This window comes from Oncorhynchus masou, chromosome 10 (assembly GCF_036934945.1).
Source record: "Oncorhynchus masou masou isolate Uvic2021 chromosome 10, UVic_Omas_1.1, whole genome shotgun sequence".
Classification (NCBI taxonomy): Eukaryota; Metazoa; Chordata; class Actinopteri; order Salmoniformes; family Salmonidae; genus Oncorhynchus; species Oncorhynchus masou.
The window spans coordinates 7,521,958-7,810,315 of record NC_088221.1 but is presented as its reverse complement, the minus strand read 5'-3'; the positions used below and the strand labels follow the sequence as shown (position 1 = coordinate 7,810,315).

Here is a 288,358-nt window from a genome sequence, read left to right as displayed (position 1 = left end):
ATAAGTATTCAAACCACTTTCTTATGACAAGCCTAAATATGTTCATGAGTAAAATTGTGCTTAAAAAGTCACATAATGTGTTGCATGGACTCACTCTGTGTGCATGACAACCTCATATCTGTACCCCACACATACAATTTTATGTAAAGTCCCTCAGTTGATCATAGAATTACAAACAGTTTCAACCACAAAGACCAGGGAGGTTTTCCAATGCCTCCCAAAGAAAAGCACCTATTGCATACTGTGACCTACAGTATCAGACAAATTTTGACACACCTGCACATTTTTTATATTTTCTACATAGTGGTTGGTGGTTTTTGCAACTGCACTTGAACAAATATTAAAAGTTCTTTAAATTTTCCAGATTGACTGACCTTCATGTATTCAAGTAATGGACTGTTGTTTCTCTTTGCTTATTTAAGCTGTTCTTGCAATAACATTTCTTATATAACCTTTATATAACTAAGCAAGTCAGTTTATTAAGAACAAATTTGGAAACTATGCAGTATTTTGTTGTTTTATGTATTATTTCTAACATTGTAACCCCAGGACATCTTAAGTCTTATTACATACAGCCGGGAAGAACTATTGGATATAAGAGCAATGTCAACTTGCTCTTCAAAAACAACCAGGAATACGACTTTCACGAAGCAGATCCTCCAGAGAGACATCAGACATGCCTTCCAGAGTAACATTCTCTGTTTCACAGAAACATGGCTCTCAGGATATGTTGTTGGAATTGGTCCAGCCACCGGTCTTCTCCATAAATGGCACCGACAGAGATAAACACCTCTTTGGGAAGAGGAAGGGTGGGGGTGCATGCTTTATGATTAACATCTCATGGCGTGATCATAACAACACACAGGAACTCAAGTCCCCAAGTGACTTACAGCTGTAATCGCAGCAAAAGGTGGAGCTACAAAGTATTAACTTAACTTCTTGAAACTCCCCATCCCGGATCCGGGATCGTGACTAAAGCCTCAGGCTCATTAGCATAACGCAACGTTAACGATTTCTGAAAATCGCAAATAAAATTAAAATAATGCGTTTGCTCTCAAGCTTAGCCTTTTCTTAACAACACTGTCATCTCAGATTTTCAAAATATGCTTTTGAACCATAGAAATTGACTAATTTGTGTAAGAGTATGCAAAGCTAGCAATGCATTTTGAATAACATGTAGCACGCAACATTTTCACAAAAACCAGATAACCAAATAAATAAAATCATTTACCTTTGAAGAGCTTCTGATGTTTTCAATGAGGAGACTCTCAGTTACACACCAAATGCGCAGTGTTTCCTGAAAGCGTCTGTGTGTAGGAGAAATCGTTCCGTTTTCTACATTGCGCCTGGCTACTGAAACGAACCGAAAATGCAGTCACCTACAACGTAAAACTTTTTCCGGATTAACTACATAATATCGACCGAAACATGGCAAACGTTGTTTGGAATCAGTCCTCAAGGTGTTTTTTCACATATCTCTTCATTGACATGCAGTTCGTGGAAGCTTGCTTTAGTCTCTGTATTGTTTGGAAAAATACTGGCAGGTGACTTTTGCGCACCAATTTCGGCGCAGGACACCGGGCGGACACGTGGTAAATGTGGTCTCTTATGGTCAATCTTCCAATGATCTGCCTACAAATACGTCACAATGCTGCAGACACCTTGGGGAAACGACAGAAAGGGCAGACTCATTCCTCTTGCGTTCACAGCCATATAAGGAGATCATGACAAACAGAGCCTCAAAAATCCTTGTCATTTCCTGGATGCCATCTCATCTTGGTTTTGCCTGAAGCTCACGTTAAAGGGCACGCACAGAGAAGATCTTTGTATTTCTGGACACGTCAGAGTGTTTTCTTTCGAACAGTAGCAATTATATGCATAGTCGAGCATCTTTTTGTGACAAAATATCTTGTTTAAAACGGGAACGTTTTTCATCCAAAAATGAAATTGCGCCCCTAGAGTTCAAAGAGGTTAAGGGGGCTGAATAATTTTTGCATGCCCAATTTTTCAGTTTTTGATTTGTTAAAACAGTTTGAAATATCCAATAAATGTCATTCCACTTCATGATTGTGTCCCACTTGTTGTTGATTCTTCACAAAAAAATACAGTTTTATATCTTTATGTTTGAAGCCTAAAATGTGGCAAAAGGTCGCAAAGTTCAAGGGGGCCGAATACTTTCGCAAGGCACTGTATATACAGTGGGGCAAAAAAGTATTTAGTCAGCCACCAATTGTGCATGTTCTCCCACTTAAAAAGATGAGAAAGGCCTGTAATTTATCATAGGTACACTTCAACTATGACAGACAAATTGAGAAAAAAAATCCAGAAAATCACATTGTAGGATTTTTAATGAATTTGCAAATTATGGTGGAAAATAAGTTTTATACATCGTCGCCCAAATCTGAGGTCCTGAGCGCTCTGGATCAGGTTTCCATCAAGGATCTCTGTACTTTGCTCCGTTCATCTTTGCCTTGATCCCGACTAGTTTCCCAGTCCCTGCCACTGAAAAACATTCCAAAAGCATTATGCTGCCACCACCATTCTTCACCGTAGGCATGGTGACAGATTTCCTCCAGACATGACGCTTGGCATTCAGGCCAAAGAGTTCAGTCTTGGTTTCACCAGACCAGAGCATCTTGTTTCTCATGGTCTGAGAGTCTTTAGGTGCCTTTTGGCAAACTCCAAGTTGGTTGTCATGTGCCTCTTACAGAGGAGTGGCTTCCATCTGATCGCTCTACCATAATGGCCTTATTGGTGGAGTGCTACAGAGATGTTTGTCCTTCTGGAAGATTCTCCCATCTCCATAAGAAGAACTCTAGAGCTCTGTCAGAGTGGCCATCGGGTGCTTGGTTGCCTCCCTGACCAAGGCCCTTCTCCCCCGATTGCTCAGTTTGGCCAGGCAGCCAGATCTAAGAAGGGTTTTGGTGGTTCTAATCTTCATCCATTCAAGAATAATGGAGGCCATTGTGTTCGTGGGGACCTTCACTGCAGCAGAAATGTTTTGGTACCCTTCCCCAGATGTATGCCTCGACAAAATTCTGTCTTGGGGTTCTTCAGACAGTTCCTTCAACCTCATGGCTTGGTTTTTGCTCTAACATGCACTGTGTGACCTTATATAGAAAGGTGTGTGCCTTTCCAAATCATGTCCAATGAATTGAATTTACCACAGGTGGACTCCAATGAAATTCTTGAAACATCTCAAGGATGATCAATGGAAACAGGATGCACCTGAGCTTAATTTTGAGTCTTATAGCAAAAGTTCTGAATATTTATGTAAATAAGGTATGTTTTTTTATACATTTGCAAAAAATAAAAAATACCTTTCGCTTGGTCATTATGGGGTATTGTGTGTAGATTCATGAGAAAAAATAAATAAGGCTGTAATGTAACAAAATGTAGAAAAAGTCAAGGGATCTGAATACTTTCTGAAGTCACTGCATGTATTTACATGCACATGTCAAAAGCCTTGATGCAGTGTGTGCCATGCCAGTAAACTGCCAGTCCGGAGCCCACTCTGTCTCAACATGGCCACCAGCCAAATCGAAATCCTTCAGTTGAAATATTTATCTATTGCTTAACCGCCTAGGAATATTGGCCAAGGAAAACATTTCCGGCGACAACAACACAATGTTACATTCATGTGCTGTGCCAAGCAAGCAGTGCTGCTTCTTCTGTATCTGGAGTTGCCTGCTTCTTTTTCACTCGGATGAAGTCCCTCTCTCCAGACTGATGAGTCTCCATAGAAGATGTGGTGGCTAGCTGGGTGGATTAATCCTAGATGTAACCCCATTGGGAATCAGAGTGCACTCAAAATGTAAACCGAAAGAGATGATAGAGAAGCAGTCTTGTCGATTTTGTACTACTGTCAGCATTGACAATATTTTCCAGAGAAGAGTGCAAAGTTGATTATCCCTTTTATACCATGGGTATAATTTAACACATTTGTATCTATAAATGTGTTAATTTGCCTGTAGAAATGTGTTCAACATCCACTGAAGTATCTCCCACGTTTTCTAGATAGCTACAGTTGTTTCCGTGGTAACCAAACAAAAATACTTACAACCAAATCGAATTCAACAATACCAATAATGTTTTAAATTCAACTTTTGCTTTCAAAAGCAGCTCAAACAGAAAATGTAAGGATTAACTATAGTTGTCACGCCCTGGTCTTAGTATTTTGTGTTTTATTTATTTATTTTGTCAGGCCAGGGTGTGACATGGGTTTTGGTATGTGGTGTGTTTTTGTCTTGGGGTTTTTCACAGGTATTGGTATTGTAGCTTAGTGGGGTTTTCTAGCTTAGTCTATGGCTGTCTGGAGTGGTTCTCAATCAGAGGCAGGTGTTTATCGTTGTCTCTGATTGGGAACCATATTTAGTCAGCCATATTCTTTGAGTGTGTCGTGGGTGATTGTCCTTGTTACTGTCTGTGGTACTTTGCACCAGTATAGGCTGTGTCGGTTTTCGTGTTACGTTTCTTGTTTTGTAGTGTTTGTGTTTAGTTGTTTTTTTATTAAACATGAATCTCAATAGCCACCCCGCATTTTGGTCCGACTCTCTTTCGCATAAAGAAAGCCGTTACAATAGTAATTGAATTCTAACGTGCTGATATACCTTGAGTTATAGGGAAATAGTGCACGAGCCATTCAAGACAATCAGAAATTAGTATTTAACTATGCCATGGTATAACAAATGGTTATACAAAGGGTTAATCAAAGACTTTATATAAAATGATTATCCAAAGCCCAAAAAGGGTCCCCCTACAGCAGGGCTCTCCATACCTGTTTCTGGAGAGCTACTGACCTGTAGGCTTTCGCTAGAACCCTAATCTAGCGCATCTGATTCTAAAAAGTGTAGAGTTGAACATGACCTCACCGTTCCTTCAAATCAGATGCTACCATTTCTTCAAACATTAAATGGTGGAAAAGCGACACTGGAGGCCCCCAGACACATTGGTTATTCTTATTGTTTGGTTTATGAAATGGAGTAGAGGATCGTGGTAAAAAAAATGTCATTACAAACTCTGCTGATGTGCAATGATGTCAGAGGAAAAAATACAGTGTTTGTTGTCTGAAGTAACGGCTTTGTTGTTCTAATATCGCAAGTGGATTTGGCAGTTTCACCGTTACGGATTCCAGCTTTAACAACAACAATATCTCCTGGCAAGTTAACCCACTGTTCCTAGGCCGTCATTGAAAATAAGAATTTGTTCTTAACTGACTTGCCTAGTTAAAGGTAAAAAAAGTGTAACACTGACCTCCATAAATGACAGATGTCTCTGGGCTGTATCATGACATACTACTGTACTCATAATGCTCTATAACAATGGTGTTCCATCTCCTTATTAAGACATGGTCTGCTGCACTTTTTCTCGTTCAGGTGTCTCTCACCAATGACATTTACATGTGGTATTTTGGAGAAGCTTCCATGGGTCTTTCATCTTCCTTCTAAGAGCTGACCAAAGATTACTCTGAAAGATCACATGTCCCTTGGGCCAACAGGTCAGGAACATCAGACTATGCAAAGCCATGGAAGCCGAAATCAACCAAACTTATTGACATTTACAACATCAATGATGACCATCTCTTCAATCTGTGTTATGGCCTTTGTGCCTAGTTGATGACAGTTAACATGACCCAAATGACCACATCTGATTAATTCGCCCTTTAACGGGCATTAGCATGAATTAGCTGTAGATTTGCATTGTGAAATAGCATTTTGTGAAGGCCACACCCCAAACTGCACAGTAGAAAATTATGTATTATTTGTGCACGTTAACGCTCACTTTGCACTATACACATAATATATAAATAATGGTGTTGCATAGTAATTTCCAGGAAATTACTGAGCAATTTCCAACAAAGTCAGAACAACTTTCCCAGTTTAACAACAGATAACTCTAGCGGAAGAAAACAATAGACAAATATCACAGCCAATCACAACAGTGACTAAGTAATACTGTGAAACACCAGTGGCGGTGCGTGGGTAAAATCACTGGGAAAGTCAAGCCAGGAGAAAACTGCCATATTACAGCTTATGTGTTGTGATAATTGCATTGTTTGCGCTATAACCTGTTTGTTCATACACTACATGACCAAAAGTATGTTGACACCTGCTCATCGAACATCTCATTCTAGAATTATGGGCATTAATATGCTATAACTCTCCACTCGTCTGGGAAGGCTTTCCACTAGATGTTGGAACATTGCTGCAGGGACTTGCTTCCATTCAGCGACAAAAGCAGTAATGAGGTCAGGCACTGATGTTGGGCGATTAGGCCTGGCTCGCAGTCGGCTTTCCAATTCATACCAAAGGTGTTCGATGGGGTTGAGGTCAGGGCTCTGTGCAGGCCAGTCAAGTTCTTCCACACTGATCTCGACAAACCATTTCTGTATGGACCTCACTTTGTGCATGGGGGTATTGTCATGCTGAAACAGGAAAGGGTCTTCCCCAAACTGTAGCCACAAAGTCAGAATGTCATTGAATGCTGTATCCCTTCACTGGAACTAAGGGGCCTAGCCCGAACCATGAAAAATAGCACCAGAACATTTTTCCTCCTTTACAGATAGCACTATGCATTTGGGCAGGTTGAGTTTTCCTGGCTGAAATAGCAGAATCCACTAATTTGAAGGAGTGTCCACATACTTTGGAATATATATAGTGTATGCCTTGCCACCATGATATACAAGCCTAAGGCTAAGACAATAAGAAGACACAGTGGCAGAATAAATTCAACCACACTTGTGTTTCATCACAAAACCGAAGAGTAAACTCTGTCCATTTGGGGCGGCAGGGTAGCCTAGTGGTTAGAGTGCTGGACTAGTAACCGAAAGATTGCAAGTTCAAATCCACGAGCTGACAAGGTACAAATCTGTCGTTCTGCCCCTGAACAGGCAGTTAACCCACTGTTCCTAGGCTGTCATTGAAAATAAGAATTTGTTCTTAACTGACTTGCCTGGTTAAAATTAAAAAGTCCACAAAGCCTATTGCATATAAAAAACCGGTACATGACCTACAGCATGGTCAAGCAAGTTAACATTTCTGACATTTTCGGAAAATAAACCACTATTTATTTAGAAACACAGAGTTACTGCATGTAAATGGAGCTGCCTCCACTATTCCAGCACCATTTCAACTTTAACCTTTCAACATCATCAAATCACCTATGCTTAGTCTAATACAGTGACAACTAAAGATATACCAAAATAAGATAGCTAAATATGATGTGGCTGTCCATGGTACTGAATTCTAAGTATGTGTGTGTGCGTGCTTACAAGTAGAAAAATATGTTTACTTACCCTAATTGTAGAGAAACACCAATGCCATCCTCCTCTTTCATGTTGACGAAATGTTATATTACTCTGTTATACAGTACACGCTTTTACAATAGTTTTTGTTGTCTTAGGCAACCTGTCTACAATTCTTGCTCTCTAGCTAACCTCCTTTCATGGGCAATGATGACTTAGCTAGTTAGCATTAGCCTACTACATCGAGCTACATATTGAACTTCTATCCTCTCAGGCAAGGGGCACAATGTACTGTATGAATTCGTGGTTGGATCAGAATTGTCACTATAATCACTGACCAGTACAGAGAATGAAGTAAAATTACAAGTCCAAATCCCTATCTCCATCCATGGCTAATTTAGGAAAGGGACAATTTTATCTAGCTAGCTAACCACCAGAAGACAACAATACAAAGAGATGCAACATATCAATTTGTTTCTGTAACTAACATTTGGTTTTTGGGGTGATTGGGGTGAAGCAAAATCCAAACCGGTTTCCCTTGACCCTTTATTGGTGTGCCAGGACCATTCACAGCTCACTCAGTTTAGCTCAATGCTGAATGGCTATTATTCTAAAAATATATATATTATCGAGAGAGGCCAAATGCTTGCTGGCTTCTCTTGTATTCAATGTTACTGGTGGCAACAATGTCATACTCTTTTTTTACAAGAGAGCATCAGATTGTATGTGTAGGCCATCTGAGACAGAGTGCTGCCGTTTCATTCACTCCGATGCTTTCTCCAGTGAGATCCATTGAGAGAATAAGAGCACCTCCTCCCAGCTGCCCACTGCAGGCTAGGAAACACTGTCACCACCTATAAAACTACGATTATCGACAAATTCAATAAGCATTTTTCTATGACTGGCCATGCTTTCCACCTGGCTACCCCTTCCCAGGCCAACAGCTCTGCACCTCTCGCAGCAACTTGTCCAAGCCCCCCCCCACTTCTCCTTTACCCATATCCAGATAGCTGATGTTCTGAAAGAGCTGCAAGATCTGCACCCCTACAAATCAGCTGGGCTAAACAATCTGGACCCACTCTTTCTAAAATTATCCGCAGCAATTGTTGCTACTCCTATTACTAGCTTGTTCAACCTCTTTCGTATTGTCTGAGATCCCAAAAGTTTGGAAAGTTGGCGCGGTCATCCCCCTCTTCAAAGGAGGAGAAACTCTAGACCCAAACTGTTACAGACCAATATCTATCCTGCCCTACCTTTCTAAAGTCTTCGAAAGACAAGTTAACAAACAGATCAATGACCATTTAGAATCCCACCGTACCTTCTCCGCTATGCAATCTGGTTTCCGAGCTGGTCATAAGTACACCTCAGCCACGCTCAAGGTCCTAAACAATATCATAACTGCCATCGATAAAAGACAGTACTGTGCAGCCGTATTCATCAACCTGGCCAAGGCTTTCGACTCTGTCAATCATCGCATTCTTATCGGCAGACTCAACAGCCTTGGTTTCTCAAATGACTACTTCGCCTGGTTCACGAACTACTGCTCAGATAGAGTTCAAGTGTGTCAAATCGGAGGGCCTGTTGTCTGGACCTCTGGCAGTCTCTATGGGTGTGCCACAGGGTTCAATTCTCGGGCTGACTCTTTTCTCTGTATATATCAATGATGTCGCTCTTGCTGCTGGTGATTCTCTGATCCACCTCTACGCAGATGACATGTTTCGTTATACTTCTGGCCCTTCTTTGGACACTGTGTTAACAAACCTCCAAACGAGCTTCAATGCCATACAACACTCCTTCCGTGGCCTCCAACGGCTCTTTAATCCTAGTAAAACAAAATGCATGCTCTTCAACTGATCGCTGCCCGCACCAGCCCGCCCGACTAGCATCACTACTCAGGACGGTTCTGACTTGTGGAATACAAATACCTAGGTGTCTAGTTAGACTGTAAACTGTCCATCCGTGCCATCCATTTTGTCACCAAAGCCCCGTATACTACCCACCACTGCGACCCATATGCTCTCGTTGGCTGGCCCTCACTTCATGTTCGTCGACAAACCCGCTCCAGGTCATCTGTAAGTCTCTGCTAGGTAAAGCCCCACCTTCACTCAGCTCACTGGTCACCATAGCAACACCCACAGCACAGCACTGCTCCAGCAGGTATATTTCACTGGTCATCCACAAAGCCAACACCTACGTTGGCCGCTTTTCCTTCCAGTTCTCTGCTGCAAATGACTGGAACAAATTGCAAAAAGAGACTAATATCTCCCTCTAACTTGGAGCATCAGCTGTCAGAGCAGCTTACCGATCACTGCACCTGTACACAGACCATCTGTAAAATATCCCACCCAACTACTTCATCCCCATATTGTTATTTATTTTTGCTCTTTTGCACCTCAGTATCCCTACTTGCACATCATCATCTGCACATCTATCAATCCAGTGTTAACGCTAATTTGTAATTATTTCTCCACTGTGGCCTATTTATTGCCTTTACATCCCTAATCTTACTATATTTGCACACACTGTATATAGATTTTTATATTGTGTTATTGACTGTATGTTTGTTTATCCCATGTGTAACTCTGTATTGTTTTTGTCGAACAGCTTTGCTTTATCTTGGCCAGGTCATGGTTGTAAATGAAAACTTCTTAACTGTCCTACCTGATTAAATAAAGGTTAAATAAAAAATGTTTAAAAAAAACAACATTCAACTTCTTGTGAACTGATGGAAGATTATGAAGCACAGGGAGACAAGACAAATTATTTTATATGTATTTTCTTTTTTTCCTTGGTCAATAATTTCAGTGGCATGCATCCTTATATACACACCGTTGTAAAACACGATCATTCCACTATTAGCACCACATACAGTATATTATGACATTGTCCGAAATTACAATGCAAAAATTCCCCAACATCCTGTGTAACACCGTTAAAGGACCCTCCAGAGGAAGTTGCACCACTATTTCGATGCAATTCCTGCTCGTGTGGAGATGCTCATTTAGTTTCACCCTCCGAACACAGACGTATGGCTCCTTATAAATATTGATAAATCGGGTGTGCACTTCTCCACCTTCCTCCATGTGCACAGCACATACGGTCTCTGGCACAGCCCACACGGAGTTGTGTAAACATACTTAGCTAGCTTGTAACTGAACAACAGCTGGAACGACCTAGTTAGCTGTATGTTTACATGTATTCCCACTAGCTGGTTACTAGATGACCAATATAACAATTGGCCCTAAAACGTTTTATAGGGAGTAAAGGAAATCAACTCTTGCCTGTATCAGTGATGGACTCTAGCTATAATACGGACCAATATTTTTATAGAAATGTAGCTAGCTACAAATACAATAGCCCAATTTCTTGCACATTGTTTTGATGAGCTGGTAAGAATAAGGCTGTCACTTGGTCAAATCATAAATCATACTTTGTACCAAGTGATTTAACTTTATATGGCTGCAGGGGCAGTATTGAGTAGCTTGGATGAAAAAGTGCCCATTGTAAATGGCCAGCTCCTCAGTCTCAGTTGCTAATATATGCATATTATGAATAGTATTGGATAGAAAACACTAAAGTTTGACAAAACTGTCAAAATATTATCTGTGAGTATAACAGATCTGATATTAGAGGCGAAACCCAGAGGAAAATCAAAACCAGGAAGTGGCTTCTATTTTCAAAAATGTACCATAGCCTCCCTTTGCTGGATTTAAATGGATATGAACCATATTCCTTTTCCTATAGCTTCGTCAAGGTGTCAGTCTTCAGACATAGTTTCAGGCTTTTATTTTGAAAAATGAGCCAGAACGATAACATCGTGTCAAGTGGTCACATGAGTTTTGCTCACGCAACAGAGTTTGGATAGGTATTGCTTTTCCTCTCCTACTGTGAAAGACATTTGCGGTTGATATATTATCGATTATATATTTTAAAAACAACCTGAGGATTGATTATAAAAAACTTTGACATGTTTCTGTGGACATTATGGAAACTATTTGGAATTTGTCTGCATTGTCATGATCGCTCTTTCCTGTGGATTTCTGAACATAACGTGCCAAACAAACGGAGGTATTTTGGATATAACATATTTTTGGAACAAAAGGAACATTTGTTGTGTAATTGGGAGTCTTGTGAGTGAAAACATCCAAAGATGTTAAACAATTAATTAATGTGATTGCTTTTCTGATTTTCGTGACCAAGCTACCTGATGCTAGCTAAGTGTACTTAATGTTTTGTTGTGCGATCGATAAATTTACACAAACGCTTGGTTTGCTTTCGCTGTAAAGCATAATCATCTTAATTGCATTTCATCTGACACGACAGGTGGATTAACAAAAAGCTAAGCTGTGTTTTCCTATATTGCACTTGTGATTTCATGAATATAACTATTTTTAGTAATATTTATTGAATGTAGCGCTATGCTATTCAGCAGATGTTGATGACACTTATCCTGATTGCAGCCATAACAAGTTAACATCGTGCAATGTATAGGTTTACATACAGAACTGCCAAAATAAATGGAAAAACTTGAGCCAATGAGGGATACAAAGTATATTAAAGCAGGTGCTTCCACACAGGTAGGATGATGCTTATGGTCATGCCATAATTTGGTCCATTAGTTTTGCTACCATGGCTATGCCCCCATAGGATGACAATGCTCCCATCCACAGGGCACGAGTGGTCACTATGGTTTGATGACCATGAAAACAATGTAAATCATGGCAGTCTAAGTCATCACATCTCAACCCATTTGAACATGTGAGATTCTGTCATTTTCCACCACAATCAACAAAACACAAAATTATGGAATTTTGAATGGAAGAATGGTGTCACATCCCTCCAATAAGAGATCCAGATAGTGGTAGAATCTAAGCCAAGGTGCATTGGAAACTGTTCTGGCGAGTGGTGGCCTAACACCCAATTATGACACTTTATTTTGGCAGTTACCTGTATCATGTAATTCTACTGTATGTTTCTTATTATTTACTTAGTAATTTAAAACTTAATCCAGATGTTATTACACTGTTGATGTACACCGAATATACAAAACATTAGGAACAGCTGCCTTTTCCATGACAGACTGACCAAGTGAATCCAGGTAAAAGCCATGATCCCTTATTGATGTCCCTTGTCAAATCCACTTCAATCTGTGTTGATGAAGGTAGGATACAGGTTAACCCTCCTGCTGTGTCCTGTCGAATTGGACAGATTTAAAGGTTCTCTCTCTGATTGTCATAAGCTCCTATGACTTTTTCCACACTTGGCATCTGAACACACAATATACATTTGAAGGATTTTCATTACATTTTGGATGTTTGATTTAACTTTTTTACACCTGTGGTGTTCCCGGCTAAAAATGACCAGTCATTAGAAATTAAATGGGAGGGAATACAATTAGTGTATAAAATTTAGTTCAGGCACATGCCCATTCATGAGATGGACACACTTCCTTTCCCAGACCCCCACACGCATGTGTTTGAGCACACACACACCCCTCACTCCCCTTCTTGGCATCCATGACAACGCCCACAGGAACCTTTCCCCAACAGAATCTTTCCCCCATGGGAACCAAACCTGTTGGCATTCTCACAAAAAAATCTCAACATGGTTTCAATAATTTATAAAACTTTCCTTGCAGCTCTGGTATATATTATGCTTTTTTTACTCAAAAACTAGTTATATGAGCTCAGGTCAACGAGGCCTACAGGCCATAAATAGCATTAGAAGTTCAAAATGTGTAATGTTCACAAGAACTTAAGTTGATAAAAAGATCTAACACAACATTGGGTGATAATATAAAGTGCCTTGCGAAAGTATTCGGCCCCCTTGAACTTTGCGACCTTTTGCCACATTTCAGGCTTCAAACATAAACATATAAAACTGTATTTTTTTGTGAAGAATCAGCAACAAGTGGGACACAATCATGAAGTGGAATGACATTTATTTGATATTTCAAACTTTTTTAACAAATCAAAAACTGAAAAATTGGGCTTGCTATTTTGAATCTCCCATTCCTCTCCCCCAAAAATTGAAAAAGCAACTCACTGCATTCCTGAAGACAAACAATGAATACAAAACGCAAAACCTGATTCTATAGCTGACGGTCCGGGTGGGCATCTAGCATCGGTTCCGGTGCGGGGCGAAGTAGCCACTCAGCTCGCAGATCTGCCACCATCAGAGGTGGCCATGGTGCGGGACGAAGAACTCACTCATCCTGCTGATCCAGCATCGGTGGCGGCTCTGGTGTGTGACATTGCCCCCGCCCAGACCACAGGTCCGGCCATGGAGCTGGGTAGAACGGGCGGGGCGGGACTGAATGCCGTGCCTGGACGGCACAGAGGAAGGCATTTGTCCCTTCTAGATTAGACGACCGCAATGCTCTACTTTCTGGCTACCGGATAAAGCACTAAATAAACTTCAGTTAGAATCTTGACAAGAACCAAAACATTTTATCATATTATTCCAATTCTAGCCTCTCTACACTGGCTTCCTGTAAAAGCTAGGGTGGATTTCAAGGTTTTACTGCTAACTTACAAAGCTGTACATGGTCTTGCTCATACCTCTCTCTCCAATTTGGTACTGCCGTACATACCTACACGTACGCTATGGTCACAAGACGCAGGCCTCCTTATTGTCCCTAGAATTTCTAAGCAAACAGCTGGAGGCAGGGCTTTCTCCTATAGAACTGAATTTGTATGGAATGGTCTGCCTATCCATGTGAGAGACGCAGACTCTGTCTCGACCTTTAAATCATTATTGAAGATTAATCTCTTCAGTAGGTCCTATGATTGAGTGCAGTCTGGCCCAGGGGTGTGAATTTGAATGGAAAGACACTGGAGCAACGAATCACCCTTGCTGTCTCTGCATTGCCGGTTCCCATCACTCCACCAGGACTCTCTGCTTTTAACCCTATTACGGGGCTGAGTCACTCTATTACGGGGCTGAGGCACTGACTCTTCCACCCTGTCCCTAGGAGGGGTGCATCCCTTGAGTGGGTTGAGTCACTGCCGTGATCTTCCTGTCCGGGTTTGGCGCCCCCCTCAGTTGTGCCATGGGCTATACTCAGCCTTGTGTCAGGGTGTAATCATAACAACATACAGGAACTCAAGGCCTTCTGCTCACCCATAATTCCTTACATCAAATGTCGGCCATATTACCTACCAATAAAATTATTGTGTGTTTTAGTCACAGCTGTGTACATTCCCCCTCAAGCAGACACCAAGACGGCCATCAAGGAACTTCACTGGACTATATGCAAACTGGAAACCATATATCCAGAGGCTGCATTTATTGTAACTGGAGATTTTAAAAAACAGGTCGCCCCCAGGTGGTGAAGGTAAGAAGCAACATCTCAACTTCACTGACCCTCAACAATGGGGCCCCTGAAGGGTGTGCTCAGCCCCCTGCTGTACTCCCTGTTCACCCACTAATGCGTGGCCATCCACACCTCCAACTCAATCATCAGGTTTGCGGAGGATGCAACAGTAGTGGGTTTGATTACCAACAACGACGAGACAGCCTAGAGTGAGGAGCGGAGGGCACTTTGAGTGTGTTGTCAGGAAAACAACCTCTCACTCAACAAAATATAGGAGATGATCGTGGACTTCAGGAAACAGCACATTGACGGGACAGCAGTGGAGAAGGTGGAAGGTTCCTGCGTGTACACACAGACAAACTGAAATGGTCCATCCACACAACCTCAGGAGGCTGAAGAAATGTGTCTCTTCACCCAAAACACTCAAACTTTTGGGGTATGCCTTATGATTAACGAGATGTGGTGTGATCATAACACACAGGAACTCAAGTCCTTCTATTCACATGATTTAGAATTCCTCACAATCAAATGTCGACCACATTATCTACCAAGGGAATTCTCTTCGATTATAATCACAGCCGTATATATATTCCCCCCAAGCAGACACATCGATGGCCCTGAACAAACTTTATTTGACTCTATGTAAACTGGAAACCACATATCTTGAGGCTGCATTCATTGTAGATGGGGATTTTAATAAGGCTTATCTGAAAACAAGACTCCATAAATTCTATCAGCATATTGATTGCGCAACAGGGCTGGTAAAACCCTGGATCATAGTTATTCTAACTTCCGCGATGCATATAAGGCCCTCCCCCGCCCTCCTTTCGGAAAAGCTGACCACGACTCCATTTGTTGCTTCCAGCCTACAGACAGACTAAAACAAGAAGCTCCTGCACTCAGGTCTGTTCAAAGCTGGTCCGACCAATCTGATTCCACGCTTCAAGACTGCTTTGATTATGTGGATTGGGATATTTTCCGCATTGCGTCCAACAACAACATTGACGAATACGCTGATTCGGTCAGCGAGTTCATTAGAAAGTGCATTGATGATGTTATACCCACAGCAACAATTAAAACATTCCCAAACCAGAAACCGTGGATTGATGGCAGCATTCGTGCGAAACTGAAAGCGCGAGCCACTGCTTATAACCAGGGCAAGGTGACCGGAAACATGACCAAATACAGTGTAGCTATTCACTCCGCAAGGCAATCAAACAAGCTAAGAATCAGTATAGAGACAAATTAGTCGCAATTGAACGGCTCAGACACAAGTATGTGTCAGGGTCTACAGTCAATCCAGGATTACAAAAAGAAAACCAGACCAGGGTGTCTTGCTCCCAGACAGACTAAATAACTTTTTTTGCCCGCTTTGAGGACAATACAGTGCCACTGACACGGTCCGCTACCAAAACCTGCGGACTCTCCTTCACTGCAGCCGATGTGAGTAAAACAGTTAAATGTGTTAACCCTCGCAAGGCCTGCAGGCCTAGATGGTATCCCCAGCTGCGTTGTCAGAGCATGCGCAGACAAACTTGCTGGGTCAGGGAGAGGTTGAAAATGTCAGTGAAGACACTTGCCAATTGGTCAGCGCATGTTCTGAGTACGTGTCCTGGTAATTCATCTGGCCCTGCGGCCTTGTGAATGTTAATTAAACTGTTTAAAAGGTCTTTCTCACACCAGCTATGGAGAGCATGATCATACAATCATGCGGAACAGCTGGTGCTCTCACGCATGGTTCAGTGTTGCGAGCATAGAGGTATTAGCTTATCTGGTAGGCTTGTGTCACTGGCCAGCTCTTACGTGGGTTCCCCTTTGTAATCCATGAAAGTTTGCAAGCCCTGCCACATCTGACGAGCGTCAGAAACAGTGTAGTAAGTTTCGAGCTTTGCCTGTTTGATGGTTTGTCGGAGGGCGTACACCTTGAAAGCGGCTGCTCTAGCCTTTAGCTCAGTGCGGATTTGACCTCTAATCCATGGCTTCTGGTTGGGATACAGTGCTTTCAGAAATTATTCATATTCCTTATTCAAAATGGATTACATAGATTTTTTTCCTCTCCCCTCTACACACAATACCCCATATTGACAAAGTGAAAATGTTATTTTTGTTTAGCAAACCTATTGAAAATGAAGTATTCACATTCCTGAGTCCGTACATGTTAGAATTACCTTTGGCAGCGATTACAGCTGTGAGTCTCTCTGGGTAAGTCTCTAAGAGCTTTGCACACCTGGGGCCTCATTTATGAAAACAATCTTAGATTTATACTTTAACTTAGTCGTGAGATCATTTCCAACGGTGTGCATACATTGGATTCATAAAAGATACTGAGCATCCCATAACTTTGCTTACACAGGTTCTAAGAAGCCCATTTGTAATTTACGCACCTGTGATCTATAAACCTTACAAACCTTACAATCCCCTTATAGAATGCTAGCACAAATGAGGGTTTAGTCAGCAATTAGTCCTCCCGGTTTTCACCCTTGCCTGTTCTGGACTCTGTACCCACCTGCCTGACCATTCTGCCTGCCTTGAACAAGCCTGTCTGCCACTCTGTACCTCCTGGACTCTGATCTGGTTTTGACTTTTTGCCTGTCCACGACTATTCTCTTGCCTACTCCTTTTACTTCATGTGACTAGGGGGCGATATTTTAATTTTTGGATGAAAAACAGTCCCGTTTTAAACAAGATATTTTGTCACGAAAAGATGGCCGACTATGCATATAATTGACAGCTTTGAATAGAAAACACTCTGGCGTTTCCAAAACTGCAAAATATTGTCTGTGAGTGTAACAGAACTGATGTTACAGGCGAAACCCAGATAAAAATCCAACCAGTAAGTGACGCATTTTTTGAAACCGCCTCATGCCAATGACTCCTTATATGTCTGTGAATGAGCTACGAATGAGCTTACTACGTATTTTCTACGTATTCCCCAAGGTGTCTACAGCATTGTGACGTCTTTTTACGCATTTCCGTTGAAGAATAGCCGTTTAGCAAGTGGTCACATGGTGTCTCCCGCAGAAAATCTTGTGTAAAATACTGAGGTAGCCATTTTTCCAATCGCTTCTTATGAGAAACCAATTGCCTCGACGGATATATTATCGAATATATATGTTAAAAACACCTATTATGGAGATAATTTGGAAAAAAGTTTGGCGTTGTAGTGGTAGCATTTTCCGGTCGATTTCTCAGCCAAGCATGATGAACAAACGGGAGCTATTTCGCCTACAAAAATAATATTTTTGGAAAAAAGGAATATTTGCTATCTAACTGGGAGTCTCCTGAGTGAAAACATCCTAAATTCTTCAAAGGTAAATAATTTAATTTGGTTGCTTTTCTTATTTTTGTGAAAATGTTGCCTGCTGCCAACAGAGCCTAGCATAGCATTATGCCATGATAAATTTACACAAATGCTTGTCTAGCGTTGGCTGTAACGCATATTTTGAAAATCTGAGATTACAGTGTGATTAACAAAAGGCTAAGCTTGTGTTTGAATATATTTAGCATAAATAGGCAGCTATACAATATTACTTTGGTAACACTTTACTTTACACCTAGCATCATAACACATTACGACACGAACATGGGCTTTTCCCTGCACGACACAACGCAGAGTGCCTGGACACAGCCCTTATTCATGGGATATTGGCCATATATCACAAACCCCCGAGATACCTTATTCCTATTACAAACTGGTTAACGATGTAATTAGAGCAGTACAAATAAATGTTTTGTCAAACCCATGGTACACGGTCTGATATGCCAATCAGCTTTCAGGACTCGTACCACCCAGTTTGTAATGGAATGTTTTGTAGGTTTTCACACTCTTATGTAGGTTTCATAATCAGCAATCAAATAATCTAATATATTTCACAACAGGTCATGACAGTGTTATGACCAGTTTATGATGTATTAACATATGGTTAATGACGTATCATTCCGTGTTATGACACTAGGTATCAAGTAAAGTGTTACCGAAGTTCACAGAACTTTACCTGAACTGAAATAATTTCCTTGTGTACTTTGCAGCATTTTGTATCATATTGGCCAGCAATTCACATGCCATTTGACTGCTAGGCTGCGGTCCTCTATAGCTCAGTTGGTAGAGCATGGCTCTTGCAGCACCAGGAATGGGTTTGATTTCTGGGACCACTCATCAAATAATTTATGCATGCATGACTGTAAGTCTCTTTGGATAAAAGCGTCTGCAAGGTGAGACACATCTTGCAGTTTTGAAGACACTATCTCATTTGCTATCGTTATGCAGTGCAGTACTGGTTAATCAATGAATAACTTCACTGCACAGTTAGTTATGCTTAGCTAGCTAGCCAACCAACTGCTACTAGCTAGCTACACCTGTTTGCTTGTTACTGTTACGCTGCTGTGTCAATAACATGTAGCCAGAAATTATGAGGTGTCCCAGCTTCGTTGACATTTCACTTATCCATGTCATCCACTTTGACATTAGCCACATCACTAGTTAAAACTTCTTATGGCTGGGGGCAGTATTGAGTAGCTTGGATGAATAAGGTGCCCAGAGTAAACTGCCTGCTACTCAGGCCCAGAAGCTAAGATATGCAAATTATTAGTATTTGGATAGAAAACACTCTGAAATTTCTGAAACTGTTTGAATGATGTCTCTGAGTATAACAGAACTCATATGGCAAGCAAAAACATGAGAAAAAAATCCAGCCAGGAAGTGCGAATTCTGAGGTTTGTAGGTTTTCAAGTCTTTGCCTATCCAATATACAGTGGAAAATGTTGTCTGATTGCACTTCCTAAGGCTTCCACTAGATGTCAGCAGTCTTTAGATCCTTGTTTCAGGCTTCTACTGTGAAGGGGGAGAGAATAAGAGCTGTTTCAATCAGGTGTCTGGCAGAATGCCATGAGCTCAGTCTCGTGAGTGCCCGTGAGAGTTAGCTGCGTTCCTTTTCCTTTCTAAAGACAAAGGAATTGTCCTGTTGGAATTTTACTGAAGATTTATGATAACAACATCCTAAAGATTGATTCTATACATCGTTTGACATATTTCTACGAACTGTAATGGAACTGTCGTCTGAACTAAGTGCCTGCCCCTTGTGAATTTGGATTTGTGAACTAAGAGCGCAAACAAAAAGGAGATATTTGGACATGAATGATGGACTTTATCGAACAAAACAAACATTTATTGTGGAACTGGGATTCCTGGGGGTGCATTCTGATGAATATCATCAAAGGTAAGTGAATATTTATAATGCTATTTCTGACTTCTGTTGACTCCACAACATGTCGGGTGTGTGTATGGCTTGTTTTGGCTTGAGCGCTGTACTCAGATTATTGCATGGTGTGCTTTTTCCATAAAGCTTTTTTGAAATCTGACACAGCGGTTGCATTTAGGAGAAGTATATCTTTAATTCCATGCATAACACCTGTATTTTCATCAACATTTATGACAAGTATTTCTGTAAATTGATGTGGCTCTCTGCTAAATCATGGGTGTTTTGGAAGCAAAATATTACTGAGTCAATGTGAAATTAGATTTTTGAATATAAATATGGACTGTATCGAACAAAACATACATGTATTGTGTAACATGAAGTCCCATGAGTGTCATCTGATCAAGATCAAAGGTTAGTAATTAATTTGATCTATATTTCTGTTTTTTGTGACTCCTCTGGAAAAATGGCTGTGTTTTTCTGTGACTTGGCGCTGACCTAGCATAATCATATGGTGTGCTTTCGCTGTAAAGATTTTTAAAATCGGACACCGTAAAAACAAGTTTCTTTAAAATGGTGTATAATACTTGTATGTTTGAGGAATTTTAATTTTGAGATTTCTGTTGTTTGAATTTGGAGCCCTGCACTTTCACAGGCTGTTGTCAAATCGATCCTGTTGACATTTTTGGGATAGGGGGCAGCATTTTCAATTTTGGATAAATAGCGTGCCCAGAGTGAACTGCCTCCTACTCTGTCCCAGATGCTAATATATGCATATTATTATTAGTATTGGATAGAAAACACTGACGTTTCTAAAACTGTTTGAATGATGTCTGTGAGTATAACAGAACTCATATCGCAGGCAATAACCTGAGAAAAATCCAACCAGGAAGTGGGAAATCTGAGGTTTGTAGTTTTTCAAAGCTTGGCCTACTGAATACAGTGTCGATGGGGTCAAGTTGCACTTCCTAAGGCATCCACTAGATGTCAACCATCTTTATAAACTTGTTTCAGGCTTCTGCTATAAAGGAGGGGGAATGGGAGATGAATGAGTCATGGGTCTGGCAGAATGTCTGAGGCTCATGACGCACCGTCCCGACAGAGTTACCTGTCGTTCCAGTGCTTTTCTAAAGACAATGGAATTCTTCGGTTGGAACCTTATTGATGATGTATGTTAAAAACATCCTAAAGATTGATTCCATACATCGTTTGACTTGTTTCTACGACCTGTAACGGAACTTTTTGAGTTTTTGTCTGGACGAAGTGCTCGCGCCTCATGAAGATGGATTACTGGGCTGAACACGCTAACAACAATTGGCTATTTGGACATAAATGATGGACTTTATGGAACAAATCAGTCATTTATTGTCAAACTGGGATTCCTGGGAGTGCCTTCTGATGAAGATCATCAAAGGTAAGTGAATATTTATGATGTTATTTCTAACTTCTGTTGACTCCAAAATGGCAGATATTTCTCTGGCTGGATTGGGCTCTGAGCGCCGTTCTCCGATTATGCTTTTTCCAATAAGTTTTGAAATCTGACACGGTTGCATTAACCTCTCTGGGATATGTGGGACGGTAGCGTTCCACTTGGCCAAAAGCCAGAGAAAATGCAGAGCTCCAAATTCAAATAAATTCCTATAAAAATCAAACTTTCAAGATACCAAATTAAAGCTACACGTGAATCCAGCCAACATGTCAGTTTTCAAAAAGGCTTTTCGGGGAAAGCAAACAAGGTTACTATCTGAGGATAGCACCTCCATAAACAAAAGAGAAAAAACATATTTCAACCCTGCAGGCGCGACACAAGACGCAGAAATAAAAATATAAATCATTCCTTACCTTTGACGAGCTTCTTCTATTGGCACTCCAATATGTACCATAACCATCACAAATGGTCCTTTTATTCGATTAATTCCGTCCATAAATTTCCATTTATTTGGCACGTTTGATCCATAAAACTACTGGTTCCAACTTGCGGAACGTGACTACAAAATATCTCAAAAGTTACCTGTAAACCAAAACATTTCAAACTACTTTTGTAATACAACTTTAGGTATTTTTTGAAGTAAATAATCAATAAAATTGAAGACGGGATGATCTTTGTTCAATACGGGAAGAAAATAAATGCATCATGCACCTCTATAAAACAGTACACATGAAGTGACCCTCGTTCAAATGGCCGTACTTCTTCATTACACAAAGGAATAACCTCAACCAATTTCTAAAGACTGGTGACATCCAGTGGAAGCGGTAGGAACTGCAAGCAAGTCCCTTAGAAATCTGGATTCCCAATGAAACCCATTGAAAAGAGACTGACCTCTAGCATCATAACACATTACGACACGAACATGGGCTTTTCCCTGCACGACACAACGCAGAGTGCCTGGACACAGCCCTTATTCATGGGATATTGGCCATATATCACAAACCCCCGAGATACCTTATTCCTGTTTCAAACTGGTTAACGATGTAATTAGAGCAGTACAAATAAATGTTTTGTCAAACCCATGGTACACGGTCTGATATGCCAATCAGCTTTCAGGACTCGTACCACCCAGTTTGTAATGGAATGTTTTGTAGGTTTTCACACTCTTATGTAGGTTTCATAATCAGCAATCAAATAATCTAATATATTTCACAACAGGTCATTGACAAAGGCGGCCATTGTGCCTCTCGCTCCTACTTCCCTGTCGTGAATGCAGTTTCCGGTGGATTTCTCAACCAAACGTGAAGAACAAACAGAGGTATTTCGGCTATAAAAATGATATTTATGGAACAAAATGAACATTTGCTGTCAAACTGGGAGTCTCGTGAGTGAAAACATCCGAAGTTCATCAAAGGCAAACGATTTAATTTGATTGCTTTTCTGATTTTCGTGACCAGGTTACCTACTGCTAGCTGGACATAATGCTATGCTAGGCTATCGATAAACTTACAAAAATGCTTGTCTTGCTTTGGCTGTAAAGCACAATTTAAACATCTGAGATCACAGGGTGATTAACAAAAGGCTAAGCTGTGTTTCACTATATTTCACTTGTGATTTCATGAATATGAATATTTTCTAGTAATATTTTTTGTCCATTGCGTTATGCTAATTCATGTCAGTTGATGACAATTCTCGGGAGGGGTAGTTCTAAGAGGTTTATTGTTCGCCTCAATAAAGGGCTGCGTTTTATTCCCATTTCTGCTCTCATGCACCTGACTTCCCTGCAGCCAGTTACGCACTCCATTACAGATACACAAGATCCTGAAATATGTTATATATAGACACTGTTTTTGTTATAAAGAATACTATATTTCCACTGAAAAAGTCACGCTGAATGTAAAAAAACGGCTCATCATACCCCACTCTATCCTACTATATTTATTGAATATTATGTGAATCCTATAAATTAAAAAGGTGCAATCAATTAGCTTAAAGCTGAGATCTGCATTAGGCAAAACAGTGCCACTGGCTGCCCCGAGGCTCATTTGTTTTATGTTTCTGTTTTGTTTTTTAAAAGTAGAAATGGCATCTAGCAATGTAATTTTAAAAAATTGGAGTGCATACTATGCTGTTCCATTGCGCTTGCAATGATGTGAATTGATGTCAGAGGGAAAAAAAGGTTTGTTGTTTGAAGTAATAACTTTTTGTTGAATATAGCAAATGGACCTGGCAGTTTCATATAAAATTTCAGCAAAATAGTGTTGCAGGAATGCTAATATTCTAACTACAGAAACAATTTTAGAACAATCTGAGATGGTGCGTGTTATGGCTTGCTGAAATGACATGCAACAACTCATTAATTATTGCTTGTGTTTGTTGTCATTTGAGTCTTTCTAAACATGTTTAATGTATAAAACTATCATGTTGATCTCATAGTCAGACCTTGCATACATAGCTTCATCCATGAATTTAGATGTGCTTACATTTCCCCAGCTTCATCCCTCAGCTTTATACCAAACCATGTGTCAAGGCTGCCATTGGACTGAAACAAGCTTGGATTGTGCTTTTAATTTATATTGGAAGAGTTCTGTCTATGGTCATGCTTCTCATTTAAAATGTCCTTTCGTTTTTCAGATTTACGGATGGAAAATTCAAACCATATTCCAGATGCTACAGTGGGCACACGAGTCATTGTTTAATTTCATATTGAAATTGTAATGACTACGATGGGAGACCGAGTGCTGGTTTCAAGCGCACAGCGCAGCAGGTGTTTATTAGTGAAGGACCACAGGAGGAGGTAGGTAGCTCGGTCCAGGTGCAGGCAGAAGGTCATACACAGGGACTCCAAAAAGGTATCAGTACAGGTAGGGAAAAGGCTAAGAACGTAGTCCGAGAGATCAGGCAAGAGGTTGATGACAGGGAATCTGATATAGGCAAACGTACAGGCAGGGAATAGACAAAAAGGCGTCGTTAGTGAGGAAGACCAAAAACTATGATACATGGGAGGACTAACATGGAAATAAAACAGAGCTCCGACTAGACCGTGTAACAAAAAACAATACCTCACAATGATGGGGTGCAAAGAACTGAAATAAATAGTGTCATCAGGTGATCAGAATACAGGTGACTGGGATCTGGAGAGTCCATGGGATGTGTTTGAGTGTGAGTTGGAAGCAGATGTTACAGAAATAAAACAATGTCCAGCAAAGGACAGACAATTAATGTACATATTGTATCATTGGAAATGTGTTTTTGTCCCTTGATATCTTGGAAGCTTCGAGTACTGTTGTCAAACTGTCAAGTTGTACCGCCAATCCTTAAGGCTACCAAAACAGTTGTGTCTACTGTCTAGACAGAAAAGCTTAGGCTGTTTTTACACAGGCAGCCCAATATATTATTTTCAGATCTGTGATTGGTAAAAATGCCAATTGTTGGAAAAAAGATCTGAATTGGGCCCTCTGTGTAAACGTAGCCATACTGTAAATGTCACCAAACAAGCCCTGTTCAATCAGTTGCCTCATCAGAATGAAGACTATCGCCTTTTATCAATTAGATTTGCTCACCTTCTGCATCCTCTCTCCTCCGTCCTCTCTTGCGAGTTGGTGAGGAGAGTGATGAAGGTGGATGGAAATGTGCATTGCTTGAAAAGAGACTGTCCTTCTCTGCTCGAGCATCATTAGGCAAATTACATTTACAGCGGTGGATCCCAAATGTGTGAAGCGATCAAAACAATTTAAGGTAGTTGTGTAAGATATTTTATAGATAAAACAATAAGTAGCATTTTTATACATGTACCTGTTTTTTTTCCCTCTGTCAAAATAAAAGCTGATTTAAAGTGCGTGTGGCCGATTTCAAAACTCTTCACTGTAGGATACACATGAGTATCCTCGATGAAAGGTAGCCACTGAGCAGGGGAGAACACTGTTCCGTTTACCTACTAACAAATTGACAGACTCCTCAACCACTCATCCACTTATCGGTTTCCGGGTCACGGAAGAGAGGACGGAAGACCGTCTTATACAGATACGAGAAAACCTCTGTTGGCAGTTAAGGTATACCTGACTGGGTTTAGTTGACATGGCTTGAATGACCTTGCTATAACAGGCACTGAAACAAATAAATAAGAGAATACAATCAGTAGCAATGCCATTCAATAATGGTAATCATATTTACTCCATACAGACTATAAACTTACTTCTCAGGAAAAATTCCATACTGTTTACTTGCCAAAATTTTGTTTCCCTTGTAAAATATTGTTGTGCCTGATAAATCTCTTATCTCCATTTTTGCCCTTAAAAAAAGTTTTGAAAGCAGCAACTCCTCTCAATGTACTTTGAACATTTCATGACTTGGTCCAAGAAAATGTATTCAAAATTACGTCTGAAGTTTCATAAAGGGAAAAATTCAGTTTTTTACCATTTTCCTGAAAGGTTTCTGTTTTGGAGATCAGACAGCCATCAGACAGCAATGATATTGTTTTCAAGCAGATTACAAACTCTATTTGTACAAGTATCATGAAATATAATCTGATATTTTGACCCAATTAACCAAATGATAGTCACCATGCAGTGTAGGTTATTACAAAGAATTTCAAAACAGAAGAATCACAAATCTACTCCTAAATCCCAGATGGTCATCTCATTTGCCCATCCCTCTGCCACCCACTGCTGACGAGACACATGTTGGCATATGTTAGACCCAAAACTGTGCTGAGGTGGCTGATGCTGGGCCGGTGGGTATCTGTTGCACTCAGGTGAGGGCGGCCACAGGGCAGTGCCCCTTTCGGACATGATGGACACAGCCTGTAGTCCTCTAGCCCGTCCATCTGCCCCGCAGCAATCTCTTTAATCAGATCCGATTTTCCCTGTATGCCTGGCAGGCTCCCAGACAACTGCCATTTTATGACAGTTATACTGTATAACAAACATAGATGTGGGATGTTATTATCGTTCATTAAAGAGTAGCTTAAAAAATATCTCAAGACCACATTCACTATAAAATAAATGAAACCAAAGAAATTAGCGTGGTTAAAAAACAAAGATCAAATTCTTAATTTTGGTCTCACCTTCCACTGAAATTCTCACCGACAAGTGAAAAATAAAATTTTCAGCTGAAATTTGTGACCCGTTTCAGGAAACTTGACATATGTCGCAGGTAACTACTTTTTTATAATCAAAATGCGTTGTTTGGCAGAAAAGCCTTCTTGAAAATGTGAACTATGATGTGCCTTAGTAATGACTTGCAAAAAGGAAATGTTAAATTACGAGTCTAGTTGGTTAAACCACAGAAAAAGCCAGCAACCTAGCCGCTAGCAATGATTGGCTGAGATAATGAGTGGGCTGGACATGCCAAGAGATGAGTCTGCCGTAGCACGCTTCTGTTTTTTTGAGCTGGTCAGTATGTGTAGGTAATCCTGTCTAACGAGGCTTTTTTTAATGTATCGCAAAGTAAGACTTAACAAAAGACTCCACTTTGCAAGTATCCATCTCAATAGAATTTCACTGCAACAACTGTGGTGAGTGTGCCAGAGCGCAAAATAACTGAGTAATTTGCGAATGCTCAGCACCTTTTGAATATGGAGGGTGCAGTAAAAAAAGCATAATACATTGTACAGCCACCAGCGCTCTGGATAACATGAAAACAGCCTAAATAACTCTGCTAGGGAGAGTAAAATGGTCAGAGTTTGGGTGGGGACTAAAGCTTGAGATGATTCTTATGGCATTGCACAAAGTCAGTGTGAACCAGAGTGGCTTGACACAACGGGCCAAGCAAGCTGTACAAACAAAACGGAAAAGAAACAGGACGTCTTATTTAATGAATGAGGTGTTCCGTGAAGCATTCATCCATGTATACGGGTAAGAGTCTAGCAGTTTCAAATATTATAAGTTCCTAATTATGTAAAAGTTGTTTTCATTGCAAGCTTACTGTTAGCTAGGTACCTGACGTTAGATGGTTGGCTCCCTAGCTAACATTTATGTTCATGATCTGTCTGTAGTAATGTTATCTCAGTGTCATTTCGCATAGCTTGTTATAGCCTAATGTTAGCTAGCTAACTATTTGGTTAGCTCTAGCTAGCTATGACAATCGGTTTGTATTGCTAATACTCTACCGATTAGGATTATGGTTCATTTTTTTGCTAGCATGTCTAAACAAAAGACTCCATTTCGCCAGATGATTACATGACCCATCAAGTTAGCCAGGTGTGTCTGACGGTGATTACGGCTATCTATTGTTTAATAATACCAAAATATTTGTATCTGGAATTTGTCTTTCAGCATCAGTAGAACACACCTGACTCTCCTCCACCAGTCAAGGAGTGTGTCTGGGTAAGCGTTATCTAATATTTATAAAATATTTTTATCTGGACACTTTCTGTTTACCGGAATTTGTACTTATTGTAGGTTACTACTCTTACTGCTTTTAGTCTTAGTCTTTACTACACTACTCACTGTTTCGCACAAAACCTCATGTGAAACCTTAAAGATATGGGTGGGGCTGGCTTAAGAGGGTGTGAACAATGCTGAATGTGTGTAGACTAAGAGGAGTACCAAAATATTCAAAGGCCATTTCCTCAAAAGTGAGTTTACAAGTTTATCAACTTTCAATCCAGAATGACTTTCCCATTGTATGATATACCATTTTGTAGCTCTGTGTCTCTGCTTTTATCCACAATTTCAAATTTTGCTACATAAGACCGAATCAAGGCGGTTGGTCACATATGATTCCCATGATGTTGCACAATAATTTAAATCAAGAAGTCATCGTTTTAGTTAAAGTATGATATATTTGGGCTTGAAGTGGGAAATCTGAAGTGGGAACTTCAGAGATTTCCTTATTAATGCTGTTTGTTTCCCCGATAAAATGATGTCCATATATTACGTTTCTTTTCAGGGCTGGGTTTAGTTAATTTAGAACCATCTACAATGTTTCACATGTGGAATCATTACTTCCTGTTTACAACCTATTGCTACTAGCCCACTGCTGTCTGCAATGCACTTCGATCGGGAGCTATTGGACTGACGGTAACATGTAGAAGAAAAAAAAGAGCTATTCTAGCTTTTAATGAGCTACTGATTTTCACTTGTAACCAGTCTGGCCAGGCTAACAAAGCTAGTGACCTTCACCTACTTGACAGGCGCTAGTAGCATCATGTGTACCTAGCTAACATTAAAACTTCTTACGGCTGAAATCCCGTTAACCTTTTGTGACTAGGGGGCAGTATTTTCATTTTTGGAAAAATAACGTTCCCGTAGTAAACGGGATAATTTGGCAGGACAAGATGCTAGAATATGCATATAATTAAATATTGTCTGTGAGTATAACAGAACTGATATTGCAGGCGAAAGCCTGAGAAAAATCCAATCTGGAAGTGGCTCATGTTTTGAATGCCCTGCGTTCCGATGCGTCCCTATTGAGCAGTGAATGGGCTATCAACCAGATTCCTTTTTTCTACATATTCCCCTAGGTGTCTACAGCATTGTGACGTAGTTTCACGCCTTTATGTTGAAGAATACCTGTAAGCGGCAACATTGCGCAAGTGGTCACCTGATGGCTCTCAGAGTGATTCTTGCGTAAAATACAGAGGTAGCAATTTTTCTTCTCGCTCCTACTGAAAAACCAATTGTCCCGGTGGATTAAGAAGCAGTGTATCTTTCTAACTATATGTAGAACATGTATATTTAGTGTATTGCTGTTATCTGGCGTTATCTGGCAGAGCTATCTATAATTTCTCCGGACATTTTTTAGCATTTTCTGAACATGGCGTCAATGTAAACGGAGATTTATGGATATAGATTGCATATTATTGAAAAAAAACATAAATGTACTGTGTAACATGTCCTATTACTGTCATCTGATGAAGATTTTCAAAAGGTTAGTGAATTATTTTTCTTTTAATCCTGCGTTTGTGATTGCATCTTTTGTTCGACAAAATGGCTACATATCATCTGTGTCTTTGTGGTGGTTTGACATACTATGCTATGTTTTCGCCGTAAAACATTTTAGAAATCTGACTCGCTGGGTAGATGAACAAGGTGTTTATCTTTCATTTGAGCTATTGGACTTGTTAATGTGTGGAGGTTAAATATTTCTAAGAATATTTTTGCATTCTGTGCGCCACTTTTTGAGTTGAGCGGGGGGGCCTTGGGGAACGTGTGGCGTGAACACGTTAACCTTTTGTGACTAGGGGGCAGTATTTTCATTTTTGGAAATATAAGGTCCCCGTAGTAAACAGGATATTTTGTCAGGACAAGATGCTAAAATATGCATATCATTGACAGCTTAGGATAACACTAAAGCTTCCAAAACTGTAAAAATATTCTCTGAGTATAACAGAACTGATATTGCAGGCGAAAGCTTGAGAAAAATCCAATGGAAGCGGCTACATTGCGCAAGTGGTCACCTGATGGCTCTGAGTGATTCTCGCGTAAAATACAGAGGTAGTAATATCCATAATATTGACAGAAACATGGCAAATGTTGTTTATAATCAATCCTCAAGTTGTTTTTCAAATATCTATTCGATAATATATCCTGTTAAGGCTCGGGACAATACTGCCCCCTTGGGATGAATTGCATGCCCATAGTAAACTGAAAAGAAATCTGTCCAAAATTGCTAATATATGCATTATTATTGAATAGAAAACACTCTAAAGCTTCTAAAACCGTTTGAATTATGTCTGTATGTATAGCAGAACTTACAGGGCAGCCAATCTCCCAAACTAGTTTTGTCATGCAGAAAGTTGGGCCAACTTTGACATCATTGCCCCAACCTTCCCAACCAGCTATGGATCTGGGGAACAGTTTCTATGTCTTCAGTGAGATGTCCTCTATCAGTAGAGCGTTTAATTGTGCAAATCCCGTGAGCTTTGACCCTTTGGCAGGCAAAATAGCGAGTGTCATGAGAAAATACATGCGCTTTCAGGCGCGCGTTGGGCACAGAGCTCCCTTTGTTCCAACTTGCATGAGAAGAATTGAGATTGTCGGTTTGAATTGAGAATTGTTTTGTACGTTAATAACATCCTAAAGCTTGATTCTGCACTTAGTTTGACCAGTTTAGTCGACATATAATATGTAATTTTGAAGTTTTGATGCGCAACTTTTCGGGACCAGAAGTCATTTTGGATGCATTTCAGCTGAAGCTGTTAGCATATGCTAATACAAAGACACACGACTTGAAACCAAACGATGTATTGGGTAAGTATGACTCCTTCCACTACATTCTGATCGAAGACCATCAAAGGTAAGGGAATATTTATGTTGTCATTTTGTGTTTCTGTTGACTCCAACATAGCGGAGAAATATTGCTTATGTCTGAGAGCCGTCTCAGATTATTGAATAATGAACGATTTCTGTAACGTTAAAGAGAAATGTGACAAAGCGATTGCATTAAGGAGAAGTGCATCTAGATTCCATGCATAACAGTTGTATCTTTTAGCAATGTTTATTATGATTTATTGATGTGGCTCTCTGCTAAATCCCTGGATGTTTTGGAACTTCTTAACGTAACGCGCCAGTGTAAACTCAGATTTTTGGATATAAATATGGACTTTACCGAACAAAACACACATGTATTGTGTAACATGAAGTCCTATGAGCGTCATCTGATGAAGATCATCAAAGAATAGTGATTAATTTTATCTATATTTCTGCTTTTTGTGAATCCTCTCTTTGTCTGGAAAAATGGCTGTGTTATTCTGTGAATAGGCACTCACCTAACATAATCCTTTGGTTTGCTTTAGTCGTAAAGCCATTTTGAAATCGGACATTGTGGCTGGATTTACAACATTGTATCTTTAAAATGGTGTAAAATACATGAATATTTGAGGAATTTTAATTATGGGATTTCTGTTTTGAATTTGGCACCCTGCAGTTTCACTGGCTGTTGAAGAGGTGGGACGCTATTGTCCCACGTACCATAGAGAGGTTCAACTTGACAGTAAGCCTTTAAATTGAGTTTCAGATTGTTGAGTAGTCTTTTGATCAAAATTGCTATCTGTCAATAAGGTTTGGAAAAATCTCAAGTATTTCAATTGTTTTGGCGAGGAGCCACTCCACTAGTCTGCAAGGGGAATACTTTCCCCTTTTCTGGGATGCAGTTGCACACTTAACCTGTTAAATCTATGGGGGCACTATTTCATTTTTGGACAAAATGATGTGCCCGTTTTAAGCGCAATATTTTGTCACAAAAAGATGCTCGACTATGCATATAATTGATAGCTTTGGAAAGAAAACACTCTGACGTTTCCAGAACTGCAAAGATATTGTCTGTGAGTGCCCCAGAACAGAAGCTACAGGCAAAACCAAGATGAAACTGCAACCAGGAAATGAGCAGGATTTTTGAGGCTCTGTTTTTCATTGTCACCTTATATGGCTGTGAATGCGACAGGAATGAGCCTGCCCTATCTATCGTTTCCCCAAGGTGTCTGCAGCATTGTGACGTATTTGTAGGCATATCATTGGAAGATTGACCATAAGAGACTACATTTGCCAGGTGTCCGCCCGGTGTCCTCCGTCGAAATTGGTGCGTCATCTTCAACTGCACGTCTTTTTCCAAGCGATTCACCGGAGAAAGGAGACTACCACGAACGATATATCAATGAAGAGATATGTGAAAAACACATTGAGGATTGATTCTAAACAGCGTTTGTAGTGTTTCAGTCGATATTATGGAGTTAATTTGGAAAACAGTTCGCCGTTTTGATGACTGAATTTTCATTTTTTTTGTTACCCAAACGTGATGTACAAAACGGAGTGATTTCTCCTACACAAAGAATCTTTCAGGAAAAACTGAACATTTGCTATGTAACTGAGAGTCTCCTCATTGAAAACATCCGAAGTTCTTCAAAGGTAAATTATTTTATTTGAATCCTTTTCTGGTTTTTGTGCAAATGTTGCCCGCTAAATGCTACGCTAAATGCTACGCTAGCTATCACAAATGCTTGTTTTGCTATGGTTCAAAAGCATATTTTGAAAATCTGAGATGACAGTGTTGTTAAGAAAATGCTAAGCTTGAGAGCTAGCACATTCATTTCATTTAATTTGCGATTTTCATAAATAGTTAACGTTACGTTATGCTAATGAGCTTGAGGCTATAACTGGATACAGGTTTTTTTTCATAGCCAAACGTGAACAAAACGGAGCGATTTGTCCTACACAAATAATATTTTTTTGAAAAACTGAACATTTGCTATCAAACTGAGAGTCTCCTCATTGAAAAAATCTGAAGTTCTTCAAAGGTAAATGATTTTATTTGAATGATTTTCTTGTTTTTGTGAAAATGTTTCTGGCTGAATTCTAGGCTTATAGCTATTCTAGCTATCAACACTCTTACACAAATGCTTGTTTAGCTATGGTTGAAAAGCATATTTTGAAAATCTGAGATGACAGTGTTGTTAACAGAAGTCTAAGCTTGATAGCAAATATATTTATTTCATTTCATTTGCGATTTTCATGAATAGTTAACGTTGCGTTATGCTAATGAGCTTGAGGCTTTAAATAGAATCCCGGATCCGGGATTGCTCGACGCAATAAGTTAACTTGTATCTAAAGTCCGTAAGGTTCAGCCCAGGAGGGTGCAGATAAAGAGTTGAATATACAGTATATTAGATTACAAATGGCCACACAATGCCATGATAGAATATTGGTGTGTTATACGAGATATTAATATGTGCATGAGATTGAGTCATTATTGAATAAGAGCTGAGCTGTGAGACTGGATGGGAATTGGTTGCATAATAAACTGTCACGATCGTCTCAGACAGATTAGCGGTTAATGGTGAAACCATGGGCAGATGGAGTAACTCGTAACTACACAAACGGGTGGTTGCGACATGTTCATGCCACTTCTAAAATGTTCAATTGTGTCTGTGGGAATATGCCAGTTAGTCCACCTGCCTTCCACACACATGCTCAACACATAAACACAAACCCACAAACCCACACACACTGAAGTGTCATATTGAAACACCATGCTTCTACCAGTCACTGGTACTGACTGAAAATAGCATCTGTGATTTCTCTCTGTCCAGGTTCATTATGCAATAGCTGAGCCCCATGTGAATCAAAACGAGTATATGCTGCTGAGTGTCTGACTGCCACTGCCTGGTGCCTAACAGCAAGAAAATAACATAATTTGGTAGGAATTCATCATACATTTTAACACATTAGAATGAATGCCGACCATAAAGAAAAATAAATGCGTATCAAACATGATCTTTTTTATTATAGTTACGATAAAATATGTATAGAGTTCCCGCCCAAATATTATGATGTAATTTACTGTGCATTTTGCATCACTGGATGGTTGAACCGTGTACTTTAAGTATGCTCTCTCTAATTCTCTCTTTCTCTCGGAGGAGGACCTGAGCCCTAGGACCATGCGTCAGGACTACCTGGCTGGATGACTCTTTGCTGTCCCCAGTCCACCTAGCCTTGCCGCTGTACCAGTTTCAACTGTTCTGCCTTCGGCTATGGAACCCTAAACTGTTCATTTTTACTCTTGAGGTGCTGTCCTGTTGCACCCTCTACAACCACTGTGATCTCCACCCGGCACAGCCAGAAGAGGACTGGCCACCCCTCATAGCCTGGTTCCTCTCTAGGTTTTTTCCTAGGTTTTCGCCTTTCTATGGAGTTTTTCCTTGCCACCGTGCTTCTACACCTGCATTGCTTGCTGTTTGGGGTTTGAGGCTGGGGCTATATAAATAGATTTGATTTGATAGGATATTTCCAAATATTGAAAGTGTGTAAATAGTTACCCATGTTATTTTGTAAATGTATATATATATTTTTTTCATATTTTTTTAATCAATAATTATTTTTTTTCCATTTTTTTTCATTTTTTTGGGGGGTGTGTTAGAATACCATTTTGGCATTTTAGATATATAGTTATTTGTTTCAAAATGTATACCTTCACCAATTTGTCCACTTGGGTACATTTGGGCTACTTGTGTGGGACACCTGGGTGACTTCATGATAAATGTCATGTAGCACACTCATTTTGGAAGTTATCATTCTGAAACTTTGCACAAGTACTGTTGCCCTCTTATATTTTTCACTGAAATTGTCCCCATCATCCTATCTGAATGTTTGTTTTATCTAGTTCATTTTAAAGATGATGATACAAAAATTAAAAATAAAACACTTGTTTTTTTTCATTGTTTTATCTACACCAGATCTATTGTGTGTTATTCTCCTACATTCAATTCACATTTACACAAACTTCAGAGTGTTGTCTTTCAAATGGTACCAAGATTATGCATATCCTTGGTTCTGTGCCTGAGCTACAGCCTGTTAGATTTGGGTATGTCTTCAGGCGGAAATTGCACTAAATACACCAGATAAGACTCCCATTCGGAGTCAGCGTCACTGTGAGAAAATGTTCAGTTAGAATAGTTTCACATATGAGCCCTGTATCAACAGGTATAATAAACATATATATAGAGAGAGAGGGTTGAAGGTTGAATATATTAGGTTGAATATATTATTATTACCTGCTAGATCTACTGTCTCTATTATATTATGACATTTCAGCTAGATCTACTGTCTCTATTATATTATGACATTTCAGCTAGATCTACTGTCTCTATTATACAGTATTATGACAGACCAGCTAGATCTACTGTCTTAATTATATTACAACAGACCAGCTGTATCTACTGTCTCCATTTCACTTTGGCCATTGATGTGGTCCTGCCCTCTCCTCAACAGCCTCAAATAGGCTATTTCATGTGGGTTGGGGTGGGGCGGCAGACACGCGCATCTCACATGTCATGACATTACATATTTATATATTGCTTCTAAATGTAAAAAAAAAATCACATAATATTTATATTATTAATTTCAAACAAGGGCATTAGCATGATAAGAACTTACCAGTCCAAAACGATGTCCTCTCCCGTTCAAAAAATATTCCTCCACAATCGCTAAATGAAGCGTCCTACAACAATCTCTGTCTCACCTTCCCAATCAATTTATTCTAAAATTGTGTGTACATCTGTACACCATAATGATTGATATATAAACAGCTGAATCTGCAACCAAACATGACTGGAAAAGTCACGTTCTGTGTGGGTTATTTACCTGGAATGTGTCGCCGAAAATGGAATGAGACGGAATTCACGACAAAAGCGGTTCACAAAATGTTTTGTGTTTTATCTAACAAAAGATCATTCATTGTGTAACAAGAGCATTGGAATTGAAAAAGATGAAGATCGTCAAAGGTAAACTATTTATTTTAATGCAATTTGTGATTATGTTACGCCTGTGCTGGTTAAAATTGTTTGTTTTTATGGGGCTCTATGCTCAGATAATCGCATCGTATTCTTTCGCAGTAAATCCTTTTTAAATCTGACAACACAGTTGGATTAGCAAGATTCTAGGCTCGATACATATGAGACACTTGTATTTTCATGAATGTTTAATATGACTATTTATGTAGCAATCACCGTATGTTATGGAATTTCAGCCCGCTGGCAGGTTCCGTGCGCAGAGAGGTTAATAGTGTTTTGAAATGGCATGAAACTGATCATTCATCATGAGATAAAAATGCTGTTAGATTCCACTGGAGAAAACCGGCAAAACTTTGCGTGCGTAAGTACATGTTTGATTTGACACATTCTTTGTAAAAGATAATGGACATTTTACTGTAGTTCTGAGTATCTGATTGGCTGACACCAGATTCATCTGGGACAAGCCTCACATATCCTTGGAGCACAACTCACGCTTGACAAATGAAAGCAAAAATTTAGTCAAATATCTACATTATCGGAAGTAATAGTGCCCGGGGCCCATAAAAGCCTTCAATCTCAAATTGGGGGCCGAGACGTGTGTTTAATAAAACGTATTCTTGATAAAAAGGCCCTTAGAGACCTGCTGACGAACCAATCACTCACCCAATGGGAGTGGCTAATTTGATAAAGAGTGGGAAACGGATACATGGGAGCAAAGCTATTTACTGTGTGTGGATCTGGAGTGGAGCAAGGAGCAGAGCTGGGATAATTTGGCTGGAGCAGATAGCATGTTTGGGGAAAATGCTCCAATTTCACTCTGGTACCGCTCAGCCATGAGCTTTGGACATGCACTGTCCAGCATTTTTAATTTCCTTCATTTTACTGTTCTTTTAATGTGGCATATTCTGTTGTGTTTATTTAGCACAGATAATAGAAGTCGACCCAAAAAAGCAAGTGTAATTGATAGCAAGACAACAAATGAGCCCATGCAGCAGCACCGGGACATTAAGATTTGTATACAGGCTATTGAACTTGTTAAGCCTATGGGTTCCCCTACAGGAACTACACCCCCCCATTCAGCTGAAACGGTGACGCAGGGAATGCAAAAATATTCTTAGAATTATTTAACCTCCACACATTAACAAGTCCAATACCTCAAATGAAAGATAAACACCTTGTTCATCTACCCAGCGTGTCAGATTTTTATATATGTCAGACCACCACCAAAACAAAGGGAAAACGTGGTCATTTTGTCTCACAAAAGATAATGACAAAAAGCAGGATTTGAATTATTTTTCTTTTAATCCTGCGTTTGTGATTGCATCTTTTGTTTGACAAAATGGCTGTATTTCATCTGTGTCTTTGTGGTGGTTTGACATAAATATGTGCTATGTTTTCGCCGTAAAACATTTTAGAAATCTGACTCGCTTGGTAGATGAACAAGGTGGTTATCTTTCATTTGAGCTATTGGACTTGTTAATGTGTGGAGGTTAAATATTTCAAAGAATATTTTTGCATTCTGTGCGCCACCTTTTGAGTTGAGCAGGGGGGGGTGTGTGGTACCCTTGGGGAACCTGTACCGTGAACACGTTAAACATGAATCTCAATAGCCACGCCGCATTTTGGTCCGACTCTCCTTCACCAAAAGAAAGCCGTTACAGGGTTCATTCTTTGAATTGCAGCCAATATACAAGCCAACAACTTTCATACACTTGCTGCCCACACTCCAGCCACATGATCTGTAGAGACAAACACGTACATTTTTTTTATCACATATTCTACAAACTAGGGCTGTCCCCGACCAAAAAAGATCTTGGTCGACCAAGAGTGGTCTGTTCTTTTGACCAATCGATTGGTATACATTTTTAAACGTGTATTTTTCCATATATTGACACGTCCTTTGTGTTTTAATCAAATCAACTATATTCAGTGAGCTTGTCTGATGCTTTAAGCACCCGGTTTGATTGAATAACTAGAGGGACCAGCAATTGATTTGATTGTACTGGGCCGGCTCTGACTTGGTGCACTGTGTTAAAAAAAACAGTGTGTGACAGTGACTAGCACCCGTTGTCTCTCTCTCCTCCCTGCTGCAGCGACCACCACAGGACATCAATAGGCTTTATCACGCTGTCTGTGTTGTTGCTGAAGCTGCAACATAATTTCAGCCATTTCTGACTGAAAAGTTCTGTTACCGAAATCCTTCATTTGTTTAGGAAAAACATTCCATATTCTCTCAACCCTTGCTCTTTTTACATGACATATGCATGCATCACATGCACGTGAACAAAGACCTATTCGCAAGGGACTAGTATTACGAGAGAATGTTGGTTATGTAATTATTACTACAGAAGGACGATTCGGAGGGGATTAGTTTTTTTTCTGAACTGTAATTCTTTATTTTTATTATTATAACAAAAATGTGGGCGCATAGGGGGTGCGGATTTAAGCAGTTAAACATAAACCAACATATCCGCCGTCACGTTTCATATTTTCTCATGCATTTGCCTCAAAGTCTATCAGGATAGATTTTCCTCCATCTTGGACATTTTTGAAAACCTTTCAAAAACACTTATGTCCAAGATATGAGGTTTTTCTATTCATGTATTGAGATTGAACTTTAGCACGTATAGCACGTAGGGCACACCGATTGGTGTCACCTTGTTAGTCAGTATGTGTTTCACCTGTGCTGGTTGCAATCTCGCTAGTGGAAAGGTGTTTTAAATAGCACCTGGGCCAGCACAGTTGAGAGTGTCTGGCCCAGTCCTCCAGTTGTGTAAATAGGTATGGAGGGTCAATACCTTTTAGTTGGCTCTCCCTATTTGATTTCCTAGAAGTAAAAAAAGCATTCCTTTGTCTGATTTCCATTTATTTTTGATCTGCTCCTTGTCTAAGTTTGTAATGGGTTTTTCTTTTGTTTGGCTCCTGGTGGGTGTCTTTATGTTCTTGTTATTGTTGCTAGTCAAAATTCAGTGGACACCCTGATGAGTGTCTTTCATAACCCGTCCTAAAACCCCACCTGTTTTGTGTTGTCAGTAACTGGTATTTCCCCCTTCTTTTTGAGCAACAGTATTTAGTTGTCTTGTTGGAATGTAAATGTCGACAAAAACAAGCATCATTCTGGGTTATTGGATCTGAATCAACTCGACCCCAAAAGATGAAAAGAAGCGAGAAAGACTGCTCATGACCAATCCAGAAAACAGATAAACAATGGAGTTAATTTTAAAATGTGGAATAGCGCCGCCGAAATGGCCCCCGTTCCCATGGATTTGTAGGTAATTGTTGGGTTGCGTTTTTAGCCTGCTAGGTACAGCTGATAACCTTAGTGGGTTCACCATTCAAACTAGTTAACACGACTACTTATCTAGCTAAACTCTTCTGTGTTCTGACTGTTTTGTACTCAAAGGAATCTAATGATGGCTAAATCATGTAGCAACACTGCATAAACCCCACAAGATGCCCAATGCCTTTATTTCAAAGTTAGCTAGCTAGCTGAAGCTATATATGCAGATTGTTGACATGATAGTTTTGGTTTGTAGATGATAATGGTAGCTGTAGTCAAATCTTTTTTTTCCCAGGACCACCCCAAAACATGTATCTAGCTAGAAAATGTGATACAGTAACAGCACACAATGTATATTTCTCAGGGAGATAGTTTGATTTCTCAGGTTATAGAAGTTGAGGTTTTTTATTTTTGTTATTTATATTTTACCTTCATTTAACTAGGCAAGTCAGTTAAGAACAAATCCTTACTTTCAATGACAGCCTAGGAACAGTGGGTTAACCTGTTGCGTCGCGCAATCCCGGATCCGGGATTCTATTTATAGCCTCAAGCTCAATAGCATAACGCAACGTTAACTATTCATGAAAATCGCAAATGAAATGAAATAAATATATTTGCTCTCAAGCTTAGACTTTTGTTAACAACACTGTCATCTCAGATTTTCAAAATATGCTTTTCAACCATAGCTAAACAAGCATTTGTGTAAGAGTATTGATTGCTAACATAGCTATAAGCCTAGAATTCAGCCAGCAACATTTTCACAAAAACAAAAAATCATTCAAATAAAATCATTTACATTTGAAGAACTTCAGATGTTTTCAATGAGGAGACTCTCAGTTAGATAGCAAATGTTCAGTTTTTCAAAAAAATATTATTTGTGTAGGACAAATCACTCCGTTTTGTTCACGTTTGGCTATGAAAAAAACCTGTATACAGTTATAGCCTCAAGCTCATTAGCATAATGTAACGTTAACGATTTCTGAAAATCGCAAATAAAATGAAAATAATGCGCCTGCTCTCAAGCTTAGCCTTTTCTTAACAACACTGTCATCTCAGATTTTCAAAATATGCTTTTGAACCATAGCAATTCACTAATTTGTGTAAGAGTATGCTAAGCTAGCTTAGCATTTTGAGTAGCATTTAGCACGCAACATTTTCACAAAAACCAGATAACCAAATAAATAAAATCATTTACCTTTGAAGAGCTTTGGATGTTTTCCATGAGGAGACTCTCAGTTACATAGCAAATGTTCAGTTTTTCCTGAAAGAATCTTTGTGTAGGAGAAATCGCTCCGTTTTGTACATCACATTTGGCTACCGAAACGAACCGAAAATTCAGTCACCAACAACGTCAAACTTTTTCCGAATTAACTCCATAATATCGACCGAAACATGGCAAACGTTGTTTGGAATCAATCCTCAAGGTGTTTTTTCACATATCTCTTCATTGATATATCGTTCGTGGAAGCCTGCTTTCTTCTCTGAATTCCATGGAAAAATACTTGCAGCTGAGGTTTGCGCACCAATTTCGGCGCAGGACACCGGGCGGACACCTGGTAAATGTGGTCTCTTATGGTCAATCTTCCAATGATATGCCTACAAATACGTCACAATGCTGCAGACACCTTGGGGAAACGACAGAAAGGGCAGGCTCATTCCTCTCGAATTCACAGCCATATAAGGAGACAATGGAAAACGGAGCCTCAAAAATCCTGCAGATTTCCTGGATGCCGTTTCATCTTGGTTTTGCCTGTAGCTCACGTTCTAGGGCACGCACAGAGAATACCTTTGCAGTTCTGGAAACGTCAGAGTGTTTTCTTTCCAAAGCTATCAATTATATGCATAGTCGAGCATCTTTTTGTGACAAAATATTGCGCTTAAAAAGGGGCACGTCTTTTTATCCAAAAATGATATAGCGCCCCCAGAGTTTCAAGAGGTTAACTGCCTGTTCAGGGGCAGAAAGACAGATTTGTACCTTGTCAGCTTGGTTTGTTGAACTTGCAACCTTCTGGTTACTAGTCCAACGCCCTAACCACTAGGCTACCCTGCCACCCCAAGGTTGTGGAAAAATCAACACCAAAAGAGAAAAAATGCTATGAAATTTTGTTATACTTTGTGATTCAATAATTATTTGGTTGGTAATCTACCAAAATAATTAGCTACAGTGCTTGCAGAAAGTTTTCACCCCTAGATTTATTCCATATTTTGTGTTCCATCCTGAATTCAAAATGTATTAAGCCCATCACCCTTCTACACACACTACCCCATAATGATAAAGTGAAAACATGGTTTGGACATATAATATAAATCTGAAACATGTACATCTACATAAGCATTCATAGCCCAGAGTCAATACTTTGTAGAAGCACCTTTGGCAGTGATTTACAGCTGTGAGACTTTCTGGGTAAGGCTCTAAGAGCTTTCAAATCCTGGATTGTGCAACATTTTGCCCATTAATCTTTTGAAATTCTTCAAGCGCTGTCAAATTGGTTGTTGATCATTGCTAGAGAACCATTTTTAGATTTAACTAAACTCTGTAACTCAGCCACTCAGGGACATTCACTGTCTTTTTGGTAAGCAACTCCCGTGTAGATTTTGCTGTGTGTTTTAACTTATTGTCCTGTTGAAAGGTAAATTAATTTCACAGTATCTGGTGGAAAGCAGACTGAGCCAGGCTTTCCATTTATTTTTAATCTTGAAAAACTCCCCAGTCCTTAACGATTACAAGCATACCCATAACATGATGCACCCACTACTATGCTTAAACATATGGGGAGTGGTACTCGGTAATGCATTGTATTGAATTTAGCCCCAAAATACAGTACCTTCAAAGTATTCAGACCCCTTGACTTTTTACAGCCTTATTCTAAAATGGATGAAACCATCAATCTCCACGTAATACCCCATAATGTCAAATCAAAAACAGGTTTTTCATAAAAACAAACTGAAATATCACATTTACATAAGTATTCAGACCCTTTACTTAGTACTTTGTTGAAGCACCTTTGGCAGCGATTACAGCCTCAAGGCTTCTTGGGTATGACGCTACAAGCTTGACACACCTGCATTTGGCAAGATTCTCCCATTCTTCTCTGCAGATCCTCTTAAGCTTTGTAAGGTTGGATGGGGAGCAACGCTGCACAGCTATTTTCCCGTCTCTCCAGAGATGTTCGATCAGTTTCGAGTTCGGACTCAAGCTGGGCCACTCAAGGACATTCAGAGACTTGTCCCAATGCCACTCCTGCGTTGTCTTGGCTGTGTGCTTAGGGTCATTGTCCTGTTGGAAGGTGAACCTTCATCCAGCCTGAGGTCCTGAGCTCTGTGGAGCAGATTTTCGTCTAAGATTTTTCTTCGCCTCAATCATGACACTTCTCCCAGTACCTGCCGCTGAAACACATCACCACCAAATAGTATGACATCCGAGCATTTAAAGTTTACTTGATTTTCGAAATGTCACTTAATACAATGTTTCCCCCCTCATACTTAAAGAGCCTACTATTTAGGTCTCAAGTATGGGTATTCAGACATGACCAGTGCATAGCCTACTGGCTACAAACTCACTTTGAAGGATCGTAAACTAACCCCAGATAGAGAGATCTCAGGTTGCAGAACCAAGTCATTTTTTGACATCTTCTTGAGCTGGCACCTGTGTTGGGATCTAGTTAAGCATCTGGGTTAGCCGTCTGTAGGGTTACAAGGGCCACCACGTTGCATGCGCTCTGTTTCTTGCCTGACACTGCCCATCTGCCTGTGTTACCTCACTCCTGTCACATTCAGAAATGTCACCCACGCCATGACGGATAAGATGCACCCCTCCTTCCTCCCTCTGCCTTCCCCACTAAGATAGAAAACAGCTGCGGGATTGTGGGCCAGGTCCCTGATGTCTTTATCCTAACACTAATTTGCAGCGTCCTTCACGTTTGACATCCCTTCTTCACTTAGGCTGTTTGTTATTCTAGTCAGAGATGACTCTCGATTTCAGGCTTGCTCATCCTTTTTCTCCTCCCTCTCCCTCCCCTACTCTCCTCCCAAGGTCTCATCTCCCAGTCTGTGTGGAAGTCATAATGAAGGCATCACCATTGAGGGATGTCTTCATATTCTCACCATGGCCCTCTGCATATCAATTAATTGTTATCCCCTTTGGTGCCCAGGGCATTGGAGTTTAAATGGATGTCCTACTGCATTATATTCATGCCTCCAGATGTTTGGAAATCTAACCATGTGTTAGAACTTTTTTATTTTTTTATTAACTCTGCAAGTTTTTAATTTATCTTTCTCAGTATTGGAAACCTCCTGCAATAAAAATTATTCTGCTATTTGAGAGGAAAGGAATGAGTCATTTCTGATTCTCATAAGGCCACAAGTTCTATCAAAGCTAATTTATCCAAGCACATGTTAATATATTAAGAAATGTGATGCATCATTCTTTAGTTTTTTTTTCTTCAACTGTCTTTTGTTCAACTTTCCTCTCCTCTTGTTGTTGCTGTTGTAACTTGAGATTCTTCTTTTGAATCATTTTCAGTTTGTCTGAAGTTTGTCTGAATTTCTTCACGTTTTGGCTGCCTTAGATTAACAACAAATGTTTTTTTTCCACAACTGGCTTTCTGCTTATGCCTTGGGGCATAAGTGCCAGAATTTAAATTTGTGCCTAAATCAAAAGGAAAGAAAAGTTATCTTGCAAATTCAGCAGGCTACGTGTGAAATTGGCTTTTAGAAGTGCCATCTTTATTTTAGTACATATTGATAATGCTGTCTTTAGTGTGCAATACACAACCAGCCTTTATCCAGGTACATAGTATAGGCTCTGCTCTCACTCATCTTCCTCCTGACGCTTCCCCTTTGCTGGGGGAGAAGGGAAGAGGTTGCCACCCACTGTTCAGATTACTCACTCTTGCTTCCCAAGTGGCGCAGTGGTCGAAGGCAGTGCTAGTTGTGCCACTAGAGATTCTGGGTTCGAGTCCAGGCTCTGTCGCAGCCGGCCGCAACCGGGAGACCCTTGGGGCATCGCCGGGTTATGGGAGGGTTTGGCTGGCCGGGATATCCTTGTCTCATCAGCTCTAGCGACCCCTGTGATGGGCCAGGCACATGCACGCTGACACGGTCGCCAGGTGTAAAGTGTTTCCTCCGAAACATTGGTGCGGCTGGCTTCAGCAGCATTGTGTCAAGAAGCATTGCGGCTGGGTTGTATTTCGGAGGACGCACGGCCTCCGACCTTTGCCTCTCCCAAGTCCGTATCGGAGTTGCAGTAATGGGACAAGACTGTAACTACCAATTGGATACCGCGACATTGGGGAGAAAAGGGACACAAAAAAATCCTAATGAGTTAATTGTTACATGATTAATTGAGTTGAGTTACAATTAAACATAGTTGATAAGATAAATAAGTCATCACAATGAAAGTCACGTCATGATCGTAGGTAAAAACACATCTGCCATGTTCACCTTCCAGACGGGGTCCTTCATCACCATCAGGTTGCTGACGACACCGCGGTGGTAGGACTGATCGCAGACGACAATGAGGCAGCCTATAGGGAGAAGGTCAGAGACCTGGCAGTGTGGTGCCAGGATAACAACCTCTCCCTCGAAGTCAGCAAGACAAAGGAACTGATCACGTACTACAGAAAACTGAAGGGCGAGCATGTCGCATCCACATCGATGTGGCTGTAGTGGAGCGGGTCGAGAGCTTCAAGTTCCTTGGTGTCCACATCACTAAGGAATTAACATGGTCCACACACCCACACAGTTGTGAAGAGGGCATGATAGTGCCTCTTCCCCCTCAGGAGGCTAATTTGGCATGGGGCCCCAGGCCCTACAGAGTACTGCCCAGTACATCGCTGTGGCTGAGCTCCCTGCCATCCAGGACCTTTGTACCAGGTGGTGTCAGAGGAAGGCCCAAAGAAAATCCTTATCTTCCTGCCACCCAAGCCATAGGCTGTAACCCTATAGGTTACTGCGCAGCAAGAAGTACCAGTGCATCAAGTCTGGAAACAACAGGACCCTGAACAAGCTTCTACCCCCAAGCCATAAAATACTAAATAGCTAAATCAAATGGCTATCTGGACTACCTGATGTGACCATTTATTTCACCAACTCTATTCACACACTGTGGACTCTGCCCACAAATTGACACATACTTACTGACACCCAATACACACTACATACGGCCACACACATACAGTGCATTTGGTAAGTATTCAGACCCCTTTACTATTTCCACATTTTGTTACGTTACAGCCTTATTCTAAAATGGATTAAATCATTTTTTTCTCCCTTCATCAATCTACATACAATACCCCATAAATGCCAAGCATCACATTTGAAGGAAACCTGGCACCATCCCTACGGTGAAGCGTGTGGATGTTTTTCAGTGACAGGGATGGGAGACTAGTAAGGATCGAAGATGAACTGAGCAATGTACCTGCTCTTGGATGCTCAGGATCTCAGACTGGGTGAAGATTCACTTTCCAATAGGACAACAACCCAAAACACACAACCAAGACAATGCAGGAGTGGCTTCGGGACAAGTCTCTGAATGCCCTTGAGTGGCCCAGCCAGAGCCTGAACTTGAACCTGATCAAACATCTCTGGAGAGACCTGAAAATAGCTGTGCAGCGACGTTCCCCATCCAACCTGCCTGAGCTTGAGAGGATCTGCAGAGAAGAATGGGATAAACTCCCCAAATACAGCTGTGCCAAGCTTGTAGCATCATACCCAAGAAGACTCAAGGCTGTAATCACTGCCAAAAAATGCTCCAACCAAGTTCTGACTAAAGGGATTGAATCATGAAAAATGACAAAAAATACTCAATCGTATCCAGAAAATTGCCCATATCCGTTACGATACTTGTTTTGTCGGAGTACTCGGCACACCTCTAACCCTAACCCTTTTTTTTTTTACAAATTAATAAAAAATGAAAAGCTGAAATGTCTTGAGTCAGTAAGTATTCAACCCCTTTCTTGTGGCGAGCATAAATGTGACCCAACTCAGGGAACTAGGCGAATGTCGCAAATCACAACTTCACAGGAGAGCCATTTGAATGTACAATTTTTTGAGGGGCAGAAATGCCTTCTCGAACATGTGAACTCTCATGTGCCTTAATAAAACATCTGTATGCCATCTGTAAATACGAATTCAATTGTAAATTTGGATTGTTGGTTAACCTTTTGTGACTAGGGGGCAGTATTTTCATTTTTGGAGAAAAACAACGTTCCCATAATGAACGGGATATTTTGTCAGGACAAGATGCTAGAATATACATATAATTGACGGTTTAGGATAGAAAACACTCTAAAGTTTCCAAAACTGTAAAAATATTGTCTGAGTATAACAGGACTGATGTTGCAGGTGAAAGCCTGAGAAAAATCCAATCTGGAAGTGCCTCATGTTTTGAAAGCGCTGCGTTCCAATGTGTCCCTATTGAGCAGTGAATGGGCTATCAACCAGAATCCTCTTTCTCCGTATTCCCGAAGCATTGCGCAAGTGGTCACCTGATGCTCCCAGAGAGATTCTCGCGTAAAATACAGAGGTAGCCATCACCCCAATCGGTCCTACTGAAAAACGAATTGTCCCGATGGATAGACTCGAATAGATATTTGAAAAACACCTTGAGGGTTGATTGTAAACAATGTTTGCCATGTTTCTGTCAATTATTATGGAGCTAATTTGGAATATTTTTCACTGTTTTTGTGACTGCAATTTCCGGACGATTTCTCAGCCAAATGTGAAGAACAAACGGAGCTACAAAAATAATATTTTTGGAAAAAAGGAACATTTGCTATCTAACTGGGAGTCTCATGAGTGAAAACATCCGAAGCTCATCAAAGGTAAACGATTTAATTTGATTGCTTTTCTGATTTCCGTGACCATGTTACCTGCTGCTAGCTGGACAAAATACTATGCTAGGCTATTGATAAACTTACACAAATGCTTGTCTAGCTTTGGCTGAGATGACAGGGTGATTAACAAAAGGCTAAGCTGTGTCTCAATATATTTCACTTGTGATTTTCATGAATAGGAATATTTTCGAGTAATATTTATGTCCGTTGCGTTATGCTAATTAGTGTCAGATGATGACAACGGTCCCGTTCACGGGATGGGGTGTCACTAGAGGTTAATGATTAAACTTAGCCAGGGACAGTTCTTGTGTTCGTAGCAGTTTGTATGAATTTGAGAGGTTACATAAAGTACATGTTAAATGGCTACGAAACAGAGAAGAAGGAGACTCTTGCTGTAATCAAAGGGAAGGTAACACTAAAGGCCCCAGTATTCAGTCAGACATCTTGAAACAGATGTGTGGCTGTTTATTTACCACCACCGACAGATGCTGGAACTAAGACCGCACTCAGTCAGCTGTATAAGGAAATAAGCTAACAGGACACCACTCACCCAGAGGCGGCACTCCTAGTGGCCGGAGACTTTAATGCAGGGAAACTTAAATCTGTTCTACCAAATTTTAAAATGTGCAACCAGAGGGAAAAAAATTCTAGATCACCTGTATTCCATACACAGAGACGTGTATAAAGCGTTCACTCGACCCTCCATTTGGTAAATCCGACCACAACTCTATCCTCCTGATTCCTGCTTACAAGCAAATATTAAAGCAGGAAGCACGAGTGACTCGGGCTATAAAAAAGTGGTCAGATGAAGCAGATGCTAAACTACATGACTGTGTTGCTATCACAGACTGGAACATGTTCCGGGATTCTTCCAATGGCATTGAGTACACCACATCAGTCACTGGCTTGATCAATAAGTGCATCGAGGACGTCGTCCCCACAGTAACTATGTACATACCCCAACCAGAAGCCATAGATCATAGGCAACATTCGCACTGAGCTGCCGCTTTCAAGGTGCGGGAATCAAACCCGGAAGCATACAAGAAAGAAGAAGTCCTGCAACGAACCAGCAAACAGGCAAAGCATCAATACAGGGCTAAGATTGAATCATACTACACCGGCTCTAATGCTCGTCTTATGTGGCAGGGCTTGCAAACTATTACAGACTACAAAGGGAAGCACAGCCACGAGCTGCTCAGTGACACGAGCCTACCAGACGAGCTAAATCACTTCTATGCTCTCTTCGAGGCAAGCAACACTGAGGCTGTGAGAGAATCAGCTGTTCCAGGCGACTGTGTGATCAAACTCTCTGCAGCCGACGTGAATAAGATCTTTAAACAGATCTACATTAGAGATCGACCGATTATGATTTTTCAACACTGCTACCGATTATTGGAGGACAAAAAAGCCGATATCGATCAATCTGACGATTTAATTTATAAAAATATATATATATGTATATACACATACACATTTTTGTAATAATGACAATTGCAACAATACTGAATGAAGAATGAACACTTTTTATTTTAACTTAATATAATACATATGGGCTTTTGGATGGGTGTTCTTAAGGTGATTCCTTTCGCCTAAAATATCAGTTCTGTTATCCTCACAGACAATATTTTTACAGTTTTGGAAACTTTAGAGTTTTCTATTCTAAGGTGTCAATTATATGCATATTCTAGCATCTTGACATGACAAAATAGCCCGTTTACATTGGGAACGTTTTTGTCCCAAAAATTAAAACAGTGCCCCCTAGTTTCAAGAGGTTAAAAGACAGTCAATCAACGAAACAGCAGGCAAATCATTGGTTCACAATGATGTCATGACTTGTTGTCTTCAAATCGATTTCTTTCAGTCAATACGTCCCGCGAAATGGCCCATCAGGTTTGATTGTGTTACAAACAAACCAGTTGATTGCAGCGAAACTAAACATGACTGGAAAAGTCACATTCTGTGTGGGTTATTTACCTGGAATGTGTCGTCGAAAATGGAATGAGACGGAATTCACGACACAAGCGGTTCACAAAATGTTTCGTGTTAAGCTATAAAAACGGATTTTATCAAACAAAAGATCATTCATTGTGTAACAATGAGCATTGGAATTGCAAACAGACGAAGATCGTCAAAGGTAAACAATTTATTGTAATGCAGTTTGTGATTATGTTACGCCTGTGCTGGTTAAAATTGTTTTTATAGGGCTCTATGCTCAGATAATCGCATCGTATTCTTTCGCAGTAAATCCTTTTTTAAATCTGACAACGCAGTTGGATTAGCAAGATTCTAAGCTTTCGATACATGTCAGAGACTTGTATTTTCATGAATGTTTAATATGACTATTTATGTAGTGGTATGTTGTGGAATTTCAGCCCGCTAGCGGGTTTCGTGCGCAGAGCGGTTAATCCAACCGCTTTGTCAGATTTCAAAAAGGCTTTACTGCGAAAGCATACCATGTGATTTTCTGAAGGCAGTGCCCCGCATACACCAGCATTAAAAACATTTACCAAACCAGCAGAAGCATCACAAAAATCGGAAATAGCAATAAAATACATCACTTACCTTTGAAGTTCTTCCTCTGTTTGCAATCCCAAGGGTCCCAGCTGCACAACAAATGGTTGTCTTGTTCGATAAAGTACTTCTTTATATCCCAAAAAAGTAAGCTTCGTTGGCACGTTTGATTCAGGATCCACCCGCTCCACTCGTTCAACATGCAGACGAAGGAATCTGAAAAGTTACCAATAAACTTCATCCAAACAAGCCAAACAATGTTTCTAATCAATCCTCAGGTACCCTAATATGTAAATAAACAATCACATTTTCGACGGAATGTAGTATGTTCAATACCGGAGATAAATAACGAAGTGCACGCCCTCATCCATGTGCGGCAAAAGACTACAGTCCTAATGAGAGCCACCTTGAAAAACTACAACTACTAACTCATTTTTCAAAAAACAAGCCTGAAACCCTTTCTAAATACTGTTGATATCTAGTGGAAGCCATAGGAACTGCAATATGTGCGGAATTCCTTTGAATATCTAATAGACAAGCCTTTGAAAGGACTGTGACCTCAAAAAAATAAAATTCCGGATGGATTCTCCTCTGGTTTTCGCCTTCCATATTAGTTTTGTTATACTTACGGACATTATTTTAACAGTTTTAGAAACCTCAGTGTTTTCTATCCAATACTACCAATTATAAGCATGTTCTAGCTTCTGGGTCTGAGTAACAGGCAGTTTACTTTGGGCACATCAGTCATCTGAACTTCTGAAATTCTGAAATTACCTTGCTGTAATAACGCAGTACTATGGTGGGCCAATACTGGTTGCAATTCGCCCAGATTGCTAACCTCAGGATATATGTTTAAAACATTTAGGCTTAAATTTGCCATTACCTCACGTTGTATGACACACTGGAATCTCACTTGCTGTTATATCTCACAGCAATCTGTGCCAGCCCACACATCAACAGACCCTTGGATTGCTGACAATGTTTTCATAGTGTAAAAGAATGTCCTTCAATGTGAGAATAGGAAGGTGGCAGCCAGTGACTTTTGTCCACCCTCTTCACTGTCCCTCAGGTGATTTGATTTGAAAGATCTGAAAGTGATTTAGAGGAAAATGTATCCATTCAATCAGACAGTGAAATGCATGACAAAACGTATGGAATAAACAGATCTTTTGTAATGATATGCATTGTTTGCTTTAAACTTTTCAGTAATTCCTAGAATACCCAGCTAAAAAAAGGCAAAAGAATAGCTAAAAAAGTGATAAAAAAAGGGAACAAGACCGTGACATCAACATAATAGTAAAGTGATGAAGACCAAATAATTATTGAAACCCTTTTTTGGGAATATAAAACACAAACTTCTCTTCAACTGAAAGGACATTTCAATAACATTGGTGGTATGTTGACAATTTATGAGATTATTCCTTTAGTGCCAAACTAATTTCTTATCTGTGAAGTCTGAAGTGAATGTTTTGCTCGGGCAGCCATGAGGCCGCTCATATCTGAGCCCCATCACACATTCATATTTAATTTAACTGATCAATATCATGTTACCCTAAAATTAAAAAAGAAAATCATAACTCTCTCCTCATCCGGAATTCTCATTAAATGTGGAGAATTCTTAGACGCATAGCCCTTTCCTGTTTTCTTTTACTTTCAATTTTGCCTCTTTGTCATTGGGGATGTTTGACACTTCATCCCAGAGCAGTTATGAATGCATCAGTGGCTTCGAGATAAAAGAACATGGATACGATCCATCTCAAGAACATGCTGATGAATAAAAGCCGTTCTATTCAAGCATTTATTTTCAAGTGTCTGTGATTAGATACACATAGGCTACACGTACCATGTGCCATTATCGAAGCTGCGTATGATGAAACAACCAGGAAAAGGGGGCCCTCTAAAATGTCACAGTACTGAAAAAGAAACCTTCATAAACTGAAACTAAGATGAGGTTAAAAAAGCAATGCAACAGCCACCAACAACGTTATTTTTTAGGGTAAAGTTGCATCTTAAAGCTGACTCTTTTCCCCACTAGACCCCCTCTTGAATGAACGGCCCAGTCTCACCGGCCCAGTCTGTGCAAATCTCAAGAGCTACTTTCTGACGTCAATCGCCTTTTTGTTTCACATCCTCGCCATATTGTTTGGCCACTCAGTAAGGGCGCAGGCGCTATCTCCTTTTGTACCGTTCAACTTAGAACATCCTCCAGAAGAGCTAGTTTCCTCTATGCTTTTGCCTTTCTCTGTCAGGCTGTTGCTTTCTATCTTTATTCCTCTGATCTCTTCCTGGGCTGAGTGCAATAACTCATTAAGACCCTCATGAATGTACCATTGTTGAACCATATTGGACATGAGGCATTAATATTCTGGAATCTGCACTGTATCATCATCTGTATAATATAACTATGGTTACAAGAAGATGAAATAAGAGTTGTTACTGTTTGCACAATATTTTGTGCAAGGCCTGAGGGGTAGCTCCATAAGTTCTTTTAAAATCTTGTTTAAATAATTTACAAGATAAAGCAAGCTACATCATGGCGTGGGTGTCTTTGACCATCATGTGTGGGAACAAAAGTTCAGTAAAATCTGTTTCAGTTGGAAATTATTTTAAAGCTAATAACTCTTGTCAGCAGGTGCATAATAGTGGTTTAGGCTGGCTGCTTACAGTTACCATACAATTGAGAAATCATCAAGGTGAGGTGATCAAGTGGATCTCATTTTACATCCAGCCTTTAAAGCCAGTGGAAAATTGATGGAAAATAAATCATACTTAATGAGCCAACCTATGCAAAACAAGTGCACAGATCCTTTGGGTTCTTCTCATAATCGTGTTTGTGTAAGTAAAAACTAGTCTTTATTGAGAAACATTATTCAAGTGTTGTTATTCTCTTTCAACAAGTTAAGCCAAGGATGTTATTTCAAAGTTTACAAAAAAAATAAACAGTATGCACACTGTGTCTGTATCAATGCTCTCACATTGGCACATTGGACATTAACTTGAACTGGCTACCTCGCCTGGCTTGACTTGCGATAATATTGTTTAAAAAAAATAATTTCTAATGCCCTTCTATCCCCCGATAATGCTCTATAAGCATTTATAACAGCTCGTGGCTTTCAAATACTCTACAAATGCATCAATAATGTTATATACACAACTGGTTCACAAAGTGTAAGGCTAATTGTTAGAGCTGATTTTAGACAGATTTGTAAAAAATACAACATACAGAGCTCCATGTATGTGTGTGTACATATATGAAAGTATATGATGAAATATGACCTTTTATGATTTACCTTTACCTGATTGAGATATATATTCCTTTGTTATTAGTGTAACTTAGTTTTAGCTTCCCCTGTTGTCCATTCATTGTACTGTGGTAAGTTTGTTAGTGATAGTATAAAAGCAGGAAGTTGGGCCTTCGGGACAGGGGAGTTATTGCTAGATGCGGGAGCGGTATAGTCTTTGGACCATACAGACATACAAACAAACAGGCTATATTGTGTTTTTTTTCACGTCAAGTAATCTATGCTTTAAATTGATTGGAGAATCAATTTTTGTTAGATTATAAGAAAAATAAACCTTTTTGTTGCACCATATCCCTGGATCTCATTTGAATGTTTTTGTCAATAGTAAAGGAAGACACTACATTCAAAAGACTTGATGAAGGATTACTATCGGAAAGAAAGCTCTGGGATGGACACATGCTGGATACCATTCTATTCTCCTCTTCTTTATGTTCTAGAATCCTCACTTGTCCCTGTAGGCCCCCTCTTGCCCTCCAAGGTCAAGCCTGCAAGCTTAATTTAAATCTGTATCCTCTAATTCAGGCAATTCTGTGATGTGGAAAATGTCATTACACTCCAGACACCACTCAATATTCCAGAGCACTGTTGGCAGGTCTTAACCTGCGGTCAGCCTGATCCTTTAGATTGTCCAGTCTGTGACAGATGAGGACTGACCTTAAAGAACGTCCTTGGGAATGTACCATTACTGAGGGAGCAGCTATCAGCCTCCCATGTTGAACAGAGGTGGGGATGGGGAGTTTCTCACGGCTAGCTTTGTTGGCAGTCTGTCTGCCTCTGACAACGTAATACCAACTCCCACAATTAAAATACTGATTATCGTTTGAAGTGTGCGTAAGAGATGCTGTATACAAGACAAGATGTCATTAATTCCAAGCATTGCTATTTTTTTCTGAAAAGTTTACAATCGGTAACACTTGATACACACAGAGTAGCCAACCCTGTGTACTAAATCAATTGCCTTTGCAAGCTCGCAACCAACCATGGGTGGAACATCTGAAAGTATAATCCTAATGATTTATGTGTATCCGTTATTAAAATGTATTTTCAGAACGATTTCCAATGGATTGGCCACGGCGTGTTGCCTTTTGTTTTTTTCGCTGTCTCAGCACCAGGGCAACATCCAAAGCTTTTATGCCGCACTGCTCCCGGGAAAGCAATTAATCCCATATCGATCAGCCATTCATTTAGGGTGAGGTAGTTTGTAATATTCATGCATTGCTTGGCTTCCGAGGGTACTCTCAATTCATATTTAATCAATAACCCATTAAAAGCTGTGTTTGTAAGGGTGGAGGGAGTTTTCATGAGGCAGAAGAAAAAGGTTTCTCGACAGTTTCGAGGAACTCTTATGTTATTCTGAGAGGGACGTAAGTTGAGGACTGGATAGACGAGGGAATGGGGATATTATTCTGCATCCGGGTGAGTGATTGTATGGTTATAGTGAAGTTGCGTCAACTCAAGACTATCGATTCTGATTATAGCTGTCTACCTGGTGGCCTTTGCCTGTCAGTGGTGACAAATTAGTCACCCCAGGGTAAAAGTAGGTTTCCGGGAGTGGCGGAATAGAGTCTTCTTTACAAAGTGAGGTGTCTTGCATCAGAAACTAATCAATGTCTGACAATGGCAACACAATTCCTGTGTGTGTGTACATGCATGTTCTTTCTTATGCAGTCTTGTGTGTTTCTTTCAGTAATTTTCTCACAACTATAAACACATTTCTTATTTTTGTAGGTGGTCGTTCGTTAAAATCCAAGAAAAGATGCAAACCGTTCTGATATACAGTGGGGCAAAAAAGCATTTAGTCAGCCACCAATTGTGCAAATTCTCCCACTTAAAAAGATGAGAGGCCTGTCATTTTTATTATAGGTACACTTCAACTATGACAGACAAAATGAGAAAAAAATCCAGAAAATCACATTGTAGGATTTTTAATGAATTTATTTGCAAATTATGGAGGAAAATAAGTATTTGGTCACCTACAAACAAGCAAGAGTTCTGGCTCTCACAGACCTTTAAGAGGCTACTCTTTCATCCACTCGTTACCTGTATTAATGGCACCTGTTTGAACTTCTTATCAGTATAAAAGACACCTGTCCACAACCTCAAACAGTCACACTCCAAACTCCACTATAGCAAAGGCCAAAGAGCTGTCAAAGGACACCAGAAACAAAATTGTAGACCTGCAACAGCTGGAAAGACTGAATCTGCAATAGGTAAGCAGCTTGGTTTGAAGAAATCAACTGTGGGAGCAATTTTTAGGAAATGGAAGAGATACAAGACCACTGATAATCTCCCTCGATCTGGGGCTCCAAGCAAGATCTCACCCCTTGGGGTCAAAATGATCACAAGAACGGTGAGCAAAAATCCCAGAATCACACGGGGGGACCTAGTGAATGACCTGCAGAGAGCTGGAACCAAAGTAACAAAGCCTACCATCAGTAACACACTACGCCGCCAGGGACTCAAATCCTACAGTGCCAGACGTGTCCCCCTCCTCAGCCATGTCCAGGCCCTGTCTGAGGTTTGATAGATAGCATTTGGATAATCCAGAAGAAGATTGGGAGAATGTCATATGGTCAGATGAAACCAAAATATATTTTTTTTGGTAGAAACTCAACTCGTCGTGTTTGGAGGACAATTAATGCTGAGTTGCATCCAAAGACCACAATACCTACTGTGAAGCATGGGGGTGGAAACATCATGCTTTGGAGCTGTTTTTCTGCAAAGGGACCAGGACGACTGATCTGTGTAAAAGGGAAGAATGAATGGGGCCATGTATCGTGAGATTTTGAGTGAAAAACTTGCTTCCATCAGCAAGGGCATTGATGATGAAATGTGGCTGGGTCTTTCAGCATGACAATGATCCCAAACACACCACTCGGGCAATGAAGGAGTGGCTTCGTAAGAAGCATTTCAAGGTCCTGGAGTGGCCTAGCCAGTCTCCAGATCTCAACCCCATAGAAAATCTTTGGAGGGAGTTGAATGTCTGTGATGCCCAGCAACAGCCCCAAAACATCACTGCTCTAGAGGAGATCTGCTTTGAGCAATGGGCCAAAATACCAGCAACAGTGTGTGAAAACCTTGTGAAGACTTACATAAAACGTTTGACCTCTGTCATTGCCAACAAAGGGTATATAACAAAGTATTGAGAAACTTTTGTTATTGACCAAATACTTATTTTCCACCATAATTTGCAAATAAATTTATTAAAAATCCTACAATGTGATTTTCTGGATTTTTTTTCTCATTTTGTCTGTCATAGTACAAGTGTACCTATGATGAAAATGACAGGCCTCTCTCATCTTTTTAAGTGGGAGAACTTGCACAATTGGTGACTGACTAAATACTTTTTTGCCCCACTGTAACTGTTGAAGGTTGTGAATCTGGCAAATCCGTCTCCTGGCAAGAGCTGCTTTTGACAGCCCGTCACTTACATGCCATCATGGAGTATAGACAAGGGAATTACCAGTTTCTCCTCTAAACACCATCATGAATAGACAAGCATGTGGCTTGCTCCTTTTTGTAGTATTTAGAATTTCTTTGGCATCACTCATTTGGCAAAGTGGTGCATCCTTGTTGACCGAATCACTGCAGCAGAGAATTAATATGCAAAATGAGAAACTAAACCAAATTATTAACTTGCAGAGAATATACAACACATAAAACATTGTCTAAGGAATTCATTTTATCTTATGAGTAGTCACCGGAATTGAGTTTAATTTATACATTTTCTTACTGGTACCATGTTGTGGCTACTTTGGCCAGTTGTGTACAGTATTATGTGGAATGATACTGAAATCTTACCCTCTCACTTTGTGAACCCTAATGTAACTGATGGGCAAGAAATAAATATAGATGAGAGTGAGAACTTAGAGGCTATACATAACTTTTCCCTCTGACTCTGCTATTGAACCTAAACGGGTCCCTTAAATGGACAGATATAATTGTCCAGAAATTATCTCCCCACACCCATGAGCAAAAACATATATTGTTAGCTTAAAACAGTACAATGTGTAGTTTAAGTACATTTGATGTAAAATGTGTATACGAGCTTGGGACACAATTCTGGGAAGTTTCAATATATTCCCTGGTTTTCCTGAAATCCCGTTTGCAGGATTCCTTGAATCAGGAGCGAATAAGTAGGAAATTTGGAAGTAATTTACTGAAAGTTCCCAGAAATTTGCAACCCAAATACAAACCATACAGCAAACACTCCAGCTCAAATCTGAGAAAATCAATTAGCAAATAAACTTCTGTACTACCTCTAACTTATTCTATCAACATTTGGTATGCTTGTTATTTTATGTCCCCCTTAACACATAACTTTTGACAATATGTTGCATTTATAATAAGTTCTTCTGCAGTTTTATACAAGTCTCTTTTACGTGTGAGATCAAATAATACAATAATAATGAATTAATCATAGATAATTTATCAACCATTTACATTACTGTTGATTAATAATTGACATCTCATGAATAACTTACAAACATGAACATGTTATACTGGTTGTAGGTGACTCGTTTTCACTATTTTCTTGCAATAATTATATTAACTACAAAATAGAGAATGTTGGGAGAAACTGAATACACATTGAATGCATTAATATGCATGCTTTGGAAAATGTATGTTTTAGCTGAGAATGAGATTCTCATTTCATGGATAAATTTTTCATTGCTATGTTTTAAACATAATGTCCACTTCTTCTGGCAAAGCCAGAACTGAAAGGTCCCTTGCAGAAAACCCAAACGGAACATACTACCAAAAAGTCAACGTAGCCCACCAGGCCACCACTTTAGAATAAAGTATAACAACAAATGTCTCAAATCTGTAAGATCGAAATGGACTATCAATATGTCTGGATGCTTATTAACCCTTGAGAATTGCATCTGAATACTTCTGCTGAATAACCACCAAATACTGATAAAGCCCCAGACAGTGAAACCCCCCTCTTAAAAATGCCCAATATCACCTCTCCTTTAGGAAGAGATTGCAAAACCCATATCACAAAACGATTAGACAGACTCCCTTTGGTCGGGGGCACGTCTCCCTTGGAGACAGCGAATGTAATTGAGGTGTCAGCACTGGCATCTCTGTACTATAGTAGCCTTGTCTCGGCAGCAGGTGGTGCCACAGCCAGTAATGGAAGTCTAATTTTCCAGCGATAGGGCCGAGGCCTAAGTCTGATAGCCGTCAGCTTGAAAAGGTTGAGTTGTGTATATGGGCAAGTTTGGGTGTGATAAAAATGGTTGGCAGTCTTAATACATTCGTAAACAAAAATACTGTACCATTTGATAGTTGTTGAAAGCATACCATTTTAGCCAATTCCATTGCGTAATTGCTTTGGTTCAGTGGAGCAAACTGGCTATCATTTGGATACTGTGTTTTGTTCTAGGTTAAGTATACCTATATAATGTGGCAGGTGTTGTTTTGTAGCGAATTTCAAGTCAAGGTACTTTCTACTTTTTTTGATAGTTGTGTGGGGGGGGGGGGGACTCCGTATGTGTCAATTGTCTCCAGATACTGTTTTTTCAACTCTCTGTACACATGCACATTGGTGCCCAATATGAGGCTTTTAAACAATGTATTTTATTTTCACCACATTTAGTGCAAAACAATACTTCACACCAATTTAGCTAATTCATTGGGGGTACCCAAACCTTGTCATGGTAATAGTACCATGACAAGGTTTGTTAGCCTGAAGGAGATTCATTAAGTTATTGCATCAAAAAGAGGACTACGATTTTGAGTCACTCAACAAGACTCTTTAGAGGAATCTCAAATATCTACATTTCTGGAGGGGGGGGGGGTAGCTGTGTGTGTGTGTGTTGGCAGACTGTGTGTTTTCCCTCTGGAGGTGCCAATTAGCTCTCGGAGATGACAAGACGAGCATGACTCAGGCATCGGCAAAGCGGTAACGAGCTGGGGTGGCGGCACCCTCTATCTCTTTACCATCTTTCCCTTTCTCGCTCTATTTCTCTCTCTCATTGTGTGTGGGCAGCCAGTCATCACGTTACAGCACTCAGACTAAGCTTCGACCAGACTTTCACTCTCCTTCTCTTCCTCCTTACTTTGTCCTCTTCATATCTCTCTCCCCACTCAACCCTTCTTCTCCTTCAACCACATTCCTTTCATGCCTCTCCCCTCGCCATCTCACTGTCTCCTTATTTCTTTCTCATGGCACATGCCATCTTCACATACATGGTTTTATTATAAAATATTCTACTTTCAGTGTGCTCCAGGATCCTCATTCTCCATGACTTTTGAATAAAGTCTGAGCATTTGAGACAATGTAAAGATTTCAAAAGTTAAATTAATCTACAGGGCCATCAGTCCACGTGGTCATCTCAAGTATCAAACATCAGTCATACAAGAAATTGGACCTTGGATGATGACTGATGTTTTTAGGTTGGATGCTAAAATACTTATCCCTGTCAAAGTGTCTTCACTGCTCACTGCACATTCTGCCTGGATTGCAATCCACCAAATCAATCAGGACTCCTCACAATCTGACATATTGACTCTCTTGGGAGTGGTCCCAGGAAATGAATGCCCTTGGGAATCACTCTCCTGACAAAACCGAAACATCATCTCCACTACCAGTGTGGAAAGATATCAGATCAAACCAGTACGCGAGGAGAATTCCACAATTTGAGACAAATAGACAGTACCAGTCAAAAGTTTAGTCACACTCACTCATTCAAGGGATTTTCTTTATTTTTACTATTTTCTACATTGTAAAATAATAGCGAATACATCAACTATGAAATAACACATGTAATCATGTAGCAACCAAAAACCTGATACATTTTTTTTACTTGATATTTTTCAAAGTAGCCATCCTTTGCCTTGATGACAGCTTTGTACCCTCTTGGTATTCTCTCAACCAGCTTCATGAGTTAGTCACCTGGAATGCATTTCAATTAACAGGTGTGCCTTGTTAAAAGTTCATTTGTGGAATTTCTTTCCTTCTTAATGCATTTAAGCCAATAGGTTGTGTTGTGTCAAGGTAGGGGTGGTATATAGAAGATAGCCCTATTTCATAAAGAAAACAGGTCCATATTATGGCAAGAACAGCTAAAATAAGCAAAGAGAAACAACAGTCCATTGAGACATGGTCAGTTAATGTCAAAAGTTTCTTCAAGTGCAGTCGCAAAAAGCATCAAGCGCTATGATGATACTGGCTCTCATGAGGACCGCCACAGGAAAGGAAGACGCAGAGTTACCTCTGCTGCAGAGGATACGTTCATTAGATTTACCAGTCTCAGAAATTGCAGCCCAAATAAATGCTTCAGAGTTCAAGCAACAGACATATCTCAATATCAACTGTTCAGAGGAGACTGCGTGAATCCGGCCTTCATGGTCAAATTGCTGCAAAGAAACCACTACTAAAGGACGCTAATAAGAAGAAGAGGCTTGTTTGGGCCAAGAAACACGACCGATGAACATTAGACCGGTGGAAATCTGTCCTTTGGTCTGATGAGTCCAAATGTGAGATTTTTGGCTCCAACAGCCATGTCTTTGTGGTAGGTGAAAAGATGAACTCCGCATGTGTGATTCTCACCGTAAAGCATGGAAGAGGTGGTGTTGGGGTGCTTTGTTGGTGACACTCTCAGTGATTTATTTAGAATTCAAGGCACACTTAACCAGCATGGCTACCACTGCATTCTGCAGCGATATGCCATCCCATCTAATTTGCGATTAATGGGACAATAATTTGTTTTTCACCAGGACAATGATCCAACACACCTCCAGGCTGTGTAAGGGCTATTTGACCAAGAAGGAGAGTGATGGAGTGCTGCATCAGATGACCTGGCCTCCACAATCACCTAACCTCAACCCAGATGAGTTGGACCATAGAGTGAAGTGAAAGCAGCCAACAAGTGCTCAGCATATGTGGGAACGCCTTCAAGACTGTTGGAAAAGTATTCCAGCTAAACCTAGTTGAGAGAATGCCAAGAGTGTGCAAAGCTGTCATCAAGGCTACGTTGAAGAATCTAAAGTATAAAATATATCTTGATTTCTTTAACACTTTTTGGGTTACTAGATGATTCCATATGTGTTATTTCATAGTTTTGATGTCTTCATTATTATTCTATAATGTAGAAGATAGTACAAACTTTCAACTGGTACTGTATAAGGAATTAAACTGCAGTTGTATACTACTGTGGTAGTCATAAAAAAACGTGCATATGAGTTCACTAAGAAGCTGATAATAAAAATGTGCTTCTTCTATAGAAATAGGTCATGCATCTTGTATAATAGTAGAAAACAGATTCCTACCGGTTCTAGATAATGGCAACATCATCATCATCTAACGGCACAGACAATGATCAACTAAGGATGAAATCCGGATAGACTAGCCTGCCACTGTGCCTGTCACTTTATAAACCGTTGGAAGTAGACCAACAACTGATCCAAACGGAATGAAACATTCAAATCACAGGGCATTTGCGCTGTTATTTAAATGTAATTTTCAATGCAGTTTACAGTCTAGAGTAGAATATTGTACTCACTTGAATTATTCATTGCATTGTGGTGTTATAGGCTAATCTATACTGAACATGATTATAAACGCAACATGCAACAAATTTGCAAACATACCTCATGCTATTTTTGTAACTTTTTAAATTTATTGTATTAGTTTTTATGCATACGTTTAAAGTACATAATTCCATCACAAAGACATATTTTACGTTGAAAAAAGTTAGTAGCAGAAGGAGGCTGCATACATTGACCGCGGGCGCAGTACCACATATCATAAGCCATACAGAGTATAGACATTGGAGTATCCTAGCACATAAAAGTAGGGTGCAAATTCAAGCAACACAGTTTTGTTATAATATACACTGAACAAAAATATAAACGAACATACAACAATTTCAAAGATTTCACTGAGTTACAGTTCATATAAAAAAAAGGTAAGGGTGTTGATCACAAAACCAGTCAGTATCTGGTTTGACCACCATTTGCCTCGTGCAGCGCGACACATCTACTTCACATAGACTTGATCACGCTGTTGATTGTGGCCTATGGTATGTTCTCCAACTCTTTTTCAATGGCTGTGCGAAGTTGCTGGATATTGGTGGGTGACATGTCTGGTGAGTATGCAGGCTGTGGACGCTTCCAGGAATTGTGTACAGATCCAGAGAGGTGATGGTGGCGGATGAATGGCATGACAGTGTGTCTCAGCATATCGTCATGATATATCTGTGTTAGTTTTCCGTAGCTTATGCCTTATCATACCATAACCCGACCGCCACTGTACGGGCACTCTGTTCACAACATTGACATCAGCAAACTGCCCTCCTACACAATGCCATACACATGGTCTGCGGTTGTGAGGTTGGACATACTGCCAAATTTTCTAAGATGTTGGAGGCGGCTTATGGTCAAGAAATTAACATAAAATTATCTGGCAACCGCTCTGATGGACATTCCTGCGAATTGCATGCTCCCTCAAAACATGAAACATCTGTGTCATTGTGTTGTGTGACAAAACTGCACATTTTAGACAGGCCTTTTATTTTTCCCAACACAAGGTGCACCTGTGTTGTGATCATGGTGTTTAATCATCTTCTTGATATGCCACACCTGTCAGGTAGATGGATTATCTTGGCAAAAGAGAAATGCTCACTAACAGGGATGTAAACACATTTGCGCAAAACTTTTGAGAGAAATGTTTTTTATGGTTATGAAAAATGTCTAAGATTTTTTTATTTCAGCTCATAAAAAATGGAACCAACACTTTAAATGTTGCGTTTATATTTTTGCTCAGTTTAGGTAATTGTATTGAACCTAAACAAGATAAAGAAGGGTAGCTTTTTGAGCTGTATGACTCATGTCTTCATCATTCTCTCCACTGCCTATCAACTATTGCTCTTTGTTCTTTTGGATTTATAATGAAAATTGGTGTAACTTTGAATTATTGTTCGTGTGGAATGAGAGCTAGCCTACTGGAGATCTGGACAAATGATGCAACTACCACTATTGTCACTATAAATGGTGGATAAAGTGCAGGATAGCCATATAAACTGATAGACTATATTGACCTGTTGTATAGTTAGCGAGGAAACCCTACATTTGGATGAATTGGTGCCTTTCGGCAATTAAGTTTGTTGTTAGAGGACCTCTTCATTGAGGAATGTGGTTGTATTTTAAATATATATGTGTGTGTTTCGTAGGCTCCTGCCTTGGTTGTGTAATTGCGGGGTCTTGTAATGCAGGGTTCCCTCAAAAAAGAGACCTGGATCTCAATGCTTAAATAAAGGTTAAATAAAAAATTAAGTAGAGCATACACGTCAATGTTAAATCTCCCTTTGGCAAATCTGCAGCGCTCCCTAGTTAATTTTGAGTTCAAAGAAAGTGTTCCCCTCTCTCCCAACATGAGTGATTACAAATACAGCCCCAAAGAGCAAACACACAGAAGCCAAACCAACCTCCAGCCTGAAACAATACAAGCCCCCTACATCTCTGTTTCAAGTGTAAGAGGCTTTCATTCCCAATTTTCAGTGATATTACAAGTCATATGATCTTTGTTTCCAAACAGGCTAAGGTCAGATGATTCACAGTCTCGTCCTTTGAACAAGCATCTGGCAAGGTAATCCCTCAATGCGCTTCGCACTGCAGAGGCTCCAATCTCTCCGCCTTCTAATGCCAGCTTTCTACAGAGTATCTTCAAAAGGAAAAAGCCTGAAACAAAAAGCAGGTGTTTACTGCGCATACCGCAGATGGCTGTTGGCACCTTAATTGGAGAGGATGGGCTCATAGTAATGGCTGGAACGGAATAAATGGAATGGTATGGAACACATCAAACACATTGTTCCCATGTGTTTGATACCATTCCATTCACTCCATTCTAGACATTATTATGAGCTGTCCTCACCCCAGCAGCCTCCTGTGGCGCATACTGTGAACTAAATCCCCTAAAGAAGTGGTGTGTTTGCAGCCGTAGGAAAAGACACCAGCGAGATAAAGAGAAATGCATTTATAATCACGCTGATCCCCACAAGCTGCAAGCATTGCACTGTTTCATAATGCGTCACTGCCAACGGTGTCAGGCCAATGAATGTTGATATGCGTTGAACAGCTCAAGGTAACTAGGTTTGTTCTTGCTCACCTGAGCAGTTTCTCATTCCATGGCCCTTAAGCTATTTATGTTTTGCCTAAACCTCAGGGCTCCCGCCTATTGTGTTGATTTTGCGAGGTGAAAAGGGTTCTTTTTGAGGATGAATCTCTGTAAATACCGGAGAAAATTCATCCCGTGCCCAACATGCTCAATACTTGGGTGATGAAATATACAACCTAAGTTTGAATCCCAAATGGCACCCTATTCCCTATTTGGTGCATTACATTTGACCAGGGAGCACAGGGTTCTAGGCCCGGTTGCATAAAACGTCTTCAGTGTTTCCCTTACCTAAGGGAATTGTTTAAGGGAGTTGCATAAAGCCCCTCAAATATTCCCTCAGGTAACGGCATACTTAAGTGATGTTACAGTAGTTTGAAGGCATGTATGGCAGAACGAATATTTGATGATCTGATTCACTGACTTAACATCTTGTCAGATGGCATTGATTTTGTGATATTGCTTTTAGCTTAAATTGAGGCACAACACGTCTTGTGTTAACTGTTTAATGCTGGAATAGAGATCATATAAATCACTTAACCATGACAATAAATTAAAGCTAAATCTTTTATTCAACATTAATATTCTTTCTTGAAAATATAACAGTTGTGTTCTGCACTGTTCATGAGCTAGCTTTTGAATATTTTCATGCCTCCTCACGGGATTGAAGCATACCCAGTGTTGCTTGTTGTTTTGGCCTTGGTTGGAGGTAGAAAGTGTTGGTTTGGTCTTACAATACCTGCCAAACAAAGCTACACTTACTGGCCTTAGCATTTAACTATTTGAACATAACTCTCAACATATGAATTTGCTCCTAACTGACTTGCCTAGTTAAAAAGGTTAAATAAAAACACAAACAAATGTAATATATATTGGTTTATTTTTCAGAAGTGCAAACTGAATGTAATTTGAAGAAAGAAGATGGAGGGGAGTAAATTAGATTATAATGCCCTAAGTCATTTGAGGGAAAAAGCAGCAAAAAGGATGAATCAGTAAATTTTGTCAGCTCAGAGAGAGGTCCTGGAATGTGTTCCAGAAGATATGGACATGTCTGATGTAGAAGTGGTGGATTGGGAAGGGTCTGGTGTTGACAATTTGTCAGACAGTGAGAGAAGTGAGGGAGATAGTTCTATTGGTGATGAGAGTGAAGGCTTGATGGGCCGCCTGGAAGACTGGGCTGTAGAGTTCAGGATTCCGTTGATTGCCTTATCTGCCCTGTTGTTAATTCTTTGAATTTACCATCTTTACTGGGCACAAAAACTTCGTACAAAATAATTTCACTACTTTGGAATAGTTAATGTTCTTAACTGACTTGCCTAATTAAATAAAGGTAAAATAAAAATAGAAATTAAACTATTGCAAAGACTATGGTCTCTTCTTCTGGACGGGCATGCTTTTAAGTTGTAGCTTCACTTTGATGGCCTACCTCTTAAGATCTCTGCCATTCAGTTTTAGCCAATACTCGGAATTACCCAAGGACATGCCAAAAAGCCTGTGTTTATTGCTCAAAACCAACTTCTTTGAATGTGTACATAAGCAAGCTGGTCACTGAGTTAAAAAGCATAAGTATGGGTTTTCTTTTCATGGGAATTTTTGTTTTCTTAATTGTAACTTCTGTAATATGTGATGCCCCAGCGAGAGCCTTTATAACATGTGTGAAGTCCCACACTGGATATAGTGGCTGTGACAAGTGCTACCAAAGGGGAATCTATACATTTCCTAGGGTTAATGCCAGGCCTAAAACCAACGAGTGCTTTAAACAGTTACTGGATGAAGAACAGCACCATAACCAGTCTCCTCTTTCGGATACTAATATTGATTTGGTAACAGGCTTCGCTCATGACTAAATGCATTTAGTTTGTTTGGCGGTCATGAGCACGTGGATGGACAGGAGTGGTCCACTGCGTTGTCGTATTTCTTCCTGTCAAGATTCCTTCGACTCGGAAAGGCTTGTAGCTTTAAGGGGGTACATCCCAATAGTGTTTGCCAGAAAACCATGTCCAATTGATGACAGAGTAAGAAGGAAAGCAACAGAGCTGCATCAGTTTTTACTCTGCACAGGGCCACTTGTTCTTGCGGATGAGTTGCAGCCATGTATGACAACCTCATATTCCTTTCTGTTGGTGTATATCTTTTAGCGATTAAAGAATATTGTTTAACAATCAATTACCTAGCCAACACATTACCCTGTCTCATTTGTTCAGCAATTTGGACACTGTAAGGTCAGGAATTTATCATTTATAACATACATAGCTTGGTACATCTGAGCGAAGATATCAAACTACATGGACATTTAGATCTGATATCAGGCTTTCCCTTTGAAAATGTATTGGGGAAACTAGTTATGATGATGAAGAAGAGCAGCAAGGAATATACTTGAGGAAGCCACATCATGATGGGCCTGTGCCGCAGTGTTTTGTTGTAGTGCATCAGTTCAAGGAGCTGTTGATTAATGGGTTAGTCGTGAGAACCTCAGAGAGAGATGGTTGTATCAGAATTGATAACAAAGTTGTTTCTGTCCTGAATGTAATTTCTACAGAAAGCAAGAGTACAGTTTTGTAAACATGATTACATGCTCCCATCACATTTCTTTTATCTACAGTAGTGGCGACTACAGTTAGCTGAAGTGTGTAATGGTTGTCGGAGAACTATCTAATATAAAGTTGTAAAATGGTGAACTATTTAAATAAAAGCAGTAATATCTAATGTACAGTATAATTTTAACCAAATCATTTTGAGGCTGTCAATTGAAGGATTACATGTTATAATGTACTGCGAGTGTTCCTATTTTTGTCTCCCTTTAGGAAATGTATCACATTGTTTAATTTACTGAAACAAATCATTTGGCATTGTACACACATTGTGGTTAAAGATGGTGTATGCCAACGGCCTCCCTATAAAATCGATGATGTTGTTAAGGCTGCAAAAACTCAGCAGCAACCTGGAGAGGCATGGATTCCATATAATGTCAGGCTAATTTTCTCAGCAGCTATGTATAAGTTTTATTTTGCTGTTCCGTGGGTGTATAGAAAGGGTTCTGTATGGAACCAAAAATAACTATTCAGTATGTAGAGGGAGATAGACAAACTCAACTAAATTATCATTATTTTTATACAAAAAAATATTAAACTAGATATGGAAATTAAACCTGGCAAATTGGTTAGTGTATATACAGTGGAATCCAAATACATTTAAACTCAGTTTCTCACAATTCCCAACATTTAATGGTGGAAAAATTCCCTGTCTTAGGTCGGTTAGGATCATCATTTTATTTTTACTTTATCAATTTCCAGTAGGGCTGAACTAATGGAGTCCAGACAGTTAACAACTAGTAATGATTCTGTTGATTACGTCCCCACCCCAGTGTCTCAAAGAACCGTAACTGAAGGCAAATGGACCACAAACCACTGAAGTGAACAACTGGGTATTTGTTTGCAGTTCGTAAAAAAGGCTTTATTTATATTACATTATCTTTACTTTCCGAAAAAATACCTCCCATTTTATGTAACGGCTGACACATAGTCTCTTCTCCTTCTTTCATGCATCGTCTAGTCAAGCTGCACACTACCCAGCTTTACATGCTGACCAATGCAAGTTTGACAGCCTTTTCTTGTAGGCTTCATTAGTTTGATAATTTGCCAGGTTATTGTTATCGATGCCGTGTGGGTATAGCTAAAGCAGTTTTTATTTTTTTCTTACTGTCAACAGATATACTGGGGTGGCAGGGTAGCCTAGTGGTTAGTGTTGGACTAGTAAGCGAAAGGTTTCATGTTCAAATCCCCAAGCTGACAAGGTACAAATTTGTCTTTCTGCCCCGGAGCAGGCAGTTAACCCACTGTTCCTAGGCTTTCATTGAAAATAAGAATTTGTTCTTAACTGACTTGCCTAGTTAAATAAAGGTAAAATTAAAATACTGCATGTGCATTTGGTACAATTTGTCATTTTGGGTTTAGTTCTGATAAAACTGGTGGGAGCTTTCCACAGACCTGCCAACCTGTAAACATTTTGTGTAGTATCTACACAATTTGAAGTCAAAATACGTGACTACTAAAGACAATCCTAAAATCCACAAAAATTGTTTCAGTAAAAACCAAAAACCTACAACAGGGGCGGCAGGGTAGCCTAGTGGTTAGAGCATTGCAACTAGTAACCGGAAGGTTGTGAGTTCAAACCCCCGAGCTGACAAGGTACAAAACTGTCATTCTGCCCGTGAACAGGCAGTTAACCCACTGTTCCCCAAAAGTCATGCCTGGTTAAATAAAGGAAAAAAAACAACAACAAAAAACAGCAACATCTTTTCAAAAAGTTATACTAGAGATAGATCTGTTTTGAAATTTCATAATTACTCCTGGTCGTCAAATAGTTTGAAAATAATGAAGTTTACTCTGAAACACGTGTACATGTTTCATAACTAGAGGGCAGACCAGGAATTGTTCTCAGCGCAATGACAGTAAAAATATCACTATTGCATGGAGAAGATTGCTGTTCTCTTTGTTTGTTAAATGTTTATTTATTGTTTAAAAGACTAAGACCCTTCATGTTTTTCAGCTCTGCTCCTGAATCTTCTGACAAAGCAGGAAATTATATTAGAACCATGTACAACATCTTGATGGGAAGCTGAAGGCCAGCAAAGAGTTTAGGCAGAAGATGGTGAGATCTCCTATTTCATTTCCATCTCCTGATCTGATCAGCCATAATAATTATGATTACATTTTTTTTGCTATTATTAGCTGAGGCATAACCAATATCCAGTTCTGTATTGTGCCTTAGTTATCCAAAACTAAGATAGTGTTTGTGTTTTGATATTGGGAAAAAAACATACTAGTTACTAGTTTTTCAGCAGCCAATAGGCTATTCATATTAGGTGAATTACTTAATATTGACATACAACATCCATATGTTATGGTCACTTTTCTGTTGTCAGTGTGGTTACAGATTGACTATTTGGGATTGAAAGGTGGCTGTGATGTGAAAGAGTGTGTGTGGAGGATCATGGCACACAATCTCCCATGATATTTCAAAGACCATGAACTGGAGGGGAATCAATGGAAAGGCGCCCTTCTGCCAACTGCAGCTCAACGATAGTTAATGTTCTACTGTTGGCAAAGTCCTTCATGAACACTAGAAAGCATAGAAAGAAACATCTAAATAAACCAATGTTTCTTTATTCCCCAATTTTCATTTTAAGCTGCGGTGAGGAGAAACCGGCTCAGGTCTGATGCAACTGACAAAGTGGAAAAATATGGTTCAATCTTTCAGGGTATCGTAATTGGTGGTCGCAAGGAAAGAACAGAAAGAAGGAAGTGGTTAGAAAGTATTTAGATCCTCTTGGTGGGGTTCTGATGAAATACACCGGAGGATAAAAAATGTTTGTCAATATTACAGCTTAAACCCTGCATTTGGAATGGGGGGGAACAAGCTCATATTTTGATATTATTTATACCAAGTGATCAGATGATGATAATAGTGGTCAATTTTCATTACAACTATGTTGCCATTAAGCCAGACATCATCAATGTTGCTGTCTTAAAGTCTAGTTTATGCCACAATGTTTTCAGTGTTCGGATGTGGCCCTGTTTTATATGGCTTGTTTTAATTTGAAAGGCATGTTTCTATATTGTCTTTACAAGGCTCATTTGGGCAAAAATCATTTGAGATATGAGATAACAATGTTGCCACTGCAGAACTTTAATGTTATGTATCAATGCACTTGAATGTTATGGTGTATGATTAAGTTAGCATGCACAAATTAGATTTTAGTACATTACAGTAGGGTACAATAGAGTACAGTATACATGATTGTATTCTAATTTAATATACTTTATTGTGCTAACTGTATTATAATAAAATACAATTTCAGTATTTAAGACCCTAATCATATAAATGCCATGTTATAGAAGGGTGAAGGTGAAGGTTTTGAGTAACTTACCCGCAGCAGCAGTCTTCCTGAGATGGAAATAGTAACAAAGGCTCCAAAAACACACACATACATACTTTTAGAAGCTGCAAAGTTCTCGTTATTGTGGTGCAGAGCTGTAGAAAGGAACATTTTGTAATTCTAAACTTTATCTGCAATGGTCTGTGGCGGTAAGTTTTGCCGTCTTGAGACAATATCTGACATACATGCGCAAACTTCCATGTTTCTCATGATAAGCTGTTTACCACACTATTTACCTAGATATTTTTCATCTCTATTCTTTGTAGCTGTCTATATAGTGGTTGCTCCACTAAAAGTTTTGCGATTATGCTGCGGTAATTTGGGGTTTAGTACGGTACCCTGCGTCACCACTTCATTGCTCCAAACCAGCGCAAGGGGGAGTTAGATCACTGATTATACTTTTGGGTCCAACTGTGTCTCTAACTGACAATGAATAGGCGACATGAACCTAAATAGAAACTATGCACTATATTGAAGTTAGTATAGCGTTTATTTAACTAGGCAAGTCAGTAAAGAACAAATTCTTATTTACAAGGACATCCTACTACTTCCTCCCCGTCGGGAAATTGAACCGGTCTCCCGCGTGCCCGCACGAAACAGGGATTATTTAGCTAAATAGCCCAGTACTGTACTCCACGATCATCACGTTGTACAGCACTATATATTATGTTCCATCCTAACAGAAACCCAGAAGGTTTTTAATTTTTCTAAAAATATTAAACACCATAATATTAATCAAATTAATTAACTTCTTGCGTCGAGCAATCCCGTACCCGGGAGCGTAATCATAGCCTCAAGCTCATTACCATAATGCAACGTTAACTATTCATGAAAATCGCAAATGAAATGAAAGAAATATATTCACTCACAAGCTTAGCCTTTTGTTAACAACACTGTCATCTCAGATTTTCAAAATATGCTTTTCAACCATAGCTACACAAGCATTTGTGTAAGAGTATTGATAGCTAGCATAGCATTAGCCTAGCATTCAGCAGGCAACATTTTCACAAAAACAAGAAAAGCATTCAAATAAAATCATTTACCTTTGAAGAACTTCGGATGTTTTCAATGGGGAGACTCTCAGTTAGATAGCAAATGTTAATTTTTTTCCCAAAAGATTATTTGTGTAGGAGAAATCGCTCTGTTTTGTTCATCACGTTTGGCTAAGAAAAAAACCCAAATTCAGTCATTACAACGCCAAACTTTTTTCCAAATTTAACTCCATAATATCGACAGAAACATGGCAAATGTTGTTTAGAATCAACCCTCAAGGTGTTTTTCACATATCTATTCGATGATAAATAATTCGTGGCAGTTGGCTTTCTCCTCTGAAGCAAATGGTAAAATGCACGCAGCTGGAGATTACGCAATAATTTCGACGGAGGACACCAAGCGGGCACCTGGTAAATGTAGTCTCTTATGGTCAATCTTCCAATGATATGCCTACAAATATGTCGCAATGCTGCAGACACCTTGGGGAAACAACAGAAAGTGTAGGCTCATTCCTGGCGCATTCACAGCCATATAATAAGGAGACATTGGAACACAGCGCCTTCAAAATCTGGGCCATTTCCTGTTTGAAATTTCATCTTGGTTTCACCTGTAGCATCAGTTCTGTGGCACTCACAGATAATATATTTGCAATTTTGGAAACGTCAGAGTGCTTTCTTTCCAAAGCTGTCAATTATATGCATAGTCGAGCATCTTTTCGTGACAAAATATCTTGTTTAAAACGGGAACGTTTAAAACGGGAGCGCCCCCTATATCGAAGAAGTTAAGCAAGTAGCAGTCAAACGTTTGGACACTTACTCATTCCAGAGTTTTTCTTTATATTTTCTACATTGTATCAGTTAATTACTCTTGGATCTACCCATCCCGGATCCGGGAGAATTGTCATCAACTGACACTAAGTAGCATAACGCAACGTACAAAAAATCTTAATAGAAAATATTCATGAAATCACAAGTGAAATATATTCAAACACAGCTTAGCCTTTTGTTAAGCACCCTGTCATCTCAGATTTTCAAAATATGCTTTACAGCCAAAGCAAGACAAGCATTTGTGTAAGTTTATCGATAGCCTAGCATAGCAGTATGCCTAGCTAGCAGCAGGCAATCTGGTCACAAAAATCAGAAAAGCAATCAAATTAAATCGTTTACCTTTGATGAGCTTCGGATGTTTTCACTCATGAGACTCCCAGTTAGATAGCGAATGTTCCTTTTTTCCATAAATTATTTTTGTAGCCAAAACTAGCTCCGTTAGTTCTTCACGTTTGGCTGAGAAAACGACCGGAAATTGCGGTCACGACAATGCCGAAAAATATTCCAAATTAGCTCCATAATATGGACAGAAAAATGGCAAATGTTGTTTATAATCATTCCTCAAGGTGTTTTTCAAGTATCTATTCGATAATATATCAACCGAGACAGGTGGCTTCTTAGTAGGAAAGCGAGAAACAATGGCCGCATTTGTCTTTTATGCACAAAACACTCAGAGCCTCCAGCTGACCACTGATGCAATATTGACGTTCAGGCTCATTTTTCAAAATAAAAGACACTAGACACATTAGGGAAGCCATAGAAAAGGGAATCTGGTTTCTCATTCACTGCTCAATATGGACGCATAGGAACGCAGAGCTTTCTAAATAAGAGTCCCTTCCTGATTGGATTTTTCTCAGGCTTTCGCCTGCAATATCAGTTCTGTTATACTCACAGACAATATTTTTACAGTTTTGGAAACTTTAGAGTGTTTTCTATCCTAAGCTGTCAATTATACGCATATTCTAGCTTCTTGTCCTGACAAAATTGCCCGTTTACTTTGGGAACGTTTTTTTTTCAAAAAATGAAAATAGTGCCCCCTAGATTCAACAGATTCAGAAAAAATCTATTATTTACAAGGACAGCCTACACCTTCCGCATCAAGGAATTGAACCACTGTACCACCGCAAAACGATGCTGGCACCAAGACCACACTCAATGAGCTGTATACAGGAAAATGTTAATCCAGAGAAGGCACCCCTAGTGGCCGGGGACTTTAATACAGGGAAACTTAAATCTGTTTGACTTCATTTCTACCAGCATGTTAAATGTGCAACCAGAGGGGGAAAAAACCTCCTACCTTTACTCCACACACAGAGCCGCGTACAAAGCTCTCCCTTGCCCTCCATTTGGTAAATCTGACGATAATTATATCCTCTTAAATCCTGATTACAGGCAAATACTAAAGCTTGAAGTGACTTGGTCCATAAGAAAGTGGTCAGATGAAGCAGACGCTAAGCTACAGGACTGTTTTGCTAGCACAGATGGGAATATGTTCCGGCATTCTTCTGATGGCATTGAAGAGTACACCACAACAGTCATGGGCTTCATCAATAAGGTCATCGATGATGTCGTCCACACAGTGACCGTACGTACATACCAGAAGCCATGGATTACAGGCAACATCCGCACTGAGCTAAAGGGTAGATCTGCCGCTTTCAAGGAGCGGGACTCTAACCTGGAAGCTTATAAGAAATCCCGATATGCCCTCTGACGAACCATCAAACAGGCAAAGCGTCAAAACAGGATTAAGATTGAAATGTACTACACTGACTCCGACGCTTGTCGTATGTGGCAGGGCTTGCAAACTATTACAGACCACAAAGGGAAGCACACCCGCGAGCTGCCCAGTGACACGAGCCTGCCAGATGAGCTAAATTACTTCTATGCTGCTTTGAAGCAAGTAAAACTGAAGCATGAATGAGAGCATCAGATGTTCCAGATGACTGTGTGATAACACTCTGTAGCTGATGTGAGTAGGACCTTTAAACAGGTCAACATTCAAGGCTACAGGGACAGACGGATTACGAGAACGTGTACTCCGAGCATGCGCTGACCAACTGGAAAGTAACTTCACTGACATTTTCAGCCTGTCCCTGACCTGAGTTTGTGTACCAACATGTTTCAAGCAGACCACTATAGTTCCTGTGCCCAAGAACACTAAGGTAACCTGCCTAAATGACTACCGACCCGTAGCACGCACGTCTGTAGCCATGAAGTGTTTTGAAAGGCTGTTCATGGCTCACATAAGCATCATTTCCCAGAAAACCTAGACCCACTCCAATTGTCATTCCACCCCAATAGATCCACAGATGATGGAAACTCTTGCACTCAGCACTGCCCTTTCCCACCTGGACAAAAGGAACACCTATGTGAGAATGCTATTCATTGACTACAGCTCAGCATTTAATACCATAGTGTCCTCAAAGCTCTTATCAAGCTAAGCACCCTGGGACTAAACACCTCCCCATGCAACTGGATCCTGGACTTCCTGATGGGCCACCACCAGGTGGTAAGGGTAGGTAACAACACATCGCCACGCTGATCCTCAACACAGGAGCCCATCAAGGGTGCATGCTCTGTCCCCTCCTGTACTCCCTGTCCACTCATGACTGCATGGCCAGGCACAACTCCAAACCCATAATCAAGTTTGTCGATGACACAACAGTGGAAGGCCTGATCACTGACAATGATGAGACAGTCTATAGGGAGATGGTCAGAAACCTGGCCAAGTGGTGCCAGGATAACAACCTCAATGTGATCAAGACAAATGAGATTGTGGACTACAGGAAAAGGAGGACCGAGCACAACCCCATTCTAAATCGATGGAACTGCAGTGGAGCAGGTTGAGGGGTTCAAGTTCCACATCTCCAACCACATTAAGACAGTCGTGAAGAGGGCATGACAAAGCCTATTCCCCCACAGGAGACCGAAAATATTTGGCTTGGGTCCTCAGATCCTCAAAAGGTTCTACAGCTGCACCATCAAGAGCGTCCTGACTGGTTGCATGGTATGGCAACTGCTCGGCCTCCAATCGCAAGACACTACAAAGGGTAGTGCGTATGGCTCAGTACCTCAATGGGACTAAGCTTTCTGCCATCCAGGACCTCCTATACCAGACGCTGTCAGAGAAAGGGCCTAAAAATTGTCAATGACTTGACAATTGTCAATGACTTCAGCCAACATGTCATAGACTGTTCTCTCTGCGGCAAGCGGTACAGTCTAAATGGATTCCTAACAGTTTTTACCCTCAAGCCATAAGACTCCTGAACAGCTAATCAAAGGGCTACCCATTGGCCTAGCGTCGTACGGGTTTCGGGAGGGTTTGGCCGGTAGGGAAATCCTTGTCTCATTGCGCACCAGCGACTCCTGTGGCAGGCCGGGTGCATTGCGTGCTAACCAAGGTTGCCAGGTGCACGGTGTTTCCTCTGACACATTGGTGCGGCTGGCTTCCGGTTTGGATGGCGCTGTGTTAAGTAGCAGTGTGGCTTGGTTGGATTGTGTATCGGAGGACGCATGACTTTCAACCTTCGTCTCCCGAGCCTGTACGGGAGTTTTAGCGATGAGACAAGATAGTAGCTACTAAAAAAGAACAATTGGATACCACGAAATTGGGGAGAAAAAGGGATAAAATAAAAAAATAAAAAAACTCTACCTACATGTACATATTACCTCGACTAACCGGTGCCCCCGCACGTTGAATCTGTACCGGTACCCCCTGCACATAGCATAGTTTAATTATTTGTTTTTAAAACATTTTACTGAACACCTGTTGTGACGCTAGGGGCAGTATTTTCATTTTGGAAAAAAAAACGTTCCCGTTTTGAACGGGATATTTTATCAGGACAAGATGCTAGAATATTCATATAATTGGCAGCTTTGGATAGAAAACACTAACGTTTCCAAAACTGTTAAGATATTGTCTGTGAGTATAACTGATATTGCAGGCGAAAGCCTGATAAAATCCAAGCCGGAAGTGCCCCTGGTTTTGAAAGCGCTGCGTTCCAATGAGTCCCTATTGAGCTGTGAATGTGCCATCAACGAGCTTACGCTTTCTACGTATTCCCCAAGGTGTCTAGAGCATTGTGACGTAGTTTTACGCATTTATGTTGAAGAATAGCCGTAGGCGGCTACATTGCGTAAGTGGTCACATGATGGCTCCGAGAGAGATTCTCGCGTAAAATACAGAGGTAGCCATTACTCCAATCGGTCCTACTGAAAAACTAATTGTCCCGACAGATATATTATCGAATAGATATTAGAAAAACACCTTGGAGGATTGATTATAAACAACATTTGCCATGTTTCTGTCGATATTATGGAGCTAATTTGGAATCTTTTTCGCCGTTTTCGTGACTGCAATTTCCGGCCGATTTCTCAGCCAAACGTGAAGAACAAAAGGAGCTATTTCGCCTACAAAAATAATCTTTTGGGAAAAAATGAACTTTGCCTATCTACCTGGGAGTCTGGTGAGTAAAAACATCCGAAGTTTATCAAAGGTAAACGATTTAATTTGATTGCTTTTCTGATTATCATGACAAGGTTGCCTGCTGCTAGCAAGGCATAATGCTATGCTAGGCTATCGATAAACTAGCTTTGGCTGTAAAGCATATTTTGAAAATCTGAGATGACAGGGTTATTAACAAAAGGCTAAGCAGTGTCTCAATATATTTAATTTGTGATTTTCATGAATAGGAATATTTTCTAGGGATATTTATGTTCGTTGCGTTATGCTAATTAGTTTCAGGCGATGATTACGCTCCCGCATGCGGGTTTGGGAGTCACAAGAAGTTTTAAGGGCTTGTAAGTAAGCATTTCACTGTAAGGTCTATACCGTTTGTATTCGGCACATGTGACATAACATTTGACATTACATCCAGGCCACTGTCCCCGATATTACTATGACTTATACTTCTCACATTCTCCCAGTTGAAGCAGGTGGTCAAAACTGTGTGAAATGGTAATAGAAATCGAAACCAGACACATAAAGCTGAATAAAATTGTTGCGCTGACTCACAAGGTTAGAGTTCACTGTCAATGCACCATCTGCATAGAGAAGTGAAAGCCCAAAGCAGTCACGACACAAGTTGCAAGCCACTTCATAGCATTGTTGCATAATCTACCTCTCCGAAAAAGCTCAGACTACTGTATTAAACAAAAACACCAACTGTTCCTTAGCAACCAGTCAACATATAGATTTCTGTTTTAATACTAATAGCCCACATATTCACAAATGAGGCCTTGAATTACAAAAGGTCGGTGGAAGCGTATCACAAGGCTTTTGAACACAGCCGCTTCGTTGAATTTAATTCCATAAATCAGTAGTACATAGTATTGTGCCACACTGGGAGTGATTTTGGTTGCATCCCCAAGCTTCATATTTTATACCCTCACACCTACTCCACTAGCCTATGAGAGTATACCAGTATAATTGGACCAACTAACTTTGTAGCAGGAAGTTGAGTGTATGATTATCAGCTCACGTTTAAGCCAACATACAAAGCAATATTAAGCTTATGTCCAGTCTCTTTTAACCTAGTGGTATGAAGTTACCATGAGAACATGATTACTTTTCTTTGTGCAAATATTTCAATTATAGCTTTATATCCAAGCTAGATCTGATGTAAATTATACAGGATTTATTCTTCTGAACAATGTATCTATAAACTCCATTGCACACCAGAAAAAAACTATTCATCCCCTCAAAGTCAATACTTTGTAGAGCCACCTTTTGCAGAAATTACAGCTGCAACTCTCTTGGTGTATGCTTCTCTAAGCTTGGCAAATCTAGCCACTGAGATTTTTGCCCATTCTTCAAAGCAAGACTGCCTCAGCTCCTTCAAGTTGGATGGGTTCCAGTGGTGTATAGCATGCTTTAAGTGAAACGACAAATGCTCAATTGGATTGAGGTCTGGGCTTTGACTAGGCCATTCCAAGACATTTAAATGTTAACCCTTAAACCACTCAAGTGTTGCTTTAGCATTATCCTTTGGGTCATTGTCCTGCTGGAAGGTGAACCTCCGTTCCAGTCTCAAATCTCTGGAAGACTGAAACAGGTTTCCCTCAAGAATTTCCCTGTATTTGGCACCATCAACATTCCTTCAATTCTGACCAGTTTCCCAGTCCCTGCCGATGGGAAAAACTCCCCCACAGCATGATGCTGCGACCAGCATGCTTCACTGTGGGGATGATGTTCACGGGGTGATGAGAGGTGTTAGGTTTGTGCCAGACAGCGTTTTACTTGATGGTCCAAAATCAAAGTTTTTTAGTCTCATCTAACCAGAGTACCTTCCATATGTTTGGGGTGTCTCCCACATGCTTTTTGGCGAACACCAAACGTGTTTACTAATTTTTGTTCTTTAAGCAATGTTTTTTTGGGGGGCACTCTTCCGTAAAGCCCAGCTCTGTTGAGTGTACGGCTTAAAGTGGTCCTATGGACAGATACTCCAACCTCCGCTGTGGAGCTTTGCAGCTCCTTCAGGTGTATCTTTGGTCTCTGTTGCCTCTCTGATTAATGCCCTCCTTGCCTGGGCCGTGAGTTTGGGGGGTGGCCCTCTCTTGTCAGGTCTGTTGTTTTAATAATGAATTTAATGGTGCTCCGTGGGATGTTCAAAGGTTCTGATATGTTTTATCTCCAAAACTGATCTGTACTTCTTCACAACTTTGTCTCTGACCTGTTTCGAGAGCGCCTTGGTCTTCATGGTTCTACTTGCTTGGTGGTTCCCCTTGCTTAGTGTTGTTGCAGACTCTGGGTGTCACGGCCATCGAAAGAAGTGGACCAAAGTGCAGCGTTGTGAGCGTACATTTCCCTTAATTATGGAATGATGCCAACAAAAAACAAACTATACGACTGCGAAGCTTACGAGGGCTAAATGCCACGAACACAAGTCAACTGCCCACACTGAAGGGGGGAAAAGGGCTACCTAAGTATGATTCCCAATCAGAGACAACGATAGACATCTGTAATTGATTGAGAACCATACCCGGCCAAAACATAGAAATAAAGAAACATAGAATGCCCACCCAAATCACACCCTGACTAAACCAAAAGAGACAAACAGGCTCTCTCATGTAAGGGTGTGACACTGGGGCCTTTCAGAACAGGTGTATATATACTGAGATCATGTGATACTTAAATTGCACACAGGTGGACTTTTTTTAAACAAATTATGTGACTTCTGAAGATAATTGGTTGCACCAGATCTTACTTTGGGGATTCATAGCAAAGGGGGTGAATGCATATGCATGCACCACTTTTCCATTTTTAAATTTTTCTGAAACAATACATTTTTTTCATTTCACTTCACCAATTTGGATTATTTTGTGTATGTCCCTTACATGAAATCCAAATAAAAATCCATTTAAATTTCAGGTTGTAATCCAACAAAATAGGAAAAACTTTTGCAATGCACTGTTATTCAAACAGAAATGGAGATTGGACTTCAGACATTTGTTCCCAATTCATTTTAGCCATCAAAGTTAGTCATCTTGGATTTCACGTGATCACATATCTGTGTCAATGTCAGTTCCAGCATGTTAGTTAATGGACTGTACATATAATACACACTTATTCATGTTTGAAATGGTGCAGCTGTAAAACCTTTGAGGAGCTGATGACCCATGTGTCACGCCCTGGTCAAAATATATTATGTTTATTCTTAATTTATTCGGTCATGCCAGGGTGTGACACGGGTTATTGTGGTGTGTTTTTGTCTTGGGGTTTTGTGGGATGTCTAGCGTTAGTCTATGGCTGCCTGAAGCGGTTCTTAATCAGTCAGGTGATTATCGTTGTCTCTGATTGGGAACCATATTTAGGCAGCCATATTCTTGGTGTGTTTCGTGGGTGATTGTCCTTAGTGTCCTTGTTCCTGTCTCTATGTTAGTTTACACTAGTATAGGCTGTTTCGGTTTTCGTTACGTTCTTTTGTTTTTGTAGTATTTGTATTGATTCGTGGTTTACGTTTTTTCATTAAACATGGATCGCAATCTACACGCTGCATTTTGGTCCGACTCTCCTTCGCCTACAGAAAACCGTTACACCATGCCAATTTTTTTCAGTATCCTGAGGGGGAATAGGTTTTGTTGTGCCCTCTTCACGACTGTCTTGGTGTGCTTGGACCATGTTAGTTTGTTGGTGATGTGGACGCCAAGGAACTTGAAGCTCTCAACCTGCTCCAATACAGCCCTGTCGATGAGAATGGGGTTGTGCTCGGTCCTCCTTTTCCTGTAGTCCATGATCATCTCCTTTGTCGTTATCACGTTGAGGGAGAGGTCATTGTCCTTGCACGACTCGGTCAGGTCTCTGACCTCCTTCCTATAGGCTGTCTTATTGTCGGTGATCAGGCCTACCACTGTTGTGTAATCAGCAAACTTAATGATGGTGTTGGAGACATGCCTGGCCGTGCATGAGTGAACAGGGAGTGCAGGAAGGGACTAACCACACACCCCTGAGGGGCCCCCGTGTTGAGGATCAGCGCGGCGGATGTGTTGTTACTACCCTTAACACCTGCGGGTGGCCGTCAGGATATCCCGGATCCAGTTGCAGAGGAAGGTGTTTAGTTTCAGGATCCGTAGGTATGTAATGAGCTTTGAGAGCACTATGGTGTTGAAAGCTGAGCTGTAGTCAATGAATAGCATTCTCATGTAGGTGTTCCTTTTGTCCAGGTGTGAAAGGGCAGTGTGGAGTGCAATAGAGATTGCATCATCTGTGGATCTATTGGTGCAGTTTGAAAATTGGTGTGGGTCTAGGATTTCTGGGACAATGGTGTTGATGTGAGCCATGACTAGCCTTTCAAAGCATTTCATGGGTACAGACGTGAGTGCTACGGGTCAGTACTCAGGTTACCTTAGTGTTCTTGGGCACAGGGACTATGGTGGTATGCTTGATATATGTTGGTATTACAGACTCAGATAGGTTTAATTTAGCTCGTCTGGTAGGCTTGTTTAACTAGGAAGCTTTCGACTTTGCTTCCCTTTGCAGTCTGTAATAGTTTGCAAGCCCTGCCACATCGACGAGCTTCAGAGCCGGTGTGGTAATATTCGATCTTAGTCCTGCTTTGGCGCTTTGCCTGTTTGATGGTTCATTGGAGGGCATAGCGGGATTTCTTTAAGCTTCCTGGTTAGAGTCCCGCTCCTTGAAAGCGGCAGCTCTACCCTTTAGCACAGTGCAAATGTTGCCTGTACGTACAGTCACTGTGGGGACGATGTCCTCGAAGCACTTACTGATGAAGCCATTGACTGATGTGGTGTACTCCTCAATGCCATCGGAAGAATCCCGGAGCATGTTCCAGTCTGTGCTAGAAAAACTGTCCTGCAGTTTAACATCTGCTTTATTTGACCACTTTTATGTAGACCGAGTCACTGGTGTTTCCTCCTTTAATTTTTGCTTGTAAATAGGAATCAGGAGGAAAGAATTATGGTTAGATTTAAGAAATGGAGTGCGAGGGAGAGCTTTGTACGCATCTCTGTGTGTGGAGTAAAGGTGGTCTATAATTTTTTTCCCTCTGGCTGCACATTTTTACATGCCGATAGAAATTAGGTAACACTGATTTAAGTTTTCCTGTATTAATGTCCCCATGCACTAGGAGCACCGCATCTGGATGAGTATTTCCTCATTTGCTTATGGTGGCATACAGCTCATTGAGTGTGGTTTGTGTTGGAAAAATAAAGATAATCTCTCTAGGTAGATAGTGTGTTCTCCACTCGCCTGAGGTAGAGTATCACGAGATGCTCTACCTCAGGCGAGCAAAACCTCGAGACATCCTTAGATATCGTGCACAAGCTGTTGTTTACATACAGTATATGCATAGACCCCCGCCCTGTGTCTTACCAGAGGCTGCTGTTCTATCCTGCCGATGGAGTGTATAACGCGCCAGCTCTATGTTCTTAATATCGTTATTCAGCCACGACTCTGTGAAAAGTAAGATATTACAGTTTTTAATGTCCCGTTGGTAGGACATACGTGCTTTTAGTCCCTCCCATTTATTTCCCAGTGATTGAATGTTAGCTAGCAGGACGGAAGGCAAAGGCAGATTAGCCAATCATCGCCTGATCCTCACAAGGCACCCTGTTCTAGTTCTGCGAAACTTCTGTTTCCTTCTCCAGCGAATGACGAGGATCTGTGCTGGTTGGGTGTCTGAAGTATATCTCTCCCGTCCGACTCGTTAAATATTTTTTGTGGTCTAATCTGAGGTGAGTAATAGCAGTTCTGGTGTCCAGAAGCTCTTTATGGTCATAAGAGACGTTAGCAGCAAAATGATGTACAAAACAAGTTATGAACAATGCAAAAAACAAACAAAATAGCATGGTTTGTTAAGAGCCGATAAGACGGCAGCCATCCCCTCCGGCACCATCATTATAACACTTTGTAATCATGACAAAAAGTGATTTGCTTTGACACAGTTTTTGCAGTATTACTTTAGTGCCTTGTTAAAAAACACGTTAACCTCTTGAAACTCCCCATCCCGGATCCGGGATTGTGACTAAGCCTCAGGCTCATTAGCATAACGCAACGTTAACGATTTCTGAAAATCGCAAATAAAATTAAAATAATGCGTTTGCTCTCAAGCTTAGCCTTTTCTTAACAACACTGTCATCTCAGATTTTCAAAATATGCTTTTGAACCATAGAAATTGACTAATTTGTGTAAGAGTATGCTAAGCTAGCATAGCATTTTGTGTAGCATGTAGCACGCAACATTTTCACAAAAGCCAGATAACCAAATAAATAAAATCATTTACCTTTGAAGAGCTTCTGATGTTTTCAATGAGGAGACTCCCAGCCACATACCAGATGCGCAGTGTTTCCTGAAAGCGTCTGTGTGTAGGAGAAATCGTTCCGTTTTCTACATTGCGCCTGGCTACCGAAACGAACCGAAAATGCAGTCACCTACAACGTGAAACTTTTTCCGGATTAACTACATAATATCGACCGAAACATGGCAAACGTTGTTTGGAATCAATCCTCAAGGTGTTTTTTCACATATCTCTTCATTGACATGCAGTTCGTGGAAGCTTGCTTCTCTCTCTGTGCCCCATGGAAAAATACTGGCAGGTGACTTTTGCGCACCAATTTCGGCGCAGGACACCGGGCGGACACGTGGTAAATGTGGTCTCTTATGGTCAATCTTCCAATGATCTGCCTACAAATACGTCACAATGCTGCAGACACCTTGGGGAAACGACAGAAAGGGCAGACTCATTCCTCTTGCGTTCACAGCCATACAAGGAGATCATGAAAGACAGAGCCTCAAAAATCCTTGTCATTTCCTGGATGCCAAGTCATCTTGGTTTTGCCTGAAGCTCACGTTAAAGGGCACGCACAGAGAAGATATTTGTATTTCTGGACACGTCAGAGTGTTTTCTTTCGAACAGTAGCAATTATATGCATAGTCGAGCATCTTTTTGTGACAAAATATTTTTTTTTTGGGGGCACTAATGTTTAAAACGGGAACGTTTTTCTTCCAAAAATGAAATAGCGCCACCATAGGTGTAAGAGGTTAAACTCTGTAACCATTTTAAAGTCCCTATTGGCCTTATGATGAAATCCCTGAGTGGTTTCCTTCCTCTCCGGCAATTGAGTTAGGAATGATGCCTGTATCATTGTGGTGGCACCATCCAAAATGTAATTAATGACTCCACTATGCTCAAAGGGAACATCAATGTCTGCTTTTCTACCAATTGCTGTCTTTGGAAAGCATTGGAAAAACCTCCCTGGTCTTTGTGGTTGAATCTGTGTTTTATATTCCCAGCTCTACTGAGGAATCTGTGTTTAAAATTCATAGCTCTACTGAGGGACCTTACAGAAAATTGTATGTGTGGGGTACAGAGATGAAGTAGTCATGTTAAACACTATTATTGCACACAGAGTGAGTCTATGAAACATATTATGTGACTTGTTGAGCAAATGTTTACTCCTGAACTTATTTAGGCTTGCCATAACAAAGGGGTTGAATAGATAATGACTCAAGACATTTAAGCTTTTAATTTGTAATTCATTTGTAAAATTAATAGCACAATTCAACTTTGACATGATGGGATATTGTGTGTAGGCCAATGACAAAAAAAATCAATTTAATCAATTTTAAATTCAGGCTGCAACACAACAACATGTGAAAAAAGTCAAGGGGTGTGAATACTTTCTGAATGCACTGTAAGTCATTCAAGTGATGGGTGTCGGCTTGGGTTAGAATCTGACCCACTGCCATTGTGACAAACTCTACATATGTTTCCCACTGTCTCAACTATGTCCATTACAGCATGCAATAAAGGTAATGCCAAGTTGTTGATTGATCATTTTCATTTCCTTTATAAGGCTACACATTGTAATCTAGCACTACTTTTAACGTCAAGTGTCATCATAATCCCGACTAATCATTTCATGCAACCCTGTGACTTAATGCCATGTTCCTTGCAAATGTTTTGAATGATCTTTCCATTCTATACATACATCATCAGTTGCACTCTAGATTTTAATCTTCCTCAGTCAAAACAGAATAGGCATATTCTTTTATCAACCAACCTAACATGGGTTGCATTTTTTCAGGGGTAGCATTATGCTAAAATGAAATGCATGTTTCTGGAGTCAGTGTAGCCATAAGTCATCAAATCCTTTTTTGTTTGTAGCAGCTTTATCCTTCAGATCAATCATCCTGTATTTATTGCTTGCTGTTGTATGCCTTGAAACATTTCATCCCTCTAAATGACTCCAAGTATGTATGTCATTGATCATAGAATGGAAAATCATTTTAGATTAGGAATGCTTACCCATCTTTTTTTCTCTCTCACTCCTTTGTTTTGGTTTGCAGTATTTATCTTTGCTTAGCAATGCTGTCATGTTCCTTGCATAGATGGCCAAACCATGCTAGACGATTGAAGGGTAAAGAAGTATGCCACTTAACTTGGTTAATCTGTTTTCTTCCAACGCACTCATAACCTGAGCTCTAAGGATGCCATCGCTTCACAGCCTTGTCAAATCAAATCAAATGTATTTATAAAGCCCTTCTACATCAGCTGATATCTCAAAGGGCTGTACAGAAACCCAGAAAGGCCAGAACTTAGGAAGAAACCTAGAGAGGAATCAGGCTATCGGATGTGGCCAGTCCTCTTCTGGCTGTGCCTGGAGGAGATTATATCAGAACATGGCCAAGATGTTCAAATGTTCATAGATGACCAGAAGGGTCAAATAATATTAATCACAGTGGTTGTCGAGGGTGCAACAGGTCAGCACCTCAAGAGAAAATTACTCAGTGTACCTCTACCACTCCTGCTGTCTCTAGAGAGTTGAAAACAGCAGGTCTGGGACAGGTAGCACATATGGTGAACAGGTCAGGGTTCCATTGCCACAGGCAGAACAATTTAAACTGGAGCAGCAGCACGGCCAGGTGGACTGGGGACAGCAAGGAGTCATCAGGCCAGGTAGTCCTGAGGCATGGTCCAAGTGATCAGGTCCTCCGAAAGAGAGAAAAAGCGAAGGATATCTTCAACCACTAACTTACCATCCTGAGACAAGGCCGAGTATAGCCCACAAAGATCTCCGCCACGGCACAACCCAAGGGGTGGTGTCAACACAGACAGGAAGATAATGTCAGTGACTCAACCCCACTCAAGTGATGCACCCCTCCTAGGGACGGCATGGAAGAGCACCAGTGACTCAGCCCCTGTAATAGGGTTAGAGGCAGAGAATCCCAGTGGGGAGAGGGGAACCGGCCAGGCAGAGACAGCAAGGGCGATCCGTTGCTCCAGTACCTTTCTGTTCACCTTCACACTCCTGGGCCAGACAACACTAAATCATAGGACCTACTGAATAAATGAGTTCAATAAAGACTTAAAGGTTGGGACCGAGTCTGCGTCTCTCAAATGGGTAGGTAGACAATTCCATAAAAATTGAGCTATATAGGCAAAAGCCCTGCCTCCAGCTGTTTGCTTAGAAATTCTAGGGACAGTCAGGAGGCCTACGTCTTGTGACCATAGCGTACGTGTAGTTATGTATGGCAGGACCAAATCAGAAAGATAGGTAGGAGCAAGTCCATGTAATGCTTTGTAGGTCAGCAGTAAAACCTTGAAATCAGCCCTTGCCTTAACAGGTAGCCAGTGTAGAGAGACTAGCACTGGAGTAATATGATCACATTTTTTGGTTCTATTCCAGTTTCTAGCAGCCATGTTAAGCACTGACTGAAGTTTATTTAGTGCTTTATCTGGTTAGCCGGAAAGTGCAGCATTTTGCAGTAGTCTAACCTAGAAGTGACAAAAGCATGGATTAACTTTTCTGCATCATTTTTGGGAAGAAAGTTTCTGATTTTTGCAATGTTATGTAGATTGAAAAATGTTGTCCTTGAAACAGTCTTGATATGTTCATTAAAAGAGAGATTAGGGTCCAGATTAACGCCAAGGTCCTTCACAGTTTTATTTGAGACAGCTGTACAACCATCAACATGAATTGTCATATTCAACAGAAGATCTCTTTGTTTCTTGGGACCTAGAACAAGCATCTCTCTTTTGTCCGAGTTTAAAAGTAGAACATTTGCAGCCATCCACTTCCTTATGTCTGAAACACAGGCTTCCAGCGAGGGCAAATTTGGGTCTTCACCATGTTTCATCGAAATGTACAGCTGTGTGTCATCAGTATAGCAGGGAAAGTTAACATTGATTCCGAATGACATCACCAAGAGGTAAAATATATAGTGAATACAATAGTGGTGCTAAAACGGAAGCTTGAGGAACACTGACATTTACAGTTGATTTGTCAGAGGACAAACCATCCACAGAGATAAACTGATAGCTTTCCGAGAGACAAGATCTAAACCATAACAGAACTTGTCCGTGTAGACCAATTTGGGTTTCCAATCTCTCCAAAGAATGTGGTGATTGATGGTATCAAAAGCAGCACTAAGGTCTCGGAGCACGAGGACAGATGCAGAGCCTCGGTCTGACGCCATTAAAAGGTCATTTACCACCTTCACAAGTGCAGTCTCAGTGCTATGATGGGGTTTATAACCAGACTGAAGCGGTTCGTATACATTGTTTGTCTTCAGGAGGGCAGTGAGTTGTTGCGCAACAGCTTCTTCCAAAAATGTTGAGAGGAATGGTAGATAGTTCTTTATTTTTTCTGGGTCAAGGTTATGCTTTTTCAAGAGAGGCTTTATTACTGCCACTTTTTTGTGAGTTTGGTACACATCCGGTGGATAGAGAACCGTTTATTATGTTCAACATAGGAGGGCCAAGCACAGGAAGCAGCTCTTTCAGTAGTTTAGTTGGAATAGAGTCCAGTACGCAGCTTGAAGGTTTAGAGGCCATGATTATTTTCATCATTGTGTCAAGAGATATAGTACTAAAACACTTGAGTGTATCCCTTGATCCTAGGTGCTGGCAGAGTTTTGCAGACTCAGGACAACTGAGCTTTGGAGGAATACGCAGATTTAAAAAGGATTCCGTAATTTGCTTTCTAATGATCATGATCTTTTCCACAAAGAATTTCATGAATTTATCACTGCTGAAGTGAAAGCCGTCCTCTCTTGGGGAATGCTGCTTTTTAGTTAGCTTTGCGACATTTATCAAAAAATACATTTTGGTTTGTTCTTATTTTCCTCAATTAAGTTGGAAAAATGGGATGTTCAAGCAGCAGTGAGGGCTCTCCGATACTGCACCGTACAGTCTTTCCAAGCTAGTCAGAAGACATCCAGTTTGGTGTGGAGCCATTTCCGTTCCTATTTTCTGGAAACTTGCTTCAGAGCTCATGCATTTTCTGTATACCAGCTAGCTAGTTTCTTATTACAAATGTTTTTGGTTTTTAGGGATGCAATTGCATCTAGGGTATTGCTCAAGGTTTGTTTAATTGAGTTAGGTGGTTAACTGATTTTTGTACTCTGATGACTTTGGGTAGGCGGAGGGAGAGTCTGGAAGGGCATCTAGGAATCTTTAGGTTGTTTGAGAATTCATAGCACGACTTTTGACGATCCTTGGTTGGGGTCTGAGCAGATAATTTGTTGCGATTGCAAATGTAATAAAATGATTGTCCGGTAGTCCAGGATTATGAGAAAAACATTAAGATCCACAACATTTATTCCATGGGACAAAACTAGGTCCAGAGTATGACTGTGGCAGTGAGTAGGTCCGGAGACATGTTGAACAAAACCCACTGAGTTTGGAGTAGGTATGTGGACATTTCCATGTGAATATTAAAGTCACCAAAAATGTGAATATTATCTGCCATGACTGCAAGGTCCGATAAGAATGCAGGAAACTCAGTGAGGAACGCTGTATATGGCCCAGGAGGCCTGTAAACAGAAGCTATAAAAAGTGATTGAGTAGGCTGCATAGATTTCATGACTAGAAGCTCAAAAACATTTTTTTTTGCCAATTGAAATATGCTATCGTAAATGTTAGCAACACCTCCACCTTTGCGGGATGCGCATGGAATATGGTCACTCGTGTAACCACGAGGTGAGGCCTCATTTAACACAGAAAAATTAATCAGGCTTAAGCCGTGTTTCAGTCAGGCCAGTCACATCAATATTATTATCAAGATTCACACTGGCAGTTTGAAGTGATATGTCACATATACTCCCTCTCTGGCCTCTAGGTCCCCAGACTGCTGATTAGTATGCACACCTGTCACCATTGACACTCACCTGGACTCCATCAATTCCTTGATTACCTGCCCTATTTATGTCACACCCTTTGCATCCTTCCCCAGGAGTTATAGTTTCTGTTTCATGCTGGTGCGCTGTTCGTGTTTCTTGATTTGGTCATGTTCGTTTATTTATTGAATGCATTCACTCCCTAAACTTGCTTCCCTACTCTCAGGGTATTTATCATTACATGACAAAACATAATAATTGTATATCTGATTAGAATCTGTTGTCCTTGCAATTTGAATAGCAGTAGGGTAGACTAGTGGTTAGAGCAGGGTAGACTAGTGGTTAGAGTGGTGGACTAGCAACCAGAAGGTTGCAAGTTCAAATCCCCAAGCTGACAAGGTACAAATCTGTTGTTCTGCCCCTGAACAGGCAGTTAACCCACTGTTCCTAGGCTGTCATTAAATATAAGACTTTGTTCTTAACTGACTTGCCAAGTTAAATAAAGGTAAAAAAAAACATGGAATCTGACATTTCAAGTCACATTTCAAACCACCTTTTGTAGGTGGTATAAAAACTGATTCCTGGTGAAGTGATTTGTCTAAATGGTCAAATTGATTTATTTATTTATGGTTTTTGTTATTTGGTTGCTAATTTATTGACAGTTTGACAACAACATATGGTAGCTAGCTAACTAGCTTGTTAATTGTTTACAAACACATTTGTGAATGTGCTGGAAAGCTAAACTGCTACCAAGCTAGCTGACTGCTATGGCCAGCCAAAAATAACATGTTTTGAAGCTTTAAAAGTGTTCTTGCACTATGATTTTGAACATTCAAAGAAACTGGGAAACGTCGATGGCAGGCATTGTTGTCACCTTAGCTTGATACATAACTTTTGAGTAATAGGATGCATGAGCACCACCACCAATCAACCACTTTCATCAGATTGCCTGACCTGGGTCTCCTGTTTTCCCCTGATCTATCATTAACGTAAAGACATAGGAAAATATTCCTGTCTTAAATGCAGCAGAAAACAAAAACTGCAACCCTACCACTTGATACCGTCCATTTCCCTGTCAACCTGGCCTTTAATACATTACAAGATCTGATACCCCCAACTATAACCATTCATTATTTTAGCCTATAACTGGTAACAGATATGTACTTTTACGAGTATGAGACAGAGGTTAGGGAAGGTCGTTGCATTCAAAGCAGATGTTCGGCAGGAGATCCTTCTCCCAACACACCATGTGTCCTGACAGGACATCCAAATTTGAAACAATTTTGGCAGGCCCAAGCCCTTTCCTATTACCGGGCTAAGGCTGTGCACTCCAACACGAAAACAGTGCGCCAAGACCAGATGTTGACCTTTGAAAAGAAGAGCTTAAGGCCCATGCAGACAGGACTATGACAGGAATGCAAATTAAGACATTTTGTCAGTACTTTGTTTGACATTTAATCCCCTCTGGGAGGGATCATGAAGGACGTGGCTGGAGAATCGAAAACCACAGGGATTTCCCCACAGCAACCACTGGAAAGTAGACAATTTTATATTGCGCTGAGGGTTGCCAGGTATGCGTAATTAGGGGTTGCCAGGACTAGTGGTTAGTAGACTGGCCACATCGAGCACCGGAAAGGGTGAGCAGGAGTAGAGGTGACAGTTATGAAGATTAAGCTCTACCAAACAATTGCACATCTTGCATATTAATGACTGATTAAGCCTGTAGGCCATGAAGTGACAAAACTAATCATGGCAGATTTTTCATGCTCTTTTGTAGAGGAACCTGTTGCAAAAGTATGTCATTAGTAGTTATAACGATTCAAGTTGTGCATGTCTTTTTTTTGGCATATTACTATTTTATGTGCCTTTTGATATACACTACTAATTCGGCAGGGCACACAAGGTGGATGTTCGCCATTGCTGCTTCAGAGTTTTAGATGTGAGATTGTTGAGTATAACAATGCAATCCTGAAAGAAATATCATAGAAATCACATTGGCTACACATGTCCTGTCTGCAATGAACTTGAAACATTGTATCAACTACTTACTTGGGTCCTGCCAAGAAGCTTGCACTAGCGAACTTGCAACATTGTATAAAATATTCTGGGCCCTCAGAGTTTCCAGTGCCAGTGAGCCGGGACAGACACACAGCTGTAGGGTATTTCCTCAAGGGATAAGAAGCAGTACTTGACTTGGGCAGGAGCTCACTGGAGCTGAGCACCGGCACCTCAAATGTTCTACTGCTTGAGCTCCTGTTCCTCTTATAGAATATCAGCTCAAAAGTATTGTGGAGCTCCTGCACCTAAATATTAACAGTACCAGCACCCAAAATGAGTACCAGAACCAATTTCAAAGTCAAGCACTGAAAATAAGTAATCAGGTAGGCCTATTTTATGATGTTTCCACTGGATCAGAGCATGACATTTATCCCTTTTACACTGAGTGGTTATCGGAAGGGAGAGAGCTGGAAAGATTTTTCAAATATATTGAGGAACTATTGAAATTTTCAAAAACAGACTTTTTTAGCTTGCTTTGCTTTCAAGGAAGGGAGTTTGTGCTTTCTACAGGATATACCACCCCCATCTACCCTCCACATTGTTACAAATTGGACATGCAGTAGGGAGATTGATTTGGCCTTTCTATGCCTCTGGACGCAAAGAAACTACGTCACACCCTCCCCATATGGAGCCTCCAACCATATTTTGGGATCAAGCATACATTTACTTTTAGTCTAGGCCTCCACTATAGATTAGTTCAATGAAATAGTAACACATACACATAACAGTGCCTTGTAAAACTATTCACCTCCCTTGGCCTTTTTCCTGTTTTGTTTCATTACAACCTGTAATTAGATTTTTGGGGAATTTCATGTAATGGACACAAAATAGTATAAATTGGTGATGTGAAATGAAAAAAAATACTTGTTTAAAAAATGATTTACAAGCAAAATGGAAAAGTGGTGTGTGCATATATTCACCCCCTTTGCTATGAAGCCCCTTCATAAGATCTGGTGCAACCAATTACCTTCAGAAGTCACATAATTAGTTAGATTGCACACAGGTGGACTTTATTTAAGTGTCACATGATCTGTCACATGATCTCAGCATATATACATCTGTTCTGAAAAGCCCCAGAGTCTGCTCCAGAGTCTGCAACACCACTAACCAAGGGGCACCACCAATCAAGCAGCACTATGAAGACCAAGGAGCTCTCCAAACAGGTCAGGGACAAAGTTGTGGAGAAGTACAGATCAGTGTTGGTTTATAAAAAAAATATCAGAAACTTTGAACATCTCACGGAGCACCATTAAATTCATTATTAAAAAATGGAAAGAATATGGCACCACCATGAACCTGCCAAGAGAGGGCCGCCCACCAAAACTTACGGACCAGGCAAGGATGGAATTAACCAGAGGCAACAAAGAGACCAAATATCACTCTGAAGGAGCTGCAAAGCTCCACAGCGGAGATTGGAGTATCCATCCATAGGACCACTTTAAGCCGTACACTCCACAGAGCTGGGCTTTACGGAAGAGTGGCCATAAAAAAGCCATTGCTTAAAAACCTCTTAGGGCTGCAATCCCGTTAATGGGATGATATGACAACAGCCAATGAAAGTGCAGGGTGCCAAATTCAAAACAGAAATCTCAGAATTAAAATTCCTCAAACATACATGAATTTTATACGTTTTTTAATGTCATCTTGTTGTTAATCCCACCACAGTGTCCGATTTCAAATAGGCTTTACAGCGAAAGCACCACAAACGACTGTTAGGTCACCACCAAGCCAAAGAAAAACTTGTGAGAGGAGTCGCAAAAAGCACAAATGGAGATAAAATGAATCACTAACCTTTGATAATCTTCATCAGATGACACTCATAGGACTTCATGTTACATAATACATGTATGTTTTGTTTGATAAATTGATATTTATATAAAGAAATCTGAGTTTACATTGGCGCGTTACATTCACTAGTTCCAAAAACATCCAGTGATTTTGCATAGCCACATCGATTCAACAGAAATACTCATCATAAATGTTGATGATAATACAAGTTATACACGTGGAATTATAGATATGCCTCTCCTTAATGCGACCGCTGTGTCAGATTATTTATTTTTTTACAGAAAAAGCAAACCATGCAATAATCTGAGACGGCGATCAGAAAAATAATCAAATTAGCCACCATGTTAGAGTCAACAGAAACCAGAAATCATATTATAAATATCCCCTCTGATGATCTTCATCGGAATGCACTCAGAGGAATCACAGTTCCACAATAAATGCTTGATTTGTTCGATAATGTACGTTATTTAAGTAGCTACTTTTGTTAGCGTTAGTTACACATATCCAAACGCTCGTGCATTACTTCGGACAAAAACTTCAAAACGTTATATTACAGGTCGAAGAGACATTTCAAACTAAGTATAGAATCAATCATCAGGATGTTTTTATCATAAATCTTCAATAAAGTTCCAACCGGAGAATTCCTTTGTGTCTAGAGGAGCAACGGAACACAAGTCGATATCATGTGGAATGCGTATGACCAGGAAATGGCTCTCTGCCAGTAACCTGACTCATTCAGCTCTTATTCAGTCCCACAACACAGTAGAAGCATCATTCAAGTTTATAAAGACGGTAGACATCTAGTGGAAGCCCTAGGAAGTGCAACATCATTCATATCCCACTGTGAATTCAATAGAGCCTGGGTTGAAAATTGTCCAACCTCAGATTTCTCACTTCCTGTTTGGATTTCTTCTCAGGTTTTTGCCAGCCATATGAGATCTGTTATACTCACAGACATCATTCAAACAGTTTTAGAAACTTCGTAGTGTTTTCTATCCAATACTACTAAAAACATGCATATATTAGCAGACTGAGGAGCAGGCCGCTTACTCTGGGCACCTTTCATCCAAGCTACTCAATACTGCCCCTGCAGCCATAAGAAGTTAAAGAAAAAAATAAGCAAACATGTTTTGTGTTCACCAAAAGGCATGTGGGAGACTCCCCAAACATATGGAAGAAGGTACTCTGGTTAGATGAGACTAAAATTGAGCATTTTGGCCATCAAGGAAAACGCGATGTCTGGCGCAAACCCAACACATCCCATTACCCCAAGAAAACCATCCCCACAGTGAAGCATGGTGGCAGCATCATGCTGTAGGGATGTTTTTCCATCGGCAGGGACTGGGAAACTGGTGAGAATTTAAGGAATGATGGATGGCGCTAAATACAGGGAAATTCTTGAGGGAAACCTGTTTCAGTCAACCCAGAGATTTGAGACTGTGACGAGGTTCACCATCCAGCAGGACAATGACCCTAAGCACACTGCTAGAGTGTGCTTATTAAACCACTAGAGGGAAACATTTAAATGTCTTGGAATGGCCTAGTCAAAGCCCAGACCTCAATCTAATTGAGAATTGGCAAAAATCCCAGGGCGAGATGTGCCAAGCCTATAGAGAACTACCCCAAGATACTTGCAGCTGTAAAACCTGCAAAAGATGTCTCTACAAAGTATTGACTTTTGTGGGGTGAAAAGTTATGCAAGCTCATTTTTTTAGTTTTGTCCTTTGTGTTTGTTTCAAAATAAAAAATATGTTGAAAGTGGTAGTCAGGTTGTGTACATCAAATGATACACCCCCCCCCCCCCCAAAAAAAAAAAAAAATCTTATTCCAGGTTGTAGGGCAACAAAATCGGAAAAATGCCAAGGGGGTGAAATCTTTCGGAAGCCGCTGTATATTTGTTACTGCTAGACTAAAACAATCTGTCGGCCAACAGCCTAACGAGCAAACAATGGACCAGTCGACTAATTGGGTTCAGCCCTAGACCAGACATATGTATTTATTATGCAGTTTATTTAATTTTATTAATCAGTTACCCAATCAAGACAGGGCCCCCCTGTTTTTGTCCCACTCTTCCATGCAGAAGTTCTGTAACTCAGTGACATTTGTGGGTTTTCAAGCATGAACTACTTGTTTCAAGTCCTGCCACAACTTCTCAATTCGGATTAGGTCTGGACTTCCAAATCTTCAAATATGTTGCTGTTTAGCCATTTTCATGTAGACTTGATTTTGTGTTTCGGATCATTGTCTTCCTGCATGACCCAGCTGTGATTCAGCTCACAGACGGATGGCCTGACATTCTCCTGTAGAATTTTCTGATACAGAAAATTCATGGTTCCTTCTATTAAGGCAAGCTGTCCAGGTCCTGAGGCAGCAAAGCATCCCCAAACTATTACACAACCACCACCATGCTTGACCGTTGTTATGAGGTTCTTACTGTGGAATGCAGTGACATACTTTTGAATCAAAAATTTATACTTTTGAATCATCTGTCCATAGAACATAATTTCAAGAGTCTTGATGCCACTGCAATAATCTGGCCCTGAGTGTGTGCACTGTTTTAAGTCAATTACTGCAATTTGGTCAACAAATGACTTTGATAAGTAGAGCTTGTCTCTTCATTACAAACTCAATTTCCTGTCTTAATTTCGGTGTGCACATCATTTATAGACCCCCAAGTTATGAAACATGGCATTGGTAATGTGTTTGGACAAGTTACCTTTTCTCTTCCAACTCTTAATCATACAAAAGGATGACCACTCCTCAGTTGTCTGTCAGATATCCTCAGATTGTTTTTGTCTTCTATTCCTACGAGAGGTGCATATCATCCAACATAGATGTGGACAAAATTCAGTGGATTCAACAATTTCAACCACACCCGTTGCTGACATGTGTATAAAATCGAGCACACAGCCATGCAATGTCCATGGACTAACGAATGGCCAGTACTGAAGAGCTCAGTATTTTCAACGTGGCACCATCATAGGATGCCACCTTTCCAACAAGTCAATACAATTTTCTGAAATACTACAGCTTCCCGGTCAACTCTAAGTGCTGTTATGAAGTGGAAACTTCAGGAGCTACAAGGACTCAGCCTTGAAGTGGTAGGGGGACCGCCGAGTGCTGAAGTGAATAGCGCGTAAAAATCATCTCTCCTAGGTTGCAACACTCACTACCGAGTTCCAAACTGCATCTGTAAGCAATGTCAGCACAATAACTGCTATTTTGGAGCTTCATGAAATGAGTTTCCATGGCCGAGCAGCCGCACACAAGCCTAAGATTAACATGTGCAATGCCAAGCGTCGGCTTGAGTGGTGTAAAGCTTATTGCTATTGGACTTTGGAGCAGTGGAATTACAGGTTGCATTGAAACGCTTGTCGTTGGAAGGAGTAGACCAAGGTGCAGTGTGGTAGGCGTATATCTTTCTTTTATTGATGACACCGAAAAAACAACAAATACGAAACGCACAGTTCTGTAGGGCTGGAAAGCAACAGTACCAAAACAAGATCCCACAAACTAAGGTGGAAAAAAGGCTGCTTAATGTATGATCCCCAATCAGACAACAATAGACAGCTGCCTCTGATTTGGAACCATACCCGGCCAACAAAGAAATAGACAACATAGATTGCCCACCCTAGTCACACCCTGACCTAACCAAATATAGAATTAAAAGATCTAAGATCAGGGCGTGACAGTACCCCCCTCCCCCAAAGGTGCGGACTCCGGCCGCAAACCTGAACCTATAGAAGAGGGTCCGGGTGGGCATCTACCCTCGGTGGCGGCTTCGGTGCGGGATGCAGACACCGCTCCGCTCGTGGCTCCGCCAACTTCGGTGACGCCTCTGGTGCGGGGATCGTCGCCGGGGGCTCTGGACCGCCGACCTTCGCCGAGGGCTCCGGACCGAGGACCATCGCTGGAGGCTCCGGACCGCCAACCGCCACCGGAGGCTCCAGGCCATGGATCAACACTGGAGGTCTGGAGCGTAGAGCTGGCACAACGCGTCCTGGACAAAGGACCACCTTCGCACTGCAAGTGCGTAGTGCTGGCACAGGACGCACAGGGCTGTGAAGGCGCACCGGAGATACAGCGTATAGAGCCGGCGCAGGATATCCTGGACTGAGGAGGCGCACTGGATGCTGAGCCGGCACCACCCGTCCTAAACAGATGCCCACTTTTGCACGCACCGGGCTGTGGATGCGTACTGGAGACACAGTGCGTATCACCGCAAAACATGGTGCCTGCCCGGTCACACTCTCCCCGCGGTGGGCACAGGGAGTTGACTCTGGTTCAACCCCTGGCTCTGCCAACCATCCCGTGTGCCTCCCCCAAAAAGCACTTGAATAGCGAGTGGAGGCCACTTTCGCTGGTTCGTTTTTTCACTCATGCCAGGTAGGCTACTCTGGATATTTCACTCCACACATCAACCACTGTTTGAGGAGCATGCAGCCTCTCCCTGCATGACAAGTGATAGATAGTGTGCACAAACTCTGTATGTCATGGTCTCTCCAACTCTGTCCCTGCAGCTACCCAATGCCTTATTAGGGAAATCAAGTGAAATCTGATTTGGAGTATTGATAGTAACATATTTTCACAACTAAACATATTTCAATAAACTGTTAACTGGAGAACAGGAGAGGAGATGGAAAAGCATGGTAGGATATTCTGTAGCTAAAGGTAATATGTCAGTCTATTAATTATGAAAATATATTTGAAGTTTAGCATAAGGTACCAGTCCATCCAGTATGCATAATAATACTGTCAAGGCGATAGAATTTGTTTAATTTTGGAGTTTAGGCTAGACCAATTATTTACCAAAGACATCTTAAATTAACAAGCTCTTCATTAGAAACATATATATTCAACATGCCAATAAATCTAGCTACTGTGCCATGAGAGATATACAATATATATAACTGGAGACAACTCATAGGTTCCCTCATAGGCAAAATGTTTTTACAACCTTGAGTAAAGCTTTTCTGGACAAATATGCTGTGGCCAATGGGGGTTTGAGCACAATAAAGTAAATCAACTCCCTGTATGGCCATGAGCTGGAAAAGTGATGATATGCCTCTTTCACACATCACAATGCGGTCAGTATGTTCCATGTGAGCGATCATGCTCTCCCTGGTTACAGTGTGTGTAACATCACTGTTTGATTTTACCCCTGGTTTCACAGAGTGCAACGGCGGTGAGATTCCATTGCAGGAATGACAGACCCATTATACTTGAACGTTAATGACACTGCCTTTTTATCAGAGGCCTAAATGGAAGTTTAATTTACCTTTTTAACTGACCTCACGCATGTAGCTGGTGTTTATATGTTCATTTAAGGGAACCGTGAGAGTTTAAAGGTGGGCGAATCATTACTAAGATGTGCTACTGAAGTGTGTCTGCTTAACAAAAATACAGTGCTCTCAGTGCAGCACGTGTTCATGTGTTATACCACATAAAGTCCTCTCTCACCCACTTCTTTTGAATGATATACTTACAGACAGAGTGGGATAGTGGCAAAGCCAGAGTAAAAATCTCATACTTTAGTGAACTGGTTCAGTTTAGGGTGCTTAAATAAGGCCCGTAAAAATAAAAATAAAAATAAATAATTAAAGGTGTGCCTAAAATACAACATTTTCCAAAACCGTTTACATAAAAAAAGAGCAGGGCTACGAGAGGCTAACCACCAGGTATGTGCTCGGTCAAGAAATAAGAAAAGGAGCATATCAGAGGTTTCAGAATGGACTAATGACGAAAGGACTAAAGACGAGTCTCATCTAGACAGGCAGTGTCGGGGACTCCAATTAGGGAAAGGCCCCAGCGGTTAATGAGGTGGAATCAACCGGTAGCCTGAAAGATCTGCCTTAGCTGTCCATCCGTCTGCCTGCCCACACTAGCACATTCAGAAAAAGCGAGGGGGAGGAAGCTTGACAGCAGAGGCGTCCTTGTTTTTAATGGCCATCACCTGCCAGACAGGCTACACAGCTCTCCTCTCAGCCCCTGCAGGTCTTTTACCCCTGGCGAAAACATTGTGGGCACGCTCGTTCCTCCCTGACCAGAAACTCTCCTCCCCCTACCCCTCTCCATCCACCTCCACTTATTTTGTTAGCGCATGGCTTGGGGCTTTTCAACTCTCTGGCTCAGTCTACAGTGTCATTGGATTATCAGAATGGATTGTTGCCCTTTAGTCTAAAGTTTTTCTGGTGTCTTTAACAATCTATCACCTGTGGTCTTATTCCCCAGAATCTTCATATTGTGAAGTTTGCTGCATTACTTGTATCTGGGCTGTTTCCCAACATTCATTGTTGTCCCGTAGTGCTTGATGTCATTTTTTTTTATTGTTTAACTTCAAAATATTATCTTAAAATGAAACCCACTTCAAGAAGCTAGGTGTATGTCGCACGTCACTACTTCACAGGAGAGGCAGTTGGACATTTTATACATTTTTTATAATCAGAAATGTCAGAAATGGGGCAGAAATGGGTCAGAAATGTCTTCTGGAACATGTGAATTTTCATGTGCCTTAATAACAAACGTGTATGTCATCTGTAAATATGAATACATTTGTTTACTTAGGAGCCTAGTTGATTTAGCCCCACTGGCCGTGATTGGCTGAGATAATACATGGGCCGGACATGCCGAGAGATGAGTTCAGATTGGTCTGCCATGTAGCGCGCTTCTGTCCATAACATGAGCTGCTCAGTATGTGTAGATATTCCTTGCTACCACAGCTTTTTTGACAGATACAACATTAGCCATAGAGATCTGCAAGAAGTGTTGCTACTGCTCTCGAAAACAGTGCTGCCCAGAATTTAGCAGGCACAATTGACAAAGATCAGTGGGAAAAAGTTGTAATGGACTACATTTCTGCACAAGGTCAGTGTGACTCGGAGTGACTTGACACAACAACAGGGCAAATAAGCTGTAGCTAGCTACAAACCAAACGGAAAAGACACGCAGCCTGATTTCCCACTATGATTTGTGGGTAATTGTTTTCTATTTTGTGTTTCTGCACTTGACAGGACTGTTTCATTTTCGTTCATTCTCTTTGTTATTTTGTTTTGTGTTCAGTTTAAATAAAAATAACATGAACACTTACCACGCTGCGCTTTGGTCCGATCCTTCATACTCCTCGTCAGAAGAGGAGGAAAACCGTTACATGCATACTGTCTATGTTGTTTGTAATTTATATAAGTCAACATCTAAGTATTACATTTTTTTACGTATGTTGTAATGGATGTATTGTTTTAAAAACCCAATAATGTTGTGCGTCCATCAGACCTGCGAACATTGGGTGAATAACAAAAACATGAACACCACACAATGGTTAAAAAACACTATTCACATGTATGAGGGATGCATATTTTGGAAACAGATTAGATTTAAAATAAAAATGACAAAAGATATTTAAAAATAGCCTCTGTATAGGTCTGACTATAAGACCTATGAACCTGTGTGTGGAATAATGTGAATGTGCATCCTTTGAAGACTAAGAAAAATGAATTCCTCTTCCTCAATCCTCTTGTGGGGATGATTGATGCATTCTAGTTTCCCTATCTTAATGCCTGGGAAGGGATCTAATTTGACAACTGCCTTGTATGCAGTACTGTCACCATCTGAGAGCATCCCGGTGTAATGTCTCAGCGTAGTCAGTTGGTGGTCTGAAGATATCTCTCTAGTGGTGTGGGGGTGGTGCCAAGGCAAAGTGGGTGGGGTTAAATCCTGCCTGGTTGGCCTTGTCCGGAGGGTATAGTGAGATGGGCCACAGTGTCTCCCGACCCCTCCTGTCTCCCCTCCAACTCCTTGCTGTCCCAACTATTCTGCCTGCGGCTATGGAACCCTGACCTGTTCACCGGAGTGCTACCTTGTCCTGGACCTGCTGTTTTCGACTCGCTCTCTCTACCGCACCTGCTGAAAAGCCAACTGACATTGATCCTGCTGGTCATCTATGAACATCTTGGCCATGTACTATTATAATCTCCACCCCTCAGAGCCTAGTTCCTCTCTAGGCTTCTTCCTGGGATCCTGTCTTTCTAGGGAGTTTTTCAGAGCCACCGTGCTTTTACATCTGCATTGCTTGCCGTTTGGGGTTTAGACTGTGTTTCTGTATAGCACTTTGAGATGCCAGCTGATGTAAAAAGGGCTTTAAGAATACATTTGATTGGTTGATTGATTGATGGCTTTCTGCTGTATGATTGATTGTGGCTAGCTGTCAACTTCATCTCAACTGATTTGCGTCTCTACGGATTGCTGCCGGGTACCTCCTTTTCCTCCTCTACCTAGGCTGTACTGCCACTGCATCAATCAAATGTTTCTTTCATTCACTGCATTTATCACATTGGCTAATATTTTTCTTCATATACAGTAGGTATATTGTTGGAGATTTGCTCATTTTAATTTCTCTTTATGAGAATTTTTCACTGGAGATATTTTCAAACAAGGAAGTGCTGTGCTGAACGTGAGGCATTTTAACCAATCAGGTTGCTGAAAAGGGCCTTTTAAATTCCAGTAACCAATCAGATGTCAGGAAATGACTCATCTTTCAGGACAAAGCAGTACATCTACAAAGGGTATAAACATGTATGGACTAGTTAACTATATGCTCTGGAAAACAAGCTTTTGAAGGATATATGATTCAAAATGAGGAGTTTTAGAAATAGCGTTTGAAGTTTTACATGAAACATGCTATCAAGAACAACATTTATGCTAGTTGTAGTTGACGGAGTTGAGATAAAATTATACAAATCATGTATTTATATACATTATTCCTAATTTATTTCTACATTTAATGAAAATATGGAAGTCATAGTTGCAAAATATCCCAAAATCAGAAAATGTACAGATGGAAACAAAATCAACATTTTGCCTGTGGTGCCCAACCTTAAGAGGGTGTGAATGATGTTGAATAGGTGTACACAAAGAAGTTCTGTCCAGTAGGTGTACCAAAACATTAACCTGTTTGGGGTAGGGGGCAGCATTTTCACTTTTGGATAAATAGCATGCTCAAACTGAACTGCCTCCTACTCTGTCCCAGATCCTAACATATGCATATTATTTTTAGTAGTATTAGATAGAAAACACTCTGAAGTTTCTAAAACTGTTTGAATCATGTCTGTGAGTATAACATAACTTTATTTAGCAGAGGAAACCCAGAGGACAAACCAGTCAGATTATTTATTTTAAGTCACTGTCTTTTCAATAAGTTTTCATGGGGAATCCAGAATTCTAATCAACTGTCCTGCAGTTCCTACCGTGTCCACTGGATGTCATCAGTTTGTAGAAATTATTTGAGATTTTTCCTTTGTGTAATGAAGTACCTTAGCTCAGAACGAACGTCACTTCATGTGTACCTTTTTGACAGAGGCGAATAACCAGAAAAGTAGCGTCAGTTTGTTTTGCTCCTGTATTGAACACAGATCATCCCATATTTAATTTCATCGATTATATACGTTTAGAAATACCTAAAGTTGTATTACAAAAGTAGTTTGAAATGTTTTGGCAAAGTTTACAGATAACTTTTGTGATATTTTGTAGCGACCTAGCGTAAGTTGGAAACTGTGTTTTTCTGGATCAAACGCACCAAATAAATTGACATTTGGATATATATCGATGGAATTAATCGAACAAAAGGACTCTGTGATGTTTATGTGACATATTAGTGCCAACAAAAGAAGCTCGTCAAAGGCATGATTTCTATTTTATTTCTGCGTTTTGTGTCGTGCCTGCAGAGTTGAAATATGCTACTCTCAAATTAAATTGTATTTGTCACATACACATGGTCAGCAGATGTTAATGCGAGTGTAGCGAAATGCTTGTGCTTCTAGTTCCGACAATGCAGTAATAACCAACGAGTATTCTATCCTAACAATTCCACAACTACTACCTTATACACACAAGTGTAAAGGGATAAAGAATATGTACATAAAGATATAGGAATGAGTGATGGTACAGAACGGCATAGGCAAGATGCAGTAGATGGTATCGAGTACAGTATATACATTTGAGATGAGTAATGTGGGGTATGTAAACAAAGTGGCATAGTTTAAAGTGGCATGATACATATATTACATAAAGATTCAGTAGAAGATATAGAGAACAGTATATACAGTGGGGCAAAAAAGTATTTAGTCAGCCACCAATTGTGCAAGTTCTCCCACTTAAAAGATGAGAGAGGCCTGTAATTTTCTTCATAGGTACACTTCAACTATGCAAGACAAAATGAGGAAGAAAATCCAGAAAATCACATTGTAGGATTTTTTATGAATTTATTTGCAAATTATGGTGGACAATAAGTATTTGGTCACCTACAAACAAGCAAGATTTCTGGCTCTCACAGACCTGTAACTTCTTCTTTAAGAGGCTCCTCTGTCCTCCACTCGTTACCCGTATTAATGGCACCCGTTTGAACGTGTTATCAGTATAAAAGATACCTGTCCACAACCTCAAACAGTCACACTCCAAACTCCACTATGGCCAAGACCAAAGAGCTGTCAAAGGACACCAGAAACAAAATTGTAGTCCTGCACCAGGCTGGGAAGACTGAATCTGCAATAGGTAAGCTGCTTGGTTTGAAGAAATCAACTATGGGAGCAATTATTAGGAAATGGAAGAGATACAAGACCACTGATAATCTCCCTCGATCTGGGGCTCCACGCAAGATCTCACTCCGTGGGGTCAAAAAGATCACAAGAACGGTGAGCAAAAATCCCAGAACCACACGGGGGGACCTAGTGAATGACCTGCAGAGGTCGGCAGGGAAGCCTAGTGGTTAGAGCATTGGGCTAGTAACCAGAAGTTTGCAAGTTCAAATCCCTGAGCTGACAAGGTACAAATCTGTCATTCTGCCCCCTGAACAGGCAGTTAACCCACTGTTCCTAGGCCATCATTGAAAATAAGAATTTGTTCTTAACTGACTAGCCTAGTTAAATCAAGGTAAAACAAAAAAAGAAAGCTGGGACCAAAGTAACAAAGCCTACCATCAGTAACACACTACGCCGCCAGGGACTCAAATCCTGCAGTGCCAGATGTGTCTCCCTGCTTAAGCCAGTACATGTCCAGGCCCGTCTGAAGTTTGCTAGAGAGCATTTGGATGATTCAGATGAAACCAATAACTTTTTGGTAAAAACTCAACTCGTCGTGTTTGGAGGACAAAGAATGAACACCATACCTACTGTGAATCGTGGGGGTGGAAACATCATTCTTTGGGGCTGTTTTTCTGCAAAGGGACCCGGACGACTGATCCGTGTAAAGGAAAGAATGAATGGGGCCATGTATCGTGAGATTTTGAGTGAAAACCTCCTTCCATCAGCAAGGGCATTGAAGATGAAACGTGGCTGGGTCTTTCAGTATGACAATGATCCCAAACACACCGCCAGGGCAACGAAGGAGTGGCTTCGTAAGAAGCATTTCAAGGTCCTGGAGTGGCCTAGCCAGGCTTCAGATCTCAACCCCGTAGAAAATCTTTGGAGGGAGTTGAAAGTCTGTGTTGCCCAGCAACAGCCCCAAAACATCACTGCTCTACAGGAGATCTGCATGGAGGAATGGGCCAAAATACCAGCAACAGTGTGTGGAAACCTTGTGAAGACTTACAGACTTACAGAAAACTTGCAATAAAATTCATTAAAAATCCTACAATGTTATTTCCTGGATTTTTTTTCTTCTCATTTTGTCTGTCATAGTTGACGTGTACCTATGATGAAAAATACAGGCCTCTCATCTTTTTAAGTGGGAGAACTTGTTCAATTGGTGGCTGACTAAATACTTTTTTGCCCCACTGTGTGTGTGTGTGTGTGTATATATATATATATATATATATATATATATATATATATATATATATATATATATATATATATAAAAATACCTGTTGGTACTCACTTTACAGCGGAAAGAGACTGCTATGGCACCTGGCATCAGCAGCACAATAATGTGTAGAGCTTTGGCAAATTGGGTGGGGTTATGTCCTTCTTGTTTGGCCCTGTCCGGGGGTCTCATCGGATGGGGCCACAGTGTCTCCTGACCCCTCCTGTCTCAGCCTCCAGTATTTATGCTGCAGTAGTTTGTGTCGGGGGCTAGGGTCAGTTTGTTGTATCTGGAGTACTTCTTCTGTCTTATCTGTCCTGTGTGAATTTAAGTATGCTCTCTCTAATTCTCTTTTTCTCTCTGTCGGAGGACCTGAGCCCTAGGACCATGCGTCAGGACTACCTGGCATGATGACGCCTTGCTGTCCCCAGTCCACCTGGCCTTGCTGCTGTTTCAGTTTCAACTGTTCTGCCTGCAGCTATGGAAACCTGAACTGTTCATATTTACTCTAGAGGTGCTGTCCTGTTGCATCCTCTACAACTACTGTGATTATTATTATTTGACCCTGCTGGTAATCTATGAACGTTTGAAAATCTCAGCCATGTTCTGTTATAATCTCCACCTGGCACAGCCAGAAGAGGACTGGCCACCCCTCATAGCCTGGATACTCTTTAGGTTTCTTCCTAGGTTTCGGCCTTTCTAGGGAGTTGTTCCTAGCCACCGTGCTTCTACAAATGCATTGCTTGCTGTTTGGGGTTTTAGGCTGGGTTTCTGTACAGCACTTGATATATTAGCTGATGTTACCCATGTTATTTTTTAAATGTATATATTTTTTTCTTCATATTTTTGTCTCAATTTTTTTGGGGGGGTTGTGTTAGAATACCATTTTGCCATTTTGTATATAGTTATTTGTTTCAAAATGTATACCTTCACCAATTTGGCCACTTGGGTACATTTGGGCTACTTGTGTGGGACACCTGGGTGACTTTATGATAAATGTCATGTATAGCACACTCATTTTGGAAGCTATCATTCTGAAACTTTGCACAAGTACTGTTGCCCTCTTATATATTTCACTGAAATTGTCCCCATCACCCTATCTGAATGTTTGTTTTATCTGGTTCATTTTAAAGATGATGATACAACAATAAAAATAAAAACATGTTTTTTTTCATTGTATTATCTAAACCAGATCTATTGTGTTATATTCTCCTACATTCAATTCACATTTACACAAACTTCAGTGTTTTCTTTCAAATGGTACCAATAATATGCATATCCTTGCTTCTGGGCCAGAGCTACAGGCAGTTAGATTTGGGTATGTTTTCATGCGGAAATTGAAAAAAGTAGGGGGGTAGCTCTGACTGCCCCTAAACACCAATTAATCCCTTTGAAAACGGCCAACTTGGCGTCGATATGAATCAGATTTTTTTTTCTAGTGTCAAAATGGACTATAAAATGTAAATATAATTTTGGTCATAGTCAGTCTCATCTAAAACGGAGTTGGGAACCTAAGTTTGTCACAACGAGTAAATTAACAATTTTGCCAACAATTCATGCCCCCTTTTTGCCAAGCCCCACGAGCAAATCGCCCCTCGGCCTACTTTATTTCCCTTCATTGTACAGGGCTCTGTCGTTTTCATCGCACCACAACACATTCAAAGGATCACAGCTGTTTGAGACTGAAAAGTCATATAGAGATATCCCATGCCTCTGGCTCTGGTTCGACAATGCATGCTTACAGCAGGATGCACAGACAACTATGGTTTGCATGCACTGCAGAAGGACCCTATCATGCGGAATAGGTGGTTGGAGTTCGATGGTCCCCAATGGTGGTGAGTATACCGATAGATAGAACAGACTGCTGGTTATGCATATTTTGGAAATCATTATCACTATCATCACTAGTATAGGTGACGTTAGCTAGCTATCTAATGTTAGAATGCCACAATTACCACTGCTGGCTTGCTACTGAAGCTAAGCAGGGTTGTTCCTGGTCAGTCCCTGGATGGGATGCTGCTGGAGGTGGTGTTGGAGGGCCAGTAGGAGGCACTCTTTCCTCTGGTCTAAAACAAATATCCCAATGCCCCAGGCCAGTGATTGGGGACACTGCCCTGTGTAGGGTGCCGTCTGTGGAATGGGACGTAAACGGGTGTCCTGACTTCTCTGTGGTCATTAAAGATATCATGGCACTTATCGTAAGAGTAGGGGTGTTAACCCCGGTGTCCTGGCTAAATTCCCAATCTGGCCATCAAACTATCACGGTCACCTAATAATCCCCAGTTGACAATTGGCTCATTCATCCCCCTCCTCTCCCCTGTCACTATTCCCCAGGTTGTTGCTGCAAATGAGAATGTATTCTCAGTCAACTTACCTGGTAAAATTTAAAAATTAAAAATAAAATAAATACCACTCAGATTTGACTTAGAAACAAACATTAGTAGGAAAACCTGAAAACCTGATCCCCTGGGTATAAACTGATACTGAGACCTACCTGAAGGACCAAAAGTGGGCATCATAACTTGTCCAGCAATGTGATTGCAATGGTTTAGCAACCTCCAAAAGTAATTTCATTCGCTTTTCACTTGCTAGTTTCACAGCTCGTCAGGCAAGACCTCAAAAAAATACTTGGCTTGATAAACTAGTAGGCTAATTCCTCAGCCAAGCAGATACAACAAGGATAGTCATTTTGGTTGTAAACTGCATTAGCAAAAAATATTAAATCACCCAGTCACAGGCCCTCCCAGTAAACACTACCTTATAAGATTTCCTGCTGCTGTTGTTTGAAAGATGTCCAATTTGCAGCTGAACATTCAGCATAGAGAATACCAGCAAGGGGGCCTTCATCAGCATCATACAGACATACACTCGCTTTATTCCTATGAATGGAACTTGTTGGCAAGTATCCGGCCAGCAACCTTCAGCGGCAACAGCTTTTCGGGATCATTATTTGTGCAAATAAATAAGGTAAACCACTACATTACTTTGGTACATTTGATAACCCAACTGTGAAACATAATCTATGTAAACTGACAATATTTGTTGCTTATTTAAAAAAAAATGTATACATAAAATGTACAGGGCATAACCTAGCCTGGTGGAACCAGCCTGATCGCTGTGTTCACCATTTGTATTTCACTTCACATTTTATGATATCTGAAGTGAAATGGGAAGGTGAACTCAGCGATCAGGTTGGTTCCACCAGGCTAATCATAACCACCATTAATAACGTAATCAGTGGTCATACTAGTTCTGGTTAGACAGCTGAAGTTGTACTCTACACACAACTGATTATGATTTGTTAGGTAAAGTATCCGGCATACTTTATAAGCACATCACATCACTATTGCCATACTTGGCCTACTTCTATAATCAGTTTATCAAATTATTAGCGTGCATGTAAACATACTCAAGGAGAGACAAGGCAAAACTAGCCAGTTATAGAATATTGTGTTGTAGGACAGCTGCGCTGACTGAAGACCCACACGCAGGCATTCAACTTGCAATACTTTGAAATTGTTTCCACGGTAACCCAACTGTGATATGATGAAACGTTGAAACTAAACAAAAAGCTACTTTAGTTGCAATGCATTGTAGAACAACTGTCTTAAGAAACACATTCCAGACACTGGCTCTTGCCTTAACTGATTTGACAGAGAAATATCAGCTGGATTGTATAGCCAGCTTCAGCTATCACCAAGCTATAATAACTAGCTGCTGTCAGTTTGGCTAAACATATGGCCAGCACAGGCTTTAGCCTACACATTGAACTGAATTACCTGACTGTCATGAGATGCGAGTCAGTCAGGAGGGGAGAAGTTCTGAACTTCAAAATGTAGTTCTCTCCATAGCAAAGTCAGCCTACTGTACTCACTTGTTTGTTTGTTGTGATTGACAGGCAAAGACACCCAAGACAACTCTCACACTGCCCTATACTGTCTAGAAAAGAGGAATACCTAAAGTTGACGTCGGAGGTTTACATACACCTTAGCCAAATATGTTTAAACTCAGTTTTTCACATTTCCTGACATTTAATCCTAGTAAAAATTCCCTTTCTTATGACAGTTAGGATCACCACTTTATTTTAAGAATGTGAAATATCAGAATAATAGTAGAGGAAATGATTTATTTCATCACATTCCCAGTGGGTCAGAAGTTTATATACAGTTGAAGTCGGAAGATTACATACACTTAAGTTGGAGTCATGAAAACTCCTTTTTCAACCACTCCACAAACTACTTGTTAACAAACTATAGTTTTGGCAGTCGGTTAGGACATCTACATCTAATTTTTTCAATTTTTTTTTACAGACATATTATTTCATTTATAATTCACTGTATCACAATTCTAGTCAGTCAGAAGTTTACAGACACTAAGTTTGACTGTGCCTTTAAAACAGCTTGGAAAATTCCAGAAAATTATGTCATGGCTATAGAAGCTTCTGATAAGCTAACTGACATAATTTGAGTCAATTGGAGGTGTACCTGTGGATGTATTTCAAGGTTTACCTTCAAACTCAGTGCCTCTTTGCTTGAAATCATGGGAAAATCAAAAGAAATCAGCCAAGACCTCAGAAAAACAATTGTAGACCTCCACAAGTCTGGTTCATCCTTGGGAGCATTTTCCAAACACCTGAAGTACCACGTTCATCTGTACAAACAATAGTATTCAAATAAACAACATGGGACCACGCAGCAGTCATACCGCTCAGGAAGTAGACGCATTCTGTCTCCTAGAGATTAACGCACTTTTTTTGCAAAAAGTGCAAATCAATCCCAGAACAACAGCAAAGGACATTGTGAAGATTCTGAAGGAAACAGGTACAAAAGTATCTATATCCACAATAAAACAAGTCCTATAGACATAACCTGAAAGGCCGCTCAGCAAGGAAGAAGCCACTGCTCCAAAACCGCCATAAAGAAGCCAGACTACGGTTTGCAACTGCACATGGGGACAAAGATTTTACCTTTTGGAGAAATGTACTTTGGTCTGATGAAACAAAAATAGAACTGTTTGGCCATAATGACTATTGTTATGTTTGGAGGAAAAAGGCGAAGGCTTGCAAGCTGAAGAACACCATCCCAACCATGAAGCACGGGGGTGGCAGCATCATGTATGTGGCTGCTTTTCTGCAGGAGGGACTGGTGTACTTCACAAAATAGATGGTATCATGAGGAAATTACATGGATATATTGAAGCTACATTTCAAGATGTTAAAGCTTGGTCGCCAATGGGTCTTCCAAATGGACAATGACCCCAAGCATACTTCCAAAGTTGTGGCAAAATGGCTTAAGGACAACAAAGTCAAGGTTTTGGAGTGGCCATCATTAAGCCCTGACCTAAATCCTATTGAAAGTTTGTTGGCAGAACTGAAAAAGCGTGTGCGAGCAAGGAGGCCTATAAAAGTGACTCAGTTACACCAGCTCTGTCAGGAGGAATGTGCCAAAATTCACCTAATTTATTGTGGGAAGTATTTAGAAGGCTACCCGAACTGTTTGACCCAAGTTAAACAATTTAAAGGCAATGCAACCAAATACTAATTGAGTGTATGTTAACTTCTGACTCACTGGGAATGTGATGAAAGCAATAAAAACTGAAACAAATCATTCTCTCTACTATTATTCTGACATTTCACATTCTTAAAATAAAGTGCTGATCCTAACTGACCCAAGACAGCATTTTTACTAGGATTAAATGTTGGGAATTGTGAAAAACTGAGTTTAAATGTACTTGCCTAAGGTGTATGTAAACTTCCGACTTCAACTGTATATTTGTTCAAGGTAAATATGAATTATTCCACACATCTGCATTCCAATTTGTAAGTCGCTCTGGATAAGAGCGTCTGCTAAATGACTTAAATGTAAATGTTATAAAAATGTCTATTGATCAATGTGATCTAGCAGAGGTAAATGGCAAATCGTAACCGCGTATGCTGTCTATATTGCTTGCAATTTATATAAGTCAACATCTAAGTATTATTACGTGAATAGTTATGGCTGTATTGTTATAAAACCCAATAATGTTGTGGGTCCATCAGACCTGTGAACATTGGGTGAATAACAAAAACATGAACACCACACAAGATTTAATCTGCCTTAGTTGTCAGCAGCCTATTGGTTACTGTAGGCATTTTAATTTTACCTTTATTTAACCAGGCAAGTCAGTTAAGAACAAATTATTATTTTCAATGACGGTCTGGAAACAGTGGGTTAACTGCCTGTTCAAGGGCAGAATGACAGATTTGTACCTTGTCAGCTTGGGGGTTTGAACTTGCAACCTTTCGGTTACTAGTCAAACGCTCTAACCACTAGGCTACCCTGCCTCCCTGGAGTCTAAAGTTGTCTCAAGTGATGCATGCCAGGGAGGGGAAACTACCCCTGACTTTGATCTAGACGGGAACCCACCCAATCAATGGGTGTATTCGAGTTGTAAGGCTAAAGCAGTGGACTGTAGACAAAAGTCCAGTGAAAAGTCGGGGGAGGTGCATCTGCAACAGATGAAAGTCGGACACTGTTGTGGTTTTCTAACAATGCTCAGATCAACATGACAGTGTTAAAGTAGGTACCATTGTTTAAAAAGTGTTTTTTTATAATGATGAAATCAACAATGTCTCCAACCCCCATATCACACATTCAGAAAATTAAATCATATTTCTGAACATTGTACATATCACATACAGAGCCTCATATCACATTAAACATGGTGTGTGGTTTTGAGGCTGGTTGGACTGCCAAATTCTCTAAAACAAAGTTGGAGGCGGATTTATATGACCAACACTTTATAAGATGTGTTTATATTTTTGTTCAGTATATAATGCATCAATAGAATTGTAGTGGTGCAGGTATTTCTGTAGCTCTGTCAATCGATGCTTGAAGTAGTCGTTCAACATGTTGAATAGACACTGAGTTTCAGGCTGAATCGAGATGAAGAAACTCGTCACCCCTAGAGTTGACCAATCACTATTGAAGACGTCGGCTCACGAAAATTGTCTTGGCAAGATAAATGTTTTTGGGTGCACGAACAGTCAAAAACCTTTACTGGACACCAAAAAGTCTAAATGTTGTCATAATATATGCATGAATTGTTCCGGGTGGGAAGCATGCAGCCATCTATATACAGCAAGTGGCAATAGATGAACTCTGAGCCTTACCACTGTAAGCTTACTGTCCAGAGACATATTTGCTTTCGGGCATGCCAGTGCACTTATGGTAAGTGTTCTTTAGTGAGAAAGTGTTGGGATCAGGTACAAACACATTTACCAACCCCAAAAAATAAAACTTCATGAGCAAATCCTTCCACTCACAAATTCTCACCTGAATGCATTTTATTTTTATTTGTATGGGTTCGGCAAAGGCTGATATCGGTGTTGAGAGTTCAAGTAGGTAAACAACCCCCCACTAATGATTGGTTGACAATAGAGCCTCCCACATTGCAGGCAATGGCTACAGGATGAAGTTAGTGAAGTTTCCCAGACTGACTAGGTAAGGAGCCTGTGCAGGTGTTCCTCCCTCACCTGGGACAACTTTAGAAATCTGTTTCATACAGTCAAAAAAGACTGACAACCAAAGCAACCATTACTGCAGTTACTGCATTTAACATAACAGTCAACCCATTTCCTGTGGTTTCAATTATTAAATGTTTTGCTTAATGTAATGTTTTTTCAATTTCTACTTCAAATGGAGCACCCTTTGGTGATAACATGTATTAAATCATATGAAATAATGTAATTAAAATAAGTTGACTCACCCATATAAGTATACCTGGATACACATTTATCAACTTTGAAACACGTTTTCTTTGTTTTGGCTAATGGCTAAGGTAATGTGGCTTCTAGCATCTGAGCACATGGCACTATTGCACTCACAGACAATATCTTTACAGTTTTGGAAACGTCAGAGTGTCTTCTATCCAAAGCTGTCAATTATATGCATAGTCGAGCATCTTGTCGTGACAAAATATCCCGTTTAAAACGGGAACGTTTTTTGTCCAAAAATGAAAATACTGCCACCTAGTTATAACAGGTTAATGGCATCAGACCGAGGCTATGCATCTGTCCTCGTGCTCCTAGACCTTAGTGCTGCTTTTGATACCATCGATCACCACATTCTTTTGGAGAGATTGGAAGCCCAAATTGGTCTACACGGACAAGTTCTGGCCTGGTTTAGATATTATCTGTCAGAAAGTTATCAGTTTGTCTCTGTGAATGATTTGTCCTCTGCAAATCAACTGGAAATTTCGGTGTTCCTCAAGGTTCTGTTTTAGGACCACTATTGTTTTCACTATATATTTTACCTCTTGGGGATGTCATTTGAAAACATAATGTTAACTTTCACTGCTTGCATATGACACACAGCTGTACATTTCAACGAAACATGGTGAAGCCCCAAAATTGCCCTCGCTAGAAGCCTGGGTTTCAGACATAAGGAAGTGGATGGCTGCAAACGTTCTACTTATAAACTCGGACAAAACAGAGGTGCTTGTTCTAGGTCCCGAGAAACAAAGATCTTCTGTTGAATCTGACAATTAATCTTAATGGCTGTAGAGTCGTCTCAAATAAAACTGTGAAGGACCTTGGCATTACTTTGGACCCTGATCTCTCTTTTGACGATCATATCAAGACTGTTTCAAGGACAGCTTTTTTCCATTTACGTAACATTGCAAAAATCAGAAACTTTCTGTCCACAAATGATGCAGAAAAATGTATCAATGCTTGTGGTAAGTTGGTGGTTGAAGATATCCCTCTTGTGGTGTACTTCTAGGTTAGACTACTGCAATGCTCTACTTTCCGGCAACCCGGATAAAGCACTAAATACATTTCAGTTAGTGCTAAATACGGCTGCTAGAATACTGACTAGAACCAAAGAATTTGATCATATTACTCCAGTGCTAATCCCTCTACACTGGCTTCCTGTCAAGGCAAGGGCTGATTTCAAGGTTTTACTGCTAACCTACAAAGCATTACATGGGGTTGCTCCTACCCATCTCTCTGATTTGGTCCTGCCGTACATACCTACACGTAACGCTACGGTCACAAGACGCAGGCCTCCTAATTGTCCCTAGAATTAAGCAAACAGCTGGAGTCCGGGCTTTCTCCTATAGAGCTCTGTTTTTATGGAATGGTCTGCCTACCCATTTGAGAGACGCAAACTCGGTCTCAACCTTTAAGTCTTTACTGAAGACTCATCTCTTCCACGGGTAATATGATTGAGTGTAGTCCGGCCCAAGAGAGTGAAGGTGAACGGAAAGGCTCTGGAGCAACGAACCACCCTTGCTGTCTCTGCCTGGCCGGTTCCCCTCTTTCCATTGGGATTCTCTGCATCTAAACCTATTACAGGGGCTGAGTCACTGGCTTACTGGTGCTCTTTCATGCCGTCCCTAGGAGGGGTGCATCTCTAGAAGGGGTGCGTCTAGAAGGGGTGCGTCACTAAAGTGGGTTGAGTCATTGATGTGATCTTCCTGTCTGGGTTGGTGCCACCCCTTGGGTTGTGCTGTGGCGGAGACCTTTGTGGGCTATGTCTCAGGATGGTAAGTTGGTGGTTGAAGATATCCCTCTTGTGGTGTGGGGGCTGTGCTTTGGCAAAGTGGGTGAGGTTATATCCTTCCTTTTTGGCCATGTCTGGGGGTATCATCGGATGGGGCCACAGTGTCTCCTGACCCTTCTGGTCTCAGCCTCCAGTATTTATGCTGCAGTAGTTTGTGTCGGGGGGCTAGGGTAAGTTTGTTATATCTGGAGTACTTCTCCTCTCTTATCCGGTGTCTTGTGTGAATTTAAATATGTTCTCTCTAATTCTCTCTTTCTCTCTCTCTCTCTCGGAGTACCTGAGCCCTAGTAAAACTGTTCAGAATACTTTTTTTATTTTCCTCTGACAGTTCCCCCAGTTGTCTTTGCCAAGGGAAATTAGATAGCGTCCATTTTACAGTTCCTACGACTTCCACAGGATGTCACCAGTCTTTGGAATTAGGTTGAAGTTAATCATTGGTGAAACGAAGAAGAGGCACATCCTGGAACAACGTTACACTGTTGAGAGTTACGCAAGAGGGAAAAAGGGGCATGTTTTGTTTACTTTCTCTATCGAATACAGTTTGCCCCGTCTACAATTTGATTGATTATTAACGTTTAAAAATACCTAAAGTTGTATTACAAAAGTAGTTTGAAATATTTTGGCAAAGATTATAGGCAACTTTTGAAATGTTTTGTATTGAAGTTGTGTTTTGGAAAGCTGTCCGGATCTAACCTGCTTTATAAATGGACATTTTGTGTATACATGGATGGAATTAATCAGAAAAAAAGGACCAATTGTGATGTTTATGGGACATATTGGAGTGCCAACAAAGAAGCTCGTCAAAGGTAATGCATGTTTTATATTTTATTTCAGCGTTTTGTGTAGCACCGGCTACGCTATTTCTTTTGTTTACAACTCGTTCAGGTGGTTCAGGGGGATGCATGCTATCAGATAATAGCTTCTCATGCTTTCGCCGAAAAGCATTTTTAAAATCTGACATGTTGGCTGGATTCACAACGAGTGTAGCTTTAATTGAGTACCCTGCATGTGTGATTTAATGAAAGTTTGAGTGTTATTGCGTTTCATTTGAATTTGGTGCTATGCATTTCCCGAGGCTATTGACCATTTGAGACGCTAGCGTCTCACTATCCCTAAGAGGGTAACCAGGTAGGTTAGTTGAGAACAAGTTCTCATTTACAACTGCGACCTGGCCAAGATGAAGAATAATAGTGTGAACAGACAACAACACAGAGTTTCACATGGAGTAAACAATAAACAAGTCAATAACACAGTAGAAAAAAAGATAAAAGTCTCCAACTTCAGCTATTTTTGCAATTCGTTCCAGTCACAGGCAGCAGAGAACTGGAAGAAAAGGCGGCCAAATGAGGTGTTGGCTTTAGGGATGATCAGTGAGATACACCTGCTGGAGCGCGTGCTACGGGTGGGTGTTGCCATCGTGACCAGTGAACTGAGATAAGGCGGAGCTTTACCTAGCAAGGACTTGTAGATGACCTGGAGCCAGCGGGTCTGGGGATGAATATGTAGCGAGGGCCAGCTGACTAGAGCATACAGGTTGCAGTGGTCGGTGGTATAAGGTGCTGTAGTAACAAAACGGATGGCACTGTGATAAACTGCATCCAGTTTGCTGAGTAGAGTGTTGGAAGCTATTTTGTAGATGACATCGGCGAAGTCGAGGATCGGTAGGATAGTCAGTTTTACTAGGGTAAGTTTGGCGGCGTGAGTGAAGGAGGCTTTGTTGCGAAATAGAAAGTCGATTCTAGATTTGACTTTGGATTGGAGATGTTTGATACGAGTCTGGAAGGAGAGCTTACAGTCTAGCAGGACACCTAGGTACATATAGATGTCCACATATTCTAGGTCGGAACCATCCTGGGTGGTGATGCTAGTCGGGCGTGCGGGTGCAGGCAGCGAAAGGTTGAAAAGCATGAATTTGGTTTTACTAGAGTTTAAGAGCTGATGGAGGCCACGGAAGGAGTGTTGTATGGCATTGAAGCTCGTTTGCAGGTTAGATAGCACAGTGTCCAAGGAAGGGCCAGAAGTTTCCAGAATGGTATCATCTGCGTAGAGGTGGATCAGGGAATCGCCCGCAGCAAGAGCAACATCATTGATATATACAGAGAAAAGAGTTGGCCCGAGAATTGAACCCTGTGGCACTCCCATAGAGACTTCCAGAGGACCGGACAGCATGCCCTCCGATTTGAACTCTGTCTGCAAAGTAGTTGGTGAACCAGGCAAGGCAGTCATTTGAAAAACCGAGGCTCCTGAGTCTGCCAATAAGAATATGGTGATTGACAGAGTCGAAAGCCTTGGCCAGGTCGATGAAGATGGCTGCACAGTACTGTCTTTTATCGATGGTGGTTATGATATCGTTTAGTACCTTGAGCGTGGCTGAGGTGCACCCGTGACCGGCTCGGAAACCAGATTGCACAGCGGAGAAGGTACGGTGGGATTCGAGATGGTCAGTGATCTGTTTGTTGACTTGGCTTTCGAAGACCTTAGCAGGGCTGGATGGATATAGGTCTGTAACAGTTGGGGTCCAGGGTGTCTCCCCCTTTGAAGAGGGGGATGACTGCGGCAGCTTTCTAATCCATTATGACTCCTTGCTGTCCCCAGTCCACCTGGCCGTGCTGCTGCTCCAGTTTCAACTGTTCTGCCTGTGATTATTATTATTTGACCATGCTGGTCATTTATGAACATTTGAACATCTTGGCCATGTTCTGTTATAATCTCCACCCGGCACAGCCAGAAGAGGACTGGCCACCCCTCATAGCCTGGTTCCTCTCTAGGTTTCTTCCTAGGTTTTGCTCTTTCCAGGGAGTTTTTCCTAGCCACCGTGCTTCTACACCTGCATTGCTTGCTGTTTGGGGTTTTAGGCATGGTTTCTCTACAGCACATTGAGATATCAGCTGATTTATGAATTACTATATAAATTTGATTTGATTTGACTCATAGGCTAACGATTTTATAGAGTATGCCCTGTAGCTTCAGAATCGAGGCATAGTTCCAAAAACACCCTAATGAATGGTTGACACATAGTGCCTCCTACTAGCCAGGCGATGGCTGCATGGTGCAGTCGGCGGGAAGCAACTGCAGCAGCTTGAAGGCGACTTCATCAAACACTGCATGACCTTTGAACACATGTTTTTTTGTCAAATTCATGCAGTCAACATGTAGGTGCAAATTTAATGCATTTTATCACCATAATGCAACACTTTGTCAACAACTAGACACAATTGATTGGCTCAAACATGCCCGTAGACTTCACAAGCCATATGCAAATCTACCTTAAATCTTATTGACTAATCAAGGGTGTGGTTGGCCTGTCAGTTAGACAACGCGCCTGTAAAAGTTCCTATACTTTCAGTTAGGAAGAAGTTCAGGGGGCTCATACACTATATCAGTCATGTCTAGGCACAAATCTATGTAAACCATGAGTGGGATCATTTCCACGCAAAGTGTGAGATTTCTCAATATGAACATTTGTTTGCTTGATCAGGTGTACGCACAGTGCCAAGCGGTGGAATAAGGGAACTCCTTGTCAAGCATAGAATGGGGAAAATGTATGAAATTGAGAGTAATAATAAAACTGAAAAATACAACATATCTGGACAGGCATATAATTTGACACGATAAAAATGCATATATTGTACAGTAATTTATTAAAGGTGCACGATGCGGAAATTGCTCTGCCATTTACTGGTTGCTTAAATTGTAATAGTTTGCGACAAAACAAGCTCGTCATTGTTTAAAAAATCATTGTACCATCTAAACTACCGTGAGATATATTTTCCATAACCAAAAACAGTGATTTCAGCTGTTTGAAGCTAGTGTACAAAACCTAAAGTTAAAGACGCAAAAACTCAACTTAAGAACGGGAAGCATAGAAATAGTGCACATTGAACAGATCTACCACTTCTTAAACTTGCTTTCAATGAGAATGAAAGATCTATAACTGAGTTCTATGTGAATTTAGTCGGGTCACCCAAAAGGTTACTTACATAGTAGCTTTAAATTAAAGGAATGTGTGAAGGTGAAGTCATATTTGTTATAGTATGAAAGATCATAGGAAATTGAATGAGAAGCTGTTCTAGCTCTGTTGGAAGAATTGGCACACACTGCATTTCGTAGAGAGCGCATTTCTTGACTGGTGGGACTTTTTTTGCGGAAAGTACAGATTGCTGCATCAGATGTCGTTTCCCAACACCAATCTTACAGGATTGTTGTGAGGATTTAAGACCCACTTTAAAAAGGCAAACACATGCCATTTAATGATGGGAAGTTTGGGTCTTATTACTGACTCTGATCTTTGACTCGTTGAGTCAAAATTACAAATCTTTCGACTCATTTTGTTCATTTGCATCAGTAATGCCCAGAGCAAAAAGGACCCCCTACCAGTGAACGATTATCTAAAAACTTGAAAGAATCATGATTCTACAAGGCTCACGTTCACTCGTAATTTATGATTGCTAGGCATACAAAAATATAATTTTTTGATACCTTTGAAACAAGGTCAAGTTGCGGCCGCAATAGGACTAGATTGTGAACGGAATGCAATTGCATTACTGCCGCGAGGGAGATTTGCCCAATAGGCTATCATTCATAACAGAGACTCAAGCGATTCGTTCTCAAGTTTTGAGCAAAAGGCAGGATGTGTACTGTATGTTTTGGTTCTACAAAGCTGCGTCGGTTGATAACATTCAGTAATCAATTGATTGTATTCATTCTTGCACCATTCGATTATCAATTTATTTATCAGTTACATCATAAACATGTCTTTTCCTTCTCTGTGCTGCCTGCAACATTATCTATTTTTCTTTTTCGCACACAAGATAGACAGCAGGTGGTTGGAGAATAAAGGTAAAATGTAAAAAAAATTGCGGCTAGCAGGTGAAACGAACAAGAAAAATATACGAATCACTCAAATAAAATCATGACTCTCAAATCAGTAAAAGGAGTTGTTCAAAAACAATTAATAGTTTGAACTGCACATCACTAATACCTATACAGCACACATCCAAGTGCTATCCACCCTCGGGTTTCTGGCAACGGGCACTTTTCAGTGGGAGCATGCCAGATCGGCATCACACAGCCCTGATGAGCCAATGTTTTAGATGTAATCATCAACAAAAAAGTGCAATTTCCATACATCATCACATAACAAGTTTATGTAGAGGGATTTCTTTGCCATGAATAGGCTCATTCACACTGCACCTTAGCCCAGGGCTAAGAGTATTGCCCGGGGTGAAGGGAGATTTTAGCCTGGGGCTTTGTGGGTGTTCACACTTGCACATTCTAAAGTGGGCTAGCACCAATCTTAGCCCAGGGCTAACTGGAGCAGGGTTAGCAAAGACTTTTGGTGGCTAGCCCTAGAAATACAGTCTTGAGCAATGCTGAGAATTTTCACTGTCTAATCACAAAAGCTGCACTTTTTACTTAATTTGCATATGCTTGTGATGCATTTTGTACAGCATTTTAATGACTATATTTATACTATTTCATCTTTCCATTTTTTGGACAAAAACCTGACAAAAAAATAAAATGATTCAATCAGTGCAAAAACATTGGTTGCTACGGCTAACAAAAATATTCATCTTCTCAATTATCTATCCAACTGAAGCCACAACCTCTACAGCTGGAAGGCCTGTAAATGCAACATTTTCATCCATTTTCATAGCTTCTCTATTGACATTTAATTGGATATACAGTGGGGCAAAAAAGTATTTAGCCAGCCACCAATTGTGCAAGTTCTCCCACTTAAAAAGATGAGAGAGGCCTGTAATTTTCATCATAGGTACACTTCAACTATGACAGACAAAATGAGGGGGAAAAATCCACAAAATCACATTGTAGGATTTTTAATGAATTTATTTGCAAATTATGGTGGAAAATAAGTATTTGGTCACCTACAAACAAGCAAGATTTCTGGCTCTCACAGACCTGTACCGTCTTCTTTAATAAGCTCCTCTGTCCTCCATTCGTTACCTGTATTAATGGCACCTGTTTGAACTTGTTATCAGTATAAAAGGCACCTGTCCACAACCTCAAACAGTCACACTCCAAACTCCACTATGGCCAAGACCAAAGAGCTGTCAAAGGACAACAGAAACAAAATTGTACACCTGCACCAGGCTGGGAAGACTGAATCTGCAATAGGTAAGCAACTTGGTTTGAAGAAATCAACTGTGGGAGCAATTATTAGGAAATGGAAGACATACAAGACCACTGATAATCTCCCTCGATCTGGGGCTCCACGCAAGACCAAAATGATCACAAGAACAGTGGGCAAAAATCCCAGAACCACACGGGGGAACCTAGTGAATGACCTGCAGAGAGCTGGGACCAAAGTAACAAAGCCTACAATCAGTAACACACTACGGCACCAGGGACTCATATCCTGCAGACGTGTCCCCCTGCTTAAACTAGAGAGCATTTGGATAATCCAGAAGAAGATTGGGAGAATGTCATATGGTCAGATAAAAAAAAAAAACTAAACTCGTCGTGTTTGGACTGTGAAACATGGGGGTGGAAATATCATGCTTTGGGGCTGTTTTTCTGCAAAGGGACCAGGACGACTGATCTGTGTAAAGGAAAGAATGAATGGGGCCATGTATCGTGAGATTGAGTGAAAACCTCCCTCCATCAGCAAGGGCATTGAAGATGAAACGTTGCTGGGTCTTTCAGCATGACAATGATCCCAAACACACCGTCCGGGCAACGAAGGAGTGGCTTCGGAAGAAGCATTTCAAGGTTCTGAAGTGGCCTAGCCAGTCTCCAGATCTCAATTCCATAGAAAATCATTGGAGGAAGTTGTTGCCCAGCAACAGCCCCAAAACATCACTGCTCTAGAGGAGATCTGCATGGAGGAATGGGCCAAAATACCAACAGTGTGTGAAAACCTTGTGAAGACTTACAGAAAACGTTTGACCTCTGTCGTTGCCAACAAAGGGTATGTAACAAAGTGTTGAGATAAACTTTTGTTATTGACCAAATACTCTGCGTCACATACAGTATCTTCTATTGACATTATCTTCTATTGTTTGTCTTCATGTGTCTGTTTTTCAGCATAAAGTACTCTGTAGCCATTTAGTGTGGACACCAGGTGAGACCACACACACACAAAAACAGTCTCTTCTTCACTCCATCCCTCTCCCCCTTCTCCTTAAGTCCTCTGGGTTATATCCGCTGTTTTGGTGAACCCCTCCTGCATCTGAACTGGCTGACAGGAGGGCACAGCATGATCCTAGGTGAGATGTCGCTTGGTCGAGCCAACAGGAAGTATTATTAAGATGTAGTAGTCCCAAGGTCAGTTTTGCATTTCACCTCCTGATTTAAGATTACTGACCGTGTTAGAATAAAAAAAACAAGGCTTAATTCGGGTATAGGAAGCCAGTCCCGTCATTGCCCCCTCACCCGCTCTTAAGATAACCTTCGGACCAACTGGGGGCCCAAGGCTGGGCGGGAGACACCGCAATTGTGATGAGAGAGTATTAGGGTAGCACTGTAATTCATGAATCATATGCTTTCTGCTGCTGTTTTTACCTTGTTCCCTTTCTGTCTTCTACACCTCTCTCCCACCTCAATTTTCTTCCTTGTTTTATAATGCACACCATATGTGCATTGAAGTACAGATTGAACTTGTGTTTATAATATTACAATTACCATAATTATAATGCACTTACTTATTTATAACACCTGAATAATGAACTTCCTACAATAAGCTCGGCATTTAACACCATAGTACCCTCCAAGCTCGTCATCAAGCTCAAGACCCTGGGTCTCGACCCCGCCCTGTGCAACTGGGTACTGGACTTCCTGACGGGCCGCCCCCAGGTGGTGAGGGTAGGCAACAACATCTCCACCCCGCTGACCCACAAGGGTGCGTTCTGAGCTCTCTCCTGTACTCCCTGTTCACCCACGACTGCGCGGCAACGCACACCTCCAACTCAATCATCAAGTTTGCGGACGACACAACAGTGGTAGGATTGATTACCAAACAACGACGAGACGGCCTACAGGGAGGAGGTGAGAGCCCTCGGAGTGTGGTGTCAGGACAATAACCTCACACTCAACGTCAACAAAACTAAGGAGATGATTGTGGACTTCAGGAAACAGCAGAGGGAACACCCCCCTATCCACATCGATGGAACAGTAGTGGAGAGGGTAGTAAGTTTTAAGTTCCTCGGCATACACATCACAGACAAACTGAATTGGTCCACTCACACAGACAGCATTGTGAAGAAGGCGCAGCAGCGCCTCTTCAACCTCAGGAGGCTGAAAAAATTTGGCTTGTCACCAAAAGCACTCACAAACTCCTACAGTTGCACGATCGAGAGCATCCTGGCGGGCTGTATCACCGCCTGGTACGACAACTGCTCCGCCCACAACCGTAAGGCTCTCCAGAGGGTAGTGAGGTCTGCACAACGTTGTCAGGATTTGGCCAGGGTTGTTCCGGGTTTTTGTCAGTAGATGTCCCCATTGTGCTTTTTGTCCCTGTGTTTTTCCCTTGATCCCCATTATTGTTTGCACCTGTGTCTCGTTTCCCCTGATTGTATTTAAACCCTTTGTTTCCCTCAGTTCTGTGCTCTGTGTTTGTATGTTAGCACCCTGCCCTAGTGTTCTGTGTGCTCTTGTCGATTCTGGGTGACGTTCTTGTGGTATTCTGTTTTTTGTTTTTGTTTATTTTTGGTGAGTTTCTTTTGAGTTCTTTTGTGTTTTACCTACCACCTTTTGGATTTGCCATTTTTGTATTTTTAGGATTTTTTCTTTCTGTCAGGACCCTGTTTCGAACCTGGGTCTCCGGAGTGAGAAACAGTCACTTAACCAACTGAGCCACGAATAGACAGCAGAACCCAGAAGATGAGGCAGACACAGCAGTACTTAAGAGGGTGTATTTAATAAAGAAAAAATCCTAAAAATACAAAAATGGCAAATCCAAAAGGTGGTAGGTAAAACACAAAAGAACTCAAAAGAAACTCACCAAAAATAAACAAAAACAAAAAACAGAATACCACAAGAACGTCACCCGGAATCGACAAGAGCACACAGAACACTAGGGCAGGGTGCTAACATACAAACACAGAGCACAGAACTGAGGGAAACAAAGGGTTTAAATACAATCAGGGAAAACGAGACACAGGTGCAAACAATAATGGGGATCAAGGGAAAAACACAGGGACAAAAAGCACAATGGGGACATCTACTGACAAAAACCCGGAACAACCCTGGCCAAATCCTGACAAACGTATCACCGGGTGCAAACTACCTGCCCTCCAGGACACCTACACCACCCGATGTTACAGGAAGGCCACAAAGATCATCAAGGACATCTACCACCCGAGCCACTGCCTGTTCACCCCGCTATCATCCAGAAGGCGAGGTCAGTACAGGTGCATCAAAGCTGGGCCCGAGAGACTGAAAAACAGCTTCTATCTCAAGGCCATCAGACTGTTTATGCAGAATTTATGCAGAAATCCAGGATCCAAAGGGTTCACATTCTCTTTCTTGCCACTGTAAAAATGTTCTATGCGTACGAACATTCAAAATTATGTTCTTAATTTGTATTTTAGAATAGTTTCTACGCAATATTGATGAGGCACCAGGAGCTTTGCAGCAGAACCCTTTGTATGCTCTTACTATGTTTGCTAGTCAAACCTAAGTATAATTTCTGTGGGTGTGTATTTGTTGTTCCAATGGACACCTTGGAGGGACAAATACTGATTGTTGACTTGCAATGAAGTTATGTCTTTTTAGAGCCTGAGGACTCTGCTGAAATGCATCTAAATAATCTGTGGACAATCTGTGTTGACCTTTCAGTGGATGTTAATTTATTGAATTGTATTTCCACTAGCATATCCGTCCGTGTACAATCTGTTTCGTAGGATCTCTCCTACGGCATTGATATCTTGGAAGGTATTCCTGCCTCTATCCCTCCACGCCCTCCTCCAGTGGTATGACGGGCTGGCTAGTTGATAGACCACCACCAGTTGCCCTTATGTCTCATTTTTGGGCTGACTGCTTCTGCTTTCCTTTTTGTCTGAGGTCACTAAATAAGCTATGTTTTTGGATGTTCACTCTTCCACTTGCATACAGTATGACAGTCTGCATATTCATAAACACTGACATTTCCCACGTACAAATTTGTCAAAACAGGGTTGCAGAGTTCAAGGCGTTTCTGTACAATAACTTTTTTCTCTCCATTAAAAATAAAGTATTTCATGCCTGGAATTATTGGGCTGACCTCATTACTTCTACACTACATTTTTAAGTTTTATCTTAATTCCACTGGACTGTGGCTTTGGAAAGGACAATACCCCATGTTTATTTGCCAATCATTTTGCTTTAAGGACCTAAACTCTTTTCAGACGTTCGATAGTCGAATGAACTAGACAGGATTTGGGGCTGGACACAAGACTGAAAGTAGCCAAACCTGATGACAATTAGTGTGTATCCAAGCTCTAAATATTGTTTTCGTTAGCAGTGATCGTACCCTGAAATGTAGTATAAAAACTAAGCACAATTTCTCTTGATGACACAGCCAGTCCTCTTAGATGTAACGACCTAGTGATGAGGGGTAACCTGATTTGACAAAGCAGGGAGCTCCTCGGAATGCTACCACACCACTTTCCATTGCCTAAACACCACTGTTACCATGGTTACCACATGGATATTCAGTCTGAATGAAGTCTGTCTAAAAAAGACAAGTCTCTACAAGCCAAAATGTTGAATAAAATGATATTTACACTTTACCTGTTGTCAGTGCTCTTTTTCCTTTTGATGGTAGGAGGTGGAGTATCCACAGGAAAGTGTTCTTTATCAAACTTTTTGCGATGCCGGTAGGTTCTGTCGCTTGTATTTTCAATCTGCTGACGCATGGCACTTGATGCACAATATGTAAAACAATAGCTGAATGTAATCGAACGTAGTCGACTGAAGAACGTTTCCTCACTATCAGGTAGAAGTGTTTGTGAAATTTGCCACCTGATTGCTTAGGACAATGTTAGGTCTGCAGTTTGGTTAGGCTTGGCCATACTGTGCAAGTGTTTGTAGTGTGAAAAATAAATATACAGAATGTCAGGTTGATAATACCTCTGTGTGGATTACTTCCGACATAGGGACAAAATTGGCGGACAACAGGTAAAGTAAGTTGAAGTGAAGTTTTTTCAACGTTCTGACTTTTAATGGGACTGTTCAGTAATGCCAAGCCTACATGTTAGAGACAAGGGTGTAAGTATTTTACTCTCATATTCTAAAAGAGGCTACAATACCCATAGCTATTTTTACCCTGAGTTTCACTGCACAGCATGACTATAGAAAACTGTGGTTGTTAGTAGTGAAGGCAGACAGAGCCTTCATTTATTCATCCAGGAATTACAGGGAGAGCACAGCAGTGTCGTCTTTCATTAACCTCGCCGCCAAAAATGTGCAGCTGTTTTTATTACTGGTGCATCCAGGGAGAAGTCTCCTGCTGTTATAGAGGCCTGCAAAAAGTAATACCATGAAATCTTGTCGTATGAAATGTTGTCAAAAGAAAACATTGTATTATTCATGCCAAGAGCCTACAAGCATTATCTGAAGGAACTTTCATTTTACATATCCATTTATTTAAGCGGCAGGAAATATATTGGAGGAATCCAGATGAATGCACACACAAGATTTCTTGCAGGAAAAGTTGATTTGAGGTTTGCAGCAATTTATCATGACTTTCAACCCATCAAAACAAAGACATTCTATCATGACTTGGAGTCAACATGGATAGTGATTAAATATACTACAATCACAAGTGAATTGAGGGTGGTATCTTTTGTCACTGAAGGAGAATACAGATTCGGAGACAGATAAGTACCTTGATGCTATCTTTAAGTGTAAAGAGAATCTTATCTTCATACAAACGGATAATTACATCCATATTATTGGTTGGCGACACAGTCTCCCATCTTGGATTCCTAGTGAAATATCATCCAATGAATGTATGTTCTTACAGTAAGCAATGTTACGTCTAAACATTTTTGGCACTGAGCAAATTTCAGGTCTTGTGAGTAGAAACTTTGATGTTTGCAAGAATTCAGTGCAACTTCTGCCTCACATTTACTGTGAATACTGGGGCTGTACCCGCTTTAATTTAGCTTTAGACAGTTGCCAATAGGCTGTTGTGGCTTTTTGAACATAATGAACAAAAAAACCAATGGAGCAAATGTCATTTTCATGTAGAAATAGTTATTGACTTCCATGATATATCCTACAATAGCCTACAGTATATGATGTTCAATGTAGGCCTTCGTTCCATTAGACTTTTTACAAAAGGTAGGCATGGCTTGACATTAACCATTTCAGACTGATGTTTTACTTGTCATAAATCTCAAATCCCAAAAAGTATCTGTATTGGCCAGAAAGGTGACTGAAAATGGTGTTGTATAGTGTTATATGACATTGTGGCTATGCCTTATTTGGTTATTCAAGCCTGCCACAAAGATAAAGCTCTAACCCTAACCTGTCTCAAAGGTTGTTTTCAAAGATAGTTAGATTTGTAGCAAGGACTGCAGGTTCTGTACTCTTGTAGGAAGCAATCACTCCCCCATTGCTGACAACTTTGCTATAAATGGGCTAGTAACTTGCTAGCTAGCAAAGAATATCAACAAATGCGGATACACATGGCTCCGCTCTTCGTTCTCAAAGCCTATCTACGCTAGATATGAGTGATTGTAACTGTCAATAGAACTAGTAGTCGAACTAGTAGGCTTTACTCCGATGTGCCCCCAGCCTACAACAAAAATTACTGACTCTCAGTCTTGCAAAGTTAGATTTGTTTTGGTTTGTTGCATTGAAAGGGATTGATTATGTTGATTTGATCAAAATGTCCACATTAAAGGGACATTTTGAACTGTTTCAGGAAAGATAGTGTAAACTCTAGTGAAGTTCAATCTCAGCATCTCTGCGTGGACTGCCAATTCTTCTGTGTGGAACTGGTCCAGGTGCTGCGAGACCACGTGCGCAATTTAGAGGGAACATTGATCCCTAGTGTAGCTAGCCTAACTCTCCAGCGTCACTCTTCCAGAAGAAGCAATTGCCTTACTAAACACCCCAGAATACGTGCACTATCTCTCCTAATCTTCTCCCAGATGCATATCATTTTACAGTCTGGAAGTTGTAGATTAATAATCTAGTCACTTGCATTTATATTTTTGTTCTATATATATAATGTAACATGCAACAATTTCAAAGATTTTACTGAGTTACAGTTCATATGAGGAAATAAGTAAATTGTAATACATTCATTAGGCCCTAAATCTATGGATTTCGCATGACTGGGTAAAGAGATTTGCATTTGTTGGTCACAGATACATTGAAAGAAATGGGCCTCTGTAAGGGATTTCCTCCTCTTCTTCCGAAGAGGAGAGGTGAAAAGGATCAGAGGACCAATATGCGGCGTGGTAAGTGTCCATGGTTCTTTTTAATACGTAATGTACACATGAACAACTGACTACATAAAACAAGCTAGGACTGTTAGGGTCCTATCTGGTGCAAACACAGAGACAGGAACAATCACCCACAAACACACAGTGAAACGCAGGCTACCTAAGTATGATTCTCAATCAGAGACAACTAATGACACCTGGCTCTGATTGAGAACCATACTAGGCCGAAACATAGAAATACCCAAAATATAGAACAAACAAACATAGACTGCCCACCCAACCCACGCCCTGACCATACTAAATAAAGACAAAACAAAGGAAATAAAAGTCAGAACGTGACAGCCTCATGATCTCGTCATGGTATTTCTGTGCATTCAAGATGCAATCGATAAAATACAATTGTGTTCATTGTCCGTAGCGTATACCATAACCCCACCACCACCATGGGGCACTCTGATTACAACGTTGACATCAGCAAACCGCTCGCCCACATGACGCCATAAATGTGGTCTGCGGTTGTGAGGCTGGTTGGAAATTACTGCCAAAGTCTCTAAAATGACATTCGAGGTAGATAATGGCAGAGAAATGAACATTCCGTTCTCTGGCAACAGCTCTGGTGGACATTCCTGCAGTCAGCATGCCAATTGCACGCTCCCTTAAAATTTTGACACATTGTGTTGTGTGAGAAAACTGCAAATTTTAGTTTGGCCTTGTATTGTCCCCAGCAAAACATGCACCTGTGTAATGATCATGCTGTTTAATCAACTTCTTGATATGCCACTATTACTGCAGATATATTATACAAATGTTCTGAAATTAAAATGCAACAATTCTGCATGTAGCCCCTTCAACTCTTTGCTTTCCTCATTTCCATTTTTTTGTTTTTTGAGGTATCTGTACTTTACTATTTTTGAATAATTTTACTTCACTACATTCCTTTAAGAAAATATTATTCTTTTTACTCCTTACATTTTCATTGACACCCAAAATTACTTGTTACATTTTGAATGCTTAGCAGGGCAAGAAAACAGTCCAATTTACGCACCTCTCACCCAAACATCCCTGGTCATCCCTACTCATTAAACCAACATGTTTTGTTTGTAAATTATATCTGAGTGTTGGTGTGCCCCCTGGTTTCCGTAAATACAAAAAAATTGAAAATGGTGCCATCTAGTTTGCTTAATATAAGGAATTTGAAATTATTTATACTTTTACCTTTGATACTGAAGTATATTTTAAACCAAATATTTTTAGACTTTTATTCAAGTAGAATTTTACTGGGTGACTTTTACTTGAGTCATTTTCTATTAAGGTATCTTTACTTTTACTCAAGTATGACAGTTGGGTACTTTTTCCACTACTGACCACAGATGAGCCCCCAGGCAAAAAAAGAGAGACAGCAGTTGGGACGTTCTGCACTGTATCCGAGTGAGGGTAAATGTTGTTGCTGAATAATCGAAACATAACATAACAAGAGACCGTGTGCCCAGAGACCATTAGAACCATACAACAGTTGCAGTGCATTCGGGAACTATTCAGACCCCTTGACTTTTTCCACATTTTGCTATTTTAGACTTAATATGTTTTTTCCTTCAGCAATCTACACACAACACCCTATAATTACAAAGTGATAACAGGAATGTTCAGAAATGTTTGCAAATTTATTACAAATAAAATACGGAACGACCTTATTTACATAAGTATTCAGACACTTTGCTATGAGACTTGAGCTCAGGTGCATCCTGTTTCCATTGATCATCCTTGAGATGTTTCTACAACTTGATGTTAGTCCAATGGGGGTAAATTCAATTGACAGTGCATGTTAGAGCAAAAACAAAGCCACGAGGTAGAAAGGAATTGCCCTTGGATCTCCGAGACAGGATTGTGTCGAGGCACAGATCTGGGGAAGGAACCAAAAAATGTCTGCAGTATTGAAGGTCCCCAAGAACACACTGGCCTCCATCATTCTTAAATGTAAGAATTTTGGAACCAACTAGACCCTTTCTAGAGCTGGCCGCCCGGGCCAAACTGAGAAATCAGGGGAGAAGGGCCTTCGTTAAGGCGGTGACCAAGAACCCGATGGTCACTCTGACAGAGCTCCAGAGTTCATCTGTGGAGATGGGAGAACCTTCCAGAAGGACAACCATCGTTTGCCAATAGGCACCTAAAGGACTCAGACCATGAGAAACAACATTCTCTGGTCCGATGAAACCAAGATTGAACTCTCCGGCATGAATACCAAGCGTCACATCTGGAGGAAACCTGGCACCATCCCTACAGTGAAGCATTGTGGTGGCAGCATCATGCTGTGGGGATGTTTTTCAGCGGCAGGGACTGGGAGACTAGTCATTAATCAAATGGCCACCCGGACTATTTACATGAACCCCCCCTCTTTGTTTTTACACTGCTGCAACTCACTGTTTATTATCTAGGCACAGTCACTTTACTACTAACTATATGTACAAATGATCTCAACTAACCTGTACCCCCACACATGACTTGTTACCCCCTGTATATAGCCTCATTGTTGTTATTTTATTGTGTTACTTTTTATTACATGTTTTACCTTTCATTTATTTAGTAAATATTTTCTTAACTCCATTTCTTGAACTGCAATGTTGGTTAAGGGTTTGTAAGTATGCATTTCACGTTAGGGTCTACACCTGTCGTAGTCGGCACATGTCACAAATACAATTTGACTTAATTTGATCAAGGGAATGATGAATGGAGCAATGTACGGAGATATCTTTGATGAAAACCTCCTCCAACAGGACAATGGCCCTAAGCACACAGCCGAGACAATGCAGCAATTGCTTCTTGAAAAGTCTCTGAATTTCGTTGAGTGGCCCAGCTAGAGCCCAGAATTCAACCCAATTGAACATCTCTGTAGAGACTGTGCAGCGACGCTCCCCATCCAACCTGACAGAGCTTGAGAGGATCTGCAGAGAAGAATGGGAGAAAATCCCCAAATACAGGTGTGTCAAACTTGTAGTGTCATACCCAAGAAGACCTGAGGCTGTAATCGCTGCAAAAGGTGCTTCAACAAAGTACTGAGGGGTCTGAATACTTGTGTAAATGTAATACTTCAGTTACGTTTTTTGTTTTAACATTTAAAAAAAAGTGCATTGTCATTAGGTGGTATGATGTTTAGATTGATGTGGGGGGGAAACAATTTACTCTATTTTAGAATGTCTGTCAAGGGGTCTGAATACTTTATGAATGCACTCTGTCGGTCTGCCCTATACATTAGACCAGTGTTGTTGTTTTTTTAATTGGAGCATGCATAGCAATGTGTGGCGTTGAGCACAATTGCAAGTTTGATTGTCTTCACACATTGCAAAACAGCTATTTTTATTGAATGTCTGTTTTTTTTACTGAATTTGCATCTGACACATTCAACAGTTGATCTTACAAAACACTGACACTGCAAATCTTCTACATAAATTACTGAGGTTGTAGTGAAAGCAGGTTTGAAATGGCCTAAGTTTGTTTTCATTCATATTGTCTGTTGTGTGACAATTACATGATGACAATTTCTGCTTTTAGCAAAACTATGTCCACAGGAAACTCCCGGTACTGCAGAAACTGGTCCTTAACTGCAAACAAAGCGAGCACCAGCCCTCATCCTCCACATCCCACAACTACTGTACTTCATTCTCCACATTCCACAAATCATGTATCCGTCCCTCATCCTCCCCCTTCCACAACGCAGTCATCTCCTCCTCCTCTTCCTAGGACAGTTGAGAACTTCAGGTATTTTATATTTTTTTCATCGTGTTTATGATGTGCACATAATTCATATTGCGATCAATAACAGCAGTGCTGCATCAGATGTAATCTGTAACATGTTCCTACTTTCTACACATTGGTACTACTTTGGTGCTACTAGACTTTAGATGGAAAATATTTGATTCCATTTTTTCACCTCCACCCTCAACTGTTAGGAGCATGCATGGTGCTGTATGACATATTTAGTTGTTCATATAGTAGACATTTCGTGCTTCCCCACAAAAGGTTTTTTTGCACTCGTTCATGAATAATCATGACATTAACACCGTGGTCATTGGGTCTCATAGTGTAGGGTATTGTTTAAAGCAAAACATATTACAAATACTTTGGTTATACTTATAAAATACTTTTGTTGTTGCCTCGCACAATTAATTACGGCAACCCGTAACCAAATTCTTGCATTAACGTTGACCTCCAACTACCGGATTTGGTTCTAAGGGGAGAGTTGCAGTATTTTGCATGTTGCGATTGGCAAAGTCCATAGACCTACCACTGAAATCCTCGGCTGTTTATGGGCCAAATGTACCACTCCCTGTGGTGATACATTTATTTTAAATTGTTTAAAAATATACACTACTGTTCAAAGGTTTGGGCTCACTTTTTGAAAGAAAATATATATTTTGGCCATTAAAAAAACCTCAAATTGATCAGAAATACAGTGTAGACATTGTTAATGTTGTAAATGACTATTGTAGCTGGAAACGGCAGACCTTTTTATGGAAAATCTACAGAGGCCATTTATCAGCAACCATCACTGCTGTGTTCCAATGGCACGTTGTGTTAGCTAATCAAAGGTTATAATTTGAAAAGGCTAAATGATCATTATAAAATCATCAAATCAAATTTATTTTATATAGCCCTTCGTACATCAGCTGATATCTCAAAGTGCTGTACAGAAACCCAGCCTAAAACCCCAAACAGCAAGCAATGCAGGTGTAGAAGCACGGTGGCTAGGAAAAACTCCCTAGCAAGGCCAAAACCTAGGAAGAAACCTGGAGAGGAACCAGGCTATGATGTCTTCACTATTATTGTAAACCCTGGAATGAGTAGGTGTGTCCAAACTTTTGGTACTGTATGTCATCATGATCCAAAAGCAAATGAGTCATTATTAACAAAACAAATGATGATTAGCAAACACACATTTCCTGACTTGGCTATACTAGTTGTCATGGTGAAAGTGTGTGCAGTTGCGTAGGCTGATTGGTTGTGGTGCTTTGCTTCCTCTCACTCAGAAATGGTTGTGTAGCAAGCTAAGGTAACAATGTTGCCTGCCATAGAATCCTCCCAGTTGATTTGAATGTTTGAAATCATAGTGTAAAACATATTCTTGATACTCCCCATCCCGGATCCGAGATCGTGAATAAAGCCTCAGGCTCATTAGCATAACGCAACGTTACATTTTGAGTAGCATTTAGCACGCAACATTTTCACAAAAACCAGATAAACAAATAAATAAAATAATTTACCTTTGAAGAGCTTCGGATGTTTTCAATGAGGAGACTCTCAGTTACATAGCAAATGTTCAGTTTTTCCTGAAAGAATCTTTGTGTAGGAGAAATCGCTCCGTTTTGTACATCACATTTGGCTACCGAAACGAACCGAAAATTCATTCACCAACAACGTCAAACTTTTTCCGAATTAACTCCATAATATCGCCGAAACATGGCAAACGTTGTTTGGAATCAATCCTCAAGGTGTTTTTTCACATATCTCTTCATTGATATATCGTTCGTGGAAGCCTGCTTTCTTCTCTGAATTCCATGGAAAAATACTTGCAGCTGAGGTTTGCGCACCAATTTCGGCGCAGGACACCGGGCGGACACCTGGTAAATGTGGTCTCTTCTTATGGTCAATCTTCCAATGATATGCCTACAAATACGTCACAATGCTGCAGACACCTTGGGGAAACGACAGAAAGGGCAGGCTCATTCCTCTCGCATTCACAGCCATATAAGGAGACAATGGAAAACGGAGCCTCAAAAATCCTGCTGATTTCCTGGATGCCGTTTCATCTTGGTTTTGCCTGTAGCTCACGTTCTGGAAACGTCAGAGTGTTTTCTTTCCAAAGCTATCAATTATATGCATAGTCGAGCATCTTTTTGTGACAAAATATCTTGTTTAAAATGGGAAAGTTTTTCATCCAAAAATGAAATAGCGCCCCCAGAGTTTCAAGAGGTTAATGATAATCCAACTATAAAACAAGTCATTTTTAGCAAACCAACTAGCTGACAAGATAGGCTAGCTGTTTAGCTTGCTAGCTCATTCACTAATTTATTTTGTGAAACAAATAAGCTCGTTAACTACCACATGTTCTTGCCAAACTGTCTATAGAGTCTGTCTACTGTTTTCTAATTCAAGATGGCGTAGCAGTGAAGACGTGTTTGTTTTGTCCTCTCGTGTACTTTTGTATTTTTTCGTATTTTTTGTATACATATATTTACATTTATTTTCAATTTCTTCTCGATTTTGTATTCGATTATACCTACCGGTAACCTACCTCACCCAATGTGATACGGAATCGCTATTATTTTCAATTCTAGAACACATTCAAGAATCTCCAGAAGCTAACCAGCTAATTAACTGCAAGCTATTTAGTCATTGTTAGCAACTGCTAGCGGCTTTTACCTTCTGCACAGATACCAGCCCTGTTTTTAGCCTGGACAATACTGGCCTGTCTACCAATATCGCTTGTCTACTAATATCGGACTGTCTCTCCACAACAACGCCGGATTCCTGCCGTAATCCCTTGACCACTACTTCTGATCTTCACAGCTAGCTTTCACTCACTGTGGCACCTAGTACCGAAGCTATTAACCGAGGCCCACCTCCCGGCCTACTCAGCTGTTCACCCGAACCCCACTCATACGGCAGGGTAGCCTAGTGGTTAGAGCGTTGGACTAGAAACCGAAAGGTTGCAAGTTCACATCCCCGAGCTGAAAAGGTACAAATCTGTCGTTCTGCCCCTGAACAGGCAGTTAACCCACTGTTCCTAGGCCGTCATTGAAAATAAGAATGTGTTCTTAACTGACTTGCCTAGTTAAATAAAGGATCCACCGGATCCTTCCTGTAAACTCTGGACCTTGGCATCAGATCACCACTGCTACCGATTGCATATAGTGGCTAACGCCACTGCCACGAAGCTAGCACCAGTCAGCCGTAAGTCAGGCACATCACCTGGTTAGCAAACTAAATTCCACAATACCTCTTTCGCCATCTGGCTTGGATTCTCGGTCGACACGGTGCACCACCATGACTGGTCTTCCGACAAATACTCCAACCGTTGTGCCGGCTTCCGTCGGAGCAGACGCTATTAACTTTAAACGCCGTGTTGCTAGCGTAGTGGGGCTCCCCTGTTCCATCTACTGCTGCCACCTGGACACTTGGTTACATAGCTGATGCCTACTGGACTATCCATTAATCATTCTGTTTATTTATTTTTTATCTGTCGGCCCCAGCCGCGAACTCAGGGTCTGTGTGTAGTTAATCCGACCCTCTCTGCCCAGTCATCGCCATTTGACCTGCTGTTGTTGTGTTAGCTGATTAGCTGTTGTTGTCTCACCTGTTGTTTTAGCTAGCTCTCCCAATCAACACCTGTGATTACTTTATGCCTCGCTGTATGTCTCTCTCAAATGTCAATATGCCTTGTATACTGTTGTTCAGGTTAGTTGTTTTAGTTTACAATGGACCCCCTAGTTCCACTCTTCATACCTCTGATACCTCCTTTGTCCCACCTCCCACACTGGCGGTGACCTCACCCATTACAACCAGCATGTCCAGAGATACAACCTCTCTTATTATCACCCAGTGCCTGGGCTTGCCTCTGCTGTACCCGCACCCCACCATACCCCTGTCTGCGAATTATGCCCTGAATATGTTCTACCACGCCCAGACATCTGCTCCTTTTATTCTTTGTCCCCAACGCTCTAGGCGACCAGTTTTGATAGCCTTTTGCCGCACCCTCATTCTACTCCTCCTCTGTTCCGCGGGTGATGTGGAGGTAAACCCAGGCCCTGCATGTCCCCAGGCTCCCTCTTTTTTTGACTTCTGTGATTGAAAAAGCCTTGGTTTCATGCGCATGTCAACATCAGAAGCCTCCTCCCGAAGTTTGTTTTACTCACTGCTTCAGCACACTCTGCCAACCCTGATGTCCTTGGTGTGTCTGAATCCTGGTGTAGGAAGGCCACAAAAAATTCTGTGATTTCCATACCCAACTAATAACATTTTCTGTCAAGATAGAACTGCCAAAGGGGGAGGAGTTGCAGTCTACTGCAGAGAGTAATGTCATACTTTCCAGGTCCATACCCAAACAGTTCCAAGTCCATACCCAAAAATTAATCTCTCCAGAAATAAGTCTCTCACTGTTGCCGCCAGCTACCGACCCCACTCAGCTCCCAGCTGGGCACTGGACACCATTTGTGAATTGATCGCCCCCATCTAGCTTCGGAGTTTGTTCTGTTAGGTGACCTAAACTGGGATATGCCTAACACCCCGGCAGTCCTACAATCTAAGCTAGATCACCTCAATCTCACACAAATAATCAAGGAACCCACCAGGTACAACCCTAAATCTGTAAACAAGGGCGCCCTCATAGACATTATCCTGACCAACTGGCCCTCCAAATACACCTCCACTGTCTTCAATCAGGATCTCAGCGATCACTGCCTCATTGGCTATATCTGCTACGGGTCCGCAGTCAAACGACCACCCCGAATCACTATCAAACGCTCCCTAAAACACTTCTGCGAGCAGGCTATTCTAATCGACCAGGCCCAGGTATCCTGGAAGGATATTGACCTCATCACGTCAGTTGAGGATGCCTGGTCATTCTTTAAAACTAAATTCCTCACCATCTTAGATAAGCATGCTTCGTTCAAAAAAATGAAGAACTAAGAACAGATTTAGCCCCAGGTTCACTCCAGACCTGACTGCCCTCGACCAGCACAAAAACATTCTGTGGCGGCCTGCAATAAGCATCAAATAGTGCCCGCAATATGCAACTGTTCAGGGAAGTCAGGAACCATCCAGACAGCAGATGTTCTGAAAGAACTGCAAAACCTGGACCCGTACAATTCAGCTGGGCTTGACAATCTGGACCCTCTATTTCTGAAACTATCCGCCACCATTGTAAAAACCCCTATTACCAGCCTGTTCAACCTCTCGTTCATATCGTCTGAGATCCCCAAGGACTGGAAAGCTGTTGCGTTCATCCCCATCTTCAAAGGGGGAGACATCGTGGAAAAAAATGTTATAGACCTATATCCATCCTGCCCTGCCAATCTAAGGTCATCGAAAGCCAAGTCAACAAACAGATCACTGACCATCTCGAATCCCACTGTACCTTCTCCACTGTGCAATCTGGTTTCCGAGCCAGTCACGGGTGCACCTCAGCCACGCTAAAGGTACTAAACGATATCATAACCGCTATCGATAAAAGACAGTACTGTGCAGCCGTCTTCATCGACCTGGCCAATGCTTTCGACTCTGTCAATCACCATATTCTTATCGGCAGACTCAGTAGCCTCGGTTTTTCTAATGACTGCCTTGCCTGGTTCTCCAACTACTTTGCAGACAGAGTTCAGTGTGTCAAATCAGAGGGCATGTTGTCCGGTCCTCTGGCAGTCTCTATGGGGGTGCCACAGGGTTCAATTCTCGGGGAGACTCTTTTCTCTGTATATATCAATGATCTTGCTCTTGTTGCCCATTCTCTGATCCACCTCTACGCAGACGACACCATTCTGTATACTTCCGGCCCTTCCTTGGACACTGTGATATCTAACCTCCAAACGAGCTTCAATGCCATACAACACTCCTTCCGTGGCCTCCAACTGCTCTTAAACGCTAGTAAAACCAAATGCATGCTTTTCAACCGTTCGCTGCCTGCACCGCACGCCCGACTAGAATCACCACCCTGGATGGTTCCGACCTAGAATATGTGGACATTTATAAGTACCTAGGTGTCTGGCGAGACTGTAAACTCTCCTTCCAGACTCGTATCAAACATCTACAATCTAAAGTCAAATCTAGAATCGGCTTTCTATTTCGCAACAAAGTCTCCCTCACTCACGCCGCCAAACTTACCCTAGTAGGATCCTACCGATCCTCGACTTCGGCGATGTCATCTACAAAATAGCTTCCAATACTCTACTCAGCAAGCTGGATGCAGTTTATCACAGTGCCATCCGCTTTGTTACTAAAGCACCTTATACCACCTACCACTGCAACCTGTATGCTCTAGTCGGCTGGCCCTCGCTACATATTCGTTGCCAGACCCACTGGCTCCAGGTCATCTACAAGTCCATGCTAGGTAAAGCTCCGCCTTATCTCAGTTCACTGGTCACGATGGCAACACCCACCCGTAGCACGCGCTCCAGCAGGTGTATCTCACTGATCATCCCTAAAGCAAACACCTCATTTGGCCGCTTTTCCTTCCAGTTCTCTGCTGCCTGTGACTGGAACGAATTGCAAAAATCGTTGAAGTTGGAGACTTTTATCTTCCTCACCAACTTTAACCATCTGCTATCTGAGCAGCTAACCGATCACTGCAGCTGTACATAGTTCATTGGTAAATAGTCCACCCAATTTACCTACCTCATCCCCATACTGTTTTTATTTATTTAATTTTCTGCTCCTTTGCACACCAGTATCTCTACTTGCACATGACCATATGATAATTTATCACTCCAGTGTTAATCTGCTAAATTGTAATTATTCGCCTACCTCCTCATGCCTTTTGCACACAATGTATAGAGACTTTTTTTATTACATTTTATTTAAATTTAAAAAAAATTCTACTGTGTTATTGACTTGTTTATTGTTTACTCCATGTCTAACTCTGTGTTGCTGCTATGCTTTATCTTGGCCAGATCGCAGTTGTAAATGAGAACTTTTTCTCAACTAGCCTACCTGGTTAAATAAAGGTGAAATAAAATAAATAAACTACAAAAATATGTCAAACAACCACTCGAGGAAAAATAATTCAGATGTTTACGTTCAGGCAAATCGCATTGCCAGGAATCAGATTTGTATCTGATTTCAAACCACCTATGAAGGTGGTTTGAAATGTGGCTTGAAATATCCAAATCCATTAGCTTTTTGGCTGTTCGGTCTGCAAAAACAGATTTGAATCTGATATATATATATATATAAATTGTCACTTCAAGGCTATATTGTTCAGATGTAGCCTTAAAGTTTCCTAACTTCACTGACACTGGGAGAAATGTCAAAATGTTATTAATTATATTTATGCTTGTTAGTGCTGTAGTAGCTTGATCAATGTTGTCTTTGTTTTCAACAGTGGCCAACATGATACCCGAGTTTACAGATACATTTCTATGGCAGGCTATGGGAGGTGTGTTACCTGTAATTTATTTTGACACTGAGCAAATTTCAGGTCTTATGAATATTCTGAGAAACTTTCAGTGCATGTTTACTGTGAATATTGAGGCTGTATCCACTTTAAGTTAAGTTTAGACAGTGGCCAATTAAGCTTTTGTGGCTTTTTGAGCATAATGTAGATGTATCAAAAATGCCAAAACATTTTAAAATAGAAATAGCTAATGACTTCTATGATATAGCCTATAATAGCATACATTGCCTTCAGGCAGTATTCACACCATGAGTTTTTCCACATTTTGTTGTGTTACAGACTGAATTTAAAATGCATCACATTTAGATTTTTTTGTAACTTGCCTGCACACAATACCCCATAATGTCAAAGTGGAATGCTGTTTTTACAATGATCTTAACAAAAACAAAATGAAAAGCGTACATTTCTTGAGTCAATGAGTATTCAACCAATTTGTTATGGCAAGCCTAAGTAAGTTCAGGAATAACAATGTGCTTAACAATTCACATAATATGTTTCATGGACTCACTCTGTGTGCAATAATAGTGTTTAACATTTTTTAAGGACTACCTCATCTCAGTATTCCACACATACATTTATCTGTAACACAGGTTGTTGGTGGCACATTAATTAATTGGGGACAACGTGCTCGGGGTAATGACTGGAGCGGATTCAGTGGAATGATATCAAATATGTCAAACACATGCTTTCCAAGTGTTTCATGCCATTTCCATTTGCTCCATTACGGCCATTATTATGTAACATTCTCCCCGCAGCCGAGCAGTGAATTTCAAACACAGATTCAAAGACCATGGAGGTTTTCATATGCCTCGCAAAGAGGGGCATCTATTGGTAGATGGGTGACATACATATTTTTAATAATGGAATATCCCTTTAACCTGTTGAGTGTAGGGGACAGTATTTTGATGTTTGGATGAAAAACGTACCCAAATGAAAAAAAAATAAAAATAAATAAATAAATAAATATATATATATATATATATATATATATATATATATATATATATATATATATATATATATATATATATATATATGTATATTGCAATTTGCAATTAAATGTGTGGTTTGTTTGTGTGTGTGTGTGTTTGTCGGTTTGTTTTGGTGTGTACGTGTGGTTTGTGTGTGTATATATATTCCATGTTAGATATATATATTTTCCATTTTTTTATTCAAATGGAATGGAGTAGAACAGCAAACACACATATGGCCACTGCGCCTGCTTCTCCTCTCCATTTCCATATGAAATAGTCATTGGGTGCTTTTCGGGGGAGAGCAGGCCCACAACAATGGCAGGACTTGAATGGAACAACACTTCACCTTTGTGACTGTTCCCTCTGCTCTATACAATACATATCAGTTTATTTTATGTGATGATAAAAGGCTCATACAATACAAATATATATTTTATGTTTTCTTTCACAGTGATAGCGACTCCGACTGGGAACCCCCGGTGCCAAGCTGCCCGCTTTACCTCTGCCCCCGCTACTCCTGCTTCCAGTGGTGTTCATTACTGCAGGCATAACTGTGCCTCGGGGCCAAAAGGGCACAGCATGGAGGTGTCGTTGTGTTCTGTGTTGCATGACCTGCACCACTTGTTCAGTTTGCCTCTGCTTTACATCAGAAAGAGACTGTTATGAGACATGGCACAGGCAGCAAAATATTGTGTAGAGGACTTCCAAAGGGTGTACTGGAACAAAATGAACATTTGTTGTGTAACTGGGAGTCTCGTAAAATCACAAGTGAAATATAGTGAAACACAGCTTAGCCTTTTGTTAATCACCCTGTCATCTCAGATTTAGAAATGATGCTTTACAGCCAAAGCAAGACAAGCATTTGTGTAAGTTTATTGATAGCCAAGTATAGCATTATGTCCAGCTAGCAGCAGGGAGCTTGGTCACGAAAATCAGAAAAGCAATCAAATTGTTTACCTTTGATGAGCTTTGGATGTTTTCACTCACGAGACTCCCAGTTGGACAGCAAATGTTCCTTTTGTTCCATAAAGATTATTTTTATAGCCGAAAAACCTCAGTTTCTTGTCCACGTTTTGTTGAGAAATCCAATCAGTGAAGGTACAGACTGTAACCCTAACATTAGAATTAGATCCATAATATCGACAGAAACATGGCAAATGTTTTTTATAATTAATCCTCAAGGTGTTTTTCAAATATCTATTCGATAATATATCAACTGGGACAATTGGCTTTTCAGTAGGAGCGAGAGGAACAATGGCCTTTGTCTATTACGCACAAATAACTCTGAGAGCCACCACATGACAACTGACGCAATGTTGTTGTTCACTCTCATATTTCAAAATAAAAACCTGAAACTATGTCTAGGGGCTGTAGACACATTAGGAAAGCCATAGAATAAGGAATCTGGTTGATATCCCTTTCAATGGGCAATATGGATGCATAGGAACACAGGGGTTTCAAAATAAGAGTCACTTCTTGATTGGATTAAATCCCACCTGTTTCGATCATTTCTAGTGAGATTGATCAGGCCTCACTAGAAAGTCAGCAGATAGGGCATTCAACACCATTAAAATATTTCCTCTCCCTTGTCTTTCCCCGTCCTTCCTTAAATACCTTTCAAGACATTTCCATCCTTCTGCATACCCAATTTAAATCAACAATTAGAATCTCTCCACAGTCTCAAAGAGCATGTAGAAACTTTTCTAACCACTCTGGATTAAAACCAAATTATGTATTGGATCAAAAAAATGTAACTCCTACATTACAGTGTAGTTTACCAATAAAATTATTTGACAGTGATGTGGACAAATTTGGTTTACATATCCTGAAAGATAGAAAAGATCTCACTCCAATACATTTTTATAGAAATTTAGCAAAAATAGATGAGATCTTGCTACCATGGAAAGGACAATACCTGTCTATTTGTGGACAAAACCCTTATTAGCTCTTTAGTGATATCACAGTCTATGTATTTGATCATGGCTTTGCCTACGTCTAAGCGCCCTGTTTTTTAAATTACATGAGCAAAAAATGTCAACTTTATTTAGAATGGCAAGCCAGACAAAATTAAAAGGGCCTTTGTATGTAATGAATATGAAAATGAAATAATCTCCAAAATATTGTTATTTTTGAAATCTATATTCGGAGAGCCTGTTCGTGTCCTGCCCTTGACTTTGGGCATGTGATGTCCATAGCCTCTTCATCACAATATTGATGATATTCTTTAAATAAAATCAAATGTATTTATAAAGGCCAGTCCTCTTCTTGCTGTGCTGGGTGGAGATTATAACAGAACATGGCTAAGATGTTTGAATGTTCATAGGTGACCAGCAGGACCAAATAATAATAATCACAGTGGATGTCGACGGTGCAACAGGTCAGCACCTTAGGAGTAAATGTCAGTTGGCTTTTCATAGCCGATCATTCAGAGTATCTCTACCGCAACTGCTGTCTCTAGAGAGTTGAAAACAGCAGGTCTGGGACAGGTAGCACGTCCGGTGAAAAGGTCAGGATTTCATAGCCGCAGGCAGAACAATTGAAACTGGAGTAGATGCTCGGCCAGGTGGACTGGGGACAGCAAGGAGACATCAGGCCAGGTAGTCCTGAGGCATGGTCCTAGGGCTCAGGTCCTCCAAAAGAGAGAGTAAGAAAGAGTTAGCCTTTAAGAGCATGCTTAAATTCACACAGGACACCAGATAAGACAGGAGAAATACCACAGATATAACAGATTGACGCTAGCCCCCCGACACAAACAACTGCAGCATAAATACTGGAGGCTGAGACAGGAGTGTTCGGGAGACACTGTGGCCCCATCCGACGATACCCCCGGACAGAGAAAAACAGGCAGAATATAACCCCAACCACTTTGTCAAAGCAACACTAGAGAGATATCTTCGACCACCAATTTACCATCCTGAGACAAGGCCGAGTATAGCCCACAAAGATCTCCGCCACGGCATAACCCAAGGGGGCGCACCAACCCAGACAGGAAGACCACGTCAGGGTTATAGGGTTAGAGGTAGAGAATCCCAGTGGAGAGAGGGTAACAGGCTAGGCAGAGACATCAAGGGTGGTACTTTGCTCCAGTGCCATTCCATTCACCTTCAGACTCCTGGGCCAGACTGCACTCAATCATATGACCCACTGAAGAGATGAGTCTTCAATAAAGACTTAAAGGTTGAGACCGAGTCTGTGTCTCTCACATGGGTAGGCAGACCATTCCATAAAAATGGAGCTCTAAAGGAGAAAGCCCTACCTCCACCTGTTTGTTTAGAAATTCTAGGGACAGTGAGGAGACATGCGTCTTGTGACCGTAGCGTACGTGTAGGTATGTACGTCAGGACCAAATCGGAAAGATAGGCAGGAGCCAGCCCATAAAATGCTTTGTAGGTTAGCAGTAAAACCTTGAAATCAGACCTTGCCTTAACAGGAAGCCAGTGTTTGAGAGGCTAGCACTGGAGTAATATGATCACATTTTTTGGTTCTAGTCAAGATTTTAGCAGCCGTGTTCTAACTGAAGTTTATTTAGTGCTTTATCCAGGTATCCAGAAAGTGGGAGCATTGCAGTAGTTTAACCTAGAAGTGACAAAAGCATGGACTATTTTTTCTAAATAATTTTGACATAAAGTTTCAGATATTTTGCAATTTTTCGTAGATGGAAAAAAGCTGTCCTTGAAACACTCTTGATATGTTCGTGAAAAGAGAGATCAGGGTCCAGAGTAACGCCGAGGTCCTTTAAAGTTTTATTTGAGACGACTGTACAACCATCAACATTAATTGTCAGATTCAACAGAAGATCTCTTTGTTTCTTGGGACCTAGAACAAGCATCTCTGTTTTGTACAAGTTTAAAAGTAGAACATTTGCAGCCATCCACTTCCTTTTGTCTGAAACACAGGCTTCCAGCGAGGGCAATTTTGGGGCTTCACCATGTCATCAGCATAGCAGTGAAAGTTAACATTATGTTTCCAAATGACATCACCAAGAGGTAAAATATATAGTGAAAACAATAGTGGTCCTAAAAAGGAACCTTGTTGGAACACCGAAATTTACAGTTGATTTGTAAGAGGACACACCATCCACAGAGTAAAACTGATATATTTCCAACAGATAAGATCTAAATCAGGCCAGAACTTGTCCGTGTAGACCAATCTCTCCAAAAGAATGTCGTGATCGATGGTAGAAAAAGCAGCACAAGGTCCAGGAGCACGAGGACAGATGCAGAGCATCGGTCTGACACCATTAAAAAGTAATTTACCACCTTCACAAGTGCAGTCTCAGTGCTATGATGGGGTCTAAAACTAGACTGAAGCGTTTTGTATACATTGTTTGTCTTCAGGAAGGCAGTGATTTGCTGTGCAACAGCTTTTTGAGAGAGGAGATTCGATATATGCCGATAGATCTTTATATTTTCTGGGTCAAGGTTATGCTTTTTCAAGAGAGGCTTTATTGCTGCCACTTTTAGTGGTGTTTGGTACACATCCAGTGGATAGAAAGCCATTTATTATGTTCAACATAGGAGGGCCAAGCACAGGAAGCAGCTCTTTCAGTAGTTTAGTTGCAATAGGATCCAGTATGCAGCTTGAAGGTTTAGAGGCCATGATTATTTCCATCCTTGTGTCAAGAGATATAGTACTAAAACACTTGAGTGTTCCCTTGATCCTAGGTGCGGGAAGAGTTGTGCAGACTCAGGACAACTGAGCTTTGGAGGAATACACAGATTGTAAAAGGAATCTGTAATTTGCTATCTAATGATAATGATCTTTTCCACAAAGAAGTTCATGAATTTATCACTGCTGAAGTGAAAGCCGTCCTCTCTTGGGGAATGCTGCTTTTTAGTTAGCTTTGCGACAGTTACAAAAATACATTTTGGATTGTTCTTATTTTCCTCAATTAAGTTGAAAAAATAGGACGATCGAGCAGCAGTGAGGCCTTTTCGATACTGCACAGTCCTGTCTTTCCAAGCTAGTCGGAAGACTTCCAGTTTGGTGTGGCACCATTTCCGTTCCATTTTTCTGGAAGCTTGCTTCAGAGCTCAGGTATTTTCTGTATACCAGGGAGCTCATTTCTTATAACAAATGTTTTTTTTTAGGGGTGCAACTGTATCTAGTTTATTCTGCAAGTTTAAATGATTTTTGTACTTTGACGTCCTTGGGTAGGCGGAGGGAGTCCGATAGGAATTTAGGGAACTCCACGAGGAGCGCTGTATATGGCGCCCGAGGCCTGTAAACATTAGCTATAAAACGTGATTGAGTAGGCTGCATAAATTTCATGACGCAAAGCTCAAAAAATCATTTTTTGGGGGGGGTGAATTGAAATTTGCTATCATAAATGTTAGCAACACCTCCGCCTTTGCGGGATGCACAACATAAATTCACCTCCCATGTTTAGATATGAAGAATAACCTAATACAATGCAATGGGAAATGATTTTCACTTGAAGTGCTGGTACTGCTTGATCTGTGGCATCGGCCTGAAGTATGGAGTCAGGTGTTGTTGCCAGCCATAGCTTTCCACCAGAACCGTACCATCCTCTTGTCTAACCTGCTGTGGAATGTTGACCCGTCACAGTGCTGTCCTTCACAACACCAGCAATCTCAGACAAATTGTTCACTCTGGTCTTTCTGAAGCGCTGCTTGATGAGGCTGAAGCACTTGGTGTGGCCTGTGATCAGGAGGTGAAGGTCCAGACTGTGGTGGAGCTTGTGCATGGTCTACCAGGTGGACAAACTTGTTTTTGTTTTGGCGACTCTGTTATCACAAATCAGATCCGCACGTGTTTTCGAAATTCCGTTGTTGGTGATGAAATGGTGCATGTTATTGATAACTGTGCTGCTGCCTTTGCTTGCTTGGGCCAGCTCTCTTTTTGATGGGGGGCTTTATACCATTCTCCTTGTATGACTGGTGGAGGACAGTCAGGTGTGTTGTGCTGATGCTAAAAGACAAATTCCAGATACAAGTATTTCAGCATTAATATACAATAGATATGAAATGGCATTCTGAGATATCACCAAACAAAATGTTAGCTAGCTAGCTAGCCGTCAGCTGGCTAGCTAATAACAAGCTCGCAATACACACTGATTGTCATAGCTACCAGACTAACATTAGGCTATACCTAGCAATACAAAATGTCATTTTGAGAAAACATCGCTAATGTTACATACAATTCATACACATAAATTAATGTTAGCTAGCAAGCCAGCCATCTAACCTCAGCTAACTTTAGCTAGCTAATAGCAAACTTTAACTCCGGGTCTTTAATTTAGACATGTCACGTTAACGTTAGCTAGCTAAAAAATGAACTGAAATCCAATCCATAGGGTAATGTTACAAAAAGATTGTTAAAGTTAAAGTTAACCAAATAAGTTAGGTTCAATGATAATGTTATCTAGCAAGCCAGCCATCGAGCTGACAGCAATCCCTTGCAATGAAAACAACTTTCTGAGAAAATTTGAAATGTATAATATCTGAAACTGTATTTAGATCCTTACCTGGATACATGGATTAAAGCTTCACGGCACACTGCAACCCCTTTCATTAAATAGATGTCCCTCCTGTGTCGTTTCCGATTTCAAAACTCGGTCAACATCTTCCGTGGCAACACTGTTGATCGCCGTTTCTTCCCCATCACTCTCATCAGAAGATTTTACAATTTTAAGTCTCCTTCAATGGGAAAACTCTCTGACTCTGAAAATGAATCAGACAATGAGAAAATGAACATTTCAGAGAGAGTCATCATGGCATGATCGTCATCCAGAAAGTAGTCCATCACAACTTTTTCTCACTGACCTTTGTCGATAACTACTGATAAATTCAGGGCAGCAATGTTATTGAGAGCAGTAGCAACATATTTGCAGTTCTCCATGGCTAACGTTATATCTTTATAAAAAACTGCAGTAGAAAGGATTATCTACACATAACGAGCAGCTCGTTTTATAGACACAAGAACAATCTGAAACACATCTCTCGGCATTTCCAGCCCACTCATTATCTCAGCCAATCATGGCTAGCGGGAAGGTTCCTGACTTTTCTTCGGCTAAACCAACTAGACACGTAATTTAACAACTCTTTTCATATTTACAGATGGCATAAAGGTTTGTTATTAAGGCACATGAAAGTCCACATGTTCGAGAAGGCATTTCTGCCCAAAAACGATTTTTGATAACAAAAACATGTTTTTAAGTTCAAACGGCTCTTCTGTGATGTCGTTACATGCGACATATGCCTAGTATCCTGAATCGGGTCACATACAGTGGGGAGAACAAGTATTTGATACAATGCCGATTTTGCAGGTTTTCCTACTTACAAAGCATGTAGAGCTCTGTAATTTCTATCATAGGCACACTTCAACTGTGAGAGACGGAATCTAAAACAAAAATCCAGAAAATCACAGGTATGATTTTTAAGAAATTCATTAGCATTTTATTGCATGACATAAGTATTTGATACATCAGAAGTACAGAAACCTTTGTTTGCAATTACAGAGATCATACGTTTCCTGTAGTTCTTGACCAGGTTTGCACACACTGCAGCAGGGATTTTTGCCCACTCCTCGATACAGACCTTCTCCAGATCCTTCAGGTTTCGGGGCTGTTGCTGGGGATTACGGACTTTCAGCTCCTCCCAAAGATTTTCTATTGGGTTCAGGTCTGGAGACTGGCTAGGCCACTCCAGGACCTTGAGATGCTTCTTACGGAGCCACTCCTTAATTGTCCTGGCTATGTGTTTCGGGTCATTGTTATGCTGGAATACCCAGCCACGACGCTCTCACTGAGGGAAGGAGGTTGTTGGCCAAGATCTCGTGATACATGGCCCCATTCATCTTCCCCTCAATACGGTGCAGTCGTCCTGTCCCCTTTGCAGAAAAGCATCCCCAAAAAATGATGTTTCCACCTCCATGCTTCACAGTTGGGATGATGCTCTTGGGGTTGTAATTATCCTTCTTCTTCCTCCAAACATGGCGAGTAGAGTTTAGACCAACTCTACTGTCTCATCAGACCACATGACCTTCTCCCATTCCTCCTCTGGATTATCCAGATGGTCATTGGCAAACTTCAGATGGGCCTGGACATGCGCTGGCTTGAGCAGGGGGACCTTGCTTGCGCTGCAGTATTTTAATCCATGACGGCGTAGTGTGTTACTAATGGTTTTCTTTGAGACTGTGGTCCTAGCTCTCTTCAGGTCATTGACCAGGTCCTGCCGTAGGGTTCTGGGCTGATCCCTCACCTTCCTCATGATCATTGATGCCCCATGAGGTGAGATATTGCATGGAGCCCCAGACCGAGGGTGATTGACCGTCATCTTGAACTTCTTCCATTTTCTAATGATTGCGCCAACAGTTGTTGCCTTCTAACCAAGCTGCTTGCCTATTGTCCTGTAGCCCATCCCAGACTTGTGCAGGTCTACAATTAAATATCCCTGATATCCTTACACAGCTCTCTGGTCTTAGCCATTGTGAAGAGGTTGGAGTCTGTTTGAGTGTGTGGACAGGTGTCTTTTATACAGGTAATGAGTTCAAACAGTTCAAACAGGTGCAGTTAATACAGGTATTGAGTGGAGAACAAGAGGGCTTCTAAAAGAAAAACTAACATGTCTGTGACAGCTGGAATTCTTACTGTTTGGTAGGTGATCAAATACTTATGTCATGCAATAAAACGCAAATTAATTTCTTAAAATTATACAATGTGATTTTCTGGATTTTTGTTTTAGATTCCGTCTCTCACAGTTGAAGTGTACCTATGATAAAAATTACAGACCTCTACATGCTTTGTAAGTAGGAAAACCTGCAAAATCGGCACTGTATCAAATACTTGTTCTCCCCACTGTTTGTAGCACATTCTTAGTCACAGGTCCAGGAATGGCTGAAGAATTTCAAGATTTACCTCGAGCTAACACTGCATATAGCAATACTGGGTGATTTGAAAAGTCATAGTCAATCGATCAGTAATATAATAATTATTTTAGAAAAAATGGTATCTTTAAATTACAATCTGTAGAAACTATGAGAATAGAAAGGTTCAGAATAACTTTTGTGAAGCATCACAGCACAGTTAAAAATCTATGGCCATTATAAATCAAAAATGGATGGAATGGAGCTGAAGGGTGGGTCTAATAACAAGAAAACAAATGTAAAATATATGGGGTCTGTAAAATGTATACTATAGGTTAAGAACATTTGTGAAATAGCACAGTTACAAATATATGGCAAATATATCAAAATGGATGGACATCAGAAAAAGAGGAAGGCTAAAAACAAACAAAATATATAACTATTGTAGAATAGATTGTGTATATAAAATGTATATAGTAAGTATAAGCTGGAAGTAGAAGCCGAGGTGTTATTGTTTATTATTTTACTCCAATTGAAGTCGAAGGTTTACATACACTTAGGTTGGAGACATTAAGTCATTTTTCAACCACTTTAAAATGTATTTAACCTCTTGAAACTAGGGGTCACTATTTTCATTTTTTGAAAAATAACGTTCCCAAAGTAAACAGGCTATTTTTCAGGACCAGATAATAGAATATGCATATCATTGACAGCTTAGTATAGAAAACACTCTAAAGTTTCCAAAACTGTAAAAATATTGTCTGTGAGTATAACAGAACTGATATGGCAGGCGGAAGCCTGAGAAAAATCCAATCAGGAAGTGACTTATTTAGAAACCTCTGCGTTCCTATGCGTCCCCATTGAGCAGTGAAAGAGATATCAACGAGATTCCTTTTTCTATGGCTTCCCTAATGTGTCTAGTGTCACAAGACAGAAAAAGTGTGTGAGCGACAACATTGCGTCAGTGGTCAGCTGGGGGCTCTCAGAGTGATATGTGCGTAATAGACAAAGGCGGCCATTGTTTCTGTCGCTCCTACTAAGAATCCAACTGTCCCGGTTGATATATTATCGAATAGATATTTGAAAAACACCTTGAGGATTGATTATAAAAAACGTTTGCCATGTTTCTGTCGATATTATGGATCTAATTTGGAATATTTTTCGGCATGGTCGTGATCGCAATTTCAAGTTGATTTCTTAGCCATGCGTGAAGTACAAACGCAGCTATTTCGGCTACAAAAATAATCTTAATGGAAAAAAGAACATCTGCTATCTAACTGGGAGTCTCCTGAGTGAAAACATCCGAAGCTCATCGAAGGTAAATGATTTAATTTGATTGCATTTCTGATTTTCGTGACCAAGCTGCCTGCTGCTAGTTAGGCATAATGCTATGCTAGGCTATCGATAAACTTACACTTGCTTTGGCTGTAAAGCATGATGACAGGGTGATTAACAAATGGCTAAGCTGTGTTTCAATATATTTCACTTGTGATTTCATGAATATTAATATTTTTTAGTAATATTTTTTGTCCGTTGCATTATGCTAGTTAGTGTCAACAGATCCAGGAGCGGTTGTTCCAAGAGGTTTTAACAAACTATATTTTTGGCAAGTCAGTTAGCACATCTACTTTGTGCATGACTGAAGTAATTTCTCCAACAATTGTTTACAGACAGATTATTTCACTTAGAATTTACTGTATCACAATTCCATTGTATACACTGAGTTGACTGACTGTAAACAGCTTGGAAAATACCAGAAAATTATTTCTTGAATTTAGAAGCTTCTGATAGGCTAATTGACATAATTTGAGTCAATTGGAGGTGTACCTGTGGATGTATTTCAAGGCCTACCTTCAAACTCAGTGCCACGATGCTTGACATCATGGGAAAATCAAAAGAAATCATCCAAGACATCTGAAAAAAGTGTAGATCTCCACAAGTCTGGTTAGATGCCTGGGAGCAATTTCAAAATGCCTGAAGGTACCACGTTCATCTGTACAAACAATAGGACGCAAGTATAAACACCATGGGACAACACAGCCATCATACCTTTCATGGCTGTTGAAAGGCGAGGACCAAGTTGCAGCGTGGTGAACGTGAATTTTCTTCATTAATCAAAATGACGCCGAACAAAACAATAAACAATACCAAAAAATAAACCGTGAAGCTCAAAGGCTATGTGCCCTAAACAACTTCCCACAAACACAGGTGAAAAAAGAGCTACGTAAGTATGGTTCCCAATCAGAGCTGTCTCTGATTGAGAACCATACCCGGCCAAAACATAGAAATTGAAAATCACAGAAACACAACACATAGAATAACCTCCCCAACTCAAAATAGGGAGGATCTCTAAGGTCAGGGCGTGACTATACCGCTCAGGAAGGAGACGCATTCTGTCTCCTAGAGATTAACGTATTTTGGTGCAAAAGTGCAAATCAATCCCAGAACAACAGCAAAGGACCTTATGAAGATGCTGGAGGAAACAGGTACAAAAGTATCTTTATCCACAGAAAAACAAGTCCTATTTCAACATAACCTGAAAGGCCGATCAGCAAGGAAGAAGACTGCTCCAAAACCGTCATAAAAAGCCAGACTACGGTTTGCAACTGCACATGGGGACAAAGATTGCACTTTTTGGAGAAATGTCCTCTGGTCGGACGAAACAAAAATAGAACTGTTTGGCCATAATGATCATCATTATGTTTGGAGGAAAATGGGGAGACTTGCAAGCTGAAGAACACCATCCCAACCATGAAGCACGGGGGTGGCACCATCATGTTGTGGGGGTGCTTTGCTGCAGGTGGGACTGGTGTTGTTTTAAATGAACCCTTATACAAGGTTTGTCTGTTGAAATGTGGTTACCATGATGACATTATCCTTTCACCCTCAAAACAACAGTTTACCAACGTAAATCCCTTTTTTAAATACAATCTATTTTCCATGTAGATACCACGTCACAATACATTGACAATCAAGATGGTGCCGACAGAGATGGTCACCTCGCTTCGAGTCCTTAGGAAACTATGCAGTATTTAGTTTATGTATTATTTATTGCATTGTTCCCCCAGGAAATCTTAAGTATTATCTAATACTACAGCCAGGAAGAACTATTGGATATAAGAGTGACGTCAACTTACCAACATTGCGACCAGGAATACGACTTTCCCGAAGCTGATCCTCTGTTTGGACCACCACGCAGAACAATGGATCTAATCCCAGATACCTACCCAAAACAATGGTGCACATCGCCCACCGCTTCCGAGTATACTACTCACCAATAGCCAGTCTCTTGACAACAAGGAAGATGAAATTCTAGCAAGGGTTGCCTTCTAGAGAGAAATCAGAGACTCTAAAATTCTCTGTTGTCGGAATCGGTTCAGCCACAAGGCTTCTCCATGCATCGCGCCGACAGAGCTAATCACCTTTCTGGGAAGAGGAAGGGTGGGGTGTATGCTTCATGGTTAACGACTCATGGTGTAATCATAACGACATACAGGAAATCAAAGTTATTTTGCTCACCCGACCTATAATTCCTTCCAATCAAATGCCAGCCATATTACCTCCCAAGAGAATTCTCATCAGTTATCATCACAGCTGTGTACATTCCCCCTCAAGCAGACACCAAGATGGCCCTCAAGGAACTTCACTGGATTCTATATGAACTGGAAACCATATATCCCGAGACTGCATTTATTGTAGCTGGGGATTTTAAAAATGCAAATTTGAAAAAAAAGCTGCCTAAATTCTATCAGCATATTGATTGCAGTGAACTATGCGTGGGGGGAATACACTTGATCACTGCTACTCTAACTTCTGCAATGCATACAAAGCCTTCCCCTGCCCTCCCTTTGGCAAAATCGACCACGAAGCCATCTTGCTCCCACCGTCTTATAGGCAGAAACTCAAACAGGATGTACCAGTGACTAAAACCATTCAACGCTGGTCTGACCAATCGGAATCCACGCTTCAAGATTGTTTCGATGTTTCGGACTGGGATATGTTCCGGTCAGCCTCAGAGAACAACATCGACCTATACAGTGACTCGGTGAGTGAGTTTATTAGGAAGTACATTGGCAATCTCACTAGCATAAAGACCTCCTCCATTCCTGTTGTTATTGAAAGAGATTGTGATACCTCCCATCTCAAAATAGGGCTACTTAATGTTAGATCCCTTAATTCAAAGGCAATTATAGTCAATGAACTAATCACTGATCATAATCTTGATGTGACTGGCCTGACTGAAGCATGGCTTAAGCCTGATGAATTTACTGTGTTAATGAGGCCTCACCCCCTGGTTACACTAGTGACCATATCCCCCGTGCATCCCACAAAGGCGGAGGTGTTGCTAACATTTACGATTCCAAATTTCAATATACAAAAAAAAGAGGTTTTCATCTTTTGAGCTTCTAGTCATGAAATCTGTGCAGCCAACTCAATCACTTTTTATAGCTACTGTTTACAGGCCTCCTGGGCCATATACAGCGTTCCTCATTGAGTTCCCTGAATTCCTATCGGATGTTGTAGTCATAGCAGATAATATTCTAATTTTTGGTGATAAAGATACTATTGTACCTGTTTCCTCCAGCATCTTCATATTCACATGGAAAAGTCCACAGACCCACTCCAAAAGGCTTTCGAAGCCATCATCGACACAGTGGGTTTTGTCCAACATGTCTCTGGACCTACTCACTGTCACAATAATACTCTGGACCTAGTTTTGTCCCACGGAATAAATGTTGTGGATCTAAATGTTTTTCCTCATAATCCTGGACTATCGGACCACCATTTTATTAAGTTTGGAATTGCAACAAATAATCTGCTCAGACCCCAACCAAGGAGCATCAAAAGTCGTGCTATAAATTCACAGACAACATAAAGCTAACCTTGATAACCTTCCAGACTCCCTCTGTCTAACCAAGGATGTCAGAGGACAAAAACACGTTAACCACCTAACTGAGGAACTCAATTTAACCTTGTGCAATACACTAGATGCAGTTGCACCCCTACAAACTAAGAACATTTCTCGTAAGAAACTAGCTCCCTGGTATACAGAAAATACAGAGCTCTGAAGCAAGCTTCCAGAAAATTGGAACGGAAATGGCGCCACACCAAACTGGAAGTCTTCCGACTAGCTTGGAAAGACAGTACCGTGCAGTATCGAAGAGCCCTTGCTGCTGCTCGATCATCCTATTTCTCCAACTTAATTGAGGAAAATAAGAACAATCCAAAATTAATTTTTGATACTTTCGCAAAGCTAACTAAAAAGCAGCATTCCCCAAGAGAGAATGGCTTTCACTTCAGCAGTAATAAATTCATGAACTTCTTTGAGGAAAAGATCATGATTATTCGAAAGCAAATTACGGACTCCTCTTTAAATCTGCGTATTCCTTCAAAGCTCAGTTGTCCTGAGTCTGCACAACTCTGCCAGGACCTATGATCAAGAGAGACACTCAAGTGTTTTAGTACTATCTCTTGACACAATGATGAACATAATCATGGCCTCTAAACCTTCAAGATGCATACTGGACCCTATTCCAACTAAACTACTGAAAGAGCTGCTTCCCGAGCTTGGCCCTCCTATGTTGAACATAATAAACGGCTCTCTATCCACCGGATGTGTACCAAACTCACTAAAAGTGGCAGTAATAAAGCCTCTCTTGAAAAAGCCAAACCTTGACCCAGAAAATATAAAGAACTATCGGGCTATATCGAATCTTCGCAGCAACTCACTGCCTTCCTGAAGACAAACAATGTATACGAAATGCTTCAGTCTGGTTTTAGACCCCATCATAGCACTGAGACGGCACTTGTGAAGGTGGTAAATTACCTTTTAATGGCATCAAGCCTTGACTTTGCATCTGTCCTCGTGCTCCGAGACCTTAGTGCTGCTTTTGATCACCACATTATTTTGGAGAGATTGGAAACACAAATTGGTCTACACAGACACGTTCTGGCCTGGTTTAGATCTTATCTGTTGGAAAGATATCATTTTGTCTCTGTGAATCGTGTGTCCTCTGACAAATCAACTGTAAATTTCGGTGTTCCTCAAGGTTCCATTTTAGGACTACTATTGTTTTCACTATATATTTTACCTCTTGGGGATGTCATTCGAAAACATAATGTTAACTTTCACTGCTATGCGGATGACACACAGCTGTACATTTCAATGAAATATGGTGAAGCCACAAAACTGCCCTCGCAGGAAGCCTGTGTTTCAGACATAAGGAAGTGGATGGCTGCAAACTTTCTACTTTTATACTTGGACAAAACAGAGATGCTTCTTTTAGGTCCCGAGAAACAAAGAGATCTTATGTTGAATCTGACAATTAATCTTAATGGTTGTACATTCATCACAAAGTTTCTGCTTTTTGCAATGTTACGTAGATGGAAAAAAGCTGTCCTTGAAACAGTCTTCAGGACCTCAGCGTTACTTTGGACCCTGATCTCTCTTTTGACGAACATATCAAGACTGTTTGAAGGACAGCTTTTTTCCATCTACTTAACATTGCAAAAAGCAGAAACTTTTGTCCAAAAATGATGCAGAAAAAATAATCCATGCTTTTGTTACTTCTAGGTTAGACTACTGCAATGCTCTACTTTGCGGCTACCCGGATAAAGCACTAAATAAACTTCAGTTAGTGTTAAATACGGCGGCTAGAATCCTGACTAGAACCCAAAAATTTGATCATATTACTCCAGTGCTAGCCTCCCTACACTGGCTTCCTGTCAAGGCAAGGGCTGATTTCAAGGTTTTAATGCTAACCTACAAAGCATTACATTAGCTTGCTCCTACCTATCTCTCTGATTTGGTCCTGCCGTATATACCTACACGTACGCTACGGTCACAAGATGCAGGCCTCCTAATTGTCCCTAGAATTTCTAAGCAAACAGCTGCAGGCAGGGCTTTCTCCTATAGAGCTCTATTTTTATGGAATGGTCTGCCTACCCTTGTGAGAGACGCAAACTTGGTCTCAACCTTTAAGTCTTTACTGAAGACTCATCTCTTCAGTGGGTCATATGATTGAGTGTAGTCTGGCCCAGGAGTGTGAAGGTGAACGGAAAGGCTATAGAGCAACAAACCGCCCTTGCTGTCTCTGCCTGGCCGGTTCTCCTCTTTCCACTGGGATTCTCTGCCTCTAACCCTATTACAGGGGCTGAGTCACTGGCTTACTGGTGCTCTTTTATGCCGGCCCTAGGAGGGGTGTGTCACTTGAGTGGGTTGAGTCACTGATGTGATCATCCTGTCTGGTTTGGCACCCCCCCTTGGGTTGTGCTGTGGCGGAGATCTTTGTGGGCTATACTCGGCCTTATCTCAGGATGGTAAGTTGGTGGTTGAATATATCCCTCTCATGGTGTGGGGGCTGTGCTTTGGCAAAGTGGGTGGGGTTATATCCTTCCTGTTTGGCCCTGTCCGGGGGTATCATCGGATGGGGCCACAGTGTCTCCTGGCCCCTCCTGTCTCAGCCTCCAGTATTTATGCTGCAGTAGTTTGTGTCGGGGGGCTAGGGTCAGTTTGTTATACCTGGAGTACTTTTCCTGTCTTATCCGGTGTCCTGTGTGAATTGAAGTCTGCTCTCTCTAATTCTCTCTTTCTCTCTTTCTTTCTCTCTCTCTCAAAGGACCTGAGCCCTAGGACCATGCCTCAGGACTACCTGACATAATGACTACTTGCTGTCCCCAGTCCACCTGGCCGTGCTGTTGCTCCAGTTTCAACTGTTCTGCCTGTGATTATTATTATTTGACCATGCATGTCATTTAGGAACATTTGAACAACTTGGCCATGTTCTGTTATAATCTCCACCTGGCACAGCCAGAAGAGGACTGGCCACCCCTCATAGCCTGGTTCCTCTCTAGGTTTCTTCCTAGGTTTTGGCCTTGCTCGGGAGTTTTTCCTTGCCACCGTGCTTCTACACCTGCATTGCTTGCTGTTTGGGGTTTTAGGCTGGGTTTCTGTACAGCACTTTGAGATATCAGCTGATGTACGAAGGGCTATATAAATCAATTTGATTTGATTGGATATGTTGTACCCAATGTTACTATTAAAACCTACTCTAACAAGGAACCGTGGATGGATGGCAGCATTCGCTTAAACCTGAAAGTGTGAAACAACACACTTCACCATAGAAAAAGGTCTGGGAATATGGCTGAATATAACAGTGTAGTTATTCATTCCGCAAGCAGTTAAACAAGTGAAATGCCGGTACAGGGACAAAGTGGAGTCGCAATTCAACGGCTTAGACACGAGTCGTATGTGGCAGGGTCTAAAGTAAATCACGGACTACAAAAAGAAATCCAGCCACGTCACGCTTCCAGACAAACTAAACAGCTCCTTTTCCCGCTTTGACGACAATACAGTGCCACCATCCTGGCCCACTAGCAAGGACTGTGACACCCCCCTCCCTTTTCCATGGCCGACATGAGTAAAACATTTAAACGTGTTAAACCTCGCAAAGCTGCTGTCCCAGACGACAGCCCAGCTGGCTGGTATGTTTACAGTCACATTCAATCGCTCCCTATCCCAGTCTGCTGTCCCCACATGCTTCAAGATGACCACCACTGTTCCTGTACCCAAGAAGGCAAAGATTACTGAACTAAATGACTTCCGCCCCATAGCACTCACTTCTGTCATCATGAAGCTTTGAGAGACTAGTCAAGGATCACCTCTACCTTACTGGCCACCCTAGACACACTTCAGTTTGCATTCTGCCCCAACAGGTCAACAGACTATGCAATCACCATCACATTGCACACTGACCTATCCCATCTGGACAAGTGGAATACCTATGTAAGAATTATGTTCATTGACTACAGCTCAGCATTCAACGACAGAGTACACTCCAAGTTCATCATCAAGCTGGAGGCCCTGGGTCTCAACCCCACGCTGTGCAATTGGGTTCTGGAATTTCTGACGGGCTGCCCCCAGGTAGTGAAGGTAGGAAACAACATCTCCACTTGTGCTCAGCCCCCTCCTGTACTCCCTGTTCACCCATGACTGCGTGGCCATGCATGCCTCTAATTCAATCTTCAAGTTTAGAAGACAGTAGACAGTTTGCAGACAGTAGTGGGCTTGACTACCAACAACAACGAGACAGCCTACAGGGAGGAGGTGAGGGTACTCGGAGTTTGGTGTCAGGAAAACAACCTCTCACTCAAAGTCAACAAAACAAAGGAGATTATTGTGGACTTCAGGAAACAGCAAAGGGAACACCCCCTATCCACATTGAAGAGACAACAGTAGAGAAGGTGGAGAGTTAAGTTCCTCAGCATACACATCACAGACGAACTGAAATGGTCCACCCACACAACAATGTGGTGAAGAAGGCGCAACAGCACCTCTTCAACTCCTGATTAACTTTTACAGATGTATAATCGGGAGCATCCTGTTGGGCTGTATCAAAGCCTGGTACGGCAACTGCACCACCGTCAACCGCAAGGCTCTCCAGAGTGTAGTGCAGTCTGCACAGCACATCACCGGGGGCAAACTACCTGCCCTCCATGACACCTATAGCACCGGATGTCACAGGACGGCCAAAAAGATCATCAAGGACAACAACCACACGAGCCACTGCCTGGACACACCGCTTACCATCCAGAAGGCGAGGTCAGTACAGGTGCATCAAAGTTGGGACCGAGAGACTGAAGAACAGCTTCTATCTCAAGGCCATCAGACTGCTAAATAGCAATCATTAACTCAGAGAGGCTGCTGCCAACATTGAGACCTAATCACTAGCCACTTTAATAAATGTATCAGTAGTCACTTTAAACAATGCCATGTTAAATAATGTTTACATATCTTACCTTACTCATCTCAGACGTACAAGATCAGATCAAATTGTTTGACACATTTATGTAGAAATCCAGGTAATTCCAAAGGGTTCACATACTTTTTCTTGCAACTGCATATACTGCAGACTATACCATCTATTGCACCTTGTCTATGTCGCTCGGCCATCACTTATCCATATATTTATATGTACATATTCTCATTCACCCTTTTGATTTAGGTAGCTGTTGGGGAATTGTTAGACTTGTTGTTAGATATTACTGCACTGTTGGAAATAGAAGCGCAAGCATTTCTTTACACATGGTTAGCAGATGTTAATGTGAGTGTATGTGACGAATACAATTTGATTTGACAAATTACGTTCAAACAATGTTTATTCAACCAGTTTTTGCCCATTGAGGGTGTCCTTTTGTGTTCTCATTTATAGCATTTCAAAATAGAACAACGCATCTGAATCGCTTTGTGCCTCTGAAAGTGTAGTGACACAATATCCTACCGTAAATTACATGTTTGCTTGATATATTATATGCCTATTGTGTTTTACCTTGAATGCATGGGCTGGTGAATGTCATGAATACATTTGAAAAATGCTTTTCTATCAGACATAGTGTTTTAACAGTTCCCTTATCATGATATACTCCTGTACCTTTATTATCTGCACATATTGCCCATGAACAATCAGACAATTTTCATTGCTCGAGTGATGTGGATCTAGCAAAAAATAGAACAGAGAGTATCTGTATTTGTGGAGTAAATCCAAACTCTAACCTTGTGGCGTTACTGTTAATGTTGCCTGTGATGTCCGAACAAAGTGCTTCTAAGTGGCCGATGATTTAGCTGAATAAGACATCCATTGCAGATGCAAGCCGGAGTGTATTGCCGACATGCAAGGGGGATTTAGCTATTGCACTCTCTAGGCTCCCGCTGAGGAAGCATAGTGATGCTGCATTAGCTCAAATCTCGGGAGACTCCCTTGAGCTGCAGGGCCATAGAGCGCTCTTAGAGAACACATTCAAGAGAGGATACAGCAGAGTGATGGCAGACCACCAGGAAACAAAAAACATAATACGCCATCATGTGTCAGTCACGTGTGGCATTGCAAACAACAAATGCATGACACTTACGATGTAAAGATGGAGTACTAGCTCCCTCAGATCTGGGCAAATGAGTCTCTGCGTGTCTCTGCTATTCACACAGACTATAACTGCATTTGTCCTGGTTGCTGGCAAAGGAAATTTCATGGCCGGTAGCCCTTAGAAGGAACACTTTCCAAGGACTGGGACACTTATCTGTGCCAGGGTAGATAGTGCAGAGCCAGCAAGATTTGCTCTCCATTGTACTACAGTACCACAACGTATTGCGTAGGCTGCATGGACATTTTTTCACATGGCACTGCACCAGGCCTCAGCAGGTATGAAGTCAGAAGAGCTAGATTTTTCCAAATCCACTATTCTGTTCTCAGAACGCCACAACTCAAAAAAAGATGTTTATTATTTTGTCTATTGGCGTTTTGCTTGTCTACTGATGTGAATCGTTGGAGGCTCTTCAGATGAGGAAGTGGACAACCAGATCTGCAGGGCATAAAATGTGGTGAAGAGTCGACTCAAAGAGAGAGAAAGACAATAGTTTAACAGTTTTGAACAAATTACTTTCTAAAAACATGGAGGAGCAAGAGGGAGAAAGATAGCTATTTTTCGTCATTTTTTTACTCTTACTTTCTTAGCTAGCAAATGCAGCTAGCAAGTTTAGCCTACGCAAACACCCAGCTCAAACAGAGTAATACTATGTTAGCTACTGTAGCTGGCTAGGACAATCCAACTGTGGAACTCATCCAAGTCAGGTGTTTCTCATTCATTGCCACCGGGGCCCGCTGGTGTACCTGCTAAACTGCTTAATACGCTGTACTGCATATTTGTAGCGGATTTACTAACATGTTATTGGCCATGTTGACTGTGATGTTACGTTAGCTAATATGGTTACAACGTTGTAGGCTGTGTAGCATTTATGATGTGAAGGTTTGGCTTGGAAAGGTTTTTTCGCCTGGTCACAGACAGCGATGAAGTCCACAAGCAATGGAAAAGGTGAGAGGAGGGGAGTGCATAGATGCGAAAAGGCAATGACATGTTTGTATGTGACGATGAAAGGGGTGTGATCAGGGGTGAATTCATTTAGCTGATTCTGTTAAATATTTCTTAAATGGAAGCAAACTGAATGAAATGGTAATTAACATACTTGAATTTGTTCATTATAAACTTGTTTGCAGCTGTTGGACTAATGATTACACTCTAGATCAGCTAGATGCAGGCAAGAGGCGGTATTTAATGTGTCACTGTCTGTCCATGTTTCACTGTATGTCACCTCAAATCTTTCTTTCGACCTGTATGCACCTACAGTTGAAGTAGGAAGTTTACAAACACCTTAGCCAAATATATTTAATCTCAGTTTTTCAGAATTCCTGACATTTAATCCTAGTAAAAATTCGCTGTTTTAGGTCAGTTAGGATCACCACCTTATTTTAAGAATGTGAAATGTCAGAATAATAGTAGAGAGAATTATTTATTTCAACTTGCATTTCTTTCATCACATTTACAGTGGGTCAGAAGTTTACATACACTCAATTAGTATTTGGTAGCATTGCCTTTAAATTGTTTAACTTGGGTCAAACGTTTCGGGTAGCCTTCCACAAGCTTCCCACAATAAGTTGGGTGAATTTTGGCCATTCCTCCTGACAGAGCTGGTGTAACTGAGTCAGGTTTATAGGCATCCTTGCTCGCACACACTTTTTCAGTTCTGCCCACAAATGTTCTATAGGATTGAGGTCAGGGCTTTGTGATGGCCACGCCAATACCTTGACTTTGTTGTCCTTAAGCCATTTTGCCACAACTTTGGAAGTATGCTTGGGGTCATTGTCCATTTGGAAGACCCATTTGTGACCAAGCTTTAACTTCCTGACTGATGTCTTGAGATGTTGCTTCAATATATCCATGTAATGTTCTTCTTCATGAAGCCATCTATTTTGAGAAGTGCACCAGTCCCTCCTGGAGCAAAGCACCCCCACAACATGATGCTGCCAACCCCATGCTTCACTGTTGGGATGGTTTGCAAGCCTTCCACTTTTTCCTCCAAACAACAATGGCCATACAGTTCTATTTTTGTTTCATCAGACCAGAGGACATTTCTCCAAAAAGTACGATCTATGTCCCCATGTGCAGTTGCAAACTGAAATCGGACTTTTTTAAGGTGGTTTTGGAGCCGTGGCTTCTTCCTTGCTGAGCGGCCTTTCAGGTTATGTTGATTTAGGACTCTTTTACTGTGGATATAGATACTTTCGTACCTGTTTCCTCCAGTAGCTTCGCAAGGTCCTTTGCTGTTGTTCTGGGATTGATTTGCACTTTTTGCACCAAAGTACGTTCATCTCTAGGAGACAGAACACGTCTCCTTTCTGAGTGGTTGGACAGCTGCATGGTCCTGTGGTGTTTATACTTGCATACTATTGCACAGATGAACGTGGTACCTCCAGGCGTTTGGAAATTGCTCCCAAGGATGAACCAGACTTGTGGAGGTCTACAATTTTTTTCTGAGGTCTTGGCTGATTTCTTTTGATTTTCCCTTAAATACATGACATTATTTTCTGGAATTTTCCAAGCTGTTTACAGGCACAGTCAACTTTGTGTATGTAAAATTGTGACTCACTGGAATTGTGATACAGTGAATTATAAGTGAAATAATCTGTCTGTAAACAATTGTTGGAAAAATTACTTGTGTCATGCACAAAATAGATGTCCTAACCGACCACTCCACAACAAGAAAGTAGTGGAGTGGTTGAAAAACATGTTTTTATGACTCCAATCTAAGTGTATGTAAACTTCCGACTTCAACTGTACGTTGTAAACTTTCACTCATATGCTAGGTTGTAGCAACCTCATGATGGGTATAGGGAAAATTAGAGTATCATGTAGTAGCCTAAACCTATCAATGTTACATTGAACTGGGTGAACGGAATATGAATGACAGTCATCCAATATGCTGTAATAGAAATAAGGTCATGCTTATAAAGTATTATCGTCTTCCCTCATCTCAAACAGCACCGACTGCCACTAATGTGAATTAACCTTTTAAGAAATATGAAGATACATTGAGTGAAAATGCCTTTCAAAGATCCAGTTGCAATTCAGACAGTGTGATACTGAATCAGTTCCTCGGGTCCTAGGATGATAATCTGGCCTTATCTATAATTCATAACATTGATAGACATAACTTGTTCTTAATATCAATATAATGCAGAAAAATACAATTTACCATATTTGAGACTAACCTACTTGTACAAAACATAACTAACTAATGGTATTTGTAATACTGTGATTGTATTGTGTGAGGAGTTTGGGCCTTCTTTTAGTTTAATGGCAAATTTTGGATTCCATGGAAGTACCATAGGGATAGACAACCTACATTATACAGCAGGCAAAGTGCCAATTTATTCACATATGAAGTTACAGGAGATTTGTGAACAGATTCTGGGCAAACCAATACCCTTGAATCAAGTGGCTACTACCTTCAAATCATCTTTGGGTGTCAATTCCTGATATATCTCCAAATTATAGTCTGTCACAAACGTCCAGTAACCTGGATTGGAAAACAGAAATGTAAACGTCATAATGAAAATGTATTACTATTTCAGAAAACACTATCCTTTTCTTAAAGGTAATCACAATGATAATAAAAAAAATGATGGAATAAAAAATACCATGCCATCGCAAAGATAGAGGCTAAGCAGTTAATCAATACTGCAGTGTCCATATCACTACTACTGCAGCATCCATATCACTACTAGCAGACAGCAATATCATTTTCGCCAGGTTTCTTGGATGTGCTGTTTTTCACAGTAAATCCCACTCTGCAGTTTTCAATTTTCTCCTGAAAGCCCAAATTGAATTCTCTCAGCATTGGAGATATCATCAGGGTGACTTTCAAAAATATCACTGAAGCAAACAGTAATTACCTGTATTTTACCCTTGGCCTAAAGTAAGCCAGTTGCCAGGTCAATGTTATTTGGGAAGGGTAGCGATCTGCTAGAGTAAGACACTGGGAAAAGTATAGCTACAGCAAACATGCAATATCAGATTCAAATAACTAAATGGTGAGGATTTAAGGTCAACAAACCAATCCAAGACATCATGCTCAACATAAGCACCAAGGCCCAGCAAAGCAAAACAATGCACAATATCAGAGGGACTATGAGGAACTGGATGAAATAGCAGAGGTGAATGAGGAATTTTACTAGTGATGTCATTATTTTTAATTGGATCTTATTGAGTGTCTCAGCACATCTGTATTATAAGCGTAATCCAATGAACAGTGAGTGCCAACAGTGATGATTTCCATGGCCATGTCCTGATTATGGTATGGACACTCAGAATATGCATCAGTGAATGTGTGAATATGTTTTTGTCACGCTGTCAACTTTCTCTTTCATCCAAAGATACTGATCTCATCAGTCCTCAGGCAGACTGTGAACATGGGGTCCCAGCTCTGTGGGCTGCAGTGCAGGGGGCTTCGGGGCCTATGGGATAAATCGGAAAGGGACAAGGCCAAGTGCACCATATAGGACCCCACACACACAGTCTTGCCTAACGCTGTGAGCTGGTGCCCTCCGGAAGGAGAATAAGGCCACGGCAAGTTTCACTCCATCAGCCATCAGGCTGCTGAACAGTGGTACATAGGGTTGATGCAGGCTCAATACATGGTCAGACAGAAGGTCGCAGAGACTTTGAATATGTGAAAATGTAAATGTGTGACTTGTGTTCTAATTTTCCAGTTTTCTATGCTGCATGTAATATATTGTGTTGTGATTGTGTATTTGTATGCTGACATTACAAAATTAATTTCTATGTAAATTGACAAAGTATATTGTATCATATCTGTAAGTGCTAATTTTAGCCCCAAAATGATTGTCAGTCTGAAATGAAAGGAAGCCGTGTCAGACCAAGTTGAAGAACTTGAGCACAGTAGGAAATTGTAGCGATCACAGCGAACGACACGTGATGTGTTTGAGGGGCTGTCTGGTTCCTTTCATGCCAGTGCTCCCTTTTCTTTGGTTTCTGGTTTGAGAGAGCCAGCTCCTTTGTAATTGTCTGGCTTCTGTTGCAGAGACTCTGTGAAGGGGCCGTGTTCATCAGTGACCGTCAACACACTGGTTTGAGCTGCTTTTTTGTGCTTAGTGCCATGTCCCCCCGTCTGGCCTGTCAAGCTTGCCACCCACTCGAAACCGCACGCTAATTGCTTTATCACAGGTCTTGTCTTGGTTCAGGAATTGAGTTTGCTCTACCGGGGCGAAATAAGGAATTAAGTCAAAAGGGAAGAATTTTCTATTTGTGCCCAGTCCTTGGATTAAATGGGAGAACAGAGAGGAATGCAACAGCATTGTAGTCGGAAACAATCAGAATACCTTCTAGGGGTAGAGAGATGGTCCTGATTCAGAAGCATCTGGGTGGCCTGTAAATTGACAGTAAACTGAAGGGTTATCTGTCGATGTCAAAAGACATTGGTAGCACTGTTGAACGAATAAAGGCTGAGCAGATCTTTGAGATGTATCACTTCTTTAAAAAATGTTCTAACTACTCAATGGAGAATTCTTTGGGGGGACAATTGTTTGCAGTCATTTGTCACCCACGAGCCGTAACACATCAGGCAAGTGCAGTTTCATTAATAAACTATTTTATAGCTCCCAGGTCCCACTGAGATTATGAAAATATCTGGCCACACCATATCACCCGTTAAGGGCTACTTCCCAAATGCATTTGTGTTTATTTTTATTTCACCTTGTACAGTGTGTGCAAATCTATGTACAGTGTGTGCAAATGTAGTATGATTAGGGAGGTAAGGCAATACATAGGCCATAGTGGTGAAATAATTACAATTTGGCATTAATACTGGAGGGATAGATGTGCAGATGATGATGTGCAAGTTGAGATACTGGGGTGCAAAAGAGTAAAAAAATAAATAACAATATGGGGAAGAGGTAGTTGGGTGGGATATTTACAGTTGGTCTGTGTACAGGTGCAGTGATCGGTAAGCTGCTCTGACAGCTGATACTTAAAGTTAGAGGGAGATATGTCATCAGCTTCAGTGATTTTTGCAATTCATTCCAGTCATTGGCAGCAGAGAACTGGGAGGAAAGACTGTGTTGGCTTTGGGGATGACCAGTGAAATATACCTACTGGAGCGTGTGCTATGTGTGGGTGTTGCTTTGGTGACCAGTGAGCTGAGAAAAGGCGGGGCTTTACCTAGCAAAGACTTATAAGACGACCTGGAGCCAGTGGGTTTGGCGACGAATATGTAGTGAGGGTCCAGTCAACAAGAGCATACAGTTCGCAGTGGTGGGTAGTATATGGGGCTTTGGTGACAAAACAGATGGCACTGTGAAAGACTACATCTAATTTGCTGAGTAGAGTGTTGGAGGCTATTTTGAAGGATAGTCAGTTATAAGAGGGTATGTTTAGAAGCATGAGTGAAGGAGGCTTTGTTGTGAAATATGAAGCCGATTCTAGATTTAGTTTTGGATAGGAGATGCTTAATGTGGGTCTGGAAGGAGAGTTTACAGTCTAACCAGACACCTATGTATTTGTAGTTGTCCATGTATTCTAAGTCAGAACCGTCCAGAGTAGAGATACTAGTCGGGGGGGCATGTGCGGACAGCAATCTGTTGAAAAGCATGCATTTAGTTTTACTAGCATTTAAGAGCAGTTGGAGGCCACAGAAGAAGTGTTGTATGGGATTGAAGCTCAGTTGGAAGTTAGTTAATAACCTCTTGAAGCTAGGGGGCACTATTTTTATTTTTGGAAAATGACCTTCCCAAAGTAAACGGACTATTTCTCAAGACGAATATGCATATAATTGACAGCTTAGGATAGAAAACTCTCTAACGTTTCCAAAACTGTAAAGATATTGTCTGTGAGTATAACAGAACTGATATTGCAGGCGAAACCCTGAAGAAAATCCAATAAGGAAGTGCCTCTTATTTTGTAACCCTTCTGCTCCTTTGCATGCCTATCCTCCATTTAAAGGTATATTAACCAGATTAATTTTTCTACGTCTTCCCTAAGGTGTCTCCAGCCTTTAGACGTAGTTTCACGCCTTTATGTTGAAAGACGAGCATAAACGAGCACATTGCGTAAGTGGCCAGCTGATGGCTCTCAGAGTGATTCTTGCGTAAAAGAGAGAGGTGGCCATTTTTCCTCCGGTCTTACTGAAAAGCCAACTGTCCCGGTTGATATATTATCGAATAGATATTTGAAAAACACCTTGAGGATTGATTATAAAAAACGTTTGCCATGTTTCTGTCGATATTATGGATATAATTAGATATTTTTTTGCCGTTGTCGTCACCGGTGGATTCCGGTGGATTTCTGAACATAACGTGACAAACAAACTGAGGTATTTTGTGTATAAAAATCATCTTTATGGAACAAATTCAACATTTTCTGTCTAACTGGGAGTCTCGTCAGTGAAAACATATGAAGGTCATCAAAGGTAAACGGTTAATTTGATTGCTTTTCTGATTTTCGTGATCAAGCTTCCTGCTGCTAGCTGGACATAATGCTATGCTAGGCTATCGATTAACTTACACAAACGCGTGTCTTGCTATCGCTGTAAAGCATAATTTCAAAATCTGAGACGACAGGATGATTAACTTCTTGAAACTCCCCATCCCGGATCCGGGTTTGTGACTAAAGCCTCAGGCTCATTAGCATAACGCAACGTTAACGATTTCTGAAAATCGCAAATAAAATGAAAATAATGCGTCTGCTCTCAAGCTTAGCCTTTTCTTAACAACACTGTCATCTCAGATTTTCAAAATATGCTTTTGAACCATAGAAATTGACTAATTTGTGTAAGAGTATGCAAAGCTAGCATAGCATTTTGAGTAGCATTTAGCACGCAACATTTTCACAAAAACCAGATAACCAAATAAATAAAATCATTTACCTTTGAAGAGCTTCTGATGTTTTCAATGAGGAGACTCTCAGTTACATACCAAATGCAAAGTTTTTCCTGAAAGCGTCTGTGTGTAGGAGAAATCGTTCCGTTTTCTACATTGCGTCTGGCTACCGAAACGAACCGAAAATTCAGTCACCTACAACGTAAAACTTTTTCCGGATTAACTACATAATATCGACCGAAACATGGCAAACGTTGTTTGGAATCAATCCTCAAGGTGTTTTTTCACATATCTCTTCATTGATATGCAGTTCGTGGAAGCTTGCTTTCCTCTCTGTATCGCATGGAAAAATACTGGCAGGTGACTTTTGCGCACCAATTTCGGCGCAGGACACCGGGCGGACACCTGGTAAATGTGGTCTCTTATGGTCAATCTTCCAATGATCTGCCCACAAATAAGTCACAATGCAGCAGACACCTTGGGGAAACGACAGAAAGGGTTGACTCACTCCTCTCGCATTCACAGCCATATAAGGAGACAATGGAAAACAGAGCCTCAAAAATCCTTGTCATTTCCTGGATGCCATCTCATCTTGGTTTTGCCTGAAGATCACGTTCTAGGGCACGCACAGAGAATATCGTGGTATTTCTGGACACGTCAGAGTGTTTTCTTTCGAATGGTATCAATTATATGCATAGTCGAGCATCTTTTTGTGACAAAATATCTTGTTTAAAACGGGAACGTTTTTCATCCAAAAATGAAATAGCGCCCCCATAGATGTAAGAGGTTAACAAAAGGCTAAGCTGTTTTTCGCTATATTTCAATTGTGATTTCATGAATATGAATATTTTTTAGTAAGATTATTTGACCGTTGCGCTATGCTAATTAGTGTCGTTGCTGACAATTCTCCTGGATCCGGGAAGGGTAGTTCCAAGAGTTAACACAGTGTCCAAAGAAAGGCCAGCTGTATACAAAATGGTGTCATCTACGTAGAGGTGGATCAGAGAATCACCAGCCGCGAGAGCGACATCATTGATGTATACAGAGAAAAACGTTGCCCCAAGAATTGAACCCTGTGGCACCCCCATAGAGACTGCCAAAGGTCCGGACAACAGGCCCTCCGATTTGACACACTGAACTTTATCTGAGAAGTAGTTGGTGAACCAGGCGAAGCAGTCATTTGAGAAACCAAGGCTATTGAGTCTGCCGATAAGAATACGGCAATTGACAGAGTCGAAAGCCTTGGCCAGGTCGATGAAGAAGGTACTGTCTTTTATCAGTGGTGGTTATGATATCATTTAGGACCTTGAGCGTGGCTGAGGTGCACCCATGACCAGCTCAGAAACCAGATTGCATAGTGGAGAAGGTACGGTGGGATTCAAAATGGTTGGTGATCTGTTTGTTAACTTGGCTTTTGAAGACTTTAGAAAGGCAGGGCAGGATTTATGTAGGTATATAATAGTTTAAGTCTAGAGTGTCTCCCTGATTGAAGAGGGAGATGACCGTGGCAGCTTTCTAATCTTTGGGGTTCTCAGACGATATGAGAGGTTGAAAAGGCTAGTAATAAGGGTTGCAAAAATTCCGGCTGATAGTTAGAGAAAGAGAGGGTCCAGATTGTCTAGCCCGTCACAGCTGTGTATATTCCCCCTCAAGCAGACACCAAGACGGCCCTCGAGGAACTTCACTGGACTCCATGTAAACTGGAAACCGTATATTATGAGGCTGCATTTATTGTAGCTGGAGATTTTTACAAAGCAAATTTGAGAAAAAGGCTACCTAAATTCTATCAGCATATTGATTGCACTGCACTGCGCATGGGGGTAAGATCACTGCTACTTAATCTTCCGCGATGCATACAAAGCCCTCCCCTGCCCTCCCTTTGACAAATTCGACCACGAAGCCATCTTACTCCTATCGTCTTATAGGCAGAAACTCAAACAGGATGTACCAGTGACTAAAACCATTCAACGCTGGATTGACCTATTCCCCTCCGCATGGCAATCAAACAAGCAAACTGTTGGTATACAAACAAAGTGTTGCAATTCCATGGCTCAGGCACGAGACGTATGTGACAGGGTTTACAGTCAATTACGGACTACAAAATGAAAACCAGCCACGTCACGGACACCGATGTCTTGCTTCCAGGCAAACTAAACATCTTATTTGACCGCTTTGAGGATAATACAGTGCCACCAAAGAAGCCCGCTACCAAGGACCCCCTCTCCTTTTCAGTGGCCGACGTGAGTAAAACATTTTAACGTGTTAACCCTCGGAAGGCTGTTTGCCCAGACAACATCCCTAGCCACATCCTCAGAGCATGCGCAGTCTAACTAGCTGGTGTGTTTACGGACAAATTCAATCACTCCCTATACCAGTATGCTGTCCCCAAATGCTTCAAGATTGTTCCTTTACCAAAGAAGGCAAAGATAACTGAACTAAATTATTATTGCCCCATAACACTCACTTCTGTCATCATGAAGTGCTTTGAGAGACTCGTCAAGGATCATATCACCTCCACTTTACTTGCCACCCTAGACCCACTTCAGTTTGCATACCACCCTAACTGGCCCACATTTGGTTTCTGGTTTGAGAGAGCCAGCTCCTTTGTCATTGTCTGGCTTCTGTTGCAGAGACTCTGTGAAGGGGCCGTGTTCATCAGTGACCATCAACACACTGGTTTGAGCCGCTTTTTTGTGCTTAGTGCCATGTCCCCCCGTCTGGCCTGTCAAGCTTGCCACCCACTCGAAACCGCACGCTAATTGCTTTATCACAGGTCTTGTCTTGGTTCAGGAATTGAGTTTGCTCTGCCGGGGCGAAATAAGGAATTAAGTCAAAAGGGAAGAATTTTCTATTTGTGCCCAGTCCTTGTCAGAAGTGCTACATATCTGTTGGGTGTTTGGATTAAATGGGAGAATGGAGGAGAATGCAACAGCATTGTAGTCGGAAACAATCAGAATACCTTCTAGGGGTAGAGAGATGCTACTGATTCAGTAGCATCTGGGTGGCCTGTAAATTGAACGTGAACTGAAGGGTTATCTGTCGATGTCAAAAGACATTGGTAGCACTGTTGAACGAATAAAGGCTTAGCAGATCTTTGAGATGTATCACTTCTTTAAAAAATGTTATAACTACTCAATGGAGTAGCTTGTTTGAGACTACCCTAACAAAACACCCACCTTTTTATTAACATACAGTGGGAAGAACAAGTATTTGATTCACTGCTGATTTTGCAGGTTTTCCTACTTACAAAGCATGTAGAGGTCTGTAATTTTTATCATAGGTAATCTTCAAATGTGAGAGACATAATCTAAAACAAAAATCCAGAAAATCACATTGTATGATTTTTAAGTAATTCATTTGTATTTGATCACCTAACAACCAGTAAGAATTCTGGCTCTCACAGACCTGTTAGTTTTTCTTTATGTAGCCCTCCTGTTCTCCACTCATTAGCTGTATTAAATGCACCTGTTTGAACTTGTTGCCTGTATAAAAGACACCTGTCCACACGCTCAATCAAAAAGACTCCAACCTCTCCACAATGGCCAAGACCAGAGAGCTTTGTAAGGACATCAGGGATATAATTGTAGACCTGCACGAGGCTGGGATGGGCTACAGGACAATAGGCAAGCAGCTTCGTGAGAAGGCAACAACTGTTGGTGCAGTTATTAGAAAATGGAAGAAGTACAAGATGGTGGTCAATCACCCTCGGTCTGGGGTTCCATACAAGATCTCACCTCGTGGGGCATCAATGATTATGAGGAAGGTGAGGGATCAGCCCAGAACTCCACAGCAGGACCTGGTCAATGACCTGAAGAGAGCTGGGACCATAGTCTCAAAGAAAACCATTAGTAACACAGTACGCCGTCATGTATTAAAATTCTGCAAAGCAAGCCAGGTCCCCCTGCTCAAGCCAGCGCATGTCCAGGCCAGTCTGAAGTTTGCCAATGACCATCTGGATGATCCAGAGGAGGAATGGGAGAAGGTTATGTGGTCTGATGAGACAAAAATAGAGCTTTTTGGTCTAAACTCCATTCACTGTGTTTGGAGGAAGAAGGATGAATACAACCCCAAGAACACCATCCCAACCGTGAAGCATGGAGGTGGAAACATCATTCCTTGGGGATGCTTTTCTGCAAAGGGGACAGGACGACTGCACCGTATTGAGGGGAGGATGGATGGGGCCATGTATCGCGAGATTCTGGCCAACAACCTCTTTCCCTCAGTAAGAACATTGAAGTTGGGTCGTGGCTGGGTCTTCCAGTATGACAACGACCCGAAACACACAGCCAGGGCAACTAAGGAGTGGCTCTGTAAGAAGCATCTCAAGGTCCTGGAGTGGCCTAGCCAGCCTCCAGGCCTGAACCCAATAGAAAATCTTTGGAGTGAGCTGAAATTCCGTATTGCCCAGCGACAGCCCCGAAACCTGAAGGATCTGGAGAAGGTCTGTATGGAGGAGTGGGCCAAAATCCCTGCTGCAGTGTGTGCAAACCTGGTCAAGAACTACAGGAAATGTATGATCTCTGTAATTGCAAACAAAGGTTTCTGTACCAAATATTGAGTTCTGCTTTTCTGATGTATTACTTATGTACTTATTACTTATGTACTTACTTATGTCATGCAATACAATGCTAATGAATTACTTAAAAATCATACAATGTGATTTTCTGGATTTTTGTTTTAGATTCTGTCATTATCAGTTGAAGTGTACCTATGATAGAAATGACAGACCTCTACATGCTTTGTAAGTAGGAAAACCTGCAAAATCGTCAGTGTATGAAATACTTGTTCTCCCCACTGTATGTATATGAGCCTTTAATTCAAAGTGAGTTGAGTCTGTGTTTGCAGCATATGTGTGTATGATCCAGGTGTGCCAAGAGCCTGTGGGATGTGATTGATGTATGAGCACAACTTCGGGGGGACAATTGTTTGCAGTCATTTGTCACCCACGAGCCGTAACACATCAGGCAAGTGCAGTTTCATTAATAAACTATTTTATAGCTCCCAGGTCCCACTGAGATTATGAAAATATCTGGCCACACCATATCACCCGTTAAGGGCTACTTCCCAAATGCATTTGTGTTTATTTTTATTTCACCTTGTACAGTGTGTGCAAATCTATGTACAGTGTGTGCAAATGTAGTATGATTAGGGAGGTAAGGCAATAAATAGGCCATAGTGGTGAAATAATTACAATTTGGCATTAATACTGGAGGGATAGATGTGCAGATGATGATGTGCAAGTTGAGATACTGGGGTGCAAAAGAGTAAAAAAATAAATAACAATATGGGGAAGAGGTAGTTGGGTGGGATATTTACAGTTGGTCTGTGTACAGGTGCAGTGATCGGTAAGCTGCTCTGACAGCTGATACTTAAAGTTAGAGGGAGATATGTCATCAGCTTCAGTGATTTTTGCAATTCATTCCAGTCATTGGCAGCAGAGAACTGGGAGGAAAGACTGTGTTGGCTTTGGGGATGACCAGTGAAATATACCTACTGGAGCGTGTGCTATGTGTGGGTGTTGCTTTGGTGACCAGTGAGCTGAGAAAAGGCGGGGCTTTACCTAGCAAAGACTTATAAGACGACCTGGAGCCAGTGGGTTTGGCGACGAATATGTAGTGAGGGTCCAGTCAACAAGAGCATACAGTTCGCAGTGGTGGGTAGTATATGGGGCTTTGGTGACAAAACAGATGGCACTGTGAAAGACTACATCTAATTTGCTGAGTAGAGTGTTGGAGGCTATTTTGAAGGATAGTCAGTTATAAGAGGGTATGTTTAGTAGCATGAGTGAAGGAGGCTTTGTTGTGAAATATGAAGCCGATTCTAGATTTAATTTTGGATAGGAAATGCTTAATGTGGGTTTGGAAGGAGAGTTTACAGTCTAACCAGACACCTATGTATTTGTAGTTGTCCATGTATTCTAAGTCAGAACCGTCCAGAGTAGTGATGCTAGTCGGGGGGGCATGTGCGGGCAGCAATCTGTTGAAAAGCATTTAAGAGCAGTTGGAGGCCACAGAAGAAGTGTTGTATGGGATTGAAGCTCAGTTGGAAGTTAGTTAATAACCTCTTGAAGCTAGGGGGCACTATATTTATTTTTGGAAAATGACCTTCCCAAAGTAAACGGCCTATTTCTCAAGATGAATATGCATATAATTGACAGCTTAGGATAGAAAACTCTCTAACGTTTCCAAAACTGTAAAGATATTGTCTGTGAGTATAACAGAACTGATATTGCAGGCGAAACCCTGAAGAAAATCCAATAAGGAAGTGCCTCTTATTTTGAAACCCTTCTGCTCCTTTGCATGCCTATCCTCCATTTAACTACTTCGATATAAGGGGCTGCTCTTTTAATTTTTGGATAAAAAAACGTTCCCGTTTTAAACAAGATATTTTGTCACGAAAAGATGCTCGACTATGCATATAATTGACAGCATTGGAAAGAAAACACTCTGAAGTATCCAAAACTGCAAAGATATTGTCTGTGAGTGCCCCAGAACTAATGCTACAGGCGAAACCAAGATGAAATTTCATACAGGAAATGCCCCAGATTTTGAATGCGCTGTGTTCCAATGTCTCCTTATATGGCTGTGAATGCGCCAGGAATGAGCCTAGACTTTCTGTCGTTTCCCCAAGGTGTCTGCAACATTGTGACGTATTTGTAGGCATATCATTGGAAGATTGACCATAAGAGACTACATTTACCAGGTGTCCGCTTGGGGTCCTCCGTCAAAATTATTGCGCAATCTCCAGCTGCGTCCACTTTTCCATTAGGTTCAGAGGAGAAAGGCAACTGCCACGAATGATTTATCATCCAATAGATATGTGAAAAACACCTTGAGGGTTGATTCTAAACAACGTTTGCCATGTTTTTGTCGATATTATGGAGTTAATTTGGAAAAACGTTTGGCGTTGTAATGTCTGAATTTTCTGTTTTTTTTCTTAGCCAAACGTGATGAGCAAAACGGAGCGATTTCTTCTTCACAAATAATCTTTTTGGAAAAACTGAACATTTGCTATCTAACTGAGAGTCTCCTCATTGAAAACATCCAAAGTTCTTCAAAGGTAAATGATTTTATTTGAATGCTTTTCTTGTTTTTGTGAAAATGTTGCCTGCTGAATGCTAGGCGTAATGATATGCTAGCTATCAATACTCTTACACAAATGCTTGTGTAGCTATGGAAAACAACCTCTCACTCAACGTCAACAAAACAAATCAGATAATCATGGAAACAGCCGGGTGAGCACCCCCCTATCCACATCAATGGGACACAAGTGGAGAAGGTGGAAAGTTTAAGTTCCTCGGCGTACACATCACGGACAAACTGAAATGGTCCACCCACACAGACAGTGTGGTAAAGAAGGTGCAACAGCGCCTCTTCAACCTAAGGAGGCTGAAGAAATTTGGCTTGTCACCTAAAACCCTCACAAACTTTTACAGATGCACAAATGAGAGCATCGTGTTGGGCTGTATCACCACCTGGTACTGCAACTGCACCGCCATCAACTGCAAGGCTCTCCTGAGGGTGGTCCGGTCTGCGCAACACATCAAAGGGGACACACTTCCTGCCTTCCAGGACACCTACAGCACCCAAGAATATCATCAAGGGCAACAACCACCCAAGCCACTGCCTGTTCCCCCTGCATCAAAGCTGGGACCGAGAGACTGAAAAACAGCTTCTATCTCAAGGCCATCAGACTGCTAAACAGCTGTCACTAACACAGAGAGGCTACTGCCTACATACAGACTCAAATCATTGGCCACCTTAATAAATGAATCACTTGTCACTTTAAATAATGACACTTTATTTTTTTTTACATTTCTTATTTTAATCATCTCATATGTATATAATGTATTTTATATCATCTATTGTATCTTGCCTATGCTGCTCGGCCATCGCTTATCCACATATATGTACATATTCTCAGTCCATCCTTTTACATTTTTGTGTGTAAGTTAGTTGTTGTGGAAATGTTAGATTTTACTGCACTGTCGGAACTAGAGGCAGAAGCATTTCTCTACACTCGCAATAACATCTGCTAACCATGTGTACGTGACCAATAGAATTGGATTTGATTTGGTATGACATACATACACACACATATATAAACATGCATACAAATGCATATACATACATATATACATACAGCTGAAGTTGGAAGTTTACATACACCTTAACCAAATACATTTAAACTCAGTTTCACAATTCCTGACATTTAGCCCTAGTAAAAATTCCCTGTCTTAGGTCAGTTAGGAACACCACAAGCAAGTGGCTCAGAAGGAACTATCCAACCAGTAGATACATTCCCTTTAAATGTTGATATTTGGTTGCGTTGTCAACCAAACAATTCAATATTAATTATGTAATACAGTAAATAGCCTTAAGCTAAGATTCAACCTTTAAAGGAGTAACACATCATTAGACACATTTTAAGGTTACTGGAAATATAAATGTCTTCTTATGTAATCATAAAGTGTGAATGTTCAATATAGTCATGCATAGATCTATGCAGTTACATGGAGATCGTCACAATTAATAATAATTGACACTGATCACTTGCACCATGTACCTTTTTTTGTGATATCCTATTGGTAGTTAGTCTTGTTCCATCGCTGCAACTCCCGTACAGACTCAGGAGAGGCAAAGGTGGAGTGCCGTGTGTCCTCCGAAACACAACCCTGTCAAGCTACACTGCTCGTTTAACCTGGAAGCCAGTCACACCACACCTGGTGACAGTGTCAACACGGCCAGCCAAACCCTCCCTAACCCGGACGGCAGTGGGCCAATTTTTCGCTGCCTCATGGGTCTCCCGGTTGCGGCCGGCTGCCACACAACCTGGGATAGAATCAGGATCTGTGTAGATGCAGCCAGCACTGCAATGCAGTGCCTTAGGCCGCTTCATCACTTGGGAGGCCCTGCACCATGTACTTTCAACGTCATCTCAACTGTAATCCAGCTCATTTGGTTCTGCTATTAGAGGATATCACATTGTAAAATATCACATTGTATTCCCATTTGATCTATGCTGTGCTTTTAAATGGCTGAAAATACATTTGGGAGACAACTAAGATCCTAAAATCTGACACTGTATTTGGTTGTGCTTTTAGATGGTCGAAAGTTTAGTGATAACACACTGGAAATTCAACTAAGCTGTCTCTGTCTTTTTGAGTGAGTGAATATAGGTTGCTATCTCATTGATCAATGTCTCAACCAAATTATTACCCAATTATCCATGTTGAAATTATCTGGTTTGCACAGTGGGATATTTTAAGTAAAACACCCTGGAAGTAAAACCGTGAAGGAAAATCATCAATAGGTCTGGTGATCCTTTTGAGGCAAAAATGAGCAAACCGCTGTGTTTAGAATACGGAAGTGACGCAGATGCTATAGTCACGCACCGTCTCGAAGCCCGTAACAAAAAGGGAGACAATGTAGAGATCAAGGAATAACAACAATGTATTTATTAACCTCGATACTCCCCACCCCGGATCCGGGATCGTGAATAAAGCCTCAGGCTCATTAGCATAACGCAACGTTAACGATTTCTGAAAATCGCAAATAAAATGAAAATAATGCACCTGCTCTCAAGCTTAGCCTTTTCTTAACAACACTGTCATCTCAGATGTTCAAAATATGCTTTTGAACCATAGCAAATCACTAATTTGTGTAAGAGTATGCTAAGCTAGCTTAGCATTTTGAGTAGCATTTAGCACGCAACATTTTCACAAAAAACAGATAACCAAATAAATAAAATCATTTACCTTTGAAGAGCTTCGGATGTTTTCAATGAGGAGACTCTCAGTTGCATAGCAAATGTTCAGTTTTTCCTTAAAGAATCTTTGTGTAGGAGAAATCGCTCCGTTTTGTACATCACATTTGGCTACCGAAACGAACCGAAAATTCAGTCACCAAAACGTCAAACTTTTTCCGAATTAACTCCATAATATCGACCGAAACATGGCAAACGTTGTTTAGAATCAATCCTCAAGGTGTTTTTTCACATATCTCTTCATTTATATGCAGTTCGTGGAAGCCTGCTTTCCCCTCAGAATCGCATGGAAAAATACCAGCAGCTGAAAAAGACGCACCAATTTCGACGGAGGACACCGGGCGGACACCTGGAAAATGTAGTCTCTTATGGTCAATCTTCCAATGATATGCCTGCAAATACGTCACAATGCTGCAGACACCTTGGGAAAACGACAGAAAGGGCAGGCTCATTCCTCTCGCATTCACAGCCATATAAGGAGACAATGGAAAACGGAGCCTCAAAAATCCTGCTGGTTTCCTGGTTGCCGTTTCATCTTGGTTTTGCCTGTAGCTCCCGTTCTAGGGCACTCACAGTCAATATCTTTGCAGTTCTGGAAAATTCAGAGTGTTTTCTTTCCAAAGCTATCAATTATATGCATAGTCGAGCATCTTTTTGTGACAAAATATCTTGTTTAAAACGGGAACGTTTTTCATCCAAAAATGAAATTGCGCCACTAGAGTTTCAAGAGGTTAACTGAAGTAAACTATATTCAATTAACAATGGTGTATGTAGTCAGTAGTGTAAGCGAGTGGTTGTGTGCATAGATGTGAAAATTAGGGGTGTTGCAAGGTGCCAAAGCAAACAAACAAAACAGCCACAACCAAAATCCAACAGTATGTCTGCAAGGAGAGAGTCTCCTCAATGAATGGGGTAAATTCGCTGACGATGCTGACGACCCTCCCGACTCCACCTACCGACATCCAATTAAGGAAAACGAGAGCAAAGAGAAATAATTCGGCAGACGGAATGGGAGGATCGTCACTCCCATAAAACCGGGGACCAAAGAAGTTTTATGTTAAAAACATCCTAACGATTGATTCCATACTTAGTTTGGCATGTTTCTACAGACTGTAACAGAACTTTTGGAACTTTGTCCGACGTTCGGCGCAACCTGAACACGCTTTTGGATTTGTTACCAAACGCTCTAACAAAAGGAGATATTTGGACATAATCGAACAAATCAAACATTTATGGTGGAACTGGGATTCCTGGGAGTGCATTCTGATGAAGATCATCAAATGTAAGTGAATATTTGATATGCTATTTCTGAGTAATGTTGACGACCCAATATGGCGGGTATCTTTTTGGCTGCTTTGTTGTCTAAAGGCTGTACTCAGATTATTGCATGGTTTGCAAGTTTTGTTGAAATCTAACACAGCGGTTGCATTAAGGAGAAGTTTATCTAAAGTTCCATGTATAATAGTTGCATCTTTATCAATGTTTATTACGAGTATTTCTGTAAATTGATGAGGCTCTCTGCACAATCACCACATTTTTAGAACTACTGCATGTTAACGTGCAAATGTAAACTCATATTTTTTTTATATAAAAATGAACTTTATCAAACAAAACATACATGTATTGTGTAAAATGAAGTCCTATGAGTCATCTGATTAAGATCATCAAAGGTTAGTGATTAATTTTATCTCTCAGAGTCGTGTCTATAGGTGGCAGGGAAGTCAGGCGCAGGAGAGTCAAACGGAGTGTAAAATGGAGTCTTTTAATAAATGTCCACTTAACATGCTGCAAACACTAATAAGTACATACATGGGTATGCACATATATAACCATAAAAAAACATTGACATAAAACAATCTCTGACAAAGACATGAGGGGAAACAGAGAGTTAAATAAACAACAGGTAATGAATGGGATTGAAATGAGGTGTGTGGGAAGACAAGACAAAACCAATGATGGCTAGAAGACCGGTGACGTCAACTGCCGAGCACCGCCCGAACAAGGAGAGGCAACGACTTCAGCAGAAGGTGGCGCTCTTTTAATTTTTGGATAAAAAAACGTTCCCATTTTAAACAAGATATGTTGTCATGAAAAGATGCTCAACTATGCATATAATTGACAGCTTTGGAAAGAAAACACTCTGACGTTTCCAAAACTGCAAGGATATTGTCTGTGAGTGCCCCAGAACTAATGCTACAGGCGAAACCAAGATGAAATTTCAAACAGGAAATGCCCCAGATTTTGAATGCGCTGTGTTCCAATGTCTCCTTATATGGCTGTGAATGCGCCATGAATGAGCCTACACTTTCTGTTGTTTCCCCAAGGTGTCTGCAGCATTGTGACGTATGTGTAGGCATATCATTGGAAGATTGACCATAAGAGACTACATTTACCAGGTATCCACTTGGGGTCCTCCGTCTAAATTATTGCGCAATCTCCAGCTGTGTCCACTTTTCCATTAGGTTCAGAGGAGAAAGGCAACTGCCACGAATGATTTATCATCGAATAGATATGTGAAAAACACCTTGAGGATTGATTCTAAACAACGTTTGCCATGTTTCTGTCGATATTATGGAGTTAATGTGGAAAAAAGTTTGGCGTTGTAATGACTGAATTTTCGTTTTTTTTTTCTTAGCCATACGTGATGAACAAAACGGAGCGATTTCTCCTACACAAATACTCTTTTTGGAAAAACTGAACATTTGCTATCTAACTGAGAGTCTCCTCATTGAAAACATCCAACGTTCTTCAAAGGTAAATGATTTTATTTGAATGCTTTTCTTGTTTTTGTGAAAATGTTGCCTGCTGAACGCTAGGCTTAATGCTATGCTAGCTATCAATACTCTTACACAAATGCTTGTGTAGCTATGGTTGAAAAGCATATTTTTAAAATCTGAGATGACAGTGTTGTTAACAAAAGGCTAAGCTTGTGAGCCAATATATTTATTTCATTTCATTTGCGATTTTCATGACTAGTTAACATTGCGTTATGCTAATGAGCTTGAGGCTATGATTACGCTCCCGGATACGGGATTGCTCGACGCTAGAGGTTAAAATGGTGTAAAATACTTGTATGCTTGAGGAATTTTAATTATGAGATTTTTGTTGATTTGAATTTGGCGCCTTGCACTTTCACTGGTTGTTGCGGGGGGTTCTGCTAGCCCCAGTCCTAGACAGGTTAACACTATCCCACTGCCCCAGCCAACCTCATCCTCCCCAGACCCCAGGAACCTTCGCACACAGGAAGCAACCTTTAAGAGGAAAGAAGAAAACAAGAACAGAAAGGAACAGACAGGAGCGACAGAACAGGACTATACAAAAGACAATAAACAGTAGTCAGTCACATGGACGACACGCATACCTCAGGGACAACTCGTATGAAAAATAATGCATGTCCACCAGTATCTGCATAAACTAATATGTCATCCAGATTATGCAGTATCTCTGAAGAAGCTCTATAGAACCGCTGATGGATTGGGTCAGCATCCCCAACGTCAATATCGTGTTCTACTAAGTTTGAACGTGTATGTGTATCAGAAAAAATACAGGAAAACTCAGAATCAGACCGACCATCTCGTCTCGCCTATCAGCAGGTAGATGAGCGAGAAGGCTATTCAAAACATCCAGTGTCTCTAAATTTTCCAATCTACCCTGCAGCACGTGATCGTTGGGACCAGGAACATTCTCCTCACCATGCACAGACCTAGCATGACAAGAAGAACCACGCGATGTAACGGTACCAGCCAGAATAAGAGGTTAACTGTCCTCCACAGACTTTGAGCGCATTTACATGGCACAGTTTGTGCGCTTTCCTCGTTCCGGAGTGGCAACTAGATAGTTTTGATCAGTGCACCCACGCACAAAGGTATATGGACCTTTACACTTGGCTTGAAAAGGAGAACGAACAATTGGCAGCAGAGCAAGAACCTGGTCACCTGGACTAAAGTGACAAGGCTTAGCTCGCCGATCAAATATGCCCTTCATCCTCCCCTGTGAAGATACAGTGGGGAAAACAAGTATTTGATACACTGACAATTTTGCAGGTTTTCCTACTTACAAAGCATGTAGAGGTCTGTAATTTATATCATAGGTACACTTCAACTGTGAGAGACGGAATCTTTAAAAAAAATACAGAAAATCACATTGTATGAGTTTTAAGTAATTAATTTGCATTTTATTGCATAACATAAGTATTTGATACATCAAAAAAAAGCAGAACTTAATATTTGGTACAGAAAATCTTTGTTTGCAATAACAGAGATCATACGTTTCCTGTAGTTCTTGTCTAGTTTTGCACACTGCAGCAGGGATTTTGGCCTCCAAACAGACCTCTAGATCCTTCAGGTTTCGGGACTGTCGCTGGGCAATACGGACTTTCAGCTCCCTCCAAAGATTTTCTATTGGGTTCAGGTCTGGAGACTGGCTAGGCCACTCCAGGACCTTGAGATGCTTCTTACGGAGCCACTCCTTGGTTGCCCTGGATGTGTGTTTTGGGTCGTTGTCATGCTGGAAGACCCAGCCACGACCCAACTTCAATGCTCTTACTGAGCGAAGGAGCTTGTTGGCCAAGATCTCACGATACATCTCCCCATACTTCCTCCCCTCAATATGGTGCAGTCGTCCTGTCACCTTTGCAGAAAAGCATCCCCAAAGAATGATGTTTCCACCTCCATGCATCACAGTTGGGATGGTGTTCTTGGGGTTGTACTTATTCTTCTTCTTCCTCCAAACACAGTGAATGGAGTTTAGACCAAAAAGCTCTGTTTTTGTCTCATCAGACCACATGACCTTCTCCCATTCCTCCTCTGGATGATCCAGATGGTCATTGGCAAACTTCAGATGGGCCTGGACATGCTCTGGCTTGAGCAGGGGGACCTTGTGTGCGCTGCAGGATTTTAATCCATGACGGCATAGTGTGTTACTAATGGTTTTCTTTGAGACTGTGGTCCCAGCTCTCTTCAGGTCATTGACCAGGTCCTACCGTGTAGTTCTGGGCTGATCCCTCACCTTCCTCATGATCATTGATGCCCCACGAGGTGAGATCTTGCATGGAGCACCAGACCGAGGGTGTTTGACCATCATCTTGAACTTCTTCCATTTTCAAAAAATTCCGCCAACAGTTGATGCCTTCTCACGAAGCTGCTTGCCTATTGTCCTGTAGCCCATCCCAGCCTTGTGCAGGTCTACAATTATATCCCTGTTGTCCTTACACAGCTCTCTGGTCTTGGCCATTGTGGAGAGGTTGGAGTCTGTTTGATTGAGTGTGTAGACAGGTGTCTTCTATACAGGTAACGAGTTCAAACAGGTGCAGTTAATACAGCTAATGAGTGAAGAACAGGAGGGCTTCTTAAAGAAAAAACTAACAGGTCTGTGAGAGCCGGAATTCTTACTGGTTAGTAGGTGATCAAATACTTATGTAATGCAATAAAATGCAAATGAATTACTTATACATCATACAATATGATTTTCTGGATTTTTGTTTTAGATTCCGTTTCTCACAGTTGAAGTGTACCTATGATAAAAATTACAGACCTCTACATGCTTTGTAAGTAGGAAAACCTGCAAAATTGTCAGTGTATCAAATACTTGTTTTCCCCACTGTAGCTTCTCTTTAGCCATTTCACCAGCGGCGTACAGGCATCGCCAGAAATCACACGGAAGATAACAGGGACTGAGATGGCTCAGGAGTCTTCCAGTTATCCTGGAGCACAGCTAGAAGTCCACACACCCTATGTCCAAACACCAGGTCAGTAAGACTGAAGCCCATGCTTTCACCGTGAAACCTCCTGTGAAATTAGATCCTTGGTCACTTTGAATGGCCTTAGGGATTCCAAACAGTGAGAAAATGAGTCAAAGCTTTTAGAACAGACTTAGTCGTGATAGACCAGAGAGGATAGCCTACCAAGTTTGCCAGTTAATTGGCAAGACAGGTTTTGATGAATGCAGAAACATCCCTCTTCAATCTAGGCCAATAGAACATGTCTCAGTATGCAGTTGTAGGTTTTCCTCACACCCAGATATCCAGCAACATCGTTGTGGGAAGTTCTCAGCACCAACTCACAAAGCTTAAATGGTACAACAACCTTACTGATAGCCCCCTCCACAAAACAACACTGTGAGACACCCACTTTTTCTTCAGGACATCATCCTGTAGAAAATAGCCATGGGCGACATCTCTCAACTGTTCCACAGGCACAGTTTGGTCATGCAACTCTTCTAATGTGGGGTCAGCCCATTGCTCCTTGATTAGCTCGGAGCGGGACACAGACAACGAAATAACAGTTAAAGTAATGACAGTTTTCTTTGTACCATCATCGTTAGCCGGCGCAGTGACCAGGTCGCCACGGCTCATGGAACGCGTCACAGCACACGTAGAGAACACCTCAGGGAAACTCTGCGCGCTCTCATCGGGAATCCCTATGGCTTAGCAGAAACCACTAGAGATAGAGACAAGACAGGCCATACACGCTCATCAGCCAAGTTACAACCTCAACTTTCACCAGTTCAGAATCCAACATCAGTTTATGCAATGGAACTGACAGAGTGTTCAAAACTATTCCCCTAATTAACTTCTTATGACTGTGGGTCAGTATTGAGTAGCTTGGATGAATAAGTTGCCCAAAGTAAACGGCCTACTCCTCAGTCTCAGTTGCTAATCTATGTATATTATTATTAGTATTGGATAGAAACACTCTACATTTTCTAAAAATGTTTGAATGATGTCTGTGAGTATAACAGAACTCATATGGCAAGCAAAATCCTGAGGAGAAATCAAAACAGGAAGTGAGAAATCTGAGCTTTGTATGAATTCACCAGAGACCCCAATGAAAACCCCTTTAGATATTAATGATGTTGCACTGCCTAGGGGTTCCACTAGATGTCAACCATCAATAGAAATTATAATGAGACTTCTATGGTGTTGTGGGAGTGAATGATAGCAAAATCAGTCAGGAGTCTGGCAGTCAGCCATTTTTTGATCATGCTTATTCCTCATGGTAGTGAAGACAAGAAGGAATAGTCCGGTTGGAACTTTATTGAAGGTATATGTTAATAAAAACATCCTAATGATTGATTCTATACATAGTCTGAAAAGTTTCTTCGACCTGTATATTACTTTTTTGAAGTTTTGTCCAATATAGAGCTGAACAGAATGAGCGTATACCAAACACGCAAACAAAAGAAGCTATTTGGACATAAATAACGAACATTAACGGACCTGGGATTCCTTGAGTGCTTTCTGATGTAGATCATCAAAGGTAAGGGATTATTTATCATGTAATTTGTTGTTTATGTTGACGTCAACGTGGCGGCTATTGTGACAAATTTTTCTGAGCGCCGTCTCAAATTATTGCATGGCTGGCTTATTCCGTAAAGTTTTTTGTAAATCAGACACAGCAGTTGCATTAAGGAGAGGTATATCTATAATTCCATATGTATAACTTGTATTATCATCTACATTTATGATGAGCATTTCTGTTGAATGATGTGGCTGTTGATGTTTTTGGAACTAGTGAATGTAATGCGCCAATGTAAAGTCATATTTTGATAAATATGAACTTTATCAAACAAAACGTACTAGTAGTGTCATCTGATGAAGATCATTAAAGGTTAGTGATTAATTTTTATCTCTATCTGCTTTTTGAAACACAGATAAAATGGCTGTGTTTTTCTGTGGCTATATGTGGTGATCTAACATAATCGTTTGTGGTGATTTTGCTGAAAAGCATATTTGAAATCGAACACTGTGGTTGGATTCACAACAAGAATAGCTTTACAATGCTATGAGATACATGTATGTTTGAGGAATGTTAATGATGAGATTTTTGATGTTTTCAAAATGGCGCCCTACTCGTTGACTGGCTGTTGTTATATCGCTCACGTTAACGGGATTGCAGCCATAAGATGTTAAAGCACTTTACCCCGAACCAGTCTCAGCAGAGAAGGGTAACAGACTAACACAAATGACTCAAAGGGACCTGTGTCTCTCAGGACCTTCACTGGCACTAGGTCGTTACTTCCTAACATTGACACAAAACCCTCCGTAATGAAAGATAAATAATCTGGGTCAATATGGATGCCCCTGGGCATGAGATGGAGTGACAGGAGTAAATGGATGTCTGACAGGCGCAGATAACACCGCAGGCTTAGGTTTAACGTAAGTGCGATTACTGAATTTACCCTTAGCCCTGAGACAGGACATGTTTCCAATAACATGAACCCTGACAGTAGTGACACTTGACCAAAGTTAGCTTTACTACGGGAGCCAGGCTCAATCCTAGTTGAATGAAACTCTGCCCCTGAACCACAGTATCATGAACTGACATCCTACTAAGGAGAACAAGAGCAAAGAATTCGGCAGACAGAGTAGGAGGGTCGTCACACCACGTTACATTACTATTTTGCTAGCACAAACTGGACAATGTTCCGGGATACATCCAATGGTATTGAGGAGTATACCACCTCAGTCACCGGATTCACCAACAAGTGCATCAACGACGTCGCCCCCACAGTGACCGTACGAGCATATCCCAACCAGAAGCCATTGATTACAGGCAAAATCCGCAATGAGCTAAAAGCTAGAGCTGCCACTTTCAAGGAGTGGGATACTAATCCGGAAGCTTATAGGAAATTATGCTATGCCCTCAGACGAATCATCAAACAGGCAAAGTGTCAAAACAAGACTAAGATTGAAACCTACTACACCAGCTCTGATGCTCGCCGGATGTGGCAGGGCTTGCAAACTATTAACTTCTTGCGTCGAGCAATCCCGGATACGGGATCCTATTTATAGCCTCAAGCTCATTAGCATAACGCAACGTTAACTATTCATGAAAATCGCAAATTAAGTGAAATAAATATATTTGCTCTCAAGCTTAGACTTTTGTTAACAAAACTGTCATCTCAGATTTTCAAAATATGCTTTTCAACCATAGCTAAACAAGCATTTGTGTAAGAGTATTGATAGCTAGCATAGCTATAAGCCTAGAATTCAGCCAGCAACATTTTCACAAAAACAAGAAAATCATTCAAATAAAATCATTTACCTTTGAAGAACTTCAGATGTTTTCAATGAGGAGACTCAGTTAGATAGCAAATGTTCAGTTTTTCAAAAAAATATTATTTGTGCAGGACAAATCGCTCCGTTTTGTTCATCACGTTTGGCTATGAAAAAAACCTGAATCCAGTTATAGCCTCAAGCTCATTAGCATAACGTAACGTTAACTATTTATGAAAATCGCAAATGAAATGAAATGAATGTGCTAGCTCTCAAGCTTAGCCTTTTCTTAACAACACTGTCATCTCAGATTTTCAAAATATGCTTTTGAACCATAGCAAAACAAGCATTTGTGTAAGAGTATTGATAGCTAGCGTAGCATTTAGCGGGCAACACTTGCACAAAAACCAGAAAAGGATTCAAATAAAATCATTTACCTTTGAAGAACTTTGGATGTTTTCAATGAGGAGACTCTCAGTTACATAGCAAATGTTCAGTTTTTCCTGAAAGATTCTTTGTGTAGGAGAAATCGCTCCGTTTTGTACATCACGTTTGGGTACCAAAAAAAAACAAATTCAGTCATCAAAACGGCGAACTGTTTTCCAAATTAACTCCATAATATCGACTGAAACACGGCAAACGCTGTTTAGAATCAATCCTCAATGTGTTTTTCACATATCTCTTCATTGATATATCGTTCGTGGTAGTCTACTTTCTCTGGTGAATCGCTTGGAAAAAGACGTGCAGTTGAAGATGACGCACCAATTTCGACGGAGGACACCGGGCGGACACTGGGCGGACACCTGGCAAATGTAGTCTCTCATGGTCAATCTTCCAATGATATGCCTACAAATACGTCACACTGCTGCAGACACCTTGTGGAAACGATAGATCGGGCAGGCTCATTCCTTGAGCATTCACAGCCAAAAAAAGAAGACAATGAAAAAAAGAGCCTCAAAAATCCTACTCATTTCCTGGTTGAAGTTTCATCTTGGTTTTGCCTGTAGTATCGGTTCTGGGGCACTCACAGACAATATCTTTGCAATTTTGGAAACGTCAGAGTGCCCTCTTTCCAAAGCTGTCAATTATATGCAGTCGAAATTATTGCGCTTAAAACGGGCACGTTTTTTTATCCAATAATGAAATAGCGCCCCCATAGATATAACAGGTTAAGAACTACAAAGGGTTACCCAGCCGCGAGCTGCCTTGAGGCACGAGCCTACCAGACGAGCTAAATGCTTTTTATTTTCACTTCGAGGCAAGCAACACTGAAGCAACATCTGTGTGATCACGCTCTCCGAAGCCATATCAGCAAGACCTGTAAACATTCACAAAGCTGGGGGCAGACGGATTACCAGGATACCTTTTAATTTAATATTTTACTTTTCTTTATTTAGTTAATATTTTCTTAACTCTATTTCTTGAACTGCATTGTTGTTTAAAACGTCTTATGTATCAGGACGCTAGCGTCCCACCTCGACAACTTCCGGTGAAATTGCAGAGTGCCAAATTCAAATTAAATTACTTCAAATTTTTAACTTTCATGAAATCACAAGTGCAATACATAAAAAAAAGCTTAACTTGTTGTTAATCCAGCTGCCGTGTCAGATTTCAAAAAGGATTTACGGCAAAAGCAAACCATGCGATTATCTGAGGACAGCGCTGAGCACACAAAACATTACAAACAGTAACCAGCCAGGTAGATTAGTCACGAAAGTCAGAAATAGCAATAAAATGATGATCTTCGTATGGTTGCACTCACAAGACTCCCAGTTACACAATAAATGTTAGTTTTGTTCGATAAAGTCCCTCTTTATATCCAAAAACCTCAATTTTGTTGGCACATTTTGTCCAGTAATCGAATGGCTCAAATGCGGTCACAAAGCAGACAAATTCCAAATAGTATCCGTAAAGTTTGTAGAAACATGTTTTAATAATCAATCCTCAGGTTGTTTTTAGCCTAAATAATCGATAACATAATATATAATATTTCAACCGGACAATAGCTCCAATATAAAAGAAAAACAAGAAAGGCGCGCTCTCGGGATTGCGCACCAAACAGGTAAGGGATTTTCTACTGGCCTCTTCCACTGGCCTCTCATTGAAACTGCTCATTCTCCCTCATTTTTCAGAATAAAGGCCTGAAACAATGTCTAAAGACTGTACACAGCTAGTGGAAGCCATAGGGAACGGAATCCGGGTCCTATCCCTTTAAATGGTGGATAGGCTTTCAATGTAAAAACACCCATTTCAAAATAATATCACTTCCTGGATGGATTTTCCTCAGGTCTTCGCCTGCCATTTCAGTTCTGTTATACTCACAGACATTATTTTAACAGTTTTTGAAACTTTAGAGTGTTTTCCATCAAAATATACCAATTATATGCATATCCTAGCTTTTGGACCTGAGTAGCAGGCAGTTTACTTTGGGCACGCTTTTCATACAAAATTTCTGAATCCTGTCCCCTATCCCAAAAAAGTTAAGGGCTTGTAAGTAATAATTTCACGGTAAGGTCGACAACTTTTGTATTCGGTGCATGTGACATATACAATTGATTTGATATGGAGAAATTACACAGAGCCATGACAGGAGTAAGTGTGGGCAGTGAGGCTGGACAAACATACAAAAGTAGAGAGCGTCTCACAGTTGATGACAAAGCAGGTACATTCAAGTTCAGCAAATGTTCACACGCACAACCTACCTAATAAAGGGAATGCAGTTGCGTTGTATGCCGAGATGCCCAAGATGTTGAAGAATATCGCAAGTGGCCAGAGTGTGGTTCTTCTTTTGCAGCTGCAGCTAGTCACCAGCTTGTCTAAATTGCCCCCCCCCCACACACACTCTTTTTGTGATTCTCCCATCCCTATGCAGCGTACTCATGAGTACCACATGTTTGCCTTTCTTTGACACATAGGACACTAGGGACGTATCGGCCGTGAATACAAACTTAGAGGAATTGATAGGCCTATTCAGTGTATTGAGGTGGGAGCTGAGGTAGGAGCTCTGTCTTGTTTTTTTCCATACTGTTCCTACCATCATCAGCTTCCTCTTGAGGAGCTCCTCTCCCAGCTTGTGTGAAGTAAAAAAGTTATTGCATGCGATATTGTGGCCACAGAGTCCCTGGGTCACGTCTAAGACAATACGCAATACTTGATTCTTCTCAGGGGTGCCATCTGGCTTCCCCGTATTTACTTGCAAGTTCCACGCATATGATGAAGCAGCATCACAGGCAGCCTAGATCTTGATTCCATTTTCGGCGGGTTTAGACAGTATGTACTACCTGGGTTTAGACAGTATGTCAACCCAGTTGTCCCACACTGACCTGATTGCAGCTAGCTTGCCTCTCTGCCACCAAGCTGGTCTGGTTTTTCGGTTATCGAAACGGATAATCCTGGAAATGAGGTGGAAGTTTTGCAGAGACATTGTTGCACGGAAAAGTTCTCTGCAAGTTTCTGTAACCCACAGGGATTCTGTAGATTCCCCACTGGATCTGAAAACAACAGCAAGGATAAGAAGCCTAAAGTATGCATGTAAATTAGTTTGGTCCTCCTCCTACCATCTCTCTCTAAAAACACGCCGTCACTCCAAATTAGTGCAGTCCAGAATGATTTTCTTCTTGTCTGGGATGAACAGTTCAAAAGAAGACTATGTCCTGCATATGAGTAACCGCCAACCGCGTAGGCCCAGGTTGCATCCTTGTCACATTGGCAATCATGTGGTTAGCACATTCCTTGGACAAGAAGACCATTGAATTTAAAAGAAAATTGACATCCATATTTCTCTTTCTGCAGGATGCTGATAAGCTGGTCGCTGACAGGCTGATCATGGGTCTGGCTGAGGGTCAATCTCATCCTCTTCTTCCAAATCACTGTCAGACTCCGAATTGACAAAGACAAGATCCTCATATTCGGAAAATTCTTCATCTTCCAATGTGGAAACTAGCTTCTCTCTCTGCAAAAATTATTTCTAAAGCCAGCAGAGCAGAGATTATTTTTGCCATGCTGATTGATTGTGGTAAGGAGCCACACATGCAAAGCTATTGATTTGTTGTGTCCCTCCCCCAATTTGGGGTAGAGTGTGGGAAAATAGTTTTTTTTACAATGTATCGAAATAATGTATTGTACTAAAATTGTACATTTTTATGCAAGACATTGTAGTTTGTAAAACCACACAAAGGGTAAAGAGTGCTATAAAAGCAGGAGACAGCACCAAAAACCTGCCTGGCTATGTTGAAACAGCAGCCCCAGGGAGGAGGAAGACAGAGTGAAGGTACACAGCAAACCTTTTACTTGTTTTCACCTACTTTTATTTCACATGGGTCCAGTGGACGCAAACACCACATATGTAATAAACATGTATAGGAGGTACACAGTGTGCACTCAATGCAAAATTGTTAATTTACATATTCTTCACCAAAAATGAGCCAAGGCCAATGAGTCTCAGGTTGGAAAACATAATTCATTATATCATTTTTCTTTTAGTAAACATTGAAAATGGGTCCCACAGACGCGAACATAATACAAGAATTAGCATAGCAGTCAACCTATTACCGGTTGTCTCAAATTATTAAACATGTTTGAACAAAGTATATTTTCCATTTCTACTTCCAATGGAGCACACTTTTTTAATCATGTATTAAATTATATGAACTAAAGCTATATACACTACTGGTCAAAAGTTTTATAACACCTACTCATTGAAAGGGATTTTCTTTATTTTTACTATTTTCTATATTGAAAAAATAATAGTGAAGATATCAAAACTATGAAATAACACATAACACATACGTAGTAACCAAAAGTGTTAAACAAATTTTGTCTTGACAGCATTGCACACTCTTGGAATTCTCTCAACCACCTTCATGATGTAGTCACCTGGAATGCATTTCAATTAACAGGTGTGCCTTCTTAAAAGTTACTTCGTGGATTTTTTTTCCTTAATGCGTTTGAGCCAATCAGTTGTGTTGTGAAAGGTAGGTGTTACGCCCTGGTCAAAATATATTATGTATATTCTTCATTTATTCGGTCAGGCCAGGGTGTGACATGGGTTATTGTGGTGTGTTTTTTTCTTGGGGTTTTGTGGGGTGTCTAGCGTAGTCTATGGCTGCCTGAGGCATTTCTCAATCAGAGTCAGGTGATTATCGTTGTCTCTAATTGGGAACCATATTTAGGCAGCCATATTCTTTGAGTGTTTCGTGGGTGATTGTTCCTGTCTCTGTGTTTAGTTTCAGTAGATAGGCTGTATAGTTTTTTCACGTTTCCGTCTGTTGTTTAGCACATTTCAGTTATTTCATGTCTAGTCATTTTTCCATCATTAAACATGAGTAACCACCACGCTGCATTTTGGTCCGCTCCTCCTTCAACAGAAGAACGTCGTTAAAGTAGGGGTGGTATACAGAAGACCAAATTATGGAAAGAAGAGCTCAAATAAGAAAAGTGAAATGACAGTCCATCATTACTTTAAGACATTTCAAGAAATGTGAAAGTTTCTTGAAGTGCAGTCGCAAAAACCATCAAGCGCTGAAACTGGCTCTCACGAGGACCGCCACAGGAATGGAAGACCCAGAGTTACCTCTGCTGCAGAGGACAAGTTTATTAGAGTTATCAGCCTCAGAAATTGCAGCCCAAATACAGTTGAAGTCGGAAGTTTATTTACACTTAGAATAAGTAAAACTGGTTTTTCAACAACTCCACAAGATTCTTGTTATCAAACTAGTTTTGGAAAGACGGTTAGGACATCTACTTCATGCATGACAAAAGTAATTATTTCAAAATTGTTTACAGATTATTTCACTTATAATTCACTCTATCACAATTCCAGTGGTTCAGAAGTTTACATACACTACATACACAATTGGAGGTGTACCTGTGGATGAATTTCAAGGCCTACCTTCAAACTTAGTGCCTCTTTTGCTTGACATAAGATGGGAAATCAAAAGAAATCAGCGAAGACCTCAGAAACACACCTTCAGGGCCTTTACCACAGCCAACAAGACCTCCACAACTCTGGTTCATCATTGGGAGAAATTTCCAAACACCTGAAGGTACCACGTTCATCTGTACAAACAGTAGTATGCAAGTATAAACACCATGGGATCACGCAGCCGTCATACCGCTCAGGAAAGAGACGCATTCTGTCTCCTAGAGATGAACGAACTTTGGTGAGAAAAGTGCAAATCTATCCCAGAGCAACAGCAAAGGACCATGTGAAGATTCTGGAGGATGCAGGTACAAAAGTATCTATATCCACAGGAAAACGAGTCCTATAGACATAACCTGAAAGGCTGCTCATCAGGGAAGAAGCCACTGTTCCAAAACCACCATAAAAAAGCCAGACTACAGTTTGCAACTGCACATTGGGACAAATACTGTACTTTTTGGAGCAATATCCTCTGGTCTGATGAAACAAAAATATAACTGTTTGGCCATAATAACCATCGTTATGTTTGGAGGAAAAAGGGGGAGGCTTGCAAGGTGAAGAACACCATCCCAACCGTGAAGCACGGGTGTGGAAGCATCATGTTGTTGGGGTGCTTTGATTCAGGAGGGACTGGTGCACTTCACAAAATAGTTGGCTTCATGAGGCAGGAAAAATATGTGGAAATATTGAAGTAACACCTCAAGACATCAGTCAGGAAGTTAAAGCTTGGTCACAAATGGGTCTTCCAAATGGACAATGACCCAAAGTTGCGGCAAAATGGCTTAAGGATAACAACGTCAAGGTATTGGAGAGGCCATCACAAAGCCCTGACCTCAATCCAATAGAGAATTTGTGGGCAGAACGGAAATGGTATGTGCGAGCAAGGAGGCCTATAAACCTGACTCAGTTACATCAGCCCTGTCAGCAGGAATGGGCCAAAATTCACCCAACTTATTGTGGAAGGCTACCCGAAACGTTTGACCCAAGTTAATATAAAGGCAATGCTACCAAATATTAATTGAGTGTATGTAAACTTCTGACCCACTGGGAATGTGATGAAAAAAATAAAAGCTGAAATTAATAATTCTCTCTAATATAATTCTGACATTTCACATTCTTAAAATAAAGTGGTGATCCTAACTGACTTAAGACAGGGACTTTTTACTAGAATTAAATGTCAGGAATTGTGAAAAACTGAGTTTAAATGTAAAATACTTCTATGAGTAGTGGGTGTGGAGTCAGGCGCAGGGAACAGAGGGTAAAGTACAATTGTTTTTTTATTTTGGCGCAGGAAAAACGGTCACGCCCAAACACCAGGCGCATAACAAAGACCGGCCCAAAACCAGGACCCAACCAGTCAGGAAAAAAACAAGAAAGTCGCACAACCACAAACACGAACAGAGGGAATAAGCCCGCACAAAAGCGGGCAGGCATCACTATTATTCTACAGTGGAGAAAATAGTAAAAATAAAGAAAAACCCTTGAATGAGTAGGTGTTCAAAAACGTTTGACTGGTAGTGTATATTTTTTTTGTAATGGCTAATGGCTTCTATCTAGCGCATGGCATGTGGTAATTGCCTGCTATTCACACCTTCCATGTAGATGGCTATAAATAGCAAAACTCTAGGTCCTCTGCCAATCTTTCTCAGGCAATTTGTTTCCTACTGCAGCATTGCTGCTTGAACCAAGCTGTAGGGAGTTACTACAGACACACAAGAATGGAGCTGTATACAGTATTAGTACCCGATAAATATGCAGAAGTATGAGGTATCTGAGGTAAATATGAACATGAAAGCACAGTAAAGTGATTAGGCATCAGGATAGATAAGGGTAGAATAATTTTAAAAAGTAGCAGCGGCATATGATGTCTAAAAGTGTGTGTGTTGTGTCGGTATGTGTGTGTGCGCGCGCGAATGCAGTGTATGTGAATGTGTGTGGGGTTAGTTTGAAAGAAATACAATTTTATCAATATACAGATCAGACACACAACAAGCATCAGACACACAACAAGCACAATCACAAAGGTCAAGTACAGTATGTGAAAAGGAGTGACAAATAAAATAGAGTACATAGAGAAGGATTATTCTCAGGGAGCTAAATCATACCAGGCCAGAAAGACCTGAAAGTCTTGAAATTAACATTTGGCCTTTGTTTTGGCCAAGGTACTTCATGAAAGGGTCCCACAACTTAAAGAATTGATCAGGCATATTATTACTGTAGAGAAAGTCTAATTGGGAATCAAATCAATAACCATTTGTTCTCATTGACTTTTTGTTGAAAGCCTTTTTCAGATATCCGCAGCAGATTAATCAATTTTCGTGCACAATGTAGGACATTTTGTAACGGATGTGCATAACCACATTTTAAGAGGAATCTCATCTCTATTTCCCGGTATACAAGACTTTGCACCCAGCTGGAGAGAGCATTCAAAAACGTTCTCTCCTGTAGAACCTCTGACCAGAATTTGTTTATGTAACGGCAATCCCAGAAAACAATGAATATGAGAACTTTCCACACCCTGACACTTATTTCAAAGACTAGACGAATGAGGGTTCATTCTATGTCTAGACACAGAAGTGACATGCAGTCAATGTTGGATCTTAAATTGCATATCCCAAGCTGAGTTGCAAGCTAGGAAATGTGATGTTTCTACACAAATCTATTTCCAGTCTGTAAGCTCTATTTGAGAGCCTATATCAGCCACCCATAACACCTTACTTTTGTCTGCATTATCTTTATTGAAATCACACAGTAAGTTATAAAAGTGTTAAGTGATAGATTTAACCTCTCTGTGCACGTAACCCGGTAGCGGGCTGAAATTCGACAACATACAGTGATTGCTACATAAATAGTCATATTAAACATTCATTAAAAAACAAGTGTCTCACATGTATCGAAAGCCTAGAATCTTGCTAATCCAACTGCGTTGTCAGATTTAAAAAGGATTTACTGCGAAAGAATACGATGCGATTATCTGAGGATAGAGCCCCATCAAAAAAAACTATTTCAACCAGCACAGGCTAACAAAATCACAAACTGCATTAAAATAAATTGATTACCTTTGACGATCTTCCTCTGTTTGCAATCCCAATGCTCATTGTTACACAATGAATGATCTTTTGTTTGATAAAATCCGTTTTTATAGCCTAATACGAAACATTTTGTGAACCGCTTGTGTCGTGAATTCCGTCTCATTCCATTTTCGATGACACAATCGAGGGTAAATACCCACACAAAACGTGACTTTTCCAGTCATGTTTGATTTCATTGCAATCAACTGGGTTAACACAAACAAACCTGATGGGCCATTTCGCTGGACGTATTGACTGAAAGAAACCGATTTGAAGACAACAAGTAATGACATCACTATGCACCAATGATATGACCACTGTTTCGTTGATTGACTGTATTTTAATCCAATGACCACTGATCGTCTTGAAATCTAGCTGGGTAGGTAGCCAATGAGCTGAGGTAAACGGCAATATGCAATGGTTATGTGTTGGAAGACCCGGTGTAAAGAGAGTAATTGAAGTTTCATACCGGAAGGAGCTACGCATATTAAGCACAGCATTGTTTGGTAAACGCACAGATTCAGCTGTTTATATATCAATCAGTATGGCGACTAAGTCAGGGAAAGCTAAATCGAAGTCTAGATGCAGATGTACACACAATTTTAGAATAAATTGATCGGAAAAGTGAGACAGAGATTGTTGTAGGACGATTCATTTAGCGATTCCCAAGTGGAGGAATATTTTTTGAACGGAGATGACATGTTTTGGACTGGTAAGTTCTTCTCATGCTCATGCCCTTGTTTGAAATTAATAATATAAAATATAATTTGTGATTTTTTTTACATTTTATAAGCAATATATAAAAATGTAATGTAATGTAATGAAATGTGAGATGCGTGTCTGCCGCCACACCCCAAACCACATGAAATAGCCTATTTGAGGCTGTTGAGGGGAGGGAACACCCACAACAATAACAATAATAATGACAGTAGATCTAGCTGGTCTGTCATAATATCATAGAGACCGTAGATCTAGCAGGCTTATAATGATATATTAAACCTTATGTTCCCTGTACACTATATATATATATATATATATATATATATATATATATATATATTTGTTTATTATACCTGTTGATACTCACTTTACAGCAGAAAGAGACTGCTATGGCACCTGGCATCAGCAGCACAATATTGTGTAGAGCTTTGGCAAAGTGGGTGGGGTTATATCCTTCCTGTTTGGCCCTGTCCGGTGGTCTCATCGGATGGGGCCACAGTGTCTCCTGAACCCTCCTGTCTCAGCCTCCAGTATTTATGCTGCAGTAGTTTGTGTCGGGGGGCTAGGGTCAGTTTGTTATATCTGGAGTACTTCTTCTGTCTTGTGAATTTAAGTATGCTCTCTCTAATTCTCTCTTTCTCTCTCTTGGAGGACCTGGCATGATGACTCCTTGCTGTCCCCAGTCCACCTGGCCTTGCTGCTGTTCCAGCTTCAACTGTTCTGCCAGCGGCTATGGAACCCTAATAAGTTCAAATTTACTCTTTAGGTGCTGTCCTGTTGCAAACTCGACAACTACTGTGATTATTATTATTTGACCCTGCAAGATCTCACCCCGTGGGGTCAAAATGATCACAAGAACGGTGAGCAAAAATCCCAGAACCTCACGGGGGGTCCTAGTGAATGACCTGCAGAGAGCTGGGACCAAAGTAACAAAGCCTACCATCAGTAACACACTACGCCGCCAGGGACTCAAATCCTGCAGTGCCAGACGTGTCCCCCTGCTTAAGACAGTCCATGTCCAGGCCCGTCTGAAGTTTGCTAGAGAGCATTTGGATGATCCAGAAGAAGATTGGGAGAATGTCATATGGTCAGATGAAACCGAAATATAATTGCATCCAAAGAACACCATGTAGGTGACCAAATACTTATTTTCCACCATAATTTGCAAATAAAATCATACAAAATCCTACAATGTGATTTTCTGGATTTTTTTTCTGATTTTGTCTGTCATAGTTGAAGTGTACTTATGATGAAAATTACAGGCCTCGCTCATCTTTTTAAGTGGGTAAACTTGCACAATTGGTGGCTGACTAAATACTTTTTTGCCCCACTGTATATAGTTGATCATATACTTTGTTTAAATCCTTACTATGGTATCTGCAGCAGAGGAGATTGGCCAGATAGCAATTTGTTAGCAAATTCGTACATTCTCTGCCAAGCAAAGAATATAGATTTCTCAGCTTTCTTTGTCAGAATGGCTTCTGAAGAAGTCTTCAGTTCCCAGTTCAATCACCAATTCATCAGAAGGGGATGAGTTATTTCTTGACTTTAAACTGTGTAATTCTAGTTTCCTCTGCCATATTCTTTCTTCAGATAAGGGGAATATGAAATGACCATACCACGTATACAGTGCATTCAGGAAAGTATTCAGACCCAATGAGTTTTCCCACATTTTTACATACAGTGGCTAGAAAGGTATGTGAACCCTTTGTAATTTCCTGGATTTCTGCACAAATTGGTTATCAAATTTGATCTGATCTTCATCTAAGTCACAAAGATAGACAAACTCATTCAGCTTAAACAAATAGCACACAAACAAGTATTAGTTTATGTCTTTATTGAACACACCGTGTAAACATTCATAGCGCAGGGTGGGAAAAGTATGTGAACCATTGGATTTAATAACTGTTTGACCCTCCTTTGGTAGCAATAACCTCAACCAAACGCTTTCTGTAGTTGCGAATCAGACCTGCGCAACCGTCAGGAGGAATTTTGGACCATTTCTCTTTACAAAACTGTTTCAGTTCAATAATATTCTTGGGATGTCTGGTGTCTCTCATGGGGTCATGCCAAAGCATGTCTTGCTCCCAGACAGACTAAATAACTTTTTTGCCAGCTTTGAGGACAATACAGTGCCACTGACACGGCCCGCAACGAAAACATGCGGCCTCTCCATCACTGCAGCCGAGGTGAGTAAAACATTTAAACGTGTTAACCCTCGCAAGGCTGCAGGCCCAGATGGCATCCCCAGCCGCGGCGTCAGAGCATGTGCAGACCAGCTGGCTGGTGTGTTTACGGACTTGTTCCTGTTCCCAAGAAAGCTAAGGTAACTGAGCTAAACGACTACCGCCCGTAGCACTCACTTCTGTCATCATGAAGTGCTTTGAGAGACTAGTCAAGGACCATATCACCTCCACCCTACCTGACACCCTAGACCCACTCCAATTTGCTTACCGCCCAAATAGGTCCACAGACGATGCAATCTCAACCACATTGCACACTGCCCTAACCCATCTGGACAAGACAATTACCTATGTGAGAATGCTGTTCATCGACTACAGCTCGGCATTTAACACCATAGTACCCTCCAAGCTCGTCATCAAGCTCGAGTCCCTGGGTCTCGACCCCGCCCTGTGCAACTGGGTACTGGACTTCCTGACAGGCCGCCCCCAGGTGGTGAGGGTAGGCACCAACATCTCCACCCCGCTGATCCTCAACACTGGGGCCCCACAAGGGTGTGTTCTGAACCCTCTCCTGTACTCCCTGTTCACCCACGACTGCGTGGCCACGCACGCCTCCAACTCAATCATCAAGTTTGCGGACGACACAACAGTGATAGGCTTGATTACCAACAACGACGAGACGGCCTACAGGGAGGGGGTGAGGGCCCTTGGAGTGTGGTGTCAGGAAAATAACCTCACACTCAACATCAACAAAACTAAGGAGATGATTGTGGACTTCAGGAAACAGCAGAGGGAACACCCCCTATCCACATCGATGGAACAGTAGTGGAGAGGGTAGCAAGTTTTAAGTTCCTCGGCATACACTTCACAGACAAACTGAATTGGTCCAACCACACAGACAGCATCGTGAAGAAGGTGCAGCAGCGCCTCTTCATTCTCAGGAAGCTGAAGAAATTCAGCTTGTCACCAAAAGCACTCACAAACTTCTACAGATGCACAATCGAGAGCATCCTGGCAGGCTGTATCACCGCCTGGTACGGCAACTGCTCCGCCCACAACCGTAAGGCTCTCCAGAGGGTAGTGAGGTCTGCACAAGCATCACCGGGGGCAAACTACCTGCCCTCCAGGACATCTACACCACCCGATGTTACAGGAAGGCCATAAAGATCATCAAGGACAACAACCACCCGAGCCACTGCCTGTTCACCTCGCTATCATCCAGAAGGTGAGGTCAGTACAGGTGCGTCAAAGCTGGGACCGAGAGACTGAAAAACAGCTTCTATCTCAAGGCCATCAGACTGTTAAACAGCCTTCACTGACATTGAGTGGTTGCTGCCAACACACTGACTCAACTCCAGCCACTTTAATAATGGGAATTGATGTAAAATATATCACTAGCCGCTACTACTACTACTGCTACCTAATATAATGTTTACATATCCTACATTATTCATCTCATATGTATACGTATATACTGTACTCTATATCATCTACTGCATCTTTATGTAATACATGTATCACTAGCCACTTTAACTATGCCACTTTGTTTACATACTCATCTCATATGTATATACTGTACTCAAAACCATCTACTGTATCTTGCCTATGCCGCTCTGTACCATCCCTCATTAATATATCTTTATGTACATATTCTTTATCCCCCTACACTTGTGTGTATAAGACAGTAGTTTTGGAATTGTTAGTTAGATTACTTGTTGGTTACTACTGCATTGTCGGAACTAGAAGCACAAGTTTTTTGCTACACTCGCATTAACCTCTTACATCTATGGGGGCGCTATTTCATTTTTGGATGAAAAACGTTCCCGTTTTAAACAAGATATTTTGTCACAAAAAGATGCTCGACTATGCATATAATTGATAGCATTCGAAAGAAAACACTGACGTGTCCAGAAATACCAAGATATTCTCTGTGCGTGCCCTAGAACGTGAGCTTCAGGCAAAACCAAGATGAGATGGCATCCAGGAAATGACAAGGATTTTTGAGGCTCTGTTTTCCATTGTCTCCTTATATGGCTGTGAATGCGAGAGGAATGAGCCTGCCCTTTCTGTCGTTTCCCCAAGGTGTCTGCAGCATTGTGACGTATTTGTAGGCAGATCATTGGAAGATTGACCATAAGAGACAACATTTACCAGGTGTCTGCCCGGTGTCCTGCGCCAAAATTGGTGCGCAAAAGTCACCTGCCAGTATTTTTACATGGGATACAGAGAGGAAAGCAAGCTTCCACGAACTGCATATCAATGAAGAGATATGTGAAAAAACACCTTGAGGATTGATTCCAAACAATGTTTGCCATGTTTCGGTCGATATTATGTAGTTAATCCGGAAAAAGTTTTACGTTGTAGGTGACTGAATTTTCGGTTTGTTTCGGTAGCCAGACGCAATGTAGAAAACGGAACGATTTCTCCTACACACAGACGCTTTCAGGAAAAACTTTGCATTTGGTATGTAACTGAGAGTCTCCTCATTGAAAACATCAGAAGCTCTTCAAAGGTAAATGATTTTATTTATTTGGTTATCTGGTTTTTGTGAAAATGTTGCGTGCTAAATGCTACTCAAAATGCTATGCTAGCTTTGCATACTCTCATACAAATTAGTCAATTTCTATGGTTCAAAAGCATATTTTGAAAATCTGAGATGACAGTGTTGTTAAGAAAAGGCTAAGCTTGAGAGCAGATGCATTATTTTCATTTTATTTGCGATTTTCAGAAATCGTTAACGTTGCATTATGCTAATGAGCCTGATGGTTTAGTCACAAACCCGGATCCGGGATGGGGAGTTTCAAGAAGTTAATATCTGCTAACCATGTGTATGTGACAAATAAAATTTGATTTGATTTGATGATTTGATTTGAAGCATCCTAATTGGGTTGAGGTCAGGACTCTGACTGTGCCACTCCAGAAGGTGTATTTTCTTCTGTTGTTGATTTACTTCTGTGTTTTGGATCGTTGTCCTGTTGAGCTTCAATTGGCGGACGGATAGCCTTACATTCTTCTGTAAAATGTCTTGATAAACTTGGCAAATCATTTTTCCATCGATGATCGCAAGCTGTCCAGGCCCTGAGGCAGCAAAGCATTCCTAAACCATGATGCTCCCTCCATCATACTTTATAGTTGGAATGAGGTTTTGATATTGATGTTGGTGTGATGTGCCTTTTTCTCTCAACACATTGTGTTGTATGTTCCCTCCAAACAACTCAACTGTAGTTTCATCTGTTCCCAGAATATTTGCACTACTGCAACATCCAGGTGATTTTTGCAAACTTCAGATGTGCAGGAATGTTTTTTTTCGGACAGCAGTGGTTTCTTCGTTGGTGTCCTCCCATGAACACCATTCTTGTTTAGTGTTTTTACTTATCATAGACTCGTCAACAAAGATGTTATCATGTTCCAGAGATTTCTGTACGTTTTTAACTGACACTTTAGAATTCTTCTTAACGTCATTGTGCATTCTGCGTTGTGCTCTTGCAGTCATCTTTGCAGGACGGCCAAGAGAGTAACAACAGTAACCCCATTGATATACAATTTGTCTTATCGTGAACTGATGAACATCAAGGCTTTTTAGAGATAGTTTTGTAACCCTTTTCAGCTTCATGAAAGTCAACAATTCTTAATCTTAGGTCTTCTGAGATTTTTTTTGTTCGAGGCATGGTTCACATCAGGCAATGATTCTTGTGAATAGCAAACTCAAATTTTGCGAGTTTTTTTATAGGGCAGAGTAGCTCTAACCAACATCTCCAATCTCGTCTGATTGGACTCCAGGTTAGCTGAGTCCTGACTCCAATTAGCTTTTGGAGAAGTCATTAGCCTAGGGGTTCACATACTTTTTCCAACCTGCACTGTGAATCTTTAAATTATGCTTTCAGTACAGACAGGAAAAAAATGTTATTTGTGTGTTAATAGTTTAACTTCATATGGCTGCAGGGCAGTATTGAGTAGCTTGGATGAATAGGTGCCCATTGTAAATGGCCAGCTCCTCAGTCTCTGTTGATAATATATGCATATTATTATTAGTATTGGATAGAAACCATCTAAAGGTTCCAAAACTGTCAAAATATTGTCTGTGTGTATAACAGAACTGATATTGCAGGCGAAAACCTGAGGAAAATCAAATCAGGAAGTGGCTTCTATTTTGAAAACTCCATGTTCCATAGCCTCCCTTTTCTCCATTTAAAGGGATATGAACCAGATTCCTTTTCCTATCGCTTCCTCAACGTGTCAACAGTCTTCAGTTTCAGGCTTTTATTTTGACAAATGAGCCAGAACGATAACATCTTGTCAAGTGGTCACATGAGTTTTGCGCAACAGAATTTGGACAGACATTGTTTACCCCTCTACTACTGTGAAAACATTTGCGGTTGATATATTATCGATTATGTATTTTAAAAACAACCTGAGGATTGACTATAGAAAATGTTTGACATGTTTCTGTGGACATAATGGAACCTATTTGCAATTTTCGTCTGCATTGTCGTGACCGCTCTTTCCTGTGGATTTCTGAACATAATGCGACAAACAAACGGAGGTATTTTGGATATAAAATCATCTTTATGGAACAAACGGAACATTTGTTGTGTAACTGGGAGTCTTGTGAGTGAAAACTTCCGAAGATCATCAAAGGTAAATGATTAACTGATTTTCGTGACCGAGTTACCTAATGCTAAGTGCTATCGATAAACTTACACAAACGCTTGGATTGCTTTTGCTGTAAAGCATCATTTCTAAATCTGACACGACAGGTAGATTAAGAAAAGGCTAAGCTGAGTTTTCCTATATTGCACTTGTGAATTCATGAATATAAATATTTATAGTAATATTTATTGTATGTAGCGCTATGCTATTCAGCGGTTGTTGATGACACTTATCCCGATAGGGGGATTGCAGTCATAACAGGTTGCATACTGTCTATTGCTGTGACTTAGATGAAGATCAGATCAAAATGTGCAGAAATCCAGGTAATTATTATCACTAAGTATTCAGACCATTTACTCAGTACTTTGTTAAAGCAACTGTGGCAGCGATTACAGCCTCGGGTCTTCTTGGGTATGACGCTACAAGCTTGGCACAGCTGTATTTGGGGAGTTTCCCTCATTCTTCTCTGCAGATCCTCTCAAGCGTGTGTAGATGTGTGTAGATTGCTGAGGAAATGGTTATATTTTATCCATTTTAGAACAAAGATGTAGCATAACTGTCACGGCCATTGAATGAAGAGGACCAAGGTACAGGGTGGTGAGCGTACATATTCCTTTATTATTATGACACAGAGAAAAACAATAAACAATCTAAAACAACCGTGAAGCTAAAGGCTATAGTGCCAACAAACAAAGACATCTTCCCACAAAGACAGGTGGGAAAAAGGGCTACTTAAGTATGGTTCTCAATCAGAGACAACGATAGACAGCTGTCCATGATTGAGAACCCTACCTGGCCAAAACATATAAATACAAATAATAGAACATAGAATACCCACCCCAAACCAAAATAGAGACATAGACAGGATCTCTAAGGTCAGGGCGTGACAGTAACAAAATGTGGAAAAAGTCAAGGGGTCTGAATACTTTCCAAAGGCACTGTATAGTGTAGAGAATCATTGTACCATCTAACCCACTTTGAAATATATTTTCATTAACCAAAAAAAGATTCTGCTGTTTGAAGCTGGGGTACAAAACCGAAAGTAAAAGACAAACACTGCATTTAAGAACAGTAAGCATAGAAATATCGCGCATAGAACATCTTAGACTTACTTTCAATGACAATGACATATCCATAACTCACATTTCTATGTGAATTTGGTCAGGTCGCCCAAAAAGTGACATATTGCAGCTTTAAACATGCTTGGTTAAAATCATTCGCAATAAAGAGTGAGAGGATTCTTGCTGGCTAATAGTCTAATAAATGTCGCTGAGTACCACCTTAGTGTTTACTTGTGGCAGTATGTACACAGCTTTGATAGTAACACATGTGCATTCAGAAACTCCATTACAACAGGAATTATTGACGTGGAAACATACTCGTACCAGAAGTATATTATCTTGTACACTGTTAACAGCTCATTTGAGCTCCAGTAAATATCTTTGAATCTTCTGAAGAAATATTTTCCCTGCTTATGTAGCATTGTAAGGAACAAGGATATGATAAGACATTTTCCTGTTTTTCCCTCTATTTTATGAATCCATAATCCACCCCAACTCCATCAACCTTAAGAAGTTCTCACCTGCTCTCTCTCTGGACAGCCCAAGCCTCTGTCCCAATGGGCCCTGATCAAAAGTAGTGCACTATATAAGGTGCCATTTGGAAGGTATCCCAAGCTGTTGGGCAATTTAGCAAAGAGGGAATGCATTCCATTTCCTGCCAGACCACGAGGATTTTGAAAAGGGGTTGTGCTAAGGAGGCACGCAAAGCTACTTGCTGTCTGTTTGGACTGCCAAGGTGGAGAAGGTGTGTGTGACGGAGTGTAGTTAGGATAGCGGAATAAACATCAAGAACACAGTGAAATGCAATGGGAGGGAGGCAGAATCTCTGAGACTTTGCAAAGTCTAAGAGATGCATACAGCTGAGTCTAAATTGTGATTGTTCCTGATAAGACAACCATGGCATGTTCTTAGACTCCAAAAGTGTTTTCCCAATCCATACTGGGATAATAAGCTTTGTAGTGTAAGAAGTGTTAAGCCCCTAATTACAGTTTACAATACAGGTGTAACGATTCTCGTCCTTGTCTGACGAGGAATATGAAGGATCGGACCAAAATGCAGCGTGGTATGTGTCCATGTTACCTTTATTAATTTGAACACAAAATAACAAAGGTGAAAAAACGAAACAGTCCTATCAGGTGACAAAAGACAAAACAGGAAACAACTTCCCACAAACACAGGTGGGAACAGGCTACCTAAGTATGGTTCTCAATCAGAGACAACGATAGACAGCTACCTCTGCTTGGGAACCATACCAGGCCAAACACAGAAATGCAAAACAAGAACAAAAACATAGAATGCCCACCCCAACTCACGCCCTGACCAAACCAAAAATAGAGACATAAAGAAGGAACTAAGGTGAGAACAACAGGGTATTCGGGTTTGGGTATTCGAGTTCAGACCCCTTGATTTTTTACACATTTTGTTACAGACTTATTCTAAAATGGATAAAATGAAATAAATTCCTCAATCTACAAACAGTACCCCATAATGACAAAGGGAAATATAGGTTTTTAGACATTTTAGCAAATGTATAAAAAAAATCCTTATGAAAATAAGTATTCAGAATTCAGACACTTTGCTATTGAGCTCAGATGCATCCTGTTTCTACAACTTGGAGTCCACCTGTGGTAAATTCAATTGATTGGACATGATTTGGAAAGGCACACACCTGTCTATATAAGGTCCAACAGTTGAGAGTTGTCATGACTGTTCATGAGAATCCAAATAGGTCAGATCAAGTTTGCAATGAATAACTTCAGTCAGACCCCCCCACCTTAGAAGGGAAAGGAAATTACTACTGGGAGTTAACTCACACACTGTTCTATATCAAGGTTGAAGATTCAGGCCAGCACTCTCAAATTCACTAAAGGAATGTTCTTTGTATCAGACTTTTTCCAGCTGAAACTAACACATTCAAAACCAAATACTGGAACAATATTTGAAAACATAGAACGTGGGGGATGGTCAGAGGTGATCTATAGAACATTTGTTTTATTTTGTGATTTCATAAAAATAAAGGAAACACTAACTTGGAAAGTTTACCCACTACATTTGAAGTTTCCATACTCTGCTTTGTGCATGTTTGTTCAGAGAAGGATGTGATTTGAGAAGCTATAAGAGATAATTGTTATACCTAACTTTGCAAAGTGAGTAGTTATCACCCTGGGTGAGGTCAGGGAGCGTGCCAGCCTGCCGGAATCACCCCTTTTGAGCAAACTGTATCAATGGGTTAAGAGAAAAAAACAGACCAGAAAAACGTGAAGCTGTGCTTTTAAAGTTGTTTGAACTTTAAATCTCAACACGAGGTGGAGACGAAACTCACCTCCTGCAAAATCACTTGTATGGCTTAGGACACTAAGTTATGTTGTCTTTGAAAGCAAATTTAAGTGGGAAAACCTGTTACTCTGCTCAAATCATACAGCTGGAAAGCCTATCTTCAAAAAAGCCTCTTCAAGTGTGACTGGAAGGAAGTGTGTGTGTGTGTGTGTGTGTTCAATGATAACAAACATGGACCAACTCCACCACAAGAGCAGCGTTTGATGAGAAACAAAATAGTACTATATGAAGGGTAAGTAATCAGGTAGTAATGATGTCCAGGTGTGACTGATGACGAGATGCAGGTGTGTGTAAAGATGGGTTGCTAGAATGCTGAAGGGGAGCAGTGGAAGTACAAGTGAGAGTCAGGTTATTTTACAGTACGCACATTTCACACTGCTATTTTACTAACATTTCCATCATACAACACTGTGGGGAATGAAGTCGGCAGCATGTGCCACAATAGAAAAGGGTATTTCCTTACTGAAATGTGCAAACATAAGAGGAGAGATGAGGACAAGGAATTACACCCCCCCATTCCTCATGGATACAAGCTGTGAGCAGTAATTGAAATAAACAGATTACCAGGGTAGTTCTAGCCTCTTAAGCTTCCCACAAAGTAAATACAAACAGAATTGTAGACCATTAAATGGTGGGCCTCGGATACAGCAAAGGAACAGTTACTAGGAGGAGTCATTGCCTCCTTAATTCATTTGGATGAGTTTCAACTTTTTTGTTATCTAAACATTTACCTTATCTAGAGCACAAATCTAGATGTTTTGTCTCCTGTGGGCATTATTTTCCAAAAACATGGAAGCTTCACTTGTCAACCAAAAGCTTACTTCTTACAAAGCTGTTAGATGTCCATGCCACAAATGTGTTAAAATAAAAAAGATTCAGATTTCATCAGTCAACAGATCACAACGACTGATAGATTCAGACAGCCAGACAGATTTTGGATCAGTTATCAAATCCATTATCAAATCCACTAGAACTGTTATCATAGCTTGTTTGAGTATTGACCCAGGTATGATCTGATAAAGGCCTAGTGCAGTCAAACACGGTTTCCCTCTGTTTTATATAGTCTACAATTCCACACTGAGGTTGAAATATTACTGGAACATTCATAATGCCCTTTTAATACAAGAGGTGTTTGAACAGACTGCCATTTCTGTCAGCTTTGGTGGGATGGAGTTTGGGCCTGCTGGGTGACATCAACAAGCTGTAAATTAGACCAATAAGAAAGTGAGTTCCAATCCTCAGCTAGATTTCAGGTTTCCCCTCCCCACTCAGGCCACTCCCAGACAGTCCAAGAAAAATTCTTGCTTGAGAAATTCCTCTTTGCTAAGAAGCTTTTTAAAAAGTTTCTTTTTGACCGTATTAAAGCTGCAATATGTAACTTTTTTGGCGACCTGACCAAATGCACATAGCAATGCAATTATAGATATGTCATTCTCATGGAAAGCAAGTCAAAGAATCAGTAGATCTCTTCTATTTGCTCTATTTCTATGCCTCCCGTTCTTACATTTCAATTTTCTATCTTTTAATTTTGGTTTTGTACACCAGCTTCAAACAGCCGAAAATACAATATTTTTGGTTATTGAAAATATATTTCACAGCGGTTTAGATGGAACAATGATTCTCTACACTCCGAGTGCTTGTTTTGTCACAAACTGAAATTAAGCTAATTATTTGAATTTTAGTAAGCAGGAAATGGCGGATCAGGGTAGCCGAGTGGTTAGAGCGTTGGACTAGTCACTGAAAGGTTGCAAGTTCGAATCCCTGAGCTGACAAGGTACAAATCTGTTGTTCTGCCCCTGAACAGGCAGTTAACCCACTGTTCCTAGGCTGTCATTCAAAATAAGAATTTGTTCTTCATGTGGATGTTGATCCCCACTTGGGAACTTTCCCTAACACCCTCAGCTGGAATGTGGCGCATGGAACGCAAAAAATATTCTTAAAAATATTTAACCTCTACACATTAACAAGTCCAATAGCTTAAATGAAAGATAAACACCTTGTTTATCTACCCAGCAAGTCAGATTTCTAAAATGTTTTACGGCGAAAACATAGCACATATTTATGTCAAACCACCACCAAAGACACAGCTAATTTGCATAGCCAAGTTGAACAAAATATGCAATCAACAAACGCAGGATTAAAAGAAATATAAATCACTAACCTTTTGAAATCTTCATCAGATGACAGTAATATAACATGTTACACAGTACATTTATGTTTTTTTCAATAATATGCTATATATATCCATAAATCTCTGTTTACAATTACGCATTGTTCAAAAAATGCTACTCAAATGTCCGGAGAAATGACGATAGCTCCGGCAGATAACGTCAGATAACAAGCAATACACATCATAAACTTTAACTAAATATGCATGTTCTACATATATATAGAAAGATACACTTCTTCTAAATGCAATCGCTGTGTTACATTTATTTTTAACGTTACAGAATTCGTTCACTAGGCTATAATATGAGTCGGCGCTCAGAAATTAGCATGATGGCTCCTCTATCTTGGAGTCCACAGAAACCCAAATTTAACAGATAAATATTCCCTTACCTTTGCTGTTCTTCCATCAGAAGACCTGGAAGGAATTATACTCACCAAAAACATCGTTTAGTTGTGAAGTCTGTGTCTTTCGGTTATCAAACACGGCATATTTCGGTTGAAATGCAGCCAAAAGTCAAGCGGATGCGCACCAAAACGTCGAATTTACATATTATATGTCGACTAAACTTGTCAAACTATGTTCATAACCAAGCTTTAGCATGTTATAAAGGTGCACAACAATTCTCAGGACGAACAGAAACACACGCGTCGTTTAATTAGTCTAGGAAAAGAGTGAACATCGGCGGAGAGGGCGCATGAATGTGACCTTTTTTTTCGCGTGACCGAAAGGTTTCGGGCGGCCAAAACTCTCGTGAGCGTGCTATTCTCACAATGAGAAGCCCCATTGAAAGCAGACATCGCGCTGAAGACATAGAAACTGTTCCCAGGTCTGTAGGCGCTTGGGGAGGGTGGGGGCGATGACGTCAAAGTTGGGCCAACTTTTATGATGACGAGAGAGTTTGGGAGAATGACTGCCCTGAGAGTGCTGCTTTACATACAGACATAATTTCAACGGTTTTAGAATCTTTAGAGTGTTTTCTATTCAATAATATTTTATATGCATATATTAGCAATTTTTGAAAGATTTTTTTTCTGTTTAATATGGGCACGCAATTACTCCAAAGGGGGCAGCAGACAGCCCTATCCTTAACAGGATTTATTAATTAACTGACTTGCCTAGTAAAATAAAGGTAAATTTTAAATGTAATTTTTTTTCTACATATTGCACTCTTAATTGAAACTATTCACAGTAAGCTGATTGATATTGAGTTGAAATGGCTGCATTGGACGTTTAGCACCTCGATCACACCATCAGTGTCATTGCGTTTTGGTACACCAGGAGTACATGAATTTCCAAAGGAACGATGCTTTTTCATCAGATTGTATGCGTAGACTTAACAGAAATAGTAATAAAAGATGAATGTTGAATTTTTGTTAAACACAAATCCAGTTAGCATTTTAGATTATGGTAAAATAATTCACATTTTCTCACCAGAGATGTGTTTCCATCAAACAGACTTTTTGTGTGCGTGATGACATAGAAATGAATCACATTTTCAACTTAAATGATGGTTTTGTCACAAAAAACATTGCGTTATATAGCAAATGTGCCCAGTCTGCTCTTGGCACATGTGCTTTAGCCAACAGCTCATGATAAAGTGCAGGTAGGCCAACTACATTATGAGATTATTGTGGGTAAGAGCTGCTGCTACTCTCTGTTTATCATATATGCAGTCACTTTAACTATACATTCAGGTACAGACTACCTCAAATGGGCCAACCAACCAGTGCTCCCGCACATTGCCTAACCGGGCTATCTGCATTGTGTCCCGCCACTCACCACCCGCCAACCCTTCTTTTACACTACTGCTGCTCTCTGTTCATCATATATGCATAGTCACTTTAACCATATCTGCATGTACATACTACCTCAATCAGCCTGACTAACCTGTGTCTGTATGTAGCCTCGCTACTTTTATAGCCTCTCTACTGTATATAGCCTGTCTTTTTAATGTTGTTTTATTTCTTTACTTACCTATTGTTCACCTAATACCTTTTTTTGCACTATTGGTTAGAGCCTGTCAGTAAGTATTCGGCGCACGTCACAAATAAACCTTGATTTGATTTTATTATTATTTGTCAAATGGCAGCCAGGCATCGATCATCATGTCACCAGAATAAGACCCTCGATATTTATTGGAAAGAAGCATCAAGCTGATCACCTTGTGAAGTTCATCATAACCTATTTTATCTGTAGTCTAATAAACTACATACTTTCCCTAGTCGTAGTGGGAATACCATACAACATATCATGTGACTGCAAGTTTTACAGACACAAAAATATTCCACCATGTCGAATTAACAAATCGTCTGTCGGCATTTATAAAATTGTATGGCCATTTCATGTTTCCAGCAGCCTGGTTATGACTTTTTTCATGCATCAGATAATTTATCCGCATTAATTGGTTGGATGGAAACGTGGTTACAGATGCAATGATGCTGTCAGTGATATAAAGCTTGCATGCCATTTATACAGAAACCAGCTGCTTATGTTCCATTAGCTGCATGAAATAATGGATTTACATGATGCAAATTTCTGCATTTTTCTCAATAACTGTCCAAATATTCACCTCCTTTAACGGGCAATCTGGGATCTAAACAGCAACAGCAGTCACCTGCCACTTTATTTGTTAAAATAATGGAGATAAACAAGCTTATATTTTGGGTTCTGATGGGGTAAGACAGTTCAACTAAGCTCATGTATGCCCGCATGTCACAAGGATTGGTACACAATTCCTGGATGCTGAAAATGTCCCAGTTCTTCCATGGCCTGCATACTCACCAGACACCAGTCACCCATTGAGCATATATGAGATGCTTTGTATCGACGTGTACAACCGTGTATTCCAGTGTCTGCCAATATCCTGCAACTTCACACAGCCATCGAAGAAGAGTGGGACAACATTCCACAGGCCACAATCAACAGCCTCATCAACTCTATGTGAAGAAGATGTGTCGCGCTGCCTGAGGCAAATGGTGGTCACACCAGGTACAGCTACTGATACTGTTTGTTTTTTACTTCTTAGGGCTAGGCCCCTTTTTTCTCCATTTCAACCTGAATGACGTGCCCAAAGTAAACTGCCTGTTGCTCAGGCCCTGAAGCCAGGATTTGCATATAATTGGCACCATTGAAAAGAAAACACTTTTAAGTTTGTAGAAATGTTAAAATAATGTAGGCAAATATTTATTTTATTTTACTAGGCAAGTCAGTTAAGAACAAATTCTTATTTTAAATGACAGCCTAGGAACAGTGGGTTAAATGCCTGTTCAGGGGCAGAATGACAGTTTTGTACTTTCTCAGCTCGGGGTTTGAACTTGCAACCTTCCGGTTACTAGTCCAATACTCTAACCACTAGGCTACCCTGCTGCCCCAGGGTAGGCTAACCCTATATAACAAAATAGATATGGTAGGAGGAAACCCAGAGAAAAAACAACCAAACCTTTTTGAGAGACCATCCACTAAGATGGCAAAGTAAAGGTCATATTGAAAAGTTCCCTGGATGCAATTCCTATGGCTTCCAAAGGGTATCAGGAGTCTATGTTCAAGGTTTCAGGCTTGTAAGTTCAAAAACGAATGAGAAATGTCAGTTTTAGTACAGGGACACAGTCCTGGAAATTTGTGTTTGTGCGTGCCATGAAGACAGTACGCACCTGCTAAAATCGGTTTCCTATTAGTATCTGTGAACAACATATGCATATGTATATTCCCAGTCATGTGAAATCCATAGAGCAGGGCCTAATGAATGTATTTCAATTGACTGATTTGCTTATATTTCCTTGTGTTGAGCTAAACAAGAGAGGGAAGCTTGCAATTCAACCTTTCCAGGCAGAAAATCTAGTTAGGTATATCAAGCCTTCCGGTGAATTACCCGGGTTGGCTAAGCCGTTCATTGATAACTAGCCCTTTGTGGGGTTAGCGAGCTTTCCAGCTTGCTAACTTGGATAGATAACTTTCCAGCTATCTAGCTGAGGCGTGGGCTAACCAAGTGTCTATGGCTAGCCTTTGACAGTAGTTACTGAGGAGTAGAAAATAAATTATTCTCAAAGCAAAACGTTTCTTTCTGTCAGTTGTCAACACCACCAACAGGATCTTCGTACACTCAGACAAGAGTACTCTGAAATCGGAGTAGATAGAGCGAATTTACGAAAGCTCCCGAATGTCCTTTGAGAAAGCACAATGACTATACTATTTAGCTAAGCATGACGGGAATAATCACGTCAATAAACTTTGTGTAGCTAGTTAGATAGCCTATACTTAGTAGCAGCCAACTAACATTACCGTTAGGTAGCTAGCTAACATAGTTTTTTAATTAGTTAAAGCAATGAATTTGTATCCGCTCTCATTGTACATCTTAAAATCTAAAAATAGTGTGAAGCCACGCCCATTTCCTGAAGAATTGCATTTATGGGCCCTAATGTACGGAAATAGTGTCCTCTTCATGTATACTTCATATTTTGGCGAATTTAGTACGACATCTGGGAACTTGACTTTCTAACTGTATCTATACTATGACCAATAGGCATACTAAATACTAATTTCACGTCTCAAATAGTACAGTTAGAGCGGTGAGTATGAGTATTCAAACACAGCTATAGACTGACCAGGTGAAAGCTTTGATCGCTTGTTGACTTCAATCTTGACCTCAATCAATGCAGATGAAGGGGCGGAGATAGTCTAAAGAATGATCGTTAAGCTTTGAGACAATTGAGACATGGTTTGTGTATGTGCGCTATTCAGAGGATGAATGGGCAAGAAAATATGTAAGTGCCTTTAAACGGGGTATGGTAGTAGGTGCCTGGCGTACCCGTTTGTGTCAAGGACTGCAACAATGCTGGGTTTTTCATGCTCAACAGTTTCCCATGTGTATCAAAAATAATTCACCACCCAATGGACAATTCAGCCAACTTGACACAACTGTGAAAAGCAGTCAAAATGGGCCAGCATTCCTGTGGAACAGGAGGGTCCATGCCCCAACAAATTGAGGCTATTCTGAGGGCAAAAGCAGGAGGATGCAACTCAATAGTATGAAGTTCCTAATGTTTGGTAAAGTCAGTGTAAGTGCGCAGAAAAATTAAAAATAGATTATGCTGCAGGCAGCATAAAGAAGAAAAATACATGTTTAGAACTAATAATTGATCGCATGGTGCAAAGAATGAATGCAGTTAATTGGTTATCGAATGTTAATCATAACATTCGATAACCAATTAACTGCATTCATTCTAACATAGTTAATAGGCATTCAATTGAAAACAACTCACATCAATCCCACTTCCTTGATGGATTTTCCTTGGGGTTTCACCTGCCATTTCAGTTCAGTTCTCACAGACATTATTTTAACAGTTTTAGAAACTTCAGAATATTTTTCATCCAATACTACCATGAATATGCATATCCTAGCTTCTGGGCCTGAGCAACGGGCAGTTTACTTTGGGCACGTTTGTCATCCAAACTCGAGAACAAATCATATAGGGTGCTACAGTTTGCGAACGACATTGTCGTTATTACCCAGTCAAGCAATGAATTCAGCCAATCTAGTCCGGCTGCGGCCACAACAAGACCTCATTTCAAATGTATCAAGAAATAATCGTATTTGTGTGCCTAGCAATCAACAAATGTTCATTTTTGAAGCACACTTTTACAAGTAAGCCACAAATTACAGCTCGGATAAGCAGTGAATGAGATGTGTAAGAGAGGCTTGTAGAATCATGACTCTCGTGAGTTTTCAGTTCATCGTTTGCAGGTGGTCATGCATGCTCATTTGAGCTTACTCCATCTCTTTAGCTATCATACTCTTATTCCACTGATTTCAAAACTTGATCCTCCAGAAAGTGGAGAGCAATACTTATGCAGCTCTACAAAACAACACATTTCTAAAAAAGTTGTGCTCGACAGAATTACCAACACAGACTGACGAGCTCAAATAGACAAAAACCTATATGGCAGACCAATATGAACTCCTCTCCTGGCATTTCCAGCCCCACTCATTATCTTAGTCAATCATGGCAAGATGGAAGGTTGCTTACTTTTTCTGTGGCTTAACCAACAAGGCTTGTAACGAATTTTGATAAAAAATATGTTTTTTACTTTCAAACGGCTCCCTTGTGAAGTCATGACTTGCGACATAAGTCTATTTTTCTGAATCCGGTCACATATTGATTAAAGGAGTCAAAAAGATCAAAGTCAGTACAAAGAGCCAAACTTCAAATCACTAGGTGAGAATGACCAGAGGTGGGGCAAATGGTGTCGTATGAAGAGGGGATGGGCTGACCACATTCGCCACTTGACCTGTCTGTCTCCAACAAACACTATAATTGGTACTTCCGTTAAAGATACTGCCTGAGCGAATCATCGAGAAGATATATTTGAAATAGAACCATTGTTATTCTGATCAGACACGAAAGGGGTTAGTCTTTCCTCATTACAGAATACCAGAGTGAATACCCTAAATTGCAAAGAAATGGTCTTGCCCGAGGAATCTGCCAACCACAGGTTCTACTACTCCATTAAAGCCACATCAGTGCTGTAATGAATAATCAATGGAGCCTTCATTTAATGATTCATAAGTCGCTGTGCCTCCAAAGGGGGCACAAAATCATGGAAGTTGCAGCTTTTTTGACAATTGGATAGCCAAAGAAGAGAAAGGGGTGGATTCCCATGAGATCTCGGTCCATTTTGAATTAATGGAACTAGAAGACTTCTCTGCTCATAGATTTCTGTCGCCGTAAGATTACAGTGGAGAGACGATTCCGAATGCATTGCACCCTTTGGCACTTAAGCAGTACTATTGGCTGTTGAAAAACACTAGGTCATCTTGAGAAAATGTTCCCAATATTTGATAACTTAGTTAACAATTGAATTTGAGGTGAACACACTGCTTTTAATAACGTGGAATATTTAATGGATCACATAAAGTATGTATCGCGTAGAGACTACTTACACCGATACCTGCCAACACACCCATGTTTGCTGGGTTTCTCCCTCTGTTTGTTGCTGGCTAGTTTTCGGCTAGGAACATCTCCCTCTTGACTGGTGCTGAACCCGAGGAACATACTGAAGCACTTAGCTATACCCAGTGCTTAATTTGAGCCACACCTCTCAGATTTGACTAATTCCCCGGATCCGGTACCTCTTGTGGTATGATTTATTAATTGTATCACTGTTCGCACTGTAAACATTCTAATAAAAGCGATCAGTGTTAAATGAAGTTGCCTGCTCGTTATTTCTACCGACCGCCAGAGATACCATCATGTAAAAGCGAGGCAATCCTTCTGTGTAATCAACCTATCGTGCCACACTGATTCCAGACCTGCTTGCTTATTTGTAAATATAGGTTATGGGGTAGGCCAGTGGGGTAAGTAACTGATCTTGACACAGGTTTTGTTAGTGGTGGTCAGCTAGTGAAGAGTTCCCTACTTAACCACGTCACATAGCCTAGGCTAGATATCTCCTTACTGAATTTAAAATGTGGGAAAGCCAAATAAATAATGGCTAAGAAATGACAATCGAGTTTGATTACATTTTCAAGTACCAAAATACAGAGAAAGATGGTGAATTGAACCCAGAACAAGCCAGAGAACTGTCAACGCCGGAGGAGAGGAGTGAGGGGCAAACTGTTCCCGATGGTGATTCCTTAGCTTGCAGCGCTGCAAATCCCGCCAGTTCAGCATCACCGGCACCTCCACTATCTAGTAGTCCTACTAGCGTGTAAGACTCAGAGGAAGAGTGAGACAGGGAGCTGGGGGGACAGTGCATCATCCACCAATGATGTGCTCAGAGCCGGTGCAATTTGCAGTTCAACAACAAGTAAACGTATAACCCCTGACTTGTCAAGCAGAATTCAAAACTGGGCTGTACAACATAAAAAAAGTTAGGGAGCTTGGGTGTGGAAATGACTGGAGGTGTTAAACTAGCAAAATAGTGGGTGGAATGTACAGTAACATCCTCAGACTAAACCCTTGTGTGGTGTTCATGTTTTAGTTATTCACCCAATGTTTGCGGGTTTGATGGACCCATAACATTATTGGGTGTTTAGCACAATACAGTCATAACAATTTACGTAAAAATACTTAATACTTGACTATATATCAATTACAAGCAATATAGGCAGCATACATGGTATACCTCTGATATATCACATTTATCAATAAAAGCGCCATTCATTTTTTTAATCAAATGTGATTTTTGGAAACAGAAATCAATAATAACCAAGACTTGGGTGAAATAAATCATTTTTATCTTGAACAAATATACATGAAACAAGGTTGTCATCACTATTGATATTTAATGCTTTAAAATAGACAAATTGGAAGGACAAATTTTACATACATATATTTTATGGAAATTATAAATGAGCCCCATTAAACACACATTGATGCCGGTCTACACACCCCATGAGGGACAGAGTTGTTCTGTGTGTGTGTGTTGCAAATGTATTTCTTGTACTTGATGCATGTGTACTGTGTCTTCCTGTCCTTCTTGGGTCCACACACATCGCAGCACTTCTTCTTGTTGCTTCCGGCTGCAATCTAGAATTATAAAAACACTTAGTTCAGGAATTTTACGAACATCTCACTCACTCACATATATAGTTACAGCAGGCCAAGTTAGAAAAGTCAAACACACACACATGCAACATCACTCCCACTTACTCCCGGGATATTGGAGTCATTGGTTCTGTGGGTCGGCCGGATGGGGCACCAGTATCCTCCTCCTGAATCTTCCTCATAATGGCTGCAGAAACTGGGGTCCTTGGGATATCTGACATGTTTCAACAAACTAGGCTTATGTTGCCGGTCACTACTTCACAGGAGAGCTGTTTGAACATAATCAAAATTGTTTTTTGGCAGAAATGCCTTCTCGAACATGTGCCTTAACTTCTTCGATATAGGGGGCGCTCTTTTAATTTTTGGATAAAAAAACGTTCCCGTTTTAAACAATATATGTTGTCACGAAAAGATGCTTAACGATGCATGTAATTGACAGCTTTGGAAAGAAAACAATCTGACGTTTCCAAAACTGCAAAGATATTATCTGTGAGTGCCACAGAACTGATGCTACAGGCGAAACCAAGATGAAATTTCAAACAGGAAATGGCCCAGATTTTGAGGGCGCTGTGTTCCAATGTCTCCTTATATGGCTGTGAATGCGCCAGGAATGAGCCTACACTTTCTGTTGTTTCCCCAATGTGTCTGCAGCATTGTGACGTATTTGTAGGCATATCATTGGAAGATTGACCATAAGAGACTACATTTACCAGGTGCCCGCTTGGTGTCCTCCGTCGAAATTATTGCGTAATCTCCAGCTGCGTGCATTTTACCATTTGCTTCAGAGGAGAAAGTCAACTGTCACGAATGATTTATCATCGAATAGATATGTGAAAAACCCCTTAAGGATTGATTCTAAACAATGTTTGCCATGTTTCTGTCGATATTATGGAGTTAATTTTGAAAAAAGTTTGGCGTTGTAATGACTGAATTTTCGTTTTTTTTTCTTAGCCAAACATGATGAACAAAACGGAGAGATTTCTCCTATACAAATAATCTTTTTGGAAAAATGGAACATTTGCTATCTAACTGAGAGTCTCGTCATTGAAAACATCCGAAGTTCTTCAAAGGTAAATTATTTTATTTGAATGCTTTTCTTGTTTTTGTGAAAATGTTGCCTGCTGAATGCTAGGCTTAATGCTATGCTAGCTATCAATACTCTTACACAAATGCTTGTGTAGCTATGGTTGAAAAGCATATTTAGAAAATCTGAGATGACAGTGTTGTTAACAAAAGGCTAAGCTTGTGAGTGAATATATTTCTTTCATTTCATTTGCGATTTTCATGAATAGTTAACGTTGCGTTATGCTAATGAGCTTGAGGCTATGATTACGCTCCCGGATTCGGGATTGCTCGACGCAAGAAGTTAATAACAAATGTGTATGTCATCTGTAAATATGAATACAACTTTAAATAACAAGCCAAGTAGGTTAAACCACAGAAAAAGTGAGCAATCTTCCCGCTACCCATGATTGGCTGATAAAATGATTTGGCTGGACATGCAGAGAGATGAGTTTGGATTGTTCTGACATATAGCATGCTTCTGTCTATTTGAGCTGGTCAGTTTGTGCAGGTAATCCTGTCTAATGCAGCTTTTTTTAAATGTATCTCCTAGGAAAATTCAACAAAAGACTAAACTTTGCAATTATTTATTTCAATAGAACATTACTGCAACAACTGTTTCAGAGCACTCTCATCTCAGTGTGCCAGAGCGTAGAATAACTGAGGAATTTATGAATTCTCAACACCAATTGAATATGGCCAGTGTCAGTAACTGTCGGCAAAAAAGCATAATTAAATTCTTGCCAGGAGCAGTTAAAGTCAACAAAGCTCTAGATAACATGAAAACAGCCAAGCCAGCTCTGCTAGAATGAGTAAAATGGTCAGTTGGGGAAATATGTGTGGACCTGAATTGTGAAAAATGCAGTGGACAAAACAAGAAGAAGTTTGTGCTCTGGTATTGTGCGTGGCAGACCATGCACAAACTCCACCATAGTCTGGACCTTTACTTCCTGATCACAGCCCATACCAAGTTTGCCCCTGACTGGTTCTTCGGCCTCATCAAGCAGCACATCAGAAAGACCAGAGTACACACTTTGACAGAGATTGCTGGTGTTGTGTAGGACAGCCACATGACAGGGGTCAACATTCCACAGCTGGTTGGACTGGAGGATGGTATGGTGCTTGAGGAAAGCTATGGCTGGCAACAACACCTGACTCCGTACTTCAGACTGCTGCTACAGTTCAAGCAGTAAAAGCACTTCTGGTGAATATAATCATTTTCATTGGATTGTATAAGGTTATTCTTCTTTTCTAAACTTGGGAGGTGAATTGATGTTGTGGAAGGTTGTCGCCAAGGAGCATTCGGACTCAGTCGGGACCAGGTTTCAGCAGCTGCACAATGCTGACATCCTTCCTCCGATTGATGGTCTGTCTGTACAAGCATAACCTGGATTGGACACAGCTAGACAAACATATGTTTTTGAGAAGATCAGGGAGTTTTGTTACGAAGAGGCTATGAACATCACAAGTCAAAGGCAGGACAGAAACAGAATCAGGTTGTCCGACGGGCCAATGGCAGCTGCCGAAGTTGCGGTGGTGTCGGCCGTGCCAGTTTTGGCTGCCGCAGTGGCAGCGGCGTCGGACGGACCAGTTGCAGCTGCCGAAGTTGCAGCTGAGTCGGACGGGCCAGTTGCTGTGGCGTCAGACTGGCCAGTTGCAGCTGCCGAAGTTGCGGTGGCATCGGACGAGACATTCCCACTGTTTCCATTTAGGGTAAGTTATTCTGTCATGTTGTATAAAGGATTGGAAACAGGCGCAGGATAACGTAATAGGGGGTTTTAATTATTCACCCAAAATGCAACATGCCATGAAAAGGCACAGGGACGAAGCCCAAAACAAACAAGTATAGAAAAACACAAGGACGTAACCAAAACAAAAGAGCCAGGTAAAACCCGGGAATTACAATTCACGGGATGAAACCCGAAATAACAATTGCACAATATTACACGGGACGATACCCGGGACGAGTACACAATACAAGCATGCACGGAAGCCGAAACAACAAAGCACAGGTTCTCAACGTAAAGTCACAAGCCCAACGGACATGGGAAAGATAAACAACAAAATAATGCTGAACAGAGGGCGCATATATACAATTACTAATCACGCGGGAATGGGAACCAGGTGTGCGTAATGAAACAGTTCAGTGATGCCTAGAAGCCGGTGACTTAGACCTCTGGAGCTAGTGCACGGAATGAGCAGCAGTACCGGGGGAATCCATGACAGTTACCTCTGCTGCAGAGGATATGTTCATTAGGGTTAACTGCTTCTCAGATTGCAGCCAAAATAAATGCTTCATAGAGTAATAGTCACACCTCAACATTGACTGTTCAGAGGAGACTATTTCTTAATCACACCAACTTCAATGTATTGTAATGTCTTAACAAGAGGACAATGTCAATGACTTCGTAGGCATTAACAGTCTTATCTGCATTGCCATGGATTATCTGTCATTGGCTGGACCTCAACTGTCCTTCACTCAGGGAGAGTGAGATGCACACTGGGATCTGAAATCACAAAACATTGACTGAGACACCCTCAAATTGTCTACGTGCTCACATAAACGGTAAATCGTTTTGCTTCCTTTTTCCATCTTCCCCTCTGTTTTTCCCTCCCCATGTATATTTCTCTTCATTATCTTTCAATCGTTCTATCTTGCTCATACCTGGTTCCACAAATCCCTCCAAGCTGACACACACACACACCAACCAAAATGGCTACTCTGCACAATGACAGTATGTTGTACCTTATCTTGGGGGGGGACAGCCCAGAACTTTCCTGTTGTTAATTTCGTCTTCCATGTTTCGCCTCTGCGTCTCACTGGAAGCTCACCCCCACTGAGTAATGAGAACAAGGTGAGGGGGCCCAGGAGTGTAATTATTTTCATTTGGGTGCCAGTGAAGGGCCGCTCCACATTTGTCTCCCCATGACGTGACATCTTGGCTAATCTTCTCGCTATCTCTCAACAACGGTAATGAGCACCAGCCTCTCATTATCTACCAGGGATGCCACTTCTAGTAAAAGAGGGCCAAAAATAAATAGAACCCTTGCTGTTGTCGCACATAATAAGAACCTTCAAGCTGGCCTTAACAGCTTAGGAACTGTCTGGTGAAGTCTGGTTTTGGATATGGTGGAGCAGGAGCTGAAATGGAAAGGGAAGTACAGGTCACGACAAGGTGGTATTATGACTGCTGTCAGAATGTGTCGGCTAATATGCCTGCCATCAACAGCCACCACCATATTTTTCAACTGCTTCAAAAACGGTTACCCGGTATCGGACTGAACTTGCTGCTTGTTTAAATAACATAACTCCATTAGTGTTGAAGCTTGTGGGTATTGTTGTGTCCCATGGACTATATTTTAAAGCAGCAACACAATTGCATGAGTATGGCCACACAGAACCTTGTATGCTCTGATTAGTTTTAGAAGAGGGGCCAACGTCAGAAGTTCTGGACCTCGATGGACACCACTTCGAGCATATTCTAAAAGTGTTATAAATATATATTTCAAATTTACAAAGAACACATTTTCATTAGTTTATGTTATTGTAGGATATACAATATAAACTGCTCAAAAAAATAAAAGGAACACTAAAATAAAACATCCTAGATCTGAATGAATGAAATATTCTTATTCAATACTTTTTTCTTTACATAGTTGAATGTTCTGACAACAAAATCACACAAAAATTATCAATGGAAATCAAATGTATCAACCCATGGAGGTCTGGATTTGGAGTCACACTCAAAATTAAAGTGGAAAACCACACTACAGGCTGATCCAACTTTGATGTAATGTCCTTAAAACAAGTCAAAATAAGGCTCAGTAATGTGTGTGGCCTCCACGTGCCTGTATGACCACCCGATAACGCCTGGGCATGCTCTTGATGAGGTGGCGGATGGTCTCCTGAGGGATCTCCTCCCAGACCTGGACTAAAGCATCCAACAAGTCCTGGACAGTCTGTGGTGCAACGTGGCGTTGGTGGATGGAGCGAGACATGATGTCCCAGATGTGCTCAATTGGATTCAGGTCTGGGGAACGGGCGGGCCAGTCCATAGCATCAATGCCTTCCTCTTGCAGGAACTGCTGACACACTCCAGCCACATGAGGTCTAGCATTGTCTTGCATTAGGAGGAATCCAGGGCCAACCGCATCAGCATATGGTCTCACAAGGGGTCTGAGGATCTCATCTCGGTACCTAATGGCAGTCAGGCAACCTCTGGCGAGCACATGGAGGACTGTGCGGCTCCCCAAAGAAATGCCACCCCACACCTTGACTGACCCACCTCCAAACCGGTCATGCTGGAGGATGTTGCAGGCAGCAGAACGTTCTCCACGGCGTCTGTCTTGTGCTCAGTGTGAACCTGCTTTCATCTGTGAAGAGCACAGGGCGCCAGTGGCAAATTTGCCAATCTTGGTGTTCTCTGGCAAATGCCAAACGTCCTGCACGGTGTTGGGCTGTAAGCACAACCCCCACCTGTGAACATCGGGCCCTCATACCACCCTCATGGAGTCTGTTTCCGACCATTTGAACAGACACATGCACATTTGTGGCCTGCTGGAAGTCATTTTGCAGGGCTCTGGCAGTGCTCCTCCTGCTCCTCCTTGCACAAAGGCGGAGGTAGCGGTCCTGCTGCTGGGTTGTTGCCCTCCTACGGCCTCCTCCACGTCTCCTGATGTACTGGCCTGTCTCCTGGTAGCGCCTCCCTGCTCTGGACACTACGCTGACAGACACAGCAAACCTTCTTGCCATAGCTCACATTAACGTGCCATCCTGGATGAGCTGCACTACCTGAGCCACTTGTGTCGGTTGTAGACTCCATCTCATGGTACCACAAGAGTGAAAGCACCGCCAGCATTCAAAAGTGACCAAAACATCTGCCAGGAAGCATAGGAACTGAGAAGTGGTCTGTGGTCCCCACCTGCAGAACCACTCCTTTATTGGGGTTATCTTGCTAAGTGCCTATAATTTACACCTGTTGTCTATTCCATTTGCACAACAGCATGTGAAATTTATTGTCAATCAGTGTTGCTTCCTAAGTGGACAGTTTGATGTCACAGAAATGTGATTGACTTGGAGTTACATTGTGTTGTTTAAGTGTTCCCTTTATTTTTTTGAGCAGTGTATATTCAAGTGTTCAATAAATTGTATTCTGAGTGCCTTTGTTACAACTATGAAACAGAAAGTGTATGTGTTTGAAGGTGTTAGAAGCTTATTTTTATAATGACAAAAAAATATTCAACAACCAAGACGCATGGTCAGCAACATGCACGGTGAAATTATGAAAACAACAGTAGCCTAAACATAATTATAATCACCAAGTGTTCTTGAAAAATAGTGAAAATCAGCACAAAAGCAATACCTGAATTATAATGAATATATGTGTCTATGACAGCAGTCAACAATAGTCAATTATTGTCAGCTTGTGCTTGCATTGTGTGCATCTTTACTCAATAGTATCAGTTGGAGCATGTCCATGTCACATAAACAACGAAAGCTGGTTAGTGTGTTGCTGTTGTTGTTTTCTGCTTGATATGTAGGGCCTCTCTCAGTGCTCATAATCGGCCTGCAGCATTGTCCTATCCAAACAATGTTGGCCCTTCTCTCTCCTGTCTCACTGTAACTCTTAGGTGGGACGGTAGCGTCCCACCTGGCCAACATCCAGCGAAATTGCAGAGCTTGAAATTCAAACTAAAGTATTATAAATATTTAACTTTCATAAAATCACAAGTGTAATACATCAAAATAAAGCTTAACTTCTTGTTAATCCAGCCGATGTGTCAGATTTCAAAAAGGCTTTACGGCGAAAGCAAACCATGCAATTATCTAAGGACAGCGCCCCGCATACAAACACATGAAAAACATATTTCAACCAGGCAGGTGCGTCACCTTAGGCACCCTAATACGTAAATAGACAATACAATTTTAAGACGGAAAATCGTTATTGTCTTAACTGGAGAAAAATACCAAAGAACTTGCTCTCTTCCATGAGATAGAGGTAGTCTGAAATCTTTTTTTTAATGTTTTGTCCTCGGGGTTTCGCCTGCCATATCAGTCCTGTTATACTCACAGACATAATTTTAACAGTTTTAGAAACTTTCGAGAGTTTTCTATCCAATAATGTGCATATCCTAGCTTCTAGACCTGAGTAACAGGCAGTTTACTTGGGCACGCTTTTCATCCGGACGTCAAAAAACTGCCCCCTACCCAAGAGAGGTTAATTTGATGGTGGTGTGGGCACATAATCAGTGCGCACTGTTCTGGCTTGTTTGCACTTAGGTTCAGTCTTAGACTCAGAATCAGAAGAATATCAGAGATGTCATGATTTATTTCCTTACCCTCTGAGTCATTTTCATTCAGATTTTATTGCAACGCTAACGCAGCATGTGCATCCATTCGTCTCAAAGTGGGTGTACACATGATTTGAGCCCCAGTTTAGCTGTCCCAGACAAATTTTAAGGATCAGAGACAAAATCTGCATGTCGTTGCCCACTTGGGCTACCAACACAGTCTCACAGCTCAAACGTTTGATTTGATTGGCACAAAATCTGCAATGCTCTTGTAGTTTGAGATGTGCAACGACAAGTTTTGAGAATGGTGATCGGCAATAGCCAATGAAAGCTCGCCAGAGAAGAAGTCCGTGACATTTGGACATTGTTTCACATCTCACTAATCATACTGTACCACACAAATTGAGTTGATTATTTATTTACTAACAAGCTAAATGATATCATAAGATACACACAGTCTAGGTTATTGATTAGAACTTAACAGGTCCCTAGCGGAACAACACAATTTGACACTTGTTACACAAAATGGAGATTTAAAGAGAGAGAGAGAGAGAGAGAGAGAGAGAGAGAGAGAGAGAGAAATTCAACACTTGGATATATTTGTAAACTATACACATCACAGATAAACTGAATTGTTCCACCCACACAGACAGCATTGTGAAGAAGGCGCAGCAGCGCCTCTTCAACCTCTCGAGGCTGAGGAAATTCGGCTTGTCACCAAAAGCACTCACAAACTTCTACAGATGCACAATCGAGAGCATCCTGGCGGGCTGTATCACCGCCTGGTACGTCAACTGCTCCGCCCACAACCGTAAGGCTCTCCAGAGGGTAGTGAGGTCTGCACAACGCATCACCGGGGGCAAACTACCTGCCCTCCAGGACACCTACACCACCCGATGTCACAGAAAGGGCATAAAGATCATCAAGGACAACAACCACCCGAGCCACTGCCTGTTCACCCCGCTATCATCCAGAAGGCGAGGTCAGTACAGGTGCATCAAAGCTGGGACCGAGAGACTGAAAAACAGCTTCTATCTCAAGGCCATCAGACTGTTGGACAGCCACCACTAACATTGAGTGGCTGCTGCCAACACACTGACTCAACTCCAGCCACTTTAATAATGGGAATTGATGTAAAATACAGTGCCTTGCGAAAGTATTCGGCCCCCTTGAACTTTGAGACCTTTTGCCATATTTCAGGCTTCAAACATAAAGATATAAAACTGTATTTTTTTGTGAAGAATCAACAGCAAGTGGGACACAATCATGAAGTGGAACGACATTTATTGGATATTTCAAACTTTTTAACAAATCAAAAACTGAAAAATTGGGCGTGCAAAATTATTAAGTTAATACTTTGTAGCGCCACCTTTTGCTGCGATTACAGCTGTAAGTCGCTTGGGGTATGTCTCTATCAGTTTTGCACATCGAGAGACTGAAATTTTTTCCCATTCCTCCTTGCAAAACAGCTCAAGCTCAGTGAGGTTGGATGGAGAGCATTTGTGAACAGCAGTTTTCAGTTCATTCCACAGATTCTCGATTGGATTCAGGTCTGGACTTTGACTTGGCCATTCTAACACCTGGATATGTTTATTTTTGAACCATTCCATTATAGATTTTGCTTTATGTTTTGGATCATTGTCTTGTTGGAAGACAAATCTCCGTCCCAGTCTCAGGTCTTTTGCAGACTCCATCAGGTTTTCTTCCAGAATGGTCCTGTATTTGGCTCCATCCATCTTCCCATCAATTTTAACCATCTTCCCTGTCCCTGCTGAAGAAAAGCAGGCCCAAACCATGATGATGCCACCACCATGTTTGACAGTGGGGATGGTGTGGTCAGGGTGATGAGCTGTGTTGCTTTTACAACAAAAATAACGTTTTGCATTGTTGCCAAAAGGTTCAATTTTGGTTTCATCTGACCAGAGCACCTTCTTCCACATGTTTGGTGTGTCTCCCAGGTGGCTTGTGGCAAACTTTAAACAACACTTTTTATGGATATCTTTAAGAAATGGCTTTCTTCTTGCCACTCTTCCATAAAGGCCAGATTTGTGCAATATACGACTGATTGTTGTCCTATGGACAGAGTCTCCCACATCAGCTGTAGATCTCTGCAGTTCATCCAGAGTGATCATGGGCCTCTTGGCTGCATCTCTGATCAGTCTTCTCCTTGTATGAGCTGAAAGTTTAGAGGGACGGCCAGGTCTTGGTAGATTTGCAGTGGTCTGATACTTCTTCCATTTCAATATTATCGCTTGCACAGTGCTCCTTGGGATGTTTAAAGCTTGGGAAATCTTTTTGTATCCAAATCCGGCTTTAAACTTCTTCACAACAGTATCTCGGACCTGCCTGGTGTGTTCCTTGTTCTTCATGATGCTCTCTGCGCTTTTAACGGACCTCTGAGACTATCACAGTGCAGGTGCATTTATACGGAGACTTGATTACACACAGGTGGATTTTATTTATCATCATTAGTCATTTAGGTCAACATTGGATCATTCAGAGATCCTCACTGAACTTCTGGAGAGAGTTTGCTGCACTGAAAGTTAAGGGGCTGAATAATTTTGCACGCCCAATTTTTCAGTTTTTGATTTGTTAAAAAAGTTTGAAATATCCAATAAATGTCGTTCCACTTCATGATTGTGTCCCACTTGTTGTTGATTCTTCACAAAAAAATACAGTTTTATATATTTTTGTTTGAAGCCTGAAATGTGGCAAAAGGTCGCAAAGTTCAAGGGGGCCGAATACTTTCGCAAGGCACTGTATATCACTAGCCACTACTACTACTACTGCTACCTAATATAATGTTTACATATCCTACATTATTCATCTCATATGTATACGTATATACTGTACTCTATATCATCTACATGTAATACATGTTTCACTAGCCACTTTAACTATGCCACTTTGTTTGCATACTCATCTCATATGTATATACTGTACTCAATACCATCTACTGTATCTTGCCTATGCCGCTCTGTACCATCCCTCATTAATATATCTTTATGTACATATTCTTTATCCCCCTACACTTGTGTGTATAAGACAGTAGTTTTGGAATTGTTAGTTAGATTACTTGTTGGTTACTACTGCATTGTCGGAACTAGAAGCACAAGTTTTTCGCTACACTCGCATTAACATCTTCTAACCATGTGTATGTGACAAATCAATTTGATTTGATTTGATTTCATGGGTTAAGGTGTAATGCATGTATTTAAGTGTTGAAGGTTTCCGTTGGGTATCTATTCATGGGCCGAGTTCCGCTTAATGGGAAAGGTTTGGCCAACGCCTTGTTCTTTTGTCTTCAGGTGTAAGTCTCTGATTGTCCATACGATGTTACAATGTCTTTTCTCTTAGTTGTCTGTTTCTGTAAAATTCGTCGTAAGGATCGGACCAATGCGCAGTGTGAGTAGTTCCACAAAATTTTTATAAATTGAAACTCACTGAACAAAACAACAAACAACCAAACGAAACGTGACGCTATACAAGTAGTGCTGACAGGCAACTATACATAGACAAGATCCCATAACACAAATGTGGGAAGTGGCTACCTAAACATGATCCCCAATCAGAGACAACGATAAACAGCTGTCTCTGATTGGGAACCATATCAGGCCAACATAGACATACAAAAACCCCTAGACATGCAAAAACTAGAGTACCCATCCTAGTCACACCCTGACCTAAAAAAAATATATAGAAAAACAGATATATCTAAGGTCAGGGCGTGACAGTAACCCCCCCCCAAAGGTGCGGAATCCAAGCCGCAAACCTGAACCTATAGGGGAGGGTCCGGTTTGGCATCTAACCTTAGTGGCGGCTCCAGTTCTGGACACAGCCCCCCTCCTTACACTGATCCCTCCGTTTTTGTGGAACCAGACCGTGGATCATCAACGGAGGCTCTGGACTGCAGCTCGTCGCTGAAGACTGTGGCCTGCAGTTTGTCGCCAGAGGCGATGCTCTGGACTGGAACTGTCGCCGGAAGCTCTGGACTGGGAACTGTTGCCAGAAGCTCTGGACTGTGGAGGCTCACTGGAGGCCTGGTGGGACCGGTACAGGTGGCACCGGGCTGAAGACATTCACCGCAGGGCGAGTGAGGGGAGGAGGCACAGGACGTACTGGACTGTGGAGACGCACTGGAGGTCTGATGTGTGGTTCCGGTACTGGTGGTACCGGGCTGGTGACACGCACCTCAGGGCGAGAGCGAGGAAGAGGAACAGGATGTACTGGACTGTGGATGCGCACTGGAAGTCTGGAGCGTAAAGCTGGCACAATGCATCCTGGCTGAATGCTCACTTTAACTCGATAAGTGCGGGGCACTGGCACCGGAGGCGCTGGGCTGTGAAGACGCACTGGGAATACAACGTGTAAAGCCAGCGCAGAATATCCTGGTCAGAAGAGGTGTTCTGGAGACCAGGAGTGCTGAGCCCGCACATCCCGTCCTGGCTTTATACCCAATCGAGCGCGGCAAATGTGGGGAGCTGGAATAGAGTGCACCGGGCTATGAATGCGCACTGGAGACACCATGCGCATCACTGCATAACACGGTGCCTGACCAGTCACACGCTCCCCACGGTAAGCACGGGGAGTTGGCTCAGGTCTAAACCCTGACTTTATTTGGAGCTGCCTATCGGGCTTACGTGCTAGCCGTGACCCCTCGTATCGTCGCAGTTCCTCTTTTGCTACCTCCACCTGCTTCCATGGCATACATTTTACTTTTATTAAATGACACCGTAAAAACAACAAAAAACGAATGTAAAGCTATATGCAGTGCAGAAAGCAACTACACACAACAAGATCCCACAACACAAATGAGGTAAATGGCTACCTAAATATGATCCCGAATCAGAGACAACGATAAACAGCTGTCTTTGATTGGGAACCATATCAGGCCAACATAAACATGCAAAAACCCTAGACATACAAAACCCTAGACATACAAAAACTAGAGTTCCCACCCTAGTCACACCCTGACCTAACCAAAATACACTGCTCAAAAAAATAAAGGGAACACTTTGTAACTCCAAGTCAATCACACTTCTGTGAAATCAAACTGTCCACTTAGGAAGCAACACTGATTGTCAATAAATTTCACATGCTGTTGTGCAAATGGAATTGCAAACAGGTGGAAATTCTAGGCAATTAGCAAGACACCCCCAATAAAGGAGTGGTTCTGCAGGTGATAACCACAGACCACTTCTCAGTTCCTATGCTTCCTGGCTGATGTTTTGGTCACTTTTGAATGCTGGCGGTGCTTTCACTCTAGTGGTAGCATGAGACGGAGTCTACAACCCACACAAGTGGCTCAGGTAGTGCAGCTCATCCAGGATGGCACATCAATGCGAGCTGTAGCAAGAATGTTGGCTGTGTCTGTCAGCGTAGTGTCCAGAGCATGGAGGCTCTAACAGGAGACAGGCCAGTACATCAGGAGACGTGGAGGAGGCCGTAGGAGGGCAACAACTCAGCAGCAGGACCGCTCCCTCCGCCTTTGTGCAAGGAGGAGCAGGAGGAGCACTGCCAGAGCCCTGCAAAATTACCTCCAGCAGGCCACAAATGTGCATGTGTCTGCTGAAACGGTCAGAAACAGACTCCATGAGGGTGGTATGAGGGCCCGACGTCCACAGGTGGGGGTTGTGCTTACAGCCCAACACCGTGCAGGACGTTTGGCATTTGCCAGAGAACACCAAGATTGGCAAATTCGCCACTGGCGCCCTGTGCTATTCACAGATGAAAGCAGGTTCACACTGAGCACATGTGACAGACGTGACAGTCTGGAGACACCGTGGAGAACGTTCTGCTGCCTGCAAAATCCTCCAGCATAACCGGTTTGGCGGTGGGTCAGTTATGTTGTGGGGTTGCATTTCTTTGCGGGGCCGCACAGTCCTCCATGTGCTTGCCAGAGGTAGCCTGACTGCCATTAGGTACCGAGATGAGATGTTCAGACCACTTGTGAGACCATATGCTGGTGCGGATGGCCTCCTAAAGCAAGACAATGCTAGACCTCATGTGGCTGGAGTGTGTCAGCAGTTCCTGCAAGAGGAAGGCATTGATGCTATGGACTGGCCCGCCCGTTCCCCAGACCTGAATCCAATTGAGCACATCTGGGACATCATGTCACGCTCCATCCACCAACGCCACGTTGCACCACAGACTGTCCAGGACTTGTTGGATGCTTTAGTCCAGGTCTGGGAGGAGATCCCTCAGGAGCCGCACAGTCCTGGGGAGCCGCACAGTCCTCCATGTGCTCGCCAGAGGTTGCCTGACTGCCATTAGGTACCGAGATGAGATCCTCAGACCCCTTGTGAGACCATATGCTGATGCGGTTGGCCCTGGATTCCTCCTAATGCAAGACAATGCTAGACCTCATGTGGCTGGAGTGTGTCAGCAGTTCCTGCAAGAGGAAGGCATTGATGCTATGGACTGGCCCGCCCGTTCCCCAGACCTGAATCCAATTGAGCACATCTGGGACATCATGTCTCGCTCCATCCACCAACGCCACGTTGCACCACAGACTGTCCAGGACTTGTTGGATGCTTTAGTCCAGGTCTGGGAGGAGATCCCTCAGGAGACCATCGGCCACCTCATCAGGAGCATGCACAGGCGTTGTAGGGAGGTCATACAGGCATGTGGAGGCCACACACACTACTGAGCTTCATTTTGACTTGTTTTAAGGACATTACATCACAGTTTGATCAGCCTGTAGTGTGGTTTCCCACTTTAATGTTGAGTGTGACTCCAAATCCAGACCTCCATGGGTTGATACATTTGATTTCCATTGATAATTTTTGTGTGATTTTGTTGTCAGCACATTCAACTATGTAAAGAAAAAAGTATTTAATAAGAATATTTAATTCATTCAGATCTAGGATGTGTTATTTTAGTGTTCCCTTTACTTTTTGTTGAGCAGTGTATATAGAAAAACAGAGATATCTAAGGTCATGGCGTGACAGTTTCCTTGCTCTCGTCCTGTGTGAGTGTGCTTCTGAGGAGTCTAGTCAGCCATGTTGACGCTCCCAGCCTGGGTAGGAGGGTCGTGTAGACCACCGGTGAATTGTAAAAGAATAGCCGGAGGGTCCTGCTTAAATTTACCATCCTAGATACAGTATTTAGAATAGCTACTCTATCATAAACTCGATTGTTCAGAGATGGTCTTTGTCTTCGGGGTCAAACTAGTCGTAAACCTTGTTGCAGCATGTGGTAAACTTAGTCTGATATGTAAATTCTTAAACTCACATGTTTTTGTATCCTAGATTATAAAGGGGGGTGTTTCTGTGTTTATGACACGCTCTCTGGGTTCCCTGGGGAGTAGCTAGTTACAAGGCAATGTATTAGGATTTACTATGATCTCTTTTAGACAACTAAAATCACAGTCTTATCGTCACCAAAACATTCTCTTTCATCTGGATATTCACTACACAACATAAAGTATGCTGCTTGGTACTCAACCCCCTCAGCCCCCAGCTGTTCCCTCGACACCATATGTGAATTAATTGCCCCCCATCTATCTTCAGAGCTTGAACTGTTCGGTAACCTAAACTGGGATATGCTTAACACCCCAGCTGTCCCACAATCTAAGCTAGATGCCCTCAATCTCACCCAAATTTTCATGGAACCTACCAGGTACAACTCCAAATTCGTGAACACGGCACCCTTATAGATATCATCCTGACTAACCTGCCCTCTAAATATACCTCTGATGTCTTCAACCAGGATCTCAGCGATCACTGCCTCATTGCCTGCGTCTGTAATGGGTCCGTGGTCAAACGACCACCCTTCATCAGTGTCAAACGCTCCCTAAAACTCTTCAGCAAGCAAGCCTTTCTAATCGACCTGGCCTGGGTATCCTGGCCCGGGTATCCATCAGTAGAGGATGTGTAACGGTTCTCGTCTGGTGAAGGAGAAGCGGACCAAAATGCAGCGTGGTATCTTTGAGACATGTTTAATGAAAAAACGAACTATACAAAACAACAAATGGACCGTGAAAACCTATACAGCCTATCTGGTGAAAACAAACACAGAGACAGGAACAATCACCCACGAAATACTCAAAGAATATGGCTGCCTAAATATGGTTCCCAATCAGAGACAATGATAATCACCTGACTCTGATTGAGAACCGCCTCAGGCAGCCATAGACTATGCTAGACACCCCCAAGACAAAACACACCACAATAAACCCATGTCACACCCTGGCCTGATCAAATAAATGAAGACAAACACAATATAATACGACCAGGGCGTGACAGGATGCCTGGTTATTCTTTAAAAGTGCTTTCCTCACCATCTTAATAAATAAGCATGCCCCATTCAAAAAATGTAGAACTAGGAACAGATATAGCCCTTAGTTCACTCCAGACCTGACTGCTCTTGACCGGCACAAAAAGATCCTGTGGCGTTCTGCATTAGCATCGAATATCCTCCGCGATATCTAACTTTTCAGGGAAGTTAGGAACCAATATACACATGCAGTTAGGAAAGCAAAGGCTAGCTTTTTCAGACAGAAATTTGCACCCTGTAGCACGACACACTGTAAAGTCCATGGAGAATAAGAGCACCTCCTCCCAGTTGCCCACTGCGCTGAGGCTAGGAAACTCTGTCCCCACCGATAAATCCATGATAATTCATAATTTCAAGAAGCATTTTTCTACAGCTGGCCATGCTTTCCACCTGGCTACACCTTCCCCGGTCAACAGCTCTACCCCCCCCCACAGCAACTTGCCCAAGCCTCCCCATTTCTCCTTCACCCAAATCCAAATAGCTTATGTTCTGAAAGAGCTGAAAAATCTGGACCCCTGCAAATCAGCTGGGCTAGACAATCTGGACCCTCTCTTTCTAAAATTATCCACTGCAACCCCTATTACTAGCCTGTTCAACCTCTCTTTCATATCGTCTGAGATTGAAAAGTTTGGAAAGCTGTCGCGGTCAACCCCCTCTTCAAAGGGGGAGACACTCTAGATCCATATCTAGATCACCGTCCATTTTGAATCCCACCGTACCTTCTCCGCTATGCAATCTGGTTTCCAAGCTAGTCATGGGTGCAACTCAGCCACGCTCAAGGTCCTAAATGATATCATAACCACCATCGATAAAAGACAGTACTGTGCAGCCATATTCATCGACCTGGCCAAGGCTTTTGACTCTGTCAATCACCGCATTATTATCAGCAGACTAAACAGCCTTGGTTTCTCAAATGACTGCCTTGCCTGGTTCACCAACAACTTCTCAGACAGAGTTCAGTGTGTCAAATCGGAGGGCCTGTTGTCCAAACCTCTGGCATTCTCGATGGGGGTGCCACAAGGGTTCAGTTCTCGGGCCAATTATTTTCTCTGTATACATCAACAATGTAGCTCTTGCTGCTGGTGATTCACTGATCCACCTCTACGCAGACGACACCATTTTGTATACTTCTGGCCCTTTGGACACTTTGATAAATTCAATCAATTAGTTTTTTTGACTGAGAAAGACAGTGAAAGACATTTTCATAGATTTTGCAGGAAGCTTTTGTAAAAAAAAACACCAAATTTTGAGCTGTACCCGTGACAGCAAATATTTGCTATTCAAATAAAATTATCCGTTTTTCTGGGTAGTTATATTTCTTCCAGTCTAAGCACTGACATATAACCTTGTGATTATGAAACATGGGAATACATTATTATTTATTTTTACTGAAAGACCTTTTACGAGGGTACATTCATATGAATAACAATAAAAATGAATTATTGGCTTTTTTCTTGAATATAACTAATATAAGGGCACAAATGACACTCCAATAAACATAAAAAAGACTTTTATGGAATTGTAATTGCTGCTTAATTTTTTTGCTACTTTGAAAACCTTATACGTCTTTGACCCAGATACAAATTATGCGTCACATTGTGGTTACAATAAAGAATGTAAACAAGATGTAATCAAGATGCTGTGTTTTTATTTACATTAGTGATGGACAGCTGGAGGCATTTTGAAAAAAGGTTTTCACAAGTGTACTGTTGTACTGTAGTATTGTAGCAGGTGTAGCTCATCATGCAAACAATGTTTCCTATTAGAAGGACAATTAACTCTTCATAGCCCGGCAACAACATGTGTGAAAATCCCCATTTTTCAATGTATTCTATACTTAAGTACTCTAAAGTGTTACATTTCTAACTCAAGACCTCATGAAACCACAAAATGTCGGGAGAGCCATATAGATTGCAAAAGATTTGGGAAGAGATTCCATGGCACATGACACGGTGCCTGCCCGGTCCCTCTCTCCCTCCGGTAAGCGCAGGAAGTTGTCGCAGGTCTCCTACCTGACTTCGCCACACTCCCCTTGTGCCTCCTCCCAATACATTTTTGGGGCTGCCTCTCGGGCTTCCAGCTTCGCTGCCATGCTGCCTCATCATACCGGCGCCTATCCCTTTTTGCTGCCTCCAGCTCTGCTTTAGGGCGTCGATATTCCCCTGCTTGTGCCCAGGGTCCCTTGCCGTCCAAAATCTCTTCCCAAGTCCAGGAGCCCTTGTGTTTTTGGCCGCTGCTGCTGCTGCCCGTTACCACACTGCTTGGTCCTCTTATGGTGGGTGTTTCTGTAACGGCTTTCCTCCTCTTCGTCTGAGGAGGAGTAAGGATCGGACCAAAGCGCAGCGTGGTAAGTGTTCATGATGTAATCTTTAATGAACCCGAACTGAACACTGAAATACAAAACAATAAAGTGAACGAACGAGAACCGATCAGTCTAAAACTTTGCGCATACACTGCTGCCATCCAGTGGCCAAAATCTAAATGGCAACTGGGCTGGAATAATACATTATGGGCTTTCTCTTGCGTTTCAAAGATGGTACCAAAAAAAAGTGTTTTTTCTTTGTATTATCTTTTACCAGATCTCATGTGTTATATTGTCCGACATTCCTTTCACATTTCCACACCTTCTCTGTTTCTTTTCAAATGGTACCAATAATACGCATATCCTTGCTTCAAGGCCTGAGTTACAGGCAAATAGATTTGGGTCATTTTCTCATTTTAGGCGACAATTCAATAAAAGGGGCCAATTTACTTGCCAAGTTAAAAAAAGGTTGAATTTAAATTATAATCTGGCGGGGGTATGGTTTTCTTAGCAAGGGAGGAGAATTCTCCACCTGGGCAGACCGTGAGAGGATCAAGTACAAATCTAATGATATCCTTGGGCATGCTGTAGTCTTCAAATCTGGTGGATGAGATGTCCCTCAGCTGTTTGAGGAAAAATTGCATACATTCTGTGACAATGCTGCAGCCTGGTCCCTCTGCCTGTCATTTCTTCAGTGTGCTGAAGTGCAGTAGCCTTCCAGATGACAAGTCCAAATCGAACACCTCAAGCTTACTAGTAAAGTCCTCAAATTTCTCCACCATGTCCACTACTGTTTCTCTCTTCCTTGTAACTGCAGATTTAACCCATTTAAGTGACAGAATATGTTCGCAAAAAAAAGCTGTGTGTGCAGCTTGCAGTTAACGATTCAATGTTTCTGTGTCGGCCCTCTAAATGGGGCGGGAAGGCCACTGAAAGTTCTATGCTTAGATTTATAATTAGTATGATATTGAAATATTTGCAAACAGCAATATTTTCATTGCTAATAATACACACTGGCTTGGAATTGGGAAAAGATGCAGTGATGAACGCATCTCTGTACATTATTCTCTTAAACTTTGATTTTCATTATCCACCTTTCTTCTTAATACATTTTGAGAGAAACATTTTATCTTGTTATCAAGCAAATTGTTCTGAACAAATGTTGATGTTAAAAAAGTAGTTAGACCTGTTTTTCCCCACCAATCAACGCACAGAGAAAAAGACAAAACAATAATTGAATAGAGACAGTGATTTTATGAGCGTAATCAGATCAAAATTATAATCTTATTGTCACTGAATTTATTATGTACTAATCATATGTGTTAAACATGTTACATTCGAAGCGTAGGCCAATTAATTGTTATAATATTATTTACTTATTATGTTCTGGGCCGCCGTCATCCAATTGTTATAATAGGATTTGAAGCAATAGCGTACCCAGGGGGGGGGATCAACTATTTCAGCACCGTTTGGTGCTTCTCTGAGACAAACATGAGGACTGGTCTTGATAAATCAATGAGATTTTTATTTTCACTTGATCTCCATTTGGGTATTGGTTAGCCTACAATTAGGGTGTGGAAATGGTCATGTTATACAGCGCCATATTTTCCCAATGGAAACTCTGAGGGTGTCATTTTTCATGGAATAGAAATACCATCAAATTAATGAAGCTAAATTTTAAATCAATCCCATATACTATGTTCTTACAGAAAAAAGGGTTTAAATTCTCTCATACAGCCAATATCACAAAAAGTCAAATGTTTCTCAAAGATGCCCTCTGGTAGTTAAACTAGCACTAACTAGCATTAATGGCAACAATGACTGACAAGGTGTGCTGCAGAATTACAAAACTTTTACAGGAAGAACCACTGTAGTAGCCTAAACCTATTGATGTTATGTTGAGCTGGGTGAATGGAATATGAATGACAGTCATTCAATATGTTGCTCTTAAAAAAATATATTTTCCTCCCTCATCTCAAACTGCATAGACCACCACTGATACTATTATGTCCCATGACATAGTGAAAGTACAATCCTTTCATGAGGAGGCAGAAAGGTACATTTAGGCTTTTTACTCCATGGTGCAGGTAATGAACATGGCCATAAAATGTAATGTTATTTATCACATGCTTCGTAAACAACCAGTGTAGACTCCCGAATGCTCCTCATGTACACAGACTCGTTGGCAACAAAATGCCTTAAATGACCTTGGCCCCTGTCTGCATCATCCTCCTGCCTTTGACACATGTCACTTGCAAAGTCCACGGGCAACCAGTCCAAGGCAGTTGTCAATCACCTGTTAATTAAAAACTTGGCTGGACTCTTCCCAGTAGAGGCTGTGGGCATAACATGCTGAGACAGCAGGGTCTGCCAGTCACCGACAGAGATCCCAGACAGAGAGAGCCTCCTTGGTTGTCTGAACCATGTGCTCAGCTTGGCCATTTGAGGATGGATGATATGGGGCTGTGGTGACCTGTCTGATTCCTTTCCGCCCAGCAAACTCTTTTTGATGGCAGCTCCACTGTCTGACACCAGGACTTCACACAACCCATGTGTGGCAAACAGCAGGCAGAGAGTGCTTATCACAGCAGCAGAAGACATTGAGCTAACCATGGCTACTTCCAGACAATTTGAGTAGGAATTCAAACCAATTTGAACATTCTTTCCTTTGAACTGCCTAGCAAAGTCGAAATGAAGATGAGACCATTTATTTGTTGTCCACTCCCATGGGTGCAAGTTGGCCATGGGTGGAGCAAGGCATGGCTCTTGACAGGTGGTGCAGCTGTGCACCACGGCTTCAATTTCCATGTCTATCCCAGGCCACCACACATAGCTTTGTACCTTTTCCTCACCATTCCAGGATGCATATCATGCAGCATGGAAAGGACCCTCCTTCCTGGGGCGGTGTGTCAGAGCATCATCAGACTGAGTTTGTTATCATTTCAGGCAATCTCAACGCTGTGCGTTACAGGGAAGACATCCTCCTCCCTCATGTGGTGCACTTCCTGCAGGCTCATCCTGACATGACCCTCCAGCATGACAATGCCACCAGCCATACTGCTTGTTATGTGCATGATTTCCTGCAAGACAAGAATGTCAGTGTTCTGCCATGGCCAGCAAAGAGCCCGGATCTCAATTCCATTGAGCATCTCTGGGACCTGTTGGATTGGAGGGTGAGGGCTACGGCCACCCCCCCAAGAAATATCTGGGAACTTGCAGGTGCCATGGTGGAAGAGTGGGGTAACATCTCACAGGGAGAACTGGCAAATCTGGTGCAGTCCATGAGGAGGAGATGCAATGCAGTAATTAATGCAGCTGGTTGACACACAAGATGCGGACTGTTACTTTTGATTTAGGGACACAATTTCCATTTCTGTTTGTCACATGTCTGTGATACTTTATGTTCAGTTTATGTCTCAGTTGTTGAATCTTGTTATGTTCATACAAATATTTACACGTTAAGCTTGCTGAAAATAAACACAGTCGTCAGTGTGTTTTAATGAGTTTATATTAACCACATTATGTTTTTGTCATACACATCAAAATGATCCAAACCACAAGCTATAATGAGCACATTTCAATTTCAGTGGTAGAATCAGGAAGTTAAGTTATAAACTGTATTTGGCAGTTTATAGTGAACCACAAAGTCCGACGCTCATAGTAAACCACAAAGTCCACCATTCATAATGAATGCAGATACCTCCCCACTAGGTAGATGGGGCTTGCCCACAAACTCATGACGTTGTTAACTTCGAATGACCAACACACAGTAATCTCAAAATTTATTTACACAAGATTCATTTGAAAACGTTTGTTTTTCACTCACGTTGGTCATCATGTTTGTGTGGTGTTCTGTGTCTGGCTGTGCTTATTAAAAACAAAAAACAAAATTAGTTATCGTTTGGCTATCAAGAAGGATGTTTACGGTGATCAAAGATTATTATCAGAGGGATTTTCAGGCTGAACTGATAGGGAATCCATTTCGACAACAGATTAGAAGTGTTTCAGAACAAAACAGAAGATTCTCTATTAGAGGTAACATTAGCTAGCATGCTAGCCTAGCTGGACTAGGTAAGTTATCTAGATAGCAAGCTAAATCATACAGCTATCTATCTTTTGGATACACAGTGTTAAATCAATTTCGCCTATGCCATGGTAGTCAATGCTAGACTTGTACCTTCAACAAAGTAAACATGTTGATTTGTTAATTTGACCTACGTAAACGGATGTAAGCTAGCTAACGTTAGCAAATTAGAATAGCTCAATCTGGGACCCAGTTAGCAGTGAGCACTTGGGTAGCTTGTGTCCCTCCATAGTGGTCGAATACTGTGCGATAGCATTTTTGCCCATTGCCTCATTCACAGGGAGCCCGCAATATGCTGCTTTGTCCTCACACAGCTTAAACGCCCTTTGCCAGCCGTTCTCCCCCAACACTACAGTTGCCAGTCATAAGCTTTTTCAGCATCAAACCAGTGGCATACTTGCTGCCACTTGTTTCATATATTGATTGATTTTTGTAATTTAAGCTACATTGTAAAAAATACTGTAAATGATTGTGGGTGCAAAATTGATCAGATATCGAGGGCCAATCCTGGTCACCTGGAACCACTGGGTGATGACAAATGAAATCCTGTAAAATCAAATGTTACTGTCATGTACTTGCTGGCTTCTCACGGTGCAATGGCGACACAAGTTTCAGTAATCAAATAAGTGACTTTGTAAAGACATTTAAGTTGGTAACAGTTATGTTCTTACCTTCATGTCTGTGGCCAAAACTTGGCACCATTGGCCCGTTGTAGTATGTCACTCCTAGCCCTGTTTGAAACAATAACATGACAATGAAATTAAGTAAACACTGTGCAAGAAATAACAGATAGGCAGCCTTATCTGGGCTAAGAGAAGGTAATGTTACCTCCATGGCTATCACATTTACATGTTGCTGTGGTAAGTACGATGCTGGTAAGTACGATGCTGGGGCTGGCCATTGCCCTAATGTGGAAAGACACACAAGATTAGCTATATAACTAATCTGGCTTTTTCTCCCATGAATGTAGTTACAGTTGAAATTGGAAGTTTACATACACCTTAGCCAAATACATTTAAACTCGGTTTTTCACAAATCCTGACATTTAATCCTAGTACAAATTCCCTTCTTAGGTCAGTTAGGATCACCACTTTTTTTTAAGAATATGAAATGTCAGAATAATAGTAGAGAGAATGATTTATTTCAGTTTTTTTTCCTTTCATCAAATTCCCAGTGGGTCAGAAGTTTACATACACTCAATTAGTACTTGGTAGCATTGCCTTTAAATTGTTTAACTTGGGTCAAATGTTTAGGGTAGCCTTCCACAACCTTCCCACACTAAATTGGGTGAATTTTGGCCCATTCATTCTAACAGAGCTGGTGTAACTGAGTCAGGTTTGTAGGCCTCCTTGCTCGCACACACGTTTTCAGTTCTGTCCACAAAATTTCTATAGGATAGACGTCAGGGCTTTGTGATGGCCACTCCAATACCTTGACTTTGTTGTCCTTAAGCCATTTTGCCACAACTTTGGAAGTTTGCTTGGGGTCATTATCCATTTGGAAGACACATTGCGACCAAGCTTTAACTTCCTGACTGATGTCAGGCACATCATTTCCCGCCTCATGAAGCCATCTATTTTGTGAAGTACACCAGTCACTCCTGCAGCACCCCAACAACATGATCCTGCCACCCCCGCACTTTAAGGTTCCTGGTCATTATGGTCAAACAGTACTATTTCTGTTTAATCAGACCAGAAGACATTTCTACAAAAAGTACAATCTTTGTTCCCATGTGCAGTTGCAAACCGCAGTGTGGCTTTTTTCTGGCTGTTTTGGAGCAGTGGCTTCGTCCTTGATGATCGGCCTTTCAGGTTACTGAGGATAAAGATACTTTTATACCTGTTTCCTCCAGCATCTTCACTAGATCCTCTGCTGTTGTTCTGAGATTGATTTGCACTTTTCACACCAAAGTACATGAATATCTAGGAATGCGTCTCATTCCTGAGAGGAATGAAGGCTGCGTGGTCCTGTGGTGTTTATACTTGCATACTATTGTTTATACAGATGAACGTGGTACCTTCAGGCATTTGGAAATTTCTCCCAAGAATGAACCAGACTTGTGGAGGTCTACAATATTTTTCTGAGGTTTTGGCTGATTTAGTTTTTTCCCATGAGGTCAAGCAAAGGGGCACTGAGTTTGAAGGTAGGCCTTAAAATTACATCCACAGGTACACCTCCAATTGACTCAAATTATGTCAATTAGCCTATCAGAAGCTTCTAAAGCAATGACATAATTTTCTGGAATTTTCCAAGCTGTTTAAAAGCACAGTGAAATAATCTATCTGTAAACAATTGTTGGAAAAAATTACTTGCGTCATGCACAAAGTAGATGTCCTAACTTACTTGACAAACTATAGTTTGTTATCAAGAAATTTGTGGAGTGGCTGAAAAGTGATTTTTAATGACTCAAACTAAGTGTACGTCAATGTCCGACAACTGAACATATAAATTCAGTCAATGTTGTTAGCTAGCAAACAATCTAATGTTAGCAAGCTAGCTCACGAAGAAACTCAGCTAGCAAGGACATAAACAGACAGAAAAATTGCCAACTTAACTGCAATTACCATAATTTAACTAGCTAGCATGTTACGTTCATGTTGCTAGCTGGCTTGCATTATTGTCATCTTTGATGTTAACCTTCACAAGTAAAATACTCACAAATGAAGCACAGTAACATTACTTGAGCAAAATTAACTTTGCATTCCAATATGTTGCATGAACAGATGAAAACTAAAAACTAGAACATTTCTAGCTAGCTAAGCTATTTAGATAATGAGGTCTATTGTCTCCTGCAAATGCTCCACATGATGCATGATTCAAAGGGAATCGGTGCTCAATCTAGCTACAGTACCAGACAAAAGTTTGGACACACCTACTCACACCTACTCGTTTTTCTTATTTTGACTATTTTCAACATTGTAGAATAATAGGGAAGACATCAAAACTATGAAATAAAAAGACCAAGTCCATATTATTGCAACAACAGTTCAAATAAGCAAAGAGAAATGACAGCCACATGAAAGGAAGCCCGAGTTACCTCTGCTGCAGGGGATACTTTCATTACAATTAACTGCACCTCAGATTGCAATCCAAATAAATGCTTCACAGTGTTCAGACAACAGACATATCTAAACATCCGCTGTTCATAGGAGACTGCGTGAATAAGGCCTTCATGGCTGAATTGCTGCAAAAAAACACTACTAAAGGACACCAATAATAAGAAGAGACTTGCTTGGGCCCAGAAACAAGAGCAATATACATTAGACCGGTGGAAATTTTGATCTGATGAGTCCAAATTTGAGATATTGTCTTTGTGAAATGCAGAGTAGGTGAACGGATGATCTCCGCGTGTGTGGTTCCCACCGTGAAGCATGGAGGATGAGGTGTCATGGTGTGGGGGTGCTTTGTTGGTGACAGTCTATGATTTATTTATTTTATTTAGGCACACTTAACCAGCATGGCTATCACAGCATTCTGCAGCGATACGCCATCCCATCTGGTATGCGCTTAGAGGGACTATCATTTATTTTCAACAGGACAATGACCCAACACACTTCCAGGCTGTTTAACCAAGAAGGAGAGTGATGGAGGCTGCATCAGACGATCTGGCCTCCACGATCACCCAACCTGTCACGACTTCCGCCAAAGTTGGCTCCCCTGCCTGTTTGGGCGGTGCTCGGCGGTCGTCGTCACCATCCTACTAGCTGCACCCGATCCCTTTTTCGTTTGTCTGTTGGTTTTGTCTTATTAGTTTCACCTGTGTGTATTTTAGTTTAATTAGCTTCCCTATATGTAGTAGGTTGTCCCGCCCTTGTTTTGTGTGGGATTGTTTTTGTTACTCTGTTGGATTGTGGTTTCCATGTGTGTATTCTCCAGACTGTTTGGTCCTGTGTTTGGGCTGGTCTATGCGCCCTGTATATTGGCGCAACCGTTTTTTGGAGGAGAATAAATCACGATATACTGAACCCTGCTCTCTGCGCCTGATTCCAACCCACCACTCCTAGTATCCCGTGACACAACCTCAACCCAATTTAGATGGTTTGGAATGAGTTGGTCCGCAGAGTGAAGGAAAAGTAGTCAACAAGTGCTCAGCATATGTGTGAACTCCTTCAAGACTGTTGGAAAAGCATTCCTGGTGAACCTGGTTGAGAGAATGCCAAGTGTGTGCAAAGCTGTGATCAAGGCAAAGGGTGACTACTTTGAAGAATCTAAAATATATTTTGATTTGTTTAACACTTTTTTTGGTTACTACATGTGTCCATATGTGTTTTTTCATAGTTTTGATGTCTTCACTATTATTCTACAATGTAGAAAATAGTAAAAATAAAGAAAAACCCTTGAATGAGTAGGTGTGTCCAAACTTTGTCTAGTACTATATATCAACTGAATGAGTGTGGTAGTGTATTATTGTTCGCTATTTCAAAATGTTTGGTGGTGATCAAACAATTAAACTGTTCTTTATTTCTTAAAGCCTGTCGAATGGTATTCTAGTTTGAAAACTTGGTAAGGGACGGTAACAAAGAACTTGCTGTTGAGTATTTTTGGCCTTGTCTGCTAGCGAAACTAAAAAGTTAATTCAGACTAATTTAATACCTTTAATAAAACATGGTTGATACGGCTGACTTGTTTAAACAAATGTGGTTTCTACTGACAATTAATATGTACAAATATGGCAGAATTAAGACATTAATGAGCAAATAGTACAAACCTAGTCAATATAACTATTTGTTCAGCACTTTAGAAATGTATAGCAACAGAATTCAAAACATGAAGCGTTCTTACAGTATTCTCCCTGTACATCAAGCCCGAACTGTAGGATAAATAAAGAGGGCATATAAGCAGACAATGAAAGCTATTACAATATTTGATGATTACATTTATCTCAAACAGGCTATAGGCTATATGTGCACCACCAAGTCAGAACAGTAAGTTATGAGCGGGAAAGGGATCAAATTATTGGTGCGAGGCATTTTTTCAACCATTCACTGCCTGTCCCCGCACGCCCGACCAGCATCACCACCCTGGACGGTTCCGACCTAGAATATGTGGACATCTATAAGTACCTAGGTGTCTGGCTCGACTGTAAACTCTCCTTCCAGATTCATATCAAACATTTCCAATCCAAAATCAAATTTAGAATTGGCTTTCTATTTTGTAACAAAGCCTCCTTCACTCACACCGCCAAACTTACCCTCGTAAAACTGACTCTTCTACCGATCCTCGACTTCGGCGATGCCATCTACAAAATTGCTTCCAATACTCTACTCAGCAAACTGGATGCAGTTTATTACAGTGACACACACTTTTTTACTAAAGCACCTTATACCACCTACCACTGCGACCTGTATGCTCTAGTCGGCTGGCCCTCGCTACATATTCGTCGCCAGACCCACTGGCTCCAGGTCATGCTCCATGACCTTTACCAAGTCCATGCTAGGTAATGCTCCGCCTTATCTCAGTTCACTGGTCACGATGGCAACACCCACCCGCTCCAGCAGGTGTATCTCACTGATCATCCCTAAAGCCAACACCTCATTTGGCCACCTTTCGTTCCAGTTCTCTGCTGCCTGTGACTGGAACGAATTGCAAAACCTTTGAAGTTGGAGACTTTTATCTCCCTCACCAACTTTAAACATCTGCTATCTGAGCAGCTAACCGATGGCTGCAGCTGTACATATTCCATCAGTAAATAGCCCACCCAATTCACCTACCTCATCCCCATACTGTTTTTATTTATTTACTTTTCTGCTCTTTTGCACACCAGTATCTCTACCTGCACATGACCATCTGATTATTTATCACTCCAGTGTTAATCTGCTAAAGTGTAGTTATTCGCCTACCTCCTTATGCCTTTTGCACACAATGTATATAGGCTCTTTATTTTTTACAAAAATAAAATAAAAAATTCTACTGTGTTATTGACTTCTTTATTGTTTACTCCATGTGTAACTCTGTGTTGCTGTCTGTTCACACTACTATGTTTATCTTGGCCAGGTCGCAGTTGTAAATGAGAACTTGTTCTCAACTAGCCTACCTGGTTAAATAAAGGTGAAATAAATAAAATAAAAAATAAATAAAATATGGGCTACTAACAGCTTACTACACAACATGCACTTATGTATACTGTAGTTAAGAAAGTACTTACATAATTTAAGCAGCAACACACAAGACATTTTTGGACTCACCTGTGCCCACTTTAACAGGAAGGTGGTGTGGCGGTCCTTCTTGTGGACACATTTTGTCATCAAAACCTGGCATTATCTGGATTTATGGTGCTTTGAAGACAACTGGGAACTTGGGAAAAAAATAAGGTTGAATCATGATGTCAGTGATCTTCAGGTCGGAGCTCTAGAAAGAAGCCAGAGTTCCCGACTTGGAATTCTGAGTTGGATGACTTTTCAAGCTTATTTTCCCAGTCGGAGCTCTTTTTTTCCAGAGTTCCCAGTTGTCTTGAACTCACTGAAGTCTGATATTTCCCAGTTCTGGTTTTCCAGTTGTTGTGAACACTGCAGAAGTCATGCTGGATATACAGCAGGCCAATGCATTCAACCTTTTCTGGCCCATGTTGTGTTGTGAATTAATTTGTATCCTTTTAAGCTTGGAAAAGAGACCCTTAAACCCTTAATGTTGATGTCGAATGAGCGCCGATACATTTTATCTATATCTCTTCATATGGCAAGGTTTGAAAAGGATTTGCCAATAGATTGTCGACTTCATTCATGAAGATGACTGATACAATGTCATTTGACGTTACTTTATCTATTGCCAAAACCCTTGAGCCTTCTTGGATGGGGACTTTTAACCTCTTGGATTTAGGGGGCGCTATTTAAATTTTTGAATGAAAAACGTTCCCGTTTTAAACAAGATATTTTGTCACGAAAAGATGCTCGACTATGCATATAATTGACAGCTTTGGAAAGAAGACACTGACGTTTCCAAAACTGCAAAGATACTGTCTGTGAGTGCCACAGAACTGATGTTACAGGAGAAACCCAGATAAAAATCCAACCAGGAAGTGACGCATTTTTTGAAACCGCCTCATGCCAATGACTCCTTATATGGCTGTGAATGAGCTATAAATGAGCTTACATTTTCCACGCATTCCCCAAGGTGTCTAGAGCATTGTGACATCTTTTTAGGCATTTCCATTGGAGAATGGCTGTAAGGGACCATATATAGCATGTGGTCACATGGTGTCTCCCGGAGAAAATCTTGCGGAAAATACTGAGGTAGCCATTTTTCCAATCGCTTCTTATGAGAAACCAACTGCCTCGACGGATATATTATTGAATATATTTGTTAAAAACACCTTGAGGATGGATCCTAAACAACGTTTGCCGTGTTTTTGTCGATATTATGCAGCTATTTTTTTTTAAAGTTTGGCGTTGTAGTTGTAGCATTTTTCAGTCGATTTCTCAGCCAAGTATGATGAAGAAACGGGAGCTTTTTCGCCTACAAAAATAATATTTTTGGAAAAAAGGAACAGTTGCTATCTAACTGGGAGTCTCCTGAGTGAACGCATCCGAAGTTCTCCAAAGGTAAATGATTTAATTTGGTTGCTTTTGTTATTTTTGTGAAAATGTTGCCTGCTGCCAGCAGAGCCTAGCATAGCATTATGCCATGATAAACTTACACAAATGCTTGCCTAGCGTTGGCTGTAACCCATAATTTGAGAATCTGAGATGACAGTTTTTGTTAACAAAAGGCTAAGCTTGTTTTGAATATATTTATTTGATTTCATTTGCGATTTTCATGAATAGGAAAAGTTTCTAGGGGTATTTATGTCCGTTGCGTTATGTTAATGCGTTTGAGGCTATGATTACGCTCCCGGATACGGGTTTGCTCGTCACAAGATGTTAATGTAAATCTATGGCTGCACCCAAGGTGCTTGAATTGTCGAGCTCTACCCATAGATTTTGTGGTGACATAGTGTCCCCATCAGTGACAGAACACTGAGTCAATCACGGCGCAAATGGAGAGCAATACCAAACCCTACACTCCGTATTTTCCACTGTCTGCCCACCACCACAGAAAGCACTAGGCTGAAACACTTGCATTTTGGAGCTGCCTTACTCAAGAATGCAAAACATGTTTGTATGCAGCTTTATTAACACAATTCTATATTTGTGTACATTCTTTGCAAACTGATATGTGACACGTATTATTGGCAAAATAACATGCAATAAAATTCACCTGCCCTGAAGAACGGGTTGCCACTGGTCATAATACCCATAAAACCTAGCGGTCAAACACAAAAATAGTTCCAATTGTTTTTACACAATTCATTTAATCCATTGTGGATTTTAGAAACACTATCTTGGCATGATGTTTTGATAACTGTGTAAATCTCTTGGACAAGGTTACTTTCATCAATATTTTTGGCTCTACTGATGGATTCAAAAAAGCTAATTAGCATCAAAGTAGACATCATGCAAGACCACAAATCCCTGCAAGCTCCTGCATGTCAGCTAGCTATCTACCTTGGTCTAAAATATATTGAAGATTTACATTTACTGTTCCAAATTTGATTGAACTATTATTTGTTTTCTTATTCATGCATTTGGTTTTGTGGCTTGTACAGAATACTATCCCAGTAGCGGTCAGATATTTATAATGTGCCATGAGTAGAAGGCTAGTTTTTTTTGCAAAGAAGCTAGCTACCAACCTAGATGATATTAGCAACGTACCCATATTTTACTAGATTCTCTTATTTTTCAGCCGGTGGAGCTCTTTACCTTCTTCATATAGTGGCAAAAAATTGTAAGAGAATAAATAAACTCTTTCAATATATAGTGTTGGAATTCACTGCTGTATTAAAGCAATTCTGAACTAACTTGTTGACATGTTCGGTCCCAGATTCAAAGACAGACCAAAAAAACTAAACTGTTGTCTTGACTGACGGTAGCGTCCCACCTGGCCAACATCCAGTGAAATTGCAGATACCAAATTAAAATATTTAACATTCTTGACAATATATGTGCTATACATCAAAATAAAGCTTAACTTCTTGTCAATCCAGCTGCTTTGTCAGATTTCAAAAAGGTTTTACGGCGAAGGGCAACCCATGTGGTTATCTGAGGACAGCGCCCCGCATACAAACACATGAAAATCATATTTAAACCAGGAAGGTGTGCCACAAAAGTCCGAAATAGCGATATAATTCATGCCTTACCTTTGAAGATCTTCTTCTGTTGGCACTCCAAAATGTCCCAAAAACATCACAAATTGTCCATTTGTTTGATAATGTCCTTCATTATATCCCAAGAAAGTCAATTTATTTGGCACGTTTGATTCAGAAATACACCGGTTTCAACACGCCCAACATGCCTATCAAATAAGTTACCTGTAAACTTGGTCCAAACACTTCAAACAACATTCCTAATCCAACCTCAGGGACCCTAAAATGTAAATAATTGATCAAATTTAAGATGGAAAAAACTGTTTCCAATACCCATAACAAAACAAAGTGAAGCACGCTCCAGTTCAAGCGCATCAAAACAGTAGATTCCACCTGGAGTGACACTTACAATGAATAGTACTACTTCTTCATTTCTCAAAAGAAAAACATTGAACAATTTATAAAGACTGTTGACATCTAGTGGAAGCGATAGGACCTGCAACCAGGTTCCTAATAATAAGGGTATCGCACAAGGATGGCTTGTCCTCGGTGTTTCTCCTGCCAAATCAGTTCTGTTATAGTCACAGACATTATTTTAACTGTTTTAGAAACGTTCAAGTTTTTCTATCCAAATCCACCAATTATATGCATATCCTAGCTTCTGGGCCTGAGTAACAGGCAGTTTACTTTGGACACGCTTTTCATCCAGAGGTGAAAATACTGCCCCCTACCCAAGAGAGGTAAGGTAGACTCTCTCCCTTCCTCTTCAAATGTGCATAGGAATGTGCCTTTGTTTCACAGACAGTCTTCCCACCGAACTCTAACAGATTTAAATGAGTGCTGGAACAAAGTTTCTAGCATAAGAATGTGGGGAATGTTTGGAGATGATCTATAGAAAACTAATGTCATTAGACCAGGAAACGTGAGGCGGGAACTACATGTTTGAAATGGTTGGAACGTTAAACCTCAACATAAGGGGAAGGAAATACTTTACGAGACCAGAAAGACAGCGAGTTGCAGCTCATGTCCAAAGTGGTCCAAATCCTGAATACCAACACGAGGGGGAAAACAAACTCCCCTCTCAGACATTCAATGGTACAGCTGAATCTAAGTGAGACTTTGCTACTACGCTCATTACCAATGGGAACCATCGACTCGCTATCTTCCAGAGTGAATAACAATAGAAGACAGGAAAGGGGAGACCCCTTTCTGATACTCAGAGCCATACAAGCTTGCTGCTGAAAGGCCAACAAACTTCCTAAGGAGGGCTGGTTCCGACAGAGATAAACGGCGACCAAAGGCACTCACACGTAAATACATTCATGATTTCTCATTGCAACGGGCGATGGTCTGTGTGCAAACGACATGATTACTGTAAAAAAAAAATATCAACAATAAGTGTATTTTTCTCTCACACACTCTCTCTCTCTCTCTCTCTCTCTCTCGCTCTCTCACACTCTCTCACACTCTCTCACACTCTTCAAGCCACCATATTGTGTCAGTCCACTAGGGACCTTTGTCTCATGTATTAAGTGTATATGTTTATTCTGTGTTATTATTTAGTGAGCTAATAAATACATATTTAAACCAATTTGTGTATTTTTGAGTATGAGTAAGGCTGGGGTTTTTTCAGATCCAAGAAGGTTACGACTATTGATAAGAAGTAATAGATATATACCTTATAGAGTTGAATTCGGAAGATGGTAACTCTTTGAACAACTTCTTCCGTGGTTCCCCAAATCCTAATGGGGCATAAAAGGCATAGTATGGAATGCAGAGTAGTTAGAGAGATGGTTAGTCTTGGAATGAACATAAAATGGGGTGCTTCTGCACCCTTTTTTAGGTGACAAATATTCGTCCCGTGTCCAGTCATACTCAGGATCTCAGCATGTGTCCCTCAACGTCATTCCGTCTCAGTTGCAGCATGTAAATTGTGGTTATCATGTGTCTGTTAATCACAACATTAAAGATGAGTGATCACAGCATTTCCACAAATTGAGCCATAGACAATACAACTTTAGCAATGAGGACATAATTGTGTTGACAACATGTTAATTTACATGTCTACTTTGTGAGAATGATGGAAGAATCTTACCCAAGCTGTAGGTCAATTTGAGTGTGCATTATAACTTAGGCCTGCTTATCAACCTATACTGAGACCATTTGAGACTTGGGGTGCTTGCTCTCAAAGTGCTGATTAAATGTCTTCAGGTCTGCATCTACAAAGGTCCAGTACAAAATGGAAGAATTTAACAATCTGTTGCTTAGATTGAATTCAAAGTCCATACAAATGATAAACTAAGCAATACGATTCAACAAAGTATTAAACATGTGGACGAATGCCACACAAGACAGTACAATAGCCTACACATGTAGAGGAACCTAAAGGCACATATAGTACCAACCAATACTACTCACCCGACAGACAGGGCAGGTGTGGACCAGTGCTGCCTTGGCTGCAGACTTCTGGTTTGCAACTGCTCCCTTAGCAGCAGCCGCCGACATGGCATCAGTCAACAAGTTCAACTTGAGAGTGGAGCATGTGTTATATCTCAATATCCCCCTCCCCCAATTGTGCCCATAGTACATAATTACTAAAACAGGTGGATAGCTCCAGCTCTGAATGGCAGGCCATACCTGATTACAAATTATAATCTATCGCCGTGATTCAGTATGTTGATTATTAAAGCCAGGTGTTAGCACTGGGACAAAACCCTTCACAATTTATTGCTCTTCTGGACTTCCTGCAATGACTGAAACAGACCAAAGCAGGAGAATAGTGTCCCTTGTCGAAACAGATTACTTAGATGAGAAGTGACAAGACTCAGGCACACCCATTGGTTCTGGAATAGAGGAGGTGCAAATAAGGTTTGCAATTTGGCATTGGTAACATGACAGTATTCTACCTCAAAAATAAACATTTGAATACCAATTAATTTAAAACCTACCATAGCGAGTAGGACTAAATAAGGTTATATAACCTTGCCTACTAGCTATACAAATTATCTGCTGTCAAGAGAGTAACAGCAAACACATCAATGTTTTTCTGCAATAAAGTAAGCACACTGTTGACTCAAGAGGATGCTAATCATTCTATTTCTGAAACCTCTCAGAAGACAGACTAAAATAATACAGCTAGCTAGGGTAGTTACAAGTCAAGTAGTACTTGAAGTAGGCTATTCACCCCTCAGCCACAGACAAACACACATTTTCAAGAACACCTAGCCCTAGCTTCACCATCTAAGTTAGCAAAGTTAACTAGCAAGCTAAACTGTTGGTTTATAAAAGCCAAAGAAAGAAACTAATTTGTATTAATTTCTCATGCATTTAAATGGCTAATGTCTTATTTTAAAATGGCTTAAATGGCTAATACTTATTTTCCACCATAATTTGCAAAGAAATTCATAAAAAATCCTACAATGTGATTTTCTGGATTTTTTTTCTCATTTTGTCTGTCATAGTTGAAGTGTACCTATGATGGAAATTACAGGTCTCTCATCTTTTTAAGTGGGAGAACTTGCACAAATGGTGGCTGACTAAATACTTTTTTGCCCCACTGTACATATGGACAATAGCAAAAAAAATATCTAATGACTCTGTCTCCTCACAGCAAAATCTGCAGAGCTGGAAAGATTGTATCCCCCATATATATAACATTCTATTGGTTGCAAGCATTTTGAATAGTAATTTAAATTGAAAAATACAAAGTTTTGAATCTGTGTTGTTTTGCGTATCAATTCATAAACCATGTGCCATGGAATGGGTACATCGAAAATATCTTTCCAACTCTTTTGCAATTTATATGGCACAGCTGTCAGTTTTTGGTCATTAAATGAAATTGGTATATGTCTTTATTTATCACACTTTTCTTTAACCTCTTGAAACTCTGGGGGCGCAATTTCATTTTTGGATGAAAAACGTTCCCGTTTTAAACAAGATATTTTGTCACAAAAAGATGCTCGACTATGCATATAATTGATAGCTTTGGAAAGAACACACTCTGAATTTTCCAGGACTGCAAAGATATTGTCTGTGGGTGCCCTAGAACGGGAGCTACAGGCAAAACCAAGATGAAACGGCAACCAGGAAACCAGCAGGATTTTTGAGGCTCCGTTTTCCATTGTCTCCTTATATGGCTGTGAATGCGAGAGGAATGAGCCTGCCCTTTCTGTCGTTTCCCCAAGGTGTCTGCAGCATTGTGACGTATTTGTAGGCATATCATTGGAAGATTGACCATAAGAGACTACATTTTCCAGGTGTCCGCCCGGTGTCCTCCGTCGAAATTGGTGCGTCTTTTTCAGCTGCTGGTATTTTTCCATGCAATTCTGAGGGGAAAGCAGGCTTCCACGAACTGCATATCAATGAAGAGATATGTAAAAAAAACACCTTGAGGATTGATTCTAAACAATGTTTGCCATGTTTCGGTCGATATTATGGAGTTAATTCGGAAAAAGTTTGACGTTTTGGTGACTGAATTTTCGGTTCGTTTCGGTAGCCAAATGTGATGTACAAAACGGAGCGATTTCTCCTACACAACGATTCTTTCAGGAAAAACTGAACATTTGCTATGTAACTGAGAGTCTCCTCATTGAAAACTTCCGAAGCTCTTCAAAGGTAAATTATTTCATTTATTTGGTTATCTGGTTTTTGTGAAAATGTTGCGTGCTAAATGCTACGTAAAATGCTAAGCTAGCTTGCAATACTCTTACACAAATGATTGATTTGCTATGGTTCAAAAGCATATTAAGAAAATCTGAGATGACAGTGTTGTTAAGAAAAGGTTAAGCTTGAGAGCAGGCATATTATTTTCATTTCATTTGCGATTTTCAGAAATCGTTAACGTTGCGTTATGCTAATGAGCCTGAGGCTGTATTCACGATCCCGGATACGGGATGGGGAGTATCAAGAGTTCAAGAGGCCTTTGTTGTGTCGATGAACACCCCCCACATTCATACCCTCTGCACTCATCCCATACCCTCTGCACTCATCCACTAGAAAATAATACAGATTATTGCAAATCCTCTGTTGATGACTGGGTTCGTTCTTGTATGAAGTTGCTGTTTAATTGCTCTGCCATTATTAGTATTAGTATTATTGTATGAGGTATTCTTGTTGAGGTTACCCATGTGCTGTGATGTGGGTTTCATATGGTGTGTATTCTCTTCTCTCCACTGGCTATCTGGTAAACAGGCTACACTCTAGGCATTCTCTTCTGCTGATGTGTGTGGGTCTGGTAGTGGTACTCTCTCTATTCTACTATTTTCCTTTCGGCATGGTTAATACCTGCCTGGCGCCCGAACAAAATCTTTCTTTACCCCTCTCTAATAAATACCGCTACAAAGTAAGCATGGCATAAACATTAATTGAATAGTGTTTGTTGTCAGGATTTGGCCAGGGTTGTTCCGGGTTTTGGTCAGTAGATGCCCCCATTGTGCTTTTTGTCCCTATGTTTTTCCCTTGATCCCCATTATTATTTGCACCTGTGTCTCGTTTCCCCTGATTGTATTTAAACCCTTTGTTTCCCTCAGTTCTGTGCTCTGTGTTTGTATGTTAGCACCCTGCCCTAGTGTTCTGTGTGCTCTTGTCGATTCCGGGTGACGTTCTTGTGGTATTCTCTTTTTTGTTTTTGTTTATTTTTGGTGAGTTTCTTTTGAGGTCTTTTTGTGTTTTTCCTACCACCTTTTGGATTTGCCATTTTTGTATTTTAGGATTTTTTTCTTTATTAAATACACCGTCTTAAGTACTGCTGTGTCTGCCTCATCTTCTGGGTTCTGCTGTCTATTCGTGGCTTAGTTGGTTAAGTGACTGTTTCTCACTCCGGAGACCCAGGTTCGGAACCGGGTCCTGACAGAAACACAGAGCCAAAAATGAACCCAGAGGCAGCCAGTTCCCAGGACCTTTTTGCCACGCTGTCCCACCACCAGGAGACTGTCCAACGCCACGAAGCCGCCCTGGTTCAGCAAGAGGCCTTAATGGCTAGACATTCTCATCTTCTGTCGGAGATGCTGACTTCCATTAAGCAAATATCTGATCGACTTACCCCGGCAACAGTTCCCGTCCCAGTACCTCAGGTTCACGTACCCATGGCAGTTAACCCCCTGGCTGAACCTCGTCTTCCACCTCCCCAACGGTTCTCAGGTGATCCAAGTGCTTGTAAAGGCTTTCTCACTCAATGTTCTCTCTCCTTTGAGCTGCAACCCTCGTCGTTTCCCACCGACCGGTCTAAGATTGCATATATCATCACCCTGCTGTCGGAAAAAGCCCTGGCCTGGGCTACTGCTGTGTTGGATGCCCATAGTTCCTGCTGTGCCAGCTACTCTGCCTTTGCTGAGGAATTCAAACAAGTGTTTCAAGGCCCAAGCAGTGGTTCTGACTCAGCCAAACAGCTCCTGACTCTCCATCAAGGTTGGCGCAGCGTGACGGACTATGCCATCCAGTTCCGCACGGTGGCAGCAGCGAGTGGCTGGAACAACGAGGCGCTCACGGTGTGCTTTCTGAAAGGCCTTTCCGACACTATCCAAGATGAACTGGCCACTCGGGAACCACCGGACAATCTCGAGTCCCTGATCAAGTTGGCCTCACGCATTGACCAGCGTCTGAGAGAGAGAGAACTCAACCGTAGACCTCTAGCCCCTATCAGTCCCAGCTCCGAGTCCCCACCTTTATCATCGCTGGCTCCACCGGAACCCATGCAGATTGGACGCATCTCCCAGGCTGAGAGAGACCGCCGGATGAGGGAGCGACGCTGTCTATATTGCGGCAAACCGGGCCATTTCCGTTCCACGTGTCCCGGGCTCCAGGGAAACGCTCTGTCCCGTACAGACCGGGGGGAACTGTAACGGGAAACATAACCTCCTCCCATCCGTCCAACTCCCGTCTGCTCATTCCTGTCACCCTCTCCTGGGACAACCACAAGCTTCACCTTCAAGCCTTGGTAGACTCTGGAGCCGCAGGTAACTTCATGGATGGTGTCTGGGCGAAGGAGAATGGCGTTCCCTCTGAACCTCTAAGTGACCCCATGAGGGTTACTACATTGGATGGAAGCCCTTTGGGATCTGGACTTGTCACTCATGTCACTACCTCCTTGAGATTTTCAGTTTCACAACACCAGGAATTGATGAACTTTCATTTGATCTCCTGTTCCGAGTTTCCTCTCGTCCTTGGATACCCCTGGCTTCACAGCCATAACCCTCACATCGACTGGTCTGTGGGCACTATCAAGCAGTGGGGTCCTACGTGCCAAGCTACTTGTATTTTCCAGAATTCCCGAGTTCTACTCCCGAGTCTTTAGAATCCATCGACCTGACCCGAGTTCCCGAGTGTTACCATGACCTCAAACTGGTGTTTAGCAAACAGAGGGCCACCATGCTACCACCCCATAGACCTTACGATTGCCCCATCGACCTGTTTCCGGGCACTTGCCCCTCCAGGGGTCGGATCTTTTCCCTATCTCCACCCGAACGAGCTGCTATGGATACCTACATCAAGGACGCTCTGGAAGCAGGCCTCATGCGTCCATCCACCTCCCGGCGGGAGCAGGGTTTTTCTTTGTGGCCAAGAAAGACGGTGGATTACGTCCTTGCATCGACTACCGGGGACTCAATGACATAACCGTCCGTAACCGTTACCCGCTACCCCTTATGGCCACAGCCTTCGAGCTGCTCCAGGAAGCAGTTGTTTTCACTAAGCTTGACCTGCGGAACGCATACCATCTTGTGCGGATCAGACCTGGTGACGAGTGGAAGACCGCTTTCAACATGCCTACTGGTCACTATGAATACTTGGTGATGCCCTTCGGCCTGACCAACGCCCCAGCGGTGTTCCAAGCGCTCATAAACGATGTGCTTAGGGATATGCTTAACATATTTGTGTTCGTTTACTTGGATGACATCCTCATCTTTTCGAGCTCCCTTCAAGAACACACTAAGCATGTCAGACAAGTACTCAAACGCCTCCTGGACAGCCATCTGTACGATAAGCCGGAAAAATGTGAATTCCATTCATCCCGAGTACAATTCCTGGGATTTGTAGTGGAACCCGGTTGAGTCCAAATGGACCCTAGGAAGGTAGGGGCGGTAGCGGATTGGCCCACCCCCAAATCCGTTAAGGATGTTCAGCGTTTCCTGGGCTTCACAAACTTTTACCGCAAGTTCATCAAGAACTTCAGTTTGGTGGCAGCTCCTCTCTCAGCTTTAACCAAAGGTGGCAATGCAAGGTTTTTGTGGGGAAGAGAAGCTGAGACGGCCTTCCAAGGACTCAAGCAGCGCGTCCTCTCTGCTCCCATCCTGATACTACGGATGAACCATTTGTGGTGGAGGTAGACGCATCAGAGGTTGGTGTTGGAGCTGTCCTGTCTCAGAGGGGTGAAGACAAGAAGCTTCATCCGTGCGCTTTCTTCTCACACCGGCTTACCCCGGCTGAGAGGAACTACGATGTGGGGGATCGTGAACTCCTAGCGGTTAAGATGGCATTGAAGGAATGGAGACACTGGCTCGAGGGGGCTTCTCACCCTTTTCAAGTGCTTACAGACCACAAAAATCTGGAGTATATCCAGCAGGCGAAGCGGTTGAACTCTAGACAAGCTAGATGGTCTCTTTTCTTCAATCGATTCCAGTTTATCCTCACCTATCGGCCCGGGTCGAAGAATCTCAAACCGGATGCCCTGTCCCGAGTCTACGCTCCTGCCATTCGAGATGACACGGACATGCCTGTCCTTCCTGCTGCTAAGATTGTGGCTCCGATCTCGTGGCAAGTTGAGGATACCGTGAGACGTGCTCAAGCTAGCGAACCGGACCCTAAAGGAGGCCCTGCCAATCGGTTGTTTGTCCCCAAGGCAGTGAGGACTCCGGTCCTTCTGTGGGGGCACTCCTCTCGCCTCACCTGTCATCCGGGCGTAGGTCGCACCTTGGAGTTCATCCAGCGTAAGTTCTGGTGGCCTACCATAAGAGAAGACGTTGCCACTTTCGTCAATGCCTGCCCCGTGTGCTGCCAGGGCAAATCTTCTCACCTCCGCCCTCAAGGACTCCTTCACCCTTTACCTGTTCCCCACAGACCCTGGTCCCATATCTCATTGGACTTTATTACTGGACTTCCTCCATCCCATGGCAATACTACTATCCTAGTCATAATCGACAGGTTTTCAAAGGCGGCCAGGTTCGTCCCTCTGACTAAGTTACCTTCTGCCAAGGAAACGGCTGAGTTGGTAATAATCATGTGTTCCGAGTCTTCGGCATTCCTCAAGATGTGGTTTCTGACAGAGGTCCCCAGTTCGCCTCAAGGTTTTGGAAGGCCTTCTGCCAACTCATGGGGGCTTCTGCCAGTCTATCTTCAGGGTACCATCCGGAGTCCAACGGCCAAACAGAGAGGATGAATCAAGAGCTGGAAACCACCCTCCGATGTATGACTCGTGACAACCCGTCCACATGGTCATCCTTTATTGTTTGGGCCGAATACGCGCACAACACCTTGCGCTCCTCCTCCACTGGTATGTCCCCGCACGAGTGTCAGTTTGGCTATGCTCCTCCATTGTTCCCGGACCAGGAGGCAGAAGTCAGAGTGCCTTCAGCCTTGAGGTTCGTCAGACGCTGTCGGCTTATGTGGAGGAAGACCCGTCTTAATCTGATGCGTTCCTCACAGAGGTATCAACAACAAGCCAACAGACGTCGCCGTCCCGGGCCTACCCTGCGCCCCGGCCAGAGAGTCTGGCTTTCCACAAGAGACTTACCTCTACGGGTGGAGTCTCGCAAGCTGTCCCAAAAATACATCGGTCCCTTCAAGGTTGCCAAAAGAGTTAACCCAGTTTCTTATCGCCTACACTTACCCAGATCCCTTAAGATTAATCCCACATTTCATGTGTCATTGTTAAAACCTGTTGTTTTTTCTCCCCTTGTCCCGGCAGACAGACCTCCCCCTCCGCCTCGTGTCATTGGAGGCCAGCCGGCTTATACCGTCCACCGGATACTGGATTCCCGCCGGGTGCAGCGGTCCTGGCAGTATCTGGTGGACTGGGAAGGCTACGGTCCTGAGGAGCGCTCCTGGGTTCCTGCCAAAGACATCCTGGACCCTGACCTCATTCGTCAGTTCAGGGTCCTCCACCCTGAGAGAGCTGGTAGGAACGTCAGGAGCCGTTCCTAGGGGGGATTCTGTCAGGATTTGGCCAGGGTTGTTCCGGGTTTTGGTCAGTAGATGCCCCCATTGTGCTTTTTGTCCCTATGTTTTTCCCTTGATCCCCATTATTATTTGCACCTGTGTCTCGTTTCCCCTGATTGTATTTAAACCCTTTGTTTCCCTCAGTTCTGTGCTCTGTGTTTGTATGTTAGCACCCTGCCCTAGTGTTCTGTGTGCTCTTGTCGATTCCGGGTGACGTTCTTGTGGTATTCTCTTTTTTGTTTTTGTTTATTTTTGGTGAGTTTCTTTTGAGGTCTTTTTGTGTTTTTCCTACCACCTTTTGGATTTGCCATTTTTGTATTTTAGGATTTTTTTCTTTATTAAATACACCGTCTTAAGTACTGCTGTGTCTGCCTCATCTTCTGGGTTCTGCTGTCTATTCGTGGCTCAGTTGGTTAAGTGACTGTTTCTCACTCCGGAGACCCAGGTTCGGAACCGGGTCCTGACAGTTTATATTGGTTTGTGCTTGTGTTATGGTGTTACAGGTGGTTAGATGTAGCCTGAGGACCACAGAGTAACTTCCAGACCATGTAGTCAATTTAGTCTAGACCTTTTCTCCTTGTAAAATGCAGGTTCTGTAGTCTTTCCATAGTCCCTGCTGAAAAATATCCCAAAGCGGCGGAATTTTGGGTACACAAGCATGAGGGAGGGTAGACACCTTGCGGTCATGGAGCACAACAAGATTGTGGGACAAAAAAGCAGTAAGGGACACTGAAAGGTATAAAATTAAGACAGTAATGACACAACCACCTAATTATTCTCTCTGTAGATTCTCAAAACACAATAGAATGGCACATCTAAAAAATTATTGATTTGTCAAAGTCAATGGGCTGGGGAGGTTTACAGACCGGTATTTGAGATTAGGAAGGGTTTGTAGGTTGTGTTTAGAGACAGTACATTTATTGTTGTGTATAAGAACAGTTGAACGGTACCTTTTCTCCTCAATCTCCCATACAGCCCCCAGCCCATTCACTTTGTTGACTGATCTTTCCTCTCAAAAGTACCTCCCAATGTCCCTCATTGTCCCTAAACCATACACTTTTCCTAAAACACTTAGGTACCAATTTTGTAGACGTCTTTACCAACAAAGGCATTGCCCTACGTCCCTTTCACAAACTTGTAAAATAGTAACACCGCAACCAGGAGACGAGTTGGTGGTTAAAGTCTGCGAGCCCCACACCACATCTGGTAGAGTCTTATCCAGCTATCTATACACCACATGCAGAACAAGACCATTTGCCACATGCACAAAGAGTCTCAGCTTCCACAGCCCACAATGCCAAACACCATTGCCAGCATACTGAGGCCAGATAAAAGTCTACGGCTGTGTTTACACAGGCAGCCCAATTTTGATATTTTTTTCACTAACTGGTCTTTTGTCCAATCACATCAGTTCCGAAAAGATCTGATGTGATTGGTCAAATTACAAATTTTGGAAAAAAAATATCAGAATTGGGCTGGCTGTGTATACGCAGCCAGTGTGGCTAGGCATAAGACCATGTAGAACCACCATAAAATAAATATGGATATTTTCTACCAATCTTCGAAAATTGTCTGCCTTTATGGGTTCACAGAATATGTTTTTATGAGGATATTGTTCAGATATATCCAAAGAATGGGAGTTACACGGTGCTACATTTGTAAATTGGGAGGTGCCATAACAAAAATTGAGGCCAAGAGTGGGATGAGGTACATCTCCTCATAATGAAGCATTGAGTGCAATATCATTGATTTTGCATGCTGGCAAAGAGCAGTAGAGTACAGGTGCTTGCAGAAGTTGCAAACATGGTTAAAACAATATGTAGTGTTATATAAATATAGTAATCATGTAACCAAGCATTACTAGTTAGTCAATACTCTGGCTGAGCCAGTTGTCCCCAGACAACTCTTGCCCAGTGTCCTCAGTCAAGTCTAGAGCCTGTGTGCAATAACATGATTATCCGAAGGACACACAGCTGCCTTCACGCAAATATACTCCCCTGTAAACTAAAAAGAGCAGCCTGCAACAATAACGAGCTTAGAAGTGCCAAGCTATCTCACTGACATTGAACCCTGCATGCACTCCTGCAAAGACAGGAAACACCTGAGCCTAAAGCAGACATTACCAATATCCACGCTTCCTGGACACACATACATCTCATGAAGCACTGTACACTCACACTCTACCTCCCCCCTACTGGTTGGGTGCCAAGAGCAAAGGACTTTGCTGTGCACCAATGGGGCCCGCTCTGGCTAGAGCAAGGCCCGCCTCCAACTCTTCAGGACCAGTCAGAAGACCAACACGACGAGACTCCACCTACATTATTCTGTGTATACATTCTGCTGCAAACTCTGTCTAAGCAGCCTAATTAGCTGACTCCTTGCAGAGCCATATGCTTAGGTCCGTGCACACTTAACTGCAGGACAAGATATCTCTGACTTGAAATAAACTGCCTTTTTGATACACCCGATTCCACTCTGTCCAGGGTCGTTGATTTGGTCTCCCTCTCCAGTATGTAAACACTAACAAAATGGTAGCAGAGGATGGTTATCCTGAATTCGATCTATGATAAGTTGGTGTGAGAGGACGAGACAAATCAGCGGCTCAAAATCAGACGGAAGAATGTCCTGTAGTCCAGGAGACCATCAACCATTCATCTTGCCTCAGGAAACCTGATCAGAGCGCTCTACCAAAGGTAAGCAGAGCCTGTTAAATCAAAATCTGCATATTGTATTATAGTCTAAACCAAATTTTGATCAGAAAGTACTGAGCGTGAGTATGAATCGTTGCCAAATTATTTTGACATGAGAACCAAAGGCATTGATCAAAGAGATCTTGTTTTGCTAAAAAACTGAAAACTAGTGTAAAACTTATTTTAATTGGGCTGTGTTTGACCAATGTAATTGATTCCCCCTGGGATCCGGTTTGCTCATGAAAATCTGCATAGAAAACTGTCCTATGATTAGGTTGTGTACGAAGTGAAATGTTAAACCGTGGCTGTGTTCTTTTACATAATGGATACTGAAAACTAATGTAAACTGAGTGAATTGTTTTGACACATGATGAAAATTTGATGTGGCGTTCCACGATTTTGAGACCGGGGAAATTAAATTGAGAGAAACGTTTGTTGCGGAGTAACCGCCATGCTAAGTTACGTAACTGGGTTATTATGTACTCGTACTACTAGTCTAGCCACCTAGTAGTCTAGTCACCGTGCCGCTTTCAGAGCATCTTGTACACCCGCTGAACAGCCGCCGAGCTGAGCACTGACTTTTAGTTTTCCATTTCTGTTGGTATTTCCTAAAGTACTGAAATTATTCTGATAATTGTTATAGAACCGCTTGAATTTACTAATATATTGTCCCAAAAGGTGATTGCCGAATTATTTTTAGAAAGTATTTAAATAAATCACTGAACAAATCCGAATAAAAAAAAACGGTTCCCAAAGTGATAAAATTATTCTGACAATTGTTATAGAATTGCCTAAATTCACTAATATATTGTTCCAAAAGGAAATTACTGAATTATTTCTAGAAAGTACTTAAATAAGCCGCCGTGCTGAGCACTGACTTTGATTGACAGCCGCCGAGCTGAGTACTGACTTTTAGTTTTCCATTTCTGTTGGTATTTCCTAAAGTACTAAAATTATTCTGACAATTGTTATAGAACCGCTTGAATTTACTAATATATTGTCACAAAAGGTGATTGCTGAATTATTCTTAGAAAGTATTTAAATAAATAACTGAACAAATCCGAATAAAAAAAAACGGTTCCCAAAGTGATAAAATTATTCTGACAATTGTTATAGAATCGCCTAAATTCACTAATATATTGTTCCAAAAGGGAATTACTGAATTATTTCTAGAAAGTACTTAAACAAGCCACCGAGCTGAGCACTGACTTTGATTGACAGCCGCCGAGCTAAACACTGACTTTTAGTTTTCCTATTTCTATTGGTATTTCCCAATGTGATAAATGAGCTTGATGCCTTGATAAGCTCCTTTCCTGAGGACGGCTCACCTCTCACAGTCCTGGGCGACTTTAACCTCCCCACGTCTACCTTTGACTCATTCCTCTCTGCCTCCTTCTTTCCACTCCTCTCCTCTTTTGACCTCACCCTCTCACCTTCCCCCCCTACTCACAAGGCAGGCAATACGCTCGACCTCATCTTTACTAGATGCTGTTCTTCCACTAACCTCATTGCAACTCCCCTCCAACTCTCCGACCACTACCTTGTATCCTTTTCCCTCTCGCTCTCTTCCAACACTTCCCACACTGCCCCTACTCGGATGATATCGCGCCGTCCCAACCTTCGCTCTCTCTCCCCCGCTACTCTCTCCTCTTCCATCCTATCATCTCTTCCCTCTGCTCAAACCTTCTCCAACCTATCTCCTGATTCTGCCTCCTCAACCCTCCTCTCTTCCCTTTCTGCATCCTTTGACTCTCTATGTCCCCTATCCTCCAGGCCGGCTCGGTCCTCCCCTCCCGCTCCGTGGCTCGACGACTCATTGCGAGCTCACAGAACAGGGCTCCGGGCAGCCGAACGGAAATGGAGGAAAACTCGCCTCCCTGCGGACCTGGCATCCTTTCACTCCCTCCTCTCTACATTTTCCTCCTCTGTCTCTGCTGCTAAAGCCACTTTCTACCACTCTAAATTCCAAGCATCTGCCTCTAACCCTAGGAAGCTCTTTGCCACCTTCTCCTCCCTCCTGAATCCTCCTCCCCCTCCCCCTCCTCCCTCTCTGCAGATGACTTCGTCAACCATTTTGAAAAGAAGGTCGACGACATCCAATCCTCGTTTGCTAAGTCAAACGACACCGCTGGTTCTGCTCACACTGCCCTACCCTGTGCTCTGACCTCTTTCTCCCCTCTCTCTCCAGATGAAATCTCGCTTCTTGTGACGGCCGGCCGCCCAACAACCTGCCCGCTTGACCCTATCCCCTCCTCTCTTCTCCAGACCATATACAGAGACCTTCTCCCTTACCTCACCTCGCTCATCAACTCATCCCTGACCGCTGGCTACGTCCCTTCCGTCTTCAAGAGAGCGAGAGTTGCACCCCTTCTGAAAAAACCTACACTCGATCCCTCCGATGTCAACAACTACAGACCAGTATCCCTTCTTTCTTTTCTCTCCAAAACTCTTGAACGTGCCGTCCTTGGCCAGCTCTCCCGCTATCTCTCTCAGAATGACCTTCTTGATCCAAATCAGTCAGGTTTCAAGACTAGTCATTCAACTGAGACTGCTCTTCTCTGTATCACGGAGGCGCTCCGCACTGCTAAAGCTAACTCTCTCTCCTCTGCTCTCATCCTTCTAGACCTATCGGCTGCCTTCGATACTGTGAACCATTAGATCCTCCTCTCCACCCTCTCCGAGTTGGGCATCTCCGGCGCGGCCCACGCTTGGATTGCGTCCTACCTGACAGGTCGCTCCTACCAGGTGGCGTGGCGAGAATCTGTCTCCTCACCACGCGCTCTCACCACTGGTGTCCCCAGGGCTCTGTTCTAGGCCCTCTCCTATTCTCGCTATACACCAAGTCACTTGGCTCTGTCATAACCTCACATGGTCTCTCCTATCATTGCTATGCAGATGACACACAATTAATCTTCTCCTTTCCCCTTTCTGATGACCAGGTGGCGAATCGCATCTCTGCATGTCTGGCAGACATATCAGTGTGGATGACGGATCACCATCTCAAGCTGAACCTCGGCAAGACGGAGCTGCTCTTCCTCCCGGGGAAGGACTGCCCGTTCCATGATCTCGCCATCACGGTTGACAACTCCATTGTGTCCTCCTCCCAGAGCGCTAAGAACCTTGGCGTGATCCTGGACAACACCCTGTCGTTCTCAACTAACATCAAGGCGGTGGCACGTTCCTGTAGGTTCATGCTCTACAACATCCGCAGAGTACGACCCTGCCTCACACATTAAGCGGCGCAGGACCTAATCCAGGCACTTGTCATCTCCCGTCTGGATTACTGCAACTCGCTGTTGGCTGGGCTCCCTGCCTGTGCCATTAAACCCCTACAACTCATCCAGAACGCCGCAGCCCGTCTGGTGTTCAACCTTCCCAAGTTCTCTCACGTCACCCCGCTCCTCCGCTCTTTCCACTGGCTTCCAGTTGAAGCTCGCATCCGCTACAAGACCATGGTGTTTGCCTACGGAGCTGTGAGGGGAACGGCACCGCAGTACCTCCAGGCTCTGATCAGGCCCTACACCCAAACAAGGGCACTGCGTTCATCCACCTCTGGCCTGCTCGCCTCCCTACCACTGAGGAAGTACAGTTCCCGCTCAGCCCAGTCAAAACTGTTCGCTGCTCTGGCCCCCCAATGGTGGAACAAACTCCCTCACGACGCCAGGACAGCGGAGTCAATCACCACCTTCCGGAGACACCTGAAACCCCACCTCTTTAAGGAATACCTAGGATAGGATAAAGTAATCCTTCTCACCCCCCCCCTTAAATGATTTAGATGCACTATTGTAAAGTGGCTGTTCCACTGGATGTCATAAGGGGAATTCACCAATTTGTAAGTCGCTCTGGATAAGAGCGTCTGCCAAATGACTTAAATGTAAATGTAAATGTAATAAAATTGTTCTGATAATTGTTATAGAATCGCCTAAATTCACTAATATATTGTTCCAAAAGGAAATCGCCGAATCATTTCTAGAAAATACCCAAATAAATCGCTGAACCGATTCAAATAAAAACACACACGTAATTGTCACCAAATACTGATAAATCTTTGCGTGCGAGGGTGGGGCACCAGAGATAAGTCTGTGCCGGCACCGCGAATACATCCCTGGTCTCGACCAGGGACGGGCTAAGCATACAAAGATAGAAATATACACAGGACATAGTAGAGGGCTGACTGAAACCTAGAGGACACATTACAGACAGGAGCCAAATAAGACATTTTTATTTTTTTTATTTTAATTTTTATTATTATTATTATTTTATTTTTTAGATAATCACTGCTTTAGTTATATTTTGCCTAACCACATTAATAATTACCTTAGCAGTTCACGTTATTATTTTGTGATAACATGTCTGGCTCAACTACACCTGCGACTCTAACCTCCGGTCTGGATCTCTGCCTAGGAGATATGAAAGCACTACTAGCCAGAGCCACCAACCATGGCACCATGAACAGCATCATGACAGCAGCCGACCTCGGAGCCCAGCCACCCACCCTGCCCCTAGATGGTTTCAGGACCATTTTATGGGATGAACTGCGCAGAGCTTACCCTACTGAAAGGAACCATGGCACCCTGTCCTCCTTCACTATCAACCCAGGTGAGCATCCAGCAGAATACCTGGACAGAGCTAAAACCACCTGGAGATCAGTCCATGATGAACCATTTGACGATACAGACACTACCCTCAACATGTGGAAAGAGATGGTGGTAAATGGCTGCCCAGGGGATGTAAAGACCAAACTGAGAGGAACGGTGGGACTGATCTCACTTCCTTTGACCCAATTTAATGCTCACGTGCACCACCATGTGGGCCAACACAATAAAGACAGAGGGGGATCCGAGAACCAAGTCCACTCCCTCCAGGTACAACTCCTGAAACTCCAAGTGAAGGAAGCACACAAAGGAGACAATCCTAAGAAACAGATGGTGGCGGAGGAAACCCAGGAGACAGGCACCAAAACAGACATCTCTCAAATAGTGGCCCAGACTGTCTCTCAGATGATCCAACTGCAGGCAGCCCAACTCACTGCCCCTATGGAGGCCCCACCACCCCAAAACCCTCCCCCACAGCAGTATATCCTGCAACAGCAACAGCCACGATGGGCTCAACGGAGCCCCTACACTGGACCATACAGAGTGGAAAACTAGCAATGTTTTAACTGCGGAATTCCCGGTCACTTTGCCAGAGATTGCAGGAAAACACCCTCCCTGCACCAACAGCAATGGAGAGGACGTGGAGGAGCACCAGAAAGAGGGAGAGGAAGAGGAGGACCCCCTCCCCTACACTACAACCAACCAGGACCCAGTCAGCCAGCCTACAACCACCCAGGATCTAGCCACATGCAGCAGCAACAGCAAGACTACAACCAACCACAGTTCCAGGGCATGGCAGGGCCATGAAGATGCCCACCACCCACGGCAGGAGAAGGGAGAAGGAAGGCAACACTTTCAACTGCACACTGAACCAACAATGATGTGCGAAGTTGAGGGTGTTTCCCATCAGTTCCTGGTAGATACAGGATGCACCTATTCTGCTATCAGAACCCCTCAAATGCTGTCATCTGATTCCATATCGGTGGTGGGGGTCACGGGATCACCTGAGGCTCAAAGCCGCACTATCCCTTTAACATTCTCCTGGGAAAACTCTCATTTGCAACACCAGTTCCTGTACTGCCCAAAATGCCCGATCAACCTACTAGGACGGGACCTCTTATGCAAAATGGGGTGCACCATATATCTTACTGAAAGTGGAGTGGAAGTATCCACCAACCCCCCCTCTTCAACACCTGTTTGCCCAGTAAGAATTATGATGATGCCACTCCTGCCGAAGCCCACGCTGTCTGAAACTCAAGAAGTGTACTGGCTAAAATGCCTATCCACAGGCCCTGCCACCTCTCACATCCAGTTTAAGTTCAACCAACTGAAAACTCTAATTTACACCCTGCACCCATATAAGACTCCCCAAGCTGATATCCATTGCACACTCAATGTAACAGAAACAGATGACTGCCCCTACACTGAAGACTGGGACGAGAACATGATGCACCTGACCCCAAGTATCAGGTGTTGCACCACTGTGTGCGGCCAAGAGGGGGTGGCAGCACCGGTCATTCTTCAACTACACCTGAAAACTTGGTACATGTTGAGTGAAGAATCAGCACCTCATGTCACGCTGGCTGTGGGCAATGGTTTTGAAGCACAACGCCTAGGTCCCATGATCAGGCGGGCATCCAAGCTAACCTGGGAGCCCACTTCAACACCAGGCATACACAAAGCCACCTCAGAGAATATGTGGAGATTCGTTGAACCAGACACTGAAGAAAGATGTCTCCCAGAACGTCTACCCCTGCCAAGACACCATGGGAAACCATACACTGACCATCCCTCATCAAAAGCCCTGATCTCCACTATCAATGATAAGATCTGGACCACATCCCCTTTCGATGTGGGTCAGCTCCAAGTTGCCCCAGTCATCATCACCCTACTGAACCCAAATCAGACACCTATTTACCGAACACAATATCGTTTGAAACCTGAACAGACAATGGGAATTAAGCCAACCATCGATGGCCTCCTGGGGACAGGTGTCCTCTATCCCACAGTCTCACCATGGAACACGTCCATCCTACCCGTACTGAAGGCTGATGGAGAAACATACCGGATGGTCCAAGACTTCCGAGCAGTGAATGACGTCACTGCACCAATCAATCTACCTGTCCCTGACCCACACATCACGCTGAGCAACCTGTCGCCCATGCATCAGTACTTCACTGTGATTGATCTGGCAAATGCTTTCTTCAGCATTCCCCTGGATGAAGCATCCCAACCCATTTTTGCATTCACCTACGAAGGACAACAGTACACGTATGCATTTTTGCCACAAGGTTACAGATGCTCTCCGGGAATCTTCAACCACATACTGAAAAATCACCTTTCTGAACTCAGGATCCCTGAAGGAGTGGTCCTGATTCAATACGTTGGCGATCTACTGCTAGGCGCTCCAACATCTGATCTCTGCCTACAAATGACAAAAACTCTGCTAGACTTCCTAGCCACCAAGGACTACAAGGTCAAACTGAGCAAAGTACAGACCTCTAGAAGAACAGTCATCTTCCTGGGAAGAGAAATCTCAGGAGACGGAGCAGGACTCTCCAAATTACACAGAGACTCTATTCTCCACCACTCACGACCCATTACTGTGTCAGGAATGTTGTCATTCCTTGGACTAACAGGCTACAGCCGCACACACATACCGGACTTTACATCCAGAACTGAACCCATGAGGGAAATAGTGCGTGTAGCAGGACCAAGGAACCTCCATGCACCCCTGACCTGGATGCCTGACGCATCAAAAGCTTTCACACTCCTGAAAACAGATCTATCAGTGGCAGCAGCGCTGATTTCACCTGACTACAACATTAAGTTCCATTTGGATGTTTCTGAGAAGGAAGGATTCACTTCATCCGTCCTTTTCCAGAAACAAAAGGGGGAGAGAAAGGTATTGATGTACCACTCCTCAAAACTTGACCACATTGAGGTAGGACAGACAACATGCTCCAGATACGTTGCTGCAGTAGCAAAAGCTTTTGAAAAAACAGCTCACCTCGTGATGTGTCATCCATTGGAGATCCACACCCATCATGGCGTCGCGCGCATCTGATGAGTAAAGACTTCACGTTCAGTGCTGAAAGAAAAACCAAGATCCAGAACAAATGCACACAGTCACATATCACGTTTGTGAACACAGAGAAAAATATGGCAGATGCACTCAACGCAGAAGAAGGAATGCCCCACTCTTGCGCTGAAAGAGCGGCACAAGAACTAAAACTGAGACCAGACCTGAAGAATGACCCACTGACCAATCCCGACCAATGGTTATACACTGATGGCTGCTGCTACAAAGGAGAAGAAGGAAACATAGCAGCCTATGCGGTGGTGCAGCAACTTCTAGACGGTTTACACGTCACCCTTGAATCAGCCATCATCCCTCAACCATCATCTGCCCAATTAGCTGAAATCATCGGATTGACACAGGCTCTCATCAGAGCAAAAGGAAAGACTGTGAACATATATACAGACTCAGCCTATGTCCATGGAGCAGTCCACACTGATGGACCACAGTGGGTAAGAAGAAACTTTACCACAACAGGAAATCTTCCAATCAAACACAAGACACAGATGGAGAGACTAATAGCATCAGTACCATTACCGGCACAGGTAGCCATCATGAAGTGCAAAGGACACCAGCAACTGAAAACCAGAATCAGTGCTGGAAATGAAGCAGCAGACAAAGCAGCAAAAAAAGCTGGAGGTTACCTACCTAAACAGATGGTACTGCAACCACAGATATCGCAAACAGAGCTCACCCAGAAAGATATAGTGGAGATACAAAACTCAGCAGGACCCTATGAACACTCAGTCTGGGCACAGAAAGGGGCGACCAAAGGCCCAGATAAACTCTGGAGATGTCACGACGGAAGACTGGTTGCCCCAGCAAAACTCTGCCCGGGAAGCACGTGGCCCCACACACGAAGGCAAACTAAAGACCCTTCAAAAGGTCTCGCACATCTGGTGGCACCCTCACATGAAAGAAATGACTGACTTATTTTGTGACGAATGCAACATATGTGGCAGCCACAACCCAAAGAAACCATATCAAACACCAATGGGCTCATACCCAGTGCCTAATGCATGTTTTCAGGACATTAGCATAGACTACACCGACATGGGCCCCGAAAATGTATCCAAAGGAAAACGCTATCTCCTAGTTATGGTAGATAGGTTCTCCAGGTGGGTAGAAGCAATACCAACAGCAAGGGAGGATGCTAGGTCAGTCATTAAGTGGCTACAAACCGAACTAATACCCAGGTATGGCATCCCAAGACAAATCAGATCTGACAATGGTTCACATTTTAGTAACAAACACCTAAGACAGGTGGAAGAAAGATTTGGCATAACACACAGATTCGGTTCTGTGTACCACCCCCGATCCCAAGGTCTTGTGGAACGCGGAAACCAAACGCTGAAAGCTAAGATAGCTAAAGCATGTGCAGGTACGAAGTTGACATGGGTTGAAGCCCTGCCTCTGGCACTGATGGCCATGAGAGCCTCACCAGGAGCAGGCACCCATCTCTCTCCTCATGAGATAATGACTGGTAGAGTCATGCCTGGTCCACCAAGGGAGGGAGGTCATATGCCCGCTCTTGATGTACAACAAATTGAAATGTCGGACTATGTGAAAAAATTGACGGAACTCTCTGCAGCACTCTCTTCTCAGGTTCGCAAGGTCCAAGAGGGGGAGCTGCCTGGGGACACGCCACAACCAAAGGTAAAGGTTGGTGACTGGGTGAGGGTTAAAGTCCACAAGAGAAAGTGGCTGGAACCCAGGTGGACTGGACCGTACGAAGTGAAGGAGGTTACTTCACACTCAGTCCAGATCAAAGGTAAATCAGGCGCACCTTGGCACCACCTTACACATTGCACCCCAGCCCCAACTCCTTCTAGAACACTGACTGAAGTCAGAGCTGATTTGAACAGCCTAATTTCGATACCAAATGAAGACACTCCTGACTCAGGTGATGGAGTACCAAACTCCATCTCCCCTGAAAAAGGAACCTCGCCCAGTTAGAGGGACGTTTCTCTCTCCCTGGGCAAGGCTAGGAATATCTGGGCCTTTGTGATATTCCTACTGATAGTTGGAGTATCCCTGGGTACCCTGACATGGTTAATAGAACAACAATCATATAACAAAGTGTCAGGATTACTTACCCAGTCCCCTATCCCTGACACCGTCCCTAACATCATTCACTCCAATCACTCCCGTCCCAAGCGCAGAACTACACCTACAGACCAACAATGTACTCCATACAAGGATAGAAGCACCACCTTATGTGTACTCTCAAATGCAACCACCACCATTACACTACCCTGGGGGGTACTGGGAAATGCTAGGAATGGGGTGGGAGGGCATGCTCTCACCTACAGCAAATATAAGTGGTATATGATAAAAGGGGGGATTAAGGAATGGTCTTGGAAAAATCTGGTAGCTGAGACTGGTCCAGACTGGCCCAGCTACTCATCAGGGCAAACAGTTCTTAGTTGGCGGAGAAGACTGTCCCTTACAAGGACCGACACCAACCACAAACTAAGTATTTGTCCCAGTTCCGGAATGGGTTGTCAGGATTTTATACTGGCACCATATGCCGATCCTCATCGGGGAGACGGAGCATCTCAGCTCTATTGGAATTTAACAATATGTAGCATGGGACAGACCCAGCCTACTGCTATTACTGTGGACAATGTCAGAACCAAACACATCTCAAAACCCAAGGAAGAGGGGGAATGGGGACCAGTAACTATAGTCACCACTCCTACCAACTCTGACACCATACTCACTGCCACCGGAATCTCCGGGTTTTCAAACAATTGGCTTTTATTGACCGAACAAGCAGCCAACACAACCCTGCAAAGCTGCATAGTTTGCATGGGAGCCAGACCTCTGCTCCGCATAGTACCAGCCGTTATTACTACTGACTGTCTAATGCCCCTTATGAATAAAGATAACCCACCTGCCAATTGTTCACAGTGGGACGCAGTCTACCCAGTAGTCTCCGCTATTGCGACAAAACCAATATTCTCCTCTGTAGTAGCTAGCGCTAATTTCACATGTATCAACATGACAGGCAGAGGCCCTTTGTTGGGACAGCTCCCTGCTAGTTGGTGCTTATACACTCACATGCTTACGGGTACTTTTAAACCAGTATCCAGAGCTGATGTGTGGTGGTGGTGTGGGGGAACTTGTTTGTTTGACAGACTTCCCCACGACGCCACTGGTACCTGTGCCCTCATAAACCTCCTGTTGCCTATCTCTGTCTACCCCATAGGCGTCCAAGACCTGCTAACTCGCATAAATGACCAGGGCCCTATCTATTGGCCTATCAGGACCAAGCGTGCGGTTACCCCAAGAGCTGGGGATCCAACATATATTGACGCCATTGGAGTACCCAGGGGGGTACCAGATGAGTATAAATTAGTCGACCAAGTAGCTGCAGGTTTTGAATTTTCAATCTGCTGGTGGTGTACAGTTAACAAAAATGTTGATAGAATAAACTACATTCATTTTAATGTCCAGAAACTAGGCAACTGGACTCAACATGGTTTCGAGGCTGTTCATGGCCAATTGGCTGCCACATCCCTCATGGCCTTCCAAAACAGTTGGCTGAATGTGGTGGTGTATGTGCCATGTTCGGTGAGCAATGTTGCACTTTTATTCCCAATAACACAGCCACGGATGGTAGTCTAACCATTGCCCTAGAGGGACTTGGAACACTTAATGGTAAAATGAAATACCACTCTGGGGTCGATACCTCTATCTGGGACTCCTGGATGGATGCTTTTGGTAAATATAAAACACTGATCTCCTCTATCCTAGTGTCCATTGCTGTTTTTATAGCTATCCTAACCTTGTGCGGATGTTGTTGCATTCCCTGCGCCCGCACTTTGGCCACTAGAATAATTATCACTGCTATTACCCCTATGCCCAAGGACCAGGTCCATATGTACCCTCTATTAGCAGCTGAGGACCAAGACATTTCTCTTGAAGAGCATCCCCTCCCGCCACAATATTCCTCATGCCAGTAAATTCGTGAGCACCTTTTTATCCTGTGTTTATCTGCCATTACCTAGTTTTGCTTGTTCATAGAGTGTCACGAATCCCATTCCCTGAGTCTGTTTTTTGCCTGTGTTCTGTCCTGGAGTGTTTTTTCTGGCGTCCTGGAACGCACCCTGTCTGGTTGCCGGGCAATGTAGCCAGTTGGGAGTTCTGATTACCCGCACCTGTATCCCATCAGCTATCTGCATACCTGGTCCTGATCATCATCTCTCCTCTTCATAAGCCCGGACCTGACATCCATTCCCTGCTGGATCGTTAGCCATGAACAGTATGTCGTGCCATAGTATCAGCTTCAAGTTGGATAGAATTTGTTTTGTTGTTTTTTACGTATTGCTTGCCTTAAACTTACCTCCGTTTGTTCTGTCTTCAGTTACTCACCCGGATCATTTACCCCATTCCCACCTGGTCGTCGGAGAATTCCGCTACCCCATTGGATCCACCTATTTACTCCCATCAACTTACCACCGCTGCCTGCTACGCCACCTGGATATATCTACCCATTCACTTGTAAATAAATACTCACCTTCTTCCTACTCTCCTTGTCCTGGTCTGCTTCTGGGTCCAATTCTGGTAAACCCTGACATAGAGGGGGTGGGGATGGACCACTTTGTCTCTTCTCGCTTTCTTTCTATTATTCACGTCTAGTAGTACTACTGGCTGAGCCAGTTGTCCCCAGACAACTCTTGCCCAGTGTCCTCAGTCAAGTCTAGAGCCTGTGTGCAATAACATGATTATCCGAAGGACACACAGCTGCCATCACGCAAATATACTCCCCTGTAAACTAAAAAGAGCAGCCTGCAACAATAACGAGCTTAGAAGTGCCAAGCTATCTCACTGACATTGAACCCTGCATGCACTCCTGCAAAGACAGGAAACACCTGAGCCTAAAGCAGACGTTACCAATATCCACGCTTCCTGGACACACATACATCTCATGACGCACTGTACACTCACACTCTACCTCCCCCCTACTGGTCGGGTGCCAAGAGCAAAGGACTTTGCTGTGCACCAATGGGGCCCGCTCTGGCTAGAGCAAGGCCCGCCTCCAACTCTTCAGGACCAGTCAGAAGACCAACACGACGAGACTCCACCTACATTATTCTGTGTATACATTCTGCTGCAAACTCTGTCTACGCAGCCTAATTAGCTGACTCCTTGCAGAGCCATATGCTTAGGTCCGTGCACGCTTAACTGCAGGACAAGATATCTCTGACTTGAAATAAACTGCCTTTTTGATACACCCCATTCCACTCTGTCCAGCATCGTTGATTTGGTCTCCCTCTCCAGTATGTAAACACTAACAGTAGCCAAGGGTCTGGAAAAATTGGCTTTTATAAATGCATTTCATGCACCTTAGCAGAATTTTTTTTAATACCTCAGAATCATAGCTGCAGAAAGGTTCTGTTTTCCCACGATGCTGTTTGCTCAATAGGCCTATTTTGAAATTGATGACTTGGTAGGCTACAGACAGATTAGTCTTCCCAGCCTGTGTTTTCCCACGATTCTATTCAAAATATTGCAAAAGGCCTGTTGTGGCTGCATGCTGTTTACTGACAGATTTGACAGACTACTTTAACACTGACAAACACTGACAAACTAAGAATCTGAGATCAATAAAAATAACCTAGTCTTGAATCCATAGCCTATGCCTAGGTGTGTGGAGACATATTGTAGAATATGAAATTATACTCCTAAAAAAAGCTTTCCAGTTTCACTGACTCACCCAATGATGCCCAGTTTACTCACCGGCAATGGCCAATGCACCCATGCCAAAAGCCTCTCTCTCTCTCTCTTGTTTTACAAAGTAAAACAATGCTGTTTGCTCAATAGGCCTACTTGGAAGTTGATGACTTGGTAGGCTACAGACAGATTAGTCTTCTCTTTTCAGTAGGATCCAATTGCTTCCCAGCCTGTGTTTTCCCACGATTCTATTCAAAATATTGCAAAAGGCCTGTTGTGGCTGCATGCTGTTTACTGACAGATTTGCAGCGCATTCCCGACTGTAGGCATGCCTTGTGAATGGCCTACACACAATCCACAGCTAGGCATTAAAAAAATAATAATACTGATCATCTGTGGCTAAATTATAGTTCTACTCCTGGTGTAGTTTCGGGATTATTTCATTTTTTTCTGAACAGACAGCATTAATTCTATAACTTTGGCAAATGTATTCCAATTTATCAGGGGTACTCTGGCACCTTCAGAACCTTTCCTGCGGCTATGATTCTATAATGAACAAAAATAAAAACGCAACATGTTCCATACGCACAAAACGCTTATTTCTCTCTAATTTTGTCCAGAATTGTGTTTACATCCCTGTTAGTGAGCATTTATCCTTTGCCAAGATAATCCACCCACTTGACAGGTGTGGCATTACACAGGTGCACCTTGTGCTGGGGACAATAAAAGGCCATTAAAATGTGCAGTTTTTTCACACAACGCAATGCCACAGATCTCTCAAGTTTTGAGGGAGTGTGCAATTGGCATGCTGACTGCATGAATGTCTACCAGAGCTGTTGCCAGATAATTCAATGTTATTTTCTGAATCATAAGCCGCTTTTAGAGTCGTTTGAGAGATTTTGTCAGTACGTCCAAACGGCTTCACAACCGCAGACCACATGTAACCACGTCACCCGGCTTCTTCACCTGCGGGATCATCTGAGACCAGCCATCCAGACAGCTGATGAAACTGAGGAGTATTTCTGTCTGCAATAATGCCCTTTTGTGGGGGAAAATGTATTCTGATTAGCTGGGCCTGGCTCCCCATGGGTGTGTCCCTGCCCGGTAATGTGAAATCCATAGATTAGGGCCTAATGAATTTATTTCAATTAACTGATTTCCTTATATGAGATGTAATAAGATGTCGGTGACAAGATGGTGCAGACAGACATTGCAGCTCTGCTTCAGCATAACAACTTTTCAAAATTGGATCCTTTGTTCGTATCTCCCGGAGGCAATTTAACATATCCCAGAGGCTGCCTCAAGATGCCGCAGGCGAAGAAAAGGTATTCGAAGTGGACTCTAGCCCTACTCAGGAGTTGAGCACCACACCATCCACCACTTCCGAGTATATTACTTGCTAATGTTCATTCCCTGGACCATAAAGTAGAGAATCTAAGGGCGAGGATCTTCCTTCCAGAGAGACATCAGGGACTGTAAAGTACTCTGTTTCATGGAATCATGGCTGTCTCCGGATATGCTCTCCTCATCCACACAGCCAGCTGGGTTCTTAGTACTTCGCGCAGGAATAAAGAACGTTAAGGGAAGAAGGAAGATGATGGTTTTTGTTTCATGATTAAATACTCATGGTGTGATTGTGATAACGAATAGGAACTTGAGTCATTTTGTTAACCTGACCTTGAATACCTCACAATCAAATGCCATATTACCTCCCAAGAAAATTATCTTTGGGTATAGTCACAGCCATGTATATTCCCCCTCCCGTCCGATACCAGGACAGCCCTCAAGGAACTACACTGGAATTTGAGTAAAGTGGAAACCACATACCCTGAGGCCATATTAATTGTAGCTTGGATTTTAACAAAGCAAATTTGAGGAAATCGCTACTGAAGTTCAATCATCACATTGCCTTTAGTACTCGCACTACAGAAACTCTCACCCATTATTACTCCCCCTTCCGCGATGGCTAATAGGCCTCCCAGCCCTCCCTTCAGCAAATCTGATCATGACTCCCATTCTGCTCCACCCTTCCCTTAGGCAGAAACTCAAACAGGAAGTACCTGTGCTAAATGTACATTCAAAGCTTGTCTGACCAATTGGAATCCATACTTCAAGATTGTTTTGATCACGCGGACTGGGATACGTTCCAGGTTGCTTCTGAGAATAACATTGAAGTATACACCGCCACGGTGACTGAGTTCCTCAGGAAGTGTATAGGGGATTTTGTTCCCACTGTGACTACTAAAACCTACCCAAACCAAAAACTGTGGATAGATGGCAGCATTTGCACACAACTGAAAGCGCAAACCACTGCATTCAACCACGTTAAAATGACTGGGAATATGGTTGAATACAAACAGTGTTGTTATTCCCTCCGTAAGGCAATCAAACAGGAAAAATGTCAGTACAGAGACAAAGTGGAGTCGCAATTCTACAGCTCAGACACGAGATGTATGTGGCTGGGTCTACAGACTATCCCGGATTAGTGGTATAGTCATTGAGTTTTCTCGGTTGCATTCATAAATTCGCTCTGACTATCTACTCCGAACTCAGAGCACGCTCTTCTGACGTGTTCCTGTGCCCGAGCGCAGAATAACTGATGAATTTACGAACACGCAACACCAGTTGAATATGACTGGTGTCTGTAAACATCGGCAAAAAAGCTTAATTAAATTGTTCCCAACAGCACAGTCACAGTCATCAATGCTTTGGATATCATGAAAACAGCCTAACCAGCTCTGCTAGGGTGAGTAAAATGGTCATAGTCAGGTGTTCTCCGATTTTTGTCTGGAAGTAGCTAGCAAGTTAACCAGATAGCTTGAGTGCTTGACTGCCGTTGTGAGGTCAGAACGCTCGGATCAATTCTACTCCTCGGGACAATTCTACAAACGGACAATCTGACAACTCTCTGAATTTATGAAAACCCAGAGCGCACTCTGGCACTCCAGATTGAATTTAATAACACATCCGAAATCATAAAATGTCTGGCTAGAAATATGTTATGTAGACAGGTGAAGCATTAGTACGCTCAACTGAAAGGATACCATTAATTTACAGTATTCTAAAATGAACTAATAGTATATATTATGTTGTAAATACTCATTATGCATGTAGTGCACAATATGTTAGTATGGGTATTCGAACACAGCTGTAGTCTTTCAGAGACTGGAAAAAAATTGTCAGCTTGTATATTTAGCAATGATAGGAACATTGCTGATAGGAACATCGCTGCAAGATGTCCAATAGCTCTATCGAACAAAGGACAACCATATCTGCAGGCACAAAAACTTATAGTGCAATCAGTATAACATAGAGCCTTCACGAAATGGAACAAAGCAGGAACACATTTATTTTCAGATCAATACACCAGAAGCTGTCAAAGTGTGTATCATTCAGTGTGGGAAGAACAAACCTGCCTTCCTCCTGTGCAATGGTGTGTGAAACACATCTCACAGACATAGAAATGCCTCGGACATGATGAAAACAAGCCCAGATTTCCCCAGGATGAAAATCCTCTTGAAATATTGGGAGATGGAGTGGAGCTGTTTCTACTGTCAGCAGTGGTATAAAGTACTTACGTAAAAAAAACTTTAAAGTGCTACTTAAGTAGTTTTTTGGGGTAGCTTTACTTTACTATTTACAGTACCAGTCAAAAGTTTGGTCACACCTACTCATTTAAGGGTTTTCTTGATTTTTTATTATTTCCTACATACATGTAGAATAATAGTGACGACATCAAACCTATGAAATTTCATATATGGAATCACAGTGTTAAACAAATCCAAATATATTTGACATTATTCAAAGTAGCCACCCTTTGGCTTGATGATAGCGTTGCAGACTCTTGGCATTCTCTCAACCAGCTTCACCTGGAATGCTTTTCCAACACGACTTCCCACATATGCTGAGCACTTGTTGGCTGTTTTTCCTTCAGTCTGCGGTCCAACTCATCCCAAACGATCTCAATTGGGTTGAGGTTGGGTGATTGTGGAGGCCAAGTCATCTGATGCAGCACTCCATCACTCTGCTTCTTGGTCAAATAGCCCTTACACAGCTTGGAGGTGTGTTGGGTCATTATCCTGTTGAAAAACACATTTTATTCCCACCAAGCGCAAACCAGATGGGATGGCGTATTTCTGCAGAATGTTGTGGTAGCCTTGCTGGTTAAGTGTGCCTTGAATTCAAAATAGATCACAGACTGTGTCTCCAGCAAAGTACCCCCACACCATCACACCTCCTCCTCCGTGCTTCATGGTGGAAACCACATACATGTATGCGAAGATAATTCGTTCATCTACTCTGCGTCTCACAAAGACACAGCGGTTGGATCCAAAAATCTCAAATTTTGACTCATCAGACCAAAAGACAGATTTCAACTAGTCTAATGTCCATTGCTCGTGTTTCTTCTCCCAAGCAAGTCTCCTTTTCTTATTGTCGTCCTTTAGTTGTGGTTTCTTTGCAGCAATTAGAACAAGAAGGCCTGATCCACTTAGACTCCTCTGAACAGTTGATGTTGAGATGTTTATTTATTTAACAAGGCAAGTCAGTTGGGATCAAATTCTTGTTTTCAATAACAGTGGTGACCTCTTGAAAGTCCCCATCCCGGATCCGGGATCGTGACTAAAGCCTCAGGCTCATTAGCATAATGCAACGTTAACGATTTCTGAAAATTGCAAATAAAATGAAAATAATGCGTCTGCTCTCAAGCTTAGCCTTTTCTTAACTGCCTTTTTCAGGGGATGAACAACCTTTTACCTTGTCAGCTCAGGGATTCAATCTTGCAACCTTTCTGTTACTAGTCCAACGCTCTAACCACTAGGCTACTTGCTGCCCCTATATAGACTTTGTTTTTTACCAAATAGGTTTATCTTCTGTATATGACCTTAACTTGTAATAACACAACTGATTGGCTCAGACTTATTAAGAAGGAAGACATTCCATAAATTAACTTTTAACAAGGCACACCTGTTAATTGAAATGTATTCTAGGTGACTATCTGATGAAGCTGTTTGAGAGAATGCCAAGAGTGTGAATATCTGTCATCAAGGCAAAAGGGTGGCTACTTCCATATGTGTTATTTCATAGTTTTCATGTTTTCACTATTATTCTACAATGTTGAAAATAGTAAAAATTAAGAAAAACACTTGAATGAGTAGGTGTTCTAAAATATTTGACCGGTAGTGTATTTGAATGCTTTGCAGGATTTGTAATTATATAAGCAATTTGAAATGATTTATACTTTTACTTTTGATACTTGAGTATATTTAAAACCAAATACTTTTACTCAAGGATTATTTTACCGGGGGAGTTTCACTTTTGCTTGAGTTATTTTCTATTGAAGTATCATTACTTTTTTTTGACTAACTATTGGGTATTTTTTCCAACACTGCACTAGATAAAGCATCCAAGCGAACAAAACAGCATCCTTACTTACTATATGCAGCCCATGTATTATTTTACCATTGTTTAACTAGGCAAGTCAGTTAAGAACAAATTCTTTTTGAACTAGGAACAGTGGGTTAATTGTCTGGTTCAGAGACAGAACAACACATTTATACTTTGCCAGATCGGGTATTCAATCTAGCAATCTTTCGATTACTGGCCCAATGCTCTAACCACTAGGCTTCCTGCCACTGTCTGGACAAAAAGAGCATGACATGACATGCCATATTCTTTTTGTCCAGACAGCATCAGATACATAGGCTACACATACGTAGACAGAGGGGCTTCTCTTACTCGGATGATTTATCTGAGATTGATGTGTCTTTGTCGGGAAACGCATCTCTGCCAAATAAATTATCAATATTTAAAGATTTTACATGGAGGTAAGATATGGTGGGCCCCCTAAGGCCCGCCCATAATGTAGGCCCTGTTTTAATGGTGTTATTTATTGGTTGCCGAGGGGTTTTCTCCATTATGTACAGCTGGTTGTAATCATCAATGTAGGATCTCCAGATTGGATTGTGTAGCGATCAATCCAGTTTGTTTGTTGATTGCCGCCATGTTTTGATCTGACCTCCATAGTCTTGCATTCTCAGACCTGAAGTGTGCTTTTCTCCAGGTGATATATTTTGCAATCAATCCATTTTGGTGGATTTGGATTCTCAGTAACAAACATTGCTGTGGCTTTGTGTTTGCATTGCAGACACCTGATCTGTTGTCAGTCTATGTTGACCTTAGGGGAAGGTTTCCATCACCTACTAGTCAGAGCAGTGCTATAAGTGACATGACATCAGAGAGCAAAACCAGGCAGTCTGTGTTAACTTTCCCTTTCGTCACTGGAGCGGGAGATGCAGCAAATGATAGTAGTGGAGAGGTTAATACTTCAAACCACGACTTGAACACGTGGGGGACTCCAAAGTCTTCAATGAACCGTGTGCTGAGGAACGACTGTGGCTCTGACTACTGGTGGGAGATGGATTTGTTGTGGATGGAAAATATATTGGAATTCAAGGGCTAGAGATATTTGATGGCAGGTATCCAATATATCAGATGTGCACATGCTCTTCAATCAAGTATGATTCTATGTAATCAAATATGCGCCCCCCCCACACACACACACGAACACACCTTTTGCTAGTTGCTTTATTTGATCCGTTTCCACAGTGGAAGAACATAAGTTAAAGGTCCAATGCAGTAAAAAACATGATTTCCGTGTTTCATATATATTTCCACACTGATGTTGGAATAATACTGTGAATTTGTGAAAATTATGATAATGCCCTTTTAGTGTGGAAGCTGTTTTAAAAGCGCTTGGAATTTCATCCTGTTTGGTGGTGTGACATTTTGGCCTACCTGGTGACATCACAAGAAGTAAATTAGTTAAAAAACCAAAAACGTTCCAAACCTCTCTTCCAATAAGTGCTAGTTTTCAGTTTTCCACTCAGATCACTCCCAGACAATCTTAGCTAAATTCTTACTTGAGAAATAGATTTTCGCTAAGAAACTATGATTATTTATTTTTTACTATTTTAATTGAAAATAATCACAGTAAGTACTTAATTGTTACCCAAAAATGTTTTGATATTGAGATAAAAACGGCTGCATTGGAGCTTTGATCATTGATGAATCAATATTTTTTTGTCAGACATTCAACATAAGGATAAGCAGCCGTCTGTGTGAGTGTTTGTGTGTGTTTTATTTTTAATAGATTTTTTTTTAAATCTTTAAACCTGTTTTCACTTTATCGTTATTGGGTATTGTTTGTAGATTGATGGGGAAAAGAATCGAGCACACGGCCATGCAGTCTGCAAAGACACATTTTGGCAGCAGAATGGCCTTACTACAGCTATGTCTTTCAATATGTCACCGTCATAGGATGCCACCTTTCCAACAGGTCAGTTTGTCAAATTTTTGCCCGGCTGAAGCTGCCCTGGTCAACTGTTATTGTGAAGTGGAAACGTCTATGAGCAACAACTGCTCAGACATTCTAAACGATTCTGTGCTTCCAACTTGGTGGCAACAGTTTGGGGAAGCCCCTTTCCCATTTCAACATGACAAAACCCCTGTGCACAAAGCGAAGTCCATACAGAAATGGTTTGTCGAGATCGGTGTGAAAGAACTTGACTGGCCTGCACGGAGCCCTGACTTCAACACCATCGAACACCTTTGGGAGGAATTGGAACGCCAATTAATCGCCCAACATCAGTGCCCGGCCTCACTAATGCTCTTCTGGCCATTATAGTAGCAAAGTGGGGACTAACTCCATATTATAGCCCATGATATTGGAAAGAGATGTTCGATGAGCAGGTGTCCACATACTTTTGGTCATGTAGGGTATCTGTATTCCACCTTCGGCTTCAAACAAGTGTTTCTGCTCGCTCCTTTCCCCTGTATCGCCTGGCCAAACGGCCCTCTCAATGATCAAAGAAACTCAGAGAACCTCCAACATTAAAAACGCCACGATCCAAGAAATCCTCAGCCTAAAGGTTGATGAAAAATGTATGCACATTATATTCAGTATTAAAGTGTGATTTCCCTCTTGCTCACTTTCTTTCATTTTCCGATTTCCACTAACCCCACCTATTGGTAAACTCTCACTTGATGACCCTCTTCCTTCGTGGATCACTGGCATGGTGCCAGGCTATAGCCCATAATGGCTGTGGACAGGTAGCTTCCGCTATGGCCCTGTGGCAGGTAAGGCGGCCTGTTAAAAAGACCATTATCATATGCTAATTTCGTCAAGGGAAGGTGGGAAAGCCGCCCGATGCTCCTTGTCTCCATCATTATTAGGAACACATTGGGAGGGGGGGGGTTATGGCTTGTACAGGTACCCAACCCTTTCCACGGCTGTCAAATGGGAATCTGGAGGAGTGCGAACACTCAACAAGCAAACCTTAACAGCTCATTTCTATCGTAGAATGCAACATAGATGGAGTGTTATGTAATATTGGACTCATCTTGGCCAATTCAAAATTGCTCTGCTCTGGATCACAACGCCTTTGTTATATTCCGAGCAGATTTTTTTAATTATTTTTTTTAACCTTTATTTTACTAGGCAAGTCAGTTAAGAACAAATTCTTATTTTCAATTACGGCCTAGGAACAGTGGGTTATCTACCTGTTCAGGGGCAGAACAACAGATTTGTACCTTGTCAGCTCGGGGATTCGAACTTGCAACCTTTCGGCTACTAGTCCAACGCTCTAACCACTAGGCTACCCTGCCTATTTACATTAGCAAACAAACCTTTCATTGGTGAATGGATATGCATGCAAGAGTCAAACCGGAAATACGGTGCTTTGTGACTGGTTGGGGGTGTCAGGAGTAATACACACAGACACAGTAGCCTACATAGCTGATATAGGGGGACTTACTCATTTTAATACAATAATCTAAATACTGTCCTCAACAATACAGCAGGGGCTAAAATCAAGAACCATTGCTCTCAGTGTCTACCATGTGTATGGGAGGAGTGCCCATTTTACGAAGATTTAATCTGTTCGGAGAGTCCCCTACTCTACAGTGGACCCATCTGTCTCATTAATGCAGCCAAGCAGGGCAATGATCCCTCCACAGTCCCAAACAGATGCCACCTGTAAACCCCCACCACTGAACAAATGCTACCTGTACAACTGCCAAGCCTCCAATACTATCACCTGCTTTAACCTCTAAAAAATGTGCAAAGCCTTGTTTCACCCACTCAGTATTCAACATCATATCAGGTGTAGCAATGACTTACACATCTCATTTATGCGTCTTGAAAGAGAAGAAAATCCTTGTCTAATGGTCTTTTACATGCCATCAGTAAATTCTTCTCAATAGGGGAAATCATGCTTATCAATTGGTTATACATCCAAGGTATTTTATTTAATCTAGGCAAGTCAGTTAAGAACAAATTCTTATTTTCAATGAAGGTCTAGGAACAGTGGGTTAACTGCCTGTTCAGGGGCAGAATGACATATTTGTACATTGTCAGCTCAGGGATTTGAACTTGCAACCTTTCGGATACTAGTCCAACACTAACCACTAGGCTACCCTGCTGCCCCTTTGCAATTGAAGTAAACACGATTCTTATCCCATGGTCCCGCCATAGTTAAATACATCTCGCTCTTTTTTCCTCTCTCACTCTCAGAATAAATGTTTCATGTCGAATGAGAGATCCATTTCTGTCAGTCTCCTATTTGCCTGAGGGGGCCTGCAAGGCATAAGTAGAAAGGTACTTTTAATTTTTTTAAAGCCTATCTGTGCTGTTGACTTTCAATGAGTACGGTTACATGCACACAATAATGCGATTATTGTGGAAAGGCAGATTAATATAGTTTATATGCTTTGCATGAAGAATGATTTCCAGCTGAAATCAGGTTACCTGATGGCATTCTGATAAATGCAGAAAATCTAAATAAACGTTTGACCACAGCAACCATGTTATTTTGGGAAGTATATCTGATTCTGAATTCGGAAATATTACATTTGTATGTGAAAACTACTTCTAAGATGAATACATTCAGTTGTTCCGAACTCACTTGACTCGTGCTAAAGAGAGAGGCTTGAGCTACCAGTGTTGATATATGCACAGATCAAATAAACTGCTGGAACGCCAATTAAGGTCTTTACATGTCCTAGTAATTTGAAAGATTTTTTGAAAACCAGGTGTTTGATATCGGCATGTTTACTTTGATTTTTGACCTTGCGCCGATTAAGATAAGAAGAGTAAAGTGTTTACATGACTATTGCATAATCTTCCATATTCAGTTTAATATCTCATTATTACTGTGCATGTAAACGTACATATTGGGACACATTTTACTTTCTCCTCTCAACTGTCCTGAGTGTTTGACCTGGCCCAATCTCGCCTTTAAAGCACGTGTCAAACTCATTCCACAGAGGGCCGTGTGTCTAAAGGGATAACCTTTAACAGGTAGTGTGAGAACTGGAAATGACCTGCCCTTGCACTCAGCCAATCCCTGTCTGATGATATGAACAGGAAGTATATTTCTTTATAAATTACGAAACTACAGAAGCGTGTACTAACCTGTTTTTTATTTTTCAAAACTTTCATTCCATGTTCATCATCTCATGTATTCAGGCCAACAATCTACATTGATGACAGGGTCATTGCCATTGATGACAGGAACTGTGATGGTTAAGAGCCACAAACATGGTAACTTCTACAGTAATTGTTTTTTTGTAGCACTGGTTTACATTTATTGCGATAGCTGCAATGGCATCAATGGTGTCATCGCTCAATTTTAAGTCTGGGGCAAAACGCAAATTTCTCTATTTTCTGCCTTTATCCTCATTTTCCTTTTCCCATGCCTGGAATGGCCCCACGTTGACATCCCTGTGCAAGTGACTGATTGCAGCTCCCACACAAGGCACTGTGTTTCTCCATCTCTCTTCTGGGAAGCTATTCTTGGAAACACTTTTTTCCGAGGTGATAATGTGGAGGCGCCCAGGTGGAGGAAAAGGAAGTAATCAGCCATTCACAGCCGAGACATGTGAACATAGTATATGCACACAGGCAGCTGTTCATTCAGTTTGAATACTAATGGCGTTCTATTTCCAGAATGGTCTTTTTACACCACATATAAATCTGTAGCACTCCTTCAGATGTACAGTGTTTTCGGGAAATGTTCAGACCACTTGACCTTTTCCACATTTTGTTACATTACAGCATTATTATGAAATGGATGAAATATACCACAGCAACCATGTTATTTTGGGGAATTATATTTATTTTTCCCTCAATGTACACACAGTACCTCATAACGACAAAGCAAAAACAGTTTTAGAATTTTTGACAAATGTATAAAAATATATATATATATATCACATTTACATAGGTATTCAGAACCTTTACTCAGTACTTTGTTAAAGCACCTTTGGCAATAATTACAGCCTTGAGTCTTCTTGGGTATGACACTACAAGTTTGGCACACCTGTATTTGGGGTGTTTCTCTAATTCTTCTCTGTAGATCATCTCAAGCTCTGTCAGGTTGTCACACCCTGGTCGAAGTATTTTGTGTTTGTCTTCATTTATTTGGTCAGGCCAGGGTGTGGCATGGGTTTTTGTATGTGGTGTGTTTGTATTGGGATTGTAGCTTAGTGGGGTGTTCTAGTTAAGTCTATGGCTGTCTGAAGTGGTTCTCAATCAGAGGCAGGTGTTTATTGTTGTCTCTGATTGGGAACCATATTGAGGCAGCAATATTCTTTGAGTGTTTCATGGGTGATTGTCCTTAGTGTCCCGATGTCCTTGTTCTGTGTTTATTTACACCAGTATAGGCTGTTTCGGTTTTCGTTATGTTCTTTGTTTTGTAGTGTTTGTAATTGATTCGTGTTTTACGTTTGTTTATTAATATTAATACTACCCATCCCGGATCCGGGATCGTGAATACAGCCTCAGGCTCATTAGCATAATGCAACGTTAACGATTTCTGAAAATCGCAAATGAAATGAAAATAATGTGCCTGCTCTCAAGCTTAGCCTTTTCTTAACAACACTGTCATCTCAGATTTTCAAAATATGCTTTTGAACCATAGCAAATCAAGCATTTGTGTAAGAGTATTGCAAGCTAGCTTAGCATTTTGAGTAGCATTTAGCACGCAACATTTTCACAAAAACCAGATAAATAAAATAATTTACCTTTGAAGAACTTCGGATGTTTTAAATGAGGAGACTCTCAGTTACATAGCAAATGTTCAGTTTTTCCTGAAAGAATCTTTGTGAAAAAAATCGCTCCGTTTTGTACATCACATTTGGCTACCGAAACGAACCGAAAATTCAGTCACCAAAACGTCAAACTTTTTCCGAATTAACTCCATAATATCGACCGAAACATGGCAAACGTTGTTTAGAATCAATCCTCAAGGTGTTTTTTCACATATCTCTTCATTGATATGCCGTTCGTGGAAGCCTGCTTTCCCCTCAGAATCCCATGGAAAAATACCAGCAGCTGAAAATGACGCACCAATTTCGACGGAGGACACCGGGCGGACACCTGGAAAATGTAGTCTCTTATGGTCAATCTTCCAATGATATGCCTACAAATACGTCACAATGCTGCAGACACCTTGGGGAAACGATAGATAGGGCAGGCTCATTCCTCTCGCATTCACAGCCATATAAGGAGACAATGGAAAACAGAGCCTCAAAAATCCTGCTCATTTCCTGGTTGCCGTTTCATCTTGGTTTTGCCTGTAGCTCCTGTTGTAGGGCACTCACAGACAATATCTTTGCAGTTCTGGAAAATTCAGAGTGTTTTCTTTCCAAATCTATCAATTATATGCATAGTCGAGAGTTTCAAGAGGTTAGCATGGATCGCAATCTAGACGCCGCATTTTGGTCCGACTCTCCTTCCCACCTAGAAATCCGTAACACAGGTTGGATGGGGAGTGTCGCTGCACAGCTATTTTCAGGTCTCTCCAGAGATGTTCGTTCTCCGCCTCTGGCTAGGACACTCAAGGACATTCAGAGACCCGAAGCCACTTGCATTATCTTGGCTGTGTGCTTAGGGTTGTTGTCCTACTGGAAGGGGAAATTTCGCCCAGTCTGAGGTCCTGAGCGCTCTGGAGCAGGTTTTCACCAAGGATCTCTCTATACTTTTCTCAGAGCCTGACTAGTCTCTCAGTCCCTGCCACTGAAAAACATCCCCACAGCATAATGCAGCACCACCATGCTTCAACATAGGGATGGTGCCAGGTTTCGCCAGACCAGAGAATCTGGTTTCTCTTGGACTGAGTGTCCTTTAGCGCAGAGACAGAACCGCATCCATGCCAAAGTCAGAGGCATCCACCTCTACCTCGAAGGGGAAAGAAGGATCCGCATGAACTAGAATGGGTGCAGAAGAAAACCGTCATTTCAGTTCCTGGAACCCCCTCTCAGCAGCAGAGTTCCAGCTTACATGCCCAGCCGAGCCCTTGGTGAGCGCTGTCAATGGTGCAGCCACAGAACTAAAGTCTCTCACAAATCTCCGGTAGAAATTAGCAAAACCCCCAAAACACTGGACTTGCTTGACAGTGCTGTGCAGCGGCCAGTTGATCACCACTTCTACCTTTTGGGAGACCATCCGTACACAGCCTTGAGACACAATGTACCCCAGGAAGAAGATCTGAGGAATGTGAAACTCACACATTTCGGCCTTCACGAACAAGTGGTGAGAGTGGAGTCTTTGGCATACATGATGGATGAGTTCAACCATTGACCTGGCAAAGATGAGGATGTCATCCAGATATATGAACACAAACTGGTGAAGGAAGTCACACAGCACATCATTTTCCAAGGCCTGGAAAACTGCTGGAGCATTACTAAGTCCAAACGGCATGACACAGTACTCATAATGTCCATTTGTGGTGTTGAACGCGGTCTTCCACTCGTCTCCCTGTCTGATGCGCACCTGATTGTATGAATTCTAGAATTCCAATTTTGAAAAGAACGTACCTTCCTGGAGTCTCCCAAAGCTCATGACATAAGAGGCAGAGGGTAACGTTTCTTGATGGTAATGTTATTCAAACCCCCGTAATCTATACAGGGACGTAATCCCCCATCCTTCTTCCCAACCAGCGCCTCCTTAATATAACTGTTCATGGCTGCAGTCTCTGGACCTGAGAGAGAATACAACCCTCCTCTTGGAGGAGTAGTGCCAGGCAGGAGGTTGATGTCACAATCGTAGGACCTGTGAGGAGGCAGTTTGCTGGCCATTCATTTACTGAAGACCTGACCCAGATCCCAGTAATCCTGAGGTATGCGGGAAAGATCAGGCTTGTCATCCCCAACGAGGGAAACAGGAGCATCGGGGGCCTCCAGAACAGCAGGATCGGAAGGATGAGTAGAGAGCTGCTGGCAGGTGAGATGGCATGAAGGACTCAATCCCAGAATCCTTCCTGAGGGCCAGTCAATTTGAGGATTATGGATAGAAAGCCACGGATGTCCAAGAACCAGGGGAAGCTCAGGAGAGTCCACCAGATGTAACTGGATAAGCTCCACATGGTAATCCAGAACTTGAAGCTGAATAGGCAGGATGAGTTGCTTCCCCCTTCCCAGAACCTAGGGGTTGACCATCCAGCGCAGTGACCGACAATGGAATGTCCAGCTTACATGGAACCCAAACCGTCTGCACATAAATGTATTTGTACCATAAATGTACCAAACGCGATCACAACATGCAGGTTAAAATAATTTAAAAAACTCTGAACCAATGACATTAATTTAGAGACAAAAAAGGTTGAAAAGCATTAAACATGTATGGCAATTTAGCTAGTTACCTTGCACTTGCTAGCTAATTTGTCCTATTTAGCTAGCTTGCTGTTGCTAGCTAATTTGTCCTGAGATATAAAAATTGAGTTGTTATTTTACCTGAAATGCACAAGCTCCTCTACACCCCCAATTAATCCACACATAAAATGACCAACCAAATCATTTCTAGTCATCTCCCCTCCTTCCAGGCTTTTTCATCTTTGAACTTATATGGTGATTGGCATCTAAACTTTCATAGTATTACCACGACTACTGGGCAAAACAGTTTGTCTTTCAATCACCCACGTGGGTATAACCAATAAGGAGATGGCATGATGGGTACCTGCTTCCTTAAACCAATGAGGAGATGGGAGAGGCAGGACTTTCAGCACCATCTGCGTCAGAAATAGAATATATTTTAGCCATTGGCATCGCAAACGCTCGTTGGCGTGCACGAGCAGTGTGGGTGCAATAATTGAATAACATGGATTTCTACATTTATTTTGCAACCCTTGCGCACGCGACATGTCCAGTCTGGTCAGCATGTTAGTGAGAGGCAGTCCCTGTTGGTGAGCTAATGTGCGATCCAGAAAACATCCAGTAGCCTCAGAGACTATGAAAGCAAGAATGTCCAACTGCCCATTGTCCCACCGCAGGTTAGCCGGAAGCATGGTGTGTACCATGTCGGCCGCTGAAGACTGTATCTGACTCGCCAGTATTTTCCCTTTTACTGACGAGTCATCCCGTTTTTCCGTCAGCTTAGGCATTAATCCTGTGCCTTCTCTCCAGAGAGGAAAATATGGTGCTTCCCAACTGCATTGGCTACTCTGAAGGATATGATGGGGAACCAGAGCACAGAACAAGCAGGCACAGCATAAGACAGTGGGACACCTGAAGAATTGACTCTC

The 288,358-nt window shown here is 41.5% G+C and overlaps 1 protein-coding gene across 1 annotated transcript; it reads left to right on the top strand.

Moving 5' to 3' along the window:
- The first annotated feature begins 265,235 nt into the window (after positions 1 to 265,235).
- On the top strand, positions 265,236 to 270,330 carry LOC135547780 (uncharacterized). The gene is made up of 4 exons (XM_064977038.1): positions 265,236 to 267,072; positions 267,177 to 267,760; positions 268,707 to 268,757; positions 270,313 to 270,330. Exons 1-4 carry the CDS (start codon positions 265,236 to 265,238, stop codon positions 270,328 to 270,330), a joined length of 2,490 nt encoding a protein of 829 aa, XP_064833110.1.
- Positions 270,331 to 288,358: the final 18,028 nt, after the last annotated feature.

Coding starts and splice junctions, on each gene's coding strand:
- LOC135547780 (XM_064977038.1), top strand. CDS start 265,236: ATGATGATGCCACTCCTGCCGAAGCCCACGCTGTCTGAAACTCAAGAA. Junction 267,073..267,176: donor GGAGATCCACACCCATCATG/GCGTCGCGCGCA, acceptor TTGTGAACACAG/AGAAAAATATGGCAGATGCA. Junction 267,761..268,706: donor GTTACCTACCTAAACAGATG/GTACTGCAACCA, acceptor CTCTCTTCTCAG/GTTCGCAAGGTCCAAGAGGG.